The 287,321-nt window shown below is 48.8% G+C and overlaps 3 protein-coding genes and 1 long non-coding RNA gene across 9 annotated transcripts; 2 read left to right on the top strand and 2 right to left on the bottom strand.

The window, feature by feature from the left end:
- Window positions 1-82,122: 82,122 nt before the first annotated feature.
- On the bottom strand, window positions 82,123-84,184 carry TLNRD1 (talin rod domain containing 1). Its single transcript, XM_032623933.1, has one exon. The coding sequence runs from the start codon at window positions 83,858-83,860 to the stop codon at window positions 82,772-82,774; it is 1,089 nt and encodes a 362-aa protein (XP_032479824.1). The 5' UTR covers window positions 83,861-84,184; the 3' UTR covers window positions 82,123-82,771.
- Window positions 84,185-95,845: 11,661 nt separating this feature from the next.
- Window positions 95,846-120,470, top strand: MESD (mesoderm development LRP chaperone). Of its 3 annotated transcripts, none has more exons than XM_032622541.1 (4): window positions 95,861-96,109; window positions 103,063-103,295; window positions 104,880-104,969; window positions 115,557-120,470. In XM_032622541.1, exons 1-4 carry the CDS (start codon window positions 95,903-95,905, stop codon window positions 115,735-115,737), a joined length of 711 nt encoding a protein of 236 aa, XP_032478432.1. In that variant the 5' UTR covers window positions 95,861-95,902; the 3' UTR covers window positions 115,738-120,470. The 3 variants fall into 3 exon arrangements, with proteins under 3 accessions (XP_032478433.1, XP_032478432.1, XP_032478434.1); XM_032622543.1 differs by lacking the exon at window positions 115,557-120,470 and adding an exon at window positions 111,696-114,524 and having other exon boundaries at window positions 104,880-104,955; XM_032622542.1 differs by lacking the exon at window positions 115,557-120,470 and having other exon boundaries at window positions 95,846-96,109; window positions 104,880-106,182.
- Window positions 120,471-122,637: 2,167 nt separating this feature from the next.
- Window positions 122,638-284,767, bottom strand: CEMIP (cell migration inducing hyaluronidase 1). Of its 2 annotated transcripts, XM_032623339.1 has the most exons (29): window positions 284,661-284,767; window positions 196,494-196,603; window positions 191,895-192,041; window positions 191,258-191,396; window positions 190,302-190,538; window positions 186,954-187,133; window positions 184,485-184,555; window positions 183,406-183,501; window positions 182,457-182,578; window positions 177,391-177,523; window positions 176,403-176,594; window positions 164,644-164,819; window positions 162,360-162,569; window positions 153,274-153,479; window positions 152,447-152,516; window positions 151,357-151,485; window positions 149,291-149,376; window positions 148,023-148,154; window positions 144,999-145,034; window positions 144,764-144,919; window positions 141,806-141,986; window positions 140,210-140,425; window positions 136,813-137,024; window positions 135,652-135,837; window positions 131,674-131,878; window positions 131,391-131,477; window positions 130,552-130,709; window positions 127,306-127,406; window positions 122,638-125,624 (listed from the first exon to the last, which is right to left on the bottom strand). In XM_032623339.1, exons 2-29 carry the CDS (start codon window positions 196,585-196,587, stop codon window positions 125,497-125,499), a joined length of 4,086 nt encoding a protein of 1,361 aa, XP_032479230.1. In that variant the 5' UTR covers window positions 196,588-196,603; window positions 284,661-284,767; the 3' UTR covers window positions 122,638-125,496. The 2 variants fall into 2 exon arrangements, with proteins under 2 accessions (XP_032479230.1, XP_032479229.1); XM_032623338.1 differs by having other exon boundaries at window positions 125,487-127,406.
- LOC116749213 lies at window positions 206,671-214,929 on the top strand. 3 transcript variants are annotated; one of them, XR_004348537.1, is made up of 4 exons: window positions 206,671-206,792; window positions 207,105-207,241; window positions 212,443-212,738; window positions 213,724-214,929. It is a non-coding gene; the product is annotated as an uncharacterized LOC116749213 (long non-coding RNA). The 3 variants fall into 3 exon arrangements; XR_004348536.1 differs by lacking the exon at window positions 206,671-206,792 and having other exon boundaries at window positions 206,973-207,241; window positions 212,443-212,541; window positions 212,628-212,738; XR_004348535.1 differs by lacking the exon at window positions 206,671-206,792 and having other exon boundaries at window positions 206,973-207,241.
- Window positions 284,768-287,321: the final 2,554 nt, after the last annotated feature.

Here is a 287,321-nt window from a genome sequence, read left to right as displayed (position 1 = left end):
TAAAGATATTATACCAAGGAGATGTGTATATTAACAGGAAAAAAATTGCAAAGTATCCAATAATAATGGGTTGTTTCAGTAAATTACAGAGCCATGTATGTTTTGGAAGGCTATGCGACTATTAAAAATCATGATATAAGAGCAATATTTAATGATTTGGGAGATGTTCATAATATTGTAAATTAAAATGAGATTACAAGAGTTTATAATGTAAGATGTCCGTTTTACGTTTAAAATGTGTATTTTTATTCTATTCATAGGAAAAATAATGTACTTTATAAACATGCATGACGATCTATTTGTACATCTATATGTAAAATATGCATACATGCTGTATATAATATAATATATAATATCATATAAAATCATACACATGTATAATCTACGTAATCTGTACATATATAATCTATACACATATAATATACATAGCTGATATGGAGGGGGCATCAGGCTTCTTTTTTTTTTTTTTTTTTTCAGTACGCAGGCCTCTCACTGCTGTGGCCTCTCTCCCGTTGCGGAGCACAGGCTCCGGACGTGCAGGCTCAGCGGCCATGGCTCATGGGCCCAGCCGCTCCGCGGCACGTGGGATCTTCCCGGACCGGGGCATGAACCCGTGTCCCCTGCATCGGCAGGCAGACTCTCAACCACTGCGCCACCAGGGAAGCCCTTTTTTTTTTTTTTAAAATATTTATTTATTTATTTATTTATTTGGCTGCTCCGGGTCTTAGTCGCGGCAGGCGGGATCTTTTATTTGCAGCATTTGAACTCTTAGTTACGGCATGTGGGATCTTAGTTCCCTGACCAGGGATCGAACCCGGGCCCCCTGAATTGGGAGCGTGGAGACTTAGCCACTGGATCACCAGGGAAGTCCCTGCGTCAGGCTTTCCATATGAGAATGCTTGTTTTCGTTTTCTTTTCTATAATGAGCATGAAATTTTTTGCAATAATAAAAAAAGAACACCCTCTGAAGACATTCTGGCCCAGGGGTAATCCACACCTAAACTAAAGCTCTGATCTGTGTCCCAACAGCAGGACTAGTGGATAAAAGGTCTCAGTGGTTCGAGAAGTTAGGACCAAGAATGGGAGCCAACTCTCTGCTCGAACTCCTCCAAGCACCTCACTCAGCAGATGTTGGCAGCTTTTATATAATCACTGTGGTCCACTGCTCGTGCTCATTGGTAGTTTGTCAGCCAGAAGAGCTTGTGAGGACAAGGTCTTTTCTGACCTTTCTTTGGAGGTGAGTTGGATTCGATAACTGGGCAATTGCGCCCTCGTGTGGCACCTCCTGGGTACAGCTTTTTGTCCGTAACGAGGAAACTATGGACTCAAGGCAGGAGATCCCTTGTAGACCCCAGTTTACGAGTGGGTCTTTGTTCCCAAAGGGAGTTGTTAAGTTGGGTTTCTAGAAATTACAATGCATCTCCCTAGAAGTGATAAACATTGAGGTTAAGGACCGCTGAAATGTCAAAAGCCTATTAAATCACTGTCTACTTATAATAGTCTCAGCTTCCCCTCCTGTAAATAATACTGTTTTACAGTATGTTCTAAGAGTATCAAAATATTTGAGGCTTCCCAACAGGATGTTTTTATTGCCCTTGATGCTTCCTCTACTTGAATTTCCTTACTCAAGACAATTCTTCCCCATGTAATTTCTACCCATTCATCAAGTCCATCCCAAAGGTCATCTCCCTCAACAACATCCCCAGACTGGACAAAGCCAGTTACCCCTCTCCCGGCTCTGATCGCACTTTGTATTTTCTCTGCAAATTGCTGTGATTAGAAGTTTTTATTGGCAATGGGCAATTTGAACCAGTGTGTAAGCTCCACGAGGACGTGGCTTTTTGTTTCATTGGTGTATCCTTAGCGTTTAACACAATACCTGATACATAGGTGTCCAAAAGTACAAGTGGATCAAAGAATTGTTCGGTTACATAGTCCCCCTTCCCTGCTCCCTTGGGACCATCTTCAGTACAGTCCAGCACAAGCACGCTTACCCTTACAGTCATAAATGTTATTTACTGAAAATACCCAGCTACACCCACCCAACACAGAGACTGGTTGCACACGGACTTGGCCATCTCCTGTCTGCTACTGTCTTTGAATAACAGTCCACCCAGATCTCACGTGAACCCTGAAATGAGATCCCTGGGGCATCAGGCAGGCCTCGGTTTCCCCACCAGCATCGTGGCCTGATTGATAAGATTCTTTCCTCTTCTACTCAGTGCATGCTCTGAATCTTAGGGGTGGGCAAGAAGCCCTCTCCTGTTCGTCCCAGGTGAATTGTTTCCCTTCACTTCTGCCAGCCAGCTTCCGGAGTACCCGTCCTGTGCTCACTGCTTTCTCACCTCCTGAAGACCCATGATGTCTTCCCAGGCTCATAGTAGGCCCTCTCCCCACACCCACAAACCAAGACACACTCCTTCCACCCAACTCTGGGGGCAGAAGGCGGCTGGTGTTTGTTTGGTCAAGGCATGTCTCCATTCCTGTAACCTGGGTGCCCTGGGACAGGCCGAGCCGATGGAGAGATTGTGACCCAATCCAGTCTGAAAACCACGCTGAGCCCTAGATGGGGGCTGGCCACTGCCGCCCCGGTCAGACCCCCGCATTGTGAACGGAAATCAGAACACATCTTACAGCAGGAGCTCTTCTCTTTACAGAGCATCCCCACAGATGCTGGTTACAGGCCCCACCATGACGACAGTGCCAGAACAGGACCCGGCCCCCGCCTCCCGAAGCATCTGCTCTCCCATCCTCCCCGTGTGTTTGGTTCCCAAAGAAAACTCACTGTCAAACATACAGAAATGTCCTCTCTCTACCAATGCAGCACTCAAAAAAGTCTATTAGTTTTTCCCTGGAAAATGTCTGTTTTCCATAAATACCCATGTTCATTTGATAAACATTGATGAAATGCCTGCTATGTGTCAGATACAGAAGTTTTTGTGGCATTGAAATGAGCTTCCAGTGAGGCCATGGAATGCTCTGGAGGCTCCCACACTCCATGTGTAAGAGCAAAGTTCCCACAGCCTACAATCCCTCTCATCCAGCGCTGGGGCTATCTCCGTGAGAATCTCGGTCAAGAGATGTCAAGATAAAAATGTTATAAAAAGGAGCGACGGCAAGATAATAAAAGTGCATGCCCTTTGGATCACCAAACCTATTTACAGTATTTCTCTAAGAAAAATAACTATACAAGTGTAGATCTATGCATAAGAGTGTATATCAAACAGATGCTGAAAATAGTCAAAAAGAAAAATAATATAACCTAGATGTCAATCCTTAGGAGATTGGTTTAAGTAAATGATGATTCATAACTCCAGTGAAATATTATACTGCCCTTAAAAATAATAATGAGTGGGACTCCCCTGGTGGTCCAGCGGTTAAGACTCCACGCTCCCAGTGCAGGGAGCCTGGGTTCAGTCCCTGGCCAGGGAACTAGATCCCAGATGCTGCAACTAAGGGTTTGCATGCCGCAACAAAAAGATCCTCCATGCCACAACTAAAAGATCCCGCATGCCGCAACTAAGACCTGGCACAGCCAAATAAATAAATAAATATTTTAATAATAATAAGTATCTATATTTATTTACATGAAGAGGTGCCCATGTGTACTAGGTTGAATGTTGTCCCCCCAAAATTCATGTTTACCTGGTACCTATGAGTATGACGTTATTTAGAAATAGGGTCTATGCAGATGTAATCAAGTTTAAAAGAGGTTATACTAGATTAGGGAGGGTCCTAATCTAATGACCAGTGTTTGCTTTTGTTTGTTTGTTTGTGGGGATTTTTTGAGGCCAAAAAATGAGTTTTGGGGGGGTTTGTTAGGACTGGAGGCCAGGAGACACAGATCCAAGAAACACTTGAAATGTGTTCCAGTAGACTACAAAATGGGGCCCAATGACTGGTATTTTTATAAGACAGAAATTTGGATCCAGACACACAGGGAAAACACCATGTGAAGATGGAGACAGAGATTGGAGTGATGAATCTACAAGACAAGGGAAACCAAGGATTTTCGGAAACCACCAGAATCTAGAAGAAAGACAGACACGGAGCAGATTCTCCCTTGGACCTTCCGGAAGGAAGCAACCCTGCCAACACCTTGATTTCAGGCTTCTCCAGAACTGTGGGGCAAAACACTTCTCCTGTAGCCACAGAGTTTATGAGGATCTGTTACAGCAGTTGTAGGAAACTAATCCACCATGTAAATCGCCAACTAGTAAGGTCATATACAGTATGACACTATTTATGCACACAGAAGCTTAGAGGGATGTCTGAAAACACTTATGGGTCCCCTGAGCTTGCCTTCTCAGTTCTGCCCTGTGTTAGGGAAACAAGAATCCACCAACTCTAACCCTCTTGTGAATTTAGTGACTCCTTGATGATGTTTGGATGTCAAGGGAAGAAGCGGGTCGTGCCACTCTTCCCGACCACCGTGTGGGCTGGTGGAAGGCCCTGATCCCACTGCGTCCTTCCTGGTGAGTAGCCCTCTGGCCAGTCTACATGCCCAAGCCCCCTTGGATTCAACAGCTAATACACCCCGCCCTTCAACCTAACACTAAAAATCATCAGCTCCTCTCTAGCCCACGACTGGGGGGCACGGTGAGCGGATTTAACTTTTCCAAACTTCCAGACTGGAAAAGTGTAAGACTTCAATATAAGGCATTTGGAAAGAATTCCTTTATATGGCTCCTCAGTGTGTGATCTCCAAAAGCAATCATTCTAGGACCTTCCATAGATGGTCAAAAGTGTGCCTTGTAACTCATGGGTTGCATCCCTTTGGCACAGCTTAAAGCCCACCTGTGGGAGAAAACACCTTCCCTGTAGCTCCCAGCTTCCCTTTGTATGTCTCCTTCCATGCCTTGAGACTTTCCACGGCTCAGGCTAGGGCTCTCTAAACCCATTTCCTCACCCCACCCCCAAGGAGGGAACAGAGGGAACCATTTCCCATTGTCCTCAGCTCTGATCTGACCTCACACCCTAGCTGGCACTGGAAGCAGGAACTGGCAGCAGGGCTGATCCCAACTCCACAGCCTGTTGGCAATAACAGCATGTCCGGTATTTCCAGAGAGGACTCAGCTACTCCTACCAAGCCCATACACAACCTGCGCACTATTTCTCTCACTCTCACAACTTGCCCAGAAATTCTAGATTCACCAACATACACCTTCCCGGTAAGTTCTTCTCGGGGAACATGGACCAATGACCTCCTACAGAATGAGTTGGAAATGACCTACAGTCCGGCTCTGCCCGGCAAGTATCTCCATCTGTTCTTGGGTCATTGCCCGTGGCCTTGCCTACCCCAGTGGGAAGGGTTTAGGTTCCCCAGGCAGCTGCTCTGTGAGAGGAATCTGGAGCAGCTGGGCAGAGCTGGACCTCATGGGCCAGCCAGAGCCCTTGACCTGCAACTCTTTCCTAAAAGGCATGACTTGTCCACACAAGTGGAGACAAGAGGAGAGATTCTCTGAGGGGTTTCGGGAGGCCAACCCATGCCATTTCTTCCACACTGGTAACAAAATATAGGTGTACCTCACTGTGGGTGACCTTGAACCTCATTTCAATCCTACCTGCTCCACTAAGGGGTTCCGAATCCCCTGTCTTGAAAGTAGCCACCAGCACTTCAGCCTGCCTCTGTTCAGTTGCCAGAAAAACTGGATTAACGTCCATGAAGCCGTGTCCGCTGCCCCATGCCCCTGCCACAGCTTTCTGGCCCCCCAGATGCACTGCATTCATGAAAGAATAAAGAGCTGGGGGAGGGAGTTGGCTACAAGCTCCTGTCTCTGGATGCCCCCTGGCAGTATTCGATTGAGCCAATCCCCGTTTTTCATACTAAATTCTACTGTTTTCTCCGCTTTGCAGAAAAATGCCTGATGTTTATTACTGGATTAGGAGTCTGCCCATTCTTCACCAGAAGAAAAGGACTTGACAACCAACTCCATCACGTATTCGTTTGGTGACTTTGAGCAGGTTTCGGCCTCCCTCTATGCCTCTATTTTCTCATCTATAAAATGGGGATAGTAACACTATCTTTTTGTCCACTCATTCCGACAAGTGAGTCAATGGATTTGAATAGTACCAGGCTCACACTAAGCGCTCAATAAACGTCGCCTGTTGTAACATCACCATCGCTGTCATCAGGACATGCTTCCTCTGTCTTCCCTTCCTCCAGCTAACAGTCCTGCGGTAAACTGAGATTTTTGGTCCTTCAACCCAGGCACTCTCTGAGGGCCTGTCTGGCAAACTCTCAGGAATATCCCCCTTTATTCTCAACCCTTGGGCTGTTCCATGCCTACAGCATATCCTCAATCTCAGAGATCCCAATTCTTCCCTCCTAAATTAATACTCAATTTAAGAATCCAACACCACCTGCATCCCTTACCCCATCACATGTCCTAGCCTATCAGCCCTGGGTCTTGGAGTACCTGCTTGCTAAACCAGTGTCCCTTTGGGTTTGCCTGCCAAAGACAGCAGCCTGCCCTCTCCAGAAGCAAACCAAATGCCTACAGAATTTCTGGGGGCCAATTCCATATTGGGTTCTTTTTTAACATTTTTAAAAATAAACTTATTTATTTATTTTCTGGCTGCATTGGGTCTTCATTGCCGTGCGCGAGCTTTCTCTAGCTGCGGAGAGCGGGGGCTACTCTTTGTTGTGGTGCGCAGGCTTCTCATCGTGGTGGCTTCTCTTCGATGCGGAGCACAGGCTCTAGGCACACAGGCTGCAGTAGTTGTGGCTCGCAGGCTGTAGAGCACAGGCTCAGTAGTTGTGGCGCATGGGCTTAGCTGCTCTGCGGCATGTGGGATCTTCCCGGACCAGGGCTCGAACCCATGTCCCCTGCATTGGCAGGAGGATTCTTAACCACTGCGCCACCAGGGAAGTCCCCCATATTGGGTTCATGTAATACTCTGCAGAGACCAACTCCTCCCACGTTTCCTGCAAAAGGTCTTGTGCAGGAACTGGCCTAGAGAACTTGGCCATGGCCCAAGTCCCAGCACCTTCTCTGACCCAACCTTCACCCCAAAGCTTAGGTGCCAAGATTATGGCCACTATTTTTCTGACCCTCTCCCTGGGTGAGGATTTCTTTTTGTCGAATAACTATGTAATTCCTGGCACCATTCTCCTGACAGTTTGGCTGCAGTGTGACAGAGCCATTCTCTGGCTCAGTTTAGGGTAGGATGAGATTCAGGAACGGTTAAATGCCAATCTCTGTTCAGTATCCAGATGGTCCTTGCCATCCCCCAAACTACCCTCAGTGCTACACCTTTTATCACGGAAGACATCAGGGGTACAGGCTGCAGAGTGATGGGCTCAGTTCAGGCACAAGCTTAGATTCCTGGAGAATGTCCAGTCATCGTCCATCCTTACTCTGAGCTTTGGAGGATGCTACTGGGATTCAAGAAGCGTTGCTAAGCATCCCTGCCAGAAGGACCCCAAGTAAGCAGAGGCACTAATGGAGAACCTGGGGGAACAGACCAAAGGACTCATCCCTGACACTAGGGATTGGGCATGGACTGGCATCGCTATACCAGTTTTATCATATTGATTCACTTCCATACTGATTGGCAAATCGCTGTTAACCCCAAACTGCCTTAGGGTCCCTCTGCTGCAGTGGCTTCCCCAGACCGCCCCTCCCCCCCCAACCAGGCCACCCAAACATCACCATGGCCACCATTATTCAACAATTGAGGATAAATACTTAGCATAAGAGGCGGTCCCTAGGCCTCTGCCACTGTACTACCTGCTTCTTTCTGATCGGTCAGGGCAGGCTGTTAAATATTGGCTGTCAATATATTGGCTCCCAGCCCTGGCTGGACCGGTTCACAAAAGGAAGAGTGAATGGATCAGAAACTTGATATGGAAACTTCGCTCCAGTAAAGTAGCATTATGAAAAACAAAACACACAGATCTAAAGATTTCCTAAACTCCATCCTCAAGCCATCCAAGGTAGTGGCCAAATCCTTGAACTTGTAACACAGACTTGATCAGCCAGCCCTCCACCATGGGAAAAAAAAGAGCCATCCACATTCAGGACAAATCAACTGGGGGCCCAGGGGGATCACAAATGCATATCTGGGGAGAAAATACCTGGTCAACTTAAACCTCTTTTTGGTAAGAAGGAGAACTCCTAAGAAAGAAAAGGTGGAGACATTTTCTTTTTAATTCAAGGATAAAGGAAGATGTCTATAATCATCTAGGCATATAAAACTTTGTAGGCAAAGGAATAAAAAGGGAGCTGGCCTGAAACTCCTCGTCTACTGGATCAGTAAAACTCTGAGCAGAGAAAAGTCTGGAAAGCAAGATTTCAAAACCCAGAAAGCTGTTGTTCATGATTTAAAGCAACAGCAAGACATTCCAAGGTATGTATCAGTTCAGAATATGCCTCTTAGGTAACCTTCCTTAAAAATATTATGCAATTGGTCTATAAATCAAGTTAAAGAACTCAATAATAGGGAGGCTGTTTTATAAAGGGACTTATTATATAAACACTGAAAAAATATGTATTATATAAGCATAAAATAAGTTAAGCATAGAACTAAGATGAAAGAATTATAGTGAATAAAGTGACAAAATAATGTCCTGTTACATCATTCTTGAAGAAGAAATACTTAATAATTATAAGCATTAAACTTTAATTTTTGGTTTTCATAGTCAAAAATCCCAGACTATACCAAAAACCTGGGAGGCAGGCAGACGTGAAAGAAATTAAAGTGGAAATTTTCTCCCCTGTGATAACTTTTGTTGAATGTTCGAGAACTGTTTTAAATGCTTTACCTGTGTGTGTTGTCTTATTTAGTTGAAGCTCACAGATCTAGGAGGTAAAGATCACCCCCATTTCATAGATGACAACATGGATGCAGAGAAGTGTATTACTTGTACAAATAAAAGGAAAAAAATTAGAAATATGACAGACACGAGGAGGGCAGGAGACATACCTTTATGTCTAATAAAATACATTTTTTAAAGTAAGGATTTTTGAAATGGTATCATGAATAAGTTTGACATAACATACATTTAGCCCCTCTGGCCTTCAGTTTCCTCCTCTATCAAAAAGGATGGGACTTCCTTCCCATTCTAATGTTTTGTTTTGTTTTTTAAATTTACTTATCTATTTATTTATTTTGGGCTGCATTGGGTCTGTGTTGCTGCGTGCGGGCTTTCTCTAGTTGCGGCGAGTGGGGGCTACTCTTCGTGGTGGTGTGCAGGCTTCTCATTGCTGTGGCTTCTCTTGTTGAGAAGCACTGCCTCTAGGCGCAAGGGCTTCAGTAGTTGTGGCACATGGGCTCAGTAGTTGTGGCTCACGGGCTCAGTAGTTGTGGCACACGGGCTTAGTTGCTCCGCAGCATGGGGGATCTTCCCGGATCAGGGCTCGAACCCGTGTCCCCTGCATTGGCAGGCAGATTCTTAACCACTGCGCCACCAGGGAAGCCCCCCTCCCCATAGTAATGTTCTAAGGGTGCTGAGAGGGAGAGGATGCTTCATCTCAGCAGCCATGCAGATCAGGCTACTTGTGGAGCTTTTGGAATCTCCAGAGCATGATTTCTAAGACCTGAGATGATTGTCCCAGAATTCTGGACTCAGTGGGAAAAAAGGACTAAAATTTCCCTTTGCTCTCAATTACCGAAGTGACCTTCGTCCTCCACTTCCAATGTAATCGAGTATCTTGAGAGGGGAGCTGGGATCCTGCTGAGGGTCCTGGAAGAGTCTGGCAGGAAGAATTCTTCTTTAACATAAATGAAAGTGGAGATCTCCACGTCACTGGTCCTCAGCTGGTGAACCTCACTCTCCCTTCTCCGGCTAACTCATTCCCTTTGGGGTAAAGGATTGGGCAGGGCTCCTCTCTGGTCATCTGCTTCTGGAGATAAGTCCTTGATGACTCTCTGCAGCCTCCCGTTCGGGAGATAAATTTCCTATTTGGGAGGAAATCACACCCCCTCTTCCCCAGCAGAGTGGCTGCATCTCCCCGCCTTCAGCAATGGTGGGAAGTGACCACACCCACTCTTCCCAACCCTGGGGGATTCCAGCATTTGAAATTTCATAGCTGGAAAGATAAACATCACAGCTGATCCCTCACTCCCTCGTGGTTCCTCTTCACCAACAGAAAAGGAACCGAGAACCCTCCTGTGCGGAAACTCACCCATCTGCAGGCGTTGTTAAGGGAACCGCTGCTGTAATTTACACTCACGGCCCCTCCTTTTCCTCCTGATCAACACCCCCACCCACCCATTAAGGAAAAAAAACAACAAAACTTTGGTTCTTATGTCCAAGGTAAGCTTCACGAGCCTGGCCCTCGGAACTTCTCCTCCTGTATTTCCAGAGGTGAAACTTTAAAAAAAAAAGGATATATTGAAGCCAAATTTGGGTTATCCATTGCAAAGTACATATCACTGTAAAAGAATATTATCCTTCCCTCCCACTGCCTCCTTCATGGGTCTCACTTGCCAACTAAACTAGATTCCTGACGTTTTTGCCAAATGTGGGAGATGCAATTTACTTTTTCCTATACCGGTCTTTGCTGAAACTGTTCGCTCAGTCAGAAATGTTCTTCCTTCTCTATCTATGCCTTTGAAATCCTTTCCATCACTCCCAATCTAGTTGAAACGCCCTCCCTTCCAGAAGCCTTCTCCCATTCTGGTGTCTTTTTCTGGAGTCACTCTCTCTTCTTCAGAACACCTCCAGACTTTTCTTCGTCCCTTGATGTCAGCGCTGACCCTATTCTGCCTTACATTCAGTTCTCTGTCCATCTGCTTATCTTCCCAATAGACCAACTGCTAGCAATTCACGGGAGGCACCATTTCATCATTGCACTCCCAGGACCTGGCACGGTGATGGTAAGAAAGGGATGGGGGGTGGGGTACATCTGTGTCATGTACATGTGTATGTATGCATGGATTTATTGAGGGGACATTTACACCTCATTATTTCCCCAAAGAATCTAAGGAAACGTTAGAAACAGAAAACTCAAAGCAAAAGCTAGAGTAAAAGAGAACAATGTGTTTCAAGGCACCTGGGATGACTTGTTTACTACAGTTGATTGCTGGATTTATCTCTGAGTTTCCTGGATGAAAGGGGAAACGCGCTGGCTAGTGTAGTTTGCATTGTACAAAAGCTTTGGAATCAGATTGGAAAGAGAAATTTTTCCTGGCACCACGTTCAAGGAGAAATTTATCAAGTGAGTCCTTATATAACAGACATGAGGTAACCCAAGGAGCAACAGCTCCAACTGGCTTTTTGCAAAAGGACACAAATGTCCTCAGATGGACAATTCCTGTGTTCAAATGCAGTTCAAAGAGAGAAGGGATTTCTGCAAGAAAAATGAGTTAGTGTGGCCCGTATCCAGGGCTTTCCCTACATTTGTAGAAGTTTTGAGAACCGAGAGAAAAGAAAAGTTGGTATGAGTCCGTTTAATATCAGATCTCAAAGACCCCACCTAGATCCATCTTAAAGAACTTGGTGGCCAGCTTGCAACAGCTCAAGGCTGGTAGAAGCAGGGAGTGAGCCAGGAGTTCAGACAAGAAACCCACCCCTTCCTCAGGGGGCAGACTCCAGAGGGGCTGGTATGCACTGAGTGGGCAGGGCTCTGTGTTCAAGCACACAGTATGTGTCCCTCCATGGATGAAGTTAAGGGACCCACTGTTCATGGCGAAGGCATGCCCAGCCCTGGTTAGCCTCAAAGGAGACTCGAGGGCTTCCCTGGTGGTGCAGTGGTTGAGAGTCTGCCTGCTGATGCAGGCGACGCGGGTTCGTGCCCCGGTCCGGGAAGATCCCACATGCCGCAGAGCGGCTGGGCCCGTGAGCCATGGCCGCTGAGCCTGCGCGTCTGGAGCCTGTGCTCCACAACGGGAGAGGCCACAACAGTGAGAGGCCCACGTACCGCAAAAAAAAAAACGAGACTCGAGAGAAATCTAGGAGCCACACAGATGTCATGAAAGGCAACAAAAGAGACCTGCAGAAAGAAAAGGACAGTAACACCAGGACCCAGCCCCAGGGAACAACTAAATGCGAGACCACCAACATGGCAGACAGGGATGCCTACTTCCGGCCTTAGGCGAGGCTGGGAGCATTGAGGTGTCCATCTGTGAGTTTCACAGGCGGGAAAGAGAGGTGGCAGTTGACCATTTCAACTCACCTCCTTATGGGAGGAACTGAGGCCCGGAGAAACTAAAATCTAAGTGCTCCCATCTGTGGCTACCACAGAGAAAATTCTTAGCATTTTCAGTCCTAAGTTGGCTGCTTTGTCTCCACATAAAGAGGGGAGTATTTGCTTTCTGGGGCCTCATATGTACCTGAGGAACAGCAGTGCCTCACCATGAGTCCACTGCTGAGATACCACTAGGGTTTTCAGGTTGCGATTTGTACGTCTAGAAGGAACTGTCTCTATCTTTTTTCTTTCCATTTTGTGCTTACTGCAGCTAGAGAACCTCCCGAAAGGTGGGCCTAGTCCCTGTCACTCACGTGACTCCAGAGGCCTGGACCCTTCTCTCTGAAGGCACTTCTGGATGAGAAGAAGGGCAGGTCTCTCAGTATATTTGCCTCCAGTGAAACCTGAGAATCGAGACCCCGTGGTCACCTCAGACCACCACAGACATCACGGGGTTGGGAAAGACAGACTTCCTGTGGTCCTTATTGGTAGCTGTCATGGAAAAGGAGAGCTCAGAGACAGAGCATGGAAAGGTCCAAGGAGGGGACCACCAGGATGCCCAGAAGAAAAAGTAATTTTGTATTCCCCTTCCCGTGTATGTGTTGTAGCTTTATCCCAGGTAACCCTGCTGTGGACATTCGGTAGCCACGCCAGGGCAGTTCTGATTCCATCGTATTCAACAGTGTCAGATTGATAAGGTTGAAGATGCGATGCCGGTTGAGCCCGAAGCTAGAACTTAGTGCGGACCTCGAACTCTCATCCTCATCATTAACCATTGTCATTACCACTGCTGACGGCAGCAACGGTAAGAGTGGTGTCATGGGTCTGAACGGCTTGGCAGTCAAGTACAAAACTGCAACGTGTGTTTCCCCAAAAGAAATTAGATTATGTTTTCATTCAGCTGAAAAGTCCAGAGCAGCAAATTAATCAATTGCTTAAATGTTTTCTAAAAAAAAAAAAAAAAAAAAGCCCTTAATAACTCATCCTGTTAAATGACTATTATCTTAATGAGGCCGAATCCAAGACCAGCCAGACCAGAAAGTCATCTACAAACGTTTCCAGCTAGACTTGGGTTCAGTCAGTCTACCCAAGAACGTCCAACGTGCTCTCATACATTTCACTTCGTTCCCTGCCCCCAATACCCTTTGAGTTAGATTTCTCTGTGTCGCTGATGAAGAAACAGAGGTACAAACAATTAAGTAAGTTGCTCAAATCCTGGTTAATCTATAACAAAGCTAGGATTCAAGCCCGGCCTGATCACCTGCTCCTGGCTGGCACACAGATAGAGGCCAGCTACTGAAATGCATGATCAGGAAAGATCATAGTTTTTTTCTTTAAAAAAAAGGATGCACTGCTGTCTTTGGGGAAGCCAGGAGGTACACACAGCGCAGCAGCAAAGGGATAAGTATGGTTTTTGTCTTCTTTCCCTCTTTCTCTTTTCTCGTTCCTCCTACTCCTCTCCTAATTGTCTAAAAGGGTCTCTGTGAGGCTAGAACTCCCTTGCTGCTCGCTTTCTCCCGGGCACTGGGTCATCTGGCGCTCACATGATGGTTGCTCTAATTATGAGCGCATTTGTGTGGCTCCGGGCGGAGGGAGAAGTGTTAGCTCACCGAGGGGCTGGGAAAGGAATGGCCTTGATCTGAGCTGCAGCCTGGTTCTAATTTTAGCAACAAGGGAACACTGGACTTCCTGGAGGTATTAGATTGCTCTCCCGGCTCCCTGCACTGGGCTGACCAGACATGTGGAAGAGATTCAGATCACAGGAATCACCAAATCAGGTTACACCCATGGCTCATCCAGCCTAGCCTCTGTCTCAGAAAGTGGGGACAGGAAGTCTCAGATGGTCGGAGCTTAGCCACCTCCTTGTAAAATTCCCTTAGTTTATAAACAAGGGCAGAGGCAAAGAGAGAGAAGCACAGCTATCCACAATGAATGGCCCCCAGAGCCAGGGCATCGACCCAGGGTCACTGGCATCTGGTCGTGTGTGTTACCTGTCTTGTGACCCTCTCAAGGTTAGGGATGTAGCCTGAGGATATATTCTTTCCCTTTTGAGGTATGAGCCATCAGGCATATTTTAAAATAATTTTCCCTTCTAATTCTGTATCTTTTTTTGTGTGTGTGTGGTACGCGGGCCTCTCACTGTTGTGGCCTCTCCCTTTGCGGAGCACAGGCTCTGGACGCACAGGCTCAGCGGCCATGGCTCACGGGCCCAGCCGCTCCGCGGCATGTGGGATCTTCCCGGACCGGGGCACGAACCCGTGTCCCCCGCATCGGCAGGCGGACTCTCAACCACTGCGCCACCAGGGAAGCCCTGTATCTTTTTAATGAGGTAACATTTACCTACAGTGAAATGCACACCTCTTGTGTGTATGATTTGATGAATTTGAAAAGCACGTATATCCCCATGGAGATAAAGAACACGTCCTCGGTCCCAGAAAATTCCATCACGTGCCCCCTCCCCACTTCCAATGCATCCCCCGAGTCCTCACCTCAGTTCTGATTTCTATCATCATAGCTTAGTTTTCTGGTTCTTAACTTCAAACAGATGGCACCGTGGTGTCTGGGAGACAGAGAAGATTCTAACCAACCCCAGCTTATTGCAGGCCCTTCAGTAGGTGGTTTCCGTTGCACTACTCTTGTCCAGACGTCATCTGTTGGGGCTCAGTGGCAAAGACCCTTAATTCATGAGCCTCCATCTCCTGAGCCCACAATGTGGAAAAGGAACTCAAGGCCACAGTGATCCCTGTTAAACTGTCAAGTTAGAAGCCATTTAATCTAGTTTCCTGCCGCAAGCGAGGCTGGTACCCCTGAGAGTTCTTTATTCCATCCTCCCAGATCTCCTGCAACAAAGTCTGCAAACCTTCTAGTTACTTAATAATGAGTCTTCATCCTACAGTTAACCTGAATGTTTTTCTCATTAGAACACAAGCCCATTTCTTCACGCTTTCTCCCCAGTGAAGCTGTTGAACATTTGGTCGATAGTGCGAGTAACTCAATGTGAAAGCTCCTTAAATTTAATTTTGTGAGCTCAGTGGACAGGGATTTTCTACATCCATTCTGAAAAATTTAGCATTGAACGTGTAGCATGTCATAACTGCTCCATACTAACCTGGGTTTGAATTTTAATTCTACCAGTGACTGGTCCTGTTCTTGAGTCTTGTCATGTGTGTGTCCTGGGCAACTCAGTTGTTCCCAGTGGAAAGCATGTGTGCATTAGCAAGTGGTACCTCCTTGGGGGCATCTCTCACCTGGGCTCATCTGGGCTCACCTGGGCTCACTTGTGCTGTCTCTCCCCTCGGGGACATTGAGTCTTGCCTTACCTTCTTGCATGTACCTCATGCTATGACCTCACAGAACTCTCACAGTGTTCTCAAGAGTTTCTTGAAGGACACTTCATTTCTATATCCCCAACATTCAAGCATAAAGCCTGGCTCAATAAAGACTAATAAATAGGGACTTCCCTGGTGGCACAGTAGATAAGACTCTGCACTCCCAATGCAGGGGGTCCAGGTTCGATCTCTGGTCAGGGAACTGGATCCCACACATATGCCGCAACTAAGAGTTCACATGCCACAACTGGGGAAGCTGCATGCTACAACTAAGGAGCCCACCTGCCATAACTAAGACCCAGTGCAACCACATAAATAAATAAAATATTTTTTAAATACATACAATAAAAAAGACTAATAAATAAATTAATCAATAAGCTACATTGACTCCATCTGGGGAAGAAGGAGAGATAAGTTCTCCCAAAGCATTGGCTCCTCCTTTCCCATAAACCAGGGTACTTGCCTTCCTGGTCCTGAGCCAAGACAGATCCTCTTAAGAGCCATGATCAAGACCTGCCCTCACCTTAAATATTGGGTTGGCCAAAAAGTTCATTTTGGTTTTTCCAGAGGGGGAAAATATCACCTGCTGAAGTTGTCCAATGTCATTTAACTGTAGGCTGTCCCAGACTCGCCCTCAACTGTCCCATCACCTGGGTGCCCACCTTTCAGGTAATCACAATTGCGTTCTCCCTGAGGCCCCTCTCACCACCTTTTCTTTTGTCTCTGTCAGAGGCTGACTTTGTGTACCCAGCTCAATGGACTGTACTGACCACAAAATAAAGGAAAAGTCAGTTCCTTAAAGAAAATCTTCCATTTTCTTAACGTTGTTTCTAGAACCATAATCGCATCAGCAAAAGGCACCCTTTCATCAACTGCAAGTTGCACTAAGCCCTCATCTTCCCCAATATCTTTAACAGTTTTCCCATAGGCTCCCTGATTTCACGCTTTGGGTTCTCTTCATTGCTCAGCAAGAGGAAGAGGAGTCTCCTTTCCTTGTCTCACCATCCCTGCCTCCATCCTGAAGTCTGCCCCTTCATCACAAGAGCCCTGAGTTGTTCCACTAAGCATGTGATTTTTACCCACAAGCAGAACTCTAGCTTTGTTACTCTGCTCTGCACTCAAGAAACAAAATGAAGAATAACTTCTTGTATAGAAAATGGCTGCCCTGGAGCCACGCACTTTACGAGGCAGGAATACACACTCCCCCGATCTGCCCCAAACTGCTGTCCCGATAGCATCCGAAACCTTCTCCGGAAGATCATCCGTCATCACGTGGCACAGCATGGCAGCCGATCCCAAAAACGGAACTAATAGGAAGTATTCACGGGTCGTAAGCGATGGAATCAGAGCCAGAAGGAATCTTACAAGTTGTCTGGCCCAGCTCTTTCCGTGTTTCAAAAGAAGAAACTGAGGGGGAGTGATTTGCCCAGGTCACCCAGCAAGCAAGCAGCAAGGTATGTTTTTAGCTGATTTCCCTCCAGCTATGAAGCCATCATTTTAAGGAATATGCTGGGATGATACCAGATATGCTGGTCACCTTTATAGTAACCTGAAGAAATGAATGGAGCCTTCTAGAAACTTAGACACAGAAAAGCATTTCTAGCATGTACAGGTGCTGTGTAGGCAATGAGGCAGAGTTAGGCAGAAGTTTCTGGAAGAACAATAATGGAAGTAGGGGCAACTCCTGAAAAGGGCAGCCTGCATTCTCATTGTTCTGGGAAGACCTGGGCCATGCCCAGGAGGACACGGTTCAGCTCAGGCCAGAAAAGTCAGCCCTTGCAGGGTGGGAGGGTAGGTGTGAGGGGTTTTTTTAATTTCTGGAGCCAGCACTGTAGATGCCAGGGCCTGGAGAGACTAAAGTGTCTAGAAAGTGCATGTGAGTATTAGAATGTGTGTGTGTGTGTGTGTGTGAGCACACGAGTGTGCTCCTGTGGGCATGGTTGGGGAGATCAGAATATGCAGAGGAAAGAACAGAGTCAAATGGGAAGAGCCCCGACAGCAGGCACCCAGGGCATTTGGATTCTCTTCCCTTGGAAAACAAATGTAAAAAACAGCATGGCTGCCCTGAAGAAAAAGCAAAGAGAAAACAAAATCCCCCATAGTCCTATCACTTTGATGTAACAACCGCTCTCCTGTTCCCTTCCAGTCACTGTCCGAACGCAGACATTTTCACACATTGTTGTCACGGTGTGCAAATCATTTCGTAATATATGTTTACTCAATATGGGATACAGTCAGTCCTCCATATCCATGGGTTTCGCATCTGCAGATTCAACCAACCAAGGATCGAAAATATTTGAAAAGAAAAAAATTCCAGAAAGGTCCAAAGAGCAAAACTTGATTTTGCCCTGCACTGGTAACTATTTACATAGCGTTTACATTGTATTTACAACCATTTACCTAGCGTTTATATTGTATTAGGTATTAAAGTATATGGGAGGATGTACCTAGGTGATATGCAACTACTATGACTTTTTTTTTTGGCTGCGTTGGGTCTTCGTTGCTGCGCGCGGGCTTTCTCCAGTTGTGGCGAGCAGGGGCTACTGTTCTTTGCGGTGTGCGGGCTTCTCATTACGGTGGCTTCTCTTGCTGTGGAGCACAGACTCTGGGCACAGGGGTTTCAGTAGTTGTGGCATGCGGGCTCAGTAGTTGTGGCTTGCGGGCTCTAGAGCACAGGCTCAGTAGTTGTGACAAATGGGCTTAGTTACTCCGCGCCATGTGGGATCTCCCCCGGCCAGGGATCAAACCCGTGTCCCCTGCATTGGCAGGCAGATTCTTAACCACTGCGCCACCAGGGAAGTCCCTATGACATTTTATATAAGGGATTTAATTATCTGTGGATTTTGGTATCCACAGGGATCCTGGAACCAATCCCCTGAGGATATATATGGGACAACTGTGTAAGCATTTTTTCCAAGTTGATTGCCCAACTTGGAAGAGAAGATGAAGATGCAGGCACCATCATTTTCTAAATAATTCCATGAAGGTTGGATACTTAAGATGCCTCACAGATTTTACGTAGTAAAATAATGATGAAGGTGGAGCTTCTTCTCCTTACAAATTATTTGTTTAGGATAATTTCCAGGAGTGTAGGTCAAAGATTAGGCAGTGTTTTGAGTCAAAGCTGAAAGAGTTCCAACCAACGATACTCCTACCTGTAGCGAGGAGGAGACTCCATTTCACTATAAGACTCTTCAGACATGGAAAACGACTATTTTAACAAGACTGTAAAACCCTTGTATGCAAGGACCAAGTCTGGCACCTCCAGCAATGTCTTGCAACACCAAACACATAGTAGATAACCAAGGCTGATCCAGGCTCGTGACACCTGAAGCTAAAATTAAGGAACCATCATTAAGAGAAAGAATATGGGGCTTCCCTGGTGGCGCAGTGGTTGAGAGTCCGCCTGCCGATGCAGGGGACACGGGTTCGTGCCCCGGTCCGGGAAGATCCCACATGCCGCGGAGCGGCTGGGCCCGTGAGCCATGGCCGCTGAGCCTGCGCGTCCGGAGCCTGTGCTCCGCAACGGGAGAGGCCACAACAGTGAGAGGCCCGCGTACAGCAAACCAAAAAATAAAAAAAAAAAGAGAGAAAGAATATGAAATCACCAAAACAAAACTAGATATGAAAGTGACCTTTTCAAATGGGGGGAGGAGTGGGAATCAAAACAAATCATCATTGTTTAAAGGGCAAAAATGCAACAAATTCACAACACCGAAAAAAATAACAGTTTTCACTCATTAACTACCTGACACCCCTCTTTAATACTTTTTTCCCTACGTCTTTGGCTGCATGCTCTTTGGTATCTTCTTCATATGATGACCATTTTCAGTATCCTTTTCTGTAGCAAGAATAGAAAACAAATTCAGTCTTTCCTCTGGCATGGCTGATCAAAATTGTTTATTACTGTTAATGGGTTATAAAAGTTTTTTTCAGCTTCACAACCCATTATTAGCAATATCAGGACTTCCCTGGTGGCGCAGTGTTTAGGAGTCCGCCTGCCAATGCAGGGGACACAGGTTCGAGCCCTGGTCTGGGAGGATCCCACATGCCGCGGAGCAACTAAGCCCCATGCGCCACAACTACTGAGACCACGTGCCACAACTACTGAAGCTCTTGAGCCTAGAGCCCACGCTCCACAAGAGAAGCCACCGCAATATTAAGCCCACGCACCAAAAAGAAGAGTAGCCCCCGCTCGCCGCAACTAGAGAAAAGCCCGCGCACAGCAACGAGGACCCAATGCAGCCAAAAATAAATAAATAAATAATAAAACAATATCACATAGAGTTTTAGAATTGTAAAATCTGGGAAAACCTCTTGGTCCAGTTTCTTTTGTGTATGAGAAAAGTTCATCTTCGTTAATCAATGCTGCTTTTATCATAAGTTTAAACCGGAATTTACTTTCCTGATTTGGGCAGATCCCTTGGAATTGACTGTATTTTACAGTTGCATGTGGAAAACAATCTGGGCCAAGTCTAAGTGTATTTCAAACTTTGTTTCTCTACTGATACCCGGATACGTCCTGTGCTGGTGGCTGTAGGGCATATTCACATGGGGTACAACCCCTGGCCCTACACTTGGTGACAACATGGTGTTGATGAATCAGACAATGAGTGTTCCTAAAAGCCATTCTTCTACACAGGATGGGGAGCAACCGATTTAACTCTACTTGGAAGGACTGTGAATCACATAAATGTATCCCACCGAACCCAAACTAGATGTATCTCTAAGTCAATTACAGATCCCAAGTAGACCGTCACTCCAACACCAATGGACACAAGGGGAAATGAATAGAGAGGAAGATAAAGTGGAAAGAGACAGTGGTTCTACCCTAATTTGGTTAAAAATGTCATATTTGCTTAAATTGCGTAAACACATACGACCAGGCGAACACGTCTCCAAGGCTCCTCCTAGGGCCTTGGAAGGGGTCCGTGGGAGGAAGAGCACCTGAGGCTGAAGCTTCATTTGCTTCATCGGTGCATTACTCTGAATTAATTCATACATTTGTTTGATACAGTGAGAATGTTTAATTACCTTAATTGTAGTAGGATGTTCCGTGGAACTTTATTTTTATTGCAACTGAGAAATTCTGCTGAGGAAAAACATAGTTTGCAATTCAAATAATTATCATCCCCCCTGCAGAGATGACTAAGAGGAAGCTGGGTCCCATCACCCACCCTCCCCCGACTCTATCTATCAAGCAGACAACGACCCGGGGACACGGAAGGAAACTGGAAAACTGGTTGGAATCAGAAGTCACCGAACTATTTGGGAAGTTCTGGGGGTTTTCCACTCCCAGTGCCAAATGTTGGGTGGCCCCAGAGCACCACACATAGTGCCCTGGGGGGCTTGAAAAGGCGGAAATTAACATCTTCTTCCCATTGAATGGTTGCTTAGTCAGAGTAGTGGTGACATGCTTCCATGCCTATTAGAGTGGGAGGGAAAGAGAACTGGAGAGGAATGGCAGATGGAAAGTGGGTGGGGAGTGGCCGTTTGAATTCCCACAATCTGGAGGGTCAAGGATACGTGGATTTCCCGTAGAGGGGTAGACACAACAAAAGCAGTCAAGACTGTCCTCTTGCTTGTATGTCATTCAGAAGAGATGGCCAGCAGATAGAAGAACCTCATCAGTGGGAATCTCTGGATAGATCATCAAGGTCGGAGCTTAGGGGAGTAAAAAGAGGTCGGGCCAGGCCAGAATGGATCTCCTACATCAGGGAATTGCGAAGGTCAGAGGCCCCTTCCAAAAGGACCTTCCACAAGACTCACACACGGGCCCCACAGAGGAGCCATCATCTGAGCACCTGCTCCCCAGACAGCCATGATGGAGAAACAGCCATCAACAGAGAGACGGCCCTAGTAGCATCAATCCTCAATGCACTGGAGGAGAAGGTGACCCCGAAGAGGGAGCAGAGGTGTGTAAAAGAGAAGCCCAATCCCATCCACTCCAGGTCCCTCAGGCTGGAGCCAGGCTGGGCAAGGAGGGGAGTGGGCATTCAATTTAATGTGATCATGAAGTTTTATACCAAAGCATCAGATCTGCCTGATACGCCATTAAGGAAAAGGAATGAGAAATTTGTCATAGAGCAATTGAAGGCAAAGAGTGGAGGTTTTTAAAAAATTGTCTCTACAGCAAGTTCAGACTGTTCGGTGAATTATTTATAAGCTTGAAGAATTAGGAAAAACAGATTAGGAAATCTGCTGTGGGACAGGAATCATCCTTCTAACAGGTTTCTCTGTTCTCTTCCACATCCCACAGATGTGCTGGCGCTGAGCTGTCGCTATTATCTTTGGTCTAATGAGTTCCCCAGTTAGTCGAAAAGGGTTTCTCTAACAAGTCTCTGGTTTATTCATCAGAGTGACAGTCATAAAAAATGGTGCTTAAGAAAACTGGTGCTTTTAACTTTTATCATACATAAGCCTTCCATCCATAGTGGGAAGTTCAGACATGCAATGATCTCTTCCTCCTTTTGGAGCTGTCTTGAACGTCCAAGCAGTGAGAGGCCACATGGTCCAGTGAAAGGGGCGGTGAACCAGTCCTTGGTACACCTGCGTTCCGGGTCCTACCCTGTTGGCTGTCCCCAGTCTCAAAGAAGGTGCACGACTTCTCCAGGGTTTCCAGGTTAGCAAGAAACAGACCTACGTCTCAGAACTGGGTCTTCTAACTCCAAATGAATTTGCGCATACCTCTGTTTTAGCGGCCATTCCTGTATGGCGTGTGTCTCTTCTTGGCCTTGGTCTGTAGGCTCTGAAGGATGGTGACGATGTCTTTTTGCATTTGTATACCAGCACCTGTCAATGTCCCTGGCGTTGAGTGGAAGCTCAGAAAATGTTAAAAGAATGAGGATAAAAGCTATGCACTGTGCAAACAGAAACCGTGCCTCAGCGTTTACTTAAGTAGCTCCCATGATAACCCACTTAACCCTCAAAGTAAAAGAGAAATGGAAAGGGAAGGATGATGCCTTTCGTGGTGTGGTTGACCAGGGATAGCAATAGTATTATTATTACTATTTTTTTTTAATCAATAGTATTATTGATAAAATGTACCCACCACCCGGCAACATGCCACTTGTAGTAGGGGAGGAAAACTAGGCCTTAAAAGCCGGCTGCAATCTCAGCCATTTTTGTTTTTGTGTTTTATAAGGAGAAGGTGATTCTTGTTGTTTATAAAAACACTTTGATGGGTCTCCTTCAGCTACGAAAGGTGAGCCTAGAGAGAAACTGAGCTGCATAACCTACCGACAGGAATTTGGGGTTGTTCCCTCAGGCAAGAGACAGGGCCTAGGGGGGCCCCGAGCTGTAGAGAAGAGGAAAGATAGAGAACCATCCCTGCGGAGAATGGATCCCGGCTATGGGCTAGCGGTCCAGAATCTAGAGGGTTAAGTGGTTGTGGGGGGGTCTGGGGTGCGGGGGCATGGTGGGGCAGTTACTGCTTCTTCTGTGCTGTCCTCTGGTCCCATCTATTATCCCCACAACTTTTGTGAATGGCTCTTGTAGACACAGGTGTCATCCGTGGCTTGAAGGATGCAGGGGAAGGAGCTGTCCCGTAAGTCTGATAAAGCGAATCAAAGACAACAGCAGCTACAACACCCACTGCAGGAGACTTGGCAAACAGAGTCATGAAAGTACATCAGGTGTGAGAAGTGACTGACAGGATACAAATCCCCCCTCCCAGCCAGGACCCTCGAGACTCCCCAGGGTCTCGAGACTTTCCCACAGGACTCCCCACAGCCTGTGGGAAAGGAAGGTGCCAGCTATTTTCTTTGGCTATCCTAGCAGAGGTTGGTGGGACCTTCACCCTAACCACTTCCGCGGACACCACCTGCTGACTTCCAAGTACCAGCCCTGCATTTTTCGCCTAGGGGCTTTCTCTCGTCACTGCGGCCTTTGTGACCAACATGGCAGCAGCATGGAAGAACAAGGGGAATTCATGTACACCCTCCTGCCCCTCAGATAACCCTCAACTAATGAGTGAGGAGAGCCAGGGCATAAATACCCCAGCTCCCTCGCCCCCGGTAGAGGGGATAACTCTGAGGTGTGTTTCTACATTGGCTTCCAGAGTCTCCTGCTGGATTCAGTCTTGGTCATTCTTGGTGGCAATGGGCTTGAGAAAGCACCTTTCACTGGCTTTCTTCACTTCACGGTTTCACTTCCCCACGCCCCTCTCTTCACCTCCCAAATAAAATGCCCGCACCAAAACCCTTGTCTCGGGATCGACTTCTGCTGGAACCCAAGCTAAGACAGATATCACATTCCAGAGTAGCCCCGGGCTTCCCTGGTGGCGCAGCGGTTGAGAGTCCGCCTGCCGATGCAGGGGACACGAGTTCGTGCCCCGGTCCGGGAAGATCCCACGTGCCGCGGAGCGTCTGGGCCCGTGAGCCATGGCCGCTGAGCCTGCGCGTCCGGAGTCTGTGCTCCGCAATGGGAGAGGCCACAGCAGTGAGAGGCCTGCGTACCGCAAAAAAAAAAAAAAGAATAGCCCTGCAAAGCTGAAGGGCAACACTCACAGGACACCTGGGAAAACTGATGATGCAGGAAACCCTCCTCAGACGCCACGTCAGCATCAAACAAAAATTTGGTGGAACATACGTGTGTGAATGTTTCTGTAAGAGTGCCCTTAAGTGCCCAAATGCAAATCTCTTTCCACCTGCAAACAACCTTAAACATTCTTTCTTGCTGTGTGAAGCATCTGATCCTCTCCTAAAAAAAAAAAAAAATCCATTAAAGGAGGCCCGTTGGAGTCCATGATCTTTTTATTCCTGACAGTTTGATGACTGGCCAAAAGGTCTGGAGAACAAGAATCATCCAGCTTGGCCATATCTGTTCCTTGGGTACTCGATCTTAAGAGTCTCTGGAGGGACTTCCCTGGCAGTCGAGTGGTTAAGACCCCACGTTTCCACTGCAGCGGGTGTGGGTCCAATCCCTGGTCGGGGAACTGACATCTCACGGGCCGCTCGGCAAGTCCAAAAAAAAAAAGTCTCTGGAGGCTCCTCCATGCTCATCTCTGTCAATACAAAGAACAGGCCCTAGAGGAAGGCCAGACATGGTAGGGGTGGCTGCACCATGCACGAAAAGCCCCTGCAAACGGACCCTGCTGCCATCTTGTCCCAGCGTCTCTGACCTTCTAACCACGTTTATTCTCTGCACCCCGCTCAGGCTACCTTAGCGTATGGGAAAAGCCGCTGAAATCCACAGTGCTGTCTGGATGCACTGCGGATCTGAACACTGGCCAGTGCCTGGCTGGGTGGTCCCACGGTGCTGCCTGGCCGTCCTGCCATCTGAATGCATCCACCACGGGGTTCCATCCGGCAGCGTTCCAACCGTCTCCCCTCTTCCACTTCAGAATTCCTCGCTCTCTGTGCCAGTCTCCCCATCCCTCCCTCCTGCCTCTTCTCCGGTGCCCACCCTCCAGTATCCCGCCCTTCAATTGCTCCCTTTCGCCGACTTTGTCTCTTTTCTCTCAGGTTGAATCCAGGCCACTCTCTCCCTCCTCTTGAGCTCTCCCCGCTCTCCCACCAGCTCTCCCACCAAGACCGTGAGGCCCCGAGAGCTCCCACTAGGCGTCACCTCTTTCCTTAGTCTGCTGGAGCCCTGTCCTCAGCCACACAGCCGGCTCGCTCATCAGGAACTGCTGAGCCCCAAATCGGTACCAGTCCAAGCGTCTGCCACCTCTGCTCCCTCACCCAGCAAGAACCCAGCCGGAGGCTAATGGGACACCTGCACAAGTCAACATCCTTCCATCCTTATAATTTCTGGGCCATATCTCTGAGCAACTTCCTAATCACTGCTAACTTTCACTCCTCTCATTTCTCATCCACTGCCCCAGTGAATGTACTTTTTGAGAAGCACGTTGGTCCCTTTCTCCTGGTAGGACACGGCCCTGAGATCTGGTGGAATCACTTACCAGGCATGAAAATAACACCTATTATTCACTATCAGTCGCTGAGACTGAGAGACTATTAGGGAGACGAATGAACCATAGCAGGGGCTGGTGTGGACCTATATCTCATGCCCAGAGTCCCCTTGAAATAGATCATTGGGCAATACATGGCCACTTGACTTTATTGATACCTTATTCCCTTCTAAAACATACAGTTTTCTTGGAGAACAGAGCCTTCACAATAGTTCAGTCACTTTGGAACCCACCGCATGGTTCCATTTCCTTTTACTCTTCAATTAAGTGAGACTATGGCCCCAAAAGAAATGGTTAGACCTCCTACACTGTTGGTGGGAATTCAAACTGGCAGAGCCATTATGGAGAACAATATGGAGGCTCCTCAAAAAACTAAAAATAGAGTTGCCATATGATCCAGCAGTTCCATTCCTGGACATATATCCCAACAAAACTATAATTCAAAAAGATACATGCACCCCTATGTTCACTGCAGCACTATTTACAATAGCCAAGACATGGAAACAACCTAAATGTCCATCAACAGATAAATGGATAAAGAAGATGTGGTACATACATACAATAGAAAACTACTCGGCCATAGAAAAGAATGAAATAACGCCATTTGCAGCAACATGGATGGACTTAGAGATGATCATACTGAGTGAAACAAGTCAGAAAGAGAAAGACAAACACCATATGGTATCATTATAAGTGGAATCTAAAATACAACACAAATGAACGTATACAAAACAGAAACAGACACACAGACATGGAGAACAGACTTGTGGTTGTTGGGGGGAAGGGGGTGGGGGAGTGATGGATTGAGAGTTTGGGATTAGCAGATGCAAACTATTATATATAGAATGGATAAACAACAAGGTCCTACTGTGTGGCACAGGGAACTATATTCCATATCCTGTAATAAACCATAATGGAAAAGAAAAAGAAGTAGAGCCTAGGAAGGGACAGACAAAATGTGACCACCTGTGCAACAAATAATCAGGACAAAACTCAGAGAAGGGTGATTTGGGTCAGACCCTAATGCTCCTACTCAAATTTCATAATAATTTTAGGCAGATCATTTAATTTCTCTGAGCTTAGGTTTCATATCTGTAAAATGAATGTAAGCCAAAGGTTTCCAATTCCAGTCTTTTCCAACTTTTCTGGGTCCCTCATTCCTCTGATATTCAAGTTGAATGGCTTGAGCTCCCAGACCCTAAATTATGAGAAGTCAGTTAGGGCCTTCCCCAAGAGTTCTTCACATCCCCCCCCTTCTTTCCGTTGAGTCAGCAAACATTTTATTGAGCATCTAGTATGTGCCAAGTACATTCAAGCAGAGAACAAGACAAAGGAATCCTGCAGGTATACATGAGCCCCCTGCTCTTCTCTCTTTCTGGGGATAACTTAGGAAACCCAAGTTTCTCCCACATGGTCAGGCAGATCAATTCGGTGCTTCCTTCAACTCATCCCTGCCACCCAGGCTGACCTCATCTCATCAAGGTGTTTCCTCCAAAGAAATCATCACTTCTTCTTTTTTTTTTTATGGCTGTGTCGGGTCTTAGTTGTGGCCCGCAGGATCTTCATTGAGGCACGCGGGCCCTTCTTTGCAGTGCGTGGGCTTCTCTCTAGTTGTGGCGGGCGGGTTTTCTCTCTCTATTTGAGGCCGCGCCAGCTCAGTAGTTGTGGCACGCAGGCTTAGTTGCCCTGCGGCATGTGGGATCGTAGTTTCCCAACCAGGGATTGAACCCACGTCCCCTGCGTTGGGAGGCAGATTCTTTACCACTGGACCACCAGGGAAGTCCCAATCATGACTTCTTATGAAACATGCCACTCACTCTCCAAGAAGGCAGACAGTTTTTGTCTTAAATGGACACCAATATATTTCCTAATGTGAGGGCAGGAGAGCACTGGTGAGCTTTACAAAAATATAAAGTAACGTATATGTATATGTATATGGAGGGTTTCAGTCACTTTCCCAAAGTCTAATGTTATAATTTCCCCATGCATGTCCTGAAGCTCTATTCTCCCCCTTTCTTAACCTGCCGGGGAACTACGCAGTTTGACCGAACAGAATAAATTGAAACTTATGGGAACACTTCTTTGCAAAGAAATCTTGTAGGAGGGGTGATCTGGAGAAACGTGACTCTTGGCCCCAGACTTAGGATGAGTTAGGCTAGTTATGGCTTCCAAACAGAGACAAACTCTTCCAGATACTTCAGGGGCTGAACTTAACACCTGACAGGACACAGGGGAGCTCTTGACTCCCACATGACAGACGCTGATCAACATCCCAAAAGAAACACAGCAATTCCCTTCTTCAAAGGGATCCTGTGTTCTGTTTCTCTTTACACACAATAATAGTTTCGATTGTAATTTGAAAAGGCAGAGACCAAAGGGAACTCCAGGGACTGCCTTGGCTTTGGACCTCATTAAATAGCTCTGATTTCTTTCTCCTTTGCTTAAGTAGATAATAATATTGCCAATAAATACAGCCCAGAGAGTCCTCTGCCAAAAACTGGATTAGACAGTATTTTAATAAAGTAAAAAATTATGTTCAGGAATAGAAAATTTTACGTTTCACAGAAAATGAGAGTCCACGGAGGACGGGAAACTGGCCTCCAGCCATGAGGGATGTGAAGATGAGGACAACAGAGTTACTGAACACAGGTAGTTCGCAGCAAAGGAAAACAGCCACGCCATGAACAAGTGCAGCCAGAAGGATGAAGGAATGGTAGAGTCTGTAAACGCTCCAAATGGAAAGGCAGGCATTGCTGTGGGAGGGACTAGCCTTGAAACCGACATGTAGAATCCTTGGAAGGGTCTGAAGAAAAGAAGAAAAGCCCAGTACATTGACTTCCTTCTTCAAAATAAGTAATTCAATTCACTTCAATCTTATTTAACCATCCCAGTCAAGACCAAGATTTGATTGTGGTTGCCAAGGGGAAGGCGGGTGGGGGAAGATGGACTGGGAGTTTGGGATTAGCAGATGCAAACTATTACATATAGGATGGATAAACAACAAGGTCCTACTGTATAGCGCAGGGAAATATATTCAATATCCTGTAATAAACCATAATGGAGAAGAATATGAAAAAGAACATATATATATATATATATATATATATATATATATATATATATATATATGTACAACTGAATCACTTTGCTGTACACAGAAACTAACATTGTAAATTGACTATACTTCAATAAAAAGAAAGACCAAGGAATGAACAAAGATGTGGTACATATACACAATGGAATATTACTCAGCCATAAAAAGGAACGAAATTTTGTCATTTGCAGAGATGTGGATGGACCTAGAGACTGTCATACAGAGTGAAGTAAGCCAGAAAGAGAAAAACAAATATTGTATATTAACACATACATGTGGAATCTAGAAAAATAGTATAGATGATCTTATTTGCAAAGCAGAAATAGAGACACAGACATAGAGAACAAATGTATGGATACCAAGAGAGGAAGTGGGGCGTGGGATGAAATGGAGATTGGGATTGACATATGTATACTACTATGTATAAAACAGACAACTAATGAGGAAAAAAAACAAGATTTGAGTTTGTGTTTAATTTTCCTACTCCCCCAAATTTCAATGAAATGACAAAAAACATTGCTTTAATCTGGGAAATACCACATGAGCACTAGTACCTTGGGAAAGGTGAGCTCTTAGCAGCATTCCATCCAGTGAATCAAGCCTCTACATGCTGGAGAGCTGTAGGGCTCAGTCCCGACCCCTTTACCACCGATACTGACTCTCTAGTCGATACTGACTATCCAGCCCTGGGGCTCTATATGTGATGCATTCGTCATCCCAGATGGGTCTCCTGTCTTCCTGGACTGCCATCCCTGCCTCCAGTCTGGTCCCCCTACGTTCCACTCCTTCTAAAACCCATGTCAGATCATCTCACTTGCGTCCTCAAACTCAGCGATGGCTCACATCCTGATCAGGGTGAAAAACAAAACTTCTTATGAGAATCTGTGGGGCCTCACCTGATCTGACCCTGGCTACCTGTGTGACCTAATCTCCTGCTGTGCCTCCCTCCATCCCTCCCTCCCTCCACTCCAGCCATACTGATGTTTCTGTCGCTCCTTGAACATGCCAAGCTTTCAGGACCTTTGCCTATGCTGTGACCTCTGCCTAGAACACCCTTATCCCAGAGACTCATACTTATTACACCTTCATTTCCTTCTGGTCTCTGCTTAAATGTCACTTTATCAGAAAAGGTCCCTATTTAAAATAATATTCCCTTCCTTACTTCCCCCATTCTCTCTTTAACCTGATTTGACTTTTTTCCCACTTAATGTATCCTTATCTATCACTATATTATATATCTGTGTGTTCATTTGCTGTCTGCCTTTCCCTCTAGAATGTAAGTTTTGAGAACTGTATCTGCAACTCTGGGAACCATGCCTGGGCACACTGTAGGTGCTCAATAAATATTTATGAAGGAACAAATGAATGAGTCAATTAATTTACATGCCAATAATGCCCTTTTTTTTTTTTTCTTGCAATCTACAGTTCAGATAGGGCCAAATTGTGTTTAACCTGTGAAAAAGCACTCCCAGGATGGAAGAGGATCAAATCTGCAGCGGACATACAAACACCCCAAGTCTGGATGAATAGGGGCTGGAGGAGAGAGCCATCCGTGGCACAGAAAGTGCTTGATCCTCTAGGCAGTAAAATAAAAAGACAACTAACAAGAAAAGTAAAAATAACAAGATAAGCAGTGGAGGCTGAGACAGGCAGTCCAGATGCCCCTTAAAGACAGATGGACAGAGTCCCCCAGCTGCTGGACATGCTGCCAGTGGTCGGCCCTCTTCAGAAAGAGGCTCTGCTGATGACAGCTGCCTTGTCCAAGGCCATACTCCCTTCCTCGAGCTCCTCATATCCGATGACTGTTAGATGCAGAGGTATGTCACTGACCCCAACTCACAACTCTGAAGGGTCCTCCTAGCTTCAGAGGCCTCTGTGGGGTTGGCTGGGGCTTCTCTTCTTGAGAATGACTCACAGCCCCACTTCCCTGAACTCTTTTTTATTTTTTTTTTTTTGCTGTACGCGGGCCTCTCACTGTTGTGGCCTCTCCCGTTGCAGAGCACAGGCTCCGGACGCGCAGGCTCAGCGACCATGGCTCACGGGCCCAGCCGCTCCGTGGCATGTGGGATCTTCCCGGACCGGGGCATGAACCCGTGTCCCGTGCATCGGCAGGCAGACTCTCAACCACTGCGCCACCAGGGAAGCCCGCCTTCCTTAAACTCTTGATCATGATTTCTGGAATGTTATCCCACATTTCAAACTCTGCTCTTTTTATTAATTTTAGGTCAGAAAAAGAAAACAACAACTGTGCCTACCTACATCACACACCTTGCATCACAGAGATCAAAGTAACCCACTCTTTAACTCTGTGAATTCCTCACAAGAGAAGCACACAGACAACAGTCTGGAGACAAAGAGGCAGGCTGACCAACTTGTCCCAGTTTGCCCGGGCTTTCTGATTTTGCACCAAAGTCCCACATCTCCGTAACCCCTTCTGTTTCAGAAAAACCAGGACAGTTGGTCACGCTGGGGAGGATCCAAGATCCTCTGGCAGTAAGATAGGGCATCGTCATGGTGCTCAGAAGGGCTTGGTGATTAATTGAACGAAGGCCTGGATATCATGGGAATCTTGAAAAAATAGCGGCTAGAAAAAGCTAGATAAAGATTTAATGTAAATATCTCAGTACTGTCAACAACAAGTAGAGCATTTCCCTCAAACTAGCAACAGGAGTCACACTGAAATTCTAGCTCAGAGAATGTGTGAAGTTCCTTGTATTTATTGGACATCTATTGTCCACTTTCTCATACTGTATCGCTTTGATGAGGATTGCATTGGTCATTTGTCTTAGATCTTAGTATTAGGAATATCTGGGGTCCACCTGTGTAGCCTTCTGGGTTTCTTAAGGATATTTAATGCTGTTTTCCTTTTTGCATTGGTTGATTATGAGACCAAAAGTCAAATTTGCATTCAACCTTCGAGCAAAATTTACAAGATATAAGGAACATATTCTGGACATTATCTTCACCCACAGCTTTATTTTCTTTTTCTTAGTCTTATTTCCTCTTCTAATTTCTTGTGTTAGAAAATGTTGCATTCTATTTTTTTTTCATTCGTTCTACAAATATTCATTGAACAGGCACACTTTCAGGGGCTGGGGATGGGCCAATGAGCAAAACCAAGTCCTTGCTTTCATGGAACTGACATTCTAGTGAGGAAAGTCAGAGCAACAAATAATAATAAATGCATTAGGTAGTGTCAGGTGTCATGAGGAAAGGGGGAGGGGATGCAGAGTGAAGGAGGTGGTAAGAGGCAACTATCCTAGGTGGGTGGTCTAGGAAGGCCTCTCGGATAAGGGACATTTGAGCAAAGGCACGAGAGGACTGAATCAGTGAGCATCAAGGCTATCTGGAGGAAGACTGATCTGAGCAGAGGAAAGAATGAGTGCAAGGCGCTATCACAGAAAACAGTTGGCGTATTTCAGCACCAGCTAAGAATCCAATTTAGCTGCAGGGAAATCAGTGAGGAGGAGAATTGCTAGGACTTGAGGTCAGAGAGTAGCTGAGCCAGATCAGAAAGCATGTTGTAGACTCTGGAAAAGACTTTGGGTTTTACTCTGAAGAGAAGGGAGCCATCAGAGGGTTCTGAGCAAGGAATGGCATGATCTGACATATATTACAAGAACCATTCTGGCTGTTGTGTTGACAATGGCCTGGAGGAAGGCAAAGACAAAAGCAGGAAGATCAGAGAGGAGGCAATTGAATGGTCCAGCCAGAAGATGCATATGGGAGGGTAGCAGTGGAAACTGCGGGCAGGATGCAATTCTAGGCACATGTTTGAAGGTAAGGCCAATGGGACATGCTCAGGGGTTGGATGTGGCGTATGAGGAAAAGAGAAAAGATGAGGATGACTCTGAGAAACTGGAAATGGCACTGAGGGAGGATAGCATGGCATAACGCAATGGCTCTCCACCCAGCTAGCCCACTGGAATCATCTGGAGAGCTTGAAAAACCTATTAGTGCCTGCTCCCACCTCCCAGAGAATCTGTTGTATTGGTCTGGGGTGGGGCCCCAGCACTGGGGTTATTTGAAAGCTCCCCAAAGGAGAGAGAGCCATTGGATGAGTACAAAGAACACTGATTAGGAATCAGACCACTTGAGTTCAAATCCCTGCTCTGCCACTTCCTACAATGAGACTTTGGGTAAGCTTTCACACTTTTCAGCCTCAGTTTCTTCAACTGCAAAACAACTCTTCAAGACCATAATGAGGAGTAGTAACATACATATAAAGGGCCTAGCATATAGTGGATGTTCAAACATGGTGTCTGTTACTATTTTTATTGCGTACTTTTAGAATGAGATAAGGTAGAAATAAATATAAATAATAGGGACTTCCCTGGTGGCACAGTGGTTAAGAATCTGCCTGCCAATCAGGTTCGAGCCCTGGTCCGGGAAGATCCCACATGCCGCGGAACAGCTAGGCCCCGAGTGCCACAACTACTGAAGCCCGCGCGCCTAGAGCCTGTGCTCTGCAACAAGAGAAGCCACTGCAACGAGAAGCCCGCGCACCGCAACGAAGAGTAGCCCCTGCTCGCTGCAACTAGGGAAAAGCCCGCGCACAACAAAGACCCAACGCGGCCAAAAATAAATAAATAAAATAAGTAAATAAATAAATTAAAACTTTTAAAAAATGCAAATAATAAAGAAGAGGGACCGCATGACTCTACCTTCCCCAAATTGGTTAGACTATCCTACCGGTTAATGACTACTTCCCTACCAATAGCTAAAGGGTCATATGCCACTCCTGGGTCAGGAGAATCGGGCAGTGGAAGAAATCTCTTCCCAGATCCCCTCTAGTAAAAGGGAATTTGTGGGACTTCCCTGGCGGTGCAGTGGTTAAGACCCCATGCTTCCAATACAGGGGACGCGGGTTCGATCCCTGGTCAGGGGACTAAGTTCCCACATGCCGTGTGGCGCACCCAAAAAAAACACAAAAAACGGTTTTGTCAGGTGGTGCCACATCCACACTTCCCTGCCCAGTCATGTGACTCGGTGCTGTTGGTGATAAGCTCAATAAATGAGCTTCTACCGTCCACATGGCTTAAGATCTAGGGGAATAGCAAGTAAAGATACACATGGCAAGGAAAAAAAGGTAAGGTGATCAAGCCCGAGTGACCTTGAGGGATTCCTCAACCAAACACGAGGACCAGGACTGGCTTGGGTCCCCATGGACGGTTTGCAAAGGCTTTGAGGAGAAGCAGACTAGCTCCTCAGCGCTCTTGCTAGTCACAGCATCCTCACACCGCCAACCCTTCATACATGTTGGGATCCCCCTCTGCAAGGGAACTCTGAATGAACCTTCCTTCATCTGCTCCCCTGTTCTCTCAAGCATCCACCTTAATTACCAGTTTTTAAATTCAGATACCAAAAATAAAAACCATGCTCACTAAAGCAATAGGAGTCACATTGAAATTCTAACTCAGAGAATCTGTTCTAACATCTTCCACGACAAAGCAATGACTTAAATCCTTTAGGACTCAGAGGTATGGAGTCAATGTAAAAATCTGTGATTACATGCAACCCCTCACATCTGTCCCCAAGGAGCAGTCCATTAGTCAGGACTCTGCAGATTCTCCAAACCCAATTCAAATGAGCTTAGTAAAGTTGGAATCTATCAAGTCAATAGTCAAATCATGGGAAAGGCAGGGTGGAGCCAGCTTCAGAAATCAGTGGAACCCTGAACTCTTTTTCTCCTCTCGTGGCTTCTCATGTTGGTTTCATTCCCTTCTGATTCACTTTTCACATTGACCACAGCACTCAGAAAATCAGGCTTCTCTCTTCCAGATCCCATTTGAAAAATCCCATAAGAGGACTGTGTTTTCCCTGGCTTGGATCATGTGTCCAACATTTTGGGCAGGAGGTCAAGTTCTGTTAGCATACGACGAAGAAAAGGGCTGAGCAGACAAAAGCAGTGGATGTCCACTATAATTCCCTGCTGTCACCGGTCCCTGAACTGTACTTTCTGGCTATAATGGCCACAGAAGCATAAGATCTGGGTCCAATCTCGTAAATATCCAAGATTCCTTCATCTCTGTTCCATTCTCAGAGACTCATGAGTCCTTTCTCAAGCAGGCATGAATCTATATAATTGAGTCATTTTTTTTACAAAACACTTTGTCTGCACAATTTGTTTTATCTAAACAAATTGTTTCAGGTGGTTACAGGATGACTAAAAGTCATCGCTATAGATTACAAGTCAACGTTCCTTCACTGATTCCAGACCAATGCAGGGAGCAACTCTGCCATGAAGAGCATTTATGATCATCTGTTGCCTTTACACTAACTTCCACAAACTCAGTTTCCTTAACTTTGGAAACCTCAAACTTCCAAAAATGATGACAAAGGGAAAAAAATGGAAGATGCTGGAGCAATTAGGCATAACTCCCAACTTCTCTCCTCTGCCTTCCAAGCTGGTGGGAAAGAGAGAAAGCTGGGTGGGTTGCAGAGAAGCTTGGGAATTCTCACTAATATCCTCCAACTTGGAGTGAAGTTCACCTAAGCCGGTGATTGCATAGCCTGGGGAAAATGTGCAAAACCCTTGCCAGTAGGAGCCCTGACTTACCACCTGGGCAGCCAGTGGAGCTGGAAAGAGGTCTAAGGCTGCCAGAACAGTCTCCAGGCACAGAGCTGAGCTGGGAAAATGACGTGAAGGTCAAAGATGGGTCTCCCACCGCCAGGAAACAGATGCACGCCCTCCTGCTTGCTGAGTGAGCCCTGGAAAGGTCCAGTGAACATTTCAGATCAAAGTCAAGTCCAGGCCTTGGGGCAAGGCTGCCCACAAACTGACATCTCCCTCCCCACGTTGCGCCCTCAGGCCACAGGAAGGCAGAGGACACAGTGAGTTATTCTCTGACTGTAGCTATGATGGGTAGGCCAACAGGCTCAGACAATTTGGGAAGGGGAAAAAGTTCTGGAAAGAATAAAAAAGGTACTAATAATAAGCACCAACGCCCAATATTTGCACAGGTGAATTCTGTCACCCTTCCAAAGAACACATCATTCCGTTCCAGAGCCATGAATACCTGAAAAGGACAGAACAAAAAGAAAACGGAGGAGTCACAAATTCAAATGACTTCACAGACCAGACAGGTGACTAAAATGTGTGACACTGACTGACTGAAAATACAGAGCGCACACTTGTGAGTGCTGGGTCCTGCTGGAGAGGATGTCCACTTTTAAGGTGGCCACCACTCCAATCCCCAGACAGTCTTTTCCATACAGAGACTCAGGTTCACAGAATCGACCTGGTTTTTCAAGAAGAGCTGGATTTTTATGCATAACCCCCCGATTTTGAAATATTAACAGGACAAACAAAATTTTTCAGCCACCTGGATGTGAAACATGATCCATCAGTTTTCCAATCCCTCCCCATTGACAAACTGTACTTACAGATATTGACTTAAAGTATTTTTTTTTTAAATCAGCAAATATGTTTTAGCAGTACATTAGAAGAATAATTTTAAATGATCAAGTGGACCCATCCTTGGAATAAATATCTAGTCAGTATTAGGAAATCTATTAATATAATACATTATATTAACAGATCAAAGGAGAGAAAGCATAAGACTACCCCAATAGGTACTTGACACACTCCAATATACATTCTTGATTTTTTAAAACAAGAATAACCCTTAGTAGAACAGAAATGCTTAGATTTCCTAGACTTTGGATTGCAAGAGGTAAAACCCAACTCAGTATCGTAAGAAAAAAACATAAAAGGAATTTTTTTAAAAAATTGACTCACATATGTGAAAAGTCCAGGTGTATCTTTGCTTTAGGCCTGGCTGGAAACCAGAGCTTAAACAGGTCAGAACTGACTAGTTTGCCATGACTTACCTCTACTCCCCTCATGTCGGCCTCATTCTCTCCAACTACATGTGGGCTTCTCCTTGTAGCTAGAAAAGACGACTGCAAGAAGCTCTCACTTAATTCATATTTAAAGTTTGTAAGAGGGAATTGTCTGGAGGTCCCATGGTTAGGACTCCATGCTTTCACTGCCAAGGGCCCGGGTGCAATCCCCGGTGAGGGAACTAAGATCCTGAAAGGCGTGGCGTGGCCAAAATAAATTAATTAAGTTGGTGAGTAGCAAAAAAAAGAAAGAATGTCTCACCCCACAGTTTTAGTAGGAAAGTTCCAAGGTGGATTCTAGTTGGCTTAGCTTGGGACACACGTATGTATTGTAAATGCTATATCTAGTAAGGGACTTGTATCTATTATATATAAAGAACTCTTTTTTTTTTTTTTTGCAGTACGCGGGCCTCTCAATGTTGTGGCCTCTCCCGTTGCAGAGCACAGGCTCTGGACGCGCAGGCTCAGCGGCCATGGCTCACAGGCCCAGCCGCTCCGTGGCATGCAGGATCTTCCCGGACCGGGGCACGAACCCGCGTCTCCTGCATCGACAGGTGGACTCTCAACCACTGCGCCACCAGGGAAGCCCAGAACTCTTAAACTCAATAATAAAATGACAAACAACCCAATTAAAAACGGGGCAAAGGATCTGAATAGACACTTCTACAAATAGCAGTTAAGTACATGAAAAGATATTCAACATTATTAGTCATTACAGAAATGAGAATCAAAACCACAGTGAGATGCCATTTCACACCCACTCTAGTCAAAAAGACAGGCAATAAAAAGTGCTGGCAAAAATGTGGAAAACTGGAACCTTCATACACTGTTGGTGGGACTGTAAAATGGTGCAGCCACTTTGGAAATCAGTTTGGCAGTTCCTCAAAAAGTGAAACTCAGAGTTACTAGAAGATCCAGCAATTCCACTCCTAGGTATGTACCCAAGAGAAATGAAAACACATGTCCACACAAAAATCTGGACACAGATCTTCATAGCAGCATCATTCATAATAGCTAAAAAGTGAGAACAATCCAAATTTCCTTCAACAGATGAATGGATAAACAAAGTGGTCAATCCACACAACAGACTATTATTCAGTCTGTTTATGACTATTTATTCAGTCATAAAAAAGGAATGAAATACTGATTTATGCCACAACATGGATGAACCTCGAAAATATTATGCTAAGTGAAAGAAGCCAGACACAAAAGGTCACAGGTTGTCACTAATCACTAGAGAAATTCAAATCAAAACTAAAGTGAGGTATCACCTCACACCAGTCAGAATGGCCATTATCAAAAAATCTACAAACAATAAATGCTGGAGAGGGTGTGGAGAAAAGGGAACCCTCTTGCACTGCTGGTGGGAATGTAAATTGATACAGCCACTATGGAGAACAGTATGGAGGTTCCTTAAAAAACTAAAAATAGAACTACCATACGACCCAGCAATCCCACTACTGGGCATATACCCTGAGAAAACCATAATTCAAAAAGAGTCATGTACCACAATGTTCATTGCAGCTCTATTTACAATAGCCAGGACATGGAAGCAACCTAAGTGTCCATCAACAGATGAATGGATAAAGAAGATGTGGCACATATATACAATGGAATATTACTCAGCCATAAAAAGAAATGAAATTGAGTTACTTTTAGTGAGGTGGATGGACCTAGAGTCTGTCATACAGAGTGAAGTAAGTCAGAAAGAGAAAAACAAATACCGCATGCTAACACATATATATGGAATCTAAAAAAAAAAAAAAGGTTCTGAAGAACCTAGGGGGCAGGACAGGAATAAAGATGCAGACGTAGAGAATGGACTTGAGGACATGGGGAGGAGGAAGGGTAAGCTGGGACGAAGTGAGAGAGTGGCATGGTCATATATACACTACCAAATGTAAAGTAGATAGCTAGTGGGAAGCAGCCGCATAGCACAGGGAGATCAGCTCAGTGCTTTGTGACCACCTAGAAGGGTGGGATAGGGAGGGTGGGAGGGAGATGCAAGAGGAAGGGGATATGAGGTTATATGTATATGTATAGATGATTCACTTTGTTATAAAGCAGAAACTAACACACCATTGTAAAGTAATTATACTCCAATAAAGCTGTTAAAAAATTTTTTTACAGGGTCACATGTTGTATGATTCTATTATGTCCAGCACAGACATAGAGACAGAAAGTAGATTAGTGGTTGCCGGGGGTTGGGGAGGATGGAAGGGTGGGTATGGAGTGACAGCTAATGCATACTGAGTTTCATTCTGGAGTGATGAAAATGTTCTGGAACTAGATCGTAGTGATAGTTGCACAACTTTATGGATATTAAAGTGTATTGAATTAATTATACACTTTAAAAGGGTAAATTTTGTAGTATGTGAACCATATCTTAATAAGAAAATTAATTTTAAAAAATAGAATTTGATGGGACTTCCCTGGAGGTCCAGTGGTTAAGAATCCGCCTTCCAATGCAGGGGATGCAGGCTCGATCCCTGGTTGAGGAACTAAGATCCCACATGCTGCAGGGCAACTAAGCCTGCACACTGCAACTACTGAGCCTGCGTACTCTGGAGCCTGTGCACCACAACTAGAGAGAAGCCCACGCTGCAACAAAGAGCCCACGTGCCACAACAAAAGATCCCACATGCCACAACCAAGACCCGATGCAGCCAAATAAATAAATATTTCTTTAAAAAATAGAATTTGATGACTAGTTACACAATTGAGACATAAAAATTAGTAGTTTTCTGTGGAAATAATAACCAATAATAAACTATAATGGGAGAAAATCTCCCATGTACAATACCAGCTAAAAAGATAAAGTACCTGGTAATAAACTAGGCAGGAACTGTGCAGAACCTATATAATGAAATAAAATACAAGTAAATGGAAAGACACATCTTGCTCTTTGATTGAAAATTTCTATTCTTTTCTTAGAGCTATATCTGTGGTCATGAGTTTCCAAATGCAATATCAAAAAGATTATTTCAAGACTTAAGAAGTAAAATGTATCTGGAAAAATATTCATACAGAATAACCCAGGTAATCTCTGAAAAAGAAGAGTAACAGACTGGTAGAGGGAAGGGAAAGAACTATCCCTAAGATATATTATCAAGCTATGATAATTTTATATATATATATATATATATATATTTGTTTTTTACTAAAGACTAGAACAAATGGCTCATAAATAGACTTTACACATAGAATTTAATTTACAATAAAATTGGTATTTCAAATTAATGGGGAAATTAGAAATTATTCAAAAAATATTGTAGAGATAACTAAGTCTTTGGGGAGAATTAAGCTGAATCCCTACTTTACTCTTTATATCAAAATAAATAATTAACAGATCAAAGCTCTAAGCAAAAAATAAACCATAAGATTTAAAATAAAGTATTGGGAATTGTCTTATATTCTCGAAGTGATGAACACCTACTAAGTCCAGAGCCATAAAGAAAGAAAAAAATAAACTGGTTCATATCATTTTGTAAAAATGTGTGACTTTTCATATAACAAAAAGAAAATTACCAATAAAACAAAATATATAACAAACTGGGTGAAATATTTGGAGCACATATGAAATAGAGACTAATTTTTTTTCATTTATGAAGTATGAATGCAAATCAATTTTTTTTTTTTTTTTTTTGCGTTATGCGGACCAAACTGCTGTGGCCTCTCCCGCTGCAGAGCACAGGCTCCGGACGTGCAGGCTCAGCGGCCATGGCCCACGGGCCCAGCCGCTCCGCGGCATGCGGGATCCTCCCAGACCCGGGCACGAACCCATGTCCCCTGCATCGGCAGGCGGACTCCCAACCACTGCGCCACTGGGGAAGCCCGCAAATCAATTTTTAAAAGCTCATCAATCTGACTGAAAAGGCAAAGGGTGTGAAGAGATACTTCACAGAAAAATAGATACAAATGACCAAATTAGCATACAAAAGCGCTCAACCTCATTTGTAATTTTTTTTAACAAAGGAAAATGTTTTAAAAGAGATGCCACTTTTCATCCTTCAGATTGGGGAAAATACAAATGCTAGCAAGGGTGTGAGAACATTGGTACTCCTATCGCAAGTGCATAAAATTGATGCAACATTTTGGAATGGCGCTTTTGCAATAGCTACCACATTTCACTTATTTGTGAAACGCATGCATGTCCTGCAGCTAGGAATTTGCCCTACTATTTCACAGACCAAAGATTACCACGATATGTGTGTAAGAACGCTCATGTCGGTTTTGCAGTCGGTTATAACAGAGAACAAGGCAAAAGCAAGACAAAATAAATGGAAACAACCAAAGAATCCAGCTGCAAGGAACAGATTAAGTAATTCACACTATGTCTTCCTGAGCCAGACCAGCATGACCTCTGGTTGGAATTTTTCAGGAGCCTCTAAATGGTTCTTTTTTGGGTCATGGCATGCAGGACCTTAGTGTCCTAACCAAGGATTGAACCCATGTCCCCTGCAGTGGACGTGCGGAGTCCTAACCACTTGACCGCCAGGGAAGTCCCTCTAAAAATGGTACTTCATGTATCCTCTCGTTCCTGCCCACCCCTCCAATCCCAAGTCCATTCCCCATTCTGCAGCCAGAGACATCTTTTCAAAATGCAAATTTTGAAAATTCTGATTGTTTTACACCCACATGCAGCCTGCTTGGTACCTCTTCAAAGGCTTCCCATTGGTCCGAGATAAAACTCAAACATCTTACCATGGTCTATAAGATGCTGCCATAGTGTGGTCTACCAGCCCCACCAGGCTTATCTTGAGCGAGACTCCAGCCTCAATCTCACTCCCTCAGACTCACAATGTTACCTCCACCCCTGGACCTTTGCACATACTCCACACTCTTCCATCTGTTCCGAGATTTTTATTTGTTATTCTTTGTGAGTTTGTTTGTGTGTGTGTTGGGGGGGGGGGGGTATGCCTAAAGCCATACTTTTTATTTTCTACTTTCCTGTCATTAAAAAAAAAAACTAAGAGAGGTTATAAACAATCTTAAAGCAACACCATTATTCCTATTATTTGCTTGGCCTTTCCTCAAAACTATTACATTCTGACATGATCTTAAACTGTTTATTGTCCAGACGGCTAACCCCCCCTTTAACCCCTACTTACTGGCATCAGTAATAAGCGTGTCTGCTTGACAAGAGCACTTGTTTCCCTTTTCATTTTCACAGAAAAGAAACTCAGCTGGCAGACGCCTCCTTTGCAGGCCTTCTGGCCAACACCACATATGTTAGGAGCTCGGGGGCAGGGACAAACCCTGCGTTGTAACCACAGAGCCTCTGATGGAGCCCATCCAGAGAATCTCCCATCAAACTCCAAGAGATGCATACTTCTTATTGGCTAGTTGGTCTTCAAAGCAAATTTTTGTAAATTGTATCATGGTTTCTCCTTGACAGTCTACCACCAGAAAACAATATAGGGACAGTACCAGATGTAATGTTTTAAATCCTGTTTAATAATTTAGCCAATCTTTTAAAAATCATATATTTAAAGAAAAAGCATAACCAGGCATCAAATTCAAGTACCTGCTGAAATGGAAAATAGGGCATCTGGTAATCCATGCTCCATGGACTAGATTCATAGAGAACGACAGGAAGATGGGTTTCTTGGGTCTTTAAGAGGTACCTTAAATTTCTCACCTCCTGAAAGTCAATAAGTGTATTTGAAAGTCAAGCTTTAATTAAGCTATTTATTCTAAAAATAAGCTATTTATTCTAAAAGGTATCTTGTTCTCTACTGGCTGTCCTCGTGGATTCTCTGCCAGTACCCTTCAGAAAGGGTTGTGGGGATGGGCTGCCCCTGTAAACTGCCCACAACCTGTGACAGTGACTGTTTTCATCTCAGAATAGAGATGCACATACCCCCAAAAGAGGCATTGCTACAGGAGCGCTTGTCAGATTGGTGTCCTTTTTAAATTCTTTATGGAGAAATGTCCAAGAAAAACAGGTTCTGTTTATTTATTAGTTAAACACTTCATTTGCCCAACTTGTTCTCATGAAGGATCTTCCTTAGGTGGCTTGTTAGGAGGTGCTTACATGTAAGGATTCACCTGACCAAAGACAGCTGAAGGCCCTGGCGATGGTAAAGGCTGCTAACTGAGCCAGAACATAAGCCTCAGGGTAGAGAGAACTGAGTTCAGCTTCCCACACAGACAATGCAGCTGTGTCTAGACCAAATTGTCTGTCTCCAGACTCTGAGATCAGAAAAGAGTTTCAATGTCCCAAGGAATTAACTGACACAAAACACCAAAGCAGGTATGGGCCAGAAAGATCATTTCCAAATAGGATCAATTTCATAAATGCAAAAATAAACGGACTTTCAAAAATAACTTTTGAAAAACAACAGGCTCTTACTTCTCTGGTTTTCCTTTTTGCCGAAAACAAAATAAGGATGTTGGACCGAGAGAGTCTGAGGGGCCTGTCAGCTCTGTTATTCTGTTGCACTATTAACAAATCCTAGGGACACTTCTGAATCTCAGTCCAGAGCTTACCCCAACCCTGTCCTCTGGCTGAGCTGCCAGAGGGTCCTCAGAGACTGTCTCATATGCCTATGGGTGGTCTGCAAAGCTGCCTGGAGTACATGACTCTCTATTCTTTTTTTTTTTTTTTCACATCTTTATTGGAGTATAATTGCTTTACAATGGTGTGTTAGTTTCTGCTTTATAACAAAGTGAATCAGTTATACATATACATATGTTCCCATATCTCTTCCCTCTTGCGTCTCCCTCCCTCCCACCCTCCCTATCCCACCCCTCTAGGTGGTCATGACTCTCTATTCTGAGATGAAAATGGTCACTATCCCAGGTTGTGGGCAGTTGACATGGGCAGCCCATGCACACAGCTCTTCCCTGAAGGGCCCTGGAAGGGAATATACCATCCCAGCACCAGGGGCCACCTTGGAAGCCAGCCTTGGCCACTGTCCCTGGATATACCGAGAACTGAGCCTGAAAGAAGAGGGTGTGTACCTGGAAATAGCAGGTGATGGTGGGAGAAAAGGCAATTGAGGGTAGATGTTTGAAAGGTCTTAAATATCTGACCAAGGAGTTTGAAGACTTACTCAGCAGATCTGGGTCAGCAAGGGGAGATGCAATTTAGAGCCAGCAGAACACATTTGTCTCTGAAAAGGAAAAAGAAACTGAGGACTTGGAAGCCAAGGTGGATGAGGCATAGAAAGGATAAGGCTAGACATCAATTGTACATCAACTATACCTCAGTTGTTTTAAAAAAGGCTGGACGTCAGACAGATGGGGGCTTAGTCCTGGTCTACTTCCTGGACATGTGATTCTGGGTAAATCGTGGCAGGCTCTGAGCATCACCCTGTTGAAATACATTTCTACCACCAAGCTGGCGCCGCTCCCGCCTGGGGTGCCACTTCAGCAAACCGAAAGTTAGGTGACTTCCGTGTCCCCGTAAATGCCCCGCTTGACCAGAAACGCAGGCTATCCAGTCAGCCGGTCCCCAAACGCCAAGCCAGCTCTGGACTGTTTGCTTATTTCCTTCTTCCTTCTCATCCCGAACAAGGTGGACTGTGTGGCCCCAGCCAATGAGATATTTTCTATTTTTCTCTTCCTTGTTCTTTATTCTTTATCCTGTAAAAGCTTCCTACCCTCCGCCCCATTTTGCAGTTTTCCATATGGTGACTGCTTCATGAAATTTAGATAAAGTTTGTTTGTATCACCGAAATTGTCTTCTAACATCATTTTTTTAACAGTCTCCGGTTAAATTTTTCCGTGGTACTACAGTGAGTTTATAAACTGTAACTCACACCTCTACACACACTAGGAGGCATGACCATCAGCTGGGCAGACAGAGTGTTGATTTGAGAACCCAGAGAAGTAAAAGGTCTCAAGTAGCCTACATGAGGCCTGTGTACGGAATTAGAAGAGCAGAACAACGACTTTAACCGATTCCCCTGGCTTCTTTGCACCCTGCTTTGGTTGTCACACCATCCTATCCAATACTCAACAACGGTACTTTTTAGGTAAGTGCGATTATGCCCAATTCAAAGGTAGAGAGGCAGAGAAATTAGCTCAATTGTTCAAGGTCACATGATTACTGAGGAGTAGAGTGTCCCGTGGGAGCCACATCTCCTAATTCCAAACCTAAAAGTCCCTCCGATACATCCTGCAGAGAATGTCTACTGCCAGCCATTGAGTTTGTAGCTGGCCTGCTCTTAGCACTGGACTGAGGGTGACTGTATCACATAGCACACCCCGATGCAGGCTCAAACCAATTACATGAGAGGCAGGGAACACAAACTTTGGCATTTAGATTCAAATACAAGGCAGGACACCTGACTAGGCATCTTACCTCATTCTTTGCATTTCTAACACCTAACACACTGCCTGGTACATGCCTTCAAGATAGAGATGTTGAACCGTGCCTTATAAATATGATGAGAAAAGCTCATGGCTGGAGGAGGGGAGGCCCTGTTCAGAGTTTCAGGCCAAGCAGTGCTATGTGCCTAAAATCAAGATAAAGCTTCAACTGCAGCCTCAGTCAGACATCCCCAGCTCACCGCCCCTGCCACTCTCCTTCCCAGCTCCTGGCCTTTATTGATGCAATTGCCCCAATCTGAAAAGCCTTTCTTTGTCCTCTATTTGTCAACTACAACCGAGATCAATCTCCTTCCCTTCGGGAAGCCCAGGGCCCAAGTTCTGGGGTTTGACATGCCAGGGTGTGAATCCTAGCTCTGCTGTGCTGGGTGATTTTGCGAAGGCTACTTAACCTCTCTGACTCAGTTACCTCAACTCTAAAATGAGGATAATAATAATTGCATACCTTTTAGGATTGTTTAAGTTTGCATAAAATAATACATACAAAGTACGCAGATCAGCAACGTAGTAAATCCTCAGTGCGTACGGAGTTTTCACCCACTGTCGTGTATTGCAGTTCTTTTTTTGGCTGTGCCGGGTCTTAGTTGTGGCACGTGGGATCTTCTTTGCGACATGCCAGATCTTTAGTTACAGCATGTGGACTGCTTAGTTGCGGCATGCAGGCGGGATCTAGTTCCCCAAGCAGGGATCAAACCCAGGCCCGCTGCATTGGGAGCATGGAGTCTTACCCACTGGACCACCAGGGAAGTCCCTATACCAGTTCTTATACTCCTGATTCCAACATCTAGATAGCTCCTCTTTAGACCTCTCTTCTGAGCTTTGGAACCATATATCCAATTTTGCTAGAAAGCCCGCCTCCCACCAGACATCCCAGTGGTACCACAAACTCCACATACCCAAAACTGAACTCATCTTCCCACCAGCTGGCCCCCTCTCAGTGTTCCCTAGCATCGTGGAATGGCCTCACTCCCATCCCAGTTACCCAGGACCGAAACCCGCAGGTCACCCTCAATTCCTTTACCTCTGCACATCACATGCCACGTTTTGTCAATTGTACCTTCTAAATATTTCCTTATTCCTTCCCTTCTTCTCCATCCCTCCTACCGCCTCCCTCATTTAGGACATTGCCATCTTTTTCCTGGGTTATTGCCACAAATTCCTCCCACACTGGATTTAAACCATTGAAATCCATCTTCCATGTACTCTGATCACCGTGTTTTAGGAATTCCAGATTCTCTTTGTGGCAGAATTGGTGGCTCCTCCTCCTTGTTCCATTTGCTCCTCTGTGATTTCTCAGCAGTTGAGGGGGCAGCGTTATGTGACTAGTTTTAAGTCTTAAAATGGGAGTCAAAGGAATGCGAGTCAGCTCCAGCTCCAGGCACTGAAAAGCCTAGTTGTTCTTCCCCTGTCAATGTGACCACCATGTTCCAAATGGTGCTGCTATGAGACAACGGTGCCTCTTTTTACCTAGATCCCCGAGTGACTGTACGGCACAGAGCCCCCAGGTGATATTTTCTGGACAAGTGGCAAGAACAGAAAGTAAACCTTTGTCGTGTTACCTCACTGGGACTTGGTCAGGGTTAATTTGTTACTATAGGATAACCTAAGTCTGCCTTGACTAATATATTGACCATTACGTTTAGTTTATTTATTTATTTATTTATTTTGCAGAAAATCCTTAAATATCTCCCTCATTGCCTACTAGTTAGAATGCAAATTCTTTACCACGACCTATAACATCCACTGTGATCTGACCCCTGCCTACCTCTCTAACTCATTTTTGCTATTTTCGAGTTAGCACACTATGTTCCAACATCAATAGGTTTGCTTCTTGCTTCCAGGCCTGTGCTCCTGCTGACCCCTTTATCAGGGCTGCCCCTTCCACCACTTCCCTCTTGCAGCTGATTCTTACTTACTTTTCTAAGAGAAAACTCAGAGAATCACCTCTACCAGTAAGCCTTCCTTGATTTACTCCCCAACCTAGATAAGGTGCCCAACATCTGGTTTTTCATATTATCTTATTCACTATCACTAAGATAGTGATAGACCACTCAGGGCAACTATCAAGGCATCTGTCACACTGGATTAGAGTCACCTGTACTTGTCTGGTTCCCTTCTCAGACAAAGCCCAGAGCAGGGACTATGCATTATTTAACTCCATAGTCCCCTTGTCTAGAAGAGCGTTTGAACCATAGCAAACATTCAAGCTTGTGGATTGAGTAGGTGAGCAAATGGATTGTACCTGATGATGGAAGATTCATAAGAATTTCTATCAATGGGGCTTTCTTCAGTTCCAAAGAATAAAGACCCACGGAGGTCAGCTAGAGGAAGAAGGTGCTAGTGGATGACTACATGAGGAAGTGGGGACCACAGCAGTCCTGACCTCACCAAGACTGGACCATCTTCGGAAAGTGACTATAGGGGGACTTCCCTGGTGGCACAGTGGTTAAGACTCCACGCTCCCAATGCAGGGGGCCTGGGTTCGATCCCTGGTCAGGGAACTAAGATCCCACATACCGCAACTAAGCCCGCGCGCCGCAACTAGAGAGCCCACGCGCTGCAACGAAGACCCCGCGCAGCCAAAATCAATCAATCAATTAATTAATTAATTTAAAAAGAAAGAAAGTGACTATAGTTCTAGCAGCCTAACAGGAGCCTAGATATTGGTCGGGTGCCTAAAATGAAACAAAACAATATGCAGGAGAGCATGCATAACATGATCCTGCCAATGTTCAAAAATTTTTAAATCATATATAAAGTTACAGAAGGAAACATAAGAACCTAGGACAGTTTTAAACTCTAAGAAATGAGGATGGTGAGTGAGCCTTGGGCACGGGAGGATGGAGAGGCAAAAGTTTTCTTTCTGTTTTAGACCATTCTGTATTTTTCATTTCGAAAATTTTACCACAAGCATGTATTACTTTTATAATTTATAAAACTAGCTCAATCTTTTTTTTTTTTTTTAACTTTCTGTAATGACCTGGTCTTTCTCTTGGGCTTTCCACGCTGGAGAAGTTGACTCTGGTGCACCTGGAGTGTGACAGGCCTGGGGCTGTCTCCCACCTGGGAGGGGTCCCACCCCAGGAAAGAACAGCTGTGGGCGGCTTAGGCCAGCTGCTCCAAACTTTAGGAAGAAATGAAACACTCTCTTCCCCTTAATGAGACATTCCTCCTTGTTCTGCCTTGCCTCTTCTCACCCTTGGATATCAAGGGCCAAGATTAGGGTGTGGGCCTTGGGGAAAGGGGCCAAAGAGGCTACTCAGCCTTTATTTACTTCTGGCTTAGAGCAGAGGAGCCAGGAGAGTTCTGTGGCTCACATGTGGGCCTGGGTAGCTTGCCAGGGCCCCAGGGTCCACAGAGGGATTTGGGTCCAAGGTCCTCACTGAAAATAAGGGAAACATGTCTGGCCTCATCCTTCTTGCACAAATCTCGCTAAAAGACTTGTAGACATGGCAGATGTCACAGCTAATAGCCAGTGTCAGCTAGAGACTGTCCAGTCCAAGTGATTATGCCAGAGGCCTCTTGTTAGCTTTTTTTTAATTTTATTTTTTTTTAATTTATTGCTTTAGTTGCACTGGGTCTTAGTTGTGGCAGGCGGTCTCCCTAGTTGTGGCACATGGGCTCCTTAGTTGTGGTAGGTTGGCTCCTTAATTGTGCCATGCAAACTCAATTGTGGCATGCATGTGGGATCTAGTTCCCTGACCGGGGATTGAACCCAGGCCCCCTGCATTGGGAGCATGGAGTCTTACCCACTGTGCCACCAGGGAAGTCCCTGTTGGCCCTTCTGATCTGACCTCCACCATTCCCCACCCTCATCTGTGCCCAGGAAGCTGAGTTGTATGCACCGCATCAATACGCCCCCTGGTCCTCTACCTTCCTGCTGGGTTTGGCCAGTGGGAGACCCCAGGAAGAGAGTGAGGTCAGTGTATTTGTACTCCAGGTTTCTCCCTTTGAACTTGCCTGCAATTGACTGTGTCTCTTGACCAAAAGTCATTGCTCCTCTCAAAGCATCTTCTGTATAAGACCCTCTCCCTCCAATTCCTGTGACTGATCCCTTTCCTTGACCCTTTGAGCTGTACAAGCCCCAGATCACTGCACCACTCCCCTAACCTCCACCCCTATATAATCTCTCCCTTTATCAAATCCTCCTCAAATTATCCAAATTTGAGTGTTCCATTCGTTCCCTCTTGAGAACCTGCTTGATAAAGTATTTATCAATAATAATACCTGGATGGGCGTTTATCTCTGGACTTTATGTAAAGGCAAAAGCACATGTTGAAAATGGTGAAGCCCACTGCAGGGGGCACAGGTTCAATCCCTGGTTGGGGAACTAAGATCCCACATGCCTTGCAGTACGGCCAAAAAATAAAAAGAAAGACAATGGTGAGGCCCACTGTATGAATTGAAAACTAGAGAAAATGTATGTACATACCTATATCCAACCATGGCACAAGCTTCTTCCCCTAGGGGACCGGTGAGAACCTGTAACCAGTCTGGGAAGAATGGTTCTGATCTAGTCCATATGATAGCCTGTGCGTTCTACACCATCACTGTCCCACCAGGTGTGGGACATCCCCTTTTTTTTTTTGGCGGTATGCGGGCCTCTCACTGTTGTGGCCTCTCCTGCTGCGGAGCACAGGTTCCAGACGCGCAGGCTCAGTGGCCATGGCTCACGGGCCCAGCCACTCCGCGGCATGTGGGATCTTCCCAGACTGGGGCACGAACCCGTGTCCCCTGCATCAGCAGGCGGACTCCCAACCACTGCACCACCAGGGAAGCCGGAGACATCCCCTTTTTGCTTCAGGGAACTTATCATGGACTTTTAGCCTTGGCTTTTGCACTGCCCAATGTGCTTCTTTAAGTCAACTGATTTCTACAGGTTCTGCATCCTTGCCATCTGTGCTAAATGTTTCCAAAGCTGATTTTAGCACAAATAAATGGGCTGCTCGACACTCCTGCTCTGTCTTTCCAACTTGAGCCCCCATCAATGTGGTGAACCACTGCTATCAGGAAAGGAGGGATGCTTTAACTGCCTTCTGACAGAGGCTGACAGGGTCACCGTCTACCAGGTGAGCTCACTGATAACTACCCTTGTCATTAGCACTTCCTAGGAAACATTAAATATCTCCAGTGAGGGATGCTCAGAAGAAGCCCAGAGCTATACCACTGCTCCTTTGCTTCCTGCCTAAGATGATGTGGGAAGAAAGAGGTTGGTCTAAATTCCCTCTAGAACCTGGGAGCTCCTGCTGGCTTTTCCTTTTAGAAACACGCAGAGTTCTGTTACCTTGTACGTGAGCCCTGGTGTCCACATAAGACAGTTTGTAAGACAGTATTCGAAGAAAGGGATTCAAAATATTCATCTTTGGGGATGCCATGGTCCTGAAAATGAAGAAACCTGAATTCTAACCTGGTTTGGCCACTGATTTGCTCTGCAGCTTTGAGGAGGTTATCTTCCTTTTCAGGCCTCAGTGTTCCCTTTTGTAAAATGGGGGCAACTGAACAAGAATGTCTCAACTCTTCCAGCCTTAATATTAAAAGATCTAATGTGGGGGCTTCCCTGGTGGCGCAGTGATTAGGAGTCCGCCTGCCGATGCAGGGGACGCAGGTTCGTGCCCCGGTCCGGGAAGATCCCACATGCCGCGGAGCGGCTGGGCCCGTGAGCCATGGCCGCTGAGCCTGCGCGTCCGGAGCCTGGGCTCCGCAACGGGAGAGGCCACAACAGTGAGAGGCCCTCGTACCGAAAAAAAAAAAAAAAAAAAAAAAAAAAAAAAAAGATCTAATGTGATCACGAAGGAGGACTAGAGTCTTCTCTTTTAGCAGTTTTAGACTATACAGTGTCATCTGTGCCAGGTGCTCTAACCCCTGCCCCGAGACAGTGGGATGAACAAAGCTCATTTCTACCCCACAGTCTAAGGATCACTTTCCCCTACAGACCAAATCAGTAATAAGGGAGCTACTGAGAATCAGTTCCACAGACGTTTTATGGCCTCCAACATCTGTGAATTCCTGGTTGCCAAACTGGATCTTGACTTTCAGAGAAAGCAATGACTTTCTTTCCTTTTTTTATTATTTATTTATTTTATTTATTTATTTTTGGCTGTGTTGGGTCTTTGTTGCTGTGCGCGGGCTTTCTCTAGTTGCCGTGAGCGGGGGCTACTCTTCGTTGCAGTGTGCAGGCTTGTCTTGGCTTCTCTTGTTGCGGAGCATGGGCTCTAGGCGCACGGGCTTCAGTGGTTGTGGCACACAGGCTCCACAGTTGTGGTTCTCGGGCTCTAGAGCGCCTGCTCAGTAGCTGTGGCGCACGGGCTTAGTTGCTCCGCGGCATGTGGGATCTTCCCAGACCAGGGCTCGAACCTGTGTCCCCTCCATTGGCAGGCTGACTCTTAACCACTGTGCCACCAGGGAAGTCCCCGCGATGCCTTTCTTTACACCAGGAGTTTTCACTCCCAAAGCTGCCTATGAAGCATATGTAGGCAACAGGACAAATTAGTCACAGTGACTCTGTTTTGCATGAACGTTGAAAAACCGTCCCAAATGAGCCTGCTAGACAGGATGCTGGATCTGGTGTGGCAAAGGGAAAAGAGCGGCCCATCTTCCCAGTGCAGAAGGCATTGCATCACTGCAGGACTGGAAAGTAAGGGCTCTGCAGGACAGGGATAGGCAAATTTGCCTCCTTCCACAGGAAATGGGTGAAGCCTGGCTCAAAATTATTACTCAGACGTTTTGTGCTGTGAAGGAAATGTCTTCTGATAGCACAAAGCTATTGGTTTCCTGTTGTGAACTGAGAATTTCTGGCTTGCCCAAGAATGGACAGGAAGGGAAAGGGTAGCTGTCCCTTGGAAGTCCTTGTTTAATGAAAACGCCAGCTCCAGGGCTCCCAGGACACTCCAAATGGCCAGAAGGGAGGGTGGAGGTTGGAGAGAGGTCACGACAGTAAGAGAGGTAGTGTGAAGAGGTTAGCTGTGTGACAATGCAGTTCCACAAACTTTTGTTGGACAACTCTGTGTGCTGTGCACTGTGCTGTGTGTATCGGGTATACCAGATGGCTTAGCCAGCCCTCTACCTCCACATAATGGTCTTAGTGGTGGAAACCGATACAAAAATAATTTTTGAATAATATGTTAAGGGCTAATACAGAGCTATCCTAGAGTACTGTGGCAATACTTTGCTGTACCTTTACACCTTTTTCATTCAGCTTCCCCTTGTTTATAATGAGCGTAAGAACAGGAGTAGAACTTTCTAAGATATTTCCAAGACAGTAGTTGTAACTATTGAGCACAAAATATATTCTAAGTGTCTCTTATGCATTTTCTCATCTACTCCTCACAATAACCCTAGGATATAGGCCCTGTGGGGTTTAGAAAGGATGATAACTTGCTGAAGGTCACGATGCAGAGCTGAATTCTAGCATCCCTCTTTCCACCCCTACTCCCCATGCCAGAGACTCCCTTCTTGAGTATATTTTGGGATGATAGGGTTTGCCATAAGTCCCAGGTCTGGTCCTTAGTCATCCTTTTGGCAGAGGGTGCACCGTCCTGCTTCTGTCAGTGCTGTTGGCCACCACTCTCTTCAGTTGGTCCAGCCCCAGCAAGTTCAGGCTTATCCATGTCCATGCAGCGTTACTACTACCATGCTGGCCTTCCGGAGGTTGAGGTGGGAACCCCAACCTTCCCTTAGAGACTCACCCCAGCGGCCCCCATAGCACCACCTCATAGGGCTGTATATGCAAGGTTCATTTTACTGAAGAGCTTGGGTAACTAAAGGGAATTAAAATGTAGAGAAAGAAATTTCCAGTGTTTCATGCCAATTCCTAGGTTTGCTCCCCCTCTCTGAGTTTACTCTCCTCCTTTCTCCTCCATGCTTCTAACCCTCACTGGATACTCCAAAACGTTGTTAGCTTTGCCCTATAATCTGCCCTCCTTTTTCCTCCCACTAGTAAGACACAGTAACCTACAGAGAAAGGCAGAGAATGGACCTGAGACTTTATGCCCTGACTGCCGCTGGAACTCTTCCTTATAGCACAAATCCTTACCTCTTCGTGCCTGTATACCCGTGCATTGCATTGCATTAGATTGCTGGATGGGAAACAACCTTCTTTGCCTGATTAAAAATAATAATAATAATAACAACTCTTAAATGTTTTCCTTAATCCTTGGCATGTTTCATGCATGTGTTCATTCAAATACTTGCGAGAGTTCGAATAAGTATATTCCAAGGGCCAATACTGTTCTAGGCACTAGGGATTCAGGACAAAAATTAATAGAATATTCCTGTCTTCTGGGAGATGGTCCTTAGTCTACTGGGGGTACTGTTTTGTAGACTGACTCACTATACACCTAATTCCAGCCCTTTTCTCCCTTTGCCTTCCTCTGCTATAGAGATTGGGGAGCTAAATACTCACTCATCTACCCTTCCTTCTAGCTAGAAATGGCTATGTAATACAGTTAATGTCAATGAAATATAAACAAAAGTCTGTTGAACAGTGTTCTGGAAAAGCAATTGACCTTGTATGAAAAGATATAGACGGAACTTTTTTGCTTCCTGTCTGGAATGTAGGCAAGATGCAGCAGCCACCTTGTGAGGAAGAGGGGACCAGCCAGACTCTGGGGATGGTGGAGTCATTTAGAAAGTCTCCGCATTCCTGACGACATTGTTGCCTGTACTTCCCATCCGTGAACTGCCTGCTTTTGCATATCTTATTATGAAAAAATAACCCCCACTAGTTTAAGCCACTTTTTATAGTCAGGAGTCTATGGCTTGAATATATTCTTGACATATGCCTACATGAGTATAACAGCTATGCAAGAAGTGCTGAATTAAGAGGCAAGGAAAGCAAGTCATGGGAGCAAAGAAGAGGAAGGTTTGCAGAAAGAGGTACCATTTGAGCAAATCTAGATGGAGCAGTTGGAATTTTTCAGATGCACAAAGGCAAGAAGGGCGCTCCAGGATGGAGGAACAGCCTGTGCAAAGGCACAGACCTAGTGAGAATGCAGCAAGGAGTGAGACTGGAGTGCAGATCATGAGTGAGAGAGAGATGGAGCCAGGGAGAGACATCCAAGGGCAAAATCAGAAATCAGTTTAGATTTTATCTTTGGAAGAACAGGGGAGTTCTTGAAAGCTTTAAAGCAGGGAGATAAATGGGGTTTATAGTTTGGAAAGATAATTCTGCCAGGAGAGTATATGATAGATGAGAGAGAGTACAGGGAAGTGTAGAGGATGCTGGGATAATTGGAATCCTCCATGCGAGAAACACTGAGATCTGAACTCAAGCAACGATTACAGGGCTCAAAGGAAGGAAAGGGTTTGTAAAACATTGGAGTCTAATCTAAAATTGCAAAGAACTGCACACACACACAAATGCATATAAAAACTGGTGACTGAATAAGGTGTGCAGTCTAGTTAATAGCATTGTAGCAATGTTGATGTCCTGTTTCAATACTGTACTATAGTTATGAAAGATGTCACCATTGGGGGAAGCTGCGTGAAGGATACACGGTAGTTTATATACTATTTTAGCAACTCCCTGTGAACTTAAAATTATTTCAAAATTAAAAGTTTAACAGGTTTTCAACTTTTTCTTAATTTTTCTATAAGAATCTAGGCTTTATCTATTTATCTTTTTTTTTTTTTTTTTTAGAATCTAGGCTTTTAAAAGAAAACAAATTATGTAGCGAGGAACAGAGTGGTGTTTACAAAATTCTAAGGATGAATCAAAGTTCAGATCTATGGGAAAGACATAGTTTGAAAGTACTAAAGGTGAGCAATGAAATCACTTAAACGTTGAGCTGTCTTTTGAGATTGCCTTTACTTTTAAAACATTTGGCAAAGGTAAAGAGATAGTTCTTTAAAGATGATGCTTGTTGTAAAACTAATTATTACGTGCATATGTAAATGTTGGATTATTTTTCCTTTTGCTTTTCTAACTCCTGGGCCAATGAGTAACTCCCTTGGGCTGGTGGTCTTTGTATTCCTTTTTCAGGAATGACATTGTCTTTGCTCTAGAAGCAGGTCTGAGGTCACCCTTGCTGAGAACCCTGTGCCCTAAACCACCAATAATGGTCTGCATGGCCCTATCTCAGGTCTCTAAAGGATCTTACATGAGCTCTAGAGCTGCCACCCAGGACCCAGGTAACCCCTTCTTTCTGTTTTGTCTGATAACTTTGCCGGCATTAGCCAGTAGCCACAATGGCCCTCGGGAACCATGTGTTCTCCTGCTAGCCTGACCCCGCCATCCCCTTAGTTGCTCTGACTCTCTTTTCTGATATTCCATCACCCCTGACCCTCCAAACGGAATGAGCTATCCCTCAACAAGCTAGGAGAGGCAATATATCCCGTCCTGTGATTTCAGATTAGAAGGAATAATTTCAGGACATTCAGCCTTCCCCAAACTGCATGTTATACAATGCTAGTATCCCATGAGATATTAATAGGTAATCTAAAAAATGTTCTGCTACTAAAGTGGAAAAGGCAGAATTAAATCAAATTATTATCATTGTAAATCGTCTCAGAGTTTTTAATAGGCTAATATTTATTATAAATATGCCCCACACTAATTTGAGGATCTTTATTTGTGGAAATCCTAGTTTCATTACTCAAAATTCTAGACATTTATAGAACGAGAGTCTGGGGGAAATGCTGTTCCAGGGTGAGGTGTCCCTAAGGAGTAACAGATCGCTTTCTCTCTATCCCTTCCTTTCCCTCCGTGTTCCCAAGCCTTGCTAGCAAAGGAAAAATGGCTGCATTCCAGGACTAAGAGTCAAGTTCCTTCTGTGCAGAAAAGGAGAAGGAAGCCACCCAGTCCTTTGAAGGACTGGCAGTGAGACTGTGAACTTGCAGGGGAGGCGGACAGGAGGGAGGGAGGAAGAGGAGGTGGGAAAGGGTGCAGACTCCCTTTTGTTTTACTCTAATAGAAAGCCCTCTGCTTAGAGATGCCTCTGGTCACCCAGGTCATTGATGTTTCAAAGCAAAGAACAAAGTAGGTGGGAAGTAGAGAAAACTGGAAATGGGGCAGGAGAGGAGCACAGGGATAAATATAGTGATCTCATTCTAGATGCTCTTCTATTTCAGTCTCTGCCGTCTTCCTCTCTCCCTCCCTTGCTCTTTCTGTCCCTGTCTCTGTCTCTCTCTCCCTGCCAATTATCCTTATGCTATTTGATTCTATTTCCCCAGTGGAAGCTGTCTTCTTAAGCCCAACAAAACTACACTTACCTCACATTTAGGATTAGCTTTGAACACTTTAGCAAAAAACTGAAAAAGGAAAAGTGATCATAGAGATAGAAGTTGGGTGACAGGGGTTCGTTGTATTTTTTGTAAAGCTTCCTCGGTTAAGAAACAAACCCAAAAGGTCCTTTGCCTCACTATGGGAATAGGTTTACCTAGCACTCAGAGTTCTTATAAGAAGTTACAAAACAACCCAAAATTTATAAAACAAAAAAGCCAGAGAAACAAAAAGCCCAAATACGTATGAGGCTTCGGCGGTAATGATAGAATTTTAAAGTTCAGGGTCCTGGTGGATCACTGATAAGCAACGCACAGCAACCAGCCCTGTAGCTCCCTCCAGACACAGACTGCAACATAACTTCAGGATGAAAGATGAGAAGCTGCCTTCTGACACAGTGTTCCCAAAGTCTTAGTGCAGTGTTAAACTTTTGTCGTATCAGAAGTGTAAATGAAAGCTGCAAAGGTACCCCTCTCCCCCCAAAAAATAATCTGAATTTTTAATTAAGTTTCCTTTAAACCTTTTTAGTTTTGTGAATTTGGAACAATGCATTTAAAATTTTTTGTTTCAGTCAATGCTTACCAGCTGCAGGAAGGACCGATCTCTCTCTCTCTCTTTTTTCTCTCATTTCTAACTTTAAAATGTATTGTTCCAAATTCAAAAATTCCTTAAGTGTAAATGAAATTTAAATCATTACATCGGTAAATCATTACATCTCCTTGATACATTTGTTAAATGTATACTTCTGAAGGTTTTAAAGTTTAGAACTGCACTGAGGCTTCTGGAACACTTGCTATACATCTTATACGTGACCAGATGTTAATATGTCATTGGCTTTGGGGAACTAGGAGTGGGTCTTAAAGGGCTTGGGATTGTCCAGGTCATGGCCTGGGAAGCTGCAAATAGCTTTGGGATTCTCTCAAACCTGTGTCTGTGTCTACCTGCCCCCTCTCCACCATGCTATTCAAGGATTAGACCCTCGTCGTATTTTTGGATGGGGAGGGAGGGGGAGCCACTGGCAGGACACTTGCATTTCACCTTTTTGCCCATCCTTCTCTCCTCTGAGCACCAAAGGGCTTTTATGCTCCATTTCTGCTTGACAGTAATTACCCACTCTTCCTTCCCTGCCCCATGAACTGCTATGTATCTGTCCTCTCCTCCCTCTGGGCAAATAAGCCCTATGCTTTTCCCTTAATGGAAAAAGGCTACAGGGAAGAAAACAGACGGACAATAATCAACAAGAGGGAAACTGGCTACTTGAAGCTAACATATTTTCCTTTTTTCCCCTTTCACACAAATGGATCTGAGAGGACGGCCTTTCCCATCCTCTTCCAGCAGTTCTGAACATCCTGGTCAAGAGGGAGACTGGATACAGACGCCGATTCCTGGGCCTCTCTGATTCAGTAGGTCTAGGGCAGCATCTACAGTGGTCCCCGTGGCCACAGGTGGAGAAACTTTAACTTACTTTCACCCTCTACCCAGTCTTCTCCCCTCCCCCAAAGGCTCCTCTACCAGATGGGGAGCCCGAGGAAATGAGGTGAGTTTGGACAAATGAAGGGTGGTGGCATCATGGTAAAGAGTGCTATCTTCGGGCTTCGCTGGTGGCGCAGTGGTTGAGAGTCCGCCTGCCGACGCAGGGGACACGGGTTTGTGCCCCGGTCCGGGAAGAGCCCACATGCCGCGGAGCGGCTGGGCCCGTGAGCCATGGCTGCTGAGCCTGCGCGTCCGGAGCCTGTGCTCCACAACGGGAGAGGCCACAACAGTGAGAGGCCCGCGTACCGCAAAAAAAAAAAAAAGGAGTGCTATCTTTGGAGTTAGAGCAGTTGTGGACCCTGGTCTTCTTTATGACCAATGTCCTCAACTGTAAAAATGGGTGACCAAGGGTGACCCCACACGTGGCTTATGATGAACACTGACTCAAATAATCCACACAGTACACTGGTTGACACAAAGCAAGCCCTCAATAAAAATAAACTATTCTAATTTCTAAACTCATGTAGCCTCTCAGTAATATCTATTTTATTTCCCAGTTATTCATAAGCCATCGATTTTATAGACCCTTTTAGAAAGGCACCAGAAGTTAACAGTAATTGACTGTTAAGAGAGTTTCCAGATTCCCCCGTTTCTTCTCCCTTTATTAAAAGAACTCAGAGCTACGTTGACCATTTCTAATTTCTAATGTGACCCCTCCCTTTCCCACTGCCTTTGATTTCTGTAAGATTACTAGCGCTGCTTCTACTTTCACAGCTGCACTTCCCCTCAAAGCCATTGGAATTTAATGCATCTGAGCCCAAAGACTTGAATCCAATTACAGTAGTTAGACACTCTTTGCCTACGCCATCAGATACCTTTATTCATTCATTCAACAAATATTCTTGAGTAAGACCACTACGCCAGTACAGTGTTAGCTAGATGATGGCAAGACAAAGCTCGTGGTCTAACGTCATAAACATCATTTCCGTTGCGTGCCGCTTGTTGCATCCTTTTTAGATTAAAGATGATTCCCCCTGCTGTGGAAAATGGAATCAAAGTAGGAGCTGAGTGGTTTTGCTTCCTCTTTGTCCCCTGACCATTTTACATCATTTCCTCTATGCAATGAGCTTTTCCTTGTCTTATTCTTCCTCACAATCTAGGCAGAGCCTTAAAAAGCCCCTTCTGATGAGTTCAGCATTTCCCCTATCCTCTGCTCCTCCCCAGTTCTATTTCTGCAGGTCGTCCCACTTCCACATTTTATCTCTGATCTAAATCTATGCCTAGGGAGAGCTTCTGTGCCCCCCGACTAGTTTCCCTTTCCTCTCTTACTGTGATGGGTATTAGTCAGGCTAAGCCCACTTTTGCTGCAGTAACAAACGCCACCCATGTCCAACAGCAACAACAGGCAATGGTTTAATTCTTGTTCACTGGGCCAGTGATGAATCAGCAAAATAGGCTGACAAAGGTTTATCGTCCTGTTCTGCACCACTGGGACAAGGTGGCCTTCTCGTCAATGAGGCAGGGGAGGAGAACATTTGAGGGTCTCACGCCAGTAGGTAAATGCAGCAGCAGGGTGTGATGCGTGCACATCACTTCCACTCACACACCGATGGCCAGAACTTAGCACGTGGCTCCATGTAACTGTGTGGGGTTGGGGGGGAGTGAGTACCAAGGAGAAGAGAGCAGTTATGGGTGAGTGCAAGAAGTTCATACCACAAGCTGAGTCACAATCGCACGATTAGAATTTCATTTTTCAGACCCTCCCAGTCCTTAAGCAGTTGGACCACTTGAGATCCCCTGACCCTAGGACCACCACACCTATTTCTTGCTGACTCTCCTTTCCTAAGAGCTGTGTTCTATGTCCAGTTACTCCCAGACTTGCCCTTTTTCACTCCTTATTCTCAATGGTGAGAAACTCTAGTTGTTCTGACTTTATTCCTGAATACACTTTTGGGCAAATTTGAGTGAAATTTGATTCAAGCAAGATGGCCCTGTTGGGGATAACTAGAAGACAAGAATGTGGAGGGCTAGGAAGAGAATTGAAGCAGATGGCAAAGAAGTAGAGGCTTCTGCTGAAGGATGGGGAGAGAGAAAGCAGACTAAGGAAAGGAAAGTGTCATGCTGGAGCCCTGCCTAGGTGCTCAAAGAGTGGTCCCTGCACCAGCTGCCCCTGTGTTACCTGGATCTCAGCCCCACCCCACACCTGCTGAGTCAGAATCTACTTTTTTTTTTTTAAGAATTTTTTTTTTTAAGAAGATGTTGGCGGTAGGAGTTTATTAATTAATTTATTTTGGCTGTGTTAGGTCTTCGTTTCTGTGCGAGGGCTTTCTCTAGTTGTGGCAAGCGGGGGCCACTCTTCATCGCGGTGCGCGGGCCTCTCACTATCGTGGGCTCTCTTGTTGCGGAGCACAGGCTCCAGACGCGCAGGCTCAGTAGTTGTGGCTCACGGGCCCAGTTGCTCCGCGGCATGTGGGATCCTCCCAGACCAGGGCTCGAACCCATGTCCCCTGCATTAGCAGGCAGATTCTCAACCACTGCGCCACCAGGGAAGCCCAAGAATTAATTTTTTAAATTTATTTATTTTGGGTTGCGTTGGGTCTTTGTTGCTGAGCTCAGGCTTTCTCTGGTTGCATCAAGCGGGGGCTTCTCATTGCAGTGGCTTCCCTTGTTACGGATTGAACCCGTGCCCTCCGAAATGAAAGCAGAGTCCTAACCACTGGACCACCAGGGAATTCCCTGGAAAAGATCTTTGAGTCTCAGTGAGAACTAGCAGACAGAATTCAACAACCCCATACCTCAAAGACAAAGAGGTATTAAACGGTCAAGGGTATGAAGACTGCCATTGGTGCTGGCACAATATACATATTTTCAGCAGCAAAACACAATGAATTTACAAGCACCTTGTTAAAACCAGGGAGGAAAGAAATCCTGAAAAGTTTTTACCAAGTAAGGAAAAATCAATGGGAATTACTTATGTAACACTTATCATTGCTGATTATGACATGTGCCAAATGTTACTGACATTCTCCTAATTTAGTGTTGCATTTTAGTAAAAGTGCAAATAGTGGAATGGCTTCCCAAGGTCCACTTGCCTCTTCAGCCCTTATGTGCTCTTCTTCCTTAAGTATAAATTCCCAGGACTTCCCTGGTGGTCCAGTGGTAAAGAATCTGCCTTGCAATGCAGGGGACGCTGGTTCGATCCCTGGTCGGGGAACTAAGATCCCACATGCCACGGGGCAACTAAGCTCACATGCAGCAGCTAGAGAGAAGCCGGTGCACCGCAATGAAGAGCCCACGCGCTGCAATGCAAAACCCCGCAGGCCATAACAAAGATCCCATGTGCCGCAACTGAGACCCGACACAGCCAAAAATGAAAAAAAAAAAAAGTAAATAAATATTTTTTAAAGTAAAAATAAATTACCATTGGAGGTGTCAGGATCAAACTATCCGTCCTGCTCTCGCTGATTGAAGTTGAAGAGATTATAGCTTTTGGTTTTGTCACTTTCAAATTCCAAACTTTCTTTTTGCCAACTCCCCAGGTCTCCTTTCTCTAGACTGCACAGGTGGCCCTTGTCTCGGTACCATCACCCTTCTTCATTTTAAGAGATCACAACCCCAAATTTACAAACTATTCTTCACCCTTTCACTGGGTTGGTTACTTTCTAATGGCATTGAGAGACATCTGAGCCATGGGCAACTTGGGGACAAATCCCAAATGAACAGATGAAAGGTAAACCGATTTCTCTCAAAGGAAGGGCTGCCCTCTGCACTTCTAATTGCCAGGCTTGTTTCATTTTTTGGTTTGAAGAACAACTTTATACTGTCATAGGTAGAGATATAAATATAGACATAGATATAGATATTTATTCATACATGGATATAGAACATGTTTCCCACTATGTGGACTGTAAATGGTGGTCATGTTTCTCACCACGTGGTAAAAGCCAGGGCTCAGTGAAAATGACACCGGGACTTTCCTGGTGGTCCAGTGGTTAGGACTCAGCGCTTTCACTGCCATGGTCCCCGGTTCAATACCTGATTGGGGAACTAAGATCCCACAAGCCGAGTGGTGCAGCCAAAATTAAAAAAGAAAATGACACCAGCATACCAAAAGATGCAGAGCGTACAATGGAGAGAAAGTTCCTTAACATTCGAGGCTCCAAGACTGGATCATTCCTGAGGCCTAGTTACCCATCTGCTTTTGGACTCAGCCCTTTCTTAGAGACCATGAGCCAACCCCCTTTTGTACAAACTCGTTCAAGCTTGGTTTCTGTTGCCTGGAACCAAGAGACCAAAGTCATTCTCTAAGGCCTCACCTCTCCTGCCTTAGGCACTCCTCTCTGGATAGGCCCCTAGCCTCACTATAACATGTGATATTATTGGAACATTTTAAACGCGGCGGAAATTAGAAGCATGACAACCTGCATTCATATGCTGATGTTAGTACTGGGATTAACCCATCCAGAGATTAAGGGGAGAAAAGCTTTTTCCCTTCTCCAATCTTAGATACCAAGACAAGCTAGCTGGGGAAGCAGGAGTGTGTGAGCAGCTTTGCACGTCTGTCACCATCTCCAGAACAATTTAAACGCATGCCTTGCTGAAGTCAGGCAAGAGGGCATCTCTGGGTCATATTCCAAAACATTTCCACTAGAAGCCTTGTGATGTGGGAGAATGGAGGCATTCCGTGGCTTCTGGGGCTGGGCGATTCTGGGAAGCGGGGAGAATGTTTCTGGAGGATCTCCAGGTGCCAGGCTTTGTGCACAGCTGGCAATCCAGTGAATTACATATGCTGTGGCATCGGGGGCGGAATCACCATGCTCCTCCCTTTCCTTCAGGAGGAGGCTGAGACGCAGTGACAGGCTCAAGGTCAAGGTCGCCTAACAGTGAATGGCAGAGGTAGGATTTGAACCCAGATCCGTTAGGCTCCAGAGCCCCTTCTCTTCCCCTATAGCCAGGCTTCTCAAACTGTACCATGCACACAAATTACCTGGGGACCTTGTGGAAAAGCAGGTTCTGAATCAGTAGGTCTAAACCTTAGGGTTGGAACTGAGGCCACATTCATAACAAGCTCTCAGGTGACATTGATGCTGCCTATCTCCAGATCCAGCTCGGATAACAAAACTTTAGAGGACAACGTGGCCCTGAGAGCTTCGGTTCCTCAAGACTTAGGAGCAGTCTTAGGGAGGGATTTTGACTTTTGTGGATCATGGAATTGGTGGAGGTTTGAGCTAATTTTACAGAGCTCTTGTGGGGTAGGGAGGCCTCCAGCTAACATCTGGGCTACATAAGTATTCAGTTGTACAGAATACAACTCCTTGTTTTTTTTTCCCTAAGATGCAAAGGAGTTTGAAAATTCCTTTTCTGGTCTGAAAGCAAAAGCTTCCCTGGAGACAGAAGACATCTCCTGCTGGACCCTGTTTCTTCCAGAGCTTGTTCTGCACTCCCCAGCTCTCCGTGTCATCGCACTGATCTGTGGGCACCCTGATCCGTCAGTCATCAGCTGAGCTGTAGCAGAAACTGTCTGATCTCTTCACATCCCTCCCCCACGGCATGATTTCCAAAATGTTAAAATTACAGCAATTATGCAAATTGAGAGATGGAACTGTGAGGAATGGATTAGTACAATGGAACACATGTCATAAACCCAGGGAAAAGTCCAACTTTTCAGGAAAAACAAAAAGTTAAAAAAAATTTTTTTTTGCGTATATTCCAGAGGTGACGGGTGGTGGGGTGGGCAAAGAAACTTGGCCTAGGGATACTCGTAGCTTAGAGTCTAGGAAACCTAAAAGGACTGTTGGCAGTTCTTTGCTGGGATGGGTGTGGTCCCCTCTCCTGACAGCTCCAATATGCTGCTCGAGGACAAAAGTGGCTTTGAGCTGCATCTCCAAAGTAAGATGTTGCTATGGCTTTCTCTCATGACACTACATTTGAACTCATCTCTAACCTGCAGCTTTAATGCCACCTTCCAACTTGTTTTATAGCTGCCACTTAAAATTCAACCTGCCAAAACCCAAGCACGTGTTTGGCAGCATCTATGTAAACTGCACACGTATATACGCCCTATGACCCAGCAAGTCACGTGTTTGTATGCACAAAAGACACAAACAAGGCTGCTCCTAAAAGCCCTAGGCCTGATAGCTCTGAACAGGGAACGACTCAGACGTCGACATAGCAACAGTAGACGAGCTAACTGCATTGTGCTAAATTTTTTTTTTTTTATTTTTATTATTATTTTTTTGGCTGTGTTGGGTCTTCGTTGCTGTGCGCGGGCTTTCTCTAGTTGTGGCGAGCGGGGGCTGCTCTTCATTGCGGTGCGCAGGCTTCTCATTGCGGTGGCTTCTCTTGTTGCAGAGCACGGGCTTTAGGTGCACGGGTTTCAGTAGTTGCAGCACATGGCCTTCAGTAGTTGCGGCTCTCGGGCTCCAGAAAGCAGGCTCAGTAGTTGTGGCGCATGGGCTTAGTTGCTCCGAGGCGTGTGGGATCTTCCCGGACCAGGGATGGAACCCATGTCCCCTGCGTTGGCAGGTGGATTCTTAACCACAGCGCCACCAGGGAAGTCCCTGTGCTAAATTTATAGAGTGGAATATTGGGACTGTGATATTGAACTATAACTATATGCAACCATATAAATGGATTTCACAACTATGGAGTGATAGACAAACGTAATTGAAGATATGGGAAGTCAGAATGGTGGTCTCCTCAGCGGAAGGGGAGAGGGAAAGGCAGGAGGCACAGAGGGAAGGGTGCTGGGGTGCTGGCTATGCTCAGAGTCCCGATCTGGATGCTGGTTGCACAAGCGTGTTCACTGTGCAGATTCATCAAGGTGTACACTCACGGGATGTGTACTTTTCACGGATAGATGTTATATTTGAATTTTAAAGTTTACTTTAAAGAAGAAAGAGCTGCACATTCCCCTCTAAATCAAAACCTCCTTTCTTTGAATGATTTCAAAGCAGCCGCTGGAAGGCATCCAAGTCCTGTTTCCCCTGCCTTCACCACAGTCCGGCTCTGTGGACTCTTCCATGTGACTGGCGTTTGTCTCCCCACTTCCTACTTCACAGCCACTTCCCCCGCCGGGGCCTCAGCCCCTCGGACCTGTTATGAATGAAATCACTGCCTTGCTAGCCTCCCAGCTTCCTGTCTCTCCCTCCAGCAACTTCCAAAGTGATTGTTCTACATCCCTGCTTTCACCATGACCCTTCCTTTTCAAACCTGCAGTGCCCGCACCACCATCGAGTCCGGGATAAAACCCAGTCCCTCTGCAGGGCACCCAAGTCCGTCCTCTTTATAAAATCAGGCCACGAGGTCCCTTCCAACTTAGTCCACCCTGTGCTCCCTAATGAACCAATTTTCCAGCCAAACGGTTTCCTCATTGTCTCCCCACCTCCTGTGTTTGCTGCCTACATTCCAAGTAGGCGAGAAAGCCCAGAATTTTGTTCATTCTTCCCAGAAGCACCAACTCAGATTTCTTTAACCTTCCTGGTGAGAACTTGACCTTAGCCTCATCTAATCCCTCCCTCCCCTGAGCGTCGGACATCCCTACTTACTTGCCCAAACCATTCAGGGGCTACTCCTTGAAAGGGGCTGGAGAGAAAACAGTGTCTGAACTGTTTTTGTACCCAGACACCCAATCTGGTCCTGAAACCTCAAACTACACAAAAAAGTAAACTCAGCAGGGAGAAAACTGCCCACTGACGACTAAAGATGACACAGCATGAGTATTTCCTCCAGCTACACAATGGAGAAGCTGAGTAATGTGTGGAATTCACTAAATGACAAGGACTAAAATCACAGGGTTTAAGGGCAGCTGAAGCTCAATTGCCAAATTTTTCCTTCCTCTTGGGTAAAGCCTCTCTGAGAAAAGCCCGCTTTTTCAGGGAACCGAAGCTGGAGTCACTGCCCAGGCAGTTCCTGGCCTGCGGAACTGGGCTGGGCACTTCTCAGCCCTCCCTCCCGGGTCAGGCGGCAGTAGGACTCGAATGAGGCAATGCTGGCAGGGCAGCTGCCAAGGAAGCCAGCGAAAAACTCTGTCCCGGTTGCAGTCACAGCACTGAGCTTGAAAGGAAGCAAATCAACAGCAGCAAGCCGTAATTTGCATGCAAACAATAGGAGTCAAAACAGAATTCCTGATTACATTACATTCTGCCAGGAGCACAGATGCTCCTGGCAGAATGTAATTAACATCCACAGGCCAGAAAAAGGACAGTGAAAGGGTCCTTAAGTATGCAAACACCGGCGTCAGGACAATTCTGGCTCTGCTATTCACTTGCTGTGTGATCTTGGACAAGTTGCCTGAAGTCTCTGAGACTCTGCTCATCTGAAAGATGGTGATAACAATGTGTATATTTCATAGACGTGTTGTGTAGAACGAGAATAAAGAGCCTAGCACGAGGCAAGAGCTCAATAAATAGCTATTATGTTCTATGGGCTTGTGGGAAGCCCTGATATCTTTAAGTTATTAACGCTCTATGTGCAAAACCTCCCTCATACTTTTTGCTTCCTTTGCCCTGCATCCTTGCAAACGATGAAGCCCCTATGAAAACTGGGAGGTAAAAGTGAAGATGTTTCAGTGGTTCAGATGTTCAGTGGAAAGTGAAGATGGCACAGTGGTTAAGACTCCACACTCCCAATGCAGGGGGCCTGGGTTCAATCCCTGGTCAGGGAACTAGATCCCACATGCATGCCGCAAGTAAGAGTTCACGTGCCACAACTAAGGAGCCCGCCTGCCACAACTAAGGAGCTCACGTGCTGCAACTAACAAGCCCACATGCCACAACTAAGACCCAGGGCAACCAAATAAAAATAAATCTTAAAAAAAAATTTTTTTTAATTAAACGTTGTTAATAAATAAATAAATAGAAGCTCTTCTGTGAAGGTGAAGTCTCTGTATTCATCACTCACATACCAGTGGCAGATTAGCAACCTGCTATAAGAAGGGACTCAGGGTTTTGATTGGGAGCTGGAGGCTGTGGTTAATTCAGGAACACAGACCATTCAGAGGGGTAGGACTGGGCCGGATGGGGCTTGCCCTGAATGACTTTGGGTAGCAGCATTTTTAAGACTGTGGATTCTGGAACCACACTGCTCAGGTTCAAATCCCAACTTCATCACTGGCCAACTGAGATCTTGGGAAAGCTACTTGAACTCTCTGGAGCTCAGTTTCCTCATCCATAAAATGGGAATGATGACCATAGGGTTATCATGAAGATTAAATGAGTTATTATATATAAATGCTTAGAACTGAGCCTAGAATATAGTAAGTATCATAGACAGATTGGTTATTATTAAGAAATTAGGGACTATGGGGCAAAAGATACTGAGGGACAAGCAAGATGATGCCAAAGACAAATTTCTGCCATTCCCAAACTTGGGGCCTGGCCAGAATCACTGTTCCTCCCTGCGACCTGGCCATTTCCATTTCCATAGTTCTTTGCTGTCAACACAGGGAAGGGCTCCTCTACTATAGCTCAGTCACATTTGGGGGAACAAGAGTGTAGGGTTGCCCCAGGATCCCTAGCAGTTGTTTTTGTACATTTTCCATAGGCAAAATGTACTTGAGATTCCAAACTTTTACCAGTGATTTTTGTGGGTCAAGGCCTCATTTGTCTCATCCTAAACCACCCCCATGAAAACAAAAAACTGCAGGAGGAAAAAGATACAAGTTTGTGACAGAAGGAAAAAAATGTACTGGTGTTAAGAGGAGGTGGTAGGGGAGCGGGGGAGGTTTTTACTTTATAAACACAACACCAAGGTTAAAGCTCTTATTAACACAATTATCTTTCTAAAGAAATCTCATAAAATACCCTTATTAGACCTTGACCTAAGCCTTCAGACTCAAAACACCAAAATTAGCTTATTTTGCTTTTCTTTGCATTTGGCCATGACCTCACTTTCCCTGGGACAACACCCTAAAGCAGTTCAAGTCTCTTGTTTGAGCTTCAAGTTCCTTATGTGGAAAAAAACCACTTACCTCCCAGAGCTTTAGAAGATTTAAATGAAATAATGTATGTAATGAGTTTGGATATACCTCACACACAGCTGGTAAGAGCTATATTGTTACCATTGATAGCCATTTCCAATGCCAACTAAATTGCTCCCCCATTAAAAAGCTCCTCCTTTTAAAAGCTCTTCATTTATCAGCTCCTCTTTGCAAGAAGCCTGGACCCTGCTCCTTCATCAGTAATTTGGTTTGTACAAAGGTGTCATGCTAGACAGCCCAAGTCAGAAATGGACCCTGGGCAACTTCAATGCCTTCCAGCTAGTCCCATGGAAACTGTCCCAGATTGTTAGACATAATTAGACACCTAAAAAAGGAAAGTATACACTCATGCTTACCCACACCATTCAACTATTTAAGGGGCATAAAACAGCATCTCTAGAAGTAACCTAATCCAATGACCTCATTTAAAGATGAGAAAACCAAAGCCTAGAAAAGACAACTCACCCAAGGTCACGTAGTCTTGTGAAGGCAAGTCCTGATTAGAACCCTTGTCTTTGACTCCCAGGGAGCCCTGAATTCTTCTTCTGGGTGTTCACGTGCCCCAAGAAGGAAGGTTTTTTGGAAACCACTTGTAGAGATAACTATAGTTCTCCCTCTTTAAGATCAGAGCTGGTTGTATCTCTACCTAGATTCTGAGCTACTTGAAGGCAGGAAGCAAGTTCAATAATTTCTCCGCCAATGCCTTGCACTGACTAAATACATGTTGCTAAGTGTAGAGACAGTTTCTGTACAATAACAGATCATTAAAATAAAGCTGTTCATTTAGTTCTAGAAATCTATCCAAGTGACCAGAAGGATGAAGGACAAGAAGTCATTCATAAAGATGTCCATGCAAGTACTACCTGCAAGTACTACACTACTGACAAAATATAACCAAAATATCTAACTATGAGGGAATGACCAATTATATGGTAGCATAGCCATGCAATAGCATTGATAGTGTATTTAAATCATATTTAACTTAATTTTTTAAAAATGGGAGGGCTTCCCTGGTGGCGCAGTGGTTGAGAGTCCGCCTGCCAATGCAGGGGACACCGGTTCATGCCCTGGTCCGGGAAGATCCCACATGCCACGGAGCGGCTGGGCCCGTGAGCCATGGCCGCTGAGCCTGCGCGTCCATAACCTGTGCTCCGCAATGGGAGAGGCCACAACAGAGAGAGGCCCCCGTACCACAAAAAAAAAAAAAAAAAAAAGGGAAAATGCTAAGTTAAAAGAACAGTTACAAAATAATTTTTTTAAAACAATTAACCGTGTTAAAGAATGTGTATAGAAAAAAATTCTTGGAAAGATACACACCAGAAACAAAGAGTGGTTATCCCTAGGTAGCGGGCTGTAGGGATTTCTTTTCCTTAGATTTTCTGGTGTCTTCTAAATTGTCTACAGTAAGTAAGCATTTTATGACAGAAAAAAAGTCACTGTAAAAGTAACAATTGAGAAGCCAGCTTTTAGAAGAGTATGTGTATCAGGTCTCACTCTACCAGGGAACTACCAACGCACCAGAGAAACTTACTCCTTCCCAAATGCCATGTGCTCCTCTATATTCCCAGATCTCTTACAATTAGGGCACATGGTGACTTCTGCTCAGCCACTTTGCGTCACTCTTGGGCTGAATCACCGAGGAACAAGCAGCCTACTTCTTTCTCTGCTGCAGGGACAGAGATCATTAGTTCCCAGTGGTGTAGACCACACTAGCCCAGGTACTTGAGGGACTGTGTGAATCAGAACACTTCCCTCTTCTCTACATCCTCTTTGGATGCATAGGATGAGAAATAAACTTTTGTGGTTAAGTCACAAAGATTTTCAGAGTTACATCTGTTACCTAGTCCAGTGGTTCTCAAACTTGGCCAAATCACTTGGACCCTTTTAAGAATCCCAGTACCCGAGGTATCTCGAACAATTAAATCAGAATCTCTGCGGGTAGGACCCAGGCATCATTATTTTTTTTTAACTCCCCGAGTGAATCCAATGTGCAGCTAAGGTTGAGAATCAGGGGCCTGCTCCAGTGGTTCTCAAAATGTGGATCCAAGGGCGAGATCACCATCACCCTGGAACTCGTTATAGGTGCAGATTTTCAGGCGCCATCCCGAACCTACTGATTCAGAAGCTCTGGGGGCGGGGTCCAACAACTTATGTGTAACAAGCCCCCCAGGTGACTCTGTTGCATGCCCAAGTTTGAGAACCAGTGGCCTGGTTCCCTTGGTCTTGAGTAATATAGTCATATTTCCTCAAGTTGGTTAATTGACAATAAATGTATTAATAAAATTAAGTAGTTGTTTTGTTATAACAAGGTATGTCGTGGCTCTTCAGAAGTGCTTCTTTGCTTGGGTTTACCTTTGAAAGTGTTTTTGCATATACTTTTTCAAAAATGATTGCACTAACTCAAACATGTTACCAAAGAAAAACCCTAGAACTCAAAATATTGCATGGGCAGTCAAGGTCAGTGGTTCTCAGACTTTTGAGATTTTTGAGCACACAATATATATATTTTTTAATGATGGGAGGACCAGAATAAGGTTAATGGCCAATTTTGCAATGCAAGAATATTCTTTAAAATTGCAACTACCACCATTATTTTCGTAAGATGACATTTTGACAATAAAGACAAAGGAGGGATATAATCTCAGAATAAAGAAAAGTCAATGAAAGTCCTATTAGGAACCTTACACTTCACTGTCCTCTTTTTCCGTTTTGCTCAGACTGGTGAAATCTTTGTCACAGGCAGGCTCTGCTCCTCAACCAGCATCTTGCAACCACTGATCTAGGTGACAATTAAGGTCAACTCTCTATCCCTCAGGACATTATGCAACATCCAAAGCCTTCCAAATGGTACCAGAAGTTGAAATGTCTAAGCATTGCTGTAACCTTCAGCATTAAATTATTACAATTCTCAAATTCTTGTTTCTTCCCATACCCCTGTTCTATGTAGGCCTCAAAGCTTAGCTATTTCATCCATGGCAGAACTCACATATTTCCTCAATCTTCAATATTGAAAACAATGACCAGGTCAGAGCACGTTGATAAGAATGTCCATAAGTGAGGCCCATTTATAAAGACAGAAGTTATACTCAGTCCGACTCCCCACCGCCACCCCAGGAAGACGCCACCACTAAAGGGACAAAGGACATCTCTCCTAGGGGACAAGTCACCAAGTACAATCTCAATCATTTTTTTTTATCACTTTCAGTTATGAGTTGGTGGATTGTCTGGGAACCAATTATGACATCCTCCGTTTTGGCAGGGGGAGGGGTTCAGGCCCTGAAATCGATGCTCAGAGATGAGTTTGTAAGTATAAAGGGAGGGCAGAGCGATGTCAGTTGAGCAATTCAAGGGTTGCTGAGTCCAGATTTCCTTTCCAATATGTTTTGCCCCCAAAAACACCACCTCAGATTTATTCCTCTGAGCCTTGCAGGATTTGAGAGAATCAGGGATTGCTACCAAAATGCAAGTTATGTTCTAGAAGCATTCATTCTTCTTTGAGCATAGGGAGTGAGTCTTACTTTTATATCATCGATGCCTGACCCCAGAGTAGGTTTCTGGGAGCTGCTGGCTGACATGACTCAAGCAGATCCAGGCTGGCAGTGGAGAGGCGCCTGGCATATTAGAAGGACCCGCTTGATAGAAAGAGAGGCAGTTATGTGTTAGGTAGTCAGGCAGTGAGCTGAGAAGAGCTTCCCTCCAAGAAATTAAAGGCGGGGTTGTTCTGAGAAGGTCCATGGGCCTGGCTCTGCTGCTAGGAGCTAATCTCTAAGGATCAGGATGCAGGCATCCTAGGATAGGAAATATTTGGAGTGTCTGGGGAGTGGGCAGGGCGGTGCAAAGACAGAAAGCACAGACTTCCCCGATCACAATCACGCTTTCATACTGTGGATCGTGATTCCTCCTTTGGCTGGGGGAACAGGACCCTAGATTGTGCCTGAGCCCTCTGGTGATTTTGTGTGTGTGCTTAAAGTGGGACCATTAGAATCGTTCTTCTTTTCACTTAGTCTTCTCAGCATTTTTTTCAAAGTTGACCCCACCGTCTGAGAGAAGCAGGGTCACTTGGTGACCCTCACACCACGGCTCCACACCACAGCCGCTCAGCTTGTGACAAAAGCAAGGCTTCCGGGCACACCCCAGTGTCCAGCCATGCCCGATGCTCTTATGATCCATGTCATGTCACCAGAAAGGGGACACGAGCAACTCAGTTCAGTTTTTGTGGAAACTGTCATGGCAATTCACTGTGGTCATGGTAACCCTACCGGCTTATTACTCCACTGAAACTGGAATGTCAATGCTGGAAAAGTTAGGTAGGTAGATGTAATGTCTTTGTTTTAAGCAATTCCTTTAATTTTGATATGACAACCATCATTTTATATTTTTTAGGTAGTGTCAACAATCAAATGCAAAAAACATCAAATTTAATGTAGCTACCCAAAGGGCAGGTATAAAATAACAATTCAACCCCAAGGCCCAAGTGCCAGTTTGCTGCTGACATTGAGGCCCTTGAGGCTTTTAGTGGCCCCCATTTCCAGGGGCCTTTGGGGCAGGGCAGCACCTCCTTTTTCCTCCCTAAGGCTTCAGCTTTTTTTTCTCCATTCACAAGAGCCTGGGCAGGAAAGACGTAGACAGAGGAGGCTGCTGAGCGTCTGCTCACCCCAGAGCTCTACTTAAGTACACTATTATAGCCCAAACCTGATTATGGAAAGCCGTGAGTAATTTTTGTATTATAACAATTATGGGATTGAAAGCCAGAACGCGCTCCCTCAGTCAATTCTCACGCTGGCTTCAAGGGCTCCCCAGGGAATATGGTTCTAAGTCCATTTGTGGGGAAAAAAAAAACAACAACAAACTCACTTCTCCAGGCGGTGCCTCATTTCCACATCCCCACTGGACCCAGCACCACCCTGAGGAGGCTTCCAAGAATCCTCACCAGGTCAGCACCCACGGCTGCCACTCACAAACCGGAGCCCAAACTTAGCCAAGGCTCTGCGGTAAGAGAGAGAAGAGTCTGGTCCAGCCAGGCCCTCTCAAGCACCCCTTTGGAATCCACCCAAATCCCTGGGGGGGTCTCCAGAAGGCCAGATATGTCTGGGCCAACCCATACAGCACTCAAGAGTACCAATCTTAGGACCCTGGAAGCAGTCTGCACTCAAGGGGTCAGTAACTGTTCAGACGGATGGGAAAGACATTTCACGGAGAGGCCAACAAAAGCAAAAGCACAGAGCTAGGAATAAGCGTGCGTGGGATGGCCTGAGATTCCTTATGCTAGAACAGTGGCTTGAGTTGGGGGTGGTAGATGAGGGCCACAGCCTGAGTAAGGCCTGGTCCTATACACTGTGGGAACCGTCCAGTGGCACACCGTTGGTACTCAAGAAATATGTTGGGCTATTGGCTACTTGAAGGTGCACTTTCGGGTGTAAATTTGCTGCACCAAAGGCGTGAACGATGGGCAGGGAGATGAGGAAAAGCAGGCACAATTTGGCTGCGCGGTCCAAGCTGTAGCCAATCTCCAGTGAGATTCGTTCTGCAGCATCGTCCAGATGGAGGCCAATGAGGACCTGGACTGGGGGAAAGGAACAGAAACTGAGGGTACTAGAAGGGAGAATGTGGATGAACTCGGTAACTAACTTAAGGGGACCTAGACAAAGGGCAAGGCTAATGATATCTTTTCCTTCTGGGCTCTTCCTCTCTAAAAGCTTGATATGAGTCATGAACACTACATTTGTTCATGCAGAAATGTTTATTAGGGCCTACTATGTGTTAGGCAACTCCATTAGTCACTGGAGACAAAAAGATGACTCTCCCCCCGGCCCCATGAGGATACAGACTGGGAATGTGGGTAAGTAAACAGAGGGTTACAAGAACTTGGTAAGTACTCATATAAAGGAAGTAAGGGGTACTACAGGGACCCATGGGAGGGACTGCCACCCAGGATAGAGTCAGGGGAGGTGGGGAGAAAAGCTGGGTGCAGGATGAGCTGTCCAAGAAGACGCAGCTGTGCGAAAAGCTCAGGTGAAAAAGAAAGCATGGCAATGGGAGGGACAGTGTAGGTGCCATCACGGGTGGAATGCAGTATGCGGGGAGCTATGAGGGACCAGACTAGCTAGAAATCCCTCAGTTAGGAGTTTGGCTTTGATCCTAAAGTCAATGGGGAAACCACAGAGTGTTGCAAGTGGGCAAATAACAAAGATATTTGCATTCTAGAAATCCAAGTGGAGGTTACTTGACAAACCAGAGGTCGATCTTCAAGCATTCTCTAGGACACCAGGATCAGGCAGCAGGGAGAAAGTCTGTGGCTTTATGAGGGAGCTGTGGGCATCTAGGGCCCACTGCAAAAGGCCCAGGAAGGGCTCAGACCAAAGGCTCAGGAGGAAACCCGCAAAAATTGTTATTCGTACAGTTTTAAAGAAAAATGGAGGGGAGCCTTTCAACCTCAAAAGGCAGAGGGACTCCATCCTAGAAATTCATTCATCCACTGTAGCCAAGTGGCGAAGGATGCTAGGCTCCATCAGACAGACCTTGATTTTTACCCTTATGCCACTACTTCCTAGCTTTGGGACTCTGGGTAAGTGGTTTCAGTCCAGCATCCTCACGTGTAAAATGAGAACAACTCTTCATACCTCAAAGGGTTGCTTTAAAGAGACACAACGTAAAGTTCCTAGCGTACACAGGGGCTCAAAAAATGTCGGCTATTGCTTTTCTTTCATTGAACAAACATTTATTGAGTACGCTGGCCACCTGCTAGGGATGACAGAGATGAAAAAGTTCCGGTTCTTGCCTTGGAAGACTCCCAAGTCTATCAGCCAGCCCCCACTCCCTGCCACACACAGCTTCAGGTACCCCATCTGAGCTCTAGGTGATCCCCAAAGGTGATGCGCAGCTAGGCCCAGGACTCCTCTGCAGGTAAGCTGGTCCCAGCGGCCCCACCCAGGGCTCCTGATCCAAGGCCAGGCCAGCAGCTTGAATGAGGAGAGAAAAAGCTGTTCTGCTTCCGGTACAGCAGAGCTAGTCCAGGAGTAGCCCTACACCCTGCATCAACACTACTCAAAATTAATGAGCAGAAAAAGAAAAGGATGCTTAAGCCTTGGAATAAAGCCCACTCTTGAAGGCACCTGCAATCTCTAACTGAAAACTACCCTCCAGTTTTGGTAGTTTTTGGTGAAAACTACCAAAAATAAATTCAGTGAAATTCCCACTTAAATTATATTCAGTGACCCGGCACCTGAGAGTAGGAAAGACCGGTTCTGATGCCAACGTCATTCCCCCGCCGCCACGACAATATATCTAATTTGATCAACTCTAGGAACTACAAAGGTCCCAAACAGCCAAAGATCTAGACTACAGGATCCTCATTAACATTAATTATAATGCTTATCCCAGTCTCATGTAATTTGTTCTCCCTTTCTATCACTTGTACTACATTTTAAGCTCATCTCCATATTCCCAGCTCCCAGTACGGAATCATCAGTCTTAAGAAATGTCCAGGGAAAGGCTCCCAGTATCTTGATATCCCCCTGAGGCACCAATTAATGTCCTGTCCTCTGTGAGGAGTTGGTAAGCCATTCTCTTTTCAGCCGGAAAAAAATGGGTCAAAACAGCGTAGGAGGAACAATCTAGGTTAGGCAATTAGGAAGTGCTTCAAAAAATCTAAATGAATTCCCAGTGGACACTGCAGAATTCACTTCTCAAAGTATTAGGAGGTTAGAAGCATCTAAAGTCTCTCAGCCCTGAGATTTAACAATCCATAGACATGCACACCATATGGAATTTCATGAACATGCTTACGTGGGAAAAGATCAAAAGGCCTCTCATTTTTTTTTTTTTGCGGTACGCGGGCCTCTCACCGTTGTGGCCTCTCCCGTTGCGGAGCACAGGCTCCGGACGCGCAGGCTCAGCGGCCATGGCTCACGGGCCCAGCCACTCTGAGCCATGTGGGATCTTCCCGGACCAGGGCACGAACCCGTGTCCCCTGCATCGGCAGGCAGACTCTCAACCACTGCGCCACCAGGGAAGCCCCCTCTCATTTTTAATATGTATTTAAAACCTTTTCTGGGAGCATTAAAAGTGAATAACCCTCAGATGCCCAGGAAGGAATCAACCCCCGGGATACCAAAACCATTTACTGTCTCTGAAAGGGAAGATGCTCTGGTAAATCACGGCAGCACCTACATACAAATCCTCAGTCAACCAAACAATGAGTCCTCCGAAAGCCATGATTTCTCAGGCCTGTCTTTTGCAGTTATATAGATGTAACACAAAAGGATGGTGTCCTTGGAAAACATCTCTACTGGAAGACAAACCAAAACACAAATAGCTTTTACTGAGGATGACAAAGGATGGGGCTTCTGGGTCTGTTTCTAACATTGTGTGGCCTTGAGTCATTCCTCTTAAGGTAATATAAAGAATGTGCCTAAACACTGTCCCAGATGCTGAGTCAATGTCTACTAAATCAGGAATGTTTTACCATCAGACTTGCTAAACCTGACACTATTCTAGACCCAACTAATGAGAGTGTCATCATCAACAACTTGACCCTATGTGACGATGGTCTCACACCCTCATCTATTATTATTAGTGCGGCTCTATCAGGTGTTCTGTGGTTGTCCAGGATGAAGCAAGAAGTCCTAGCGAAGTCAAGAATTGCCTGTTTCTAAAAACCATGGTGGGCAAGAAGGTGTGAGTTGAGCTCCAGAAAGAGAAGGACGAAGGAACTGGAACACTTGAGCCACCTGCAGGATGCATGTTTCAAATTATCTCATATTTCATATCCATTCAGTTCCACTTCAGGTATGTGAGTAATCTAGGTGGAAAAACTTTTATGTTTTCCGGAATTATCAGAGCATTGTGGCTGAGCCACATTGGATTTAAAGCCATCTCCATGGGACTATGTTTGGTCTCTGGCCTCATCTATGCAATGTCCATTGCACAGACTCCACTTAAATTTAGAGAAGGTATTACGGAAATTGGTATGGAGTATATGACTCCATCAAGACAGGTGAAGTAATATCACATGATCTATTTTTGTCGGTTCTATGGACAACTTTCCATAGCATTAACTGACACAAAATGCCCACACACCTTAAAAATTAAGTTCCAAGTGATAATAAAACTAGAATCATATTCATGTTTTTAGAACTATCTTTATCATGGAACTTACCAAAGAAGGAATATTTAAGTAAAACCCAGCCTCCAAGGAAACTTTTAAGGAAAAAAAATTTTTTTTTTTTTCAGTACGCAGGCCTCTCACTGCTGTGGCCTCTCCCGTCGCGGAGCACAGGCTCCGGACACGCAGGCTCAGTGGCCATGGCTCACGGGCCCAGCCGCTCCGCGGCATGTGGGATCTTCCCGGACCAGGGCATGAACCCGTGTCCCCTGCATCGGCAGGCGGACTCTCAACCACTGCGCCACAAGGGAAGCCCAGGAAAATTTTTATACCAAAATTCTATCTGAAGGACTGGAATGACTTACCTATTCATTTTAGAACAGGAAGCTTGATAGTCATCAAAAAAAGTCAAAATGGAAAGGGCATCAGTAAGCACTAAACTGACCTAGGTTTCCTACAATATCTCTCTACTGATTTCTAGAGGTCTGACATCAATCCAGGTCTCCTAGACCCGAGGCCACCAATTTGTGATTTTTCACTTGATCAGTATCTTAAGTGTCATCTAAAACTTAGGCAAATTAGAACAAAGTCAGAAACGATTAAATATTAACACTGAGGCGACGCACTGCATTGCAATATTGTGGCAGAAGTTTTTCAGGGCAATATGCTCGTTAACCTTGCATGCATAGCATATATATTTCCCTTCCCGAAACAGAGGATTTTTTTTTTTTAAAGCTCCCTCTCTGTGTCCCACTTCAGCATAAATCAGGATACATGTATGTTATTAGTGAATACTTAGAAAAGTTTGAAATTAGTACATGGATTCATTTTTAAGCTATGCTAACAAATCTAAATTAGCATTTAAACGCTTCCCGGAAGTCTGACATTGTGAAGAACTTAAGACATCCAATGTTTCCAAGAACCTGGATAGGTTTGCCACATAGAATAACAGAAGACTTAGAAGACAGGGCTGTGCTCTTTATTCGGGCCATCCTTGAGGATATCACAATACAGTTGCTGTGTCAAGTTACCCGAAGGGTAAAAGCAAGATCATTAGGGGAAAGAGACTTTAACATAAAGTGTTTCAGATAATACTTTTGATGATCTTATAAGTGGATAGGTCTAGTCTGTGGAGCTCATCACAAGGTCTTACACTTCATGGGAATTCATCATAAATATTTTTTACAATGGGAAAACAGAAGCACAAATGTTTAGATGACATGCACAGTGAGTGAGACCTGCCTACTTCACAAGACTGCTCTAAGGACCCAATTATATAACATACATGAACACGCTTTATAAACGGAAAAGATCTAAATAAACATAATAAACGCCTAAGTTCCCACAGTAAAGAGTAAAGCGATGATTTGGTCACAACTACTTCAAAGCACCTCCTCAAACAGTGCTTCTCAAAGTGAAGTGTGCCCAGAAATCACAGGGAGATCTTGCCAAAGCAAATTCTATCGGGTAGGTCTGGCATGGGGCCAAGATTCTGCTATCTACCAAGCTCCTAGGCGATGCCAACGCCAGCTCCCGGAAACACCCTCGTTGAGTATGGAGCCTCTAAAAGACCATCCTAATTCTTGGTGCACGGTTGGCCTTACAGGACATATTTCCTGAGTATATTACAAACTTTGGTTATCCCTAAAATGAGCTTTGCTCTAAGCAAATAAGTCTGTATGCTTCATTTGGATCTGAACAGAGTACTTTACAAACTCAACAGCAAAGCGCTCTTTCTTGGGTAGCAAAAGAGCTAAAGCGTTGGTTTTTAATTAGGTTGTCTGCTAGTTTCAGTTTTCTAGGACAACAGTCAACAGCATTGCAAAAACATCGGAAGCTAAGTTGCCAGTTTACTATTATATGACTTCAGTTCATCTCAAAAAGGAGGTAAGAGGAGGACACTGTACTTTTAAACACACACACACACACACACACACACACACACACAAGAAAAACCTGCCAATTCCAAATTGGCAGGAGAGACTAAATTATCTTTTCTAACTGAAGAAAAGGACTCAAAATATCCAGAAGAAAAAAAAAACACCTGAGCAAACAAGCAACTTGCAGAAATGCTGCTGTCTCTTGACACAGAAGCACTCTGGTCTTACAGAGGCAGCAGGGAGTACAAAGAAAACAGCAGGCCCTGCAGGCCAGTGGTTCTGCAGACGAATCACCTGGGAGGGCTGGATGACACTCAGATTGCTCCACACCCTGTGTTTCTGATAGAAATAGGCCTGAGGTAGGGTCCAGGATTACACTGCGGATGCTACTGCCAGCCCACTGACCAAGTCTGGGGCGGCACTGAGTCTTTGCAAGGGGAGGAACCATGACCCCCTCACATCTGGACCCCAGGGCCTGGTACAGTGGCTGGCACCCAATCAACAGTTGCTGAATGAATGCCTATTATAACTTCCACTTCCAGAAACAATTTTACTACTTACTTAGTACACTCGCTGCAGGCATCTTGTACACACATTCGTTTAAAATAACTACACATGTGAAAGGCATGATAGCCCATGACCTGAAGGGGCTTTACAGTTCAATTAAATCAATTCCAATCATAGATACAAGTAACACAATTTTCCCCTATACTATCGGAACAGTTCAATCTTTGAGCCTCTGCCACTGAGGTGGAACCAGACAACTCACCTACCCAAACGACCCTAAAGAAAAACCCTACTTAAGTAAAATAAGCCAATTCATTTCACGCATACTCATGCAAAAAAATGTATTTTTTTTTCCATCAAGACAAGAATTTGCCTGGAGGGAACACAAATATCTGTGTCCACACTGGAAACCCAGAGACGGCCTCCTTCATGGCTCTTCCAGGAGTTGGAAACCTAGGCACCAAGGAGCCAGTGCACTGCCCCACAGGTTAAAGTACTACTAAGGCTTCAGAGATTTCTTCTCTAACTGCTGTTTACCAAGCAAAGCTCAGGAGGGGCTTTGGCAGGCGTTTTTCAAATCCTCTGCCTGACTGGCATGTTACCATAGTCACATTCATTCCGAAAAAAACAGGTGTTTCTGTTAAAATTAGCTGTTTCAAACTGTCAAATATTTTAGATCCCTATGCCAGCTTTAAAAAAAGAAGTATTTGTAAAATAACCAATCAGGTGTAAGTGATGCTTCCAGAATTATAAACTCTTTAGATATTTTTTGAGAAACAGGAGCCGAAATTAAAAAAACAAAAAAAAAAAAATGGGGTGGAGATGAGGATGGGGGAGGAACATACACACATACAGACACACACACAGAGACATACATAATTTTTGCATTTCCTAAAATCAACCCAGAATGAGTAACAGAAGAAGGCCAAGCTTAAACAGCCAAGACAGAGCTGTGCTTTTTCTAGCTAAGCCTTGTGTTTGAAAGCCTTTTGTCCCATTGACTTTGGTGGACTGTCATAAATAATGGCTTTTGTTCCAAGAACACACAGCCATGAGTTCCTTCTCTTATGACCATTCAGAGGAAGCTTTTCAACATCCCTAGTCAGGATGGTGCCCGTTAAGCCCGTGTAAGAAAACTTGCCCTCGGAAGTCAGAGGAGCCCAAGGATAGATGTCTTAAATTAACCCGTGTGGTTTAATTTAACAACAACCACCAAAAAAAATCAGGCCACTCTGATTTTATTCCTGGAAACAGTATCTCTGCTGCCCTTATTAAACCCAATGAAATAGGTCTGAGATGTTCCTTTTACAAAATCAGGGCTATTTCAAAAACAAGTTTAGCCACCTGGTACACTGGGAGAAAAGTTAAAATGTCAAAGAGCTGTGTGTGCCCAGCTAAGTGAGTGATACACACAGAAACACTGTGCACTCCCTCACTCTGCTTTCCTGAAGCCTGCTGAAAACACACAAGCAGAATTCACTTCAAGCCACCTGCTGGATGAAAAATCCTAAGCTTTATCTTAGAGACAGAAGGAGGAAAAAGGAGGTCAACACATCACTGAAACTTTTAACTACAGAGGACAGAGATTTTGACTGCAAGTAAAAAAAACTTTTAATATACAGAAATGTTAAAAGCAACTACCACTTAGCTAAGAGGAAGAGAAGTTTCAAAATTAATTTGGTGACTAGCTAGTTAACTGCATCCAAGTAGATAGGAAAAGTGATTTTTTTTGGCTTGCACTGTCCTGAAAATTGCTTCTGCAAGGAATGAGTCCAAGAAACAATTGGAAATTCTTTTTTTCCTAATCAGATACCAAATTTGCAGATTTCTGGCTCTGACTGTATTTTACTTTGTTCCTTTCAGTTGACTCTTTGTGATCTGCATAGGCTAAAGGAACCATACAGTTATAAACTTCAGCATTACTAATGCAAACTCAATGGATAAAAATAAGTAAAAATTCTTATATGCAAGCAGGAGTGTCATTGGCACACGGGTTAGGTAGGTTTCCTTCCCTCAAATACTTCCTGAACCTGACTGATCCAGACTAAAGAAGGGCAGGGGAAGAGGAATAAACATGCAAGATCATTTTCATCTTTTAAAGACTTCAGAAATTTAAATCTACCAGCACCTAAGAGAGCAAAACAACTGCTCCCTTGACCATTCTTAAGAATGTATACACTCGACCACTTGGAAGCCTTTTTCAAACTTCAGAGCTCAACAGTTGTAGTAAACCCAACACAGGTTTAAGAGGTTCTACAGGCTGAACGTGATGTTCATGTAATAAATACAACCATCCAAGTAAAAACAGTCACTACAGCTTTCCTCCCCAACACATCACTGTTGAAAAACCTTTCTTTTCAGATCTGTGCGAACTGCAAAGGCTTAGGCACGACAAATCCCAAGAAAAATGTAAATGGAGCAAATTTAAAGCATGTATGAGTTTTATCCATGTGGCTCTCTCAGGATAAGCACGGCAAATACATCTGTTATTTTTTCAGTGGGAAAATGTTCAAAACTCAGCTAGGGTCAGCAAAACCATACAGCCCCTCCCCCAAAAGATTTTTTTCTTAAAATTGTCTGCGAAGGGACCAACTACCTTAAAATAACTCCAAATTTCACTGGACAAAGCATCCTTCCATCATACAATCAACCGGGGCATATCAGATCAAGGTCACAAAAATAAGCCTCTGCCTGCAAACACGCTGTGGGTCTAGAAAGCTCTTCTCACACTTTCCAGAATACCTCTCCCTCTATTACAACAGTCTAGAACACTCTACGTTTTTGTGTTGTTTTTTTCTCCTAAAATCATGAGCAACTGGATCCTGTCTGAACACACCTGTCTTACTCTCGCTTGATGTGTACTTTTGCAGGTCCATACACAGATTCTCTGACCTGGGAAGGCTGGCATTCCACACAAGATTAGGAAGAGGCTTACCCTGAAAAAGACAGGCGGAATACAAATCAGACTGCAGTCAGTCTGAACCCTGTTCATTAGGACAGAAAAATCAGAGGGGACAAAGGAAGCAAAACTACTTTCCAGGAGAAACAGGAAAAAAAACCCCACTCTAACACTATACGTAATCCAACCATAAATGTGTCCCCTGCCTCTACAAGGAGAGTGTTACACACAGTTCTCTCTTCTTGAATTCTAGGCTGCTCAAAGAAGTTAACTCTCGACGAAAAAGCAGAAAGGGCTGAAGGTTGGGAACCCACCTCATTGCTCCCAAGCAAACTTTCCAGGGCACCTTTCCATGGATGACATGCAGCCTGCAACATTACAATGATTGAAAATCAACAATACTTGCAAAAAGCCATCTGAGAAACATAACATTTTATTAATAGATGAAATAAATACTCCAGTACATGCAAGGTAAAAACTTGACATGGTGGGGGGAATCATTCTATAGTGTAAATTAAAAAATAAAACACACACTCACAGTAGCTTTTCCCCCCATTTGCAAATCACATGGCAAAGTCATACTCTTTCCACACCAAGTATACGCCTAACCCATCACGACTGCTTAAAAAAATAACAACATACAAAAAAGGTAGCTACATCCATGTCTAAGGAGAGAAAACTGAGGTAACCTTTCTCTTAATTAGGGGGAAAAAAAAAAAGACCAAAAAAGAAATGAACCCATGACCTCCTTCCTGCCCAATTAATAATAAAATTTAGTGGAGGAATTCCGGAAGAGGAGCCGGGGCAGGGGGCAGGGGTAATACCGCAACCAGCAGATGACACATCTTCCATCTCCTGGTGTGGGCTGCTGGGCACAGGGGGCCCTCCGAGTGCGAGTGCGTGTGTAAATGGTCTGCATGGCCCTGCCTTCTGGAAGATTCCTCTCGAGCATTTAACATGGGGTGGGGGAGTTCACTTTTGATTTCTTTGGTATAAATGGAGAGGGGCAGAGAATTAGCCTGGGAGGGGGGTGGAAGAATGGGATGAGGGTGGGAGGGTGCTAATTCACAGAATTGGAATTCACTGGCGGTAAAGTCCTGGGCGAAGACCTCTCCCTTAAAGCCTGAGATAGCAGGGTGCAGCCTTCAGACACGGCGCAGGCCGAGTTCCTCAGCCTCTCCCTGTGGTCCGACATCTTGGCGCCCCCGTCGGGGTGCTGCGCCAGATCCCTGAGGCACTGGGTCAGGAGTACGCAGGCTGACACCACACTCATGGCGCCGCCGAGGATGGCGGTCTGCACCGCCTTGCCCTCGGCGCTCACGGCCGCCGCGCGACCCAGGAACTGCGGCTCGGTGGCGAAGCCCACCAGTGCGCTAACCGCCTGCACCAACGGCCCGCTGAAAAGCGCGCAGCGGCTCCGAGCCAGCTCGCTGGGCGCCGCCTTCACCTCGCGCACGCAGGCCAGCAGCGCCGACGCACTCGTGCTCATGCACTTGACGCCAAGCTTGAACTGCTCGCGCGAAAAGCGGTCCCGGGACTTGTCGCTGGCCAGGGCGCACGCGTCCGTCAGGAACTTGAGGTTGCGCGACAGGCCCTGCGACACCTCCAGCAGCAGCTGCGGGGTCAGGTCGGCGAGCGGGGTGGCGCGCAGCACTGCGCAGCCCTGCTCCACCTCGTGGCGGCAGCGTGTCACGCGGTAGCGGTCCACCAGGCCCGGCTGCGCGGGCTGCGCGCCCGGCGTGGCCACAGCCGCCAGATAGGCCGCGTGGGCGGAGCACTCGGTCAAGGACACCACCAGGTCTCCCAGCTCCACCAGGCTGTCCCCCGCTTCCCCGAAGCGGCCCATGTTGAGCTGGCTCTGCACGTCGTGGGTGAGGATGGAGAGCCCCTTGGTGCGCGCGATGATGGTGTCCCGGCATTGCTCGAAGGACTCGGCGCCGGCACAAGCGGAGGCGGGGCCCTCGAAGAGCACGGGCCGCGCCTCGCTCGACAGCAGCAGCAGGTCGGCCACCAGCTGCATCTTGCCCTTGCAGTGGTCGCAGACAGACACCAGCCTCTTCCGGGGCTGCGAGCAAGCCCCGCCGACGGCGCTCGCTGGAGCCGGAGAAGCCGCCTCGCCAGTGGGCTTCCCCGCGCTGCCGCTAGCCATCGCGCCCGGGGGGCACTGGCATGCCGCTGGGGAGCCCGCTACCACCGCCGCTGCCGATGCCGCCGCCCCCGCGGCCGTCGCGACTCAGCTGGCCAAGGCCGCGGTGCCTTCCCCGCACCATCATGCCATCCACCGCCGCGGGCAGAGGGCACTGGGCTGCGGCGGCCGGAGCCCGGGCGGCGCGGAGCGGGCCCGGGGGCCAGAGAACGCAGGAGGCTCTTCGGGGCGCGGGGAGGGGGCGCAGCGTTCGGCCTCTTGGAGGGCTTGCAGGAACCATGAACCGGAGCAGAGCAAACTCACAGACCGCGCTCCTCGTCGCCGGACTGCCAGGAAAGTCCCTTCTGCTGGGCTGCCGCCGCCGCCGCCGCCTTCCTGGGCATGGCCCGGTCCGACCGCCCGAGCGGGGGGAGGGGGGCGGGAGAGGGAAGCTGGGAGTTGTCCTTCCTTCCTTCCTTTGAAATCAAAATCCTTTCCTCGGGGAGGAGCGCGGGCGGCGTCTCAGGCGGGCTCTGCTGTCAGCCACCTCGGGCTCGGCGGCGCACGTGGGCTTCAGGCGCCCAGACACCGCCAGGCTGCACTTCCCCGCGACGGCGGCCGGGGCTGGCCCTCTGGGACGCGCGGCCACCCCGTGGGCATCTCCTGCCTCCCGCTCTCGGGAAGCGGCGCCGGCGGCGGCGGCGGCAGGGCCGAGGGTGTGGCCGATGCTGGCGCGGCCGAGTCAGAGTCGGGCGGGAGCCTGCACTGATTGCGCTCAGCGGCCGCCCCGCTCGCGCTCTCGCCCGCCCGCCGCGCCCGGGCGTGCCGGGAGCCGCGGCGGCCCCTTCCCGCCTCGCCGGTTCACAGAGCGCAGCTCGGCGCCGAGGCGGCACGCCCTCCCGGACCGCGCGCCCCGCGGCCCGCCGCCGGCTGTCGGCGCGAGTCCATCCCCGTCGCCTCCGCCTCGCCTTGGGCCCGCAGCGGCTGAGCTATCCCGAGACCCCGGGCCCTGCGCATCGGACGTCGCCGCGCGCGTCTCCCCGGCGGCCCGGCCAACTCAGAAGGTCCCCGCGGTGCTGCGGCAACTCGCCCGGGCCCCGGCTCCTGCCATTTTTGTCAACCTCCAACTTCCGAGCGAGCCGGGAGAAACTGAAAGGAAGGGCGGGGGCCGAAAAGCAGAGGGGAAAACACCCGCTTCCTCTCCCCGCGCGGCTTCACCTCTGAGCGCGGCCGTGGGTGCGCCACCGCCCGCTCGCCCTCCGGGGCTGCTGGAGGCTTTTCCTCTTCCCGGCCGCGCCTCGCCCCCCAGCTCGCCACCGCCGCCGCCGCCGCCTCGGCCGTAACCTCCCTGGAGCCTATAGAAATCTTTTGTGTGGCGTCACCGCCTTTCGTTTAAATCCCGCTTCCTCCTCTCGCCCTTCCTCCCGCCCCCTCCGCCGCTCCCGGATGCTTGCGCGATGCGCTGCTCCTCCCCCGGGAAGCTGGGTGGCAGCGGGGGGACGCCCCAGCCCAACGCGGACGCCGGGGGCGCCTGGCCGGTGGTCCCCGGCGGAGAGTCGGGGGGAGCGGACCGGAGGCAGGCCCGCCCGGGCTGGGGGCTCGGCGCACACTCTTGGAAGACCGGGCCACAGCCGCCAGTTGGCCATACGTAAACTCTCAGCCGAACCGGGGGGCTCCACGCTTCCTCCCCGCCCAGGGAGCAAGTCTAAAAGGTGGCCTGTGTTCTGGACCGAAGGAAGGAGGACGCTCGATACCATCCCCTAGAGGTTTGCTGGGGTCCGGTCATCGCTTTTTGCGGGACGTCGACCGGTTTGCCAAGCTCTCCCCCGCCCTTTGTCGTGTTTGATCCTCTTCCACGGTGGGATTCTGGAGGGGCTGTGCGGGATGGGAAAAGAGACCTGGAGATGGAGTCCGCAGAGCCGGGCTAGACGCTTCCTGCTTCCGCCCTTTAACTAAATAGCCCTTGTATAGTTAGAGCGCGAACTTTGAACCAGACTTCCTGGGGTCAGTCTTCCCCCAGCCATTTATGAGTTGTGTGACCTTTTGCAAGTTATCTCTCCAAGTATCCGTTTTCTCCTTTCGAAATCAGATACTGTGGACTGACCGCCTGAGTACTGGCCTCATAAATGTGGCTCTTAGACTTATGAGCCTTCACCGGCACAGTTTGCCCTCTCATAACTTCTGTGTCTCCAGCTGTATGATGGAATAATAGTGGCCACAGTGAAATAAGAGAAACAGCCTTTGAAGGTAAACATTATTATTCCCATTTTACAGATAAGGAAAGTGATGCTCAGATGCCTTAAGTGCCTTCCTAAGGTTAAGAAGAGAGCAAATGCATGAGCAGGGAGCCAACCGCCAACCTCATTTTCATTTTACCCAGTGCTTACTCTTCAGGAAGTGGTTGAAGCATCTAGGCTTCCCCCATTCCCCCCACCCAGGGGTCCCCCCACCTCTTAGTCCTGAAACACATCTAGGTGCCCAGCCCAGCACAAGCTGGGTGTGTTCAGCCAACGGAGAGGTTTGTTCTTCTGCCCCTTCCTCAGACCTGGTGTCACCTTTTTTCAACCAGTTGTAAATGTCACTTGTAACTAGGATGACCTTGCGATTTATTGTCCAACCCGAAACAGTTTCGAGAGTGACTGTGAGACATGTTACTAATAAATTAACCGGTAACAACAGACCCAAACCTAAATGGATAGTCACCCTGCTTATATCAGTAACTTAAAGGGTCCTTATATATCTTCTAAAATCTAAATGAACCCGCTTATTTTGCAAACCAAGGCCAATAAAACTGCCGATTTTCTAAACTAGTAGCAATTCCTGTAGGATTAATCCCTTTTATTTTTCTACCAGAGAGAAACTGTTGGATAAGTCAAGGTCTTTCCATGGTAACCCAGGAATAGCATCCTAGTCCGACTTAGCTCTGAAAACTTATGAGAAAGTCAGACCCTTCCCTCCATGCCTAGTTTATTCATGAAACTGCTCTGGGATCAGGGAATTTTTTTTCCAAAGCCACTTGGTGCCGCCCCTGACCTCTTCCTTTTCTTCTACATAGGCACCTTCAATGGTTGGTGTTGCTGGAAATCTTGTACCCCAACAATGAGCTGTGTGACACATAAAATGTCTCGCTATATTCAGTGACGTTTGGTTTAGTTTTTAAAATCGGGTAGGATTGGTTTCTCGGCCCTACCTGCTTCATTTTTCAGATATGGCCTCTCTTCCTAAACTAATCCTTTCCAGATACTGATTCCACCTTCCTCTAGGTCACCTTTACTTTGTGCCATCTTTCATCCACTCTACAAACACTGGGCACCTACCATGTGCCAGGCCCTGTTAGAAAATAAGTAATGTGAGGGCTCTACCCGCTCTGAAGAGTGGAGTCCAGAGAGAGCAACAGGGAAAACAGGTCATCACAACTTCACTATTGGTCTAGTGAGAGCACAGAGTCAAGAAACTCGAGTCGAGAGAGTGGTACTCACCAGATAGTCCAGTTGCAATTAGGCAGGACCATGTCATCAGTTCTGAGCAATGAAATGTAAGTGGTGGTGATGTGCATTATCTCGGACGGAGGCTGTGGAAAGCCAATCTGTAATTCTCCACTCTCCTCCCCTGCTGCAGCTGCTCGGGAGACTGTTCTAGGTGGTGCAGCTGAAAGATGATGGAGCCTCCATAAGCCTAGGTGACCGTGGAGCAGACCCTCTACTGACTGTGTGGAACATGTAACATGAGCAGAAAGTAAACTCACTGTGAAGCCACTGAGATTTGAGGGTTGTTTGTTGCTGAAGCATATTTTCGTCTAACTGGATTAACAGAGGAAGGCAGTATCTACCCCTAGACTCACAGCAGTAAGGGCTTTTTCTGTAGAAAATGCCACCCGGTACTTCTTCTAATCCTCTTTTAAAATTGAAATATGAGCCAAAGGTACCGTGCAAAGTATTTTCCATTAAAGTGAAAATTGACAGAAGCAAGGTGCAAAGTTGTGGGCTGAAGGACTGGCTGGCGGAAGGTGAATGGAACAGACAGGAGGAAGCTGGGGGCTGTACAGAAAATGGCTTGGCCACTGGAGAATGTATTCTCAGTGCCCAGCTCAGGGCCAACACGTAGTAGGCATTTAATAAATAAATGAATGAACAAGATGCAAATAGAGAGCTGACTGAGGATTTGGGGAGCAAAGGTGGAAATGACAAAGGCCAGATTAGGGAAAAATCCTGTCCTTCCTTCTTTGCCTATTCCAGTAGGTGCATCCTCCACCTGGACTTTAAGCAGGTATAAGACAACAGTATGAGCCTCTGATTTTCGTGTGTGTGTGTGTGTGTGTGGTAAAATATTCATAACATAGAATTTACCATTTGGCCATTTTTGTGAACCTAGCCACAGGTCCGTGGTAACATAGAATTTACCATTTGGCCATTTTTGTGAACCTAGCCACAGGTCTGTGGTATTAAGTGCGTTCACGTTGTGCAATCATCACCACCATCCATCTCCAGAAACCTTTCATCTTCTCAAACTGAAATTCTGTACCCACTAAACAATAACTCCTCATTCCCCTGGAAGCCACCATTCTGCTTTCTATCACTATAAATGTGACTATTCTAAGTAACTTATATAAGTGGAATCATATAATATTTGTCCTTTTCTGTCTGACTTATTTCACTTAGAATAATGTCTTCGTGGTTCACTGCTACTGTCACGTGTGTCTGAATTTTTTTCCCTTTTAAGACTGAATAATTTTCCATTGTATGTATCTAGCCCTATTGGGTTTTGATACCCAACTTTCACACTGCACTCCAGATTTTAGCAGACTAACAACCAAGCTGTGTCTGGTCTACAGTGCCACCTAGTGGTCAGTAAGGGGCATTCTCTGCCCTAATGTATCTTTCCTTTGCAGCAGTGTCGCTGTTTTGTTTTTGTGCTCTTAGGTGGGCCAGTTCATTCTCAGGCATTCTTTCTTATACGTGGCCAAGCATCATCCTTAATATCTTCCTTTCAATGTCTTTTATAAAGGAGAGAAATTTATATCTGGAAAAATTTGCCCCTAATCCTCCTTCTCCCTGATTCACTCATCCCCACAGGTGATGAATGACGGTCTGACATACATTGGACCACAGCTCATTTAAGGAGCAGGGTCACTGTGTGACAGGTCACTCTCCTAACCCAGCATGTCCTCTTTCTGGTGTATTTTGTTTCCATACAATAAGAGCACCTGGGCAGGATCTCATCCATCACTCCCAGATACCACCCTCTCCCCCCACACCTTCCACCCTCCCTCCCTCCGTGCCGTCTCTGTTCACCTGAAGCTGAGTGTGTGAGAGAGGCCTGTGTGTAGGGCCAGTCATAGCATGGCAGGCACACCTGAGCCTTCAGGTCCGAAGATCTGGGAGATCTGGAACTTTCTGCGATCGAGTTTACCAGGGATCCCTACATGGAGGTGAAGGTTGCTTTCACAGATAAATTCTCTACCCCATTTCCCTACTGGTTAATGATCTTTGGATGTATTTTCCATTTTCCAGAATTCTGTAGGGGAGAAAAAATAAGTACTGAGATCTAGGCTCCCCAGATCCGTTACATGGAGCCTCCCTGACCCCGAGACATACTCAGGCATTTCTGTTCCCTTGTGCCTACTGTGCTGTGTGCCCAGCTTCATTGTGGCCATGAGCATAGTGTATTTGTAGCTGTCAGCTTAACTCTCTCCCCACCACCCTGTCATCTCTTTAAGGACAGGACTTGATCTATTCATCTCTTCCCCACACCCGGTGCATTGCGTGGTTGTCAATAAATGTCTGTGGAAGTAATAAACTAATGAATTAATTCATTTGCAGTTCTCTGCAAGGAAGGCATCCTTTCATTGAACCAAAATCCTGTTGCCCGCAGCTCTTACTCAGTAATGGACAGAGTCATGGACATTCATGAACCCACAGCAGGGGCGTGGCCTGTGTGTGATCGTGACCTACCGCTCACAGCTCTAAGGTTGAATGCTTGACCTTTGCTTAGCAAGTGTGTTCACCCCATTTCTCTTACCAGCTTGTTTTGGAGGGTCCAGGAAGCTAATTCTTTGGAAACAGATTGTGAGTTCTCTAAACGTAATTGCATATATCTGTGCTGCAACGTATAGGTGATGTTTCAGATAACACAGATAAAATTCCTACCTTTTCCTCTTAGGAGAGGAATTCAAATCACTTCCCTAAATTTTCCAGGCAATTGCAGTATTATAGACAATTTGAATTAAGTGTATTATTCTGAGAATTTCAGTTGAAACTAGACTTTTTTTTCTTACATGTTGGTGAAGAGAACAGTATCAATCAGTATTTTAGGAGCATCGGTGCATTTATGCGGGTCTCCCACCCCTTTTTAAAAAAATTTTTTTTGCGGCACGCGGGCCTCTCACTGCTGTGGCCTCTCCCGTTGCGGAGCACAGGCTCCGGACGCGCAGGCTCAGCGGCCATGGCTCACGGGCACAGCCGCTCCGCGGCATGTGGGATCCTCCCGGACCGGGGCACGAACCCGTGTCCCCTGCATCGGCAGGCGGACTCTCAACCACTGGGCCACCAGGGAAGCCCCCTACCCCCTTTTAAAATACAATTGATTTGAAATCCCATGCTCAGAGGCAGCCTCGATGTACATGTTTGCAGCTATTTTCCCATACATACATATACATGTCTATATCATTTTAATACCATGTTATAACGTTTTGTCATTTAATAATATAAAATAAACATCTTTACTCTCAACAAGTATACATCTGTGACGTCATATTTAATGACTGCATTGTTTTGCATTGTAAATGTGCATTTTACAGCCTACTATGGTTGAACATTTAGGGTGGTTCCTGTTTCCTCCTCTTATGGAGAGTGTTACGTAGGATTGTTACAATGCGTAAATGAAGAAATACACGTACAGCATTCAGAAGAGTGCCTGCCACATAGTAAGTGCTCCATATTGTTACCACTTCTATTATTTTCATTGTCTATTTCCTCAGAATCATTGTTGGCAGTGGAATTACGCATTTTTTTAGTTTTGATACATTTCACGTAATTTTCATGCAGAAACTCCCCATCCCCATAAGTGAATGAGAAAGCTTTTTTACTGAGCCTTGCCAACGATGTACAGTATCTTTATTTTTATTCTGGCCCCACTGATAGGCAAAAAATTATATCTTATTTGAATTTGCATTTCTTTGATATCTTGTGCAATATCACTTCTGCACTTTTTTTATGTATAAATAGGTTCATTTATTTTGGAGAAATAAAAATATTATTCATCTCCTTTCCCATTTTTCAATCAAGGAGTTCATCTTTTTCTTACTGATTTGTAAGCTATTTTTGTCTCTGCCATGTTGGGGTTTTCCTCCCAGTTTACCATTTGCCTTTTAACTTTTCTTCACGGTGTTTCGCAAACACAAGTTTTTTTTGTTTTGTTTTTTTGCGGTACGCGGGCCTCTCACTGTTGTGGCCTCTCCCGTTGCGGAGCACAGGCTCCGGACGCGCAGGCTCAGTGGCCATGGCTCACAGGCCCAGCCGCTCCGCGGCATGTGGGATCCTCCCGGACCGGGGCACGAACCCGCGGCCCCTGCATCGGCAGGTGGACTCTAAACCACTGCACCACCAGGGAAGCCCAAACACAAGTTTTTTTGTTTGTTTGTTTTTGGAGTATGGTTGCTTTACAATGTTGTGTTAGCCTCCACTGCACAACAAAATGAATCAGCCGTACACGTACGGATATCCCCTCCCTTTTGGGTTTCCCTCCCATTTAGGTCACCACAGTGCATTACTAGAGTTCCCTGTGCTATAGGTATGTTCCCATCAGCTGTCTATCTTATACCTAGTGTCAATAATATGTGTCAATCCCAGTCTCCCAGTTCCTCCCACCCCACCCCCCCTTTCCCTCTTGCAAACACAAGTTTTAAGTGTTAAATTTAATGATACGAGTTCTGCTCTCCTGCTCATAAGTAATGATGGTGACCAGGAACAGACACCCACCCCAGCCTGGGCCAATCACATCCTCTCCTGGAAATCTGTAATTGTAGTCAAAAGATAATCAGTTAGTTGCTACATGTGAGTAAATATAAAGCTCAGGAGGTACTTGGGGACTCTTCTTGCACCGAGGTAAAAAGTACTAAAGTAAAGAATGATAAATGGTCATGGCCTCCCCTGTCTCAGCCCCAACCTCAGGACCCTCTTCCCATGATTCCCCATTATTCAGTCTTTAAAGGGTTAATATTTGGCACCCCAGAGCCTCCAGAACCGAGCTGTACCCTTCAGGGTACAGGGTACCTTCTTGGTCCTGAATAGCTGGAAACTGTGCCATTCCAGTTTTTCAATAGTTTGAATATCATCCCTGCTTGATTACAGATATTGCTAGACATCCTTGTGTGCTGTGGCGTGACACAAGCCAGGAGGAGCCCAGCTGAGGCCACCTAAGATGGAGAGTAGATGGGGGCTTGCTTTTACCATCTGCAGTCACTGAACCACTTAGAGGTACGGTTAGTATTAAACCCCGGGGCAATGGTGGCCGCATTTAAGCCATGACCACACAATCTCTTTCATTTCTGTCCCCTCCTCTCCTGCCCTACTACACGGCCTCAGATCAGGTTCACACTCTTATCTCATCCCATCTGAGCATTCCCACCTCCAGACTCCTTTTCAACTGGTCTTCCATCTGGCCTCCAGTTAAACTCTCCTGAGTGCCTTGACGATGAACCCAGATGGAGATGGTGCTATGCTGGGAGAGAGATACACCTCGTCATCCAATAGACCTGGGCTGGGATTCTTGCCTGCCACTTCACAAGCTTCAGACAAATGATGCTGTTCCAAAACCAGGGTTTCGTCTTGTTTAGAATAAGGATATTATTATCATCATATTATCCCGTCAGGTCCTGACCTCCTGCAATCTGCATTACACTTACTGTGTATTGTTTATGTCCCCTGCTAGTTTGCAGGCTCTTTAGTGCAGGGACTTTCTTATAGTAATCTTTCCATCAGTGCCCCCACGTGGTTCTTGACTGACAGTAGACCCTTAGTAAAACTACACTCTCACAGGGTTGAACTGAATCAAGTTCCAAACCTCAAATTGGTGAAAATGCAATCAATCCAGATGTTTGCACATCACTGGATAATAAACTGAATTGATTTCCTCCTTAGATGAAAGGAGCCCTGGAATTTTGTCTTACACAGCTCCAACAATTTCTGTAAAACACTAAACGCCTTTTTTTCCCCCTCTGTATCACTAGATACTACGGACCAGGAATCCCAGCACTTTTGCACCTTAACTTGGCAGCTGGCAAAATGACCAGGGTGACCCCTCCCAGCAGAGCGCATGATCGGCCACAGCTGTGCATGTTTTTTAGCATGACTGCACCAGGACAGGGCACTGAGCCACTGGGTGGAGCAATGCGCTCTGGGGAGAAAACTTATGACATTTCCCCTATGATTTCAGAAAAGAAAAGAAAAAAACTATTTTTTTCTTATGAGTTGTTTCTGCTCCATGTCAATAGGAAATGGCACAGCATGTATACATACAGATGTATGCACGATATCAGCCACCCTACAGTGGGAGAGCTTTAAACTTCAATGGTCCTAAGCTTGAAGGTGAGGCAGACATTGTTAATAGTTACCTGTTCAACGTCCACTTCCTCTTTTCCCTTAATAACAGAATCCCAGTTTTATTTGGAGTGACAATGTAGACAGCCAGAAGACAGCCTCCCTGAGAAGGCTAGGTTCCAGCCCACGAGATGTAAACAGAAGCGCTGTGTGGAACATCCAAGTAGGCTGCTTAAAAGAAGCTGACTCGGGCTTCCCTGGTGGCGCAGTGGTTGAGAGTCCGCCTGCCGATGCAGGGGACACGGATTCGTGCCCCGGTCCGGGAGGATCCCGCATGCCGCGGAGCGGCTGGGCCCTTGAGCCATGGCCACTGAGCCTGCGCGTCTGGAGCCTGTGCTCCGTAACGGGAGAGGCCACAACAGTGAGAGGCCCGCGTACCGCAGAAAACAAAAAAACAAAAACAAAAGAAGCTGACTCCATTAAAAGGTGTGCTCCTACTGGCTTTCCTTCCTTCCTCCTTCCTCTGGATGAATGTCACCTTGATGGCTAGGGCTCCAGTAGCTATTTAGGAACTTGTGACCTTGAGGATGGAAGCCACAGGCCAGTATGATGGAACAGGATGAGAGACTAGGTGCCAGATGACCAAAGAGCCAAAATACCAGCCCTAGATGCTTAGTATCCAACTGTTTCTGTGAAAGAAAAATCAAACAGTAACAACAACACTCTCTTGTCTTGTTTAAGCCACTTTTTTACAAATTCAGTTTTCTCTTATATGTAGCCTATAATCCTATCCAAGCAAGATATATTAGCTTGCTAAGGGTTGCCAAAACAAAGTACAGACCAGGTGGCTTAAACAACAGAAATTTATTTTCTCACTGTTCTGGAGGGTAGAAGTCCCAGATCAAGGTGTCAGCAGGGTTGGTTTCTTCTGAGACCTCTCTCCTCGGCTTGTAAATGGCCATCTTCTCCCTGTGTCTTCACGTGGTCTCCTCTCTATACATGACTGTCCAAATTTCCTCTTCTTTTACAAGGACACCAGTCATATTGGATCAGGGTCCACCCTAACAACATTTTAACTTAATTACCTCTTTAAAGATCCTGTCTACAAATACAGTCACATTCTGAGGTCCTGAGGAGTTAGGACTTCAACATATGAAATTCGGGGGGGGGGCTACAATTCAGCCCATAACACAAGGCATGAATAAAGAGGTTTATTATGGCTCTTTTTTTCTTTTCTTTTGGTAATAGCAGAAGAATTGGTCGTAAATGCCCATCAGTAGGGTAATAAGGAAATAAACTATTGGCATATTAATACCCAAACATACTACACTGCAGTATAAAGAATGAAAGTTCATCACGTCATAGTGGTAAGTGGAAAACCCTTAAAGAGCTAATACGCATACCGATTTGTAGTGTGCTGCCATAAACACACCTATAAATGCAACAAAACCATTTCTAGAGACACTTTGATGTTTGTAAATGTATAGAAAAATGTATACAGTATTCGACAGACTGATAACTGTTTGGTGTGAAGCAGAATTGTGGCTGGTGTGGAATAGAGCAGAATGTTTTTGTACAATGGTCGAATATTCTACAGCTTCAGTAAGTGATTCGTGTCTTATTTATCCAATTAAAAATTTAGAAGAACTCAGCAGATCAGCCATTTAAAATCCGTGGAGTTTTAAAGCCTCTCTGGGCTGAATCTTTTTAAGTAAGAATCAAAAAACAGAATGATTCAACCTTGGAAAGGATTAAACAGAGCCGACAGTATTAGGTTAAAATCAGAAGAGATACTGAAGCTGTTTTACAGATGAGAAGTAATGATTTTTTTAAAAAGCTTTGTCAAGTTCAAGAGATGACAGTAATATCGAGAGACGAATTGAACTCTCTGCTGAGGAGCAAAGCCCTGGGCCCGATCTATTCACGATCTCCTGAGAAAGCTGCTCTACCTGCCACTCACTCTTTTTCAACAGGCTGTTTTCAAAGGAAATTGCAGGAGACTGGGAGGAAACGTGTGACCTCGTGAAACCTGCTTTCTTAGAGCAAAGGCAGCTCCTAGAAGTTCCAGCTCTAATTCATTTCACAGGCGAAAACCTGAGGCCTCGTGAGGCGCTGTTTGAGGATTCCTAGAGGCCCTGAGGGAACTTTTGGACCTGGCCTGTGCGTTAGAGAGAAAAACGTCGGCCTCTGGCGGAAAACGAAGGCGAGCACTCGGGTCCGAACCAGCCCCGGGTGAAAGCCTCAGCCGGACCAGCCGGAGAAACCCGTGGGGCGGGGCGGGGCCAAGATGGCGGAGGAGGCGGGGCTTCAGGAGGTGAGGGCTGGAGGAAATGGGCCGGGGCGGGGCCTGGTAGGCTACCGAGGGCAGGGAGGCGGAACCACTGGGGCCTCCAGCCTGTGGAGGCGGGGCTGGAGGCGTGTCCCACGCGGGCGACGGCAGAGGGCGGGCCCGGGAAAGTGGTGGCCTGGGGCGGGGCCGGCGGCTCGCGCAGGTCCGGTCCGCGCGGCGGGGCGGCGCGGCGCGACGAAGATGGCGGCTTCCGGCTGGGCCCGTGCAGCCGTGGTCCTTCTCTGTGCCTCTGAACTGCTGCTACTCCTGCTGCTGCCGCTGAGGGCCTTCGCCGCTGAGGGCCCAGCCGAGACGCCCGGCGAGGCCACCCCACCTCTCCGGAAGAAGAAGAAGGATATTCGCGACTACAATGACGCGGATATGGCTCGTCTTTTGGAACAGTGGGAGGTCCGCGGCGCGCGCACACCCTCCAGGCTCTTCTCTGTGCCGGCCCCCTTCCCAGTGACCTCTCACCTCCTCCGTCTTGGGACCCTTTAGACCTCAGTCTCGGAATTTTCCTACCCACTAACCTCCTCTCTACGCATGCCACGAGCCCTTACTGACCCACTCCAGCCACCGCTAATCTTCAGTGCCTCCTCTGACCCCCGATTACCCTGCTGACCCCCGTCCCAGGACATTCATCCCAGTGTCCTCTTCCACCATTCCCCGGGCCACTCCAGTCACGGGTCACCCTCTCCCTATTCAGCCCTACTTTACCTTCAGTGCCCCGGTCGCCGCCGCGTTGCTCCCCGTGGTCAGTGCGCCCTGCTAATGGGGAGGGAGACTTTTTCCATTACACTCCTGAAGAATGGGGCGAGTGGATGGGAGAGGGGCATGGTGAGGATTATCTTTCAAGAGGGCCGTTTCAGCTTTCATAGTTCTCCCGTGTTCTAAATTAGTAGGAATTCAGAGTGCCCATTTTGGTTATATGTCCCTGCTGCGAGTTTTTGTAATTTTGTGAGTGGCTTTAATTTGAGGGGGGAGGGGGAAGGAGGGGTGGGAGGCGGTAGCAGAGGCTAGTGGCGCTCTCTCATGGAGCTCACATTATTCGCTTAAGGGAGCAATGATTTGCTTCTGTGAGAGTCAGTTTTCTGATTTGTTACTTGAATGCACTGGAGTGTGTAATTACAGGGAGTGGATAATAACCTTTTTAGGTAAGGTTGACTAACCAAAACCACGTTGCTGCCTCTTTCGCATCCAGAGGTGGGTGTCTTGTCCTGGTTCATTTGCACAGCTGGCGATCTAGAGTCAGAAGCTTGGGTTCTGTTCACTGTGTAACCTTGGGCAAGTGGGTCTCCACTCTAGACCTCTGGTTCCTTATGTGCAGAATGAAATTTTACTGGATGATTTCTTTCAACACTGATGTTGTGTTATTTTGTGGTTATCTGTGTGTGTTTGTATTGGATAGAGGCTTTCAGACATGAGTTTAAAGTACCATCTGATGCATTTGACTGGAAGAAAGCAGTTTTCATGTTGACCTGCAGCTGAAGGAAAGCTCAGGGTCGATCTGGGTGTTTGCCAACCACTAAGGAAAAAGGAACTTGGTGTAGCAGTTCCTTCCCCACTTTCCATCTCGCTTGCAATCTCCCAGTCTCTTTTTTGGACTCTGGCAAGTGCAGTTTTTGATCCACCAAAGTGAGAATCTCATCTCGTGCAGAAATCCTAGCCTGGAAACACTCAGACCCTGAGCAAGACAAAAAAGGGTGCTGCAGAGGTGTACAAGGGATCCAACCATCAGGAATAGCAGTTAACAGTAAAAATAACTGCAGTACACAGTAGAAATGGCTGAGTGCTATAAAAAGAAAGTGCTGTGGGAATCTCAAAGGGTTTCAGGAAGGAAATGGTGTTTTAGGTAGACCAGGGAATGTGGGAGAATGGCATTACTAACCGAGCAGCATGAGCTGAGGTGGATGGGACGTGAGGGGACTGGGCAGAATGCTGTAAATATATATGTATATTTTTATATTTATATTTTTTATATATTTGTGTATATATATATATATATATATATATATATATATATTTTTTTTTTTTTTTTTGGTGGTACGCGGGCCTCTCTCTGTTGTGGCCTCACCGGCTGCGGAACACAGGCTCCGGACGCGCAGGCTCAGCGGCCATGGTTCACGGGCCCAGCCGCTCCGCGGCATGTGGGATCTTCCCGGACTGGGGCACGAACCCGTGTCCCCTGCATCGGCAGGCGGACTCTCAACCACTGCGCCACCAGGGAAGCCCAATGCTGTAAATATTAATAGCCCAGGCTGTGGAGTTAGACTCCCTGGGTTCAAACCACTTCAGCTTGGAAATTTGGACTGGTAAAGAGCCTCTCTGGACTTTAGTTTCCTCACCTGCAAAATAGAGGTGTTAGTACCCACCTCAGAGTTGTTGTGAGGATTAACTGAGAAAACTTGGAAAGAACCTAGAATAGTGCAGCTCTAACTATTAGCTACGCTGATATAATAAATTGGTTAGGTTGGCTGGAACAGACTTTCTGAAGCCACATAGTGAGAGGTAAGGATGGAAAGGTTAGTGAGAACCAGGCCCTGCTAGGCCTTGGATCCTGTGGGGTTTGGACTTTATTTAGAAGGAAAAATGTAGTCCCTGATGAGTTTGAAAAGTTGTGTTACCCAAATGTTATAATACTGGCATGTTTAATCATCCATAACTTCATCCCAAAACATGTGTGTAGTCTTTTGGTTCCCCTTCTGTATTCAGACATAGTTTTTACAGCTGAAAGCATAGCATCAATAGAATTTTCTGCTGTTCTTTTTTCTTTTGCTATATATTAAGCATTTCCGCAGGTTACTGCATAGTCCTTGTAATATTTTTAAAAGGCTTCAGAGTATGCCCTAGAGTGGTTGTTTCAGCTGTCCGAATGTTTTTGAATAGTGGAATATCATGATTAGGGCTAAAATTCAGGAAAATTAATTGGTCAGCAAAGTTTAAGATGGATGGGCAGGGAGAGACTCTGAAGGCAGAGACAGCCTAATGTTTATTGAGTGTTCATTAGCTAACAAGGCTAAACCCTCTTATCTCATTTAATCCTCTTACCTGTTTGTGGAGGGTGGTACTTACCTCTGTTTTCTAGATGATATTGAGGCACAGAGAGGTTAAGTAACTTGCCCAAAGTCACAGAGCAAATTAGCTTAATTTCACATTCGGTCACTTGACTTTAAATCTTGTTCTTTTAACCATTTTACTACACTGCCATACAGATTGGTGAACAGAGTGCAAACGAAGGGGGACGAGGAGGACCTGGGTTAAGCTAGAAGCTGCAGTAATGGATTAGAAGGGAGAAAGAAATGTGAGAGATTTTATGCTCTTAACTCGACTTGGCAGTTGATTGACTGCATAACCAGGAAGGTGACAAGGATAATGTAGTGAAAGGACAGAGGTTTTGAACTCAGCCTTAACCCTTGGTAACTGTGTGATCCTCATTTTCCTTATCCATAAAGCCAGATAACATCCCACTTCGCAGGGTTCCTTGCAGATGAAATGAGCTAATGTTTGCAGACACTCTAGAAGCGTGAGCGCCCTTCCCCAGTAGCAGTTATTTTTTTCTGTGGGAGAGCAGATCCATCTCTGGTTGCTTTCTTGAAGGAAGCAGTGCTTCCTCCCCTGGTGGCAATCCCTGAATTCTTCCCCCACTCCTCTGCTAGTGTGAACATCATCCCCGCAGTGAGAGGCCTGCCTCAGGTGTGGAGTGGGGCAGGAAGGGGAGAACTCCTTCCACTTCCGCCGCGTTGCAACTACTGCTGAGTCCTGGTTGGTATAGGAAAACCGAAGGTGATTCCTTCTTATATTACTGTAACCAGGTGCCGCAGAGGGGCAGGTGGGGAGGGATCCAGAGCCAGACTGTGAGTTTGTACTTCAGCATCAACCCCTTCAAGCCTGTGACCTCGAGTAAGTTACTTACCTTCTCTGAGCCTCATCCACTTCTCTATTCAATGGGGATCTTGCAGAATTGTCCTGTGGTGGGAAATAACAAATGCCCGAGACACAGTAGCTACACAGTAGCTGGTAGCTGGTATTATTATCAAGGACCCTGGGAGGAAGAAAAGGATTTACAGGAAAAGGGAGTTCAGCTCTGTAGCTATTAAATTTGACAAACAGCAGTGGAGAAGTGGTGAAGCCGGTCAGAAATGCAAGACTGGCCTGGCGGCAAGCCTGGGTAGGGTGTGGGGAGGGCCACTTGGTCGTCCCCCCACCCCAGCCCTGCTTGGGGGTAAGCGTTTGATTGCTTTCAGTTTAGAGAAAGTGATAGAACAGGTAAGCTTACTCAGGGAAGCGGTGGAACTAAGAATAGACCTGGACAATTGCTTGCATCTAGTGTACTGGTTTTCTTTTCCTTTTTTAGCCGAAACTCACCCTCAAACATATAAAGTGGAAATTAAAGGTTCTTGAAACAATCCTTACCTTTGCTGTATGCATTAGACTAATGATTATTTAATTATATTTTCATGGAAAAGAAATGGTGCTTGTGACCTACCGAGTTAATGTCATGACCATTAGTAGGACCAGCTTGAAAAATAAAAATATTCTAGGTAATTGAACCAACTAGACGTCTTGAAGTATTTTAAGGCAACTGTAACAGATGTTATGGAGAAATAGAAGAGAATACAGTCAGAAACAACCTGTGAATTTGGCCACCGGGAGCTCCTGTGTACTTTGAGAGGGTGATTTCCACAGTCGGCTGGAGGCCAGGTTACAGAGGGCCAGGTGGTACTAGGCAACATGTATTAAGTATTTACCACTTGCCTTTGTGTCATTAAATCCCCCAAACAAGCTTAGGAGGGAGATGCCGTCATTATCCTCCGCCCCCATTATAGGTGAGGAAAGTGATTTTCCACTTCTCCAAGGCCACACAGCCATAGGGCTGGGACCTGGAGCCGAGCCCAGGTCCCTGTGACATTGCAGCCCGCGCTCCTGCCTACAGGTCACCAGCAGCTCTTTCAGAGCAAAATGAGGAAGAAGTGGGTCAGCTGAGAGGGTGGCAGAGCTGAGGAAAAGGCTGGCCCCATGCTGCTAGGGCCTTGGAGATCACCTAGTTCTGCTTTTCCTCTTACTGATGAGGAAATGGGCCTCGAGGATTATGGAGTCTTGTCCAAGGCCACACAGGTTAGTTAGGTGGAGCTGAAGTCAGATCCTAGGTCTGATACAAATATGGATCATCTTCAAACACTGCTTCAGAATTCTTTCATTCTCATCTTTTATTAAAAATATGTTTACTACAGTACAGTATTGTTGGTGTCTTAAGCCTTGGCCCTTCAATGATTTGTTAAGAGGCCCAAGTAGTATATAGGGGCTTTTTGTTTCATTTTAGGTTGGGTTTTTTCGTGTGATTTTTTTCTTTTTTTTGATAACAGCTTTATTGAGATATAACTCACATGCCATATAGTTCACATTTAAAGTGAACATTTCAGTGGTTTTTAGAATATTCAAAGAGTTGTGCAGCCATCACCACAATTTTAGAACGTTTGCATCACCCCAAAAAGAAACTCTGTAGTCTCGGTCACCCCTCCCTGAGTTCCTCCCAGCCCTCCAGCCAGCCCTAGGCAACCTCTAATCTACTTTCTGTCTCCATAGATTTGTCTGCTCTGGACATTTCATATAAGTAGAATCATACAATGTGTATGTAGTCTTTTGTGTCTGGCTCCTTTCACTTACATAATGTTGTCAAGGATCATCCATGTGATAACATCGAGCAGTACTGCACTTCCTTTTTTTTTTTTTTTTTTGGCTGCGTTAGGTGTTTGTTGCTGCGCGCGGGCTTTCTCTAGTTGTGGCGAGCGGGGACTACTCTTCGTTGCGGTGTGCGGACTTCTCATTGTGGTGGCTTCTCTTGTTGCAGAGCACGGGCTCTAGGCGCAAGGGCTTCAGTAGTTGTGGCCTGCGGGCTCTAGAGTGCAGGCTCAGTAGTTGTGGCGCACGGGCTTAGTTGCTCCGCGGCATGAGGGATCTTCCTGGACCAGGGCTCGAACCCGTGTCCCCTGCATTGGCAGGCGGGTTCTTAACCACTGCACCACCAGGGAAGTCCCTGCACTTCTTTTTGCTGCTGGGAGTAGCCTTTTCTCCAATGAACACAGGTTCTTTTACGTGGTTTTAATTCATTTAGCTTCTATTTATTATTCATTATCTTCTATTTATTGGTTGGCATTCTACCATTAGCAGTTAACTCACTTGTTTATATGGGTCTGGATTCAGTGGTTCTTACTTTATTTGGGAGTTATAAATCCTTCTGTCATTATTTTGATTTTCAAATATTCCAGATTAGGCCCATGAGCTCTGTTTCATGTTGGCTCCTGTGTCATTCTGACACAGAATAATTCTCCGAGCACTTTCTCACTTTCTGATACAAGAAGATATTCCAGACTCACCTTCTGTTTTCTTTGCTGGAATTAGCCTTTTCTCTGTGGAATCCTGGTTCTTTTAAATATTATTATCTATCTGTCTGTCAAAAATCATAAGTTCCTTCTGCTGCCTCCAGTGCCAGCCCAGTACCTCAGGTGCATTCTTCCCCCTTCGGTATTTGTAGCTCCCTTCCCCAAAGGGAAGAACCTGGTTCTCATTAGCCTCAATACAGTTACTCCTTTGCTCAAGCCTAGAATTCGGATTGTGGTTCAGAATTGCTAGCTTACACCACTGCAACAACCAAACCTACTACCTAGAACTGAATATTTGTTTATGGTTCTTATTTTTTAGGTGGAATTGATGTACATGAAGTGCAGATTCTCAGTATTCAGTGAAAATTCATGAGTTTTGACAAATGGATACATCTGTTAAGTTATCCACACCCCTGTGAAAATACAGAGCATTCCCACACCCCAGAAAGTACCCTTGTGTCCCTTCTCAGTCAGTCCCACCTTGTAACCCTCTCCCCGAGAGGCAGCCACTGTTCTCACTTCTGTCGTCCTGGATTAATTTTACCTGTTCTTGAATTTCAAATAAATGTATAACGTGTCTGATTTTTGTGCCCGGCTCTGTCACTCAATATAGTATTTTTGAGATTGGTTGCATGTATCAGTATTTGTTTTTCTTCATCGCTGTGTAGTATTTAATTGTATGACCAAACCCGAATGTGGCCGTTCTTATAGTCTACCGTATTGGGTAGATTCTTTGAGGGTGAAAAAACTTTAGAAACCCATCACGTGGGGTTCTCTGTGACTGGTGACCTGGAGTGATGAGTGCTGCCTGAAATTTAGACTTTGCTTGAAAGTCAAGTGGAGGAGGGAATCCCCTGGGTTTACTTCTTTCTGTTATAATTTAGATCATAAACGTGCACCTGACATCATACGCAGATGTTCTTGCCTTTGCCAGTTGAAATGCATACTTTGTCTGATGCTTTTTTTCCTCCATCCTTATAGAAAGATGACGACATAGAAGAAGGAGATCTCCCAGAGCACAAAAGACCCTCTGCACCTATAGACTTCTCACAGATAGACCCGGGCAAGCCTGAGAGCATATTGAAGATGACAAAGAAGGGCAAGACTCTCATGATGTTTGTCACTGTATCAGGAAGCCCCACGGAGAAGGAGACGGAGGAAATCACGAGCCTCTGGCAGGGCAGTCTTTTCAACGCCAACTACGACGTCCAGAGGTAAAGCAGCAACAGCCTTGCCGAGAAGATGGGGGCTGTGCTGGAGCTTTTTCTGTGTCTGTGTAATGGCATATCCTTCCTGGCAGTACTTAGAAGGGCTCTGGACCTTTCCTATCTAGTCTGTCTTCTTTTACATTTATTTATTTACCTTTTCTTTTGTCCTTTGAAGAAGAGCATTCATTTTGGTCAAAGCCAGTAAATTTATTTATTTGTTTGTTTTCATATCTCATTTGATCCTAAAGCTATTTATCTTTGGGTCTTTAACTTTTCTTTTGTCTGAGTAAGAAGCTGTGTAGCTTAGCCTCCGCGGGGGGCAAATTAGTTACCGTTTGACAGTAGTGTGCCTCTTCCTTTAGAAGTCTCTGCGCCTCAGAGAATGCTTTTCTGTGTAGCTGTGTTTACACAGAAGCTTGGAGCAGACTGTTACTTTAAAGTGAAGGAGCCCAGTTGTCAGAGGTCAATATACTCCTAAGATGCAATTTTAAGGAATTTCCTTTTTCTTTCCCCAAAACAGTTCTGAAATTTAGGGTCTTCAAATATCTTAGTTCGGGAAATGTAGAACAAATGAAGGAGTACCCAGAGAGTGTCTAGGATGGCAGAATGCTTTTTTTGTTTGTTTGTTTTTTGTGTGTTTTTTGCGGTACGCGGGCCTCTCACTGCTGTGACCTCTCCTGTCGCGGAGCACAGGCTCCGGACACGCAGGCCCAGTGGCCATGGCTCACGGGCCCAGCCGCTCCGCGGCATGTGGGATCTTCCCGGACCGGGGCACGAACCCATGTCCCCTGCATCGGCAGGCGGACTCTCAACCGCTGGGCCACCAGGGAAGCCCGGCAGGATGCTTTTGTTAGCTTAAGTAGACACTTAGGGGAACAAATCAGTGCTGTAGTGGTTACTGGTCCAGAGCTCTCACCGATCTCTGAAGTGGTGGGGCGTTACAAACAGAAGGGTGGTGTCGTAGGTGTAGCCCCTCGGATTGTGCCCACTGGCCACACTAGTGATCCATCCATCCACCCAGGCTCCATTCTGTTCCTCCCTGCTCCTTGGGGCCTGGTGAGTGTGGACGTACCTGGATGCTTGCTTTAACTTGCAGGGTTAGGATTTCTGTCCAGTAGCCGAGCATCCTCCTGAGCCCTTCATGGGCCTCTTATGACCTGATCTAAACTGGTGTTTTTCAGCCTTTATCAGCAGAGGCCTTCTGTCAGATGGAAACTTAGCTGGGCCCTTCAGAATGTAAAATGGACCCAAATGGCAGCCTCCCTGTTGCTGCCCCGGCAGAGGCCCTGAGCCCCGTCTGCAGCCTCCCAAGGCCTTCTTCCTAATCCCGCCCTTCACGCGAGCAGCCACTTCTACATCACACCCCCTCCCCGCAGGTTCTCCTTTGTTTTGATCTGAGCCGAGGTGTTAAATAGTTCAGCCAGCTGGTATTTTCAAACAGTGACTGTCAGACCTTCGAAAATAGAATGTTTGGTTCTGGATTCATGTATAATTTGAAAAAAGATTTCTCGGTTAAGTGCCACAGGGCCTCTCTGACCCATTAGCCCTGTACTAGCAGTGAGCTGACTGTGGTCCCGTCTCTCTGTCAAGGTTCATCGTGGGGTCAGACCGTGCCATCTTCATGCTGCGTGACGGCAGCTACGCCTGGGAGATCAAGGACTTCTTGGTCAGTCAAGACAGGTGTGCCGATGTAACTCTGGAGGGACAGGTGTACCCTGGCAAAGGAAGAGGAAGCAAAGAGAAAAATAAAACCAAGCAAGAGAAAGGCAAAAAGAAGGAGGGGGGAGAGCCGAAACCTCGGGCTTCGAAGGAAGGCAATCGAGCTGGGAGTAAAAGGGAAGAGCTGTAGCGGGGCAGCTGCGGGCTCTGCAGAGGAGCGCGGGGAGCTCAGCCAGGGCGCGTGGGCCGGGGGTGGGCGTGGGAAACCACACAGCCATGAGTTCTCTGCTGGCAAAGGTCTGCCACGTGACCAGTTTCTGGTCAGTGTAAGAATTACTGTTTAAAAGGCTTCAAGTCAGAAGACAGAGGTTTTGTAATTAACATGGGACACTGACAAATTCACGATTACTATAAAATCACTTTAAATGGAAACCTGGCGGTGTCGCTTTTTCCCATAAATGTGGGGAGTCTCTGGCCGGACTGTGGCACTGCTCCCTTCGCTGCACCTGCTCTTATCCGGCAGCCTGCTGTATCCATGCTTTTTATTTCTGTTAACTGAAAGGATACCAGGTTCTCATCAGACAAACTTAAGACTCCTGACTAGATTGAATCAGGCTCTCCATGCCACAGACATCACTTCATTACTGTGAGATTAGAAACGCTCCACAGGAGCGCTGCACGTATCTAAATATACAATCGGGACACCAGGATGCGTAAATCCCAAATCTGTGCAGAAAATGCAGAGAACAGAAAATAACGCAACTTGGGAATCCTAAGTACTCACTTCGAGTTTCTTGGACTTGAATCCCTCTTGTCAGTTATAGAGAACTCTTGGTATCTGTCAGGTTTTACGTAGTCTGTAAGTCCAGGGGTTCTGTCAGAATAGAACTTTATTTAGATAAGAGTAATGCTGGTGTGTTCCATTTAATGTGATGATTTTCGAGGGTGTAAATCGGGCATGAGCAGAGTTCTTTGCAGAGCGTAGCAGAAGACTCAATAACCTCATTCACTTCTAAACGTTTTTCTTTGATAAAGTGCCTAAAATTGTGGTGTTTTTGTATGGTACTAATACGATGTGCTACCTGTTACTGTCTGATGTTGCTGTCATACGTCAGGGCCTACTCTAAGAGTTACAGAATTTATACACAGGTGTCATTTTTAAGAACTCAAATCATTTGTTCAAAAAGGCTTCCATTGTGATTTTAACAAATTAAAAACAGCGTGCACGCGGTTAGAAAACGTCATCGTTAAAGAATGGTACAAAGCAAAAAGCCTTGGCCTCCCCTGCTACCACTGCCTTGTCCCAGTGGAAGCTACTGTTAATTTGTTTTCAAAAAAAAAAAAAAGAAAGGTACACTTACTGGTTTACAGTGATATGTATTTGTTTTGGCCTTACATCCTCTATTTCCCCTTCTTTTGGAAGCTATTCAGATCTCCCCACAGTGATCCACACCCTCTTTGTTTTCTGTTCTGTGCTGTAGGGGGATGTTTGCCCTGCAGGCCCCCCACTCCAGGGAGGAATTAATCCCAGGGTGAGTTTGCTTGAGCCACCTCAGGAAGAGGCGTTCTGTGTTTCTCATACAATCTGAACCCAGGGAAGTGAGGCTGGAGCTGCTGCCACCCTCTTGCCCCCTCCAGGGGAGGGCTGTCTGAGGATGAAGTGGGGAGAAGCAGGGAGAGAGCCGAGTCCTGATGGTATCGCCTAAGCCCCTGCATCCAGCCTCATCTGAAACCAGCCCTGTCCCTGGGTTTTTTCAGTTTTTACTTGAGCGATTTGTTGGGTTTCTGTCACCTGTCGTCGCGCTGGCCTCGTATACAGGGCAGCCGTCCTGACTGGATGCTTGTCTTCATTAAACAGAAGGGCGCACACCCTCCACCCTGCCCAGGACCTTGTGTTTCCACTTAGCTGGCTTTCCGTGTCACAGTGTACACGTCTGTCTCATTGCTTCCTATGGGATATGCGGCCACATCAGCCTGTATTGACTAAGCTTCTGTTACATGCTGGGCACCACTAGATGCCAGCAACAGTGTGGATACAGCCCCTGCCATCGTGAAACAGTGATTTGGTGGGGAAAGACAAATACTAATCCTATACAAAGTGAAATGGCAACCGTTGAAATGTAAGAAGTACAGTGCCAAGAAGTGGAGGAATCTTGGGGTAGTCAGAGGGGACCTCTCTGAGGCAGGAGGAGGGAGTAACCTAGGCAGAGGAAACAGTCCGTGCAAAGGCCCTGTGGTTAGACGGAACAGAGGAGGGACAGCGGGAAGGCCAATGAAGGGGCTGGGGCACAGCACAGGACCAGGCTGGACAGGTGAATTATGGAGGTTTTATGGGGGTCGAGAGCTTATACAAGTCTCTGGGATCTCTTAAAGAAACAGTACACCTTTATGAATAAGAATTATGAAAGTGAAGATTTATTTGGAAGATTCCTATGTAAGAGGGGCCCATTCACTTAGAAAATCCACCTCTGCAAGCCAGCTGTTAAGGTACAGAACTACCTTACCAGGCGATAAAGCTAATGCCTGCTGTCCTGACTCCTGTCTCCCTGGCTATCCTCCCCCCATTCCCCCGGGAAGCCCTAGACCTTGTACGTTCCAGTAATGAGGATGAAAGCTGGAACTGTAGCATCTGTGTGGGGTGCACAGGGTCTGGTAGAGATTCTGGAGGACTGAAGGATTTTAGCTGTGGGGTGGATTCAAGTGGTAATCTGATTTGCACTGGCTACACCAGGAATTGACTGGAAGCGGGCAGTGGTTGGTGTGAGGGGCAAGTTGGGAGGGTCTTTCAGTAGTTCAGGCCTTGCTTGAAGGTGGCGCAGGATGAGCTGGGTGGTGGTGAGGCCTGACCCACGGCTCCCCTGCACAGTCCCTGTGATGCACGTTGAGTTTTCAGGGTCTCACTCGTAGGTACAGTGCTGTGCTGGGCATTTTAACAGATATTACCAACTATTTTGGTAAACTTGTGTTTATATCTGAGGGGCAAATTCCTAGCAGTGGAATTGCTAGAAGAAGCAAATTTTAACCTTCCCATGTAGACTGCCAAATGACCCTCCAATGTGGTTTTGTTAACTTAGCTTTGCTAACAGTAGACCTCAAATCCTGGCCAGCACTGGGCATTACACTTGCCAATTTAATAGACGTGAAAACCACATCTTCATTGGCTACCCTGAAGCCACCCTAGTGGGGAGGCCACATATAGGAGCCACACAGAGAGAGAGATGCTCAGAGAGCCCCACCTGTACCAGCCCCAGCTAGGAGTCATCCCAGCCCAGGCGCAGACAGGTGAGCCAAGTGAGCCTTCAAATGCTTCCAGCCTTCAAGACGTCCCAGCCATGCAGGAAGCAGAAAAGCCATGCCCAATCTGCAGATTCATGAACAACAGAAATGGCATGTTTAAGGGAGGGGCGGGGGGGTGTATAATACATATACACATGCACACATATAAATTCATTCTTACTTTTTAAATTTTTTTATTTTTTTGTCTGCGCTGCGCGGCATGTGGGATCTTAGTTCCCCGACCAGGGATCGAACCCATGCCCCCTGCACTGGGAGCGTGGAGTCTTAACCACTGGACCACCAGGGTTTTTACTTTTTCATGTTTGTTTTCATGCCTATTGATTTAATACATCCACATGACATCTTTGACTGTAAACTATGAAACATGAGAACTTAATAATTAGACATCCTTCCACCCCCCTAGTTTTTGATACTTTAGGTTGTGGTTTTTAGTACTTGTTTCCTTTATAATGTTAAACCTCTTTTTCTTTTTATTTATTTTTCTTTTTGCGGTACACGGGCCTCTCACCGTTGTGGCTTCTCCCATTGCGGAGCACAGGCTCAGCGGCCATGGCTCACGGGCCCAGCTGCTCCGCGGCATGTGGGATCTCCCCAGACCGGGGCACGAACCCGTGTCCCCTGCAGCTGCAGGTGGACTCTCAACCACTGCGCCACCAGGGAAGCCCCCTCTTTTTAAATTAAACCAACTTAGTATGTATTAATCCCTCATCAAGGTGGAGGAATTCTCAAACTTCCTTCCATCTCCTTCCGTCTCCTGATTCTTCTTTAAGAGTGTTATTTGTACACTGACAAGTTGTGTAACACATCCATTGCTCCATTGGAGCGGTCTGAGGCCAGTCTTATCTTTCCTCTTAGAAGCGACTGCTTTTTCGATCAGATCCTGGGGATCCTGCCTCATTCCTATCATTCAGTAATTTTGCTAAAAAGATTTTTCAAAATCTTTTGTTATTCTCGTAGAATATGGTGTGGCATTTCCAACTGCAATTTAGGTGGTTTTTTCCCCATCATGTGAAAGAAAAATTATCTTCTATTGTTAACTTATTTTCAGTTTTTTGTTGGTGTTTTGGGCACCAATTTTTTTCTTAGCTCTGAAATGAGTTTTGTTTTTTTTTTTGTGGTACGCGGACCTCTCACTGCTGTGGCCTCTCCCGTTGCGGAGCACAGGCTCAGCGGCCATGGCTCACGGGCCCAGCCGCTCCACAGCATGTGGGGATTTTCCCGGACCGGGGCACGAACCCGTGTCCCTTGCATCAGCAGGCGGACTCTCAACCACTGTGCCACCAGGGAAGCCCCTGAAATGAGTTTTTTTAAAAATCTCGTTCTGTTTTTAATCTGTTCTAATTGAGCTGTTTTTATTAGAAACCAAGTTTTTGTTAAATTCTGTGAATTCAGGAAGTCCAAGTGGAGACGCTGTGGATTTTGTTTGTTTGTTTGCTTTTCTTCAAAGAAACTGCCAACTTTGTTTTTGTATCTCATTTTTTTTCACGTTTTCTTTTTATTCATTTTCTTAACTTTTATTGAAGTATAGTTGATTTACACCTTGTGTTATATTTTTTCCCAGAATAGGATATTTTTCTGTATTTGTACATATATTCTTTTGTGGTGGTTGTTTTCTAATTGCAGCATGTTTGGATAGATACCACGTCTTTGTTTTTTCCCCTCTTGTTCACGCTTTGTAGACACAGCCTTTCCCAGACCTTGGCGTAGACCATCTATCTTTGGTGAATTCTCCTGACTCCCTTCCCTCCTTATCTGAGCATTGTTTGTTTTCCTGGAGCTGCAATTCAAGGCCTGAGTATTGCTTTTTCTCAGCTTTTCTATAACCTAACAGGAAAGGGAGGGGGCTCAGGCTGTGTGGCCTTGCTTGATGAGTAGGCTGTGCCGTCCTGTGATTTTTACCAAATGTCCTAGACCTTGGTGGGCTCGGGGGTGGGAGTGGGTAACACTCTTCCTAGAAGGTTTCCTGTCCAGCCTTTGGAGAGTCCCTCTGATTAGCAATGGACCTCGGAGCCCTGGCTTCCCTCTGGGAGGGGCAGCCTGGAGTGTTCCTCTCTACCTAATAACCATGTTTCTCCCGCCCCTGTAGAAGGAGGAAAGGCCATGCCAAATGCTGCTTTTGGCCAGGGCAGGGCTAGGCATGGGCAGTGAAGCACTCACTACAGGCACGTGATGTAAGGGGCATCACAAAACTCAGTAAAGAGAAATAATATTTAGTTGTGTATTTAAAAAATCGAGTTAATGTTAAAAAAAGAAACTGATGATGAAAACATGAAAATGTTAAAGACAGGAGCAGTCAGAGCAAAGATGAGGGTGAGACAGTGAGGCTATGCAGGTATGGGGTCGAATCTAAGGTCTTAAACCAGTGGTCTTTAAGTAGTATTTCTTCATGGTTTCTTTTTGTTTTTTTTTTTGCGGTACGCGGGCCTCTCACTGTTGTGGCCTCTCCCGTTGCGGAGCACAGGCTCCGGACGCTCAGGCTCAGCGGCCATGGCTCACGGGCCCAGCCGCTCCGCGGCATGTGGGATCTTCCCGGACCGGAGCACGAACCCGTGTCCCCTGCATCGGCAGGCGGACTCTCAACCACTGTGCCACCAGGGAAGCCCTCTTCATGTTTTAAGAGTTAATATTCCCTGACTTACCAGGTGTGTGCTTTCAGAATAAGACTTGAAAGCCTTATTGTACAGATGTTACAAGATCTCCATGAAAGAAAGAAATTCACCCACCTACACAGCCTCCCAGCTATTCAAGCCTTGTTCATTTGACCAAGCTTCCTTTCAGGTTATTATCTCTGAACTTTGTAATCCCATAGTTGTCATCATAGCAGAAACAGAATTTTATTTTTGGCTTTTTCCACTTAGCCTTGTATCATAATGACGTTTCCCTGTTGCTATATGGTCTTCACATTTAATATTTCACTGGCTGTGTAACAGTCCCATCCTTTTCCTGCAGAGAAAGTTGGGCCAGACTGCAGTGTCAGACGTGGCTCTGCTACTTACAAGGGCATGAGTCTAATCTGTGTCTCATCCGCATCCCCTTCCAGGAGTGTCTGCTTCATCCCAAGGCTTCCCTGTTCGCAGGAGTGACCCTACTCCCCTATCCCACCCACCTTGGATGGTCACAGTCACTTGGACCAGAGGTGCAGACCTCACCCTGGGCGCACACCTGGTTGGCAAATCAGATCCTCTCGGCCAGAGATTGAATGATTTGGTAGCTGAGTCATCAACAGTGGGACAACTAGAGTGAAGGTTTCAGAGCTTCTGTTGGTGAAATTTCTGGACTTGCCCTGAGTTTCTGACCTCCTGGGTCTTGATTATTCTGCTTGTTCCTGGATTCAGGGAGCTCTAGATCCTTATGACCTTTTCACTAGAGCTGCTTTGAAGAAGTTTCTGCAACTGGTCTGATCTCCCCACTCTAACTTTTTTTATTCTCTGTTTTTATCTGTCTAAACAGGGTATGAAACAAAGCAAAGATGTCAGGACCCTCGTTCTGTGCTGTATCGCCACTCTCTTGACCTCTTCCTATATTGTTGAATATTTGGGTTCTTTTTAGTGACCCACAATTGTCAATTTCATTGAAATTAGTTTCTCTTCTGCCTTAAGATGACTCCTTTAGTATTGTTTTCAAGATTACTGGAACAAAAGACACGTTTTTATTATACGTTGGCATTTTACTTCCAAAAGGATTATATCAGTTTGCACGGTCACCAGCAGTATATGAGCAGACCCATCCATTCTGCCAAAAACTCACTAGAATTGGGCATTATTTTTAATTCATTAATGTATTTATTCATTCAGAAATATTTACTGATCACCTACATGCCAGGCATAGTTCGAGGTATAAAATGTTAATTTATTTTAATTTGCGTGCTTCTCAGTCTCTTGGTGGACGGTGTTAAAGAAAAATTTTGTACTAGACACTTGTTAAATTTGGCAAGGAAGATTTTATTTACCACTGTTGCAAAAGGGGAAAGAGATTGAATTCAACTCTGAATGCAGTTAGTCAAAGAGCAGAGTGAGAGGGTCAGTGGATGGAAAATTAGGTTAGCTGTCAAGAGTAGAGGGATGCTTGCTAACCTGGCCTCACTGGATTCTTACCAAAGACTGGCCCAAGGCTGAGTTTTCAAGGCGGGGGAGGATTAACCTGACCTGGGAGGATTCTTTGCTATACAGGGCTCAGCAGGCCAAGGTTGAGGCCTAGTTGAGATGAGGCTTCAGAGGAACCTGACTCAAGTTTGCTCGAGGAGGGCATCTTTGCCCACTCCAATTTTTTTTTTCATCTCCAGTTTTTGTAATGTGTGTGCTCCTTATTGAACATAAAAATTAACCCTTTGACTGAAAGCTGATGAAAAAAATGTTTTCCTGTGATGCTGCTGCGAGGTACCTTGTTGACCAGGCTGGGTGAGGCCAGGGCTTGAAGGGAGGGGCCTTTACAGTAGCCAAAGCTTGGGGTCTTCACTTGGGGGTCCTTGAGGGTGCACGTCTGGGAGGAAAGTCCTGAAGAACAGGCCTGGCTGAACTCATCTGGGGAGCAGAGGAGGAAGATGTGGATGGTAATGACTACAACAAACACGTTTTGGACTTGAGAGCTTCCACCAGCCTCCCATCATTATCCACCTTGTGTGAACCTCGCACCTGCTCTGCCTTGGAGGTGTGGGCGGTTCCTGTTCACAGGTGAAACGGGAGGGGGAGGGGATTTGCCTCTGATCACAGAACCAGCCAGTGCTCTGCCTGTTTCATAAAACCCCTATCAGGCGAAGTAGAAATTAGAAATGTTCATTCTTTCCACCTCACCGTCCAGAGAACCAAGGCACAGCTGGGGAAAGTGATTTGGCCAGAACCCTCTAGAGCAGGGGTCCCCCTGAAGAGACCATTAGCATCTTCCTGTGAAAGAAAATCAAGTCAAAAATTAAGGGACACCATCGACATGTCCATTGACAAAGGAATGCATAAAGAAGATGTGGTACATATATACAATGGAATATTACTCAGCCATAAAAAGAATGAATAATGCCATTTGCAGCAACGTGGATGGACCTAGAGACTGTCATATTGAGTGAAGTAAGTCAGAGAAAGAGAAATATCATGATATACCCTATATGCGGAATCTAAAACGATACAAATGAACTTATTTACAGACTTAGAGAATGAACTAATGGTTACCGGGGGAAGGAAGGGATAGTTAGGGAGTTTGGGATTGACATGTACACACTGCTATATTAAAACGGATAACCAACGAGGACCTACTGTATAGCACAGGGAGCTCAGCTCAGTGTTATGTGGCGGCCTGGATGGAAGGGGAGTCTGGGGGAGAATGGATACATGTATATGTATGGCTGTGCACCTGAAACTATCACAAAATTATTAATCAGCTATACGCCAATATAAAATGAAAAGGAAGACAAAGAAACCAAAATAAATACATAAATTTTCATTTATTCATTAATTTTAAAAAAGTTAAGGGACATGCCCACTAGGGGGCAGCAGAGACCGGCATGCTTCGCGGCATCCAGGCATCCACATTGCTTGAAGCTCTGACTTTGCCACCCACCCTTCGGGCAGAATTCTTCAGCTGTTATTTTAATGAACAGATCACTCAATCTGTGCTTGCCAAATATTTGTGAACATCTGCATATGCCTCTCTCTCTGGATTTCTGTTTGAAACCTAAAAGATTATCTGCTCCGTGTGTCCTGTTCTACGGAAATTAATTTACGTCATCCTCCTAGCAACCCTGTGCAGTCGATACTATAGCATCATCCCCATTTTACACACAGGGAAGCTGAAGCACAGAGAAGTGAAGTATTTCTTCCGCGGTCGCGCCACTAGGAAGTGTCAAAGCCAGCATTTGAACTCAGGTCGTGGGGCTCTGCCTGGGAAGACGGCTGCTCCTGTCCACCTGGCCTCATTGCACACCTGCTCGCCACGTATGTACCTACTGAGCACCTACAAGATCCAGGAATTGAGCCGGTGATGGGGGTGAAGGCGAACAAGGCAGTAAAGCCCCTGCCCTCCTGGTGTTTACAAATGGCATTAAAAGATACTCAATGTCCCTTTCCGTTTATTGAGCATCCACTGTGTGCAGGCTCTTTACATACTTTATTTCATTTACTCTCCATAGCCCTGCAAGGTTGCAATTTGTTAGCTGTTAGTGTGAGGCCCGTTAGAGCACAGCTTTGGAGTTGCACTGCCAGGTCCTGCATTTTAGGAGCTGTATCATCTTGGGCACATCGTCTAAGCTCCTTGCTTAAGGCTATGCGCACTAATAAAAGTTCCTGCCTCATAGACGTGTTGTGAGGATTAAATGCGTGAATCCACGTGAAGTGCTTAACACAGCATTCTATATGTGTTAAATGTTAGTGTATTTTTCTTTTTTATAAATTTATTCATTTTATTTCCTTATATTTTTGGCTGTGTTGGGTCTTTGTTGCTGCATCTGGGCTTTCTCTAGCTGTGGCGAGCAGGGTGCATGGACTTCTCATCGTGGTGGCCTCTCTTGTTGCGGAGCACGGGCTCAGTAGTTGTGGCGCACGGGCCTAGTTGCTCCGTGGCATGTGGGGTCTTCCTGGACCAGGGCTCAAACCCGTGTCCCCTGCATTGGCAGGCGGATTCTTAACCGCTGTGCCACCAGGGAAGCCCTTGTTTGTTTTTTTAGATGATTAAACAGAGACTCGTAGGGTTAAGCCTCTGGCCCAAGGTCACTGCTAGCAAGGAAGGAATGGCATCCTTCCCCTCTGGAGGCAGTGCTCTGTTCACTGGAGCACCACAGCCCAAGGAGGGGGATGGGATAGAAGTCTGCATGGGCTGCAGAGATTGTTCCGGAAGAATGGCCATCTGCCCAGTGCAGCGTATGCAAGAGCAGAGTGAGTCTGCATCCACTGCTCCCACCTCCTCGGCACCGCACTCCCAGATGCTTGCATTGTTGAGGACCTTCACGCATAGGTCACGTGGCGTCACCCTGAAAATGACTAGGGGCAGAGCTGCCCTAGTCCAGGATGGACTGCAGGCTGACTGTGCTGTTTGGTAGGACAAGGAAATTTCCGGAGGGCAGATTTCAGGTCTCATCCAAGTGTCATAAGCCAGAAACTCCGGGGCCCTCTCCACTCGGCCCAGCATCTGGGGAGATCTGAGCTGGCAGCTGGGGCCACGTGGTACACTCTCCCTAGATTTTGTTGAATTGATTGAAGCCTATCAATGAGCCCATCACTCAAGTTCTGTCAAACCCTGGACCTGAGCAGCCCCCCTTGCAGGATTTTTCGATCTTGGTGCACAGTGCCCTAGCACACTCAGAGCAATCTTTTTTTTTTTTTCCTCCAGAGAAGTCTGCCGAAGTTGCCAGGGTGAAGTTTCTGAGCCCACAAATCTGAGGCCTGGAGTTGGGGCCGCAAGGAGGGCTGCCCTCCTGGAATGTCAGGAATTCCAGGGACATCTGGCCTGCTTTGCATCTGCTGGGCCTGCCAACCGGCATTCTTCCTTGTGGGGAGTGAGGCTTCAGTGATGGGCCTGGAAACACGGAGGCCCCTTTGATCCCAGCCTCCTGCTGCAGCCCACGTTGGATGACCTTGAGTGCCAATTTGATGTCCCTGGGCCTCACCACTTCTATAAACAGGGGTGACAAGTTCTGCCAGGCCTGGAATCCACATACCAAGGTCTGGAAGAAACTCAACTAGAGGAATTCATTCCAGCACCAAGGAGGTCCCTGAATCCCTAGTAGAGAAGCTTCTTTCCAAATGCCCTAAGATCTTTGCTCCTCCTTTAAATTCTCTTGGGCAAAGATGGTGTTTTCTGCCTTTGGGCTCCTACTTCTAATTTTATTTATTTATTTACTTGTTTGTTTGTTTATTTTTCGGTACGCGGGCCTCTCACTGCTGCGGCCTCTCCCGTTGCGGAGCACAGGCTCCGGATGCGCAGGCTCAGTGGCCATGGCTCACGGGCCCAGCCGCTCCGCGGCATGTGGGATCTTCCCGGACCGGGGCACAAACCCGTGTCCCCTGCATCGGCAGGTGGACTCTCAACCACTGCGCCACCAGGGAAGCCCCTACTTCTAATTTTAAATCAACGTATGCCCCGGGCTAGAATGGATCACCTCTACTGTACCTCAGATGCACCAGACAACTCTCACCAAGGGAATTTAACCAAGGGAAGCGGCCACCGAGGAGGCCTTTGCTATCGCAAACTAGTTCCTTGGGCTTTTGAGAGGCAAGCTCAGGAAGGAGGGAGATGGGGAGGGAGGAGGAGGTACGAAGGCTGGGGGACCAGCCTGGAGGCTGTGGCACTGGCACCATCAGAAGGAACGCGAGTGTGGGCTTGGTGGAGGTAGCAGGGCTTGGAGGGGGTGTGTGTGTGTGTGTGTGTCTGAGAACATCTCTCACGTGCAGAATGCCAGGCCAATTGAGCTCCAAGGTCTTTGAGCCTGTAATATTCTGTGACTTACAGAACCCACAATGATTTTGCAACTGATTTTGCCAATGCACAGTTTGTTATTACAAGCTCTTTGTCAATATTATTTCAGTGAGGTGTAATAGTTCATCAAATGAGACCGTAATTTATTTAGTCACTCCCATGGAGTCAAATGTTTAGGTTCTTTGAACGTGTCAAATGATTAAATAATGCCATAAAGAATATCTTTATACCTAAGCTTTGTTTCCTTGGGCTACATTCCCAGATAAATAATTACTAGGTCAATGAAAAGGACTATTTTTAAGGCTCTTGATCCGTAATGCTAAGTACTTTCTAAATAGTTATTTCCAACTTTCAGAAGTTTTTTATTGAGGAAGTATTTTAAATGTACACACAAACATGCAACTAGAGTGAGTGGTGTAATGAATTCTGTTCCTTATCACCCAGCATTCATAATTATCAACATTTCAACATTTTTAATCTTCATTTTGGGAAAGGGACTGTATCTCGATGCAGCCAGTCTGATTGCTGACTATTTAGGTTGTTTCAAAGTTTTCATTATCATATAAAATGCTGCAGTGAATATCCTTGTCACAAATGCTGTGCACTGCTGTAAGCTCTTTCTTTTTTAAAAAAATCAATCAATTAATTTTATTGGCTGATTTTTGGCTGCGTTGGGTCTTCATTGCTGTGCGCGGGCTTTCTCTAGTTGCAGCAAGAGGAGGCTATTGTTTGCTGCGGTGCGTGGGCTTCTCATTGCTGTGGCTTCTCTTGTTGCAGAGCATGGGTTCTAGGCGCGCGGGTTCAATAGTTGTGGCTTGTGGGCTCAGTAGTTGTGGTGCATGGGCTTAGTTGCTCCGTGGTATGTGGGATCTTCCCGAACCAGGGATTGAACCCATGTCCCCTGCGTTGGCAGGTGGATTCTTAACGACTGTGCCACCAAGGAAGTCCCAGCTCTTTCTTGAGATAAATTCTTGGGCAGAATTTTGGAGCCAAAGTCTGCACATATTTTCCATTCACTTTTACATGATACAGAATTGCTTTATGGAAAAGATGCACCAAATTATTTTTCTGTCCTCATCTAAGAATGTCTGTTTCTTCTTGCCTTGTAGCATTCTTTGCAGTATTTTCAGTTTGATAGGTGATTAATATTATCTCCCTGTTGTTTCAGTTTGCATCTTATAATTACCAATGAGGCTGAATTTTTTTTTTTCTAACTAGAGACTCTTTTATTTTATTTTTTTATTTCCCCCCCACCTCGGACTAAAGTTTCTTCCTTCCTTTCTCTTTCTTTCTTTCTTTCTTTCTTTCTTTCTTTCTTTCTTTCTTTGTTTCAATTGGAGTAGTTGCTTTACACTGCTGTGAGGCTGAATTTTTAAATACATATATTTATTTCCCATTTGTATACTTTTTCTGTGAATTGACACCTTCCTGTTTTCTTTTGGTGTTCCCCACCCTCCCTTTACTGCTTTGTAAGAATGTCTCATATATAAAATATCGGCAGAATCCCAGTAGAAAGCAGATGGCATCGTACCAATCCTTTAATGAAGGGACCATTTGCAAATTATGTGAATAAAGTTCAGGGACCCCCAACAAGAAGCATAATCCAGCCATAATCCTGGCCTTGCAAACGTGTGTTACCAACCAGGGTTCTTGGCCTTCCCCAAACAGTAGAAATTGATCAGAGGCCAGACAAAAAACTCAGGCAAGGCTTTATTGGGGCCCTGCTGCAGCTGGGGAGTGAGAACAAACGGCAGGTTCCCTTGTTTCCTCGCTCCCCGAGGGGGGGCAAGCTTTTTCCTTATATGAGGTGAGGGTAGGGGTGTGTCCAGGGGTCGGGCCAGGGGGGTGGCTTAGGTGTTTTGCCCACCCCTTAGGTGGTGGTGTGTTCAGGGCGCATGCACAGCCCCCTGCTTTTGCTCCAGGCTCTTCAAAAGTGGCAGTTGGGTTTTTTGGTCTTTTTAAACTCATTTCCTCAATTTACTTATTTACAATTTTGAATTTTAATAATTTTATGTCATCCTATGAACGAATCTTGGTGATTTCGCCTTTGGGGTTTTGCTTAGGAGAGGTTCTCCATACCCAACATTGTAGTAGTATTCAACCTGGTGTAGTGTTTTCCCTCTAGAGTCGGAAGGGGAAAAAAAGATCTGTTTAAGAGCTATAAACAAGCAAAACTCTGTTTGAGCAGCTTCCTTCTTCTAAGGGAGTCGACATGATACTTTCCAGGGGAGTATAAACCTCATACTCTTCCCTTCCACTCCTTGTAATTGTTTTGTTGAAGGAGATGATTTTGAAGGATACAAACTAGCAGAGCTGTCTTTTTTCTCAGCGCCTCCTTCAACTCCTTTGCTGAAGCCAGCAGGTACCAGCTTGCAGAACCAGTGGTTAAATAGGAATCTTGGGATCTGGCTATGAAACCACTGTAGCTGGAAATTGGCCGATGAGAGTATTTACACCATGGACATCAGCAAAGGCTAAAAACCAGGGCTCTCTCTTCCTGCCCCTAAAGCGAGTTTACCTGCTCTCCACCTGCTTGGGCCCTGTCTGAGCCCCTGCAGGGGAGTTGGGGGTGGAGAAATGGGCCTGTTCTTTTTCTCTGCTTCCGCCTTGCTTCCCACTCCACTTCTCCCATCATTCCCCATTCCTGCTGGCTCCTACCGGTTTGGGGCACAGAGAGGGGGGGATTAGAGGAAAAGGGGTAAAAAGTCTTCAGTAATTTGTGCTATTGCAAACTGTCCTTAAGTGCTCTCTGTTATGGCAGGTGTTATGGCTCTTTGGCACGGGATGTCTTCTGGTTTCTTCCCAAATACTCCCTTACCCACTTGGATCTGAGCAATACATTTCCCAGCTGAATACGGGTGGCGCCTCTTCCTTTTTCAGCTCTTGCCTTTGGAGATGCCCCATAGCCTCTTTCTGCCAGGTATCCCTTCACCTGAGCAGACAGCTGTTTGGGGCAGGGTCCCTTCAAGCTAGCTTACTTGTGCTGAGCTCCACATGTGCTCTTTAAAAAAAAAAAAAAATTTTTTTTTAATTCATTTTTTGGCTGCACGGCTTGTGGGATCTTAGTTCCCCAACCAGGGATTGAACCCACACCCCCTGCCGTGGAAGCTCGGAGTCTTAACCACTGGACCGCCAGGGAAGTCCCTCCATGATGTGCTCTTGATGCATGGAAACCTCACGCATCCTTACCCAGCCAGCGGGTGGAGGGGCATTTACCCAGAGACTGTTCTCCTGGGAACCTTGGGCAGCTCCAGCCTGCATCCACCTTCTGTCACCCCAGGACGGGGGCAGAGGCACCTTCAGCCTCTACTCTCCCAAATGACAGGGAAGTAAGACACCAGAGAATTCTCATCCCCAGCTCTGGCAGTGGTCGGGTGGCCTGTGAGTCTAGGGGCTCAGCGAGCACTGAGAAGTAAACTGTCAGTCTCTTCCTACTGCAGATACTCCCGGTCTCCCCATGAGGGGTTCTGTCGGCCCCCCTCACTTGCTTAGGGATGAGCCCGTAAGAGAGGGGAACCCCCAGAGCATACTCCACTCTTCTGAACTTCCTACCTTCCTCTCTTTTCTTTTTTTAAAGTATGGTTGATTTACAATACTGTGCTTGTTTCAGGTTACAGCTAAGTGATTTGTTTATACACATATATATCTATATTCTTTTTCAGTTCTTTCCAGTATAGTTTGTTACAAGATATTGAATACAGTTCCCTGTGCTATACAGTAAGCCCTTGTTGTTTATTTTATATATAGTACTGTGCCTCTGTTAATCCCACACTCCCAATTTATCCCTCTGCCGCTTCCCCTTTGGTAACCATAAATTTGTTTTCTATGTCTATGAGTCTGATTCTGTTTTGTAAATAAGTTCGTTTGTGCTGTTTTTTTAGATTCTACATGTAAGTGATAGCATATGCTATTTGTCTTTCTCTTTCTGACTTACTTCACTTAGTATGACAATCTCTAGGTCCATCCATGTTGCTGCAAGTGGCATCACTTCGTTCTTTTTTATGGCTGAGTAATATTCCATTGTATATATGTACCACATCTTCTTTATCCATTCCTCTGTCAATGGACACTTAGGTTGCTTCCATATTTTTATGGCTGTCTCCATGCAGACAGGGGCTAGGTGTGCTCCCCTTGTCACGTAACAGCCTGGCAGTGACTCCCCTGGGCGTCTGGTGACTGTTGAAGAGACAAGTGTGGGAGGGGCCCCAAGTCCATCCTCTCTCCACTCTGGGCTATCTCTTGCTCCGTGTGCTGAGCTGGCTACAGTCTCCTGTTGCACAACCAACACTTCCTTTGAGCCTGGTCTCCCAATCCTCCCAAATGCCTTTTTGACTTCGCCGACTGAACCAGCGGGCTGTGCACTCACTCAAGCAGCGAAACTGCTGGTGGAGGCGTCACGAGGGACCCCCTCCCACAGTCAAATCCAGGGGTCCCTAAAACCTGCCCAATGTCTGGCCAACCCATCTTCCCTCTCAGGATTGCTCTCTGGTTTAAGCCCGGCTGTCCTCAAGTCCACACCTCTGGTTACTTTCCCTGCCCACAGGCTGTGCCTCTTACGAAAAGGCCCCATCCCTCGTCTGACCCTGTCTCCCAAGCTGACTCCAGCCCACCTCTGCTCCCTGACCCCTGACCACTCCAGCTGATAATTCCTCCCTGCACCCGGAGCTCTGCCACACCACTCGCTGGGCGTGCGGATTACAGGGTCCCCACGGCGCTCCTTTATGCTCCTCTGTGCTGCGCCGGCACAGAGCAAGTGCCCGACAGTAGCTGTTGAACGAATGTTCCCTCCAGGTGAAGGTTCTTGAGGGCAGGGGCCGTGCGCCTTCCACTGCACACTGACCTAGGGTGCTCAGGCTGCTCTGTCAGGTGGACAAGCTGGCCCTCCATATCCGCAGGTTCTGTGTTCGCAGATTCAACCAGCCGCGGGTGGAAAGTACTACACAGTCAGAGGCTGGTTGAATTCCCGGATGCAGACCCCACAGAAACAGAGGGCAGACTGTAAGGGATTTGAGTATCCTCGGATTTTGGTATCCATGGAGGTCTCGGAGCCAATCCCCTGTGGTTACCGAGAGACGACTGCATTTGTTTATTGACAATTTGATAGCACCAATCTGGTGCCAGCCGCTTTAAGTGGACTGAACACACACACACACACACACACACACACACACACACACACACACACACACACACATATATTAGGAGCATAGATTTTTTTAAAAGTCCAGTGTATGAGCCCCAGAAGCTTCCTGGAAATCATTAAGAGAAGAACTTGCTTTGTTGATGGAAATATTTTACATCTTCCCTGTCCCGTATGGTAGCCACTAGACATGTGCACTATTGAGCGCTTCAAATGTAGCTAGTGCAGCCAAGGAACTGAATTTTTATTTGTATTTCATTTTACTTAATTTCAATGTAGGTGACCTCATGTGGCCAGTGGCTGCCTTACTGGAGAGCACAGCTCTAAGACCCTCCCAGTTCACCCCGTTCTAAGCTTCTCACTTTCTCCTCTCCAGGCCCCCCGAGCCCCTCTCACCTCTGCCCAGGTGCTTCTGCCCCTGTTGTCTGGCAGTTTGATTTGGACCTATTTCTCCACCTCAGTCTCCACATTCTTCTCAGATACCGTGTTTGGCCTCTGACCAAACTGTGCCCATGAGGAAGAAACAGTCTGGCTTCGAGTCCAGACTGCTGACCCCTGGCTTCCCCTCGGAGAGGGTGCTGCCCTGACAGCTTACTGATGGCTTAGGAGTAAGAAGGACGTAGTCCACCCTGGATGCGGCCGGCCACATGAACGACATATTCACTCTCCTAGGACCATCTCCACCTGCTCTCGTGGGCGCCCCCTTAGGGCAGGACAAGATAGGACTCTGACACATGAATAGTTCTTGGAAGTGAGAGGCAGATGCAAAGGGAGATTTCCTCAGTCTTATTTTCTGTAGCTCTCTGGCTTAAAATGAGGCCCACTTTAATGGAAAACAAAACAAGCAGACAGGTGGATGATATCCTTTGTATGTTTACTATGGTACAGCAAGATCTTCTAAACCAGAGCCGATATCCCCTGCTGCAAGCAGAAGGCCCTGGGCACACCCCTTTCAAGTGGTCCAAAGGACATCCCCAAACATGACATTTAAGACAATTCTTCATTTCTCTGACAATGACTTCTCGAAGTGCACACAGAATAAATAAATAGAAAATATATCTTTGTTCATGGTGACGCCTACAAGAAATGTTTACAGACAAAACACTCTATACATCTAATTCCCGAAAAAGGACCAGCTATTTCGGCAACAGGAAAAAGACAAGCATTTCAGAGGAGTGGTTTTTTTTTGTTTGTTTTTTAAAGGCCTAACTCATTTTGAGGCTTACAAACAGAACAACAAGAACAATTTTCTAAGCAGTAAGAAAATTTGTGCTACCAAGAACATGCCCAGACACGGGCTCTTGGTGAATGGTTTAGGAAGGAAAGTTTTATGCACAGATCTGCACTGTTAGACATATGTACAACTCTGAGGATTTTCAAATAGATATTTTTTTTTCCATGAACTGAACCAAAGACAGTCAACATTCCTGGCCATCTGAAGTGATCACATCCTAAGTGGTTCACAGTATGAGACCCTTGCATTAAGAGTTTAGGAAAACTCAACAGAACTATAGACAAGAAGAACACGAGGTCATTGAACTCTCCTCCCCATGGCCTCTGACCTGCCTGGAAGAGGTCCTTCCTGGGACCCGGGCCTTTGAAGCTGCCAAGTCTTAAGCGGCAGAGCCCCACTGTCACGTCCTAGCAGCGAAAGACCTGTCTAGTGGGGGAGACCTCTTTGGCAACTGGCTCAACCTGGGCAGTGAACTCTTGGGCCGAGTCTCATTGGCTGCAGCTGGGCAGATGGTGCCAAGGAAGGAAAGAATTTGTGGTCGGGGCAGGAAAGGGGACGAGACCCAGAGCGACCCTGGTGTCTCATGAGGGAGTATAAGCCACAGATAGAGTTTTCTTTCTCTGGAAGCTCTGCTGGCTCTCTCCAAGGTGGGCAAGGGAGAGAGCAGGTTATTAGGCAGTGACTGAGAGGGCCTGGGGTGGACCCAAAGCTCTTCAGATCCCGGAGCCACCTAGCTGGCTCACCGAAAACGTGTCTGCTGGGCGCGCCTGCAGACCTACAGAAGCAGGTAGCACCAGTGCAGTGACCGCAGCTGCTGGGCGCCGGCTCGGCAGGGCAGGTAGTTTGAGCTAAGCGGAGGCTGCAGGACCTCCACAGCCCAGAGGAGGGCGCCCTTGTGCGAGCAGAGGACCAGGAGAGAAACAGTCATCGGCCAACTCTCTTTTCTATTCTGATCTTTTTTCCCTTCAAGGGGACTTGCCCCCGTCTCGCGAGGCCAGTCAGGCCGGCTGTTGAGGCAGTGTGGTGTGGCAGTAAGTGCGGAGAGTGGGGCTCCCGTCCTGGCCCTGCCCTGGCCGTGTGGTTCTTCCCCAGCTTGGGGTCTCATGTGTCCCATCCATACAACGAAGGCTTTGGACTAGGTGTTTCCTAAGGTCCTTTCCAGCTCTGAAACCCCAGGCTCACTGAGGTGTGAGTGTGTCCGTGTGGGGCTCCGCGAGGGCTCTCAGGGCCCCCGATGCAGGAGCTCCCCTTTCTCGACTTGACTCCACCCCCTCTTGGAGTGGTTGGTGGACCAGCTGACCCAGTGCTCTGGCCATAATGAGCTCAGCCCATCACCCCCTCTGATGCCCGCTTCTCTATTACGGGTGGCCAGCAAGTCGAGGGCAAAGGGCGACCTTGAAGTCACCCATCTTCGGCAGATGTGGGCAGGAACCACTCCAGAGGCTGCCTCATCTCCGCCCACCCAAATGCCCCTGCCCTTCGTTACTGCAGGAAGCTTCCTGACCACCCGAGCGCGTAAGCTCTTTCCCTCCGGGAACTGCCTCTGGCCTCCTCTTTACCTCTCTTGGCTTTCTCCGCTTGGCATCAGAGGTACACACGCCCAACCACCTGTTCCACCAGACTGCGAGCCCCTTGCCTTAGGCAATGCTTCTCACCGCTCCCTCCTGTACGCCCGGAGCACCCAGCATCATGGATGTTGGCTGGAAGGAACGTTCTCCCCTATTGCTGGGCTCCGGGCACAATGTGAAAAGCCACAGCATCGCAGTACTGGCATCTCAGAACTGAAAGGACCTTTAAAAGTCACCTAGTCCAACTCCCAACCTGGGTGCCAAAGCCTCCTGAGAGGTTGGACCCCTCCGGAGGCAGGCTCGCCCTTCTCCGAGGGTAGCCGGTTCCATCCTGGTGAACGGAAGACGGAATCCCGGTCTACACGCCAGCTCCGAATCCCGCGCAGGTTGGTTCTTGCTTACAGGAATGAAGATTTCCTTAGGACCAGGACTCTTCCTCCTACACCGACCACCCTAACGTGCGTGCTGGAGAGCATGGCGATCTGTGGACGACCCAGCACCCCCTCCAGGCTGCCTCCCAGCTGGGGCAGAGCTCCCGCCAAAGTGGACTTTTGCTGCCAGCGCAGCGCAGGTCTCCTCGTACGGTCCTCACACACACACACACACACACACACACACCCCACCCCACCGCAGAGGCACAGATAGGAGAGAAGCACCCAAGAGGCTGCAGGAAAGAGAAGGTTTCCAGCATCAGCAACACTGCCCCTGGGGCTGCAGGTAGACACTTGAGTGAGGGCAGGTGACAGCACCAGGGGTCTCTGATACCCTCCCCTTGGCCCATCAGGGCTGACACGTGGCCTTCCCCGGCAGCTGCTGGACAGGGGCTGGGGGACCAGCCAGGCTGCCCCAGGCGGCTGCCGGGAGTCCACCGTCAGAGTCCACTGTAGGGCAGCGCTGAGGTGGCAGCGGTCCTCACAGCTTCTTCTTCCTCACCACGGGGACGGGCACAACTTGGAAGATTTTGGCATGGTGGTCCTCGGTGTCCAGGGTCACCCAGGTGGGCCGGAAGCTGCCCTTGAAGCCAACGAATGCCATTTTCTCTGAAAAGCAGTGACGTCACATGAGCAGAAACTTCACGAGAGCATGGCTATATGCCACCACCTTCCAGGCTTCCCCATCGCCATTCCCCTGCCTGTACCAGGCACCCCCTCCTCTAGCCACACTGGACTGTCCGCCCCCCGGGAAGAGCTTTGTGGCTGGTTACTGGTGGTACCTGGCATTGGTTTGTACGGGGCAACCAGGGTCTCACCTGAGCCTCCCAGCCACCGCAGAGTGCTCTCTGGTTCCCACAGGAGACCTCCCAGGAACCCCAGCCACCTTTGAGCTGACCCTACAATTAGCAGCGAGTCTCTGCCCATCTCTGAAGCCCCGTGTTCCCTGTCAAATAATGGCATGCATCTACGAGACTTCTGCCCCAGCTCCAACATTCTGTGGCTTTAGAAGGGATTTCTGAGAAGTGGAGGAATTTGCCCAAGGGCACCTAGTAGATGGTGCAGCCCAGACCAGAACTCTATAGACTCCCGAGCCCCACGCAGGGCCCTCTGGCTCACAGCTCAGAGCTCGACCCCGTCCGAGGGACTTGGGGATCCATGTCTACACTCAGGAACGGCCCAGCCTGGCAGGCAGCACACACCCATCACCACTGGGAAAGTGTCCCTTGACGTATGTCACCTTTATGTTCAACTTTTGGCAACAGGGTCTGAATTTAAAGGACAGAGGCCCCCAAATGCTTTCAGGACCAGGCTGGAGAAGATGCTTCTATTTTCCTTGTGTTCTCTTTTGGCTCGTTTGAAGGACTTTCACTGTTCCTGATTTTTCTCTGAGAGCTGCCTGGGATAAGCGTCCCATATGATAGATAGGCTGCTAGCCTTGATGTGTTTTGCAGTCAGGATGGCATGGCCACTAAGGGTGGCTGGCTTTGGATTCGAAAAAATAAGGATCCAAATTCTAACCTTAAATTACTTAACTAGTTCTGTTTCTTCACCTTAAGTGGAAATAGCAGTACCTGTCACACAGGTTATTAATGAATAACTGAGGTCGTTATTGGATGTTCAGCAAGGTGCAAGGCTGAGCATTACATGGTGACTACAACGGACATTATCATTATTATCTATCTGGAGGGTTGCTCAGCCTCGCCTCTCGACCTCCCCCAGGACTCTCCCATCACAGTCTGCGGTGACGATAATAAAATGCTGACATTTCTGTCCTGGCTGGCGTCTTCCCTGAGGGGTCCGTGCCAGGCTTTATGGCAGAAGAGCCGTGTGACCTTGATTCTCAAGTGAGATCCTCAAATGAGAGCTTTGCCAACTGCAAAGGGCTGTGCAAATGCTGGCCGTGAGCTGGGAAGCTGCAGAAGACGTAGGGCCCCTGGCCGATTGGAGTAGCAGGAACTGGGTAGGAGGGTCAAACTGAGCCACTTTTCTGCTGATACTTTTGTGGAAAAAAAAAAAAGGGCCACCGGCTGAGTCGACAGGGGAGCAGCTCGAGCAGTTTCCTTCCGGTGTCTGGTCACAAGTTGGAATGCTGTTGCTGCGGGGCAGGGATGGGGACAAGGTGGCCTCTTGCCCACACACACCTGCAGACCGCTAGTTGTGTTGAGGATTCTGAGACCCCACCCAGGTTTGGGGGGAAAGTGGTCTGGTCTCAGCAGCGGGTAGCAGCAGCCTGCACACTGGGCATCTGGATTCACGGTCAGGGTAAGGCCCCGTCTACACCCCTTACCTTTCAGTTTGAGGCCCTTGTCTGCCCCGAGCTTTTCCAGCACTCGAGTCCACGGTCCTCTGGAGACGTATCTTCCCTTCGATGCCATGAGAACTATGGAGCTGAACAAGAAGGGATGGATGAGAGGACTCGACGACAAGCTGGATGTGGGGGTTCCCTGGGAGGGATGCTGGACTGTGCCTGGTGGGACTCGAGCTAGCAGTGCCCAGAGGCCCGCCAGGGACTGGGGAAGGGCAGCCCCTCCCGCGTGCCAAGCTGACCAGCTCTTTCCATGTGATGACCCACATCCTGAACGCCCTCCCACACATCTGGCTGCGGTTGGTGCCCGTGGCCTTCTCTGCGCCTGCTCTCAGCTCCCTGCTGCTCCCTGTCTGTCCCCACAGAGGACAGAGCAGGTACGCAGAGCACCCCATCTGGGGGCCAGCACCTACGACGGGGCCGGGCACACAAACGACCGCAGCACGCATCTCTTCACTTAAATACGCAAACCCTGTTTGAGCAGGACAAGATGGAGACATGGTGCTGGGAGAAGCCAGAGTGGGGAGTCACCCTGTGCTCGGAGGAGGGTTAACCCCTTAGGTTCACATCCTCCCTCTCCACTCAGGCAGGACGGTGTTACCGTTCCATTTTACAAAGCGGGTGATGGAGGCAAATAGTTACCGAGTATCTGAGAGGACCTGCCAAAGGGGAAGCCGTGCCTGGTGCCTGGGTGGAGGCAGAGGCCTGGAGCAGTGGGCATGCCCAGCCTGAAGGTCCTGACTTGCAAAAGCCCAGCTTGGGAGCAAAGAGTCTCTATTCCCCTGCCCTGGTTGCATTCAGGCCAAAGTGCTGGGAAAACAGCCGCCGTCGTGGTGGCAGACTCAGCCTGCTGGACCAGACGGCAGGAAGTGCACACTTCCCCCAGGAATAGAAACAGGGGCAGAGGCCCGACTGGGGCTTCTAGTTTGCAGCTCAGAGGAATCCTGTAACCACAGACCACAGTCCAGACATGGAAGAACTGTATAGGATTCTGGAAGCTGTTGTTACCCCCATTTGGGTCCCATTGGGAGCAGAAGGCAAGCTCTTAAAAGGCAAAGAGCTTGGGTGCAGTAGGAACAGAGGGGAAGCGAGCTGGGGACTGCGTCTGGCTCTTCAGGAAAGCAGAGGGATTTGTGCCTGTTAAGAAGACAGGGAGCATCGCAAACACATCCTCAACTTTGGATTCGGGCTCTTTTCCCGTTCAGAAGAAAAGCTAACGTCCCTCTGGCTCAGTTAAGCCTTCTTGCTGGGCTGGACTCAAACAAAGGTCATGCCCTCCAGACGGGGCTCCCAGGGGCGGGACAGGGAGACAGAGCTTCTCGTGCGCCCAGCCTCCTGACAGCACCCCAGGAGCTGCCTGCACACTTCAGGTGTCCCTCTCTGTCTCGTATGGCATCTCATGCCCTCCAAGCCCCTGACCTGTCAGCACGGAGGTCCCCACAGGGTGGCTGGGCAGAGACAGCCCCTGGGAAACATCCCTGAAGGTTTGGGTGCGAGCAGTGGCCTCCTTCTTGCCCTGGGACCCTGGGGCAAGGCTGGCCCTGTGGAGGGGGTGGAAGGGGGAGCGGCCTGGCTTGGGCCTGCGGTGACAGTGGGCAGGACCTGCCTTGCCCCATCCACTGCCGCTTTTCCCGGAGGTCAGAGCGGGGTCTGGTGGCGCCCAATTCCTATCTGGGTACCCAGTGCCAACCCAGGGCACGGCTCACACCAGGTACTTGGCAAGGTGCACCAGGGCCGCAGCACGGGCTGAAAGCAGCCCTGCATGGGGTTGTCCCACGCCTCTCACCCCTGCTTCTAAACAGAGCAGCTCCGCATTTCAGTCTCTTATTCCAGGCTTCTGCATCCTGTTTCATTTCCAGAAAAGTCCTTTGCCCCAAAAGGCATGAAAACTAAAAATCGCTAAGTGATCATGTATTCCCCAAACTGGCAAATCTGGTCCTTCTGTATGAATCTGCACGGGAAAATGTCAGGCTAAAGAAGCTTGTGATGGGGGCAGAGAGTGGAGACCAAAGGTGGTTAAGCAAAACCCCATTCTTTGGAATCTCACATATGAGTCCAGTTCAAGTCACGCCCATCATGCGGCATCTGGGAAGTAGTACATTTGTTTTTGTCAATAAATATTTACCAAGCACCTCCTATATGACAGGTACCACGTTAAGCGCTTAGACTGTCTGCTATGCCAGGTTGTGGCTTTGGAGTGAATTCTCCACCCATTATACTAGGAATGTAAGTATGAGTTAGATATGGTCCCCACATCAAGAAGTCCATATCCTAGATGCGGGAGTAGATATGTCCACTGGTCCTAAGGGTGCGGGGGGTAGGTAGAACTTTTTGGTTGGATTGGAAGAGACCTCACCAAAGAGGTGATACGTGAGTTAGACTTGGAAGGTGGAAGGGGAATTACCAAAGATTTCTAGGAAGGGGACAGGAGGTACATGTATTTAAGAAGCTCAACCCCCCAGTACGGTGGGTGGATTCGCGAGGGGGAGGCTGGACAAGGGAGCCTGCCGGTGACTGCCGACGGTGTGGGTGGCAGACAGGGAGGCCCCAGACAGAGCAGCGATGCAGAGGATGCCAGAGGATACCTAGCAGGAGAGCAACGATGCAGGTAGGGTTGACAGGATGTGGTTACAGGGCGTGGTGGTGGCGAAACAGAAGAAAGACAAGGGCCCCAGCACAATGCCCAGACTCTCATCTAGCTGCCCGGATGGAAGATGATGGTTTCACCGAAACGTGGAAAAGGGGAGTGACTGGTTTTGGGGGTTAAAAAAAAAAGAAACGAGAATTCAGTTCCCCAGGAGACATCCAGGTGGCATGGTCCAAGTTGCAGTTGGATTAAAAGTATCTGGTGTTTCAGAGGGAGATCTGGGCTGGAGATTCCCAAAAGCCACCAGCATTTGGGTCATATTGAAAGTATGGGAGGGGATGAGCTCATGCCGCGAGAGTGGGTCATGATGGGGGCACAGGGCCAGGGCAGGCTTCCCGTTTGTAGCTGGGTAGACCGTCCGCCTCAGCCTGACCTACATTCACCATGGCCCTGGCTCCAAAGGGAGAGGCACCAGGCAGGGAAGCTTCCCAGCCAGTACCCAGGATGTGTGGGCAGACCGCGGACACTCCCCAAGCCTTCTCAGACCGGACTGTGCTGAAGGTCTCAGGGACGGGGAGGGGGACTCGGGCAGGGGTCTGCGGCGCCATCGGCCAGTCCCCGACGCAGAGGCACACACTCACTTGTCGGGGATGGCCAGCACGTAATTGAAGAGCTGCCGCGGGATGCCCTGCAGGACGGCGGTCCTGAAGGTGGCTTGGTTCAACACATGCCCTTGTCTCCCGTCAATTACCACCACCTGGATGCCATCCTCCGAGCTCGGGTACTTCTTCCCATCCACCTGCAGACAACAAGCAGCACACGGTGTGATGCAGGGGGGTCCCAAAGGCAGCAGAGCCCCGAGGTTCTCCTGCCCCGGGGGGTTCCCACGCAGACTCCGAAGACAGAGGTCACGGTGCGGCTCTTCAAAGCACAAAACTCACTTCAGTTCAGTTCCTTGCAAACCTCTGTAGTGGGCTGAATGACGGCCTCCCCCAAAGGTACATCTACTGCAACCTGTGAAAGTGACCTTATTTGGAACTAGGGCCTTTGCAGAGGTAATTAAGTTAAGGATCTTGAGATGAGGTCATCCTGGATTTCAGATGGGCCCTAAATCCAGTGGCAGATGTCCTTATAAGGACTACAGGCAGAGGGAGGTGTAAGGCTCGGACACATTGGGGAGAGACCATGTGAGACAGAGGCAGAGGCTGGAGGAACGCCGCTACAGCCAAGGAACATCCAGGGCTGCCGGCAACACCAGAGGCTTAGAAGAGGCCTGGAACGGACCCTCCCTCAGAGCCTCCAGGGGGAACCAACCCTACCAGCACCTTGACTTGGGACTTCTGGCTTGTGAACTGCGAGAGGATAAGTTTCTGTTGTTTTAAGCCACCGGGTTTGCGGTCATTTGTGACAAGAGCCCTAGGAAACTAACACCACGTCTCAGTGAGCAAAGCCCCTCTGGGCAGGGGTGAGGGTTGCTTACTTCGATGTAGGCAAAGTCGTTCATTAGGTGGAAGAAGCGCTGCTTGGCACTTTCCATCTTCACCTCCAGGAAGTGGTCCTTGGTCGTCTGGAAAATAAACAAAACCCAGTGTGGCTGTCAGGTTTGTGGAGTCAAGTGTACGGCCCGATGGGTGGTCTTCCCCCTCACTGCCCCCGACCCCCGGTCACGGGAGACGGTCTAAGGAGCGGAGCAGATGTCTGGAGAGGACGCTGATGGGGTCTGGGCCCCCTCGGAGGGCCCGGGCTCGCTGTCGGCCACTCACCAGCTGAGAAGCAAAGAGCTTCTTGGGCATCGGCACGTCCACGACGGCCCTCTCCGCGAACTTGGGGTAGGCTGTGGCCGCGCAGTTGCTGACGCCGGCGTTCTTTGGGATCAGAGCTTTAATCTTTATTCTCTCACAGCCTTTCACAGAGCAGAAGGCGAACTTCTCTCTCTCGTTCTGAGCTTTCAGCTTCAGGAAAAGCAGCCTGTGCACGGGAGCAGAGAGGGTGGCTCCCTTTGGTGTCCACACCCCCCTCCCCCACCCCTCCTCCCCCAAAGGCATTTGCCCAGAACTACGTGCTGGCCACAGTGATTACAGCCGGTGGGCCCTACAAAATGGATGTGTCTACCGCAAGGTTTTTTGGGGTTTGTTTTTAATTTTATTTATTTTTGGCTGCGTTGGGTCTTCGTTGCTGCGCGGGGGCTTTCTCTAGTTGCGGAGAGCGGGGGCTACTCTTTATTGCGGTGCATGGGCTTCTCATTGCGGTGGCTTGTCTTGTGGAGCACGGGCTCTAGGCATGCGGGTTTCAGTAGTTGCAGCACGCGGGCTCGGTAGTTGTGGTTCGTGGGCTTTAGGGCCCAGGCTCAGTAGTTGTGGCTCACGGGCTTAGTTACTCTGCGGCATGTGGGATCTTCCCGGACCAGGGCTCGAACCCGTGTCCCCTGCATTGGCAGGTGGATTCTTAACCACTACGCTACCTGGGAAGTCCTACCACAAGGTTTTATGTGGTTGGAGAAATTAAAAACAAATGCATTGAAGAAAAAGCTAACACTGACACTTTTCATTTTCTGAGCACGTACTCTATGCCATGCTATGCACATGCCGTAAACTGACATATTATCTCATTTAATCCTCAGACAATCCAGTCCAGCAGGCACTGTTATCATCCCAATTTCTCAGATCCCAATGGCTCAGAGAAGTGAAGTGACTTTGCCAGGACCACACAGCACAAAGGGGACAGAGCTGGGATTTTCCATCCCAACCCTGTGCCTGGTGAGGAAAATGCTCACCAAGGGAACGTGTGTGAATGTGAGGAGAAAGTGGGAAGCAGAACTGGGCGGGCCATCTGGTCCCTAGGGCTTGGCTGTTTTCAGCACAGGAGCCCAGGAAGCCCAGCTGGGATGACTTCCTGAAGATGCCCTGCTTCCCTCTCAGGAACACCGCCACTTTGTTTGAGTTCACTTGAGTGGCTTTACGTTTCTTGACGTCAAGCAACCCCTGAATGGAATATAGTGTTCATGTGGAAGAACTGCTGGGGGATGTCTCGCCCCGGCTGAGAACAGAGCTTCTTCCTCTGCATTCCATGCTCTGCATGGGGCGGGGGAAGCTTTGAGCTGCTTAGGAGGAAGCCCGTTCAGCGCTGCCTGTCATCATTTCTCCACCAGAGGCTCCCACACAAGGTCAGAAACCACCCCAGGGGACAAGGTCATGAGCAAAATCCCAGAAAGAGACCCAGAGACTGTTCCTAGGGCTTCTGCACAAGACTATCAGTATTCAGGTTTCCCCGCTGTCATGGTATATCAAATTATCCAAACTGGAGGGCACTAGAAGACCATCTAGCTCCCACTCCTTATTTTCCAGACAGCAGCTGCCCTCTCTAATCCTCACCTTCCACATGGATGTGTCCTAGTCAGCTGGACTGGGAAGCCCTGGCGTCAGTAAGCCTGGGCTCAATCCTGGCTGTGACCAGGTAGTATTACAGAGCAGCCCTACTGATGGCCGTGCACCTGAATACTACACTTACGTACAGTTTAGCAATATCTCGCTTAGGTGGCATCTGGCAAACTCCAGGACACAGATGAAATCACCCGAGTGGTTTTTTTTTAACCTTGAAGGATTTACAGAGGTGACTCAGGGCGTGAAGTATATTTCACACTTCGGGACCCCTTCACTTGTAGCCTACTTACTTTTTATTTTACCCCCAATTATAACAAGCTGCTTATCAAGTGTCCTAGGCCATAGCAGAATAGAAGGTAGCCACTGAAAGCAGGTGCTCTGAATGTAAGAAAGAGCAACACATTTGTAAGGCAGAAAAGTCATGAAAACAGCCCAAGAATTCACAAAGCCCAAGACTCTGGGCTCTTGCACAGGCAACAGACATCCTGTAACCCAGCCCACAGTCCCTAAGGCTACCATTGAATTAAAGCGCAGCATAATAATAGGTATGATTGACTAAGCTACCAACGAAACGGTTGAATTAAGCAGCAAAATCTGCGCAAAGGGGAAAAATCGCAAATTTTTAAATGCGTTGATCAAAAAGGTTCAACTTGTTCAGTGGCCGTTTCCGTTTGAAAAATTCACACCTTTGCAACATCCCGATTCTCACGATCCTATCGGTAAAAGAAGAAATCACGCACAGGGGGTGCTATGAAGACTTTCACCTTATTACCATTTTTAAAATCATAATATTGATCGTTTCTGCTGTTGTATGAAGGATATTTCATTCCCCCTCTGGTTTTCACATGGAAGGGTTTTTCTAAACACTCCTGGCCCCAGCCCGTCCCCTCACTGATGTCTTCCCGGGGGAAGTGGAGTGACTCGTGTGGTTGCTGGATGGGGGTACATAGGTCAGCCCGTAGAGAGGCGGACTCTGGTCTGCTCCCCCTGCACCCTAAGTTTTGGGAGTTGGGCTCTGAGCGGGGGGCCCCGGTTGCTCAGGGCTGCCTGGGACTGGGTAGGTGCACTCGGGGACAGCATTGGGAAGATCTGTTCCCCGGCAGCTCCATCATCAGTAGGACAGACAGTTCCTTCCTCACCTGCTGTCGTGCCTGCTCCACCACTGGCTTAGAACTAATGTGGGAAAAGGGCTGCTACTTGCTGCTTCCCCAACCTCAACATTATTATTTTTTTATTTTATTTTTTTTGCGGTACGCGGGCCTCTCACTGCTGTGGCCTCTCCCGTTGCGGAGCGCAGGCCCAGTGGCCATGGCTCACGGGCCTAGCCGCTGCGCGGCATGTGGGATCCTTCCGGATCGGGGCACGAACCTGCGTCTCCTGCATCGGCAGGCGGACTCAACCACTGCGCCACCAGGGATGCCCCCCAACATTTTTACTTACGCTTCTGACTTTCAAATTTGAATTTTCCTTTACTCAAACTGATAAAGCCCTACCTTTATAGATATGTCGAAGCATCTTCTCTCTATCTCATTACCCTTGATTTCACTACAAGAATGGAAAAAATGGCCATAAAACAGTCCTTTACCCTTAGTCCCCGGAGGGCTGGCTAGCAACAGCTTTACCGCTTTGGAGACGTGCTGGCATTCTGCAGATGTCAGAATACTCTCTTTTCAGGGGAGGCGACCAAATAGCTCACTGTCTCCGGGGACAGTACTCTGTCCCCATTAGATCCCTGCTGAATAGAACCTAGTGCAGTTCAGCAAAAGGGGGAGGATTTTGGTTACAGATAGGTGTGAGCTCAAAACTAGCCGCGCCAAGTTTGTGCGGTGTCCCTGGAGCAAGGCATTCCTATTTATCCTGTACCTTCTTTGACCATCTCTAATTTTTGTTTTTGGCCGCACTGCGCGGCACGCGGGATCTTAGTTCCCCAACCAGGGCTCAAACCTGTGTCCCCTGCAGTGGAAGCGGGGAGTCTCAACCACTGGGCCGCCGGGGAAGTCCCTGCCCATCCCTAAATTAGGGATACTATCATCTGCTCCGACTGAGTTGTATGGAATTGAGGTCCGGTACCACATTTTCTCAGTTCTAAGATTCACTCCTTTCACTTTTTTTTCCCCCCTGAAACAGGTATATTCACTACAATCCATGTGTATATTAACAGAGTGCTTACTTTACTCCCAAAGCGTCACAGCTTTAAAAATGTCATTGGTGGATGGCACAAACTGTCTGAGAATAGAAGTGCCTAGGAAAGGATCCTACGTTAACCAGCACCAACTGCATGGCAGGTCTGAGGATTATTGGAAAGGCCGGGGGACAGCATGAGAATGACCACTTTCCTGCAGCCAAGAGGGGGCTCCTCACCCAGAGTCCTCGTCCCAGTAATAGTGGCTCTTGCCAGGGTAGCTCTGCTCCACTTTGTCCATCTGCAACGTCCTCACGAAGATGCCCGTCTTGGACGTTTGCTTCAGCAGGCGATTGTGAACATCCGAGAGGATAGAAAAGGTGGTGCCCCGGGGGTAGCAGAGCCCCACTCGAATCCAGTCGCCCCTAGAATCGGAAGTGCAGTCAGGTTACAAGCGAGGATGTCCAGGCCACAGGGCCTCCTCGCGTGCCTTGGCCAGAGACCAAAGCGTTCTCCACCAAATGGCACTTCCACTTTTCAGTGGGAATTTTTGAAAGAATGCTTGCTGTTGGTAATGACTGCGTCACAAAGTGTTCAAGGAGAGAGGGAGAAACGGTGACTGCAGTGAATGAGAGGGGTCGGTGGGGCGTCCCCAGGGCCTGCATTGGGTGCTCTATGTGGATCGTTGGCTGGGGGAAAGAAAAATGAACGTTCTTTCAATAGGGCTGGAGTGAAAGAGCCAGGATCTGTAAGACCTGGATTCAGCCCCTTCCTGGTCCAGCCTGACTGTGGGGCCCATTTCAGCTCTTTGGGTATCATTTTCTGCAACTGATAAATGTCTGTCTCACGGGACTACTGTGGCAAGTTAATGACGTGCATAGAAAATACGTGAATGTAAATACATGAAGCTCTCTCCAGATGCCCACAGCTTAATCCCTCTACCTCGCAGAGCCTTGTTCCCGCCACCTTCCCCCCCCCCCCCCCCATAAAATGGTAACAAGAGCCACCAGGGATTTTTGACCATGTACTGAGCCCTTCGTAAAGCCAGGTCCTGGGTGAAACGCCTGCCAAACACTGTCCCACTCGATCCCCATTGCAGCTCTGTGGAGTAAGACTATCCCCATCTCCTAGATGAAGGAACTAAGGTTCCCAGGGGTGAGATGCCCTGCCCGGGGTCACCCACGCCCAGAACGGGGGCTCAACCCAGGTCTTTGATTCTTAACCACCGAGTGATGTCACGTCTAGATCCATCCTCGTGCAGGGATGACGTGGGCAAGCCTGAGGGTCTGTGAGCGGGAAGCCCGGGGCTTTGCAGCGAGGCATCGTTATCACGGATGCTTTGAGCTCAGCCAGAGCAGCTGTCCCCACGTCACACTGCTCCTGGCCAGGCACCCACTCACTTGTTGAAGTTGATGAGCCAGATGGTGAGCTCGGCAGGGGCTGTCTGGTCCCAGTGGATGGTGTAGCCCTTCCGCAGGGCGATGACGGGCTGGTACTGCTGGTAGTGGGTGCTCCTGGTCAGAGCCCCCTCCAGGTAGAGAGGGTGGCTGGGGAAGTCATTCTTGATGATCTTCATTCGCAGATTACTGGTCTTGTAGGCCTGAATGTACATCTTTTAAAGCCCAGAGAGGAAACACACAATGAGGCAATGACAAGGGATTATTCCAAGAGCGTCTGGTTAGCATCTGACTACAGACTACACTTGCAAAAGGGCTTTCTCTTCACAGAGCCCTTTTTAGAAAGCTTGAATGAAAGAAGGCCAAATAAGGGGGCATCTTTCTGCTGGTGAATGCAGCCTGAGCCGTACTGTGCAGTCCAGCTAACGCTTTCTGTACATCTTCAAACAAAGTGTAGAGGAGAGACCAGCGGCAACTTGAGGGGAGTCTGCTTAAGTCGGCGAGTTTTGGAAAAGGAGGGGTACGAGGAAGGGGGAGGAAGGGGGAGAGTTTTATGGCACTTCTGCTGCAAACGCGACTCCCCTTGAACCGGCTGCTGTCCCGTCTGCATTTGAGAAAGAGCCTGATGTGTTGCCTACTTCTCCCTCTGATTCTCAGTGTCTGGCCTGTGTGGCCAGTCCACGTGGCTGTCAGTGCACACCGGGGGATGAATGGCATCTCATTTCAGAGACAAATATGAAAGCAAGACTGTCAGCCACTGAGTCCAAGGGACAAAACAAAAGAGCCTGGATGATTTGGGCCACACCTTGGTTTAAAAGACTGTGTCCTGATAGAGAACAGACCTGTGGTTGCCGAGGGGAAGGGAGGGAGGGAGAGGGATGGACTGGGAGTTTGGGGTTGGCAGACGCAAACTGTTATATTTAGAATAGATAAACAACAAGGTCCTACTGTATAGCACGGAGAACTATAGTCAATATCTTGGGATAAACCATAATGGAAAAGAATATAAAAAAAAAAAGAATGTCTGTATGTGTATAACTGAGTCACTTTGCTGTACAGCAGAGATTGGCACAGCATTGCAAATCAACTCTACTTCAATAAAACATTCGTTAAAATAAATAAAACACTGTGTCCTGTTTTAGGACCTGTCCCATTTCATTAGGTGACATCCCCGTAGCTGTGGCCAAGAGAGACCATCGCATCAAGATGCGATAATGTGCCTTTGGAAAGGGGTTATCTTCCCCTCTAGTTGTATCACATATAAAATGGGAAGAGAAACTTCAACCCTGCCCTAGTATGGCGGTGTCACGGGTATAAGAATTTAAAGGTATAGTAAAGCCTTTTGTAAGCTGCAAAGCGGAGGGAGGAGATTATTAATAATAATTCACCAGTAGCCAGGTATGGTAACCTGCAAGCTCTAACTAACAATCAGCCCCTTTCGGCAGAAAATAAGCGATGTATCAGAAAGAAAGGGTGGGAGGGAAGCTCAGGATCAAGGCTCCACATGGGATGTCTCGCCCTTGAATCAGGGATGCTATAAGGCCCGCAGTGTGCCTGCAAGCCTTAAGGGTTTGGTCAGCCTTTAGTTATTCAGGTCATGACCCCAATCTGTCAGCTCCTTCTGACTCTCCTTCCCTTATCTGCCCTAGACCATCAGGTCAACCACTCGCTCCCGTAGCATCAAATCCCTTGCCCTGCCCACCCATGCAGCAGATGCCTCGGCCTGGATCATTCCACGGGTCCGCCTCCCCTGCAGGGCTCTGGAGCAGGGCTGAGAAAGTCCTGCAGCCAGGAAGAACGGTGCCCCTTCCACGCTCCGTCTACAGTCTCCACTGGGTTTGCAGCACCACCTGGCACTCCTTCCACACGCCTCTGTCAGCATCTTCCAGTCTCCACGGCACCTCTTCCCAACCTGATCACTCTCTGCGGGCCACCCAGCTCAGGCCCGCTCTCTGCCCTCTCACTGCATGACCTCCCCTTCTACTGCGGAAAGAAATACCCTGGACCTCCCTGCCCCGGGCCCCTGCCTTCCTCTGTGCCCCCCTCCTGCTAACGATCCCTCCCGCCTCCGCTGGCACCCGCTCCCAGCACGGCCCCGCCTCCAGGGGCCCACCTTGCCCCCCATGGCCCTTCCCCTTCACTGGCACTAGCCCCCTGCCCCGTCCCTCCCCAGACCCGAAATCACTTTTAGCTCTTTTCTCTTTTTTTTTGGGGGGGGGGGGGGGGCCGTGCCTCGGGGCTTGTGGGATTTCAGTTCCCTGAGGGATCGAACCCAGGTCCCCTGCAGTGAAAGCATGGAGTCTCAGCCACTGGACCACCAGGGAAGTCCACCTTTCTCTCTTTCCTAATGCTCGGGATGCTGCTGCCCACAGCGGTGAGAGGAATGCCTGCCTGCGGGATGGTTGTGAGGATTCCTCATTCCTACGTTTCCCTGCCCCTTCGGGGGTCACTGGGCTCATGCGTTTCCCTCCTGATCTGACAGCTCTTCGTTTCCTCGGGGGCTCTCTCCCCTTGCTCATCTAGTCCTCAGCTCTCCTTCCACATAACACCAGTAACAATACTACAGTAACTCATATCTTCACATTCCAGGCACTGACTCAGCCTGCTGTCCCATGTGGCCACTGGGCACTGCAAATGTGGCCGGTGTGGCTGAGGACCCAAACTTTCTCATTTTAATTAATTTAAATTTCCAACCAAAAGTGGGGTAAAATAGTTTTCCAGCTAAATAATTAAACATAGCTTTATTGTTTTGGTAGGACTAGCTTTTACTTTAATTGTAGAAAATTCGAATCCAAATTGAGTGGGCTATAAGTATAAAATACGCAGGGAGTTTCGAAGACTTAGAACAGGAAAAACATATGAATGTAAAGTGCCTCATTAACGATTTTTTTATACTGATTACATGTTGAGATGATAGTATTTTGAATATATTGAGTTTAACAAAGTATATTATTAAAATAGATTTCAGCCATTTCTTTTGCCGTTTCAACGTGGCTACTAGAACATTTAAGATCACCCGGACGGCTTGCACTGTATTTCTGGTGGAGAGGGCTGGTAAAGCACTCTATGTGCTCATTAAAAGGGTTCAACTATTATCCTGATTTTACAGATGAGGAAATTGACACTCCAAGAGTTTAGGTAACTTGCCCAAGGTCACACAGTTACTAGGTGCCAAAGTCTGACTTCTTTTTCTAAGCATTCTGCTTACAAAATGTTCTCACTTGGACTTTTTGAAAATCCTACTGGGTTACCAGAAAAAAATAAAGAAAGAAGAATGAAGAAGAGACCTATGTCCCTTTGTGGCCTGGCACAGAGGCAGGCATGCAGTAGGCTCTCACTCAATGCTTGTCCCATGAGTGAGTGACTGGTGACACTGAGGGGGTATGCCCTGCATCCCCACCTGTGCGTAGCGCCCGCTGCAGATGGCGCCTCTCCAGTCCGGAACGTTGATGCAGTCTGGGTGCCGGACCAGCCAGTTGTCGTCCTTGGTGAGGTAGGACCCAGGGTACTCGGACACGGAGCCATCCACGTCATGGAACACTGACGTCTTGTCCCCGTCCATATCCAGCTGGTTGAACCAAGGCCCAGGCTCTCCGAAGAACACTCTGGAAGTAATCTAAACACAGCCCGGGAATGTGAGGCTGGACCAGAAGGTGAAGGGAAGCAGCAGCTGTCGTCGGGCCAGGGCGAAGTTTCCGATTTCCAGACATTACAAACCAGCCAAACCAAAGATGCTCTGGGGCAGCACAGGAGAGCGCACGGCTGAGCTCTCGGATGGAGCCAGAGAAACAGCCAAACGTTCACTGTGCCTCAGCTCTCAGACCCAGCACGTTATTCTGGCCTCTGCGCACTGGAGGGTTGGCTGCTGTGCGTGACCCTGGAGAGAGCTCTAATACGTGGCTCAAAACACTGCAGGGATGGGGAGGCAGGTACAGGAGTGTGTGCGCGTGTGAGTGTGTGCGCACACGCGTGTGTGCGTGGATGGTGTGTGTCTGAGGGGGTGTGTGCACACGTGTGTGCGTGAGTGGGTGGGTGTGCGCGCGTGTTGTGCACACGTGCGTGCGTGAGTGGGTGTGAGTGAATGTGTGTGAGTGTGTGTATGTGGAGAGGGAATGAGGCTGAGTGGCAGTGAATGTATGAGAAAGTACACATACATGTATAATAAACGCACACACATACGTCGCGTGGATATGCGGGAGAGAGAACGTGTGTGAGAGTGTGCGGTGTGTTTCAGGAAGTCAGTCTTTCAACATGAGCCCTTGGAGATTTCCGTGACTGACCTCTTTCAGGCCCTCGGTGGCCTGAGTAAGGAAGTTCAGTAACTTGAGTCTCACATCTTTTCCCTCAGGCTGCCAGGAACTGGGCAGACAGGCAGAGGGCAGGAGCAGAGGGCTGGAGGAGGAAGGGAGGTCTGGGCAAGCTGTAACCCAGAGCAAAGGCACCAGGAGCCCCGGACCCGCCTCGTCTCAAAGCGCAGCCCTGTGTCCTGACCTCCTCACCCCCACTCCTAACTTGTTGGCTGCCTAGGGCGAGGACGGCCCTGTTTATGTTCCACTCTCCGGGAGAAATTAAACAGAGCATCTTCAGCAACGATTCCTGTGGGAATTGCTCGGGTTTTTTTTTTTTTTTTTGATGAATTGTGCTAACTGAAGTGGCCCGGTCACCAGACTCGGTAGGTCGAACCCAAGAGCCTTGGAGGACCAGAGCCTCAGAACCTTGAGGGCAGTGGAAAGTTCCTTCTGAGGCTTGGGTGCGTTCTGAGCAGGGTGAGGGCAAGGGGGCATTTACCCAGACTTGACCTGTGGGGCAAACTACACTTGTACTTTTCCAGTTTGGATGCAGACAGACCTGGGACGTGGCCCAGCCTGCTTGGAGAAGAATGTTCAACCCCTGCGGTGGTGGCAACGGCTCAAACTCCAGGCCCCGCAGGGACTTGTGAATCACCGCCCAAGGTCTGGGTTTGCCGGGAGCTCGCCCTGGTGCCTCGAGGACTCACCGGGACGTCCTCAAAGGCAATGCCGGTTACGTTGTTATGGGGGCAGCTCTGCCAGGCGTTGTTCAGGCGGAAGGCCAGGGCGCTGGTGTGCCGGCCCTCCAGGGCTGCGAACTTGCGGAAAGTGCAGTTCTGGATGTTGATGGGGCCGTCGTAGAACTGAATTCCTCGGATCGGGAAATTCCTATGGAGTTAAGCAAGCCAGATGTCAGGCTGATTGCATGTTGTGCCGCAACATTGTTTACACCCTCCGAGGTGGATGGTAAGAGACCTTCTGGGTAAACCCTTCCTGATTCCCACCCCCAAAACTCCCCCTCTAACAGAACATTATTGATGCATTAATTAATTCACTGAGAGAGCATTTATGGACACAGTAAGTGTCAATAAATGATTACTGGATGAATTATTAGATGGATGGATGGATGGATGGAGAGATGGATGTCTAGCTGCTGGCTTGGGGTTTGAGAGACGGTCCTCTATACAAACATTTCCCCAGGGCTTCCCTGGTGGCGCAGCGGTTGAGAGTCTGCCTGCCGATGCAGGGGACACGGGTTCGTGCCCCGGTCCGGGAAGATCCCACATGCCGCGGAGCAGATGGGCCCGTGAGGCATGGCCGCTGAGCCTGCGCGTCTGGAGCCTGTGCTCCGCAACGGGAGAGGCCACAACGGTGAGAGGCCCGCGTACCACAAAAAAAACAGAAAACAAAAAGCAAACATTTCCCCACATATTCCCATCCTATGAAGAGGCATTGGATAAATAAGTATTACCGGAGAGAGCCAGTATCATGTCCCTTGGGAGAGTAGAGCCATTACTCATTATCGCCTTGGTCTCAGTTGCTATAACAATTTAATTAGATTAAGACCCAGATGAGCTTCCTCTCTGTGAGTAAGCCTTTCGATTGGCGGTATGCTGGGTTTAGGAAACTAGGGAGAGGAAGGACACAGAATGGAAGGTGATGATGAAATGGAAAAATACCTGCCTGGTCATGTTTCAAGCATCCCTAGAAGGGAGGGCAGGCCCCCTTGGGAGGGCAAGACTGTGAACTGCCAGGGGACCCCTAGAAGGGCCTGATACCCCAGAGGCAGGGAAAGATGGAGGAAGAGGCAAAAGGCTTGGAGCTGGAGCTATAGGAGGGGCTGGAGGAGAACTGGGGACTTGGAAATTCTGCCTTCGGCCCAGCAAGGGGACAGGGTGCTTGAGATGCCTCTCTCCTTTGCCACGGACTCCTGAGCAGGGCGTGGGAAACAAGGGCCTAGGAGGGGCTGGCTGGGCCGATCCTTTTTGGGCCTGGTCCCAAAGCTAGGCTTACTCATTCTTCAAGCCCAGTGTTTATGCTTTTACTGGTATCTCTACTTCTGGGTCAGGGCCTTCTCCTTCCACGGTGAACGTAAAGAAGAAAGGGCAGAAAGAGGGACAAGAAAGCAGAAAAGGGCAATCTATGGGGAGAAGTCACATTGCAGCTGGTCCCTACTTCAGCGCTGAGCTCCCCTCACCAGATACGGTTCCCTGAGGAAGGGCCTGGTAGCACCAGTCTCGGCAATGTGCCTACAGCACACGGTGTGCCAAGGGCTTCTGGTATTTCTGTATTTTTATATTTGTAATTGATTAATGTCATCGCCTTGAATCCTGGCTCTCATGGAGTGGCTCCATGCATTTCTCCATTTAAGGTATTTTAGGGACAGCCCGTTCTCACTAGCTCTATATTTAAACTGTGTGCTTACTTTACCCTTGGACCCCGACCCAGGCCCATACAGGATGAATCCCTCACGATCAGGACCGTGGGGTCCTGGGCTCCTGCTTACAAATGCAGTTTGAGGGACCTGCCTGAGTCTGACAAAGCTGTCAGGCCTCCATAAACAAACTCACCTCTGGAAGTCGTCAGAACATTCTGGCCCTGGGGAGGCCGGTAACCCTCAGAAAAGAAACCCAAATATGCAAACCCAGCATTGCTCATAAAAATGATCTGAAGGGACTGCTACACCACTTAGGCTAGACAGGAACAAGGGCTTCTGGATCACTCATGCCAAAGGAGACTGTGGTTCTCTCTGCAAACTCTTTTCAAAGATACCCATCCCACTAGGGCTGGGAGTTTAGGCCTATGTCCTACCTGTAGAGGCAGGAAGGACATATTCCTAGAGAAAGAGGAAAAAGCTCAGAGGGGCAGAAAGGGCTACTCTTAGCCCGCTGCTGCTTGTGGCTCTCTGGCTCGAATTCCTGTCTGAACAGAAACACCATCAGAAGGAGAGACTCCCTCATCACTGACCCAAGCTGCAGCTTTCCGAGGAATTAACCAAGTCCCTTTGCTCCGTTGGTGCATCAGCTCTCCAAGTCACCCCCTCCCTCTCCAGCCATCTGTTTATCATCCAGCGACAGAGAGCCGGTGACCCTCCAGGACGGGCGTGCCATTCCGTTTAACAAACCTGACTGCTAGAAAACCCCTTCCTGCACAAAACCACTTCTAACCCTAACACAGAGTGAGTTTCATCCTGTACGCGCACAGCAGCCCTGAGAACGTGTGACAGCATCTCCCGGGCTGTTCCCCCAAGTCTGGTCCCAGCCTCTGGTTGAAGATCCCGATCTGTGTGAGACTATCACTCTGCCACCATCAGAGGTGGATGAGGTGCTCCGAGTGTGGGTGCTGTCCGAGGAGAGAGGAAGCCACGGTCGCCCACCCTGGACGCTAAATTCCCGTTAACGTAGCTCAGAACAACGTTTTATGTTTTGACGGCTGTGTCTCCCTGTTGACTCATATCCAACACAGTTTTTTGACTTCTCTCTCTGATTCTAGATTTCACCCCCCTGCTGGTTAATCTCAATTGTTTCAGTGATTTCTCTGACCAGTAGAGGACAGAGGAATTCATAGTCAACAGGTAGAAATCACATCCTAGCATCTTGCCTTCCACTGCTGTCGTTTAGGTTAAGCCACGCAGAACAAAGAAGCTGCCATGCTTGCAAACCTACTGGCCTATGGGGAGGGTCCTTCCGCTGTGGTCCAAGCCACCTGGGCCCCAGATCCTGTTGTCCGTCATCTCTGTCCCCACATTGCCACTCTCGCCAACAAACAAGCTGTTCTTGACCTCCTGCTTGGAGCCATCATCATACGGGAAGGTCCCACCACTGTAGAGAGAAGATGTCTGGAATGAGATGTCCAGAGACAGCAACCCACAGGGTGCCAAGGGCAATGACTGGCTCTTACCTGGCCAGGGTCAGGCCAATGCCATTGTCAGCAAACCTGGGGACAAGAGCAGACAGTCAGTGAAGTCGTGGAGGGAAGGACTCCTCCCTGCCCTGGTGTCATACCGTGGATCCTGTGTAGGGGAGGGGTCTTTGCATAAGCACCGGGTTTGCTGAGGGAGCAGGCTTACACATTCTGCGTAATGGGATCGCCTAGATCCCCACCCACACAGTGTCTGACTCCAAAGAGACAAGAGTGAATGCAGGGGCTCTCAGCGTTTGGTGCCATGTTGCATTAGCAGCGTTCAGACTGGACTCCATGGGCCTCCCCCTCCAGCCCACCCCCACCTGTGATTCCAGGGCTCAGTGGGATACTGGACCAAAGGGACATGGAAGGTCTTGCTACCCTCAGGACCAGCCCGCCCTGGGTAACGGTGGGGGTACACGGATGCAGTTCCATTGCCCGTAGCCATCCTCATCACTGTTTCAGCCACAGCAGGAAGGACCCTAATAGCTGATTTCTAAGTCTCCCAGAAGTCAGGCGGACGTCGGCCCCGAGAAGTAAGTTTGCAATTATCCTGCAGCGATCTCATCAGCTCCCTTTTGCCGTTGTCCATTTTGCGGGCCAGGAGGAGCACACTTCTGGAGGAAGTCTGGTTGTGAGTGATAAGGGGTCCCACAGAATCTGAGCCGAGCCTTGGGTCTGCGCTGCCGTGGACCGTGGGTCCAAATATGGCGGCTGCTTTCACTTCCTTTGTCCCAGGGGTGAACATCCCCTCAAAGTGCCACTCTCTGCTTCCTAAACTCTGGTGGCTTCATAGCATCCATAAACCTAAGCCAAATCCTTGCCCTCATGCTTCAGGCCCAAGTGAATGCACTTTCCCTCTGCTCCAGGGAGGGTCCCGGCCGCCTGAAGTCTCCCTAGTTCCCGGTTTGCCTCTGCGTACCCTGTTCCCCGTCCTCCGGGACGCGTGCACTTCTCCCTGTCTGAAGCCCATCCAGTTCAAATTCACCGTTCAAGGCCCATCTTCCAGGGCCCTGTGCTCTCTAGTTCTCTCCCAGGACTCCCTGATTTTTGTTTCCCAGGCTCTTCATGGTTTTTCCTTACCACCGCTGTCCCCCAGTGCTCTGCCCAAGGTCCTCTTATTCTGCACTGTGCCCCTGGGGACGGCATGAAGACTCACAGCCTCCACCCCTACCAGTCTGCTGGTGACTCTAAAATCAGCCACCCTTCCCCCCCGCACTTCCAGACTTTGGTGTATTTCCACGGGGGTATCTCAAAAGCATCTCAAACTTAACACACATAAAGCAAAACAGTTACCGTCCACCCAAGCCTGTTCACTCTCCCGAAGCGCATTTTCACCTACGTTCTCACGGTAATTCCTTCTCCTCTGGACTACTGCCGTATTATTAGTTGTCCCTCCCACTTCTAGGAGTGCCTCCACCCACGGAGTGGTTTGCTGGAGCGACCTTCCTAAGAAATGGACACCATGGCCAAAGGCTCAAAGCTTCTCAAGGGATCCCCATCTTCTGTCAGCCCCTGGCTGTGCCCACTCATGGGACGACAACCTCTGCACCAGCCAGATTCTGGGCTACCTTGGAAGGAGGCTGGGGAAGGGTTAGAAGATCCACCCTTGCTGGCAGGGGCGTGCTTCACAATTTGTCTTTCGGCCCCAAGTCTGGCATCCACTCCCTCTACGGGGACCTGAACTTCCAGCAAGCCAGAATCTAGACATTCATTGGAGGCAGAACACCGCAGAGAATTTTAGCTTTGACCCCCATCTGTTTCCTCTTTCACTCACCTCTTGCATAATTTCTCTCTCAAGTGTCCTTGGGCCTCTATTCTAGGGATGAGCAGCTTTTCTCATTGACTAGCGCCTTGTGTTGCGGGAAAGTTCTTCCTGCTACCGAGTGGAAATCTGCCCAGATCTGCAACTTCTGCTCTCTAGAGCCAATGAGAGCAAGCCTGCCTCCCGTCTGATACCCTAAATGCCCTTCAGAAGCCCAGAAGAGGCTCTCTTCTTCCCTTTCCCCTCTCCTCAAAACTCTCAAAATCCTCTTCTTTCCCTTCCCCTCTTCTCTGACCCCACAAAAAAACCCGCCCCGGTTTCTCTGCCAGCGACATTTCCTTTCTATCCCTGTGTGTGTCTGGCTCTCTCTGGGGTCCATCCATGGGTCAGTGTCTGTCTTGCCCAGGCCTCTGCTTTTCTGAGAAGCCTTTACACGTGTGAGCGTGTGAGCGTGTGTGTGTGTGTCTGTGAAATCTGTTTCTCTCCTCACACACTCTCACTTCCTCTTGCTCCTTTCACAAGCAAGTCTCCCTTCACTTCTCCCTTAATTGGTCATGATAAAATGGAGAAATACACTTATTTCCCATGTAGAGTTTCTGATTCCCGTTTTTTTAACAGTAAAGGGAGTTGAGGAGAACATTTCATGCTACTCCTTTAGAGGAAGTCCCAACTCAGTTGCCGGTCCCTCTGGCTCTTGTCCAGCGTGGGCCGTGGCTCTCCATGGGGACCTTATATCAGAACTCGGGGTTCCTTGTCTTTTTCCTTTGCGCCTTGGAGTCTGATGTGATGATATTTGAAGTCCCGGTTCAACTATTCACCTTTCAGAAAATGCATTCAACTGAGCCTCATAGACTAAGATGGAGATGAGAATTTATATCTCCAAGAAACACGGTAAGAAATAAATGCAGCCAAGGATCCAGCACACAGTGGGTGCCTAGAAAGTGTCGGTTTCCTTCCTCCTTCCTTCCTTCCTTTCGCTGACTGGTTATATGACAAGTTACGTGACTCACAGCCAAGCCCAGTGACTATTTGGGGGCAAGTCGTGCCCCACAGCCCCTGGCATGGTGGGCTGAAGCCGCAGGCTGCTTCTAGGGGGTTCTCTGGGTCACTGCCCACTGCCATTGCATGCTTCTGCCTGGGTGGGCGACCAGAAGGTCAGACATCGGTATGTCTGGATTCCTCTCTCTGTCTTGCTCGTGTCTGTCCCCCGCCCGGGGGAGAAGCATCATCCCACGCTGTGCCAACGCCACACTCACTGGCAGCTGTCCAGCCACACGTCCCCGCCACGCAGCCAGGCCCCATGGTCCTGGTTCTTGTAGGCAGTGAAGTGCCTGATGATGGCCGGCTCCCGGGGCTTCAGCGGGTCGGCGTCCTGGTGGGGGCTGTATCTGGAACACAGCACGGGGAGGCACAGGTGGCCGTGTCGGGGGGACCCCTGAACTGACTGCCTTCTGGGCAGTGAGTTTCTCTCTGCTTATCATGCCCGGAAGACTCGGGCTAAACAACAACCGACTCGCACCCCTGGGCTCTGCAGGGAACGTCCTGAGCTTGCTGAGGAAGTCAGAGGTCTTTTCCCCAGGGTCCAGCCCCATGCATCCTACAGACATGTCACTTCTCTTGTTATCATCACCACTGGGGAACCCCGCCGCCCCAAGGAGGGGTCAAATCACAGAAGGGAGTTCAGACAGCCAGTCCCAAGCCCGGCATGTAACGCAGCCCTGTGGCCGGGAAGGGGAGTCTGAGGTGCCCAGCTCTCTACTCCCCTGGGGGTAATCTTGACCTGGTGCCTTTCCTGGGCTTCTACATCTTAGCCACCAAATGGAGCACTGAGCCTGGATGCTCCTGATGTCTGTCTTCCATGGACATGATCATGTCATTGGTGTTACCCACTTTTTTTTTTTTTGCGGTACGCGGGCCTCTCGCTGCCGCGGCCTCCTCCGTCGCGGAGCACAGGCTCCGGACGCGCAGGCTCAGCGGCCGTGGCTCACGGGCCCAGCCGCTCCGCGGCATGTGGGATCTTCCCGGACCGGGGCACGAACCCGCGTCCCCTGCATCGGCAGGCGGACTCTCAACCCCTGTGCCACCAGGGAAGCCCCCGGTGTTACCCACTTTTGACACAGACCAAGCACTTGGTCTCCTTAAAGGGTACTGATTTTCCTAACTACCTTGAGGTTTTGACAGCATCTCTTAAAAGTAGCTCCTGGCCTTGGGCTGAGCTCCAGATGTACTTATAGGTACAATCTGAACGTTCCTTCCTATTAAATTGATAGCGAAATTCCTCCCTTCTTTTCTCTTCACCTTTTTATCCTGGTCCAACCTGCTGGGGCCCTGGCCAGGCCTGTCAACTTATCAAAAAGCAGGTATTGGATTTTGCTGATTTTTTTAGAAACCTCTCAGAATTTCTTTTCCCTTCAGCTGCTGAAGCCTCAGCCCTGACTCAGATTTGGCCCTGCTCAGATGTTCACCATGGTACGCCCAGCAACGAGCTCCACGAGCAGCACATAGAACGTGCCCATAGAATTACCTGGCGGAGATGATGGAGAGGAAGGGCCGCTTGTCCTTGGCAGAGGCCTGGGTAGTTTTGACTCCGTTGTCTATGATCATACCAGCCTGGGGAGAGGGGACATTCAGGGACACATGAGCTCGGACAGCAGATTGCAGGCATCTTCTCACACCCAGCCTCACTGCGTACTCTTGAATGCTCCAGTGAAACCAGCTTCGCTCTCAGGACGCATTAATAGAAGTAGGGGGTCTGCAACGAGGGAGGTGAAGAACCTGCATTGCTCTGCATTGCTCAAGTCAAATCTGGAATAAGGTGTCCTCTTGGAGGTGCAGATGAGGACCCTGAGGTTTAGAGGGGTTAAGTATCTTGTCCAAGGCCACACAGCGAAGTCCATGCCCCAAACTCACACTGCATTGGGCAGTTATAAGCCCAGGCCCCAAATTAAGGATGACAGATATGATTTCTTGGGAAATGTGTCTGCATTGATGCAAAGAAAATGCCGAACTTAAGTCCCGTCTTTACCTTGGGGCAGGGGTCTGGGAGCCTTCCCCAGTCTTGTCTTGGTTTTCGCCTGACCCAAGGAAAGAACCTCGCTCTCTTATCTGGCTCCAAAGGTGTCCGCTTTGTCAGCCATGGGTGAGTGGGAGTGAGGCTGCCCAGTGAGGCCCCGTTCAGTCTGCCTTCAGGGCTGGATTCCCTTGGCCTCCTAGGGAGGCTTGGACTCCTTATCTCTTCTTTGCAGAACTGGAGGACACTGGCTATTGTGATCTTCAACTGACTTCTAATTAAGCAGTGGTGATGTGAGTCAAGAGAAGTGGGACTTGATTCCCGGTTGTTCTCTCATGAGCTAGGACCTTGGGTAAATCTCGGGCCTCAGTTGCATGCAGTCTGTGTAAGATGGGATGACAACACTGAATTCCTGCTGTGAGGACCAAATAAGAGGAGCCATGTGAAGAGTCTGGGAGCAGGACCCTTACACGGTGGCACGGAGTCAGGGCTCACCAGGTGTGAACACCACGCGCGGGGCTCCTCCTTGGCTCGGAACCCATCCGGAATCCAGGCAGCGGAATCCATCCGGCTCAAGGATCCTCTTTGCTCCTTTCCCACCCTGCCACCCCCAAGGGCCCCTCCCTCCATCTGTGGCCGGGAGTCCTTGCCTAGTTCCCCGTTGGAAAACATCCTCCCTCACGTATTCCTCCCCTTTCCAACCTCTCCAAACATCCGGGTACTGCGTGGCCCACCTGCGGCTCATAGGAAGGCTTCTCGACGAAGGGATCTCGACAAGGAGTACTGCCCCCTGCTTCCCACAGCCCCCAGAGCCTCTGTACCTGCTCTGTATGGAGACGGCTCTCCCAGGCCCACCCCACCTCCTAGCTGTATATACAGGTCTATTCTGAGATTATTTCTCATCTTCATGGGCTTCTCCCTAGTTGAGTCTCTTTGGTTTCGACCCTGAATGCATCCATTCTCCTCTAGGACCCTCTGTTTCTTCATCTGTACCACTAGGGAGCGGCCCAGAAGAACAGCCTCGACATTCGGGCCTCTACCTGCACACTGCCCCTGTGTCCCCAAGACCACCTCTGTCCCCAGCACGGCATCTCTGGTCTCAGCCTTGCTTCCCAGCTCCATTCCCACGTGCCCATGACTCTGGTCTGGATGCTGTCCTCAACTGGGGGCCCTTGACACACCCGAGAGCCCAGTCCCTTTCCCCAGCACCTCGCTTGCTGGACACACAGAACTACTGATGAGCAAACGAAGATGACATAAATGTCTGTATTCCACCTGCCTCCCTAGCACTGCGTGGATGGAGGACCCGCTTCCCAGAAAGAAAAAGTGACCAGAGGAGAGGATGCTAATGCTACCTTCATCTTCCTGCAGAAGCAGGTCCTGACCTTCCCTAGCTCACAGATCAGGCCTGGCTTTTCGGAGTCACCACCGCTCCCATCCCCACCAAGTGAACTGCGAAATCGAACTCAGGGGCCCAGCTCCGGGGCTGCCAGGAGGAGCTGTGGCTCTTCCGGCTCTGATCATGTGCAGGCCTGGGAAGAAGGACCAGTGGGCGGGCGGGGAGGCCTGGAAGGACTTACCCGGTAGTTGGAGTGTGCTCGGTTGTTAAGGAACTTTCCCAGCGGGACGTACTCTGAATAACCTGGGGAGTACATTCCGGCCGAGGGGCCCGTCGGTACGTGGTGAAAAATGAACCAAAATCCAGTTTCCTGGTGGAGGAGCACATGGGGGGAAAGCCACAGAATTCAGCACCAGGGAGCTTCTTGTTGGGGTGACTGGATGGCCCCAAGGCCCATTCCCAGACACACCCGCGGGAAACAGCGAGAAGTTTGAGGCGAATATATTTTGGGGGGTGGGCGTCCATCCTGACTGTTAAAACCCTTCTGTGGTCCTACTGTACCTCTCGTCCTACTGTATCAGCCATGGGCACCAAATGGCTGGATTTCAGAGTCACTGCCGGGGTTAATCTCCCCTTCCTGACACATAACGGGAGGATTTCCTGAGTGTCCTTGGCTTTACCCTTTCATTCTGCAGATATGGAAGCTGAGGCCCAGAGACGGCACCTGACCTGCTCCCCAGGAAGGTAAGCAGCACGGAGGGGTGGGTAAGGGCAGGGCTGTGTAGACAGAATACCGTGTTTGTACCCTGTGCATGTCCCTGCCTAACTTTCCTCCCCACCATAGTACAAACCTCATAGGGTTGACACAAGAATTAAATTATTCCAGGGACATCCCTGGAAGTCCAGGGGTTAAGACTCCATGCTCCCAAAGCAGGGGGCACAGGTTCAATCCCTGGATGGGGAACTAAGATCCCGCCTGCTGCGGCATGGCCAAAAATAAATAAATAAAAGTAAATGAGCTGTGCACACACAAAAAGTAAAAAATAAGGCGTGAAAAATACAATTAAAAAATTTGAGCTTAGAACACTGATGTACCAGGCATCTAATAATGCTACTGATTACTCGTTAGCTACGATCACCAGTGTGACGAAGGGCCAGAGGCATCACTCAAAAGCAAGTCCATCTGCCTCCCAAGCTGGCTCTTCCCTCTTCACGCTAAGCCTGACTGCGTGGATACCTAGACTGGGGGCTCAGGGCACACAGCTTTCAGGGTTGGCCCCGGCCGTCTCCTCTCCCCCAGCCCCGCCCAAAAAAGGGATGTTTCTGCTCACCTCGGACCCCGCAGCAGCACAGTTTATGAGGTTGTTGTTGGGATTGGCCATCCAGAAGGTGGACACAGCACTGTGGGCGGGGGGCAGAGATTGAATGGCGTCAGACAGAGGGCTACTGGCTCCCATCTTGCTGCCCGGGGCGGAGGGGTGGCCCATGTCAGGGACTCTAACATTGCTTTGATGAGCCTCTTATCAGTGATTTGAGATGCCCTTGATTTGTTGATCTGAAACCCAGTTTTCTCATTGAACTGGGGTGCATTTATGCCTTTAACACGTTCGGAATTTGGATGGGGCATGGCTCTTGAAGGTATAAGCATGTTTGTGGGTTAAATCTGAGATGGACCCTAGAAGAAATATAAGTCAGGAGAACCCAGAAAAATGGCTGTCTCTGAGGGAGAGGCCCTGGACTCAGAAGGTTGACTGTACGGGAAGCTCTCTCTCTCTCTCTCTCTCTCTGTCTCTGACTCTCTCATGTCAAGAAACAGACCAGCGCAGCTGGTGCCCACGTGTACACGCTGTGGGCTCCGAGGTGGCAGCCCGCTTGCTCTCCTCAAAGGAGCGCTGTGTGGCCTCAGGAAAAGCCCGAGGATGAGAACAGTGGTTATCTTTGGCCAGAAACGACGCCAGTGAGGCACACTGAGAAGGGAGAAGTCGAAAACACACTCCTGCCTCTGTCTGAGCAGCTGAGAGCCTTGGGCTGTGAGGGCTGTGAGGTCTAAGCCGCTCGGGAACCCAAGAGTGGGAAGTCAGATGCTGGGCCGGGAAGTCGTGTGGACACATGCACACAGGCCCGGCACGGTGCAGGGCAGGGAGAGGGAGGTGCTTACTTGCAGTCCTGCCTGGGCTTGGGGATGTACCCCGGGTAGGAGTCTTCCGTGATCATCTTGCACATCTTGCTGTCGCGGTCGGAGGGGAGGAGGGTTCCAGACTTGACAAGGAGGCCGAGGCAGTGCTCAAAGGTGTTGCGTTCCTCTGGCCCATCTTCCGTGAAGAAGCAGTGGCCCAAAGAATTATAGCCCACAATGTCCTTGACCTGCAGGGGTCAAGACAGGGCGACAGTTCGCCCAGCGTCGTTACTCATGTGCTCTTTCATCCATTCAACAAACATTAAACGGCCTAAGCCAGGCACCAGGCTCTGAGAGGGGATCTGGGGGTTTGGAGAAGGACCTGACATGGGTACGACAGAGCCGCGACTTTGAAGTCCTTTCCAGCGGGAGGTGTTGCAACTGAGCCTTCATGGGGTGGGGAGAAGAACAAAATGCTAGAGGTGGGCCCGACTGGAGACCGGGGACGAGGCCTTGTGAGCCTAATCTGGTGAGGACACGGCGAGTACACTGCTCACGAGGACTTTACGTGGAGGCTTTCACCAAGAGGTCCCACCAGAAAGGGGGGGAGGGAGAGCTCCGTCTGAGCCAGGCCAGGGGGGCTTCTTAGTAAGACTGGTTCCTCACTGTGCCGTCTCCCGTGGATGCAAGCCAGCTTCGAAGCCTGCAACCGCAACGAGCCACACTTGCAGAAAACCAGAAAATGCTGCAAACTCCAGCTCTTCAATATTCTTCTTGGAATCACAGAGTCAGTGGGCCAAGTGGAGAAACCACTTTAAGACATGGAGAGACGCGGAGTACGGTCTTAGCTGTCCCCACAAGCATCACAGGCTCTCAGACAAGTCTGCCGACCTCTCGCCAACACACTTTCCCCACCACACAATGGAGGAGTCCAAGTCCAGGATCTCCGAGGCCCCTTCCGGGTCTGAATGTCTATGAACTCATCAATCTGAGAACGAGAAGGTGGGTAGAGGGCCTCTGGCCTGGGCCTTAGCTCCCTTTCTCAAGCAGGACTCTGCTCACAAGCATCCCTGACAAACGGGCATCGTGTTTCACTTGAACACCCCACAGGTGAGCTGCTCGCTGCCTCCCAAGGTGCCCTGTCCACAGCGGGGCATGAGGATGGTGAGAAACACCTCACTAGCGGTCTGAGATCTTCCATCCTCATGCCCACCCCCGGGGACCTGACTGCCCAGTGATGTCACCCAACCAGGGAAGCTGCTGCTCCCCTATGACACCATTCTACCCACACCTAGTAGGTACCCACTGCTGCACCAGGCCCTGGAAAATTCACGCATCATCCCCAAACAACTCCCCCGTTGGCACTGTTACCATTTCGAGGGGCGTCCTGTACATTGTAGGAAGTTTAGCAACATCCCTGGCCCCTACCCACTAGATGCCAGCAGGACCTTCTCAGCTGTGACAACCAAAAACGCCTCCAGGCATTCATTGCCAAGTATTCCATTGGGGAAGGGAGGTGACAACATTGTCCCTGAGAAGCACTAATCGAGGGTAAACACCCCAATTCCCTCCAGAGCCTTTTCTATGGCAAATCTTACCTACTCCCCAAGTCCCAGGCAGACACGCTCTAGAAGCATCCAGAACTAGGACCCTTTATGTCCCAGCACTGGCCTGGGCTCTTATATCTTTTAATCTTGCTGAAATCTTACACAATCCTGTACTAATTTTTTTCAGAGATGAGGAAAATGAGACTCAGAAAGGTTGAGTGATTTGCCCAAGGTCACACAACCCACGTGTGCAAAGCCAGGGCTGGAACCCCAGTTTTCTGACTGTGTCCATTCACCCATGAGGACGGAGCACAGGCACAACTGCCCTATTCCAGGCAAGCTCTTCGTTTTCTCAAACGAGGATCGCGTCCTTAATCTTTGGTAATAGGCAAGGGCGTGATCTTGAATGCCACTCGGTGCACCGATAAGCATTTAAGTCAATACCAAGGTCACGCAATGGGACTGTTTCCGTTCCTCCTAGTGAGCTAGGAAAGTTTGTCGCAAATCGCCTGGAAAGACAAGCGTGGGAGGAACAGGCAAGAAAACGCGGGCATCGAGAGCAAGTTCAATGCCTTCACATTACAGAGGAGGACACTCAGGCCCAGAGGAGGGACATGGAACAGTGTTCAGACCCGGGCCCATAGCTCCTCTTAAATCCTAGGCACCCAGGTGCCCACCATCTGGATCACTCTTTGGGTGTCCTCTTTGAATGCAAGTGAGTAATGAATTGGGTACATTCTTATTCTAACAAATGCCTGAGTAAGAAATTCCCTCCAGGCCCCTTGAGGTGTGCTCTGGAGAGAAAAACCCTTTTGGAAAGGAATAAAAATAACTACTGTTTACTGTGAAATGTTTTACATACATTATCTCATTTAATCCTTATCGAAACTACTATTCCCTTTCTACTGATGGCACCGAGACTTAGAAAGTCGCCCGAGTCACTTCTCTCGCGAGGACGGATTGAGACTTGCTTCTCCGTCTGTCTGATCCAAAACCTGGGTCCTAATCAATTCTCAACAGCACCAGAAAAGAAACCTCCCATCTTGTGTTGCATTCCTTGCTTCTCGTCAGTAGTGGGGTGAGGTGGCATATAGAGTCCAGAGAGAAGCATGAGAAGGTCGAAGAAAGCCCTGGGCTGGGAGTAGAAGTTCAAGTTCGGTTTCATCACGAACTTGCAGTGTCATTTGCCTGAGTGTCCTTAGGGGGACTTCTGAAATCCCTTCCAGCTCTCTGACATGGTACGATTGTTCTTCCTTAGAACATTTCCCAGAATTAGATACTTACACTGTGACATAGCTTGAGATGGACAGACAGAGAGAGATGACAGATAGACAGGTAGATAGTAAGTAGCTGGATAAACAGACACATACGTATGGACTTACGGGTGCCCACTGCATGCTATCCAGAAGCAGTGTGTAAGCTCCCTGCCACTCTCTTGCACAAACTGTATTTTCCCTTTGTTCTTCTGGACATATTCCCTTATGACTGAAAATCATGAAAACGATTCCTGAGAGCTGTTTTAAGTCTTCAGCTGTTGTTAGGTGGAGTCTAGGCATGACATTGTGAAGGATGAAACTCCCCAGCTCTCAGGAACTGCTTCAATTAGGGTGACCATTTAGTTTATTGTCTGAACCAGGACATTATAGAGAGTGAAAGGGGGTACCGTTAGTCATTCATCTGGGATAGCAGGCGTAAAATGGAACTGTTCTTTGCAAATCAGGGCATAGAGTCACCCCGAGTGATGACTTCCCCCTGAAACCTGTACACAGTACGAACAAGAAATTACTGTTTAAAACAAACACACACAGAAATGAACTATATGTCTGATTCTGCCTTCTAGGGTGGGTATGATATAATTCATCTTAGTGAGAAACCTGGCTACAAATAGGATCCTATTAAAAGAAAGACTGTAATTTCTGAGCTTCTGCTGTTTACTTTTCTTTTCTTTTTTTTTTTTTCTTTGAGCTGGTAAAGAAAAGAGCCTTCGAGTAGGTGGTAATTTGCTTTGCAGGGTGTGTTAATGAGTTTCTGAATATGCAAATAGAAGCCGGGAAAGGAAACGGAGAACCCAATCACTCTGCCTAATAAGGAGAAGAATGTGTTTTTTGTTGTTGTTTTGCCCTGCAGCGTGGCATGTGGGATCTTAGTTCCCCAACCAGGGATCTAACTCGTGTGCAGAGTCCTAACCACTGGACTGCCAGGGAAGTCCCGAGAATGAGCTTTTAAGGCGGCCCAGGAGCAGTGGGGGAGGAGAAGGAAGGACCCCCCGCAGCCAGGTGGAGGGGAGGGGAGGGGAGGGTTTAAGAAGAGGGACCTGTTTCTCCATTTCCAGTTGATTTCTGTGCTGACCTATGATGCACCCCTACCTCCTTCCCATCTCTTTCCCACTCTGCCAGCGGAAGCCCTGGCCAGTGAAACTTTGTGGGGAAACAAGCCCAGGAGTCTGGGTTCCTCATTTCGGCTCAGGAGGGAAGGAGAGATGAGAGCAGCTCATGAAGCAAGAAATGATTGAGACCGAATTCAAGAAACTGGAAAAAGGGGAAACCAGGGAAAACAGAAGCCTCGCCCACAATCCCCAGAGCTCTGAGACTGGGACAGAGGGCACTGAGTTTCCCACCAAAGAGGTAAAGGAGCTCCACTCCTCTTTAGTGGAAAGCTAAAGGGAAGGTGTCTCCCTAAGGCTGGAGGGCTTGAGGACTGGCTGCAATCCATGTAGGGCACCCCCTGCATAGTCAATGTGGCGGCCTGTTGAGGACATCCTGGTTACTACTGGAGGCCTTTATAGCAAAGGTAACACATCTGGAGCAGTGAATGAGGTGAGAAAGAAAGACAGGACATGTTTACTTCTCCCATCCGCTCTGCTGTAAAAAAGGAAAAGAGGAGAAAACAGGCAGAATCCACACCGGAGTCTTTTCTACCTTTCTCAAGGGATTCATTGTCTTCCAGGAAGGAACACTTAGGTGACCCCCGTGTCCTGCCTCAGAGCTCAGAAACACACAGTAAGATATAGCGTGAGCCCGTCTTACACCCACAGCTGTCCACCCCGCAGATAATGTGCAGTAGCCCCTTCCTTTGAAGGCAGGCTTTGCCAGCATCCCGGATGCTGGTGCAAACCCCCCCCCCCCCACCAGTTTCAAGAAGGACACCATCAACAGTGTCAGTATCAGGAAAGGCATTTCCCAGGCTCTGCTCTGTAGGACACTAACTCTGTGAAAGGCAAAGGTTGTGTGAATAAAGGGCTCCGCGGTGAAATGAGTTTGACATTGCTAGGATCACCAGCCTTAAATGCATTTTCACTGCAACCCTGACAATGCTAGCATGCACGGTGAATCCCTAAAATGGGGAGGGAAGACACATACTCAGTGTTTGCCAAGGTCATTTAATTATTGGGTTTACTCTGTGTGCTGGGAGAGATACCTACCACTATCTCACGGAACCAGTGAGGTTTACACAGAACACAGGGAAAGAGGCGCGGTGACAGTACTATTTAATATCAGTGCTAAGTATGTCACATGCATTGTCTGCTTTAAGGTTCCCCCAAAGCCTTTGAGACGGGTTCTATCATCACCCTCACTTTACACAGGAGGACACTGAGGCTCAGAAAGTATCCGTCAGTCAAGTTCACACTGAAAGGATTAGAACACAGGTTGCTACGACTCTATCCTTTTAACCTCGCTAGTTGACAGCGGTGATCACTGTCACCATGGGAAAGGGTAAGAGTCGGATGAGGAGGGAGCAGGGGGCAGTGGGCTTGCAGGGCAGGAGCTGAGCGCTAGTGTGTGGAGTTACATTACTGAGAGCCGTCACCAGGGCTCAGGGGAACAGAAGTTGCGAAGCCCACATTTTTGTTGGGCAACAGATGCTGGCGGAAATCTTAAGTTCAGACCACTCCTTCCAAAAGTTGGTGGTGAAGAAAGGGAAAGACCAAAGGTGGGCCGCCCCAGGAGGAGGTGGGGATGAGGGAAGCTGTTCTCTGAGGACGGGGGTACCAGTGCGTGTCTAGCAGTGGCGAGGTGGGCAGCACCTCCCAGCTGGGCACACATAGGAACCCCTTTTTCCAACAAGCCAGTGACTGCCTGTCTGGGGTCTAGGGCACCTCCGGATTGGGGATGGCGTGAGGGAAAAGGCATTCACGATGTTACTGAGTGGCCTCTGCTCTCTAAATGAGAATACAGTCTTTGTCTGCTGTTGGCCCCCTTTCATCCCATCAGCTAAAAACATCTTTCTAAACATAGCTGTGGGTAACTCCTTAGAGCCAAAACGAAGGAAGCAAATGTGAAATCCTGGTGGAGGGAGTGCAGCTCCCAAGGCAGCCTTTCTGAACCTGGAACTGTCTGCCCCAGTGATGGAGCCTTTATAGGGTGAGGTGCTAATCCATAAAACCCCAACTCCCGTCCAGGGGTGCAGCTCTCAGAGAAAGGCACAGAACGCCCTCCATTATCCTGCTGCCTCTTTGGCTCAGAGATGTAGAGGCCCGTACGTCGTCGAGATTCTAAGCCATGGCTGTTTGGTTTCCCCTTGATGCAGGCCACAGAGATCTGTGCGCTCCAAATCCTAAGCACAAGCTTGGCTGCCAAGCGCGGGCCTGAGCGGAGCGTGGTTGGAGCCCCGTGTGGCCACCGAGGTAAGGCTGTGCTGGCACCTCGGCAAGGCCTGTGCGAAGCACCTGGGCCACCTGGCGTCTGGATGACACCCAGGGAGCTGATGGATGCGCCCTCCCAGTCTGGTGACTGGCATCCCTGGCAGCCAGACAGGAGGAAGGCTTTGGTAGGAGGGGTCTTCGGGTCCTGAGTTGTCCAAAGCTCTGGCTCCAAAAATCTATCTCTGCCGTGGGTGCAACTCACCCACCTGGATGCTCCGGAGGCACCAGTTCCGCGGCCACTCCTCGCCCCCTGCCTTCCATGCCCCCCACACCGCTCTCCGTCCGTTGCCCATATCCATGAACTTGGACGCCTGGCCTGTGCTAACTTTCCCCACCTCTCCCCAGCCTGCATGTGCACAGAGATGCTCCCTTTCAGCGCTGCCCCGATGAGGGCCCTCTGGCTCTACCCACAGCACTTTTCTTGCCCTGCCTCCCCCTACATGAGCCCGTTCCTGTGGCTGAGACCTGGGATCACTGCTCAGAGGAAGGTCTGTATTACTAAGATGGCCCAAAGTATCGCATATATAGTTTCTAACCGAACAGCCGTGGGGGATTGCCATCCTGTTCTGCACAGCACATATGAGGAAACTGAAGACCTAAGTGACTAAGTAGCTTGCCCGAGACCGTCACACAGCAAGTGGGTGGGAAAGCACAGCCATATGTCCACAGGGCAAGTATGTGTGTGTTTGTGTGTGTGCGTGTGTGTGCGCGCACGTATGTGATTGCCCGGAGATTCAGAACAGCTTCCACTCGAATCAACCCGGATCTGGAGTTACAGACTTCTTGTAATCTTCCTATTTTTCTCTCGAGGAACATTAGACATAGTTGAACTCAAGTTAAACTTAAGGACAAAACTTTAGAACAAATGCTTAGAGCAGGTCAAGCTCCTAAGGCTCAGCCCCGTGAGGTCTCCTCACCAACTCTACGTTGTTCTTTTCGGCACGTGTTCTCAGCTCAGCCTCCAACTGCCTTCGGTGCATTCCCTCAGCACACGGCACGAGAACGGGGCCAGCAGACGCCTGCTTCCGGGGCCCAACCTGGGCCAGGCCCCTCGGCGTGGCATGTCCATGTCCTTTGCTCCCCATCTTACAGAAGCGAGGAAACAGAGGCATGGAGACGACCTGACCCAGGTCACACAGCTAGGAAGTGGCAGCCAGATGGGAACCCACAGTGTCTGGCTCCAGAGCCCAAGTTCATCCTGTGTCCTCTACTGCATCCCTAACCTTCCGAATTTATTCGAAATCCTCTTATCTTTCTGCTTTTGCCAGAAAACATCTTCCTCTGCCTCTTTCTTGGACCCGAAAAATAATCCCATGTCTCCCAGCAACTACTCCAGCTGCAACCCTCTACCCCGCTGCTGGGGGAACCGGCCCTGGTTCCTAGCCAACATTTGCATGTGAGCCCAGCGGGCAGGGTCCCGGGTCTTGGGTCTCCCTCGTGGCGCTGGCCCCTCAGAGCCCGATGTGTTGGGTGTTATGTCCCCAGCCTGATGGAGGAGGGAGCTGAGGTTGAGAGAGGGTAAGCGACTTGCCCGAGGTCCACAGCCCATGACCTGTGGAGCGGGCCCTTCTAGACTGTGCCCCCAAACCAGTGCTCTCTTCTTTATACTCGGTGGGTTTTAAGTCAGAGCATTGAAAATACAGCAACAGCAGGCATTCCTTTGTAAGAGCACACTGAAAAGAACTGAGAGTGGCTTCACCCGCCACACACTGACAGGCTTCCTCATCTTCCTATCCCCGCATGCGTGGTGGGAGGCTCCTTATGTTTGGATTAAAGCAGGGGTCACAGACTCAAATGCCCACGGAGGCCAACAGGCAATGAGATGAGTGGCCCTGCCTGGGGCATTCACTGTAGGGTACTAGGAAGTGGTGGGCATGGCGTAAACCAGAGAGCATAAGCCCAGCCTGGTGGGGTGCTACGACTTTGCCTGAATCCATTGTTGCCAGGCGGGAATGTGGGTCTCGTGTTGCCAGTTCCAACTACTTTTCAAGAGGAGCCAAGAATCCAGAGTTTTATGTGAAATCTCTACAGTTCTAAATGATGAAAACGAATTCAAATGGTTCTTGAAACACTTAAGGCAAGCAAAGCGCGTCTGGCCACCAGGTTCAGTTTGCTGGGTGCCGTTTCGTGACATCCAGCTTAAAAGTTCATAGAGGATATGAGCTTAGTGCATTGAAAGAAAGTTCCGTCTCGTGGAACTTATCAAATGCTTCTCTAAACGTGATATAAACCAAAGCAAACACAAACTGGATTCGGCGTGCAGGGTGCCATTTGGTAATGTCCAGCTTGAAAAATTTATGGAGGATATAAGTTGAATTCATTTAAAGAAGGATCAATTTGGTGTAAAAATTATCTGTGCAAATCAAGACAAGCCACACACACACACACACACACACACACACACACACACACACACCAATTTACTAATGAAGGCGTTTCTCCCAGGAGTGCTTGCTCTGATGACACTTGGTTCAAAAGAAGAAAAGGGAAAGGGCCACTGCTGCCACTACCTCAAGCCTGTCAGGCAGATGCCACAGTACAGAGTCTTGGCGTGACCCCTGCCTTGTCTGCAGTTAACAGATTTGCCGTGGCACACAGTCTTGGAATGATCCTTGGGGAAACCAAGGTGCAGCAAAGAGCTAGACTCCCAGTGACCACTAATTGCTCACCCATCTCTGTAGCTTGGTGCCTTTGGCAAAGATACACCCCTATTTTCTCCTTCTTCTTTGGTCAGTGACCTGTTCTCAATTGATACTGTTCTAAAATCTGAGCTAAGGATGGTTCAACCCCCAATGGCCCTGGACCAAGTGTCTAGATCTAAGCATACTGCCATTGCTAACGGTCCCTGGGCCCAGCAGTGAGCAGACCGGCATGCAGGGAAGGGATGAGAGGGTGAAGGGGCTCTGGATCCCTGGCTTCCCCGGGAAGGATGTGCTCACCAACAAGCCATTGGAGCCGTGGACAGTGACGCAGCGAGAGAACGTGTGGTGGATGGAGAGGTCCTTGACATACGTGGGTGGGTCGTAGCCTCCCTTTTCATCCACATCGCCCGCCAGGTGGAAGTGAATTGGGTACTGACCCACCAGCTGCTGGCCCATGTTCTTCAGCTCCACGCCCTCCAGGTGTGCGGCCTTGAACCCCAGTGCAAACTGGGAGAGGAGAGCCCAGAGTCAGAAGGAGTCCATGAGATGCTCCCTGATACCCCTCGCTGCTGCCCACACTCCAGAAATGCACACGTGTTGTCTTCGGTGTGCTTTGCTGATCCCCACCTCGGGTACTCAGTGAATCAAAGACATTCTCTGCAAATGGGTTAAGATGCCCGACTCTTCCCATCTCAAGGGAGACAGGCTGCTGCTAATAACACAGGAATGTTGCAAGGCAATGAACTGGTTGGAATCGAGAGGTGCAGCGGGACCGTGCGGCGGCTGGGGCTTACCTCAACCCTCTTTTCCTGCCTCCTAAGCCACTGAGTGTTATGAGGAAGGGATAACCCTGAGGTAATCTGGGGGAGACTGGAAAACAGCATGCCCTAGGACGGCTGAGGAATCCAGGACAGGCTGGACCTTGGGGCATTAAGAGCCCGTGCCTGGTCCACCATCTGAGGCCCTCTCCTGGCTGTAAGAAGGGGATGCTGAGCTCGGGGTCTTTGTCAGTGTGAGTTGTGGGATGCTTCACATGCTCACATCATAGTATACCCAGAGCCATTCCTACACGTTCCAAAGGAACCACCTGATCACACTCAGTGTCTACACTCCAGGAGCTCACCAGAAAAGCACAGTTCAAAAATGATTCCTGTCCCAAGCTGACTTCAGCTAACTTCTACTAGAGAAGGATGACTTAAGGACATGCTAACCATGCCTTCCAAAAATAGGTGTCAGCTGGAATGCCAACTCCAGTAGTGGCTGCCCGGGAGAGCTGTGTTAAGCATGATTCTGAGGCCTAGTTTGGGCAAAGTGGGAAGGAGTGCTCTGATCACCTAGGGATTACTCTCAACATGGGAAATGGGGTTGCAGCAGCTTGCGTAACATAAACCTGCTATTTCTGCTTTAGTCTCCCTAATGAGTTTCTCAGCTGAAGATCATAGCACCACCTCTGTCCCCATCTCATCCCTTGAAACTGACTGGAAATACGGAGAAGAGTTTTTGGAGGTTGCAGTGACTGGGAAGCACTGCTAGCATTTAATGAGCAGGGGCCAGGGATGCTAGAAATCTTATATTAGGCCCGTATGACAGAAAAAATGGTCTTGCCTGTGCCAGTAGGGCCCCCATTATGAACTCTGTAAGTTTCACTCAATTATTCCTTTCAGTTAGATTACCAGAAAGTCTCATCCTTAAAGCATATGATTTTAACTTCTAAAGAACTGTCTTTACAAAACACCAAGGTAATATTGTTATTCTACCAGCTTTAATCTCAAATCATTGGAAGGAATGGCCTCGTGAAGAACATTGGGGTGTCGTCCGATATTTAATATGCCAGATAAAGGCACCTCACAGAGAGGTGCAAAAGGAATTCCTCTTCGAGTTGAATGCTAGGAAAACATGAGCTCCAACGAATTGATACCAGTTTCCTTCACTGCGCAATGAGAACTCTGCAGCTCATCATATCTGTCTTGGTCTTGAGTCTCCACCAGGAAACTCACAGGTAAATGTAACGCTAGAACTTCTGGTTCTTCTCCCCTGCTTATCATCTTCTCTGGTTTTTTGTTTTTGTTTTTTTCTTTGGCCGCGCTGTGAAACATGCGGGATCCTAGCTCCCCAACCAGGGATCAAACCCACGTCCCTTGTGGTGGGAGCACAGAGTCTTAACCACTGGACCGCCAGGGAAGTCCCCATCTTATCTGTATTTTAATGGATCTATTGCAAATGCAAGTTTTTGTGAGTTAAATGCCCGTTCTTTTAGGAAGTGGCCAGGGTTAAACAATGAAGAGAGGGAACGAAAGCTATGATTGAAAGTTGAAAATCAGGAAGGCAGTGTGACACGTGCCATGTGACTGCAGGGTAAGAGACGTTCCTCTGTCATCTCTCTTGTTCCCAAGTATGGACATATGGAATTGAACACAGAGGGATAATACATAAGACCCCTCCAATTTCCAGAAAGGTACCCTTCCCTTGGTCCTACCTTTTGCCCCTCCATCCCCTTCCCTACCAAGAATCCCTGCCTATAGGCTGGCGTCGCTGGAATCCTCCTGGTTGGGTTGATGGCCTCAGCCAGGCAGACTCATACCTTGATGTGGCCCCCAAAGGTGTCGAAGTCAAAGAAGTTGCAGATGTGGTTGCTGTAGGGGTAGCATTCATCCTCCATCTCCCCCATCACCACGATATTCCGGCTCAGGAGCCCAACCTCGGCCCGCATGTCCACACCATCTACCTCCTCCCCGATGTGCAGGTACATTGGTTTCCCTAGGGCAGAAAGGAGGGAAAGTGGGAAATCAGAGGTACTGCGTGTGCCCACTGACTTCCAGGGCCCTGCCAGGTGCTTCCGCTGCTTACATGGTGCATGGTGGTCCCCGCGGCCCCGAGTCCCATTTTATAGAAGAATGAAGCCCAGGGAGGTGAAATGACTTGCCTCAACGAAGAGGCAGGATTCACAGCCATGCATGCTTATGTCTGAAGCTCATGCAAAAATGACTATTTGTCCCTCCATTTCTGTCCCCTCTTCTTGCTTGTCCGTACTAGAATCTTCTATTTTAGCTAGACACAAGGCTCCCCGGGACAGCCACATTTCCCAGCCTCCCTGCAGGTCAGTGTGGTCACAGGATAGCCAAAGGAGTGTGTGCACCCTTCAGGTGGCCCCTGCTCTGACATAGGGCTGGGATATGGACGCTGTAGGTGAGCCAGCCTCGCCCATGTGGGTGTGAACACACCCTGGAGGTGGCAGAGCAACGTGAGAGAAGAAACCCAGTCTCTGGATGATCCCACAGAGCTCACGCCCTGGACCGCCTACCCGTTGGGAGTCTTACAGACAAAGCAAGCCCTCTCTTTAGAGCCAATGCTTTAAAGCAGTGCAAATCCATATTCTGCTGAAGTCGGCAAATCTATGTTCTACTTTCCTCAACCTCCTGTAGAGTGTGTGTCTACAACTGAATTTTCCAGAAAGAACTAGATTGGAGCTTCTGTGTCCAGCACTGCTGGGCTCTGGATGCCACTATGGTAGCATATAGAACAATGAAAGAGAGCTTGCACCCCACTCTGTGTTGACCTCACCACGACCTCCCTCCCTCTCGCTGGCCTTGGAGGAGAGGATGCTCTCTCTCTCGTACCACTGACCTCAGCCCCAGCCCTTCCCATAAGCTCAAGAGCCTTGAATCCAATAGCCCTCCCCTTCTAGTAGCTTCATTTCATCCCTCATTTGGGTTCATGTTCTGTTTTGAGACTCATCTAGGCCTTCCTATCTTTATTTTTTTTTCTTGATGTTATAATTATTTTTGAAGTTTTTTGTTTGTTTTTTGTTTTTGTTTTTGGAGTATAGCTGCTTTACAATTAGGCCTTCCTATCTTTAAAAACTAACAATCATGGGCTTCCCTGGTGGCGCAGTGGTTTAGAGTCCAACTGCCGATGCAGGGGACACGGGTTCGTGCCCCGGTCCGGGAAGATCCCACATGCCGCGGAGCGGCTGGGCCCGTGAGCCATGGCCGCTGAGCCTGCGCATCCGGAGCCTGTGCTCCGCAACGGGAGAGGCCACAACAGTGAGAGGCCCGTGTACCGCAAAAAAAAAAAAAAAAAAAAAAAAAAGGGTCCTTAAAAGAAGGGGTACAGGAGGGTCAGAGTCAGATGTGATGACATAGCAGATTGGAGGAAGGGGCCACCAACCGAGGAGTGCTGGCAGCTGCAAGGGTCTGCAAAAGGCCAGGAACTGGTTCTCCCCTGGAGCCCCTGACAGGACCAGCCCTGGCAACTCCCTGACTGCTGACCCGGTGAAATGGGTTTTGGACTTCTGACCTCCAGGACTATCAGAATAGAAATTTCTGTTGTTTTAAGCCACTAAGTTTGTGGTAAGTTGTTACAGCAGCCAGAGGAGGCAAATACCGATTCCAAAGGGAATATTTTCTCAGCTTCGCCGTGCACCCATCTCACATCTTAAACTGAGATGCTTCAAAGAAACCACCATCTCCCTGAGTCTGCAGAATTCCAGAACAACAAACATCCTTTAAAATGCTGCAGAGCCACCCACGGGATGTAACCTGGGTGAAGGGGTGGGCAGGGAAGCCAGCCTTCCCCGGGGATGAGAGAGCAGGGTGAGGTCACCATCAGGGCTTTTATAACCACAGCCTTTGCACGTGGGAACCACTGGTGTCACGGGGCTGAGCCGTGCCCTGTTGCTCAAGTCAAGTGAAAGCCAAGTGGTTCAGGCTGCGAATCGACATGAGAGGTTGTTGCTCTCTCTACAATTACATCCTCAAAAAGAAGAGAAAGCACCTACGAGGCAGGTCAGCAGTCTCAGGGACCAGCTGAATCTAGAGGCAGCCTGAGGTCTCTTTATTCCAGAGAAGAGTTTGGGATTGTTGTGGAGGCGACTATCAAAGACAGTTCCAAAGTTCCAAACTCCTGTCACCCTGCACTTTTCTTGTTTTTTTTTTTTTTTGCGGTACGCGGGCCGCTCACTGTTGTGGCCTCTCCCGTTGCGGAGCACGGGCTCCGGACGCGCAGGCTCAGCGGCCATGGCTCACGGGCCCAGCCGCTCCGCGGCATGTGGGATCTTCCCGGACCAGGGCACGAACCCGTGTCCCCTGCATCGGCAGGCGGACTCTCAACCACTGCGCCACCAGGGAAGCCTAAGGACCGTTTTGATTCCACTGAACCCACCCAGATAATCCGGGTTCACCCCCCATCTCGTGAGCCTTAATCACATCTGCAAAGTCCCTTTTGCCACATAAGGTAACACATTCCCAGTTGCCAAAGATTAGCACGTGGACACCTTTGAGGGCTGTTAGTCAGTCTATAACAGAGTCCCTCTTTTAAAAAGTCTCAGGTAATAAAAAAAAATTAACTTTTCAAAGAGTCTATTTACTGGAATTTACTGTTATCCCCCGAGCCGAAGGTCTGTGTCCCCTGTCAAAGGGATGCCACGGATAGGGGGCTGTCAAGCCTTCAGTCTCATTCAGGGTCCTGACATCAACCAGTGGAAAGAGTTTAAAACAAGTTAGTGCTACAGAATACCGGTGCCTCATCCTCCAGCACATCCCACTGTGGCTTCTGGTTTGGGTCACAGGGCCACGAGTCTGTCCAGTTTTAAGGTCCAGAAGCAGAGTCCCCTCTAGCACCCACGCAGGAGCCTCTCTCCCACCCCTGGCTCGTCCTCTGCCCATTGGCTCTGGGGCTTTTACAAGCAGCCAGTTACGAGGCCCTCGGGTTGGGGGGAGGTCAGGGTCTTCTGCAAAAAGAGCTTTGCCCTGGGTTCTGAGTGACCCCAGCTGGACAGAAGGCTGCACCCAGAGCAGCGTCTGATGCTGATATGGAAAGAGACTCCCACGCGTGCCAGCTCTGAACACCCAAGGTCCAGCGACTGATACACCAAGCATTGATCATAATTGCATCTAAGGATAGACAGTCAGACCCGGAAGAACCCAGAATGACTTTCTGTCGTCACTTAGGCCACCAGCTCCCTAACTTCACATTTGAGGAAACGGAAGGCAGATGGTGCTCAGGGCCGGCCTGGTGGAGACAGGGCGAGAATGGGGGGACACGGCCCCCAGGAAAGGATGCCCTTTCAAGCCCTTATGACTGGTGCTGGGGGCACTTTCTCTTCACCACCAGGCTCTGGCTCTGGGACCCAGTGAGTGCCATGAATCTGGACCTTCGCCATAAGCACATGAAACGTGACACCTGTCTTTCCAGCACCTCTTTACTCTCCGTGGACCCTTGACTCTGACTTCGAGGGCTGAGCATGTCACCTGCGTCCAGGCAGCAGTGATCTCTCATGACAGCCACTGGGGGTGCAGTGCCTTCCCTCTCTCTCGGGGAGGACCTGCTGCCAGGGGGTAGTCAGCAGGCGGCCTCCAGCTCAGGAGCCTCCTGTGTCTGCTCCAAGGTCATGCTCTGCTTGGGTCCCTCCCAGTGACTAAAGCACGGCCGAGGTCCTGGAGTCCAGCCGCCGCTTCCCCACGCAGGATCCCCTGACAGGCAGGCTGTGCTCGGAGGCACACCCCCCCCCCCCCCTTTCCCTAGTCTCCCGAACCAGCCAGCTCAGAACACTCCCTGCAGGTAAGTGGGTCAGTAGAAATGGACCCTTCTTTTTTCCCAGAGCTGGGCATCTTTCCCCAAGTACGCAGGCTCCTGGTCTTCCGGGCCTCATGCCTCTGGGCACGGTGGACCCAGGCCTCTTCACTAGTGGACCCCCCAATGAACAGCTCTCCTGGCAACACCCAGAAAAGCTTCCAAAGGCTTCCTCAGCCGAGCAAAGCCACCCGGGGCCGTTCTTGGGGTCCAGAAGCAAGCACTGCCTGCCAGTGCCCTAGAGGCAGTTCAGAGGTGAACTTGCCAAAGCAAGTGATGGGGGCCTGAGGGTCTGGTCCCGAGAGGCACAGCATAGAGCCTGCTTCCCAAAAGGATGTCCCCCCGAGCCCCGCCACCCAGGGCTCAGCACGTTACAGAAGAGGCTACAGGGGGCAGCAAGCTCCGTCCTACCAGCCAGAGGCGCGGGAAAGGAGCTTCCCATGCAGCTTCGGGGGGCACAGCAGCTGCCTAGCCGCCCGCAGGATGGACAGAGTAAAACCCACACTCTTGTGGGCGTACCCGTCATCACTCCCACACGTCCCCCTTCTGCTCCAGCCAGACCCGACCACCCCATCATTCCCTGAGCAAGCTTCTGCTCGTTTACATCTCACAGCTTTTATCGAAGCTGCTCTCTAGTTGGGACAGCCTCCTCCATTTGTCCATGGAGCAAATCACCTTGTCCCTCAAGATCCAGCTCTGATGGCTCCTTCTCAGTGAAGTCTCCCCTGACTACTCTCAGCACCAGCCTTTGCATCTTGGGGTCTCCCCGGGGCTTGGGGGAGCCAGGAAACCAGGCCAAGCCTCCCCATCTCTAGGCTGTGCATCTCCAGATTTCCAACCATCCCTCAAAGTGTACACATCTCAGAGTTCAGGAGGCTCCTCGCAATTTGTCAGCGTCCCCCCTGTAAAATACGGTGTCCAGGGACTGCCCTGGAGGCTCCAGTGTTTAAGACACTGAGCTTCCAATGCAGGGCGCGCGGGTTCGATCCCTGGTCGGGGACTAAAATCCCACATGCCATGCGACGCGGCAAAAAAAAAAAGTGGTGTCCAGGCAGGGTGCTGACCAGAGGCTTCTGTTCCCGTGGGTGGCCAGAGGGCCTTCCTCGGGGATCCAGTCTCAACACAACTGGAGAGGTGGGACAAATGCGGAGGACTGTGGCTCTGCAGCCAGGCTGTCCGGGTGGGATTCTGACTCAGATCATAGCCGTGAGTCCCTGAACACATTATTTAAGCTCCTGAACCTCAGACCCTTTATCTATAAAATGGAGATAACAATAGCACATATCTCGAAAGGTAGCTATGGTTGTGAAATGAGTTAATCCATGGGATGTGCCTGGAACAGCCCCGAGGGCAGAGTAGGGGGCTAGTGTGACAGAAGTGACACATGCAGCTGTCCCCAAGAGAAGGGTGAAACCCGGGGCTCCCCCACCGCTAGCTTCACGCCTATAATGATGGGGATGGAAGATAACAGGTTCGACAGCTTTCTTTGTTCCACGGGGAAAAGCAGCCGGGGGGTAGGGGTGACTTCCAGGTAGATGGACAGCTGTGCTGACTAGACTCCTGGGACCAGACTCAGCAAGACAGACTGAGAGCGGAAAGAATACTCCGGTCCCACCGCCCCCTTCCCCTATGTGGAGCTCCCTATCAGGATTTTACAAACCTTACAGCCAGTTTATCTGTCCCGCTGCTGCATTTACAGCCCACTCCCAGGCCACTATCCCAGGGAAGATGTGCACCCCGCTTTCCCAGCATCCCACCCTGTCTGTGGAATTCTCCCACGTGGCCTTCACCCCTCCCTTCTGTCTCCAGGCTCTGATACAGGAAGGCCAACCAGGAGAAAGCAGACCAAGCCAGATTTGTCCCGAATAATCCACAAGGGCCATGAGCACAGATGAGGGGTGGGGAAGGCATGGGATGCAGAAGGACTCTGCACGGTTGCCCCGCACAGGAATAAAACATCGACCCTTCCAAGTACTCATCCTACGACAGGCCCGGTTCCACAGTCCGCCCTCTTCCGAGTCCTCTCTACAGGGCAAGCACGGCACTAAACACTCTGGGGTCGAGAAGGGTTAAAACATCAAGGATCTTCCAGTGGGAGAAACAGACCCCTGTACATGTGGCTCAGACCCAACAGGGCCCAGGGTTTCTGCAGGAGGGGGCAGTGGGGTCTGCCCTTCTCAGACCACGAGGACAAGCCCAGAGGGACTTAGGCTGGAGGGTCCCAGAAAGGCAAATTTAAACTACAGAGCTCCCAGATCCCTCCTCCGGTCCAGTCATCTTTGAGAGAAGATGTTGGGAACAGGGTCCCTCCTGGAGGAAGGATGAAGCAGAACATATCACCTTCGAGCCAGAGAGCTCTGAGCTTGAATCCTGGCTCAGATCGACCAAGTAGACTTGCTTGGTCTATACCAGCAGCCCTCACTAGAAAGTTCTGAGATGATGGAAATGCTCTATTCCGTGTTGTCCGATAGGGTAGCCACTAGCCACGTGTGGCCAGTGGACTCTTGAAATCTGCCCTGCAGGACTGAGGAATGGAATTTTTATTAGTTTCAATTAAATTTATACAGCCCCATGTGGCTGCTGACTACCATATTGGAAAGCATGAGTCTAGACGTTTAATTTCCGTGGACATCAGTTTCCTCATCTATGTCACGGAGAAAACAGTAGCACCCGCCTTGTCAGGTTGTCATGAAGAGTAAGTAAGTTGGTTTACGTAAAGTGCTTTAGCATAACACGGGAAACTCAAACAATGTTAGCACTAACGAGTAGTAGTACTTCAAAGTGTGTGATGGGGGGCTTATAAACAAAGTGGGAAGTTGAGAATGAAAATAGGGTAGAAAATTGAGGGGATTTCTTTCTTCTTCTTCTTCTTCTTTTTTTTTTTACTGACGAAGGATGTATTTATTTTAAACCATTACGTAAGATTCAGCTTAAGAATCATAAAGAGATTTCTAATTGTCACGTCGGGAGGTGTTGAAAATCACACTGTGGTTGGCAAAACCTTGAAATATTTTTTTAGATGATTCACACATTTTCATGACTTTGTTACCCCCATCTGTTTCTCGTCAGAAAATCGTTATGCAAAAAGGCCTGTTTACTGGAATTTGGGGGCAGTGAGGAAGGAGGATCCGGGAGGGCTGTGTCCCTCTCTGCAGCCAGCCTGGGGAGGAGAACACGAATTGGTAATTGGATGGGGGCACAGTTTTGGAAAAGAACAAAGCAGGTGGAGTCCTTGCTCCATGTCAGTGGGGGATGGAGGGCCAGAGAATGGGCTTGGAGCTGAAGAGGAGAAATGTGAGCCTCCCTAGGACAGCCAGACAAACAGAAACACACACACACACACACACACACACACACACACACACACACACACACACACACACACACCCCTCACAGATACCCCTCCCTGGGGCTTTTCCGATGCTGTCCACCAGGAGGCGCTGTTTTCACGTAAGCCCTAAAGCTTCTGAGCAAGATGGTCCGCTCTGAGCCTAGTAACTTTACGGAGGGAGGGGCTCGGCAGGGTTGGGGAGCTGCTGGAGATACAGACACAGGCAGTCCTAGACCAAGGGCGTTTGGAGGGTCCTGAGGGGGATGCATCATCTCCTCCACTTACCCTTCCCTCCCTCGGTACTCAGGGCCCAGAGCAGCCCTATCTCACCCTCTGTCCAGCCTGCACAGCCCTCATGAAGCCCCTGGAACTGCTGGCCAAACATTGCCACCTGCAGCAACGTGCCATCATTCACACCCAAACCACGCCGTTGGGCGGGGCGGGCGTGCCCCAGGATCGCACGGCTTCCTCATTCTCAGGGTCGCTCTTGGTACACACTACTGCCCTATTAGGACCTGCCCAAGACGAAATTCCCCCTCCAGGCCTAGGGCGCTCAACAATGAGGTGCAGATGAGGGCCGGTGTGAACAAAGTGCCCCTCCCAGGGGTGCCCCTCCTCCTACCTCCCTGCAGGCAAGGCCTTAAAGGCAAGCTTTCACCCTCCCAGAAGCCACAAGGGTAGCCTCAGCTCCATGGGTCGCTTAGGCTGGGCCCGTGAGTCATGGCCGCTGAGCCTGCGCGTCCGGAGCCTGTGCTCCGCAACGGGAGAGGCCACAACAGAGAGAGGCCTGCGTACCGCAAAAAGAAACAAAAACAAAAACAAAAAACAGTGAGCAGTGACATCCCCTCAGACGGTCTGAATGCCACTCCTGACAAGAGTCCCAGAGGACACCTGGCATCCCAGAAGGCCTGTCCACATGTATTGTCCTCAGGAGACACAGAAGACACCCAGTGAAGACCCAAGGGTCCAACTATCACTAGGAATTGCTTCGCTTGGTGCTGTCCTGTAAGTGGGGGTCTAGGAAGTCTAATAAGCCATTGTACTCAGAAGAAAGCCCCAGGGTGCCATTCGGGGTCTCCGCTTCCTCCAGCCCCCCGTTTTCCTGTCAAGCTACCTGGGTCCTCTTCTGGAATTGGAGCATTGCCTGCTCTTCCCAGCACAGGGTCTTTGCTGCCCCTCCCCTCTTTCCTGGTTACCTCTCTGCTCAATCATTAATTCCTCTGGGGAGTCTTCCGCGCCTTTGTCAAACCCCCATTTCCGATGCTCCCATCGATCCCCCATCTTCCTCTTCCACGGCCTTTCTCACATTTGGGATTTCGTTTTTTGGGGGATGATTCTTTGCTGGATATCCATTTTCACAGCTACCTAAGGGCAGAGAACTTGTCTATGTGGTTCACCATGGCTTCCCAAAGCCTGGAGCATTGCCTGGCATAGACTATGTGCTCTTCGTTTGTTGAATACACGATGACCTGCTCCTTGCCACCTCCCTGCGGGTGTCCTTGTGATGGAGGAGTGAGGATGCCTGTCCAGCCTGAGGGTGGAGGGAGGGTGGGGCATACACATTCACAGGAAGAGCCTCCGCACCCAGAAGCATCAGGACACGTAGACAACTGCAGGCCTGGCAGACCTCCTGTGTCTGTTACTAATAATGACAGAAATGGCTTGCTTCTCTCCCTCTATAACTTCCTTTAAACTGCATGTCCCCAAAGAGCAGAATCGATAAGCTATAAAATACACAGGTTTCGACCACTGGCCTGTGGCTCACGCCCCTTCCCTCCTTTCCATCCTTAAGTTTGGTTGCTAAACTATTGCATTAATACTACTGTTAGTAACAGCTAACACTAATGGAGCACTTATCACGCTCCAGGCACTATTTTAAGTATCTCTTTAAGTATCTCTTTAACTCCTTTAATCTTCACAACAGCCCTTTGAAGTAGTTGTGATCGTTATCTCCATTTTATACATGAGAAAACAGGGGCAAAGGGAAGTTACATAATTGTCTAACGCCCTTTGGCTAATCACTGCCATTCCTAGAATGTGAATCCTCTTTAAACTATTTTACCAAAAAAAAAAAAAAAAAAAAGTCTTCCTCAAAATGTCTTCAGAAAATGTGACAAACAGCATGACCCTCCGTCTAACGTGATAAATCAAACCGTAAATAGCCACACACAGAGAGCATCTTTGCATCAAACAGTTTCCAGGGTGATGTTGCTGTGCGGTAGCCATCACATGAAAGCCCCTATGACAGATTCCCCAGTAGCCCAGAGCCAAGGGAAAGTTGCCTCTCTTGGCTTCTGGTCCCCTTCCTTGTATTAGACAATATTAGTTAAGTAAGTTGTGAAGTTCCTTTCTCTGCTCTGGCTGCCAGGAAGCTCAGAGATACATTTTATGGTCTATTTCAGTAGCTTCTGCTAACTTCATTTCCCACCCCCCTTTCTGCTGACTTTATTCTCCATCCATCAGTCTTTCATTACTTAGACATGTATCTGTCACTCTGGTTTTTTTTTTGCCCCCCCTGGAGGAAGATCTACCTGGACTTGTGTTCATTTAAGATATCATTCTGTTACCTTGTCAAGGAACAAATGTTTGGTCTTCTCAGCCTCTGCCCACAAACTGCTACCCCCTTCCCTGTCTCTCGCCACACCCACCACATCACAATCTCTGGAAACGGTTACAGCCTTCCTTTTGCAGTTCTGAGTCTAGAGTTGGTGCCCCAGGATCACAGCTGCAGCATTTGTGGACTGCCTCAGCTACATGCCCTCCAGGGTCCCCATCCCCATGAATAAAATAATGGCATTGGACTCCATCACACGTTCTCACTTTTTTAAACGTTTGTGCCCCCAAATTCTTTCTCAAGCACACTTCCACTAGCCAAAAAGATTCTGTTGAATTTTACCTTTTGTAGTTTTATTTCCAAAATAATAGATACTCTGAATATATTGGTAACGCTTTCTCAATTCATAGTCTTCCTTCTACCCCCAAATTCTAATACTTCTCCAGGTGCAATGGTTCTGTGGCAGCCGATATTTTTTTCTTTAATTTTTATTGGGGTATAGTTGATTTACAGTGTTGTGTTAGTTTCAGGTGTACAGCAAAGTGATTCAGTTATGCATATACATATATCTATTCTTTTTTAGATTCTTTTCCCATATAGGCCATTACAGAGTATTAATAGAGTTCCCTGTGCTGTACAGTAGATCTTTATTAGTTATCCATTTTATATATAGTGGTGTGTATATGTTAATTCCAATCTTCCAATTTATCCCTACCCCCCTTTACCCCCTGGTAACCGTAAGTTTGTTTTCTATATCTGTAACTCTCTTTGTTTGGTAGATAAGTTCATTTGTACCTTTTTTTTTAGATTCCACACAGAGCAGCTGACTTTTTTAACGCCCAGTATTGATTCTCCTTTCTCTGGTAATACATCCCAATTTTCCTTTGGGGAGCGACTCTGTCCATACAATGCAGTCTTAAAAGGACAGTCATTGAAGGTGCCCTAGCCAGAGGGTGAGCACATGAGACACCAGCCCAATCAGTGCCATCTCCCCGGAAGGTAACTTTTGAGCACCATGTCCCAGGATGTGCAAACAGTGATGTCTTAAGGATGCTGCCCATTCGTTCCTGCTACCCAGACGCCCGAAGCTGCCCTATTCCTGGTCCTTTATCGCACCTTGGCCAGGCAGCTTTCACTTAGTTCTCTAAATTGAAGAGTCTCAATGAATTCGTCTTTTTGTTTAAGATAGTCAAGTTGGATTCTGTTACTTACAACAAAGAACTCTAACTGATACATAACTCCCCCAACTAAGAATAATTGACCTGGACTATACTTGAGGTCTCTTTTACCTCTAACGATCTGTAATTCCAGTAACCTCACACAACATAAATGACAGGGCGTCGAAGTCAAGATTTAGGAGAAGAAAAAGGAGAATGTGAAAGCTACAGAAAGAAGAGATTTAAAATTTTGTGGTAGGTTAATTATTGCCTAGCAAATGTTCATTCCCTCCCTTCTATCATAATGGGAAAAACAGAGTTCCCCATTCATGTTGAGTTGGACCATGTGATCTGTTTTGGTCAATGGCAAGTGGGTGTCAAAGGGTGCTAGTTCTGACCGCAAGGCCTTAAGAGTCCTCCCATGTTTCGGTCCACTTCTCCGCTGTGAGAAGAGTACGTCCTGGGAAGAATGAGACTCACATGGAGCTGACCTGAACCCAACTCTCAGCCTGGAGCCAAGTTTAGTGTGGAGAAGCTGAACCCTAGACTGCCTGTAGATGCACGAGTAAGAAATAAATGCTTGCCATGAAATTTTAAGGATTTTTTTTGTCATGCAGCATTATTATGGCAATAGCTGACTGACACAAATTTGTTTTGATTTCAGTCAACTTTAAGCCTAACAATTTTCAGCTTCATCAGGCCTAGGGAGGGGTGAGGGAATGTCCTACCTGCTACTTTGACCTGCTTGGAGGCACAGGCTTTGCAGGGGAGCACCTGGAACTCTTCTGCCTGGTACATGGAGTAATCAGTACTGGCAATGACCAGGATATCTCCGGGCTTCCATGACTGTACGTTGTCTTCCAGATTCAGGATGGTGCTGTTCACGTTGGTGTCGATGGTGACAGTGAGTTTCGGCCTCACTGTAACCCAAAACAGGAGAGACTGAGAGACAAAGCTTTGCTCCTGGCAAACTTCTGACTCCCCACCTCTTCCCTTCCCCTCCCTAAATCAATAAATGCCAGGTTTGCCTATCCAAAACCCAAATCACCAGGCTCACCCCATCCAAGTCTTGGTACAGGTTTTTTGAAGTCAACAGAAACCCTACCAGAAAAGAGCCATTCATTAGCTCTGGGCACGGGAATTTTCCACTAACTCCTTAGCTGGAGTTAAATGTGGCTGCCTCACCACACCCGTTTTGCAAAAGATGTGAAACAAATATAGTCCCTCTCAACTATTATTTTCAGTAGCTGTAAGCCTCCCCTCCAAAGAACTTCCATCCCTAATGACTGCCTTCGGGAGATGGCCAAGTGCCCCTGAGAACAAACCGACCATTTCCAATCCCTTCTAACGAGCACCTCGAGAACCAGGTTTAAAATAATATCACCCAAAGAGGCCATGAGCTGCGTGTCTGTGCAGGGGAGGGCTGCAGGAAGGTCAGCTCTGTCCACTGCACCCTGGTTTTCTTGGACCAGGCCCTTCCCCTTCCTGAAAGGCATGTGGGCAGGGTGGGGCTCTGATGGCTCCTGCCAACTCCGAGGACCCTCCCACAGCTCCTGTGTCACAGAAGTGCTCTCCATCGCGAGCTTGGTAGGAGCACGGGGGTCACTGAGATGCCCAGAGGCAGCTGAGCCAGCCATCAAAACTCCCAATGCATAGCTGGCAGCTCAAGGAACCGAGCCACGGTTGCATTTCTGTCCCCAGCAAGGAGCTGCTTACCAGGCTTCCCACAGAGGAACCGCACACGGTAGCTCTGGCAGTCTTGGCCCTGGTCATAGCACACAAACCTATAATCCTGGCCTCTTTTGTAGACAACCTCGGTGGTGAGGTTAACTCCATCCACTGTAGTGGCCTGGGAACAGCATGGAAATTACAGAGCAAAGTCATTTCTTTTTGTAAAGAAGGAAAGTGATGATTAATGTTATAAACATATACGCACGAGTCTAAAATTGTTCCTGCTGCAAAACTTATTTACAATGGCCTTAAGTTATTATTCTGACGTTTCCCCTTCTCGATTTTGTATAAGAAAGACAGCATGAAGTCACAGGATGGATAAACATCTTGCCTGGGCTCCTGCCGTATTTGGTATCCAAACCAGTGACTGACTGCCCTGGTGAACATTTTCTGGAGCATTTACAGCCAGCACACACTCTTTTAGGAGCTGTGCTGGCTGCTTTCTTACAACTTGTCCCACTCACCACCACGAGCACCATCCAGAGTGGCCAACATTTATTGAAGACTCACTATGATCAATCCACTGGTGCCTAAATGTGGCCTCACGTCCTGTGGGGAGTCTTTAAAAACACTCATGCCCAGGCCCCATCTGTGGAGTCTCAGATTTGATTGTGTCCAGGGGGCAGCCTGGGCATCAGGACTTTTAATGGCTGCCCAGGTGACTCCAATGGGAAGTCATGTTTGAGAACCCCTCTTGGAGTTATGGGGCTACATACATTATTTCATTCCCTCTTCTTGGCTATGAGGTCTATGAGACTGTTGCTGGTTTTACAGATTAGGAAACTGTCGCTCAGAGAGGTTGGGTAACTTGCCCCTTTGAATCTGGACACATCCGACTATATGGCTGGTGCTTCGCAGCCCCTCCCACTGCTGCCCTCAGGCACTGCTGCCTACTGCCCTCGGTTCAGTGTCTGTCTCCTTCCAGGGGCTGGTGGGTTCTGGAAAGGCCAGGTTTTGCCTCCCTCCCTGATCCCAGCATCCAGTCCAGGGCCTGGCACAGAGCACAGTCTCAGCTGATGAGAGCTGATGGGCGGGAAGCTTCAAGGCCAGGTAGAGAATTTAGGGAGTGGGTTCAGAGAAGGGCATGATCCCTGCCAGCTGGGGCTCATCCCAGGGCCGGGTATGTCTGCATCATGACTGTGGCTGTCATCAGAGACTTGCAATTTAGAGCAAGGGCTGCAGCTGTTATCCTCTTTGGCACAGAAACCAAAGGGACCAGGGCTGGGCAAATAGGAAGGTAAAATTTAGTCAATCGAAAAAGGCGGGGTGGGGGGGAACTTTTAGGAAACCCTGCTTTGAACCCAGCAGATAGCCGCTGCCCTTGGCTTGGAAGGAGAGCTATGGAGACGTGAGTCCAGCCAGAATGAAAATTCAGCCCTTTCATGCAAGCAACACACCCACAGCCATTATCTGGGGTGATCTCCACAGCAGAGAGGCAGGCATTGTGGACTTGTTCTTAGAGGAAAACACTAAGGCTCAGAGGGGTTTAGAAGCAAGTTCAAGGTCACCTGAATGTCAAGCCCATGCCTCTGACCCCCAGATCTCTTCCCCTGAGGCCAGCATGTTTTTCAGTTAAGACACCCCTTAATATTGAGAACTGAGCCTGAAAACGTCATCCAATGGAGCTGGACGTTTTTTAAGGTGCAACATCCGGTCAACATTCCAGGAAACCTCTACTCAGTCTTGCTGCTTTTCTTGTTTTCCTTTTTCTAACCGTAAGAACGACCTTAGCTTTGGATAAGAAGAGTAAAAAGAGCTTTACCACTGTCCAGTGAACCTCGATCTTCACTTTAAGTAGACACGATGTGATTGTTACTCGTGATAATAATTATAAAATAACTGGCAATATCATAATAAACAATAACATAGGAAAATAATTTTAAAATAATAAAAAAATTATGGGCACTCACTCACTATGCATTGTTGCATTAAATCCACAAAATAATCCCATGAGGGACACAATTCCTATCTCCATTTTTGCTTATGAGCAAATTGAGACACTAAATTAAATAACTTGACTGATATCTATGGCCAGGATTGCTAGTGAGGATGACCCAGGGTGCAAGATTTAAGGCAGCACTCACTGTCAGGGTCATGCGAGTGCAGAGTCGGCACCTGGGAGTGAGTGCCACCTTAAATTTTGTGCCTCGGGCACCTCACACGTCTAACCGTAGTCCTGTCACTTCTGATAAGCCATAGCTCACAAGTGACAGAGCTGGATGCAAACTAGGAGCCATCTGGTTTCAAAATACATCTTCCAACCACCAGACTGGCCTCCAGCCACTGTGCCGGGGATGAGGGAGAAGAGGGGACTGCCCAGTATGGTCTCAGCCCCAAGGATGTGTGAGTCCAGTAGGTTCCACTGGCCTTGAAGGGCGGGTGGGTTTTAAGGGAGAAGGTGGGAGGAGAGGAGATTTCAACACAGGAGAACCTCAAGAAGGGTGATGACATGGGAACAGGGGACTGTGGTTTTGGTTTTGATTCTGCAGAATCACAAGCTATCAGATCTGGAAAAAATTTCCTTGAGTTGAGGTCAACTGTGTGAGTCCCATTTCCTCTTTCTTTCCAACTCGCCATCCTGCCTAGGTGACAAATGTCCTTAACACCCCCTCCCCCTCCAGAGGATTTGACCACGTCAGGGTAGAGCAAGTATCTGGGGGACCCCTTGTGTGGGGCGGCCACAGCCCTGGAGAGTCTTCAGGTGCACCGGGGCCTGCACGGTGGTCAGAGGTGGCCAGTGACCACAGTAACCTGTTATTTCCCATAGTGGCAAAAATGGGCACATGGGCATTTCAGTTTTGTTTCAGTCTCTCTGGTGGGTTAATTAACTAGGGCATTTAGCTCCTGGCTGACATGTCTGACACTCTATTTATAAAGAGGATGTAATCTTGCTTTTCTCACCTGTGGTAAACATAGGACAAGCCTGGCTTTGCTTTTCTGACTTCAGAAAAGCCCGGAATATATCCTACCTCGTTGTCTTTTATGACTAGAAAGAGATGTTCTGGCTAAGTCTGGGGTCACTACTGATTAAAGGTTGACGGTGAGGAGAAAAGGGATGAACCTGGCATTTCCAGAATGCAGCACTTCCTCCTTTCCTTTAGGGGTGGAGCTTTGATTCACTTTTGGAGGCACATGACAGGTTTTTAGATGACTGCCTCAAGGAACCTTTGTTTTGCCAAGAACAAGCCAAGATTTTATTCTGGAATTGAGAGTTCTGACCTAATAAGGGGTTATAACACTCAGCAAAATATCGTCAAAGAATGCACTTTTGCGGGAAGGCCGGCCCAAGCTTCTGGGTAATGGGGAAAACTGTTGTTGGGCCTTTTATTCTTCTCTGGACCTCGAATAGTTGAGACCTTGAACTCGGGGAATTCATTGTCAAGGATACTCCTTCTGTTGGAAGGCAACTGGGCCCTGCAATACGGCGGCAGACTGGTGGTTACAGAGTCTGGGGTTGGGTCCCCGTGGAAGGTCTTGGATTATGGAGCTGGTGAGCGGTCACATATGATTATACATGTAACATATGAAAAAATATGTATACTTTCTCCAGTCTCTTCTGCTATCTCCAAGCCTTTAGTAAAGTTTCATTCACTGTGTTAGCCTGGGATTAACTGTGCTTTGACACTCTCAGGGAAGAGCCCGTATCTGCGCTGGGAGCAAAGTTACTGAGAGCTAGAAATGCCTAAGAAAAGCTATTTTCCTAGCATGGAGAAGTGGTCTTCTAAACAACAGTGATCTGGAGCCAGGCAGCTGGCAGAGCAAACACCAAGAGGGATTTGTAGAGCATGGAAGCATTCCTCGAGGATTTCCAGAAATACTTGGGGAGGGAGTGCTGGTACAAGACTGGACTTCCTGTAGCCAAGTGAACTGGAGGAATAAAATGATGGCTCTTTCAGAATGAGAGCTGGAACATTCAGGGTTGCAAGAGAAAATTAAAATTAAATCTGGGAAGTATGTGCTTTGGGGGAGTCAGCACTTTTTGATTCTGTTGGACCCAAGAAGAATCTCCAACGTGTAACTGAATCTGGGTAAATCCTTCTCAGTAACGCCGGAGCCATGTGAATGGAGAGCCTTAGCCAAACAATGAGAAAGGTTTCCCTGGCCTTTGCTAACCGCAGAACAGAGTGTCCTCTCTTGGAAAACTGGTCCCTTGTCCCAGAGTCCCTCTACGATGCAAGGCAGATGGCAGAAGTACTGCCTCAGGGTGGGGTCAGGGGGTGGAGGGGTGGAGGCAGTCAGATGACCTGGAACCTGCGGTTAGATAATCTGAAAGAAGGTGGTGTACAAATGTTGCTATTTGTATTGGCTGAAAGAGGATGAAATGGGCAGGGATGGTCTTTCTCAAATGACCCCTAATTCCCTATCAAACAGTTAAGTGGCCCCAAACCTTGTTTTGGAAGAAGACCAGGCATAAGGAAAGAAACTCCATTTCCTTGCTCATGTCTCTGTCTTTCTTCTGGTCCTTTGAGCTCGGAAGCTTACCAGCTGAGCCACTGAATTGTGAGGGCTGCCTATTCACCCCACACTTTCATGATGGAGCCAGCTGAGAAAGTCTAGGTCCCCCTTGGACAGAGTTAACTCCAAGTGAAGATCCCGAGCAAACACCATCCATTCTGCAAATGCCGGCTTCCATTAACTGAGTGGAGAACAAGGCTGTACGTGTTCTCCACCTGGGCCAGGCCCCGCCAGCACCCAAGTCCCGGCCAGATCCTGTGCACTCGAGGTCCCAAAGGAGACCAACGGAGGAGTGAAGCTGAGTAGGGCAAACCCAACCCCACGCTGGGCACCCTCAGCTGTGGCTGAGGAAGCAGCTGGGGAGAAGGAAAAGGAACTCAGCGGTAGAACCCAGGAGAGAATCTGAGGCCTCGCTTTGAAACTCACTGGTGGGGAAGCCTGGAGCAGATACACAGCTTCCACGTCAGTCTCTAAAATGAGAACTGGCTTTACCAATGTCACAGGAGGGCCGTGAGACTCACACCACTCAAATGGCACGAAAGTCTGTGATCTACAGAGTCTTCTTCGAGACAAAGCCTTTATAACTATTTGGTTACCTGTATATCGATGGGGCGATTGCAGATTTTCCCTGGGTGAGTGGCCCGGAGGTCTGAAATTTTCTCCCCACCTTTAGTGTAAGACACTTGGTCATGTTCAAACCACTCTGTCCATTCCACATCTGGGAAGAAAGCAAAGAGCAGGGTCAGACGAGCAAGGGCGCAGGAGAGCCAGCCACACTCCGTGTAGCCCCCAAGCAGCCTTGGCACAATGGGAATTGAATACCATCTGTCCAGGTTCTCACCAGGCTGGGTACCAGAGGCTTCTAAACCATCTGTCAACTTCCCCCACCTCTCCCACCTTTTTATTAAAAGTGCCTCTTTTTTTTTTTTGGTACTCGGGCCTCTCACTGTTGTGGCCTCTCCCGTTGCGGAGCACAGGCTCTGGACGCGCAGGCTCAGCGGCCATGCCTCGCGGGCCCGGCCGCTCCGCGGCATGTGGGATCTTCCCGGACCGGGGCACGAACCCGTGTCCCCTGCATCGGCAGGCGGACTTTCAACCACTGCGCCACCAGGGAAGCCCTAAAAGTGCCTCTTATTGACTATCTTATTTTATAAAAGCAATAGATATTCTTCACTACTGCCAAAAGGAGAAAGACGAAATCCATCCATGAGCCCATTATCCAAGGATGGCAGTGAGGATTGCTTCTTTCCGTGCCCCCGTCCCCGTGTGTGTGGGCTCCTTGAAGGCTGGTTCCTACTCCTCCTGTCCGTGTTCTCTGTTCAGTGCCAGCGCCTGGCACAGAAGAGGTATTCCCTGAGAGGAAACATCCCCCTGGGCTATTCACCACGGAGACGTGATTAATTAAAGACAGCTCTCAGTTGCAAACTAGGTCGACACTGCCACAGTCAAGTGGTCCTATTGGTGCAAAAGAAAAGTCGTCGTTCTTCAAAGCCCTGGCCTTTTAGCCCCCTGTGAAATTTTACCAAGGTGTCCCAAACTCCTCACCTTGAACCCACTCGCTGGATGAAGAGACATTGAAAAGCTCGCCATGCTCCGTCCGGAAGAGTTTGAATACCCGGGCAGCAGCAGAGCCGTGGTGTCCTGTCAAAGAGGAGATCAGAGGCGTCAGCAACCAGACCGACCCCCAAATTCAGAAGGATGTGATGTGAATGCAGAGAAAGCCCCTACACACATGGATCTTGAGTCATTTTGTTAAAAAACAAAAATTTCAGGCCAATCTTTCCAGAGCAGATTATTTATTGTCCCTTCTTTTGCTTCAGTTTTGCAAGTTTAACTGCAGTGTTCCAACAGTGCTATACTTTGGAACCCCATGGTTTCTCATGTGAATTCCTCTCCAGGATTAGAACCGGCAGTACCTTCGGAAACCGTCCCTGGGCAGAGGAGGCTGGTGCTATGTGGTAACAGCCCATCCAAAGCATCTTTTGTTTTTTTTTGGCCACACGGCAAGGCTTGTGGGATCTTAGTTCCCCGACCAGGGATCGAACCCAGGCCCTCGGCAGTAAAAGCGTGGAGTCCTAACAACTGGACCGCCAGGGAATTTCCCAAAGCGTCTTTTTTTTTTGCGGTACGTGGGTCTCTCACTGTTGTGGCCTCTCCCGTTGCGGAGCACAGGCTCCGGACGTGCAGGCCCAGCGGCCATGGCTCACGGGCCCAGCCGCTCTGCGGCATGTGGGATCTTCCCGGACCGGGGCACGAACCGCGTCCCCTGCATCGGCAGGCGGACTCTCAACCACTGCACCACCAGGGAAGCCCCCCAAAGCGTCTTTTTAGCTCAAAATATTACCCTTGCTGGTTCTGTCCCAGTTCTCATCTTTCCTGTGTCACTTGTTTTGGATTAAACCAATGACAATTTCTTTGCAAATGTAAATATTATCTTAGCGATTGGCCTTAAATCAGTATGGACTTTTGCCACTCATGTAACCTGGCCATTAAGCAGCTAGTCACTCAACAGGGTGTTGGGTGGTGGATCAGCCATGTTCTGAGGGTGCAGCGTGGTTCAAAAAGCCCCGAGTCCCTTGGTCAGAGAGACACTGGAGGGAATTTGGTCTCTCGCCATTTATTACCGTGATATTCAATGTGGTCTTCAACAGAAGAAGAGGGATTTCCTTTCACAGTTAGGAAACTCCAAGGGTGTCTGAAAAACAAAAAAACAAAAAAGTTCTTCACACATCTGAGCCTGTACTGGAGGTAGAGTTGACGCAGAGTGTCACACAGAGGCTGTTTGGGGAAATTAGTTTCCAGGCTGGGCTTCCCTTTCTCCAGAAGAAAAAGAGTCTTTCTCTGCAAGCCCTGGCCTTCCGAACCACTTGGCTGGCCTGATGTTTGGGGACTGTGAACCTCTGCAACTCCATTCTGGCAGTCGACAGGGTATGAATCACAAATAACAAACAAGCCCACAGACCTACGTACCACCTGCCAGGCTCAATTAGGTTGTGAAGCAAGTGCTCTGATTCCTTTAGGAAAACAAGGAAACATGCTCCAAGGGAGAAAGCTTATTCCTCTCATGAGTTAATCTCGAGGAAAATGCCACAGGCAGATGTGACTGAGTACCAGGAATCGGCACTGGGCCTTGGGAAGGAAAGAAATACCTCTTCTTCCTAATGAGAAGCAAAGGAGAAAAAGAAGGGGTACCATTTTGGAAAGTTATACACTCCTCTTTTCTCCATTGAAGCGTGCCCTGCTCTAGGGTGGGAAGGTTTTCTTATCCGTTTTTGTCTTCCCCCAATACCTAACCCAGCCTCTCGCTTACTGTGAGATGTCAGTAGGTCTTGGTCCTCAATAACTTTGATTATTTTTGTTTTGATCTCTTGTCTTGGAAAGTAAGTCTTCATCGAGGTTGGGGATTTGACTGTGCCACCCTTGCTTAAAATCTTTCAGTGCCTGCCCATTTGCATAAAAAGCAAGCTCCTTGGCCCAAAGCAAGAGGCCCTCCTGTGCCCACCTTGGCAGCTTCACCTCTCACCCCTCCTGTTCTTGTTCTTTCACGCCCCATCATCAATTCCCATTTAATGTCTGCCTCCCGGCGAGAGCTCAGTACTTCCAGAGACAGGTCAGAACTTACCATGAGAGCTCAGTACAGCTAGTCCAGCCCTAGTGCCTTATGGCAATATTTGCTCTACAGTCCCTTCCTGGGTGAATGAACAAATGATGGGTCCAAGCCTCAGATCTTCTACTGATTTTAGGTGCTTTGAGTTTGTCGTTCAAAGTGGGTCTATACAAATGAAGGGTAAAAATGTAATCCCTGCCTACCTATCTCCTTCACTTATAGAACATAGCACCCAGCCTTCCGTGGCTCTTGTTTATAAGGAGAGAATAGTAGCTAACGTTAATTGAGTTCTTATTCTGTGCTACACACAGTGGCAGATATTTTGCTCGTATTATCACAGTTACCCTCCCCAGAGCCCTTTGAGCTGGCGCCTCAAATATCCCATCGTACGGACACAGGAAGCCTGCAAAGAGATGGTGAGTCACTTGTGCAGCCACCTAGCAGGAGGTGCAGCCCAGACTCAAATTCAGGCCAAGTCGCATGCTAGATCTTGGACTTCTTCTGCCGAGGCCCTACGTAGCCAGTCCCTTTGTGGTTCTGCCTGTCATTGGAAATTAACTAACTGGCCTTTTGGCTTATAACACAGTGAAATAGCAGCACCCTTGGTTTTGGTTAACAAAGGAGTTTTAACAGTTCTAAAGTGTCACTGTCATTCTTTGGCTGCTTGCGTTTCCTGCCCAAACCCTTCCAGAAGGAGCAGCCCACGGGCAGTCAGAAAAAGCACCCTTGAACCCGGAGTCCTGTCCCTGCCCAGGGGACCTCTGCCCAGGAAGTAAAATTGCTTTGCTTAGAGCCCAGAAAAGGCTCTGGCCCACCCCCATTTTGCCCACGGTCTACAGAGCTGGAGGGAGGTGCATCCCTATCTCCAATAGCTACGGGACAGATGATCTCAACTTTCCACTGAACCGAGATCTGATTCAACACGATTAAAAGGTGTGGCTACTGTGGGGTAAATGGCTTCCTCTTGGTGCCAACAGGTGCGCGTGCCAAAGTCAGGCATGACGCCGCAATCCAAGGCAAACAAAACACGCCCTGGAGCACATCAAAGGGCCCCTTCTGCCGGGGGGGCTTGGCTGGGCAGACGCACTTTATGGGGTCTCTAAAACAGATGTCTGCCAATCCCCCCAGGCGTGTTCTGACCCCGTTGCTAAAGAAAGGGAAAATGACCATTAGCTGTACATCTGAGGCACAGCTTTTACACACAGTAGATGCTCAATTAATATTTTGTAAGTGGCCGATTGAATGAATGAGTTCATATACACAGAGACCTGTGGAGCCTGAAGAGTGGAACATGCTTACAAGGCTCTCTTTAAGAACAAGCCCTAACGTGTCCAATGCGGATGGATCACACGTCTGCACCCCCCAGGGTCACCACTGAGGGTGATGTCGCCTGGGGAAACGAGCAAGGAAGTTAGGTAAAGTCAGCCTCGGGTAGCGATGCTTCAGTGTTCTGGAGCCCTGGGGAGGTGGAAGTGATGGGCGATACCTAAATCCAAGGTGTAGAAAGTGTTTGCTGCCCAATCTGGTCATCGCCTTCCTGGCCACGTCGTCCAAGTTTCGAGAGCCTTCATCATTCACGGCAACAGAAAGGATCCTGCCGTTGGGCACTGTGTTTAAATACTGGGCCAGACGTTCACTCTCTTTCTTGGATCTGTAGGTGTCAAACCTAAAAAGGGCAGAGAGAGGGGATTTTAATAGTCCTAACAGCGGCCCAGAAAGAGAAGTCTACGCACTTACCTGTGGTATGACAACTAACACGCCACCCAAAGATCTCAAGGGCTATGATTTTTAAAGAAAAAAGCTTTCATTACAGCAAGAATCGATCATCTCAGACTTGACAAAGATAACCCACCCTCATCCACGTACCATAGCTATGAAATATAGATCTCAAAAAACCTGCATCCCAGGTGACAAGAATTTACAAAGGAAAGACCCAGTTGTGTAATGATCTCAACTCTAAGTATAAAGTGTACTTGTTAAGTATAAACGTTTTGTACAATGACAACGGAAATTCCGAAAGAATCTGTCTTAGAACTTCACGAGCAAAATAATTCTAAAACGAGTCTAGAAAAATAAACCAGCATGAATAGCTAAGATTTGGGAAAAGGAAAACAGTGGTGGTACGGGGAGTGGCGGGGGGGGGGAATGTATGGGCGCTCCTGAGTCCTCAAACTGGTTTGTAATTGTTCCCATAACCTGGTCTGACCCCACCTAGGCCCCCTCCTTCTCCAGTGCCCCGCCCCAGGAATCGTCTGCTATGAGCGTAGTACAGCTCAGGGTCCCATGGTCATACCCCATGCCCACTCCTGCCTTCACTCATTCATCCTTACCTCCAGCCAATCAAATACTTCCTTCCATCCAGCCGAGCAAATACTTCCTACCGTTCAAGAGCCGACCTAAGTTCTTGTTTCTGCAGGTAACCTCCAGGTAGCCAGGTCTCAGGTGACCACAGCCTGCGTTTCTGTGTGTGTTCAGGGTTTATTAATACCCTTACTCACACACATTCAGCTCTCAGATTCCTGAGCCCACTGACTCATACTTTACCCGAAGGAGATTAGGAAGGAGCAGGTATCCTGTCTTTGGAACCTCCACATCAGCTATTGGGATAACATCTCATTAAGCACTTCAGTAATGAATTCAACTTCAGGTTGGCTGCTGCAAGTAACCATGCTGTACTACTTAAGAAGCAGCGCCACATCCGGAGAAAACCAGAATTCAAAAGGATGCATGCACCCCGATGTTCACTGCAGCACTATTCACAATAGCCAGGACGTGGAAGCAACCTAAGTGTCCATCGACAGAGGAATGGATAAAGAAGATGTGGTAGCTACATACAACGGAGTATTACTCAGCCACAAAAAGGAGCAAAATAGTGCCATTTGCAGAGACGTGGATGGACCTAGAGACTGTCACAGAGGGTGAAGTAAGTCAGAAAGAGAAAAACAAATATCGTATAATATCACTTACATGTGGAATCTAGAAAAATGGTAGAGATGAACTTATTTGCAAAGCAGAAATAGAGTCACAGATGTAGAGGACAAACTTATGGTTACCAAGGTGGGGAAGGGGGGTGGTGGGATGAACTGCGAGATTGGGACATGTATACACTACTATGTATAAAATACATAACTAATGAGAACCTACCGTATAGCACAGGGAACTCTACTCAGTGCTCTGTGGTGACCTAAATGGGAAGGAAATCTAAAAAAGTGTGGATATATGTATACCTGTGACTGATTCGCTTTGCTGCACAGCAGAAAGTAACACAACACTGTAAAGCAACTACACTCCAATAAAAATAATAATTTAAAAATCAATATAATATAATATAATAAAATTCAAAACAAAAAAGCAGCAGCAGCAAGGAGTCAGAACACAACTGAGGAGACTGTTCTCTCTCCTGTGAAGGTAGAGGCTCTCTGATAGGTTTTGTGTCCATCAGCTCAGCCTGGCTTCGTTAACCGTGGTCTGAGGATTGCTCCATCCCAGACCAAGCAGGTGGCTGTCAGCCCCCGTGGGGGCAATATAGTGGTTTAGGGCCTGAGCAGATCTGGGTTTGAATCGCAGCTCCAACACTCCCCAGCCTTGTGACTCTGAGCAAATTTGGCTTCACCCAACCTTAGCGTTCTCATCTGTATAACAACAGAACCCACCTGACAGGGGGTTTCTGAAGATTCAGTTATATGCGGCAGATAAAGTGGTTAACACAGGGTTTTGCACAAAGTCCAGTGATCGTATTATTGTTACTAATATCCACCAGAGGGCAAGGTTGGCTGTCCTGCATGCTTCTGCCCACCCTGTCCCATATCACAGCTGATTCCCTGCTGCCTTCCTGTGGCCGCTCACAGCTCATGCCCTGTTTCTGAGGAGTTCCATATGCCCGTCCTCCAGCAGGACCAGGAAAGCTGTCTCTGTTTGCCTATTCCAGCTGTGCCCTTCCTAGTGGATCTTTCTCTCTGAGTGGCCTGAGACAGCCTCTGCAAGGCCAGGGCAAGAGCCCCCGGGAGAGCCCCCTCTGCAGAATCTGCCAGGATACCTGAGCCAGGGCAAGGGACAGGGATCGGGAGACTTGCCCTATCTGCCTCCGAAGTATCTCTCAAGTTCATCCACTTCTGTTGCCACTGCTTCCACCTGAGTCCTCGCCGGCGACCTTGCTTGCCTTGACCATGCAGAAGCCACCTAACCACCTCTGCTGGCTTTACTTTTGCCCTCCACAAACAATCCACTCTCTACACAGCAGCCAGTTCCTTTAAATCAGATCGTACCCTTCTTAAAGCCCTTCGGTGGCTTTGCATCCCACTAAGAATAAAACCCACCTCCTCTCTGGGCCTCCAAGGCCTCCACACCCACCCCTGCCTAAAACTCTGACATTATGGCATCTCGTTTCCATCCCTCTGCCCTCCCATATCTCTGCTGGCCCTTCCTCCCTGTGAGAACGTCACGCCCTTTCTCACCTCTGGCCCTTTGCACTTGCCGCTCTGTCTTGAAAACTCTTTCCCTGACTCAGCCTCACCCAGCGGTCCTCAGCTCCAATGCTGCTTGTTTACACTGGCCTTTCCAGACCGCGTGATGCAAAGTGGCCTCCTCTAGTTACCCTCTACCCTCTCACTATGTCTCTTCCCCCTAATTACCGACGATCACAGCCTAAAACTATGCTGTGCTTACATGTGTGTATGTGTGTGCAAACATGCCTGTCCCTGTTCAGTTCAGCTTGGATTTCTGTCTGTCTCACTCACTGCTGTGCTCCCAGCCTCTGAGCAGCGTCTGGCTAGGACACATGCTCAGTAAGTGTAGGCTGAATGAATGAATGTGTTTACGTGAGGGCAAACCTTACCGGTCAGAATGGATGACTGTCCCCGATTTGGGGTCAATGACATGAACAATGACTCCACGGTGACCCCAGCTCCTTTCGAAAAAATAACCTCCCTCTTGCATGCCACCGGGGTGAAGAGTCTTGTTCAGAAATGTCCAAGAGAGCTTCTTCTGTCCATGCAACTCAAGGGTACCTCCTCTGTCGATGCCGATGTACTTGAGGCCAAAGTAAGGGTCTGGCTGAACGTCTTCATCAGCCCTGCAAGAGAGAACAGCTCTCCATGGTCGGCTGACACCTCTCTTTACTGGATGCTAAGCTCAGAGGTGACTGCACTGCTCTTGACTCCCACTGTGGCCACCTTGGACCCAGTTACACCTGGTGATTGCTCGAGGTCCGTAGACATAGCATTGGCAACCAAGGTTGTTGTCCCCCACCAGACCAAAATGTGTCCAACAGGCCAAGCAGAAATACTTATCAATAGTTAATATGTTGGCACTTCTTTCCAGTTCTGAGTATGTTATATTTTGGTCCGTATCAGATGTGGGATCACCTGGACTGCATACCCTCGTGTACTCTTGGTTACTGATTCTGAGAACTCCCAATTGCTTGAAGAGGGAGCACACCAGAGGCAAATACTGCATGGGATTTTTCTTTATCTCGTCCATCATAAGCTATTAATAAACATTCACAGAGACCCCCTCAGCCATGACATGATTAGAAGGCAGCAGAAAGGCCGGCAGGGGTTTCTGTAACTTAAGTCCGGACCTGAGCCACAATAAGTAAAATGCCTCACGCACTCCTCCAACTCACCTGAATCGCCACTGTCTGTCTCGTTCATGATTACCGTCTGGCAGGACCTAATGATAATTCCTTTCTTGCGCTAAAGCCTTGCTGTCTTACCTCCCTCTCTTCCACGAAAAACCTCCTTCCCGTCAGATCCAAGAGTATCATGTGACCCATGGAAGCTGTCTACCCACCTTCCATACAAAATGATGCTGAAATTGCCCTGGAAAGGGCAGAGGGCACTCCCAGCATGCAGCTCTCCTCCGTTGTCAATCAGGATGTGCCGGGTACGCAAAACAATTGCCTCATCTTGGTCTTTAATGACTAGCTTTCCTGAAGAGGCAGGAATGGAGTGAGGTTTAGGAAGACAAGTCTTAGTGGTGAGATTATAGCAGAGTCAAGGGCAGACCTCCTAAGCCCCTCATGTGTCATCCCTCAGGCAGGCAAAGAGGCGTGTCTTTCCAATACGTCTATGCTTGCTGTGCTTAGGGTGGTTGCTTTTCTCTATGCCTTGCGGTGTGTAAATAACGCCTGCTTGGTTTACTGCTATCACTCCATGTGCTGCATTCAATGAGCGAGCGTCTGAAGGTCAGATAAGCAGGAATGCTCAGAGCACCAATAAGAAGTTTCCTCCATAAACGCTTCTTTCACTAAGACTGGACCTCTGACAAGCCACTCCTCAGGGCTCAAACCACCAGATGCTCTGACATGAACCCAAAGCACGTGACATTTGTTCTGTCCATCTACAGTTATGGCGACCTGCATCCCATCTGCTAGGCTCTGAGGCAGCGGACCAGAGAGAGATGGGGCAGGGGAGGGAGACTGGCTTACCTCCCTCTGAGATGCGGATGGAATGGACCGTGGCAGACGCGATAAGCAGCAGTGTTCTGCCCTGGCCTATGTGCACGTAGTAGTCTGGGTCATGGCCAGGGTTCCAGGGCTGCAGCTCAGGCCACTGATCAGGGCACTCAGCTGCCACTGCAAAGGACAGAGAGATGTCACTGCTACCACCCACCAACGTCCCCAAGCAAGGACTGCCACAGACCACAAGCAGGGTGGGGTGGGGAGTCTATCGTGCATTTTCATGGCCCTTGCCTTCTCCCTACTAGAGCTCAAAGCAGGGCCCTAGAAAGCAAAGAGAACCCCTGATATAGGAGCCAGGAGGCCTGGGATTTAGTCAAATGTCCTTCATTAGTTCATCCTTTATCTGTGAACGAGTCACTTCCCTCTTCTGGACTCAGTTTTTCCCTTTATAGAATGAAGGGTAGACCGGATGACTCCTCAAGACATTCCGAGATCGAAAGTTAGGCGATGATCTACCCAGATCACTTGCATTCCAAGGCATCCTTTCCCCTGGAAAGCATTGTTTAAAAAGTTGGCAAAGCCTTTTCCCCTTCTGCCTGAGAATTTGACTTTTAGTTAATTTTCTCTGTTTCCGGAAGCCTGAGAAAGATGGTATTCTAGAAAGCATGTTCCCAAGCAACATCTTATAACAAAAGTGACCCCTGATTAGTAAACGGCACCTAAACTGGGAGGAACTATGCAAAACTTATAATGATCCTGGTGGAGATGTCTTGCTTGGAGGCTTCCCTGAGTGCAGGGACTCTCGTAATTGGGCAAATCCCACACAGCAACTCTGAAAGTTACATCTATGGAGTTGCTATAAGAGATACTAGCTCTGACGGGGCAATACCCACACCTGTCCAATGACAGTCTTGTTCCCTCTCACCTAAGGAGCTGTCATCTGGGGAACAAAAGAAGATAGCTTCTGGAGGCTTGTAGAATGCTTCCAAGACCACTCTCACGGAAGAGAAACGCCTGACGCTGCTCTGACGGTGGGCAGTGTTTCTGTCGTAGGCCCTTTGAAGTTATCCTGATGCCAGGCATGGCCTGTGGTAGCCTCATGAGTCTGAATGTTTAGTTGAACTCAAAGCCCCCATGGTGGGTGTTGCAGACCTCTCCCCGACGCAAGTAGAAGCAGTGGGAGGAGTCTCTCCTCCTATGGCTAAGAAGGCTCTGCACCCCAGTGGGGTACCATGTATGGTGAACAGAGGACTGTCTCAGAAACTGGGAAAATCTCCCTTGACAGCAGGGAAAAGCCCAGAGGGAAAGGAAGAGGCAACAGGCAAAACAAAATGAGAATGGCTTGCCTCAGAGATGGAGCCCCAATGCCCTCCTTTTTCTCTCTCACTAGAAAGTTGTGAGCAAGCATGAAATAGTAGTTTTTTTTTGTTTTTTTGCAGTACGCGGGCCTCTGACTGTTGTGGCCTCTCCCGTTGCGGAGCACAGGCTCAGGACACGCAGGCTCAGTGGCCATGGCTCACGGGCCCAGCCGCTCCGCGGCATGTGGGATCCTCCCGGACCGGGGCACGAACCTGTGTCCCCTGCATCGGCAGGCAGACTCTCAACCACTGCGCCACCAGGGAAGCCCAAATAGTAGATTTTAAATAACTGGAGTGGGATGGAGAAGGAAGGTGAGGTGTAGTAAACCCATGGCGGGGGCAAGGTTTCAGATGGTGAAGACCCTGGGGAAGGTACTGGAAGGAATGGATGCAAATTCCACCCTTGGGCACTGAGCAAGGGCCACTAAGGGAAGCCATGTCTCTTGAGCCAGGTGGGTGCAGTGGACAATATCCACGACATTGGGTGGGACCCCAGAAGGAATTCTGGCTTCAGTACAATTACTAGCATGTCAGTTCTCAACGTGACTCGATTTCGATGCGGCTGTCTCTAGGGTAAGATTCCATGTTTATATATTTCAAGAGAACTGGAAGGGCGCTGCTCCTTTATCTACTCAGCATTGCCAGATGTGGACTCCGGAAGCCCCCATCACATCATCGGCCCGGCCCATCTGAAAGCAGCGGCTGGCCCTTCTCTTCTCTGCAAGGCGGCAGGCACCTGGTGCGTGTTTCCTGAGTCTCACTCCCCACCGTCCCCTCCCATGCTCCATAACGTCCTCCTTTATGCCCCATCTGCCTCACTGTCAGCCCTAACTCAGGTTTTGGATCGTTTTCATTAGGAAGAGAATTTCACTTTTTTTTGGAGTTTTGCTAAAGCAGCTCTTCCAAGATTCTGTAAACCCCATGGGACTCAAATAGTGGCAAAACAATGAAAAAATGTGGCATTTACTCATCCGTGGATTTTTCATTTCAATCTAAGAGCAGGGTTGCCAGCAAGCTGCCAGGATGGGCCGAGGTAGTGGTGGGGGCTGGGGGCCTCTGCCTGGGCCCTCAGTAGCCAAGGATGATCACGAAGGCTCTGGAGCCTCCGTCCAGCTGAGGGGCTTCTGAGGGCCAATGCCCATCCCTGGGTTTGCCTTCAGATGGGTCAAGCGCTTGGCTGGCTTTCAGCAGAGGTCAATCAGAGGCCCTGGGCTGCCCTCCACCTAGTCCTGGACCTGGAGTGTCTGCTTCCAAGGTGGTGACTCCTCAGCCATGCGGGGAATGCATGTGGCGACTGGTGAGCCCAGAGATCCAGGCATGGAGCCGTAAGCGTGCCGAGAAGGAATCGTTCCAACTCCACGGGACCAAGCCCAGGGTCTCACCACCCACATCTCCTAGGAGAATCCCAACTGCCCCTTTATCCTCCAACTGCAGGCGTTTGTATCAGTCTTTGCATCCAGGTTTGGAAGCGGTCAGCCTGACACTTGTAGGCTCTCCTGTCATCAGAAGCACAATTCCCAGAGCTCCAGCAGCTCTGACCGCACAGCATAAGCACAACAGTTACAAGACTGGCCGCGGATGAACGCCCCTTCGCTGGAGCTGGAGATCTTGCTCTTGGTAAAAGTTGGTTTCAGTGGCTCTTCATTTGTAGGAATCAGTGAGTAGCTGGCAACCGTCAAGGCCTTTGCGGAGATATCACCACAGCAGCCACCCTTCCCGGGAGGGGCTGCAGGAAGTGGGATTCAGAGAGGATGCAAGTCCTACTCGGAGCATGAATGGCAGGGGGTTGGCTTCTGCATCCCTCTGACGTCAGAGAAAAGCAAGAGGGAATCAAAGGCACAGCCTCCTTTCCAAATGGTTTATAGTCAAACAGAAGAGAGAGACCCAGGATGTAAGAGGAAATACCCAGAGACCTCCCCAAGGCCGCGAGGTGATTCACCTTAGAAGAGAACCCTAAACCCAGTTCCTGGCACAGGGTCAGTGCCCCCTTGGTGGTTATTAACTGAATAAATGATGGAAGGACGAAATGAATGAGTTCAGGCAATATTGACAAATACTGCTTGCTTGCTATGTCCCCTAAGGACCAAAAAGATTCTACAAGGAATCACGTTGAAGGGATTTCACTAGTTATGATTAGAGATTACTTCCTTGCACCAGTGGGCTGAGAAAAACAAGATATAATACAATGTAAGGTCCTTTATTCTTATTGTAGAAAAGCATTCAGCTCAAGTGATAATAACATCCTTTTTTTTAAAGCAATCCACGGCGATGGTATTATTACTCAACCTCTATTCAAAATTTTTAAATGGTCCCCAGCTCTCAACTTCTACCCCAAGCTTGGTTTATTTTTTTTTTGCGGTACGCGGGCCTCTCACTGTTGTGGCCTCTCCCGCTGCAGAGCACAGCCTCCGGACGCACAGGCTCAGTGGCCATGGCTCATGAGCCCAGCCGCTCCGCGGCATGTGGGATCTTCCCGGGCCAGGGCACGAACCCGTGTCCCCTGCATCGGCAGGCCGACTCTCAACCACTGCGCCACCAGGGAAGCCCGGTTTATTTGATTTTGCTTTTTTTGTAGCCCACGCAAACTTGCCTAGTGCTTCTGGATTTTAATTCAAAATCACTCAAAGAAGAAGCTGACGATATCGAGATCAGAAAAAGAGATCTAAACCTCACCTAGAGCATCACGGCTAACAAGGTGCTTTAATGCACCCAGATCTTATGACGGCAAAGCAGGAAGGGAACACTGAGATCAGGTGGCTCGGAGGCGGCAGGCCGGCTGGCAGATATGTGTTTTTTGCTCTGCTCCACCACCACCCTGAGTGTTCGGTAAAATTTCAATTGGTTGCCATCCTTTAACAAGTAGAGAGCTTTTACATGAAAGTCTAGATTTCTGACTCCTCTTAAAAATTCAATAGGTCTTGCAACAGGGGCCCCGCCTACCCATGTGGTAGCAATTGGCCGGGACTGAGAAGTGGGTGTCCCTGAAGAGGGGCGTGAACTCCCCAGGTGACCACATCTCTACCTGGCCAGCTTCACTGCTTTGTGTCATGTGCCTGGTTCCTGTAGACACTGAGTTTGTAACCCCTGAGCCTAGTCTAACCCCCTCATTTTGTGGATGACGAAACTGAAGACCAGGATAAGACTTGCCCAGGATCAGCGAGTTAGCAGGGGCAGGCCAGAGCCCAGCCACCCTGACCCCACCCTGCGGCTCCTTCTCCTGGCCTTCCTCGTGGAGATGCAGAGGTCCAACTGCTCGGCAGTGGCTCACCTGTGGATGCGGCACCAGGAAAGCGGGCCAGGGCGAACCAGCCGATTGTCAGCAGCACCTTAAAGGAGACGTCCGGACCGTGAGCCGCTCTCATTCTGGCAGAGCGCTCCCTGAAATAAAAAAGCACACTGAGTCAGACCTGCAGCCTCCCCAGGCTGGAGTCGGTTTGTGGGGCAGACACACACACAGAGACAGGGCCACACGGACACGCAGAGGCCGCGCCAGTATGGTCAGACTCCAGCCGGCCAATGCAAAGTCCTCAGCTGCCATGACTCAGGGCTGGGCAGATCAGGGCATGAAAGCCCTGTCACTGTCCCGCCTGTGTCCTGCAGCTCAGAGACCCGGTGATGGATGGAATTTCATCCTTGGCGCTCGAGCTCACTACCCTCCAGAATGAAGGGCTTTTTTTTCCCCCTTAAGTTAAAAACAGAGAAAAACAAAAAATATTCCCACTGAACATGAGCTGGAAAATAGATGCCACCAACTTGCTGTGTGATCTCAGCTGATCTGATTAACCTCTCTGGGATTCAGTTTCCTAATCTGAAAAATGAGGATGTGGACTATAGCTGATTTCTAATATCAGTCTGTGCTTCTAAAACAAGTCTTGATGATAATACTGAGATCCTAAATACGATGCCTGTGTGTTATAAACCCTTCTAATATTACCCATCCAGGAGGAAGGCAGGGCAGAGATAGCTAATTGTCTCCTAATATCCATTTTTCCCTGGAAAAGAACCCCTGGGTTTTTATCTGGGCACACAGCCACCTAGAATAAAGGCTACCTTCTCCAGTCTCTCTTACGTTAGTTGTGATCTCGGAATTAAGTTCTGGCCAATATAGTAAAAGTACAGTGTGTGAATTCCAGGATATGTCCTTAGGGAAAGCAGGAAGGCTTTCTTCCCTCTTTCCTGCTGGCTGGAATATGGATATGATGCCTGGATCTTCAGCAGCTATCTTTGGCCATGTAATGGGAGCCATGTGCTGAAGATGGCAACGCAGAGAGTAAGAACCTAGGCTCTGACCCTGTGGAGAACTGAAACAGCCCTAGACTGTGGATTTATTTTTATGTGTGACAGAATTAAATGAATTTTATTACATTCTTATTTTATGAAAGCCACTTTTCTCCCCCTTGTACTCAGATAGAAGGTGAATACGGGAACCTGTCTAGATAAACCTCAAGACAGGAACTTTAAAAAAAAGTTCCCCTTTCATAATATAATGCCAATTCCCCTTTCATAATATAATGCCCTTGGAGAAACATCTCTGTCTTCAAGTCCTGTGTGCCGCACAAGAGCGCTTAGGAGGGGCTTGGGGAGCGACCAGCTCCAGCTTCCACGCCCACGTCCCCAGGTCCTCCCCAGAGCATGACTGTAGTCATGCCTGGAAACAAACAGATATTCTCCCACACTGAGAAAGAAATCTCTCTCATCCCACACAGGCTTTCTCCCTTTGAACGAGCTCAGGGACAAATCTGATCGTCCCTGACCTTTCAGCTCCTGGTGAAGCACTTTGTGTGAGCTCGGCAAGAGGGTCTGAAACGGAGCACCCTGGCCCTGTGCCTGGTCCTTCCCGCACAGGTGCGCCGGGGAGGCCGGGGGAGGGAGGAAACCATACTCGCAGCGTCAATGCCCGCAGTGTCCTCCTGGCGGGCACCCTGCCTGGCCCTGGCCTGATATGCCGAGAACAACAGAACCCATTCTAGTCGCCTCTGCAGGGCCGCTGATGTCAGGTGTCACCGCATCTGGGAATGGCGCCTTTCCCATGGCCCCCAGAAGAGGAGTGTCTGCTTTCATGCTCTTTGCAATAAAAAGAAGGGGACACCGGGACAGGAGTGTTTTGTGGCCCTCGGGGAAAGTCAGAGCCCAGCTCTCGAGTCTCCATCTGTTTAGAAAAACCAAAGGTAGTTTGCTCTTTGCTGCTGAGAAGCCCCAAGTCATCCTGGGGCTCCGTGAAGGGAACCCAAACTTTGGGCCGTGAGCTGGCAGAGGAACGCGGCCGGCACCCAGGGTGGAGGTACCCGGGTGCGGGGGGCAATCTGGGTGCGGGCACCCCTCCCGCCTTAACTGCCGGGTGACCCTCATCCAGACATTCCCTTCTCTGGGCCTCGACTTCCCGTGTGCAGAGTGGAAGGTTGGAGTACGGGGAATCTGTGGCCCTGACATCTTCTGACCATTTCAGAGACAAAAAAGTTATCACTTTCGGGATGGATGTAAAAACGATTCCCACTGGCAGGATAATGCTCAAAACCTCTTTTCCCCAGCATTCAAGAGAGAGACCTGCTATATCTGAGTGCCACTGGATACAGAGAGGTCCCCCTGCTCCAAAGAGGTCGCGACCCCACATTGCTGGGGGTGGTCCTCCGTGAGTGGCTTCCAGGGCCTGAGTACAGAAACCTCGAGAAACATTCTGTTGCTGTGAATCCCAAAGCTTCTCAAATTTCACTTGGGAATTCTTCACCAGGAGAGGACAGCTTTCTCAGCTGGCCACTAAAAGCTCTCTGGCAACACGAGTTAGGATTCAGCTTCTCCAGCTGGCAACATACAGTCCTGAAAGGGTTCCCAGCTGCTGAAGGCCTCTGAAGAGTGCACGGTTGGCTAACAATGCTAGAAGGCTTTGCAGGAAGCTGCTGGCTGGAGGCTGGCTGAAGGCTGCCCTTGCTGGGTCCCAATGGTCCTGAGCTGGCCTCGTCCTTACAGGGTGCGGTGAACCCCTCTGGCAGAGCCATTTGGAAGAGGAAGGGCCGGCACTGCGGGATACTCCACGAGGCTTCACAAGAACAAGCTAACGTTTTCCAGGAGCTCAGCACCTTCCCGTCCAGCTGCAGCTCCATGCCGTGTCTGCCAGGCCTCACAGGGGCGTGGAGGGGCAGGAGGAAAAGCAGGGACGAGAGGCGTCGCCTGCTACCCTCTGTCTCCGGGTCTCCTCGCTGCTGCCATCACACACCAGGGGCTGGGGCTTTGCTCTTCCTTCAGCTGCCCTGGGGTAGAACCTGTCACCTGCAGAGAGAAAGGAGCGCCGGTGTTATTCAAGCCTCCAGAGAGGCCCCTACATCTCTGGGGCAGCAGCGTTAGCAAGTACATGCCCCCTGGCATCCCTGACCCCAGGGGGATGTGGGTTCTTGATGCCTGCAGAGCCTGCAGAAGCCAGAACTTTCTTCAGGGATTATCATTAAATACCAAATGTAAAAGAGACAGCTAGCGGGAAGAAGCCCCATAGCACAGGGAGATAAGCCTGGGGTCCACCTAGAGGGGTGGGATAGGGAGGGTGGGAGGGAGACGCAAGAGGGAGGGGATACAGGGATATATGTATACATATAGCCGATTCACTTTATTATACAGCAGAAACTAACACAGCATTGTAAAGCAATTATACTCCAATAAAGATGTGAAAAAAAAAAAGAAAGAAAGAAAGGGAGTAGGGGGTAGTGGGGAGGGTCAGTATAAGGTCTGAGGCCGCGGGTGAGATGGACTGCAGGGTGATCCGGAAGCCAGTTTGGGGTAGGAGACAGCACAGTGACAGCCGTCACTCCCCCGTCACACCCGCACTAAGGCAATTCTCATTTCGTGCAAACCTAGACGAGGCCCGGCTCAGACCAGCAGGACACTGTGGTGACCAGGAGCGCAGGCTCCAGAGTCTTCTATCCCAGCCATGCAGTTCACATCGGGGAAAACCGTGTGACCACTCGGGCCTCGCTTTTTTAATCTGTAAAACTGAAATAATTGGGACTTCCCTGGTGGCGCAGCGGTTAAGAATCCACCTGCTAATGCAGGGGACACGGGTTCGAGCCCTGGTCCGGGAAGATCCCACATGCTGCCGAGCAGCTAAGCCCGTGCGCCGCAACTACTGAGCCCACGTGCCACAACAACTGAAGCCCACGCACCGCAACAAAGAGTAGCCCCCGCTCGCCGCAACTAGGGAAAGCCCACGCGCAGCAGCGAGCACCCGACACAGCCAAAAATAAATTAATTTTTTTAAAAAAACTGAAATAATGCATCTTAAATTCCAAGGTCATTGTGAGGATCAAACGAGATGCTCTATGCAAAGATCGCAAAGCTCTGGGCCTGACCGGTGGTCAGTGCTCAAGCTGCGGGAGCTGCTGTTCTGAAAGATGCACCGCACGATGGGTGAAAGAGCCTGGGAGACGGAGCTGAGAACCTGGTTAGAGTTCCAACTCCGGCCCTCACCAGCTGTGTGACCTTAGACAAGTCACTCAACCTCTCTGGGCCTTAGCCTTCTCATTTTTTAAATGGGAACAATACTACTACCCATAACCAGGAGTTACTGTTATGAGGCTCAGCTGAGATCGGCTGGCTCTAAAAACATCAGCTCATCTATCTTGGTCTCCAGATTATGTCCTGTGAGTGGTACAGAAAAGGATCAGATATGAATCCTGCCCCCCACCCCCAAGCCCGGAATATCCTACTGTCAAGAGGAGAGAGAGACAAGAACACTAGGCACCATATTCCAAAATGACCAGCTGCTCACTTCCTGGGCAAAGGGAGATAAAAGAGATGGTACCACTGTCCAGACAGAACAGTCTGGACATTCCCTCTTTGCCTCACTGAGCGGAGGTCAGGGGAAAGATTTGATTTCAGCCTAATGGATCTGGACACTTCCCTTATGATGACACATGTGTATATAGGCCACTCTGTCTCCTGCTGAGACAGAGGGGGCTTTGGAACAACCACACCTCGTGAATTCTCTCGGACATAGTTTGATTGACTTTTATGCCACTTAATGGTTGAACCTGTTACGGGCTGAACTGTGTTCCCTCAAGAGTCATGTGCTGAAGTCTTAACCCCCAGTCCCTCAGCCTGGGACTGTATCTGGAGAAGGGGCCTTGACAGTGGAAATGAAGGTAAAATGAAGTTATGTGGGTGAGTCCTAACGCAGTACGACTGGTGTCCTTATAAGAAGAGGAGAGCAGGACACAGACACACGGAGGAAAGGCCATGTGAGGTGCTGGAGGAAGATGCCACCTACAAGCCAAGGAGAGAGAGGCCTCGGAAGTCAAACCCGCTGAAACTTTGATCTTGGACTTCTGGCCTCCAAAACACTGAGAAAATACATTTCTGTAGTTGAAGCCACCCAGCCTGCGGTACTCTGTTACGGTAGCCCCAGGAAGCTAACACGGCACCCTTGAGTAAATTCGCTAATCTGTCTGAAGCTGACGGCTTTCTCACCAGCAATGCCAATAATGATCATGTAGCAAACACTAACACAGCCTTTTCTAGGTGTCAGGCGCTGCTTTATGCACTTTTCGTCTACTGGCTAATTTAGTCTTTCGTAGCTAGGTGTTGTTATTAATCCCTAGTTTACGGATGGGGAAACTGAGGCACAAAGAGTGTCACTTTTCTTTTGGTAGCCAGGGTACACAGCTAGCAGGTGGCAAAGTTCAAAGCCTGCTCTCTCCTTCGGAAACTGTGCTTCCAATTCCTAAAGATTAAATGATTTGCAATGTCATCGCAAACTAAGAGAATGTAGGAGCTGGTAGGATTGTGAGAGAGAACCCGGCTAGCACTTCCCCAACTTTACTGCACGCAGACATCCCCTGGAGAGCGGGCTAGAACGTAGATTCTGCTTCGGTAGGTGTGTGGTGGGGCCTGGGATTCTGCTGAGGGTCACAGAGCCAGCAGGGGGCCCATCCAGGATTTGAACCCAGGAGGTCCGGCTCCAGAGTCCACGCTTCATAAAAAAGGAACAATAACACTACCCCCACCTACCTCCCGGCTGGGCACAGTGGGAGGAGGCAATGTTTGATTCGAGCCGTGTGGACAGATTAACGATCCTGACAGCAAACCGGGGCGAAGTTTGGGGAAGGTGGCAAGAATCTCCCTCCAGCTCTCTTGTGGTCAGGAAAGCACTGGTGTTCCCTTTCACTATGACCTAGGTTTCTTGTTCACGGGCCCTAAAATCTGTGCCATGGTTCCTGGAGGGCCCAACGGGGCTGGTGCAGGCTGGGTCACCTGCACAGGCTCGACTCAGATCCTTCTCTGGATAGGAAACCACAGGTCCACCTCAGTGGCTACCAGAAACCATGGAAACAGGAAGGCAGAGTCCCGGGAGCTCGTTCCCTCTCGACAGAAAGCTCCCCTGATGAATTGCAGAACCCCTCCATAACGTTCCCTAGCAGGGCCCCCCCCCCCCCCCCCCCCCCCGCCAACTCCCTGGTCTGCCGGCCACACATCCCAGCCCAGGCCCAGCTCCCCCGAGAAGAGAAAGGCGCCTCTCTGGTCACCTGGTCCTGACGCAGCATCCCCAGGGAGAAGGAGGAGGCAGGAGACAGGGCAGCCCAAGTATCCTTTTGGATCACAGAGAAACACAGGAGAACCCTGGCAGCCCCGAGCCCTTTCTCAGTGTGAGGCTGCTATGCTGGGGACCCCAGGGACAGGGACCCCCACCCCCCTCCTCAGAGAGAAGCATTTAGAAGACCCTTGGCTTCTGCAAATCAGAGCGTCTCCCAGGGTACCCCGTGATACGTGCTCTGCTGGCATGAGCTACTCCTTTCTTTTGGAAACATACCTGCCCCGACCTCTCTCATTGCTGCAAAGATCAAAAACCTTCCCCAAAGACCAGGGACATTCCAAAACCTGGTCTCTTCTCCAGAAACCGGGCCTCTAATTCCTCAAGACTAAGCCACTTGCCAGTTAGCGTCAGGCTCACAGAATGCAGGAGTTGATGGGAATCGGAGACCCTTTCCAGCCAGCCCTTGGCTGTGCACCTGAACCACGTCGGGGGACTTGTTAAAATGCAGATTCCCATCCCACAGGTCTGGGGTGGGGTCTGATTCTGCATTTCCAACCAGCTCTCAGGTGAGGCTGCTGCTGCTGGGCGGTGGGCCATGCTTTGAGTAGCAAGGATCTCATGCAATCCCACCCTCCCCATTTTACAGATGGGCAAACTGAGGCCCACAGTGCAGAAGACTGTCGCTCATGATCAGGAGCAGTAAATGGATAGGAAAATTGCCCTCTGGCTCCAAAATATGGGACATATGTCGCCTTCCCTGCCACCCTGCTTGCCTGGGAGGAAAGGGAAGGGGGGGGAAGACTGGGCCCATCTGTTCCTGCCCCTATTTCAACTGAGGGTTTAAGTCACAGTTTGGATAGCCTCAGGAACACTTTATACTTCCATAGAGTCTTAAATTATCTCCCCCAAACAAAATACCTCCTTTGACAGGGGAAATCCCCAGTGGGGAGCCACCTGCAAAGCCAAGGAGGAGAGACACTGCAGTTCCCTGTGATATGAGAAATTCACCATCACGGACCACTCCCATCCCCAAGCATATCTGAACAAATCCCGTCAGGTCCTGCTGTGCCATCAAATCCAAATCTCTCATCTCATCACTGAATCAGCTACCGGGGCTGGGAGCGTCAAAGCCTTCACCCATTACAGCTGGGAGGAAGGCAGCTCTGAAACCAGTCTTCCCTCCTGTTCAGGCAACACACGTGGTCTCAGCATCCCATGAGTGGGCACTGTGCTGGTCCTGGTGGAAAAGGAAGGTAAGAACCCTGCCCCCAAAGAGATCCCCCGGTCCCATCGCCCTATGCATCAGGCATCGCGGTCTAAATGATGAGCCCGGCCCTCCCAGCAAACCAGATGTTTCCTAAGGAAGAGTTTCTCACTGACTCACTGGAGGTTAAACACTGGAGTAAACAGTTTAGCAACAATGACATATCTAACTTGCCCTTTTGTTTAGAGCTATGCTGTCCAATACAGTAGCTGCCAGTCACTCGTGGCTATGGACATTTACATTTAATTCAAATCAGATACAATTAAAAACTCAGTGCCTCGGTCACACTAGGCACATCTTAAGAGCTCGATCGCCATTGGTAGCTCGTGGCTACCATGTTGGGCACGCAGATCTGGAACATTTCCGTCACTGTAGAAACTTGCGATTTAGAGCCTCAATACTCAGAGTGGTTTAAGATCAAACTAGAGCTTGGAGACGGTTAGGAGCAACGGTTCTCATGGTGGCGTCCCTGACTCCACCTGTTAGAAACTCAGATTCTCAGTCCCACTCCAGACCTACTGACTTACTGACTCAACCGCTGGGGGTGGGCTCAGGCACCTGTGTTGTAACAAGCCCTCCAGTGATTCTGACGTTGCTCAAGTTTGAGAGCCACTAGTTCAGAGGGTCAATTCAGTCCAGAGACACTTGTCAACCACCAGTTAAGTGTCACTCATGAATACTTGACGGCTCATTGGCTAAGCATGCAGGCTGTGTCACAAGATCCAAGTTTAAGTCTCAGATCTCCCACTTACGAGCCACGTGTGGGGACTTGCCCGGCGGTCCAGTGGGTAAGACTCTGCACCCCCAATGCAGGGGGCACTGGTTCCATCCCTGGTCGAGGAACTAGATCCCGCATGCACGCCGCACCTAAGAGTTCACATGCCGCAACTAAGAAGTCCGCATGCTGCAACTAAAGATCCTGCATGCCTTGTGCCACAACTAAGACCTGGTGCAGACATAATGAGTAAATAAATAATTAAAAAAAAATTTTTTTAAAAAGAGCCATGTATGAACTTGTCCATTCATTTAACAGTCCGAGGCTCTGTTTCCTCAGCTGTAAAATGGGGGAATCCTTCCAGCTGCCTTCTAGGACTCCTGGATGGGATGGAAAGATGCATGCCATGTGTGTGACACAGTGAGTGGTCCGCTGGGCCGTAAGGTGCCATAATGTCGGTTTATCACCATCATCCCTGTCTGGTTTCTGTTCACTGCCTGATGCAGCCGATCGCCAGCCTCGCTCACTAAATGGGATTTTTAACCTCTTTCACGGACAGATTTGTAGCACTATGCCATCCCCTGAGAGGTACCGCAAAACAAGAGATGCTTCCTCAAAAGCTTGACCTAGAGGACTTTACATAGGGAACTTGCGCCCAGTGGTGCAATGTGTTTTTGTAGTGGGGGAAGAAACACAAATATGACTTAATGGAAGCCCCACCCTGGGCTCTGGGCAAAAAGTCCTGCCTGGATAATGTGAAGGGTGGCAGACACAGCAGGCCAGAGTCTTGGGTCCTGAAATAGGAAGCTTTCTTATTAGAAAGAGTACAGACAGGGTGGAATGGGAAGGTGGGAGGAAGTCCTTTCGGTTGGCAACTTGGTTCCTTGTTTTATTCCACGAGGGCTTGGCCTTTGCCTAACATTGAAGCAAAACAGAGCTCCCAGGCCCGTGAGCCATGGCCACTGGGCCTGTGCGTCCGGAGCCCGTGCTCCGCAACAGGAGAGGCCACAACGGTGAGAGGCCGCGTACCGCAAAAAAAAAAAAAAAACAAAACAAAAAAACCCCAGAGCTCCCAAAAGGGAAGAGGAGGGAGCTAGAAATAAATAAATAAAAGATGACTTGTGGACACACCCCAGTATTAAATGACCACTTCTCTGGGGAATTCCACGGATGAAGACACGACACCTGTGGGGCGAGGGGGGATGTTAAAAAGGTGGTGAATGGGGAGAAGGAAACAGTACCCAGAAAGCAGATCATTCTTGGTCCCAGACTGTTACACGAACCCCCTACTGGCCCCCCAATGGACTCACGCATGCTCTGTTGCTTCCTTGATATAAACGTCCTTTCTCTGCCACGGTCCTCCCAGCTGCCACGTGTGACCTTTGGAAATTGGCAGTTTGTTTTAAGATTCCATTTCTAATCCCTCTGAGGAATTCCCTCTGGCCCTAAAGTCTACAGCAATTGCTTCTTCCTCTGCATTCACAGCTTAATGATCAAATCTTTCTTTGAACTATCTCCTTCTCTCTTCAGAGCTCCTCAACGTTTTCCACACTGGGCGGAAGGCTCCTTGGGGGCAGCCTCTATGTAAACCCATTTGTCTTTTCCTGCAGCCCAACACACGGCGGCTGCCCAGTGGACGTAGACAACGAGCGAATGGGTTTGCCCAACGATCGCTGGAGGAACAACCCACTTGGCTATTTGTCTGCTCTGCAACTTTTCGGCTCTGTGTCCGATGCTCTCTGAAAAAAAACAGGTGGGAGTATGGAAGCAGAAACTGGAGGCATTTAACAAGCTGATTAAGTTTTAAAATCATAACTCTTTTTAAAAAAATCTTTCAAGTCCTCAACTGAGGAAAAAAGAGTAACTTCCCTCTTAAAACTGGTTTCCTCCCCCAAGATCACGAAGGAAGAGGGAAAGTCAGATGACTGATGTGGGTGCACCTTCCCAGACTCACCAAGTCCAAGGCCAGCCTGCCTCTGCCGCTGTCTGAGGTGACCAGAGGCTGCAGCGAAGGGTCCTGGCCCCTTCCACCAACCCCAGCGCTCTCTGGAGAGGGCACTGCCTACTCTCCAAGGTAGTCCAAGCGTCCCGGCATCCCCTACCCTTAGTCCCAGGAGTTAGACACCTGACACCCCTGAGCCTCCTTATTCACAGGGGAAGTCCGGCCCCTTGCTTGATTCCTCTTTCCCCCAGGGTGTCTGAGACTCCTCCTGGCCACCTACACGCATCCACAGATCAGTCCTGTCTGCCTACACGCATCCACAGATCAGTCCTGTCTGCCCCGGGATGCCCCAGCCACTCAGCTCGGGGCTGAGCTGAGCAACAAGCAACATCTCTGCCCCCCGCCGGCTGAGCCCTGCATCGCTCCCCTACCCCGCTGCCGCAGGGGAGGCGAGCCCACTGCTGCCAACTTGGTGCATGGCGCTGGGGCGAGTCCCCACCACGGGAGCTGCCCGTCTCATCGCACAGAGAGGAAGAGTCCGCCCTGTCACGCTCCCACAGCCAGCTGCCCAGGCTTCCAAGGTACGTATTAGGTTCTTTCAGTGTACACGGGTCTGGGCAGAGCCCTCTGCTAGGGCAGCTGGGTCCCCCTCTACCCTGTTCCTTTGGTCCCAACACTGAGTCTACAGGGCGCACGATGCTTTCTCCCAGTACAGGACTGCTCTCCCAGGAGCCTCACTGCCCTTCCCTGCCTTTGAGCATCTCTCGGGTCTTCCCAGTGCACCAGATGGGTCCACAGATAAGCAAGCCTCATCTGGAGAGACAGGGTACGTTCCACCTGTCCACTCCAGCTTCCTCAACCTCTGTAGCCTCCTTACACATCAGTGGATGCAAGCAGGTCTTTGGGGACAGAAGCTGTCACCTGACTTCAAGGACAAGTTGACCTGGGTCTCAACTCTGGCTTTGCGGGGCGAGATCCGCAGAGGGCACAGCAGCCCCGCTGGCTGGCACTCCTCTCCTTGCCAAGGGAAAGCTTCTTAGGGAGCCCGGGATGCTGCCCGGCTACGGGGCTTTTACCCCTTGCGCCCTGTCCTGGGCAAACGCCGTGAAGCCCAGCCATCAGAGCCCCGTGCCCCCCGCGGCTGGCAGCTGAAAACGTAAGTGATGCTCAGAGCAGCCTGGTCACAGAGTTCAGCGACCCTCAGAGGGAAGCCTCTCCCGGGACTGCGTCAGAACCTGGAGCTGCCCAAGTCGAACCATTGGCTACACACCTTCCCCGCTCATTTTGTGTGGTCTGCTAGTGGGTAGGTGATTGTAGCAATAAACACTGCATCCGTTGTGTTCTTGTAACTGAAAATACTAGCATCGGCAGTTGGCTTGGCACTTCTCCTGGCCTGAAGTTGCCCTCTATGTGCCCACTTGTGTCTGAGGCTCCAGAAAGATTCCTGGGAAATGCTCCAGCCCCTTCCTCACCACCTCCTGGGGTCTTCTGCTGGCCCCCTCTGACCCATCCTCCACACTAAGGGGTGCCGTCTCATTCCCACAAATAGCTTTATTTCAAAGAGCATTTTCCCCTGCAAAATAAGAGTGAGGGTGCAGCCAGTGCCGAGGAACGGCAGAGACGGGCAGAGCGCAGGATCCGGTTCCTGAAGCACCTTCGGTGTGAAGTTAAGGAGTTTGGTCTTTATCCTAAAAGCCTGGGGGGGCCCCAGGCAGAGCGGAGGAGCCAGGGGAAAACATGTATTTTATAAAGATGCTGCTGGAAGGGACGGAGGGGAGGGACGGGCAAGAATGGGAGTGCAGCCCGGAGGACTCTGCTGGAGTTGGATTAATTCCACACGTATTTATTGAGTGCCTACTGTATGCTGGTTCTAGGCACTGGGCCACAGAGGAAACAACTCAGGCAAAGACCCTGCCCCGGGTTAGGTTAGAGCTTAGTCTAGTGGTGGCGGTGGGGTGGGAGTAGAGAAGGAATGAAGAGCAAATAAACACACCCTGTATGTGTCCGATGATGTTAAGAGCTATAGAGAAAAGTCTTGCAGATAATGTGGGGAGAAGCTGCTATATATGGACAGTCAGGGAAGTTCTCACTGAGAAGATGCCACACGAGCAGAGACCTGAAGGGACAGGGCAGGGGTGCTGTGAGGACATCCGGGCAGAGGGACCCAGCAGGGGAAGCATGCCAGGCGGGAGCAGGAAGCCAGGCGCTGGAGCTTAACGGGGAGGACAGAGGATGGCAGGGAACCACACAGCTGGGGCGGGGGTGATGAGAGAAACCACGCCTCTCATCACAGCAGGGCCCACATGGCTCAGTGCTTCATCAATTATCCAATCGGGGGGATTGACTTAAAAAGGACCTACTGTACAGCATAGAGAACTATATCCTCCCTCAATCTCAGTCCCCCTGGTTCCAGTGGGGCTGACTCACCCACCCTGGCTCCCGAGGTAGACGTGTGACCCAGCCTGGCCAATGAATATGTTCCTTTCCCTGGCTGCTGTGATTGGTTCAGGGATGGTCACGGGACCCAAGACAAAGAAAGAGGGCATGGAACTATTGGGACAGCTGGTTCTCGTCCTACCACGGCTGGCAAGCCTGGAATCGCTGGGGCCATCTTGGCCTCTGTGCTGGGAGAGCCTGCCTGACAATGAAGCTTGTACATTGGAAGGCAGAGCCTAGAGGTGGAGAGAGATGACACTTGAGTACCCAGACCCAACTCTACCTGAAGCTAGTGCTGTCCCTGGACTTTTCAGCTACCTGAGCCAACACCGTTCCTTTTTGTTTAAGCCAATTTGCGTTGTGTCTTTGACATTTGCTATAGACACAATCCTGACTAATAAGGAACAAAAAGGGAAGGGCAAGATGGAGGTGAGTTCTTACAAGTTTTTTGCTCTCATAAGATGCCCATTGTAATCAATGAGGCCTCAAATTACTTTGTTGGGGAAAGAGACTTCCTTTCTCCAATTGTAGCAGGTCCCCCAGACCTGTGTGTCCCTTGGAAAGGTGACCCACATTAGGAAAAAAGAAAGTCACTGCCACCACCATGGTCTAGGACTTTCCTGTAGGATTCCGTAAGAACCATCTAGTGGCCTACCCCCCATCCCCACCCCAATCCGTCTTCCACAGACCAGCCAGTCTGCCAGATCGCGGCACATTTTTGCTTCAAACCCTCTAATGGCTCCGATCTCATGTAGAATGAAGTCAGAACTCCTCACCCAGCCTGGCCTCCTCTCCAGCATCCTCTCACACCAGTCTCCACTCCTGCCACGTTGGCCCCTTTGTAATCTCCTCTGAAGATGTCAAGCTCCTTCCTGCCCCAGGACCTTTTCACATGCTGTCCCTGGAATGCTTTCCTCCACTCCAGCCATCCTCGGGTCTCAGTTAAAGCCCAGACGGAGTCAGCCAAGATGGCAGACTACAAAGACCCTGAGTTCACCTCCTCTCACGAGCACACAGAAATCACAACTATTTGCAGTACAACCATCGATGAAAAGCCCTGTTCTTAGAGATGCGTTTCCTGACAGCTTCTTCCCATCTGAAGAAGGTCCTCTCGGACAGTACCTTTCACAGTGTCCTCTCTTCACTTGCGACAGTTTATAATCATATATTTGCTTGTGAGTTTGCTTACTGTCCATAAGCTTCCTGCAGGGGGGGACTGGGACCGCTGGTAGTGCCGCGCAGAGTGTGGTCCAGGAACTAGCGTCATCAGCATCACCGGAAAGCGTGTTAGCCACGCGGAGTCAGACTTGCTGTTTTCCGTGCACCTCTTTCCATCTCCCTTTTCCCCCAGGAGCACTAGTATCAACCAGTAGGGCTACCAAACTCAGGACAAAGGAGGTAGACTGTGAAAGGTTCCTCAAAGCACCGGGGGCGCCAGAAGGCTGACGTGAGAGCCCTGAGACCAGCGTGTGGCCCACGGGGGAGCCCCCTGGGCTCGGACACAACAAGGAGCCAACGTGCTGGCACCTGCTGTGTCTGGGAGCCGGGCTGGAATGTCATGAGGCAGGGCCTGGCAGAAGTTCAGAGAGCGCAGCCTTCCTCCCCACTCCCGTTCTCAGGCTCACACAAACCCAGGAAGGGCAGAGACAGAGAATGTTTGCACAGCAGATAGACTTTCTCCACTCCTCTCTCTGCTCGCCAGATCAGAGTCGAAAGAGCGTGCTCGATTCTGGTTCAAGTTTAGGCCAGAGTCCGCCTTTGATCTGAGGGGCTTGTCTTTTCCCGGGTTATTTATTTGTAGAAACCACTCTGGTTTCCTACTACTTCAAATACACCTATAGGAAACAACACCAGGCAGAGCCCCAATCGAGGTTTGTTTTACTGCCCTGTGTGCCACTGGCTCCTCGCGCCTGGGATCAGTTACCTGTACTCCTGCACACAGGTGTGATTCGCAGCCTTGGGCTATGAAACAAAAGCCTGTGATCTTGGGGGGAAAAACGGGCTCTGATAAACCTGAAGTGACTAGAAATCAGCAGTCCTGGCTATCCTGGGAGACTCTGAGCAAGGCTCCTCCAGGCCTCCGTTTTTTATTTTCTGTAAAGGAAGAGCCAGGGAAATGTGTATTTTCGTGCTTATTCAGAACTGGGTCCCACACAAGGGCTGTAACAGACGTGAATAAGGATGGACGGTGCCTGCTGGGAGATGCTCCTGGAACAGCTCTGAGCTCTGGGGACCCCCTGCTTCACCACTAGGGGACCCCAGGGCTCCACATAACTGCTTCCCCCAACACTTTACTATGAAAAATTTCAAGCATACAGCCAAGTTGAAAGAATTTCACAGCAAACACCAACATACCCATGACCTAGAAGCTACCAGTGACATTCTGCTTTATCTGCTTTATCACATAACTATCTATCCATCCAGAAATCAACCTTATTTTTTGGTTGCATTTCCAAGCAAATTGTAAGCACCAGTACCTTTCCATCTAACTGCTTCAGCATGCTTTTTATTAACTTTCAATATTCATTTCATTTTTTAAAATCTGTTGAGGTAAAGTTTACATGTAATGAAACACACAAGCCTCCAGTGTACGTTGGCTGAGTTTTGACAAATGCATGTACCTGTGTAACCCAAGCACCTACCAAGGTATAGAACATTACCATTACCCTAGAAAGTTCTCTCACGCCCTTTCCCAGTTAATTCCCTCTTGCAAGAGGCAACCACTAGTCTAGCTGAGTAATATCAGAATCATACCATAGATTCGTTTTGCCTGCTCTAGAACATCATATAGATGGAATTATCTAATATGTAGTCTTTTATGTCAAGCTTCTTTTCCTCTGCACGCTTCCGGGATTCATCCATACTGTTACTTGTATCGATAGTTCACTTCTTAGGACTGCTGAGGGGTAATCGATCGCATGAATAGACTACACTACATAATTGCTTTAAGAATTTACTTATTTATTTATTTTTTATAAATTTATTTATTTGCTTTTGGCTGCATTGGGTCTTTGTTGCCGTGCGCGGGCTTTCTCTAGTTGCGATGAGCGGGAGCTACTCTTTGTGGCGATGCGCAGGCTTCTCACTGCGGTGGCTTCTCTTGTTGTGGAGCGCAGGCTCTAGGCGCGAGGGCTTCAGTAGTTGTGGCACACAGCCTCGGTAGTTGTGGCTCACAGGCTCTAGAGCGCAGGCTCAGTAGTTGTGCCACACGGGCTTAGCTGCTCCGCAGCATGTGGGATCTTCCCGGACCAGGAATCGAACCGGTGTTCCCTGCATTGGCAGGCGGATTCTTAACCACTGCGCCACCAGGGAAGTCCCCATAATTGCTTTAATATTTCTGTTCTAGGGAACCCCAAGTGAAATGGAGCTTGGGAGAAAAAAGGAGGAACAACTTTGCTACTATAACACAGCCAGACGATGCTGTTTGCCACTGTCCTCAAACCCAGTAAGATACACAAGAGGCGGGTGTCCTTGGGTCAAATCCCCACTTCGTCACGTAGCAACTGTGTGAAATTTGGCACGTTTTGGTAGCTCCCTGTTCTCCAGGCTTCGTCATCTGTAAGATGCTGGTAATAATGGAAACCTCCTCAAACGGCTGCGACAAGACACGCAAAGGGACGGGCAGAGCCCGTGGCACAAATAGTAAGTGTTCTAAATGTTACTCTATGTTGCTGAGAAGGAGCTCTGATTTTCAGACGTGAGTTTGAATCTTAACCCTGCCGCTAAAAGGCTCTGCAATTCTGGGAAATTTCCGTAGGTTCTTTTTAACCTAGTAGTGGCTCAATATTTTATGATAGTATCCTGTGGATTTATTTTTCCTCTTCCTGATTTTCCCTTCCCCATTCAACTTTTTAAAACGACCTCCCTTCAACACTGTAGGCTAAGATTCCTCTCCAGCACACAAAGCTGTTAGTATCTTCCATCTAAGGGAGATTCGGAGAAAATTGAAAGAGATAATGTACACAAAGAGCGTAGGAGAGCCCCTGCTATGCAGTTAGCACGCTATAAAAGTTACCTTCCATTACTGGCCGTGCTCGCTCTTGGAAAGGGCAGAACAGCAACTGATTCATATTTGCTGAAACCAGCGGACGCTCAAGGAATGCTTTTGAGAAAGTCTGGCCCTGAGAAGTCAGGACACCGGGCATGTGTGCATGTCAGCCCCGGGCTTCCTGCCCGACAGACACTATTGAAGATGGGATTCAAGGGGGAGGGACTGCACAGAGCCTGAAGCGTTCCCCAGGCCCTTGATCTCCTGGGGGCTACCGCCCACACCTGGTTCACAGCCAGGAATAGCTACCAGGCAGCTCACAAAGCCTCCACCTCAAGCTCTGGCTTCCTCTGCTAAGCTGAGCTGAGCTGTGGCCCAGGATTCTGGCCTGGGTTCAGCCCAGCTTGGCTGTGCTGCCTAAGATCTTCCAGAGGCTTCAGCTGGAAAAAGTTATTCCTTGCTTCTCACCATTAAATGGGAGAGTGCTGGCTCAGATAGGAGGTGGCATTATCAACTCGGGGCAGGCCTGCCTGACTCACCGAGGGCCTGCAGAAGCTGGGGTGGTGCCTGGCTGGGATGTGAACTCAGAGCTCTCTGACTCCAGCTTTTTCCTGCCTCTGACTGTCCGTTTGCCCCTAGGATTAAATCTGGAAGTTGTATTTCCAGCACCTTGGAGCAAGGAAGGACCTTCAAAACCATGGAGCCCATGATTTGCCCAAGGTCCCATAATGAAGATTCAAAGCCGGGTCCCCGTGCGATTCAACATACGTGCATCGTGTATTTAGTTGAACAATATGAAATCGTTGCTGTTCAACCATTTTGAACTTAGAAATAGTAGTTTCATATGACTCAACCTCTACACGTATCCAGCCCCTGTTACGTGTACACTGCTGTCCTTGAGTTGGGGAGGTGAGAGTAGGGGCCCAGAGATGAGGGAACAGTTCTTCCCCATAGAGTTTATGTTGCTGTCTATAATCGACACTCTCCGTTGCAATCTCTTTCCTAAGTAGTCCTACCTCTTACAATGAGATCCACACCATGTAAATTGGGTCAATTACTTTCTCAGAGTTTCAAAGACCCCCATGTTCTTTTTTTTCTTTTTTGATGTACAATTTTATCTTACATCATCTATAAAATATTTATCAGCAACAATTTATAATATGGATGTTTGAATACGAAGCACTGGGGTACAATATCTTTTGAAATGATAAACAGCTGTTAGTTCATATATCCGTGTTATGTTAAAAGTAAACTCCTAAATGAATACTGCAGAATCGTTCAACACCATATGCGGAGTACATCACTTCATCATATTTTAAGACCCCCATGTTCTGAGGCTTCCAAATCTCTGTCTTGAGCCAAGGTCTCTACTCTGTGCTCCAGACCCTCCGTGATCCCATTTCACAGGGTGGGCCCTCCTGGAGCCATGCGTGTTCAATAAAAGTCCTGGATCCTAGGCCAGACCGATTGGACCGGGGCCGGGGGGGACAACTGACCAAAGCTTGGCCGATTCCTTTTCTCTTGGTTCCAGTCCCTGCCAGAGGCTTGACTTTATATCTGCCTTTTTTTTTATTCTAGGAGACAACCTCTGTGTCCTTAGAATATATCCAACCTTCTGCTTTTTTTTCATTTTTGCTAAATTTAACTCAACTTGGTTTCTGTTACTTGCAATAAAAGGGTCTTAGTTCTTCAGCCCATAAAAGAGTGATCTGGCCTTGCTCTCTTAAGGTCTTAAATGGGCATTAGTACTTTCAGAGACAACACATTTTTCTGCATGGATTTCTACCCTATTCTTTTTTTTTTTTTTTAATTTATTTATTTTTGTGGTACACGGGCCTCTCACTGTTGTGGCCTCTCCCGTTGCGGAGCACAGGATCCGGACGCGCAGGCCCAGCGGCCATGGCTTACGGGCCCAGCCGCTCCGCGGCATGTCGGATCTTCCCGGACCGGGGCACGAACCCACGTCCCCTGAATCGGCAGGCGGACTCTCAACCACTGCGCCACCAGGGAAGCCCTCTACCCTATTCTTATTGACTCTCTTATGTGGCTACACAATCCCTTCTCCGGTAGCTACGACTTTGTTAGGATAGAGGATGTGATGCCACCGACTCACTCCACATCCCAAGACCGGATAGGAGCGAGCTGAGCAGGATTAATGAAGGCTGCACACGTGAGTGAGGGATGTTGGGGGCATTTCACCACTTGGCTATATCGGTACCTATTAGGAGCTGCTCTCGTGTGTCTACAATTCAATTCACGTTGGAACAAAAACAAGCCGAAAATCAAATAAACAGCTTCCAGACACTTAGCACAGCACATGCTTTGTCTTCTTTCTCTCTGAGGATTTCAAACGAACTAAGCACCACCTTGTTTGTCTCTTCTCCGGGGCCCCTGGCATAAAAGGGAAAAAGGAAGGGGGTGAGAGCATCCCTCAGAGTGTGTCGTGACATGAAAGCAGAGGAGTCAGACCCTCCTTTGAATGGGGACCAGAGAGTTTTTAAAAATATGCTTCAGTACAAAGGAAGATGGTACCAGAGGAGATGGCCAGTCAGAACGTTTCTCGTGCCACGAAAACGAATCGCTGTCCTCGAGACTCAACTCATTCCATTAACTGCCATTAGCTGTCATTTGTACCTCTCCAATTTCCAAAACACAATATTGAAACCAGCCATCGATTCCCAAAAGGTTCCGATTCTGATTCAAATGACACCTGTTGAGCGCCTCCTATGTGCCAGACATTGGGCTATTTACTCACTATCTGGCCCCCCCCCCCATATCCCAGAGGTTAAGCCATTTGTCCAAATTCACATCATCAGTAAGTGACACGTCTCTTCTAGGGTACAAACTGTCTGGCTTGCAAGCCATTGCCTTTTTTCCGGCTGCTCCGTTATTATAAGGAGCCGATTGTTCCTCAGGAGGACAACAGGGAACTCTCAGACTGGCGCTTCTTCCCCAGCAAACTTTGTCTCCTCCCTGCGTTGCTCGTGGATTCATCCCGCCCATGGTGAAGTTCTGCAGTGACCTCCTTCCGCTTCTCCCCTCTCCAATCACGAGCATGAGACCTCTGTATTGCCTTCCTGGACACTCACGGGGGCCTCCTCACCAGCCTGCCGTCTCCAGTCTCTTCCTCCTTCTGATCCGTCCCCCGCTCTGCTGTCAGAATAGTCTTACAGCATCTTGTAGTTCACACCCTTCCAAAACCTGTGATGTCTCAGGCCCCTCGAGAAGTGGTCCCTCGGCGCCTAGCCAACCTTACCTCTTGCCACTTTCCATCTCCAACCCTCTAACCTACACTCTGGCGATCCTGAACCACCAGATGACCGCCCCCTCCCGATGCCCTACACACTCTCACGGTCTGTGCCTTTCCTCATAGCACTCCTTCTGCATCACTGCCTGGAGAATCCCTACCCTGCCCATCAAGGGCAACTAAAGTTCACCTCTTCCTGGAGCCTTTTATTGGATTTCCAAGAGGAATGAATCACTACTTTCTTCCTTATTTCCCATCTCTGTTTAGTACTTACTTATTATTATTATTATAGAATTTATCACATGTCTCTCCCATGCTAAAATGTGAGCTACTGGAGGGAAGGGAATCTTATTTTTTTTCACCTCTGTATGCCTGGTCCAGGGTCTGGCACAGAATAAGGATTCAGTCAATGCTTGTTGGACGAATAACAGAATCAATGAACCAACAGATCCACGAACAAATGTCTTAACTTGAAAAAGAACCTCATCCAGAGAGGGATTAAGTCGGTCAGCCAATCACTGGCCCATCTCATTGCCTTCTGTATCCTCCCTTATTTCTCCCTGTTTTTTTGTGAAGGGGTGCTAGACCCCACGGTTGTCTGCCCACCTCCTCTCTTCCAAAGCCTGGCCCTCCCTCTTCCATGTGGTCACTACAGGGACTCCTATGACACCTCTCCAGTGCTGGCCCCAGCTGACTGGTCCCCAGGTCAACACCTGACTCAAGCCACCCAACAGGTCGCTTCCCTGGAATTGTGGACTTGGGGCTAGAAATCGAGATGGAGGACAGTCTTGCTGTTATGGGGGAAGCTATTCAACACAAGGCAACAGCCCTGGCAGTGACCTGGTTCCCTATCAGTCCACCCTGAGGGACCCAAAAGGCAACGAGGGGGGACAGGTCAAGGTCTTGAAAGCATTTCAGCACTGCTCCAAGTCGTCCCTGAGATCTGACCCCCCTACTACTCTTTTTACCATTTGCTCTTTCAACGCTACCTAGAATCTTTTGGTGCAAGTTACTTCAAGTTGGGTTTCTGTCACTGGCAACCCCAGAGCCCTGATGAGTGAAGAGGTGAACGGACAGACCAGGAGGAAAGCTGGGCTGAGGCACCGTACTGTGGCCCCACTGAGGTGCTGTGGGCCTCCCTCCCCGCCCCTGCTCTCCCTCCCCCCTTAGTATCAGCAAAGTTCCTAAAAATATGGCTTCTCCTCACCCTACCCTTCAGCACCTGTCTATCTCCTTGGAGGACTGCAAAGAAGACACCGATAAAGAAGCTGCCCCAGAACCTACTGTATAGCACGGGGAACTCTATTCAGTGCTCTGTGGTAACCTAAATGGGAAGGAGATCTAAAAAAGAGGGGATACATGTACACGTAGAGCTGATGCACTTTGCTGCACCGCAGAAACTAACACAACGTTGTAAGGCAACTCTACTCCAGTGATAATTAATTTGAAAGAATAAAATTAAAAAAAGGAAGAAGATGCCCCACTCTTTTCGAATCACTGCCCCCCCCCCCCAATGCTCACCAAAACTCCCCCGCCCTTACCACCCCTGCCGATCCCCTGACCCTGACACAGTCCACGCTCTGCCCAGCCACAACAGGCCCCTCTCTCCCCGGCCCGTCTTGCCACCAGAATCGTCCCTGAACACATATTTATGATGTGTCCGTCTTGCTCAGAAGCAGCCGGTCCTGCCCCATCCGCCACCCCAACACGACCTACAAACTTCCGATGGCTTAGCGGAGTGCGGCCCTAACCTAACTCATCACACTTTGTGTCAAAGAATCTGCAGCCTCGTGGGTCCCACAGTGTCCCACAGGTGGTCCTTGACCGCATCTCCCTCTGTGTCTTTGCTCGCTCAGTCCCTCTTGCCTGGAAGCCCTTCCCACCTTTTTTTTTTACTTTTTTTTTTTTTGGCCGTGCAGCACCGCATGTGGGATCTTAGTTCCCCGACCAGGGCTGGAACCCGCGCCCCCTGCAGTGGAAGCATGGGGTTTTAACCACTGGACCGCCAGGGAAGTCCCCCCACCTATTCATATATCTTGCTTACTTCCGCCAATTTCCATTCTGCCTGACTTCGAGGACTTCCCGGTGAGCCTAACTGACACCTTGCTTCCTGATAAAATTTCTCTCTCTCTCCCTGTTGCTCACTCCCCTTAACCAAACATGACTTGCAAACTAAGAGACATCCTACACATCCTTTATGACCTTCCTCCTCCACATTCACCTCGCTCCTGTGTGCACGGACGCTGGGCACCGGCAGAGCCGGTAATTCACCCTGGGGCGTGAAGAGGGTGAGCTAGAGGGAGGATATCAAGATGACTCAGGGGTTTGTAGCTGGGGTGGAGGGAGGGTGGAGGGAGGGTGGAGGGAGGGTGGGCCCCCCGCCAAAAGAATGGGGAGCAGATTTCTCCGCTGGCTGGTAGGGCCTGCTGGATTTGAGATGCCCTCACGTCCAAGCATCGACGTGCACCAGGCAGCTGCGTGGGTGGGTCCGGAGATCAGGAGAGCGGTGTGCGCTGCAGAGGCAGTTCTAAAAAGTCCCTGAAGCCACAGGGTTGAGGGTGTGAACTCATCAGGAGACACATCGACTGGGAGAGCCCTGAGAGCACGCTTCAGCTGGGGTGACCCTGCAAAGTTCGCTTGGGCCCCTGTTAGGTGGCTGCAGCCCACACTGCAGGGCTGGCCTTGCTTTCAGAGGCCGGGAGCCGTGATTCTGTTCAACCGCTTCCTCCAGCCCTTCCTTCTGCCCAGGCCCCCCCTTCCCATCCACGGGCAGGCTGTGCCCTTTGGGCCAGCAAAGCCGTCAGAGGATTTGAAGTCCCCGCCTGGTGCATGCGGGGCCGATGGTCCAGCCGCCAGCACCTGGCTGCCAGCCAGGCCCACCACCTGCTCGGGGCTCCCAGCGGCCCCAGGCTGTTGAGGAGTCTGGGACCCTCCCTAGGAACATCAGGAGGTGGTTTCCTTCCTTTCCTGCTGACGCACATTGAAAGAGTAACCCCAGGAGAGATTCTCCACAGCTCGGGGGATGTGAACTTCATCTCTCTCCCTGGAAATGCCAGCCACCGCGTGAGTTGGGGCCCGGGAGAAACAGCCCCGTGGGCTTAGGTCTCGGCAGGCTGAGGCTCCCCACCAGCTGTTCCTGAGCCAACAGGCCTGTTAATGTGTTACAAGGTGTCATGCAGGTTGCGTGAGGCCAAACCAAGGTGTTGAACACAGGGCAGGAAGAGCTGAGGGGCGGCTGCCCGGGAACCGAATCTCTCATGGGCGCCTTTCCCAGAACCACAGCCTATACATGGATCCAGCCCCTGTTATGTGTGGTTTCTCTAGAGGAAAGCGGCTGGCAGAGGCCAGGTGTCGAGGCCAGAGCAGAAGGAATTCTACGTGGCTTGTGGAGGCCAGAATCAGAGATCTTCCCATCAGCCCTCCCAGATCCTGTAGTATCCTGCAGGGCTCTCTCGGAGGTTTTTTCCAAATTTGCTGCTAAATAATCCACTTTCTCTTTGATCGCGGTCACCTCCTTCTCAAAGGCCTGAAGATCGTCCTGTTCAACATTTGGAGAGCTCTACGGCCCCCTCTTGGGAATAAAGTCCCCTTTGTCCCAGCAGGAGGTGGGGACACAGGCTGGAGAGCTCTGCGTTGTGGCATCACCATCTCAGGAAAGTCACGGAGGGCATCCCAGGAAGACTCGTGCGTCTCTGCAGCTCGGGATACGCACTTGCTGCTTCGGGTCCCTCTTGTCTGGGCAGACAGGCTGCTTAGCATCTGCCGCCTGGCCGGCGATCCTCCTGCCTCGGCATCCTGTCACTCTGTAACATTCTGAACAAGCCCACGGTTTTGCCACGCTGGGAGAAGACGGCCTCTGAGTGGGTCTTCTGAGCACATGGAGTAGGTAGGACCTGTCTTCTCAGTACCATTGCTGGCTGCTGCCCCTGGCAACCAGGATCATCACACAGCCACCAACTGCAGTACATGATCAAAGGCATCTTGCCGGAGAGGAAGGGGAGAAACTATCGGATGCTGAGGGTCCTACTCCCGGGTCTCACGGTGCGACAAACCTGATTGCCACCCGCCGTGGCTTCTTAGCTCTCTGGCCCCTCATAAAGTGGTCCCGAGTTGCTGCTGGGGATGCTGGAGCACCCAGGCTCCACCTCACCCTAGGAAGCCTCTGTTGGCTCAGGTTAGCTTTACTCGTAGTATTTTTATTTGCACAGAGTCTGAAGTTCACTAGTCACTGGCTCACAAAAGCTACATAATTACCACCTGGGGCACTTTAAAATATACAAATACTCGAGCCCTTTCCTGGAGATCTTGATTCTATACAACTGGGATATGACCCAGGAATCGATCTTTTAAAAAATGCCTTCAGGGCTTTGGATACACAGCCAGAAAATGGGAATTACCTGTAGCCCCATCCCCCTGCCCAATCATTTCACCAGAACAAGGATAATCGTTAGGTTTACTATTTGTAGCTGAGTTGTTGAACCAAGAAACAGGGCTTCACACTCATGCTTAGGAAGCTTCCTTTTCATTTCAGCTGCCTGTGATCTTTCAGATTTTAAGCTTGCCCCCACAAATCCTTCCCCAGCCAATGGCATCAGAACCTCCGGTAGGCAAGCCTCCCTCACTTCCATCTGAGTGTCTGAAAAAAAAGATGAGCTGATCTCCAAGCTGCCGATGGTCGCCAAACAGAGACTTTGCCAGCCAGGGTGGTTGCATGAAATAGTCAGCTCGTTGTGTGGAACACAGTACATGCTCAATAATTGTTAGCTTGTGTGTTGGTTGTTGCCATTACACATTTGCCAAATACGCTGGTCTCAGAATCCATGAACACCACGGCTCCAAGGAGAAGACGAGTTTGGACACATCCTATTTGAACATCGGTTTTGCTGGTCCAGCTGGCCAGGCACATGAATATCTGCTCCAAAGGCCCCTGACCCACAACCACGATTAGTGCAGGATAAGGCACCACTCAGAGTAATCCACCCAGCAGTCAAAGCACAGGCCAGGTTTAAGTCTGTGTGCTCCCTCACTCATAGCTGCTGGGAATGTCAAATGGTAAGGCAGCTTTGAGAAATAGTCTACTTGTTCCTCAAATGGTTTATCGTAGAGTTACCCGCTGATCCAGCCATTCCACTCCTAGGTATATACCTAAGGGAAATGAAAATATATTCCACACAAAGACTTACACAGGAATGTTCATAGCAATGTTATTCACAACAGCCAAGGAGTGACACAACCCAAATATCCATCAACTGATGAATGGATAAACAAGATGTGGTCTATCCATACAACGGACTACTATTCAGCCATAAAAAGAATGGAATACTGATCTATGCTACAACACAGATAAACCTTGAAAACATTACACTCGGTGAGAGAAGCCAGACACAGAAGGCCACTTATTATGGGATGTCATACAATATGTGAAATACATATTAAATGTCTGGAATAGGCAAGTCCACGGAGACAGAGTAGATGCTGTCTCTGGGTGCCAGGGGCTGGGGAAGCAGAATGGAAAGTAGGGTCTCTGCTAACTGCGGTGATCAGGTGTTTAAAAAACAGATAGTGGTGGAGGGACTTCCCTGGTGGTCCAGTTGTTAAGGCTCCACGCTTCCAATGCAGGGGGCACGCGTTCGATCCCTGGTCGGGGAACTAAGATCCCCCATGCTACATGGCCAAAAAATGAAAAAACTGAAAATAATAGATAGTGGTGGTGATGATGGTTACACAGCTCTGTCAATATCGTTAATATTACTGAACTGTATATTTCAAAAGAATGAATTTTATGGTACGTAAATTAAAGTCTCAAAAAAGCTGTTAGAAAAAGAAAAACCCCTAGGCACTGTCACTTGCTCTGCACGTGCCTTTGGACAAGTCAGCCTCTCTGAGCCTCAATATTCTAATCTATAAAATGGTGATGAGGGGACTTCCCTGGTGGCGCAGTGGTTAAGAATCCGTCTGCCAATGCAGGGGACACGGGTTCGATCCCTGGTCCGGGAAGATCCCACATGCCGTGGGGCAACCAAGCCCGTGTGCCACAACTACTGAGCCTGCGCTCTAGAGCCCGAGAGCCACAACTACTGAAGCCCAAGTTCTCTAGGGCCCGTGTGCCGCAACTACTGAGCCCTCGAGCGGCAACCACTGAAGCCCACATGCCTACAGCCCGTGCTCCGCAACAAGAGAAGCCACAGCAATGAGAAGCCCGCACACCGCAACGAAGAGCAGCCCCTGCTCGCCACAGGTAGAGAAAGCCTGCGTTCAGCAACGAAGACCCAATGCAGCCAAAAATAAATAAATTTTTTAAAAAAATAGGGATGAGAATGCTCTAAATTAGAGCGTGCTTGTAAATCATGGGACACACATGAGCACTCATTAAACACCAGAACTATCATTATTATTATCACAAGACCATACTGTGAAGCTGGGCTCGGTCTACATGATTTACACGCAGTATCATAACCCTTTCAACCGCACAGCGCGGGGAATAATTTTGCCTCTGTTGACAGGTGCAGAGAGAGGTGACGCTCAGAAAGAGGCTCATGGCCCCTCACCTAGGAAATAGCTGAATCAAGATTCAAATCTTGACTTGTCTCACTCCAAAGTCTATCATTCATTCATTCGTTCATTCATTCAACAGTCCAGCTCTGAGCCAGGCATTGGGAAATCAATACTCAACAAAACCACCTTGTTCCTCATCCTCTTGAAGTTTACAATCTACTGGGGTGACCAACATTCATCAAAGAGTCACAAAACCAAATGCGTAATGGCGAACGACGTAATGAGTTACGCTCAGTGAAAACACGGGATGCTACGGAGGAGGACAAGAGGAGAAGTAAATGTAGGTTGGGAAGGGGGTGGGCAGGGAGAGCCTCAGGACACTCAGACCTGCAAGATGCATGTGACCTGCCTGAGGAAGCAGGGGAAGGGTGCTCCTGGCAGGCTGAGAGACTGAGTGAATGCGGGTCCCACACCCACTGTGTGCGTTACTTGCTGGGTGGGGGAGGCACACACTGATCCAGCAAAAGCGTCAGGCAAAAACTGCTCCATCAGCTGTCCTTTCCGAGGCCCATCCTTCTGGCTCCACCTGGTCTGACCCAAAGCACAAGGTTTGTATGGAGGTGCAGACTCGGTGGGTGGGGAGAGGAGACACCTGTCCATGACCCTCCAGCAGTGGTTTCGGGGTGGGATGGGTGTGTAGCCAAGGGCATGCCCACCCGGGACAGGGTCAGACTGAGCTGTCGCCGGGGTGGGTGGGATGAAGTGTTTTAGAAGGGCTCACCCAGATCCGGACGGTGCAGGCAGGAGGGGCCAGCCCTGGAATGTCTTCTGGTTTCCCCAGTCATCAGCGTCTACGCGAGCGTCCAGGATCACAACCGTCTCCCACTTTCCTGGCTCTAATCCAGCCCCGCCCAGTGACTCTATCTACCTCACCAACAGGACTTTCTATCTGATGATGGCTCAGCTGCCCCATCCCAGGTGACAGCCCAAGTCACCATGGAACTCTTGAAGGCTGTAATAAGTGCTACCCTGGTCCCACTAAACCAAAGTCAAATTCACAGAAACACTCAGACACCTGTCTTCCCTGGATGGAGACCAGGGGAAGGAGGGGAGGGAAAGACCAGAAAACCAAAACGAAGAAGGAGGCGGCAGTCAGCATTTCCAACCTTTACTCATTTATATATCCCTGAGGTTTTTTTCTTTATGACGTGATTATATACTAGCTGTAGCACAACACTTGCTTAATATATGTCCTTTATTTTTCTTTTTTTGGGGGGGGCCATGCGGCATGTGGAATCTTAGTTCCCCAACCAGGGTTTGAACCTGTGGCCCTTGCAGTGGAAGCACGGAGTCTTAACCACTGGACCGCCAGTGACGTCCTGCTTAATATATGTCTTAAACGTATTCCTCTTCAAATAGTAGCTCCATCCTCTAATAAATCAGTGTCAAATCACTCATTACGTCAAAAAAATTTTTCAAATTTGTCCATGTTTGAAATCATTTCACAAATCGTTCATATTTGGGACACTGTGGACTAGCTGATTTGGACATTCTTTTTAGAGAATGAACAGAAATTGGTTGTGGTATGTGATGGTTCTGGGGCTCTGGGCGCTGGGTCTGGCACCTCCCCTGCTCTCTCACCCAGGGCCTGCCCGGCCCGGCTCTCCGCCCCAGCCTCGCTGCGTTCCCAGAGCGGCCTCTGGCATCCCTTGCTCTCTGCTGTCATCATGTAGGCTCCCTGGAGCTGGGAGGCCCTGAAGGGGAGGTGGGGATACAGGAAACGAGGGGCAGCCCCGTTTGGCCTCAGCCCCAGCCCCCCATGGAGCAGCTGCTCAGGTTCAACTGGCTTAAAAAAGCCTCCACTGACAGGAGCAGGCGTTCTTCTCTGGGCCGCCACAGCCCCTGAGTCATCCTGGGAGTGGCCGTCAGGATCACACTCCCACGTGGAGGCAGTGGCCACCCAAAAAGAGGAAGGAGCAGGGCAAAGCAGTCGCCTGGCTAAATGTGGAAGAGGGGCCTGCAGCTGTTTCCACCCCCTCCTGCCCCTGCGTCCTGGCATTCGGCTTGTTTCACTGCCGGCTCTTCTCCCCGGGACACCCTGAGCCATAAGGGAAGGGGCACGGGCCGCCTGGGGGCTCCGGCAGCTGCAGCTCATCCCCAGGAAGGGAAGGGGGGCACACGAGTGGCAGGGGTCACGTGAGCAGGAAGTCCACGCCCACTGACCAGCTGCTCCTGCGTTGGGCGTGGCTCCCACGGAGGCCAGCTCGGGCTGTTCGGACCTGCCCCAGTGCCTACCCTTGGGGCCCTGCCCTCCTGGGAGGTGAGCGTGTGAGGCCGGCTCCCCCAGGGCAGGCCCCATGGAGAGTCAATGACCTGAACGAGGGGAAGCCAGGCAAACACAGGGCTGTGTTCTCATCTGCTCTGTCCCTGATTCCCTGGGAGGCCTTGGGCCATGCCTGGTTCCTCCCTACCTCAGTTTCCCTCTCTGTAAAATAAGGGGAGGTCTCCTACTTTCCCTCGTGCCGGGCCACCGTCATCGTAGCTTTTCTCCCTAGTGAGTGGCAGGCCTCTCTCCTGAGCCCTGGCAGGGCTGCTGGGAGCCAGGTGAAAGCACCCAGGGCAAGAGTCTCTGCAGGATCGGCTGTCCCTGGTGTGCTGACAGCACTCGCCTGCTCTTCCAGCCCCGGAACACCGTCCTGCACACCCAGCCGCCTCTGAGCAGAGTCAGCGTGTGCAGTAGAAGAGGACCCACATAAGGGAAGATATTCTTGACTGATAAATCCAAAGCACCAAAAGTGTGCCAGCCTCATAGTAGGTACTCAATAAACGGCAGTTGAACAAATGCATGAACAAATGGGTGGGAAGACTGGCTGTCTGAGACAGACTCACGCTACTGGCTCACTGTGTGACCGTGGACCAGTTGGTTACCTAACATTTCTTTTTTGTTTTTTTTTTTTTTTTTTTTTTTTTTTTTTTTGCGGTACGCGGGCCTCTCACTGCTGTGGCCTCTCCTGTTGCGGAGCAGCTCCGGACGCGCAGGCTCAGCAGCCGTGGCCCACGGGCCCAGCCTCTCCATGGCATGTGGGATCTTCCCGGACCAGGGCGCGAACCCGCGTCCCCTGCATCGGCAGGCGGACTCTCAACCACTGCGCCACCAGGGAAGCCCTGTTTTTTTAATCTAAAAAATATTTATTATAAGCTGTTCTTAAGAAAATAGATCTCTATGAGGAAGAATTGTTTTACAAGTTGGTAGTTTAAGTGTTTTTAGATCTTGAGAGACCAAAACAAAAGCCACAGTGTACTTGATGGGGGACTATATAGAATTTTAGATTTTTTAAAAACATACAGATTTTTAAGGAAGAAGTGAAAGCCATCACTGACTTTACACTAGCCATGAACACTTTTTAAAATAAATTTTAATTGCAGTATAGTTGCTTTACAATGTTGTGTTAGTTTCTGCTGTACGGCAAAGTGAATCAGCTGTATGTGTACATTTATCCACTCATTTTTGGATTTCCTTCCCATTTACGTCACCACAGAGCACTGAGTAGAGTTCCCTGTGCCATACAGTAGGTTCTCATTAGTTAATCTATTTTATACATAGTAGTGTATATATGTCAATCCCGATTACCTAACATTTCTGAGTCTCAATATATATTCACCGGAAAAGTGAATCTGGCCCCCCGGGGCCATCGTGGAGATTAAATAAGAGAGAGCATTGAAGACACTTTGTATTCTGGCTCATGGCAGGTTCACTATTATCACTTACAGGATTGCTCTACCTAAAGTCCCACCAACACCTCAAAGGCCACCTTGCACAGTCTAACTTGACACTTCTCAGGGCAACATTTTTTCTCTGCCGCTCTCACTCTGTTGGTGGCATCTACCCAGCCATCTAAACAGAAACGGGGGTTCCTCCCGGCTCTTCGCATTGCCTCATCCCTGGCATCTCAGTATCCAGTACCTTCTCCCCATGCTCCCTCTGCAGGTCTCGGGCCTCCGTCTCCTCTCCGTTCCTGCCTCCACAGCTCTGATCCTTTCTGAAGCCTCACTACAGATATCACCAGACGTCCTCCCTGCCCCCGGCCCCTCCAGCACCACGAGCTTCCCTCTAACCCCGTGCTGGCTACAATCATCCATCTGCCTACCTGCCGCCCTCACTGGCTGTGGGTCCCAGGAGAGCAGGGAGCTAGATGTGTACTCAATAAATATTTGTGGGCTGACGAGTCATGAACACCGGAGACCGGTGGGTGGAGAGAGGCCAAGCAGGAAGAGAAGAAAAGTGGAAGGCTACTTTATACATAATTTATTACCTTTCGGTCCACCATGGTTTTGTTTAGAGGAGATAAAGGTAAAAGATGAAATGGAAATACATCTACAAAACATGGGCAGATGGTATCCAACTTGTTTCTGTTCCAAGAGTGTGTTTATAAGTTGGGTGCTTAGAACCTGGCACTGTATCTTCTGTTAGGAATTCAAATCAAGAAGAGTCGGGGCTTCCCTGGTGGCGCAGTGGTTGGGGGTCCGCCTGCCGATGCAGGGGATGCGGGTTCGTGCCCCGGCCCGGGGGGGTCCCACGTGCCGCGGGGCGGCTGGGCCCGTGAGCCATGGCCGCTGGGCCTGCGCGTCCGGAGCCTGTGCTCCGCGACGGGGGGAGGCCACGGCGGTGGGAGGCCCGCGTACCACAAAAAAAAAAAAAAAGAAGAGTCGGAGATCAATGACAGCTATAGATTAGCTCTTAATATATGTGCCAGGTACCGTGCTAGGCACTTTCCATAACCTTTGTATTTAATCTCCTCCAGGGAGAAATTACTATCCCCATTTTACAGATGATGGAAGAGAGTTGCAGGAAGGTTGGATAACAGTCTCAAAGTCACAGAACTAGTTGGAGAAAGAGTTGTGAGTTGAATCCAGATCTGCCTGATCCTAAATTTTGTGCTGTCTTCCCCTATGCTAAACTGTCATTAATTCCCACCAATACTGCCAACTGCTCTGATTGGCTGGCCACCAGCCTCCCAGCTTCATCACGGGCCAGACCTCCTAGTGGGAGGGCTCCGGTGGCCACAAGGACTTATGGCAGGCGGGGGGAGGCTGTGGACAGAGAGGGGAGCAGAGTGGGAGAAAGACCCTCCTCGTGGGCAAACTTTATCAGCTAAGCCAGCAGAATGAGGTCAGGCCAAGCGCAACTGGAAATGCCTAAGAGAGAAACAAGGTCCAAGTTCTGGAAATCATACCCCTCTCCTCCGGCCCTTATATTTGCACCAAGACGGCAGATGAGAACCAAGAAGAACTGGAGCAGTTCCTTGCCCTTTTTGGGGAGTGGGGGCAGGATTATGCCTTGCTTGCCTGTAGACTTTGGGTCCCCTCTTCAAACCTTCTCGCCATCCCACCTCCATCCCATCACCTGTATGGGGACCCTTTGCTTAGGCCGTCCTTGGAGTCTAAAGGCCAAGAGCCGAGGGACCAAGTCTGGCCTGCAGACGTGTAGCTCAGCCCGCGTAGCATCTTTAAGAATTTCAAAACTTGAGAAATTTCACACGAATTTCTAGATTTTCAGCTTTCCTGGAAGATCTGAAGATCGGGCAACTCGGGTCCAAATTCCCACATGGCAACCATGAGCCGGCACTGAGCTGCTGCCGCCCCTTCACGTCGGGCACAGTCTCCCCCCGCTTCTTGTAAGAGAAGGGAGGGGCCCTCAAGCCACCCTTGGCCACGACTCCGTGCTCTGGGCTAGCAGCTTGAATGTTTCCGAAATCTGCGTCTTCCTCCACTTGTGGCTGGTGAGGACAGAGAGTGGCTTTGTCAGCTAATGGAGCTGAGACACGGTGGCCACGCGGTGGGGAGCCAGGCCGCCTCCAAGCCTGCCTGTTTCTTGACCACTGGACTCAGTCCACTCCAGGAAGCCTGCTGCTATTTCTAATGTAACCTAAAACACCTCTGGCTTCCTGGCCTGCACCCCCTGGAGCTCCCTCTCAGGCAGCCAGGCCCCCATGTCCCCAGCTGCTCTGTCCAGGGCACCTGGGCAAATATTCAGGGGCTGCAGGGCCCAGGGCCCCCATGCCTCAGGCTGGTGCCCCCAACAATCCCAACTGTATGGCCCGTGCAGCTCCCCAGGGCTCCGGCCTGTTTGCTGCCTCAGGGAGTGATGTCAGAGCCAGGCCTGCTGATGGGGGAGCCTGTTTCAGAGCCACCAGGTAGATATTCCATTTCCACTTCAAGGAGCTTCCAGAAAACCCAAACAAATATTTGGAAATGGCTGTCTTTCCACAGTCTCAGAGGCAGCACAAAGGCACGGCGCACAGACAACGTGCCTGGAGGGATCTGGTCCCGGAGGAGGGTCGGGATAGGTCTGGCTGGTCCCAGAGGCTCTGCCTGGCATCCCCTCTGCTTCAAGGGCCCTGGGAAACACCAGCCCTCTGGGGGCCAGCCTCTCACCCCCTCTGAAGTCTCTCCGAGCTCTGAACCCCGCCTTCCTACTTTCCACCTTCTACCAGAACTGAGTGTTTACGATTTTCTCTTCCCTGCTGGCCTGGGCAACCCTTGGGAGGAGGAAATTCCAAAAGACTCAGCTTCAAATCCAGACCCCACCCTTACCGGCTACGTAACCTAGGACCCATCACCGCCCCTCTTTTTACAGTTTACATCCTCGTCCCCCTTTGCTCAGCCCCAGGCTGGTGATCTGGAGCAGCCTGAGCACCCCACGGGCAAGCTCTGATTTCTCCATCCCACGTAGACGCTGCAGAAGCCATGAAGGCCAGCGTTCCTCCCCTGGGCCGCCCTCCCCGGCCCCGCACAGGCTGCAGCAGCCTGACTCCTTGCGGAACAGCCCTCTGCTGCCCAGGGAGGCCGGCTGGTCTGGCCGGCTCTGCAGCCTAAGAAGGTGCTGGCCCCCTGCAGGCCCAGCTTGGGGCAAAGATGTGGGACGGGAAGCAGTGCAGAGAGCCGCTGGTGATTTTGCACTCGACTTTTTCAGACGCTCATATCCTCCAGCTCCATACTTATCTCACCCTCAGTTAGGGACAAGCTTCCCTTCTTTCCTTCTTTGTCTCTTTAACTCACTCTTTCTTTATCAGTTTTTTTTTTTTTAATTTTTTGGCCATGCTGCGCAGCACGTGGGATCTTAGCTCCCCGACCAGGGATGGAACCCGCGCCCCCTGCAGTGGAAGCGCAGAGTCTTAACCACTGGACCGCCGGGGAAGTCCCTTTAACTCATTCTTAAGTCTGGCCTCCAGAGAACACACACGCACGCGAGCACAAACACAGAGGAGCCTTGGCTCCTGACGGGGCCTCCTTTGAACAGAGCATTCCTGTGCTGTGGAATGCGGTTCCTGCTGACTGAGGAGAAATGGCATCTGGGCCCCTGGGCAGGGCGCCTCTTACCTGAGTGGGTGTGAGTGGGTGTGGCTGCCCCCACCGCCCATCAGCTGCTTCCCTCCGCCTCCTCCCACTTGGACAGCCTCCACTGCAGCCTCCACTCCCTCCCCCCTCCGAGGGCTCAGCTGCAAACCAAGATGTCTCAGCTCCTGAGTGCCAGACACTCTTAACCGGAGCCCCAATACCTGGGCACCGAAGATGCACAGACCACTTCTGATGCCCTGAGAGAGCAGGGAGAAGCAGGGAGCACGCGTGTTGGAGCCAGGCAGGCCCAGAATCCAACCTTCGCTCTGGCCTTTACTAACTGAGTCACTTAGAGCAAGTTGCCCAACCTTTCTGAACCTCAGTGTATTCCTCTGTAATATGGGAATTCCTGCCCCATGTCCAAAGAAAGGAGGCGGGAGTCCTCTGTGAATTTTAAAGAGCTGTGGAAAAATAGGTTCCCATCGAATAGGACATTGGTATGCATCCTAGGGATACCAGGATAAGCTACATGGGGATTCTGCCCTCAAGGACCTCCTGACTAGTGAGGTAGGTGAGAACCATGGAGAAATGCAGAAGAAAGAAAGAAGGCTACTTAGAGGGTCCAGGGCATGTACCCAGGAAGTCAGTCCAACCAAATGCATCTGGGCATGAGGGGAGGTGGCACTGGCCTGGTCTTGAACCTGAGGAGGGTGTGGACAAGCAGAGAGTCCGGGGCAGAGCAGGGAAGAGCAGAGTAGATGCAGCACAGAGGACGCCCTGGGAACAGTGGGAGGCGACAGAAGGGAAAACTCACTTGTAGAGTTTGGTGCGAGAAAGAGTCTTCTCACCTAGACACAGAGAAGTTGGCATGCCCGGATGCAGGGCACAGCGAAGGGCCACGAAGACCACAGTCTGCACAAGGTGCAGGGTGAAACCTCCAGGTGGGGTGGGTTCCCATGAGCAACTCTCTGTGTCTATACCATGAGCTCAGCTGGGGCAACCTTGCTCCCGCCGGCTGGCATCTTAAATGAAATGAAATGAGCGCTAATGATGTCCCCGAGATAAATGCAAGAGTGCTCAGTTTAGATGCTCTGGAATATCGAGGCACTTCCTCCTGATGGAAGGCAGATGGGAAAGAAGGAGAACGTTATCAGGTAGTATCTGGCACAAGATTTCCAGCCAACCAGGGGCAACCTCTTGGAGACAATATGGCGGGGGGTGGGGTGGGTGGGTAGGACTGTGAACTCTGCCATTCCATCTGAGTTTTGACTGCATGACCTTGGGCAACCCTTAGTTTTCTAGGCTCCAGCGACCTCTCCGGGAAGCTGTGAGGATGGACAGAGACGGTACCTGGGATGCACCCTGTACCGGGCTGGTATAGAGAAGTGCTTTCAAGTCTTGGTATAGAGGATTTTTTTCAAGTCTTGCCGTTCTGAATGCCTCTTCCCCAGGAACCTGGGAAACCCTCTGCTTCCCTGTTTCTAGACGATACCACTGGTTATCTATACCCCTCTCATGCCTCTCGGTCCATTCCATTTGCACATCTATCTATCATTCTGTCAAGCATGGAATCTGGCACGGCAACATTCTCTCACAACCGGCAGCATCTTGAAGTATCTGGTGAAAGTTCTGCTGTTTCTATGAACAGCCACAGATTCCCTGAGGACCCAGGCTGTCAGGAGGGCCTGGCACTGCTCTGAGGTCTCAGCATCTACACCTGTGCCTCAGGCTGAGGGACCCAGCTAGGGCCAGACACATCCCTTAGACCAGGGGTCCCCAAGCCCCGGGCCACAGACCAGTATCAGTCTGTGGCCTGTTAGGAACTGGGCCGCACAGCAGGAGGTGAGTGGCGGGGGAGGGAGGGAAGCTTCATCTGTATTTACAGCCGCTCCCATTACTGCCTGAGCTCCGCCTCCTGTCAGCATTATGGTGCGTTGTATAATTACTTCATTATATATTACAATGTAATAATAAGAGAAATAGTGCCAATAAATGTAATGCGCTTGAGTCATCCCAAAACCATCCCCCAACGCCCCGTCTGTGGGAAAACTGTCTTCCATGAAACCGGTCCCTGGTGCCATAAAGGTTGGGGACCACTGCCCTAGACCACGTTCAGCTGAGGATCGCAGATAGAAAGAGACCGCTGGGCTGGGTCTGTCCCCAAAGAAGGGGAGGGTGATTCCTAGGCCAGCTCTGCAGGATGGGAGCTGGGGGTTGGGAGAAATTGGAAATAACCTTTCTAGAATAGGGCTCAGGGCAGCCAGGGGCTCAGAAATCCTTCTAGGACTTCTCTGCATAGTCCTTCCAGTACTACCTTATTGTTCTGACTTGTTATAAAAAGATTATCTGAAACTTCCTACTGCTACGGTTCTTGTAACGGCCTTTTGCTAAAAACGCTGTTGGTTGGGAAATGAACATCTGGGCATGGAATTTGACACCAGACCAAATTTTTCTGCATGATACAGGAGAGGGGCCTTTGGATTTGATGGGGGAGGTGGGAAGGGGATTGGCTGGCAGAATATCCAGGAGGAAAGAGAAAAGGCTTAAAAGGGTGGGACGCTGAGGAAGCAGGAACTATGGAACCCAGACACGTTGGAGAACGGTTTTCAAGCTGTTTTTTATGAAGTATGTGTCATAAAACCCTCCTTCCCCACGAAAACTTCAGTAAAATTTCCACCACGCTCACTAACGCTTTTATTGTAAGTGAATGAAAAAGTTAATTTAGATGGCCAAGAAGCACATGAAAAGATGTTCAACATCGTTAACTATTAGAGAAATGCAAATCAAAACTACAATGAGGTTATCACCTCACACCGGTCAGAAAGGCCGTCATCAAGAAAATCTATAAACAACAAATGCTGGAGAGGATGTGGAGAAGAGGGAACCCTCCTGCACTGTTGGTGGGAATGTAAATTGGTGCAGCCACTATGGAGGACAGTGTGGAGGTTCCTTAAAAATCTAAAAATAGAGCTACCATATAATCCTGCAATCCCACTCCTGGGCATATATACATGGTTCGAAAGGATACACACACCCCAATGTTCACTGCAGCACTGTTTACAATACCCAAGACTCGGAAGCAACCTAAATGTCCACCGACAGATGAACAGATGTAGAAGATGTGGTACATATATACAGTGGAATATTACTCAGCCATAAAAAAGAATGAAATAATGCCATTTGTAGCAACATGGATGGACCTGGAGATTATCATACTAAGTGAAGTCAGTCAGACAGAGAAAGACAAATATTATATGATGTCGCTTATATGTGGAATCTTAAAAAAAAAATGATACAGATGAACTTTTGTACAAAACAGAAACAGACTCACAGGCTTAGGGAATGAATTTATGGTTACCAGCGGGGAAGGGCGGGGCCGGGGGAGGGACAGTCAGGGAGTTTGGGATTGACATGTGCACACTGCTATATTTAAAATGGACAACACACAAGGACCTACTGTATAGCACAGGGAACTCTGCTCAGTATTCTTTAATAACCTAAATGGGAGAAGAATTTGAGAAAGAAGAGACGCACGTGTATGTATAACTGAATCACTCTGCTGTACACCCGAAACTATCACAACATCGTGAATCAACTATATTCCGATATAAAATAAAAATTTTTTAAAAAACAGGTAATTTGCAGAGACAGGTAGATGTCAGAATAACATTTTATTTCACCACTGCCTTCATTTCCCACAGAGAAGGTCCTTCTTCTGCTCTTCCGCACCCTGCCTTCAGCTCACGACTAACACCTGCCCCGAAAAGATGCTTTTTCCATTTAAAAGAGAGTAGCAGAACTCAAGGTCAAACAAAGCTCTGCATCTTTCACTCTCCAGCTCAGGAAACGAAAGACCACACCAGCATTGTGAAGCCAGGAAAATACACAAGCAGTGGAGAAGGTGGAGAAATTTTCCAAGCTCTCTTTGGTTTAAAAAGAAAATAAGAGAAAAGTTCAATGTGAAAAATCACTTTTCTCTCTCCTCTCTAAATATATTAAGTATGAGCCTCTTTTTATGAGCAGACCAAGTTACACATTGATCTATTTTGATGTTTCCCAACCAACAAAGGGACTTCACATTTTAAAAGGACACTTAAAAATAAACATGTAGGACTTCCCTGGTGGTGCAGTGGTTGGGAGTCCGCCTGCCGATGCAGGGGACACCGGTTTGTGCCCCGGTCCGGGAGGATCCCACATGCCGTGGAGCGGCTGGGCCCGTGAGCCATGGCCACTGAGCCTGCGCGTCCGGAGCCTGTGCTCCGCGGCAGGAGAGGCCACAGCAGTGAGAGGCCCGCATACCACACACACGAAAAAAGAAACGTAGATATTTCCATTTTCACCTAGATATTTATTATGTTTTTTCGAAAAAAAAAAAAAAAAAACAAAACTCCATGGTTCCAGTTGGGGCAAGGCTCTGATCTGTCTAGACTAGCCATGATCAAGGGGTGAGGCAGAGAGGAAGAGAGAAGAGAGACAGCGAAGGGTGTAGCACCACGCCCAAGGTCCCTTGGGATGGGGGAATGCCAGAGAAATCCAGGGTGTCCACAGACCCTGGAAAGACAAGGGAACATGCACAACGTCTTCATCGATATCTCCCATCTATAAAGCAATAAAATAATATGATCTGTTCCCAGAATTTGTGGACACCCTGTAGATTCAGACCCCCAAAGACAGCCTGGTAGATTCCACATGCTTGAGACAAATTGGGCCTTTCTGTGGGCCAGGACAAGCATAGACTGGCTGCCCCTGGAGGGTGAGGCTGGCCATGCAGGGCTCTGGCCTTCACCCGGACCCAGGACGTTACAAATGTCACAGTTGAGCTAATACTGATTGAGCTCCCACCCTGTCTGCGCTTGGGCTAGGTGCCGATGACACTAGGCATTTCTCTGCCTAGAAACGCTACCCATTCTTCAAGACTCAGCACTGGTGCCATGTTCTGCTCAAAGCCTTCCCTGACAACCGCCCACCACAGCCCTAACACTAGGTCCAGTGTTAAATTCTCCTCCTCGGTGCCCGCCTGTATCGCCAGGCGTACCACAAGTACTAGGGTTGTCTCTGTGTGTTTGCTAGCTCTTTGAGGGTGGGGTCAATGGTTTAGTCTTCTCTATAACGCAGGAGCCCAGCACAGGGGCTGGCTTTTAGAAGAAACTCAGGATACGATTAGTGAATGAATGAATGAATGAGTGAATGAATGTGTGAACGTTTGCCAACATAGTCCCATCTGACACTCGAAGGAGGAGACAGACTAGAACGTCACCAACCCCTACATACAGTGACAAACGCAAGGACGGATGGTGTGACAGGAACCCTATGGGACACGGAAGAAGGAGCGATTCATTCTGTTTAGGGATGGGGCTGCTTAGAACGCTTGACCTCGGCCTTGAAATACAAGCAGGATTTTATCAGGGGGCCACCTTGAAAAAAGACATTCCAGGCAGAGGGAACAGCTTGAGCAAAGGCATGGTGAATTGAGGGAATTTAGAGTAGCTTCACAAGACCGGAAAAAAAAAAAAAATTAATACATAGGTGGATAAGGAAAGGCAGGCAGAAGGGTGGAGCTGGATTGCCAAACCCACTGAATGCCAGGCTCTCTCTCTCTGCAGTGAGGATTCAGAATATTTTTTGGTCCAAAAAACATAAAACTTTGAAAACACAAATAGACCCCTCTTTTGAAAAATAACAAACACTTCATTACTATAAGAAGCACCCTTCCAACCACCCCCCCCCAAGCATTATTTTAAAACCAATGCTTTAGAAACCTGAAGGAGTGTCTGATATGGTACATTTCAGGCAACTTAGATCAAAGAGTGAATTACTCACGGCTATGACTATCGTAAGTCACACCCACTGAAATGTTGCTAAATGCGGAAAGGGCAAAGTTTTTGAACATGATTTTGCGAAACAGGCAGGCTAACTTGGAAGACTGCTTCCCCGCTCCGGTGTAAACGCCCAGCATCCAGGGATGCTTCTGCAAACACATTCCTGGCGCTTTGGGCCAGAGCACGTGATGCTTAACAGGACTCATCTGAATGGCAATCAGTGGGAAATGTTCGCAACAGGTTCTCTCTACCTGTGTCACCCTCGGCGGTCACATCCGTTTCTAAATCCACCTTTCCTCCGGAGCTCCGTTTGTATACAGAGCAGAGTGGGGAAGGGCCAGGGAGGAGGACACTTGGCACTGCGGCCCTTGGAAGAGTCCTGTGGCCAGCAGCTGTGCCCAGATGGCCCTCTGAGAGGAGGGACAGCAAGCTGTAACTGGTGGTCAACCTGGGGGACACCTGACCCTCACCACCAAGCTTTCCCAGCATGAAACCTCTTGACATCCAGAACTGCAGGTCTCTTGTAAAGCGATCAAGAACCAGGGAGATCAGGGAGCCCAGAAAGTCCCGCCTGGGCTTTGGAGCCATCAGTGCATGGAGTGTTCAGAGCCGCGTACGTTCTTTACCTCTACATGGGACCCCCGTTCAGAGAGGTCGGTCTTTTCCTACCCATCACCTGCTGCTTGGTTCCCAAAGTGGCGTGATTAGCCCAGGCCACAGCTGCCTCCTCTCATAGATCCTGAGTCAACACCCCCACACACATCCTTCCCCCCGACTTACCTCTCACCCACACTCCAGTACCCCCAGAAGACTAGAGGTATTGATTGTTTTGGAAATGCTGTGATCAGTTGAATCCGCCATTTCATTCATTGGTTGGCAACCTTGGATATTTCCAGAAAGGCATCCCCGTAAGCTTTCTGTCCTCTCCCACCGACTCCCCACCGCCGCCCCCCCCTCCCACAGCTGCTTCATGCTTTTTCTGAGCCTCTCCGCATGGTGCCTTGTGGAGCTCCACCTTGTAATTCACAACCTTACCTAAACCTCAGCACCTTCACAAAACGTTCCTTCCACCTCCTGCCTGGACCAAGCATGTAAAGTTCTTTCCCAAGCACACAGAGTCCTGACCAGCAAAGGCCTCCAATTTCTCACACCTCCCAATTCCTCCGGGTTGGAAGAGGAGGTCACTGCCCTCTAGACCTAGTGATTCTCAAACCTAATGGTACGTAATCCCCCCTGTATTGTAACTGCCTCTTGATTTACTTCCCTCTGGACATGAACTCCATGAGGGCCCAGTTCTGGGCCTCGCACATGGTTAGTATACACACACAAAAATGCATAAACACTCATAAATGTTGAATGACTTAATAAACACAAGGCAGACATCATTGCCCCCATTCTACAGATGAGGAAAGTGAGCCTCAGAGAGGATAGCAGACAAGCCTAGTCACACAGTAGTAGGGGGCAAAACCATGGCTTGAACTCGGTCATCAGTATCCACCCCACCTTGCTACCTAGTAACATGACTCAGCCTACAGGGTCTTTTTTTTTAGGATCTTTTTTGGTGTGGACCATTTTTAAAGTCTTTATTGAATTTGTTACAATATTACTTCTGTTTTTATGTTTTGGTTTTTTTGGCCACGAGGCATGTGGGACCTTAGCTCCCCTGACCAGGGATCGAACCCGCACCCCCTACACTGGAAGGCGAAGTCTTAACCACTGGACCGCCAGGGAAGTCCCAGCCTACAGGGTCTTGATTACATAATGAAGATAAAAATAATTAAGATAATTTTGTTCCCAGTTAACACAGCCTTCCAAAGAGTTCACAGATGGCAGAAAGGAACGGTAAGGAATCTCAAAGAAACCAAAGACATTCATCCATAGGGCAACTCCATGGGGCCCCTTCCCTATCCACACTGCCCTTTAGGCAGGAGGGAGGGGACAGTGGTTGGTCCTGGTAGGTTCCAGGGCCCCCAAGACTGGCCTCCGCCATGAACAGAATGGGGACGTCAGAAAAATCACGGTTCTAGAACCAGAAAGACACTTGAGGGAGGTCCCTAAGTAAGAGGAGGGACTTCCTCCCTACAATGTTGCTCCAACACTGTGATACTAACAAGACATAAAAACTGTTGAGTGCAGGTGTCATGATCATAGTTAGTTACTGGCTGGTGCTTCACGCTGATTGCAGTAATTACTGCAGGAAACCGAACTGTGATTTGTTGCCAACAGATGAATATGAAAGAACGAAATGACCAATTCTGGAGCAAATGACAAACAGAAATATTGAACAAAGAAAGTTTATGGGTGGATGTGAAAGTGACCAGCCATCAGCCCAAACCGGGAAACCTGGCCCACGTGGGACTGTAAGACAAACAGGCTTCTGTGCAGAGCTGTCCCAGATCCCCTCAGAACACTAAAACCAGGTCAGAAGTGGCCAGGACTCTGGAGCCTGGCTACCCGCTGGAAGAATGCACACACACAGGCACACACATACCCACATCCCTTCTGCTGTGCTGTGTCAGGACGCATTCATTCACAAGAGGCCCTTCATAAAAGATAACAGCCTGGAGATGTGTGAGAGGGGATTCACGCACGGTAGGATTTGAGGACATTTCATAAAGGAAATGCTGGCCTGCCGGCCTTCCCACACTCCCTCCAAAAACCTAATACTCCTTGAGGTGTTTGGTCCACCTGCAGAAACCCTTGCACCTGCAGGGCAGTGCCCCAGAGCGGGCCTTCCACGTGGGTCTACCTGGGGAAACGAGAGGAGCATTTCATGTGGACACAACCGTGGTTTTCAAACTTTGTGAGTGTGAGTGGCAAGGCCCAACTCGCACAAGCTTGTCACAAAATCCCAGTACTTACAGGTAAGAACAGAGGTGTCCCGGTTGAAATGGGATGGCAGCCAGCTGGCCACTCCTCTCCTCAAAACACCTGAGACATGTGTGTCACTCCTAGGGTTCCATGGAACAGCTGATCTAAAATGGGTCCCACCTGGCAGGGTGGTCTAGAAGAATGAAAAACATTGGTGGCTTCTGAAAGAAGCATCTCAGTGGGGCAGTGAAGGTGAAAGTGGGACAGCAGGAGGTCACGAGGGACTGGATGATGTGGGATGGACAGCGACAGATGCAGGCCTCTCATTCCCAAATGTATCGGCGTAAAAAGGGCAGCAGCTGGAGAAGGATGAGGAATCCCACGAGGGTGTTCAGATGTCAGGAGCCCACCTGATGAGAGGAGGTGGACGGAGGGGCCCAGGTGGGAAGGACAAGTCCTTCTGAGACCAGAGGGAAGGACAGGGATATGGGCCACGACAGGGGTTTCAAGGTGGACGTTTGAGGGCACTTGGGAAGATGGCTCAGGCATCCATCGGGGCAGGCAGGGCACTGGGAGAGCAGAGAAGAAGCCACGGGCTGTGCTTGAGAATCCCTCTGGGGGCATAAAGTGTGGGTTCCTCACAGCCATTCTCCACTTTAATTTCATAAACCACTTCCTGTGGATGGAGAAGGGCAGGCTGGGTCATTGCCCTCCATTAAAACAAGAAGCAAGAAGCAGACTGCAATTCCAGATGCTAGATTCCTACCCAATTCCCGGCTCACACAGGTTCACCTGGCACTGAAACATGGGTGCCATTTTTGAGTCTACCAAAGACCACTCCCACGGAGACCCACTCATTGGTGTCACCTACTCCAAAGGCTTATTTGTAATTATGGAACCTGCAACCCAGGCTGGGGAAAGTGAGAGGAAGAAAACCATCACCTGTCATCTCAAAGTTTCTGTTACTTTTTTTAGCAGATCCAATTCTGCTACACCCTGCTTTGAGGAAACCCTGTGTGTGAAATTTGTCAATAAGCTAAGGAGAATATATGTACATTTTCAGGAAAATGTTTGCCTATACAAAAAGGGGAGTCACATTACCAGTGATTAGCACAGGTTTGCTTTAAAGAGTAAGGTCCAGTGTTCAAGATATGTCTTTCAAATCAAGCTCAGTGATTGAATCATTCCAATTGTTTACTTATTACTTAAGCCTTATTTACTTTGGACAGTTTGATACTTGGGCCAGAACATTTATTTCTAGATTCTGGTACTCGGTGTTCTGAAGAAGTCTTGGGGCAAACCAACGTGCTTTTTTCTTTGCACAAAATCCTTTTTAAAAAACCTTCAGTAATGCCTTTCTCCTTTATGCCTCACATTCAAACATCTCAACAGGTCCCAGCTATTTGGGATTCTCACAGAGATGGTGTAGACCTCTGTTCAAACCTTTTGAAGACAGGGAAGAAGAGATGGGGACCATTTAGATTTATTGTAGAAACGCCCAACAGTCAACTGACAGTAAATGAACTTTGCCAGCTTTGAGATTTAGAGATTCAGCTGTGTGGAGGGGATGGAGGGAGACCTCCACTATAGCTTACTAAAATCTCTCCAAGTCTCAGGTATGTGTACACAGCCTCCCTAATTCTCAGTGGGCAAAGTGATGTTTCCCATTATAATTTGTTTGGTTGTTTCAGTGGGGTTTGCCTAGGGAGAGTTTTTTTTTTAACTTTTAATTTTATATTGGAGTAGAGTTGATCAACAATGTCCCATTAATATCAGTTGTACAACAAAGTGACTCCGTTATATGTATACATGTACCTCTTCTTTTTCAAATTCTTTTCCCAATTAGGTTGTTACATAATATTGAGCAGAGTTCCCTGTGCTACACGGTGGGTCCTTGTTGGTTATCTATTTTAAATACAGCAGTGAGTACATGTCAATCCCAAACTCTAAGGAGAGTTTTTTAAAGCTCTTCTCAGATCACTGTCTTCAGGCTGAAAACCGTCAGGCTATACAATGGTCTCTGTTATATTCAGTTTCCTTAATCTTATTGCCCCCTCTCCAGCAACGGCCTTAGGGGGGCAGGGCCATATTCTCTCTCTCTCTCTCTCTCTCTCTCTCATCTCTCACTCAGCTACAGAGAACTGAGTTTATCATATGCTTCAGGTCATGGGAAAAACTCATCACTGGGGCCATGTCTTTCCATCCCCCTGTCTCCAGGTCAGACCTGGCCCACTACTACTGTACATACATAGTAACAGCCTGTCTAATGGATGAATGAACAGGCTGGAAACAGCACAGCTGTGTGGAAGAGCAGGGATGTGACAGCAGGAAGACCAAGCCCACCTTCAGTCCTGCTTCTTACTGTGGGACTTTGGGCAAGGTACATAACCTCCAGATAGGCCTCGGTTTTCTCATCTACAAAATATTTTCCATCAAATTATTAAAAGAACTAACTGAGAATGTTATGCTAATCAGGAGGTGGAGACTCAAACCCATCCGGGAACAGGTAGGTAAGAAACAAGAAGGGAAACTGGGTGAGAGGCAATAAGGAGCGGAAGGGACTGTGGCCAATAGGAGAGCACCCTGGAGCCTGAAGGCCACACTTACAAGACATTCCGATTATAATAACAAAGCCCAAAGGTATTATTTCTGTTGGCCAGATTTTGCCTGGGACTGTGACCTCCAGCCCACACCCTGGCATACAATATGTCTTTAGTAATACTAGCCAAAGGTAGAGGTTCTGTGACTTGAGGTCCACATAATTCAGAAAGCAAGAGACCACAGCTCAAGGTCAGGCCGTAGTCCTCTGGCAGTCTCACCCCGAGCAGGTAACGAGTTGGGACATAAAGCAGCAACTCAGTTTACACACAGATCACCTGGGACCACTCTCACTCTCACCATAAAGTGTTACAGCACACACACACGCACGCACACACACACCGGTGCTCACCGGGCCGTACTAAAGTCCTAAGGGAAGGCTGGGAAGCACCACAGAATCCAGGCTGGCCAACGCTGACTGTGCAGCAGGAAGACTGCGGAGATGCTGGGAGTAAAGAGCCGCCCACAGAGATCGACCCAAGGAGACGACAAACACATCCCACCGGTAACTTGATGGCAGATCACTTTTGTAAATAACGCAAAATTTGTAGCATCTGAAGAAAATGTGTTATTAAGTAAAAAACAGAGCTCCCTCTTTGAAGGCGGGATCATATGTATACTTTTAATTCTCCTACGACGCATGAGCCTGAGCTCACAGAAGGTGCTTGGTTAACTGTAGAAGAATGAAAGTGACTGAAAGGTATTCCTGGGGAAAAGGAAAGACATGCAGACTGTGGCGTTCCCAAGGGATGACTTACACACTTGCAGGCAGGACAGTCTAGGAAGTGAGCCTCTACCCTTCCCAGCAGCAGGGAGGAAGTCGTCCTTGCCTTTATCACAGATGTTTTAGTGGCCTGGACGATAACAGGCTTGGATGCACCCTCAGGTGACCTGCGGGGTCAGGAAGGGGGGAAATGCTGCAGGGCTTTGGGGGAGGACGGTCTGCAGGCTCTGAAGTGCAGGGAGAGGCTTTCAGGTTGACCCTCAAAGCCGAAGGGTCAGCCGTGTGTCCTGTTGCTCCACCTTTGACCCAAGTGACACCTGTGGCTTGGCTCCAACGTGCAATGGCGGATGGAGACGTGGGTTCTCTTGCTTTTGTTTCCTCCCCAGATGTTAATGAGAAGGCGCGATGGCCTTGCTTACTTATTTGAACCCTGGCCATTTATGCTGTGGCTTGGCTGGCTCTCAGCACTTGGAGAGGTTTAAACAGCGGGTCAGACAGAGGCCTTCCCAGCCCAGCCCTGTCCTGGAAATTCTTATTAACATTTCCAAGAATAAGAGAAGAAAATAATGCCTGCTTTGCTGAGGGTGGGAGAAAGGGCTCAGGCCTTGGAGTTAGGAATTTTACATTTTCATCCTGGTTCAGGTATGTCCCCTTAGCATGTGTCGTTAGGGACATCATTTAACTCCCTGAGCCTCAGTTTCCTTATACATAGATTGAAGGGAATGCCACCATGAGTTAGTTGTGAGAGTCATTGAATGAGCTCACACACACACACACACACACACACACACACACACACAGCATGGTGATACCATCAGTACTCACACAGTACAGAGCAGACACTCAGTGACGGCCTTCATCTGTAACTGGGGACACCAAGGCCTCTCAAACCCATACCACAGATTTGTCACGACAGCCCATAAAATAAACCACGTGAACAGTCTGGGGTGCTCTTTTCTCCTATAGCTGATGGGGACAAACCCAAATGGAGGTCAAAGTGTCCACGTCACTCAGACTCCCTGGTAACGGCTACTCGGAAAATGTTCCAGAACACTACTTGTCCCAACCCAAGCGGATGAAAGCTGAGCCCACAGGTAGGACCAACCTCCTTCTCCCACAGGTCCAGGGAGGTCACTTTTTGAGCTGGAGAAAGGTGAGCTGATTCCATCTGCCCCATGTGGTCTACTTACCAGACAGGAACTGCCCCCACCCCCAGCTCAAAGGGGTCAGAGGAATCAAAGATAAAAGACAGTGAGTCCTGGGCTTCCCTGGTGGCTCAGTGGTTGAGAATCTGCCTGCCGATGCAGGGGACACGGGTTCGAGCCCTGGTCTGGGAAGATCCCACATGCCGCGGGGCAACTAGGCCCGTGAGGCACAACTACTGAGCCTGCGCGTCCAGAGCCCGTGCCCCGCAACGAGAGGCCGCGATAGTGAGAGGCCCGCGCACCGCGATGAAGAGCGGCCTCCGCTTGCCGCAACCAGAGAAAGCCCTCGCGCAGAAACGAAGACCCAACACAGCCAAAAATACAAAATAAATAAATTAAAAAAAAAAAAAAAAAGACAGTGAGTCCTTCCTATGCAGTAATGGTCTTTCAAACTCTTAATGAAGCATAAATCAGTGAAGTGAGACAGGATAAGAGGGCCTGCCGCCCTGCCGAGGAAAGCTGGCCAGGCCGCTGATGTCAGAACAGGATGGAGGGGGAGACTGGTGCAGAGACCTCACCCGCCCCCAACACAAACAGAAGTCAGCAGTTCCAGATGTAGTGGCTGGGGACACAGCCAGCTCCAAGTGCCCACGGGGAGAGGCTGCTGGCCTGGAGCAGAGGATGCTGGGGAATGTCCACTCGGGTCTTAGGAGGAGAGGCTGAGAGTGACACACAGAATTTTGAGGGCACATGGCAGGGATGTCAGCTGAGTCAGACAGAGGTGCCTTGCCCGGCGGCAGTGTCAACCAGAAGCTTAAGAGATGGGAATCTGAGGCCCAAACAAGAAAAGGCCTCATGCCTGCAGAGGCCAAGAGTAGGTGAATGGGAGCGAGAGGAAAAAACACCAGCAGGAGGAGGTGGCTGAGCCAGAGTTGTGGACAGGGCTGTCCGGGATGCTAGACCAGAGTCAGCCAGAGGTGAAGCAAACATCCCTCCTTTCCCTTCTCAGGCCGCCTGGCAGACATCACAAATCAAACACCACACCCTTTCCCAGGGACCCCACCATCACAATCCTCCCTAGAGTCCATAGGCAAGACGAAACGTAATTGCTACCCCAGGCCCACAGGAAAGACCTCACGGGAGGGAGCGTTCCATGCTTTGGACATGCCAAGTCCATGGTCATGTCAGCCTCATCTGTGTTACGCCTATACTAGAGTCTTGGAGTCTGCACATTGGGAGTTAAATTTCAACTCTGCCACTCACAGCTGGGCCCTTCCCGATCTGTGAGATCAGGATACATCCCGGGGGCACGTGAGAATCCCCGCACCTGCCCTGCTTCTCGCGCCCCTGGGATATGTTGAAAGAGGGTCAGTTGTCTCTTTTCTTGTATCCATCATTTCCCCTCTGGAGGCTCCCTCATCTGACCTCAGTCCAAATACAGAGCTCACGGAACATCCCCATCATCTCCCTCTCTTAGTGATTATTAAGCCTGCTATGATTGACCCAGACACGTCTTAGTAGGGGCATCCCACAAGGGCCGAGATGGAAAAACTGAGACTCTTCACGTCTAGTCTCAGAATAGGAGACCCCAGGTGACGGCGTGGGCGTGTGCAGACTATAGAAGAGGGCAGGGCACGGAATCTCCAGGGCCCATGGGAGGAAGGGGGCCTCTTGGAGAGTCAGCCTGGGACTGAGAAGTCCTGCGGGGGCCACACGAGGAGGCCTCTGTTGTTGCCAGCGGGGTCCTGAGTCTCCTTCCCTATCCTGAGTAATCCTGGCCCTGGGATGCCAAGACTGGATTCCCCTGGCTCATGGCATCTTCTCCAAAGGCTCTCTTATAGGTAGATGCTTTGCTACCGGCCAATCCTCTGGGGAGCCCAAGAGTGTCTGAAGTTGGCTGCCATCAATGGAACGACTTATATTTAACTCAGCGGGAATTAACACATACAAACGTCTGGAAAACCCCACAGGCTGACGTTCCCCAGGGGCGTAAACACAGGCATACTCTCGCTTCAGCAAGGAACTCAAACAAACTGCTTTCCCCAGTTCCCTTCCCAGGATCCTGCTGTCTCCCATTCAAATGTGTGCAAGAAAGGCTTGTGTTTTGTCGTCGTCGTTGTTGTTGCTTTTCATATGCAAGACTGTGGAGCCCCGGAGAGGGTAAGCAATTTTCCGGTGATCGCACCATCGATTGGTAGCCCAGCCAAGACTGGGTTCTGGCGCCCTGACTCCCAGGCACCATGTTCTCTCTGGGTTTGACAATCTCCCAAACTTGGCTCTGGTTCCTGACCATCTGTTTGAAAAGCTGAAGAGTGAGGTGCTCTGTGCGGTGGCAGATGGAAGTCAGTCAAGGCACAGAAACCAAATGGCACCACGCTGTGGGGAGGGACACTGGGAACGTCCTTACTTTATACCACAAACAACAAGGCAGAAAGAAATAAACCAAACCGCTCGCCGAGCAGCCGTGCTCCCTTCTGGAGAAACGGAGCCCCCTGTAATGGCCATCGTGGCCGAGCAGGTGACCGCTTTAAACGTGGCGTTGACTCTGCTAATGCTGGGTCAGAGCTTTCTGCTCTGGATTTGTCCACAATCTCTTCTGTCCTTCCTGTGGAAAACTGAGGATAGAGACAGGGGCTTGTGCAAAACAATCGCCACGAGAACCGGTCAGCGGGAGCTAAAAGGGAGCTTATAATACCCGCGCCAAGGGGAACTTGGCCCCCGTTTCAGAGGCCTGATGGCTGGCACAGGCTGGGTTTGGCTTGGAAAGGGACAGAGCTGCGCCTGCACACACGAGAAGACCGTCAAAACAGCATGAGGCCATTACAAACATCAATCACCCTCACTTCCTGCAAGGGCTCAGAGGTGGAGGCTCCAAGGGGCGGGCAGCAAGGAGCCGCATATACTCAGCCAGGCACCATGCCTTGAGAGCCTGCGGGGAGCCAGGCCCGGGCTCGGCTTTGGGACTGAAGGGAAACACCTTTATCAGGGACCTCCTTGGAGCCGGGTAGCCGAGTACAAGGAGCATGTAGTTTTCAGCCGTGTCTGGGAGCATCTGTCAAAGCCAACTGGATGCTTCTTCAGGGGCTATAGCAAACCCACCAAATATCAGAGGCAGGGAAGATTTGGATAAGTTGGTAGACTTCCGTTTATTTTCAACTTGAGGATGAAATACCATCCAGTCACTGCACCAGAGTCTCAAGCTGCAACAACCAGGAGGAAAGGGAAACCAGCGATGTCACTCTTCTTGTGCCCAATAATAGACATCAGTCTTCCAACATGGTGGTCTCTAGAAAGTTCGAGAGCTATCAGGACCTCCTGACTTGTCGCCCTTCTAATCCCACCTGGGGACTTCCGACGGAGGCCCCTTCAGGGGACCCCGGAGCTGTACCTCGAGTTAGTTCTCCGCCTCCTCTCAGCCCCAACTGTGTTCCATGACCCACGGGCATGTCAGAGGGAGCCCATGAGAGGAAATTCCATGGAAAGAAAGGAGACCCAAAGGGATGTAAGTGTCCCTCTTCTCCCCACAAGCTCTCATCCTCACTCCCTCCCACTTCCCCATCTCACACTTTGATTAAGTGGCACCCTGGTCAACCTGTCTTCTTGGATAAAACCTGTTAACTTAATTTCTTATAGACCTCTTGAATCTGTCTCCCTATTTTGGGTCCCTGTTATTTTTACCTGGTTGGTGGAAAAAGCCTCCAAGCGGGGTTCCCTACCGTTATCAACCTTCTCCCATCCAACCTATGTGGCTGCCACAGTCATCTTTCTAAGCTGCGAATGTGCCCATGCCTTTCTCCTGCTCCAACTTTTTCCATGGCTCTCAGTTGCTTATGGGTCATAACTTGTTAGCATGACCCTTTATAAACTGGCCTCTGCTCCCCTTCCTGGTCATTCAAAGCACTAGTCAATGAAACCACTAGGAATAAAATAGAAACCAAACTTCCTGAACACAGTAAGCCAGGGAAGAATATGGTCTTCCTTGCTCTGGCCACCTCCATCCTCACATCACACAGTCAATGGCTGTTTCCCTGTGAGAGGATGCGCTCCAAGGGGCCAGGGGATCGGTGAAGTTCATCTCTAAGTTCTGAGCAACTAGCACAGAGCCCAGGGCACAGCAGGCATCCAGTACACGTTGGCTGAACAGAACTCTGGAAAGTGGACAGGTACTTGCCGACAGCTGCCTCCTTGAAGGTTTCACATCCTTATAATGAAGACCTAATTTAACTTTTCTTTTTTGGCCTCACCGTGTGGCTTGTAGGATCTTAGTTTCCTGACCAGGCACTGAACCCGGGCCATAGCAGTGAAAGCGCCGAGTCCTAACCACTGGACCGCCTGGGAATTCCCTAATTTAACTATTTTGAAGCACCTCTTGTATTCCAAACTCTGTATCAGATACTTTCAAACCATTAGCTTATTTGAACTTCACTGCAACCTTGTAAGCTAGGTAATAATAACAATAAAATGGTCATATCCAACATTCATTGAGCATTGCCAGTGCCAGCTATTGTCCTAAGTGTTCCCACGTTTTAATTCGTTTACTGCGTGCAACAACCCAGTGGGTTAGGTACTACTGTAACCTCCACTCTATGGATGGGAAAACTGAGCTTGCAAAAGGGTGAGGGACTTGCCCAAAGCTCCCTAGTTTTCAAGTCCCGAGCCATCAGCTTCTATAGCCTATGCCTTTAGTAACAATTATCATCCCATTTTACAGATGAGGAAACCGAGGCTCAGAAAGTTTAGGGAGTTGTTTAGGGTCACATGGCTGGTAAGTGGCCTAGCCAGGCCTCCTGACTCCACATCCTTTGCTGCGATCCACCACCACTCCCTCTATCTGGTGATCAGAACTGAGGTTTGAGTAGACTGAGGAAAGAGCTTTGACCAGTTGAAAATCAGGTTCCTAGGATAAAGAGACCCCAGGAGAACATGAGAGTCTATGAATACAAAGCATGCACTGTTCCACCAGCCCCTGGGAAATTTATGCAAGCTAGAGGAAGAAGGACTTGGGTTCTTCATGAATATTTTTGGCAGTTGGGGAGACACGTGACTCATGGTATTTATAAGGAACAGGCTGCCCACTTTCCTCCAACTAGTCTGGGTAACAGCACTACCACGGAATACCACTGCCCAAGAGAATTCCAGGTTAAATAAAAGAAAATCAAGCAGGAAGAAGAAACACATACACACATGCAGAAGAAGAGGTGGCATGTTTTTGCACAGCTCCAAAGATGTCTGGAAAGGTCCAGAGCAGGAGCTGAGACTTTAGGGGAGAATGAAGGATGAATAATGAGCAAGAGGGACTTCCCTGGCGGTCCAGTGGTTAAGACTCCGTGCTTCTACTGCAGGGGACACGGGTTCAATCCCTGGTCGGGGAACTAAGATGCTGCAAGCTGCGTGGTGTGGCAAAAAAAAAAAAAGAGGAAGAGGAAGGCTTGATTAAGCTTCCCTTTCCCACCCTCACCATGCTCTGCAGTTTGGGATGCCCTCAATCCAATTCTCAGGCTACCTGCAGAAGCCCAGGGGTCCCAGACTTGTCTTTGAATCCTGACCCTGATCTAATGTGACCGAGCTGACCAAGTCATTCAACTTGACTGAGCCTCAGTTTCCTCATCTGCAAAACAGGATAATCGAGACCTGTGACCTCAGAGACTGTTGTGAGGCTCAGTGAATAATGTAAAAGAAGTGCCTTGCACAGGTCTAGTGCATAGTAAGCGCTCAATAAATATTCATCTATTCTCCGCCCCTCCCTCTGTGTCAGAGGAGATACTTTTCTCTCCCCCATAAAATAATAGGCTGAAAAAATCTAGCCAATAATTCTCAATTATTCATGCCCCAATTTCTTGTCATGAATGCTATAGAGCAATAAGGAGGGACTGTACAGGGTGTGTTTCAATAGCCTTGGTGAATATAAATTTGAGTAGCCACACCAGGGCTCCCATTCCAGGTCACATCCTGTCAGGAGCAAGACATAAACGGGTATGGCAAAGATCCCAGATGAAAAGCGATTTCTGAATTGCAGCCACTGGCCTCCTGAACAAAGCAATCATAGGCAAGCTGAACCCAGCAAGACATCTGGGACCAACCCTAAGAGTGACCATCACTCCAGATGGTACCCAACCTTGCCAGGAGTGGAATCAACTTCCTGGCTTACGAGGCTGCAGAGTTCAAATCTTGTGCTGCTCCGTGGCTCCCTGAGATCCTAACCATACAGTGACAGCCATGGCACCTATGCAAGAGGGGAAATGGGCGAGGACACTTTAAGGATTATATAATCCTCTGTTTTTAAAAATAGGAGTGCGTATTTTTGGAAAGAACTGGCTGGTTGAGTTGTAGAGTAGCCTTTCTGGATAGCCTGTGGAAACTCAGAAAATGGCTTTCTCTCTGGGTCTCTAGAAAGACGTGCCACCCAGTGTCACCAAAGAGGAATGAAGATGCCCACGTGGGGTTGAACTATTAGAGAAAGGCAGTTTAAATTGGGACTGGGCAGACATAGGATGATCCTTTATAAGCTCTGGACCGGCTCTGGAATTCACACTAAGGAGTGGAGTTTGGAAGCCATCCTCTGGTGAATCTCTGCAGGCAACAGTCTTCACCAGCCACTGTGAAGCCCTCAGAGGGATACAACTGATCCAGAATGATAAAGGCCTGGCGATTGCTCCCACTCCCCACTTTCTGTTCCCATGTTAGACATTACTAATCAATCCCAGCTCTCCTTCTCTCTGAGCCCCTGACCCAGTCCTTTCACACAACTTTCCAGAAGCCACCAGAACTCACTAAGAGGTGGCATGAGGTGACACTCCTTCACTCTCTCTGCAACAGCTAGTGAGCAGCATACTGGCTTCCATTTGGATCTCTTGCTGTATGTATGGGCTGACCTGTGGACATAGCTGAGAAACTCTGACGTCAGGGAGATGCTCCCCCCAGCTTACAGGTCAGGGTTTCTGTTGTGATACAATCACAGCAGGTTGAAGCATAGAAACATTCATATTTGTCTGGGGGTCAAATAATAAGTACTTTCAAGTATAAAGCACTTTGCCAATTAAAACCATCCACATAGTAAGATAGATAACCAACAAGGACCTACTCTATAGCACAGGGAACTCTACTCAATATTCTATGATAACCTACATGAGAAAAGTATCTAAAAAAGAATGAATATATATATATAACTGAATCACTTTGCTGTACACTTGAAACTAACACAACATTGTAAATCAACTATACTCCAATAAAATTAAAAAATAAAAACACAAACAAACAAACAAACAAAACCATCCACAAACACTCTGATTTGCCCTTCCTTGGGCCCAGGGTAAGTTTGGGCTTTCCTGCCCCCTGTGAAGTGAGTCATGTGAGTTCATTTGGCCAATCATATGTGAGCAGAAGTGACGTACATCACACATGTGAAGTTTTAGGAACCAGTGTGTGGTCACCATCTTCCCTTCCCTCCGCCTGGTGGTTGCTGAAGCCCGTATTGAGACAGAGCTTCTACCGGCTTGGGGCCCTGGGTGACTGCGACGGGCAGTCCCTCCTTGCTGAAATTCATATACTCTACTCAGAATATTTCCCAAGAGGTGGGGCATGTAAGCAAGTCATAGATCTCACTGAAAAATTAAACGTTATCTGAAAATTGACCCTGAAACACCAAAATTATTTCCAAGATGGCCCAACACAACTGTTTAAGAATAAAGTCAGAATTTACCACCACAGGGACTTCCCTGGTGGTGTAGTGGTTAAGACGCCACACTCCCAATGCAGGGGGCCTGGGTTCGATCCTCGGTCAGGGAACTAGATCCCACATGTGTGTCACAACTAAGAGTTCGCATGCTGCAACTAAGGAGCCCAAGAGCCACAACTAAGAAGCCTGTGAGCCACAACTAAGGAGCCCGCCTGCCACAACTAAGACCCAGCGCAACCAAATAAATAAATAAATATTAAAAACAATAATAGTAATAAACTCTGTCTTTAAAAAAAAAGAATTTACCGCCACAACCTCTTAAATTAAAAACCTCACTCGGGCTTCCCTGGTGGTGCAGTGGTTGAGAGTCCGCCTGCCGATGCAGGGGACACGGGTTCGTGCCCCGGTCCAGAAAGATCCCACATGCCGCGGAGTGGCTGGGCCCGTGAGCCATGGCCGCTGAGCCTGCACGTCCGGAGCCTGTGCTCCACAATGGGAAAGGCCACAGCAGTGAGAGGCCCACGTATGGCAAAAAAAAAAAAACAAAAAAAAAAAACCCTCACTCATCTTTGCAACTGTCACCCAAATCCTCCTATCCAGCCACACCTGACCCCTGATGTTCCCATAATGCTCTCTGCCTCTGCTCACGCGTTATTTATGGAAATCCTATTTTCCTGTAGGCAACATCCAATTCTTTAAACCAGTTTCCCTCCACTTCTTCTCTCTCAAACGGCAGATACTACACGCTCCTGGGCAGCCTGCCCCCTGGCCTTCCACATCCCCAGTTCCAAGCTATATACACTCATAATAATCACACTAGCTAATGCATCGTAATTTTAGCTCTTCCCTCCTTTTGTATGGCTTTCAATTTATGTCTCTGCATAAATAGGTCTATTGTAAACCCTTTACTGTCAGCCAGCTCCATTCTTTTCTGGAAGTAGGCAGAGTATATATTACCAACATAAAAATATAATCATAGATTTCTCCTTACTCTCTTCAATCATACAAATAATATGTGTCATGGGGAGGGGAGGCCATCTCTTTCGCTTGCTTTGTAATTCCTGTCCTGGAGTCAGGGTGTGTGGCAGGTTCCTAATCACAAGTATTAATTGGTCACTCTTCTGTGATTGGGGCTGGTCAGATACAGGACATGCCATTCTCCCCCAATTCCCCCCGTCTCCTCTCCCAAGACCCATACCCTCCCTTCCTCACACAAACAGAGTGAGAAGAGTTTAAACCCGGCGGATGGGGCCAGGTTAGAGCACTGGAGGACGTCTCAGCGTTGCCTGCAGTGGAGGCTGTGAAGGAGTCCGGAAAGGACATTCTGAGATCTGGAGTGACCGGGGAAGGCATCTCAGAGGAGCTGCGGCTTGAACTGGACTGGGAAGCCTGGCTTCTCTGTGGGGCAGTGGGAGGGCTGGCCCAGGTGACGCAGAAACCAGATTAGGAGGAGGGAGGCAGTTCCACCATGACGGTGGGCGTGGACTTCAGCCTCCTCCAGGGATCCTTTGGAGAATGAGGCAGAAAGGGGTTCAGGGAAATACCCAAACAATTCTCCTGCCTCCCTGAAGACTTCTGTGGCTTCAGAGCTTTCCCCTCCCAGGAGAATGAACGGTGAGGGCTATCCGGTCTACCCTGCCTCACCACCACTGAGTGGTGATACGGAGAAGGGAAGCATTCAGGGTTAAGGGTTCCTGCTGAGAAGGGAAAGTACGGCAGGATTCTTTCACTTTCTCTCTCCTGCCAGCTAGATCAGATCAATTCTTCAGGACGACCATAGGCATACCAACACACTTTAAAAAAAAAAATAGCACTGACTTTTCACTACAAAACAGCATTGCAAAAGACTTGCTTTACAGGGGACTTCCCTGGCGGTCCAGTGGTTAAGACTGAGATTCCACTGCAAGGGGCACGTGTTTGAACCCTGGTTAGGGAACTAAGATCCCACGTGTCACGTGGCCACCACCACCACCCCCCCAAAAAAGAAAAAGAATGGAATATAAATGGAAAAGACTCGCTTTGGCAAGTCACATCCTCTCTTAACTCACTTGAATTTTAAGCATAAATTTCAATCTGGAAGAGTATTGGAAAGAGGGCACCAGGGATGGACTCATCCCAGGAAAAGTATTTATTCTTGCCTCTCCTTGGCCAAGGAAAGCTTCTATGCTGGAAAAAGCACCTCACTCTCCACTGAGCTGTATGGCAAAGATTATAAATAGAAATAAAGAAGTCATCCTGACATGTTTATCATTTTTCCTTTAACTCCTGGAGCTCCCAGAGCAGAAAAGATCTGGAATATTTCCCCTCCTTTTGGAAAAAAAAAAATCATATTTCTTGAGGTTTCTGAGTTATAGCTCACTAATAAAACATGGTCTTTTACTTTCAAACCAGGACAGACTCAGTTGCTTTAATTGGAGAATATATAACTCCTCATTTTTATAGCTAAGGAGAAAGAAGGAAGGAAGGGAAGAGGGAAGGAAGGAAGGAAGAAAGGAGGGGAGGAAGGGAGGGATGGAGGGGGGAGGGAGGGAAGGAAGGAGGGAGGGAAGATTGAGTTTCTCCTCCATTCCAGGCGCTGTACTGTACATTTTCCATGCGGTACCTGATTTCATCCTCATCACCAAACTATCTGGAAAGTATGCGTGGCCTTATTTTCATGATCAAAGAATTTGATGTACAATGTTTCCCCACGTTTCTTTCCCAAGGTTACACAACTAGAGAAGGGCAGAGCGAGAAGGAGGGGTAACCTCCTTGACATGTAGTCTGAATTCTAACATCTGGCGTATTCATGAGTTCTTCAAGGCCAGGCTCAGTCAGCAGCATTCTTGGTTGGCTTGAAGATGCTGTCTTTACCTGAACTCCCAGCTCAGGGATGGAGAGCAGCCGAGTTGTCCAAGAGACGACGGCCCACAGCAGAGCGAAGTGATCAGCTCTGTCCATCCCTTAGCTCCTCTGGCTATCCCCGCAGCCCTGGGAGATGGACCAGGCAGCCGTATCATTCCCACTTTACAAATGAAGAAACTGAGTTGCAGAGAGGCTGGAGCGGGGGGGTTGCCCATAGTCACGAAGTTAGCGAGTGACAGAGGTTGGATAAGAACCCAGCTCTCTCAACATCTGCCCACTGTATTTTTGTCAGTGCTACACATGAGCCTGTGGGTGGTGGATCTTCCCTTCCATGGGGCAGGAGAGGGTAGACCAGATACCCCTGACCATTTTCCAGGGAGAGGAAAGCTCTGAAGCCACAGAAGTCTTGAGGGAGGCAGAAGAATTATCTGGATATTTCCTTGAACCCCTTTCTGCCTCGTTCTCCCAAACAAGTGAACTGCTACTATAATCTCATTGGAAAGACCTTCTCAGGGCTCAGGGAGAGGAGTAGGGGAACTGTTCACTTGCACTGACCACCTGCCAGTTATCAAAGGAAGGGTATAAGGCAGACCTCACCACTGTGCAGGGCCTATGGCCCTTGGTTCAGACCCATGAGTGTGCATATGGGGAGAAGGAAACAGAAGATCAATGCCATTGTCTTTGCCTATCCCCCACCCACAGCCTAGAATTCTGCCACCAGAGTTGCCTTTTTCCCCCATGCAAATGACTGTCATTCTCTTAAAAACCTCTGTATAATGTCTGAGTAAGATCACGCACATCAAACATCTACCCTGAGAATCCACAGGACTGAGGGCCCTGGAGGCTGAACGCATGCAACAAGTAGAACACAGACACGTACTATAAGCACCAGAAAGAAGGGGCTGACAATCAGAGATTGTCCCTGCTAAGGAGGCTGGGCCAAACCAAAAGCAGGATACAGAAATCTGGTCCCTTAGGGTAGGAGCCCCCCTGCAGAGAGAAGTTTCCCTGGTGGAGGCTGCCCCCACACCATGCCTCCCATTCCATGCAGCCTGTGAGTCACTGGACACACCCCATACCCAATGAGAGGTGCGGGCAAAGCACAGCTCACTGCTATTCAGGCCTAGATAAACCTCCCATTGTTAAAAATGAGCGAAAAACAAGACAAATTTAAAAGGATCCTATGAAAAAACTCTGCCAACATAAAAGAAGATGAATATCTCACCAGAGGCCAGACACAAGGATGAGCTTAACAATGCGTCTAATTCACAGCCTCAACAAATTTGAAGAACACATGGGGGGACTTCTCTGGTGGCGCAGTGGTTAAGAATCCACCTGCTAATGCAGGGGACGTGGGTTCGAGCCCTGGTCTGGGAAGATCCCACATGGTGCTGAGCAACTAAGCCCGTGCGCCACAACTAGTGAGCCTGTGTTCTAGAGCCCGCAAGCCACAACTGCTGAGCCCGCATGCTGCAACTACTGAAGCTCGTGAGCCTAGAGCCCGTGTTCTGCAACAAGAGAAGCTACCACAATGAGAAACCTGTGCACCGCAGTGAAGCCCCAACACAGCCAAAAAAAAGGGGGGGCTTCCCTGGTGGTGCAGTGGTTGAGAGTCCGCCTGCCGATGCAGGGGACACGGGTTCGTGCCCCGGTCTGGGAAGATCCCACATGCCGCGGAGCGGCTCGGCCCATAAGCCATGGCCGCTGAGCCTGCGCGTCCGGAGCCTGTGCTCCGCAGCGGGAGAGGCCACAATGGTGACAGGCCCGCATACAGCAAAAAAAAAAAAAAAAAGGAACGCATGGGCTTCATGAAACAAAAAACCCAAGATAAGGTTATAAGGTGAGCAAAAGCAAGGCAGCTACTGAAAACAGAGGTAAAAGGGGGACCCTGTAAGGTTATAAGGAAACCGAAAATGCAATGGTAGAATTTAAATCTGCATTGGGAGGGGAAAAATCATAGAATTAACACTGGACAAAATAATGATTTGGAGGAAGTATTGGATGGCTCTCTCAGAACCATGCATTTCTCCAGGTCTGTGCATTTTGGGTTCTTTTGTGGGGTTTTTTTGGTCACGTGGCATGCGGAATCTTCCCTGACCAGGGATCGAACCAACGGCCCCTGCAGTGGAAGCGCTGAGTCTTAACCACTGGACCGCCAGGGAAGTCACTCCAGGTCTGTGCCTTTGCCATGCTGTTCCCTCAGGCTCAGGTACCCTTCCCATCTTCACAAGCCCAAAGCCGATCCTTTGAGGTCCAACCAAAGGGCCTCAGTGGGTGAGGACATCTTCTAAGGCACCCGTATGTTCTGCCCTGAGGTAAGAGGTGGTGACCTTGAGCAGGTTTTGAAGGATGAACAAGAGATTGTCAGGGACATATGGAACTTGAAGAGGACCTTTAAAGGCAAAGGACTTAGGGAGGGTGGGAGGGAGGGGATACGGGGATATATGTATACGTATAGCTGATTCACTCTGTCACACAGCAGAAACTAACTAAACACTGTAAAGCAATTATACTCCAATAGAGATGTTAATAAATAAATAAAGGCAAAGGACTAAATGACCAGAGATTATGTTGAGGGCCAGCATGCTGCCCTGGCTGGAGCCTAGAGGGAACTGCGGGAAGTAGGCAGGGTTGGCAACAGTGGCCAAGCCCTGAGTTGCTCTGACCGCCATGCCAGAGACGGTGGGCTTTACGGTGCTAGGGATGAGAGGCAGAGTCTCAGCTTTGATCAGTAAACCTTTCCTGCTGCCAGGTTAGAAGCCAGGTCCTAGAGATACTCCAGCAAATGAAACACACCCTCCCCTCCTTGAGAAGCCAGGAGACTAGTGGGTTTTAAGTGAGAGAGAAAACGATCAGACTGGCCTTTGAGAAAGATATTTGTAATTCATATTTGTAAGATAGCAAAATTATTCTGAAACGCATACTTCAGAGTGCTGGCTTTGAAATCACCTGCCCAAGTTCAAATCCAGATGGGGGCCCCTTGCTGTCTGACCTTGGGCAAGTTACTTCACCTTTCTGGTGCCTCTGGTGCCTACTCTGAAAACAGTACCACTGCTCCTATCACAAATGATATTATAGTGGCTAACGCTTACAGAACACTCAGGACGTGCCAACCGCGGTCCTAAGAACATCTGCATTCACCCATTCAGTTGTGACAACCACCTTCTGAAGGAAGTGCTAAATCGCTCCCACTTTATTAACCCCTCTGGAACTAGAAGTGACCTGCTTCTGGCCACAGAAGGGTCAAGTCACTTGCTCAAAGTCAAGTGGGGATAGGTATTATCGGCGCTCATTTTTATTCTTCATATTCCCCCTTTATTTCCAAGAGACAGAAGCATTCATAAAATTACAAGGCGTCATGAGCTGTAAAGGGGAAAACACGTAGGGATGTGAAAACAGCGAATTTCTTTTGAAGCCCATCCTCCTGGGTTTCAGCTTGGCTCTGGTGTAAGCTTCTCGGAGCTCAACTCTGTCTTATATGAGCTGTTTTTGGCCTCTGGCCCATCCCTTTTCACGACAGGGCACGTTAACCTTTCAAGATAAAGCACACGTGATTATCCCCTGGCCTAAGCTAAGTGTTTGTTAACTGCACGATTCATTTCAGTGTTTTCTCCGCCTAATAAATTAGACCCAGCAATTTGCTATCCTGCTGCCTTAAACAAAACCTGACCTAACGTTTTTTATGAGTATGGTTTACCGTAAAGCTCGTTAGTCTGATCAGGGAGCCAAGTCTGCCTGTGGAAAAATAGGAGATTTCTCAAAACACAACCTGAAAATATCCAATGTCCCTAGAAATAACTACAATAACTGAGGACGAAAGCAAGTCCCCGTCTCTGAGTATTCTTCCTATGCTCTGGGCTTTGCACTTCACGTGCCTTACCCCGCATAATCCTCATAACAAGCCCACAAGCGGGCGTCACTAGGTTCACTATACAGGTGAGAAAACTGAGGTTCAGTGAGGAAAGGTAACTCAAACGTGGCCATGCACTTGACTAGTGGCAGAGCTAGGCTTTGAATCGTCTCTAACTGTCTACAAAAGTAATGTTCTTTTATACCAGCTTGGAACACTAGCACGGGGGTGGTAAGAGGAAAAAAATGACCTTGAAACCTTGAATCAAAATTAGCCTCAGATGGGGCTTCCCTGGTGGCGCGGTGGCTGAGAGTCCGCCTGCCGATGCAGGAGACACGGGTTCGTGCCCCGGTCCGGGAAGATCCCACGTGCCGCAGAGCGGCTGGGCCCGTGAGCCATGGCCTCTGAGCCTGTGCTCCGCAACCGGAGGGGCCACAACAGTGAGAGCCCCGCGTACCACCAAAAAAAAAAAAAAAAAAAAAAATTAGCCTCAGATGGACCTGAAGAGAAAAGCATCTAAGTGGTTCCCAGAACTGGCCACCCAGGTAATCATAACACTGCTGAACAACACACACTCGTAAGGGGTTTGCCAAAGTTGGCCACAAACAACCTGTGTTAAAACAGAGGACGTGGAATCAAAGTGAAAGCCATGCCGACTGTGAGCCCTCAAGCACAATGACATGAATTCTCTGGCACTCAAAGCAGCTGGACAAATTACGCCAGAGAGATCAAGGTGTCTGTGGGTCGTGTTTAAATCAGGCTCCCAGAGAGTGTGATACGGGATGAGGCACTCTTCACTGTCGGTTGAGCAAGGTTGCCTCTGGCATGACTCAAGTGTTCATGTCAGTACTACACTTGACCATGTCCAGGAGAGAGTGGAGCAAATGCCACTGATCTAGCCCTCCAGAGCTGTGCTCTGGGATTCCTGCAGGACGTCAATCACACTGGGCGAAACAACACACTCAGAAGGAATTAGAGCACTTGCATCCTCCATGGCATGGGGAAGCAGGCAACAGGCTCTCCCTCTGGGTGAGACAACTCACCCTCCAAAGGCCAACTCATATGTCTTCTCCTTGCCTGAGTTCCCCAGACTTGATTAGTTCCTACCTGCTTTGGGCTTCTAAACCACCAAACATATTCTTCTATTAAAGGATTTTTCATGTTGAATTGGAATTATCTGTTTGCTTTTCTGTCTCCCTTCCCCACTAGAGCATAAGCCGGTTAAAGGAAGAGATTTTAATCCTAGTATTCTGGTGCCCACTGCAGGGCCTAGCATGTAATTAGTGTTAAAACAGCTCTAACAAATCGATAACAAAGATGCTGTCTGGGTGATGGGTAGGCTGATGGATAGGTAGGTGAATGGGTAGATGGGGGGTTGAGTAGGCAGACGGATGGGGGAAGTATAATTGAATAGACTGTTGGAGAGGTGGCCAGATGGACAGAAGGGCAGACGGATGGGTGGGTGTACGGGTGGATGGATGGATGGATGGGTGGATGGGTGGATGGACGGACAGACTGGTGAGTGATTTGGTAGATGGAGAGACTAGTGGATGGGTAGATGAATGGGCAAGGAAAGTAGGTGGATGAACAAGGAACAGACAAGTTCCCAGGAAGCCAAGTCATGAACCATTTTAAGAACAAGTTCAAAGAGCACACATGATCCAAAAACAATAGTAAACTGCTTTTCAGGAGAGTCCAAAACGAATCTTACCCAAATCAAAAGATAAAACAGTTGTAAGCTATATTTGTAAGACTTCTTTTGCATTATAAGACACTAAGGGTGGTCTCAACAAAGTCACCATGCTGTACCTCCATATCACTATTAAGAAAGAACTCAATTTAACAGTTGTGGTAGGCAGGATTCTACGATTCCACCACCAAGATTCCCAGCAACTGCTTGCAGTTATTTAGTCAAACACCAACATATGTGCTGCTGTGAAAGGATTTTGCAGATGAGATTAAGGTCCCAGATCAGTTGATCACTTCTTTAAAGCTGCCCCGAACACGTCCACCCCACAATCCAAACCTCTCACAAAAGCTCGCGGTACTTTGTGTTTCTGACGGTCACTCAGTGATCATCAATTCACTTCCATGGGCTATTTCTTGTATCGTAAACTGAGGCTCTTCTATTTTAAACAAACGCACCAGAACTTAGACATCCGGATGGTCATTATCTCATCCCACACAGCCTCTAAAGGGACTGGGGACTTACGCTAACATCACTTTTCAGGGAGTGGCCTTTGAAGGCCGCAGCACATTCTCGACACTTCTTAAAGGTGGCAAATGTTTACTCTTTCTAGGATTCAATTCCTGGAAATGGCCAGACATCACTTGCAAAGAGAAGTGGAAAGTAAATACGGTCAAACAGTACACCATTGTGCAAAGTAAGTGCCATAACCTAAAGCTTAGACGTGAATTCTCTCCCGGGGCTTATAGTCTAGTTTAGAGAGCAGTTCCAAAGAGCTTCAAACCCTCCCAAGCCACTGTCGAAGGGAGCTGATGTACTTAATTTTACCACTGCCCTTTCTCATATCCCCTATGCTAGGTATGTGAAAAAGATGGAGCTCCAGAAAATACGGAGTGAATAAATGATCAAGTGGGTAAATTCATGCTATTTGCTCTTTCCTGGTTCCTGGGAGAAAACTCTTCTCCTGGACCATCCTTCACCGTTGGGGAGATCTCTTTATCCTCTATGAGTACCATGGGCTTGTCTCCAGAAGAATATTTTTCAAAATTGGGGTTCAGAGACCGCTACGGACATCGTCTCAGGGGCTCTACAACGTAAGTATGTTCAGGATATTATGATGAAGTGCTGCAGGCAGTCTCAGCGCCAACATTTGCATTACCTGGGATCAAGACATGACCAAACTGATGTCTAGATGCCCTCTAAGAGGTTTTCACACGAATTAGAATAAGTGGTAGAAGTGAGTCTTCACACCACACGTTGGTATGGGCACGCCAACCTCCCCCAAATCGTAGGATATTGTGAAGGCTGCTAGCAGGTGCGCTACTCGGACCTTGACTTAGCCCAGGCCAACGTTCAACTGTTCGTTAGCTGTCAGTAAACACACCATGAAGACCATCCATTAACCAGTATGTGACATTTTTTTTCCATGTTAGATATTGATTTCCTTTTACATGAAACTGGCTTAATAAAATAATGGCTTTGTGGCTCCAAACGAGTCCAGTGTTACCACGTTGTGGGGGGGGGGCAGGGGACGACACAAGATAACTCCAACAATGGTCCTTTATACACAAAACCAAATAAATCAAGACACTAACAAGTGAAATACGAGACATTAGCGATAAAGCATTTTTCCTATGAAGCCCAGCGTCAGAAACCGAGAGGCAGCGTATCGAGGTAACGTTGACGATCCGAATTTCATTCATGTTAGAGTTTTGTTTGCATATCATTTGTAAATCTGTTTTACATCTATAGCTGAAGGAATTTACACCTGGTGTTACATTTGTACATATTTAAATAACAAAATAATAAAGGTGATTTAGGTCAACACTGGACATCCTTGAGAATGCTTTTCCCGAAAAGGGGTCTGTGTCTTATTCAAGGAAGAGCAACGCTGTCCTGGACTTACCAACCACACCGTACGTAACCAACACAGAGCAGGCGGGCTCAGGGGGCTGGCAGAGGCGCTCTTTCAACACTTAACCTTGGTGCTGGGCAAGGACGCCAGCATGGGGAGAGCCTGGCTCACGAGGCCATCTAAACCTGAAAAGAAGGGCTTCTTGTTTGCATGTCTGCTTTGTAAATATTGTCCTGGGCCGGGCAGGAAGAGGCAGATTTTAAAAACACCCATAATCATCATCTGTATATTCCTTTGCTCTGGACCTGACTCATACAGAATGCAAACAGCCTTTAGCTGTTTTGTCAGGATGAAGCTGACCGGTTTTTCCCGGGGTGATAGGATCTCTCAGCTGATTTTATCAGCATGCCAAGCTTGCTCTTTGGGCTCTTGAGGTAAGAGGTATCAGTCTGCCTCTCCTGCTTTCATGCAGTTGTGGGAGCTGGGGCGGAATGGGTATTGACACAGAAATTGGGGTTTTCTTACCAGCTGAACGCCTGCAGGGACAAACGTACACTCGCGGGGCAGCAACGACGGCTCAGCCATGTGACTTGCTTCTGGCATTGGTTCTCCAAGAAACTCAGGCCTGGGCTACCTCCCACGCTAGCGAGGAACTAAAACTTTTCCCGACAATGACAAAAGCAACATCAAAACTCTTTCTACCCGGCCCTTCTGCTTGCCCCATGGTTTAGGTACTGGGACAAGAAATCTGTCTCAGCTAGTTCTCACCAGAGGGAACATCTTGGTTTTTATCCCAAAAGGAAGATCCATTTGCTCTCATGTCAGAGTCCTTTCCAGAAGTTTTGAAATGTGAAGAAATCCCAGTCATCCATTAGGAAAGACACAGATGCTTCAAAAGTCTGATCCTGCGTGAAAATCTGCCCTCGGATGTCTGGAGAAGCTGGGGAAAGGGGCTGGCATTCTCCTCCAGGGCTCTTAGGGTCCTGGAGAAAATCCCACTCCACCTTCTTGTCTACAGGTGGGGAAACTGAGGCTCAGAAGCAACCTGTCTCAGGCCACACAGCCACTTGGTGTGGAAGCCGAAAATGAAACTTGGGCTTCGTACTCCTCATCCCAGAACTCTCGCCATCAAATGACCGTTACGCTCTCAACGCTGTCTCACGTGCTCTCTGGCGGTGCAGCAACATCATTTACAAACAGAGCAGCCCCAAAGCACCATTATCTTAAGACGCAGGTCATAGAGATCAGAGTAATTCAGAGCTGAAGAGAGATCTTGGGGTCCAACAGATTCATTTGCCAGATGGGATGTGTGAGGGCCAAAGGTAGGCACTTCCCCACAACAGAAAATGAGTGAGAAGCAAAGAAGAGACCTGAGCTCCAACAGCAGGCCTCCCCATCCACCCAGCACCGCACACGCGTACAGATGCGCTGTGTGTCTTTGGGCCAGTTGCTTAACTTCTCTAGGTCTCTTTTATCTCATCTAGGTAGTCTGCATAGCACAGACCCAACCTCGTGGAGCCGCTGGGAGACCTAAATGAGGCAAGAAACGCAAATATTGATCATAGTGCCTGGAAGATGGTAGGTATTCAAAAAACCATAACCATCATTATCACCACCTTCATTGCCTTGCTTCCCGGCCCGGGGAATTTTCCATTACTATATTTGCTTCTTGCAAGATTCTTTTTGGTTTTGCTTTTGTTTTTTTACATAAACTCCTAAAATTAAACCTTGGTTGCACATTTCCTAATCCAATTTGGCCTAAAAGTTTGGGTCAAAATTGAATTGAAGGGACCTCCCTGGTGGCACAGAGGTTGGGAATCCGCCTGCCAATGCAGGGGACACGGGTTCGAGCCCTGGTCCGGGAAGATCCCACATGCCATGGAACAACTAAGCCCGTGCGCCACAACTACTGAGCCTGCGCTCTAGAGCCCGCGAGCCACAACTACTGAGGCTGTGTGCCACAACTACTGAAGCCCACGTGCCTACGCCTGTGCTCCGCAGCAAGAGAAGCCACCGCAGTGAGAAGCCCGCGCACCGCAACAAAGAGTAGCCCCCGCCCGCCGCAACTAGAGAAGGCCCGCACGCAGCAACGAAGACCCAACGCAGCCAAAAATAAATAAATAAATTTATCTTTAAAAAATTGACCTGAATACTGTTCATACATCTATGGGGAGGAGGCCGCTCCTGCCTGGTCATTTCATAGCTGTGTGAAGTCATCCACCTCTGCACTGGGCGAGGAAGGTATGTGAGGAAATACAGAATGAGCTCTCAGGGCAGGGGCAGTTCACAATGGGGCTCAGGAATCACCCTCTTCTTAGGGCTCTGGGAAACATCAGTGGAGAACAATGGCCTTGAGAAGCCATTCTGTGTGGTAAGTCTGTACCCAGTACAAGTGCAGAAGGTTTTCTCCTTCCTGCCAGGACCACATAGGCCTCAGAGGTGACCGGAATGTTGGCTCTCGTGGGTGGAAGGCTGGGGAAACTCAACAGAATTTCGTAACTGAGAAGATACAATCCCTTACCCACAAGGTATCGTTCAAGATAAAATCAAGGTGGGAGGGATGGAAACACTCCACTCCAATCTCCATGATCCTAATCTGTGACCCCGGAATGACCCTTTCTTACTATTAATAGGTTTAGGATCTTAAAGGTCTGTTAAAATAGTAACCAACTGAAAGCCAAAAGTATTCTCAGGAGAAAAACCTTTACCTGACAGCAGTGAGCTTGGGTCCAGTGAGAAGACATCCAGAGGGGAAACAGGCAGGACTGGGCCATTTCATGGGCATCTATGTGAGTTTCTGGAAGAGGCAACGCCTCTGGGCTGATGCAGCCCCAAGGGTACGCACTCCGGCAAGTTGGGAGCACCTCTGTGCCAAGAGAAACGTCCCCCTTCCTCAGAGCAGACACAGCCCCCCTACCAGGGCACCCAGCTTCGTGAGCAGAGTGGGGTAGAATTTCAGCTCTCATTTCCCCCCTGTTCCAGCACCTTCGTGCAGTTCACACATCCCAGCGGCTCTGATGGAAGATCCCAGTTCAACCTCACCATTCCTTTACAAAAGCGGGGGTGGATCCATCATTGTACATATAAGAAAACTCGGGCCTGGAAAAGTGAAGCTGGTGGTCCAAGTTCACACGGCAAGCCAGTGACAGAATCTTGAGCCCAGGACCTCTGACCTCAAAGCCATCGCTCTCCTGATCACATCACAAGATGGAAGTGTCAACATGCCAGAAACCTTCCAGGACACGTACCCAACCAGTAGATTTATTTCAGTCATTCAAAGATGTGGTGAAAAGCAGCAGGAACTGACCCAGAATTGCAGCAAAGTGATGTCACCACTCTGGCCAGCCCACACCCCACGGTCATTATTTTAAAAGCGATGAGACCATCCATGAAAGCTGGTGCTGGAGCCATGCCCCTGTCAACATCCGGGTGTGTGGGCAGGGCCTGGAGGAGGTCCTCTGGGGGCTGCATTGCTGACAGGGTGGGTAAGGGCTGGAACCTCAGCTGGCAGAACCTGCCTACCCACACCCGGCTAAAGGCAAGGGCATCAGGAAGGGTGAACAGGGCTTCCTTCGGGCTCTGGGACCTGCCCTGCAGCAGCTGATGGCTTAAGCCAGCCTTCAGGAAATGGAGCCAAGATCCTGTGTTGCACGGCCCCCTTCCCACCACAGGGTCCCCTACCTCCTGGGTACTCCCACTCCCAGGTGCTGGCCTGTCCTTGTTACTGTACTTGGAGGATGGATGGATGGCCGCCAACACATCCCCAAAAGGTTAACTGATGACCCAGGTGCCAGCTGAGATGAATGCAGGTACCAGGACATGTTTGCACAATTAAGGCTCAGAGAGAAATCATGCAAGGTGTCACCATATAAGTACATCCAAGTGCAATATTACCATGGAGGAAGCAATTCTATCCAAGGCAAGTGTTGTGGATTGATTACAAATATGGCCCCATTCCCCCGACCCTTTGCTCTTCTCCCTAGATCTGTGTCCTTTGCAATATGGGTTTGTAGCTCCTCCCATCACAAGGTAGAATCAAAATCTTCTCCCCTTGAACATGAGCTGGCCCTGCTTCAGAATGAAGCAGAAGTGATGATATGCCATTGAGTTTTGAGATCCAGGCATGCTTTCCCTCTGTCTCTCAGAGCCGGATCAGTCACCTTAGAACACACCCAGGCTAGCCTGCTGGATGATAAGAGATACATGGTCCAGTGCCCCTTATTCCCTCAGAAGAAAGTCAGCCAATGCCAAGCATGTGGGCAAGGACATCCTAGACCAGCCAGCCTCCAGCCATTCTGACAGTTGAATCAAGACACAGATGAGCCAGCTGGCTGGCAGGTGCCGTCCGGCCATGGAAGGCCCCGTGCACCAGGCTGAGCTGTTTCCCCACTGGCCCCCAAACCTCTAGACCAACAGCTCCACTTTCTAACAGGTTTTTGGAAAGTTAAAAGGAGCGGTAAACTCAATGCCTTTGCCCCTACACATCTTTTCAATAGGGTCAGAAACAGTAGGAACCTTAATTACTTGGCAAATCTTCTTAGAATATGAATCTCTTTTCTAACTTGGATATAAAGTAAGCTTTTTGAAAATATGGTTTGCAAAGACCCCCCAAGAGTGTGACTATCACATGTATTCAATGAAAAGTAAAGCCTTGGATGAGGAAGGCGTCCTGAAGTACGATGACATTACAGTCAAGGTTTTCCCAGGACTTTAATAAAGAGAAAGACCAACAGTTTGAAAGGAGTTGCCACCACCAACGTTAACTAGTCCAGCTGTGGGAAGACATGGAAAAGCTGCATTCACTTATTAGTCATTCATTCGTTCATTCATTCTACAGAGGTCGCAGGCAGTGACTCTGTCACAACCTACAGTAGGCCCCGAGGCTCTATAAATAAATAAGAGGTGAGCCCCCAGGCAGAGGGGGAGAACGGACATCCAACCATATAACTCACGGGGTCTGTCATAACAGAGATACTCCGAGCACCCAGAGGACGGTGAGGGGATTTCAGCTGCCTCTTCAACATAGGCTAGGAACAGATCTCCTTACACTATTTGTGCATAAAACTTTCTACTTCGTGGAAGAGACTGCACCCAGGATGCTGGCACCCCTCTGGACCAGGGCTTCCGTGGTCTGGGTAAGCACGGGCACCCCAGTGAGTGGTCTCTCTCAGGCTTTGACTCACTGGGACACAGAGATGACCACCCAACCCAAGGAGGAATTATCCAGCTCCTCTCCCCAGGCAGCGCTGCCCAGGGACTGCCCAGATGTAGAGCTTGCACGCCGGCTAGCAGCCCAGTGTGCCACCAGACTGATCCTCATTTGGCCAAATTCTTAGAGTAGAACAGCCGGCAGAGCTGGCCGTGTCCCTGCAGAGCTTTGGAGACATAGCCAGGCCTGGTCCACTGAGATGGAATCTCTGAAGTCCGCCCAGATGGTCAGATCAAATGTCTGGCTGAATTCCTGCCACGCTAGCCTTATCACATTTCTGCCATCTTCTACACTGGTAACTGGATCAGCTAAGCTTTCGCTGGCAGTACAAACCAATGGATAAAGGAGAGCCTGTTCAAGAAAACTGTGCTTGGATAACAGGTTAGTTGACTGAGGGGAAAACTAAGTTAGAATCTGTCTTTGCACCACGAACTGAAATAAATTCCACGCAGGTCAAGGAGCTTAAAAATCAATCCACAGGACTACCAGAAGACTCTAGAATTGTACACTGACGGAAGAAATCCAGAAGGAGATGATCAACAGATTGGACTACATGAAAAGATTTCACATATTTTACAAAATCATCCAAAAGGAACCGTTCTCTGGACATCTCTCACTCCAAACCTTCATCTCTCGCCCCATTTGGCTCTGTCCAAACACTCCCGCCGTATTGAACTGCTGGTAGCTCCTTTCATGAAACACATTGTCTGATCTCCCTGTGTCCAAAGAGCCCTTCTCTGACTGACGGACAGATTCTCACTATGTCGTAGGGTTCAAATCAAGCATTAAGTCCTCCAGGAATAATGGAGTCCTCTCACTTTTCTGCCCCCTCTGTGCCTTGCACAAACATAGAATGTCTTACTGTTCTCCTTTATTCACAGGACCACCCCACCTTGAATTGTAAGGTAGGCGAATGAATTATGGTGTTTTGTACGCTCCGTGTCTGGTGTAGAGTGGTTGATTAATAAGTGTTTGCTGAGTAAACTGGCTAAGCAAATGCAGTATCTCCTGGTTTTATCGATTCACCTGGCACTGACTCAAAGCTTCAAGGCCCTGGTATCTGTTTCGATAAAAGTCAGACTGATAAAAGCACTGCTGACTTATCACCCATGTAAGTGGGACACAGCACGTACCAAAAGTCCTGTGATAAGAGCATTTCATCCAGAGTACCTTTAGCCTGCTCTTTCATTTCCTGGCAGGTTCCTGTTGAGTACAACTTTGGGTTTCAAGTTCTCAATCAGAGCTATCCGAGACGAAAAATGGACCCACCGAGGGTACACGTTAGTGACACCGAATTTCGCCGCAGATCTTATCCATTTGCAAAGCACTCTGTGGTCTAAGTGTAATCCGCAAAGAGAAGCTAACCCAAATCTCTGCTGAAAATCCTTGCTAAGGTCTGTTTCAAGGTGTTTGAAAAGTGTGGTAGCGGGGAGAAAAGCGCATCTCTTTATGGAAATACTTTCTGGTACAAACTGTGTATAACTGCAATAATAAATTGCAAAATGGAACAGAAGCAATTTCATACCTTACCCTCAGAGATAATCATTAAACACTCCATAGCATTTAAAAGTCACTGATTTTTTGAAAGCAATAAATAACCCCTATTGAAAAGATGCAAGGTTTCTTGCTCGGCCATGCCCCTTGGCGTCGCGAATGCGTATCTCCAACCCAAACCTTCTCCAGTCTTCCCAGCACCCACCCAGGTACTCAGCCCCCAAACCTGGGAGTTTCCCTAGACACCTCCCTCTCCCTCACCCTATGTCCAAACCACCATCCCGTTCTGCCCACCTTGTCTCCTAAACACCAGCGGGATCCACCCGCAGCTCTCCCACCACCACCATCTCACCATCTCTGCGCCCCTTGCCCAGCACCAGAGCCTCCTCCGTGTTCTTCCTGCTTTTGCCAACCGCTGCCCACCCCGCAACACACACCGCCACCCCCTACCCACAGGAAGTCATCTGAGAGCAGCCAGAGGGCCCTTTTGAAAAACAAGTATCAGACAATGTAACTCCCTTGCCTAAAACCATTGAATGACTCCATCGCATTTAAACGAAGTTCACAGCCTTGAACGTGCTTTGAAGGATGCTGCAACGATCTTCCTTCTGCCCCAACCCCCTCCCCTACCTTCCACTCCAGTCTTGCCTTGCCCCTCTCCTTCCCTGCCCCAGGCAGACTGGGCCTCTCTCAGGTCTTATCCCAGGGCCTCGATGCACTCCTGCTGCCTGAGGCATTCCTGCCCCACTCTCGGTCTCTCTAAACCTCCACAGCATCCTCCTAGGCTCTGCCTAAATGTTGCTCTTTCAAAGAGACTCTCCTCCCACCCTCCAACTCCTTCCTTTCCCCCCTCCACCACCCAGCTCCCCAGATGCCCTGTTTTCTCTCCTGGTACCTTTTTTTTTTTTGCGGTATGCGGGCCTCTCACTGTTATGGCCTCTCCCGTTGCGGAGCACAGGCTCCGGACGCGCAGGCTCAGCGGCCATGGCTCACGGGCCCAGCCGCTCCGCAGCATGTAGGATCTTCCCGGACCGGGGCACGAACCCGTGTCCCCCGCATCGGCAGGCGGACCCTCAACCACTGCGCCACCAGGCAAGCCCCTCCTGGTACCTTTTAACTTCGCTTCGTATCACCAACCATGGTTTGAAATCACACACGCATGCGCATTTCCTTATAGGTCTCTCTAAACCTTCAATACAGTGGCCACCTGAGGCTAACGAGCACTTCAAACACACCTGGTCCCAATGGCGATGCGCTATAAGTGTAAAATCACACCGGTTTCAAAGACTTGGTACGAAAAGAAGACTGTAAACTACCTTGATACTTTCTATATTGATTAGCCACGGAAGTGATGACAGTTTGGATGTGTTGGGATAAAGTATGATATTAAAATTAATTTCACCTGTTTCTTTGGACTTTGTGTTGATGGGGCCGCTAGAAAAATTAGAATTCCACATGTGGCTCACCTTACACATTTGTTTTTGGGACAGCACTGCTCTAGACTGCAATCTCCACGAAGGCAGAACTCGGCCCATTTTGTTCACTGCCACATCCCCCAGGGCCTAGTACAGCATCTGGAGTAGTATGAGCTGATTCCAGTGAATTGCTAAGTGCATGGAGAAACTAGTGAATGAATCCAGGTAAGCAAAGAAGAAACTTGTGGTTGAAAAGTCCTATGGATGTAGTTACGGCAAGTCTGTAAACTTGCTCTTACTTTGTGTCAGGTAATAAGGGGGAGAAATTTCTGATTAGGAACTGTTTGGAACAACAAGGTAGGACCCCCTCTTAAAAGCGAAGTAGAGCTAATAGACCATCAGTGGTTAAACCAGAGAAAAGTCACCGATAGCAGAAAAGCAGAGATAAACTTCTGAAGGGTCTCTGACCCCTGGTTAGACCATTGTTCAAATCCCCCAAGCCAGGAACCCCCTTGGCAACATTTTGTCCCCAAAATAAAATGATAAAGATTATAAAGATAACTTGACAAACGCCTTCTGCTCAAATTCAAAGGTAACACCTGTGTCCATAAAACTGTAATTAGTACCAATTAAGGATTTGGGGGCAGAGGGGCCCAATTACACTCAGTCTTTGCTTTTTATTCTCATCCACTAATCAATATTGAGCCCAGAATTTCCCCAACACGTGCTCCCCGGCATGTGAGTCTCACCAAGTCCTCTATGGAGAACGCTCTCGGGAAGTGCTGGGTAGGCCACTCCCCTCCTGGAGATCCACGCTGCACGGTGGTTTATAAAGGCTTTGAGAGGACCTTTGAGAATAAAAACTGGTCGACTATTTTGTTTTTTGTTTTTTGTTTTTAACTGGCGTATAGTTAGTCACTTTACAATGTTGTGTTAGTTTCTGCTGTACAGCAAAGTGAATCAGCTATACATGTGTATCTCCTCCTTTTTGGATTTCTTTCCCATTTAGGTCACCACAGAGCACTGAGCAGAGTTCCCTGTGCTCTACAGTAGGTTCTCATTCGTTATCTATTTTATACGTAGTAGCGTAATATGTCTATCCCAATCTCCCAATTCATCCCACCCCCCTTCCCCCTTGGTATCCATACGTTTGTTCTCTACCTCTGTATCTCTATTTCTGTCTTGCAAATAAGTTCATGTGTACTGTTTTTCTAGATTCCACATATAAGCAATATTATATATTTGTTTTTCTCTTTCTGACTTACTTCACTCTGTATGACAATCTCTAGGTCCATCCACATCACACCAGTCAGAATGGCCATCATCAAAAAATCTACAAACAATAAATGCTGGAGAGGGTGTGGAGAAAAGGGAACCCCCCTGCACTGTTGGTGGGAATGTAAACTGGTGTAGCCACTACGGAGAACAGTATGGAGTTTCCTTAAAAAACTAAAAATAGGGACTTCCCTGGTGGCGCAGTGGTTAAGAATCCACCTGCCAATTCAGGGGACATGGGTTCAAGCCCTGGTCCAGGAAGATCCCACATGCCACGGAGCAACGAAGCCCGTGTGCCACAACTACTGAGCCCGTGTGCCACAACTACTGAAGCCTGCGCACCTAGAGCCCGTGCTCCGCAACAAGAGAAGCCACTGCAGCGAGAAGCCCACGCACCACAACGAAGAGTGGCCCCCGCTCACCACAGCTAGAGAAAGCCTGCGTGCAGCAACGAAGACCCAACGCAGCCCAAAATTAAGTAATTAATTAATTTTTTAAAATAACTAAAAATAGAGCTACCATATGACCCAGCAATCCCACTCCTGGGCATATATCCAGAGAAAACCATAATTCAAAAAGATACATGCACCCAATGTTCACTGCAGCACCATTTACAATAGCCAGGACATGGAAGCAGCCTAAATGTCCATCAACAGAGGAATGGATAAAGAAGATGTGGTACATACATACAATGGAATATTACTCAGCCGTAAAAAGAATGAAATAATGCCATTTGCAGCAACACGGAAATGGATCTAGAGATTATCATACTAAGCGAAGTAAGTCAGAAAGAAAAAGACAAATAACACATGTCACTTATACGTGGAATCTAAAATACAACACAAGTGAACATATCTACAAAACAGAAACAGACTCAAAGACATAGTAGAACAGACTAGTGGTTGCCAAGAGGGAGGAGGGGAGGGGAGGGAAGTACTGGGAGTTTGGGATTAGCAGATCCAAGCTATTATATATAGGATGGATAAACAACAAGGTCCTACTGTATAGCACAGGGAACTATATTCAACATCCTGTGATAAACCATAATGAAAAAAATATGAAAAAGAATATATGTATGGGCTTCCCTGGTGGCGCAGTGGTTGAGAGTCCGCCTGCCGATGCAGGGGACACGGGTTCGTGCCCCGGTCCGGGAAGATCCCACATGCCGCGGAGCGGCTGGGCCCGTGAGCCATGGCCGCTGGGCCTGCGCGTCCGGAGCCTGTGCTCCGCAACGGGAGAGGCCACAACATTGAGAGGCCCGCGTAACGCAAAAAAAAAAAAAAAAAAAAAAAAAAAAAAAAAAAAAAAAAAAAAAAAAATATATGTATATGTGTAACCGTCACTTTGCTGTACAGCAGAAATTAACACAACACTGTAAACAACTATAGTTCAATAAAATTTTTAAAAATTAAAAAAAATTTAAATATCATTCATTCACTTATGGTTACCAAAGGGGAAAGAGGCGGGAGGGATAAATTAGGAGTTTGGGATTAACAGATAAATACTACTATATATAAAATAAACAACAAGGACCTACTATATACCACAGGGAACTATATTCAATATCTTATAATAACCTATAATGGAAAAGAATCTGAAAAAGAATATAAATATAAGTGACACTTTGCTGTACACCTGAAACTAACACAACATTGTAAATCAACTATACATCAATAAAATTTTTTTAAATTTGTTTAAAATGTCATTCATTCATACATGTGTGTTGAGCACCAGCTCAGTTCTGGAGAGGCAGTGGTGAGCCAGGAGGACCCAGTCCCCTGCCCCCGTGGATGCTGAACTTGGCACACAATCTTTTCCTCTGCACTCGACCTCTGGAGCGCATGCCTGGGCCATTCAGATGGTGGCTGCAGGACTGGATACTTCCCCGAGTTTACTGAAGTCCGAACGTTTGAAAATGCCCCCAGAAGTTACAGCACTGCCCTCTCCACTTAAAACGTCTACTAATTCAATCAAGTCTGTTGACAAATGGAAGAGAAATGCCACTCCATATACCTCGTATGCACCAGGTCACAACTCTAAGAAGTTTGCCATGTATTATTTCACTATTATTTGCCATGGATTATTCTCAGAATAATACACACTCATCCCGTTTTCGGGGGTGAATAAACAACAAAGGCACCAAGAGGTGAAGTAACTTGTCCAAGGTCACAGAGCTCATCAGTGGCGGAGGCAGATTTGCAGTTAGGTCTGTGAGGCTCCAAAGCTCATGCCCCTTTTCAGCTCGTGACACCATCTCTAACATCCTCTAATCAAGGGAAATATAAGCTAAAGAGCTTGAAAACATGATGAGGAAGGAATATAAAAAGCAGTTAATTCTGTAGTCAGCAAAATCTAAAGGAGTCTTTCCTGAAATACCTCCTTCATATTTCTCTCCGTTCATCTGATTAGAACCATCTTGGAGATATTGACGATCTGAATCTAAACTAATATGTTTCTGTCAGAGGGCAGAGCCCCAGACCTCATGACCCCTCTCTCCTCTGGTCATTCGATGGGCCCTCTTAGATTTGCTGTAGGACGAAATACAGTCCCGGGTACGGGAGCAACGCTAAGAGAATATCTGTGGATGGGTTTAGTTCACTGAAATCACCTGAATGTCTAATTGCAGCTACAGGACAGGAAAGAGATGAAGGTTGGAAGGTCACCCTGGCACCTCTGCAGGCCAGACGGCGTTCAGAGTATCTGTTTCATCCAGTTTAAGCTGGACTATTTGAACTGGACTAACATCTTTCACAGTGACTGCTCTCTCCTTCCTCAAGGTGGGCCTCCCGTGAAAATTCTGTCCCTTTCGCCCACATTCCTTCCACCACTTCTGCTGCAGATCAGTCAAACAAAGCAGTTAGGAATCTGCCCAAGAATTTGTGAAGAATTACGAAGGTGCTTACAAAAAAGTCAGCACAAAGCCCACGGGATGAAGACTAGAACACTCTGACCCCACAGTGAGACTGGATACAGAAAGCAGGGGTGCATCAGCCTGGAGGGATAATCCCAAAGACTCCTGAGTCTCAGAACGTTTTTCTCAAAGGCTTGGAGCCCTACCTGCAGAAGGACCAGCCCTCGCGTTGGCAGGGTCTCGGGCCACGAGATCCCTGAAATATTTCCAACTTAATGTTCTCCCTCTTGTCCGGGCACCAGTAATTCACTGTAGGCAGTGCAGTTTCCTTATTGCCTTTGCTGGGCCCTAGGAGCTACATTCTCAAGTGAGAACTGGCATTCTGGAGTGGACTTCCTGCCAAGACCACCCTTAGCACTGAGGAACACAAGCCCAACCCAAGCCACCTGCCACCAGGAACAACGGTCCAGTGTCCGACTACTGACGACACCCCTTCCCCTCGTCGAAGCCACTTACATGAAAGGCCAAACGTCCTGACTCAGCTTTGAAGGACCACCTGCCCCCACTTTTACAGTCTCATTGACAGGGAACTCCTAGACCTTCCCCCAAATATCTGCTTTCTAGATTCTCCAAATTTAGCTAAGGCTCTTCCTGCCTTCCCAACCCTCCCTTCTCTGGCCAGCAAACCGGGCACTCCTTCAAGGGCCCCTCAGAACTTCCCTGGCTGTCCAGTGGTTAAGACTGCACTTCCACTGCAGGGGGAGCGGGTTCGATCCCTGGTTGGGGAGCTAGGGTCCCGCACGCTGCACGGTGTGGCCAAAAATAAAAGAAAAACATTTTTTTAATTAAAAAAAGGCCCAATCAAAAAACAGTTCTCCATGATGCCTTGTCTCTTTCCCCAGCAGTTATTTCTCATCAATCTGTAGTGCTTCCACATTGTCCACCCCTGCCTTACAGCACAGACTGTAGGTACCTGAATGCCTGTCTGTCCATCTCCTCAACTGGGAGCTTCTCCACGGCAGGGAGATGCCACGGAGTCATTTCTGAATCCCAGAAAGAATTGGCGAATCAACAAGTGTGTTTGGTTTGCCATTATTCTCAAACTGCTTTATCATGAATTACCATATTCCCCTGAACGTGCTTTCTCCAAGTTTAAGAATCAGGGAACAGGAGTCATTATTCAGAGCATGGGTTTCTGGACTCACACAGACCGGCGTCAACTCCGTGACATCCAGGCAAGTGACCTCAGGTGGATCTCACAGAGTCTCCTCCACCTGAGGCCTTGCCTTGCCTCAAAGATGTCAGGAGGATTAACTGAGGTGATGTAGGTAAAGTTCTCTGCACGGTGCCGGAACTTAGTAAGCGCTCAAGAAGCACTGGACACGAATAAACATGATGGGAATAACCACAGGGCCACCAGAGTACAGACCTCCGAGAAGGTGATTGGCAGGCTCAGGGTTCATTCAGTTCCCAGAGCAGAATACACAAGACTCAGCATGAACTCTATTCCACCGCGAAAAGCACATGCTTGTGGGGGGTGGGGGGGGGGGCGGGGTAGAGGGAGGGGCGCGGGGGACGCGGGTTGGGACTCAGAGGCAGGACGCGTGCATTTGTACATTTAATTCACGTTTGAGTACCTACTATATGCTAGTCCTTGGGAATAGAACAGAACATAAAAGAGTCTCTGCCTGTGAGCCCTGAATGAAGAGATGACTGTCTTATCCTGGGAGCGGCTGAGATGGGAGCCAGCCCCGTGCTCCACACTGAGGGGAAACCCTCGCCTTGCCCCACGTTTCCCAGAAAGTCCACCAAAGGGCCCTGTGTGAAGCGGACATTCCCCATTCAAAGTGCGACTCTACCCCTCTCTGTTCCCCTTGACCTTGGAGAGGTGATGTCCTCAAGCAACCTCAGCAGAGCAGAAGCTCAAGTTCATACTTATTAGGCAAGATTCAATAGAAGTATCATCTTTTTTCCATGTTAAAAATAGCTTCCTGTTTAAAGTAACCGTATGTGGGGAATGTTTAAAGGAAAAATGAACTTCACTACCTGGTCATTCTCAGCAAATCCTGGGATATGTTTATATGTTACCATTTGTAACAACATTGCCCAAAGATTTTAAAACTGAGAACAGATTTCAGCTCAGCCACCTGGAAAGCTCAGGTGTATGCAGAGCCCACAGTTAGGTGGCCAAAGGAAACTCCCAGCCTCTTCAAAGCTGTGAACCAAACCGACACCACCGAGATTGCTGTGCCTTTCTATTTTTACAAAATCACTCACATGAGAAGAAATCCTTGCATGTGAAAGTTCCGAAACCCAAATCCCACAACTGCTTTCTCTTTTGTTACCAGGTACTGAATTAAGAAATCTGGTAAACTCAATTTCTTCTTAAGAAGTCACAGACATGGTGACACATCCGCCCAGCATAACCGGCAAAACATTCTACAAGGGAACACCACAATTCCTTCCCTCTCCAAAAAGGAAGTTAAGGAACGGAGAAGGGAAAATATCACCTTCAGATCACATGGACGTCTAAAGAGGACCCACATACGTCTCTTCTCCACTTTCCCTAAGACTTCTACACCCCTAGTTCAGATCAACAGGTAGGTTAAGAGCTGGAGGCGCCTTTAGCATCCCCAAAGTTTGTTTGTCTGTCTCTGGCACCGGTGTCTGCATCAGAAAGTATCAGAGCAGAACCAGCACCGACGGTAAGGACTTTGACCTCCCAACAGGAAGGAGCCCTAGAGGGGGTCGGTCGGGAGAAGGGTGAGAACTCAGTCATCACTATAGCTAATATCGTAATGCAATAGTTAACAAACTGAAACTAATGCAAAAAATCTATCGCGGATCAAATATCGAAATGTTAAAGGCAGAACCAGTATTACTGATTTTTCTTTTTACCTCTAGTACCTACATTTGCTTGTGTCTCATAAACGGCTATGGAATCGACCAGCCACAAGCCCGGGGCTCAGCTGTGAGCACCCGTTGGGTAGAGCCTGGGGACGGCTGTGGGAAGGAGAGAGAGAGAACCCAAGCACACTCATGGCTTAGCAATGTTGGGCAAATAACAACCTTTTGCTGAGAAACATGGAAATAGACCTGAAACATATGGATTAAATTCCTCCCAAAATAAACACAATTTTTAAAGGAAAGGAAAAGTACTTAGCCACTATGTTTGAGGTTTTCCTGAACCCAAACCTTTGGAAAATTAGCATACGAGCGAATTACTCAGGGGCTGTAACACAGTCAGCTTTGAAACAGGCTCGTCATAAACCACCAGTCTATTTTTAAAACGAAAAAATTTAACAGTTTGCCTAAATCTGCTCCCCGGCTCAGGGACCTAAATCTGCTCCCCGGCTCAATGAACCTTTTGAGGTTCATTGTCGTTGTTCTTTACAGGAAGGAGAAGAGTTTGGCATGCCCGCTGCCCCCTGGGAGGCTCTGGAGACCCAGCAATCTGGGGCACTCAAGGAGACCAAGCTGGGAATAACGGCCCGCACCACTCAGCACGGACAAGAGCCCTGGAAAGAAGGCACCCGGGTGAGGGATGCATTGGACTAAGAGCTAGACAGACCCCCAAGATGTCATCCGGTACCAGCTCTGTACCTGGGCATCAGTGTACTCATTGCCCACATGCAGGCACCACTGCCTCCTCAGGGGAGTGGAGGGAAGGAGGGCATGCAGCATGGTGAGGGCTGGGCAGCAGCCTCTGCCTCCGAGTGGACAGCTTAGGCTCATCACTGGCCACCCATCAGACAGTCCTGTGGGACCTAGGGAACCAGTGTCTCTGGTCACCCGTCCCAGCCTAAGTCCCGCCCTAGGAAGCAAGGGGAAGCTGAATCCCCGCAGTTTGGGAGTCAAGGCCATAGTTCCGGGTGTTCCAGTTTCCAAGGCAATGGGGGCCGATACCAAGACCTCCGGACACGAGGCCACCTGGATACAGAGGCTGCTGACCACCAGCTCTCCGGCCCTCCCGGACACTGCCCAGTTCCATGCGTTGTGGTTCTGGCAGCAAAACAAGCCCCAGACAACTACAGATGCCCGTCCTGGAGGGAACCCTCGTTTGCCCCTTCCCTCCATCAGGGTTCCTCACATACCCAGTGGAGCTCTCCAGACTGAACATACCTTACTTTCATCACCTTAAATCAGTCATATAATGATGTTCTTGGAGCTGGCTCCGTGAACAGACGGAGCTCTTCAGATCCCTTTCTGAAGGCGGGCAGCACCCATCAGTGAGGGGTGGGGCTCTCTTTGGGCGTTGTCCCATTTAGAGTATCAATTTTCTCCTTTAGGAGAGCTTTGTAAGATGCCCACGGGAGCTCCAGCTCGAACTGAAACCTTCCGCCTCACCCTGGGCCAGTGGAACTTTTCCATTCTTATATTTCTGGCTTACAGTCCCTTTTCAAAACTCACTCTTGGCTACATCAATGAAAAGGGATGCAAGATCCTGGGTAGAATTTGTTGAGTCTTATACCCTAGAAATATGCTTTTTTTTTTCTTGCCAGCTTTTAGAGAATCTGAAAAGCCTCGTAAGATTAGAAAAGATCGAGTAACAGAGTTGAAAATAAAAAGGCCATTTCTGCAAGAAGCTCACAGCTCCATTGTCCTCCTCCGGTGGTCCTCTACGGCTGGAGTTTTTTTTGAAACAGCACCTGCCACGTTTCCTTCCCCACCCATACCCCATATACCCCATGTTCGTTAAGAGTGTCACACGGGATAATTCTGGTTTCTTTTCATTGAAAGTTGTTGACGCAACAACCAGCAAGACGTCTAGAATGTGAAGAAGACATAGCAAGACAAACCATGATAAGACTAAGATAACAGTCTTAATGTGACTGCCAAGAGCAAAAGGAGATGCTCCAGGACAGAGGTTTCCAAACTGTGCTCCTTGGAACCCATAGAGCTCCGTGGAATCCCTTGGGGACCTCAAGACAAAAACCAAACCCCTACTCCCAGCCGCAGTCACATTTCCTCTGGTTTGTACATTAGGATTTAGTAAGATTTTATGGAAAAAATATGGTTAAATTAATTTTAAACCACTGGCCCAAGAAACAAAAGGCCCCAGAGACCTACAGCTGCCCGGAAGGACTCTCTCTCTCTTTGGTCAGACGTGGCCCAAGGTCTGGGCAGTTCAGGTACAGGGCTTTGTGCAACTGAGGGGTTGCAAGAAGTGAAAGGTTTAAGCCTGTCTATGCTTCTGGATCTTTCCCCATGGCCCCCTCTCTGTGTAGAATGCCTTCTGAACTCCACTCCCCACATTGGTTTCACCAGAAAAATCCCTGTAAACTGCTAATCCTTCTAGACGCACCTCTTCTCATGCCCCTTCTCAGGGAAGCTTCCTGGGATGTCCCCTGGCTTTGCCTTCCCCCGGCAGGCCCCCTGCCCACCACACCTCCTGACCCATCTGTCCTCGCCTCGGTCACACTGCATGGCAACTGCTGACATGGATGTCTGCTCCCCCCCCGCCCCCGTGGGACTGTTAGCTCTGGAGGACAGAGACCATTTATTCAGCTCTGTCTACCCAGTGGCTAACGCAGGGCCTGCCCCGTAGAAGACGCTCAAAACCTTGTACTCAGTTTCTTCCCTGCTTCCAGATGCGGCAGTGGGTGACTGAGTGCGACTGCACCCTTGCATCTTGGGCTGCAGGGGGCATCTCTGATTACCAGCTCATCCCCACAGGAAGGCTACAGGGAGGGCAGCTGAGGAAGACAACTGAGCCTTGAATTTCATTTTCAGGTTCCAAAAAACAAAAGTTGTGATCTTTAGAGTCAAGTGAAGTTGTTTAAATGTAAACAGGCATTCTCAGTGTCTGGAACCAGAGTGAGATGAAATTCCCCAAGTGATCTCTTAATACCACCAAAATTACATTCAAATGCCTCTGCCAGGCAAAGATAAATTACCATTTGCACAATGGTCTTGCACTTAAAAGTAACTCGGTCCAGAGAGCTTTGGAGAATTTATTATGACCAGGAAGAGGGGAAACTCAAAGGGGTTCAAGATATTTAGTCTACTGATAAGACAGCTTAGGAGTGACAATAATTATCTCCAAGAATTTGAAGGGTCGTTAGAAGGTCATCAGGAGGACACAGGCCAGCTGGGCCCCATCTACTCGGACATCAGAAATGGCCTTAAATTATACCAAAAAGAGTTGAGTTGGCATCACAGAAGGTCAGCAGTGATGTAAGCCCTGGCGACCCAAAGGGAGCTCCACAGACCAGCAGCATCACCTGGGAGCTTGTGAGAAATGCAGATGCTCAGGCTCCACCCCAGATCGACCTGATCAGAACTTGCATCTTAACAAGCGCCCCTGTGATCTGTTTGCCTGTGAAAGTCTGAAGAGTCCTGCCCACTGTACTTTGCTCAGTCCCACGGGCTGGGTCCATGCCTTATAGCCAGAAAGTCTCAGGCCAACAGCATGAACTCCTGACCCCAGAAAAGGTCCCCAGCTTCCTGGGGAAGTCTGCAGCCCTCCTGCCCCCTCCTCCAGCGATGTCTAGAAACAGGAGAGGCAAAAGTCTGGCACAGATACTTTACATGCCGGAAGGACCAGTTTCTAGACGTGCCTTCCCTGTAACCCAAAATGCCTCGTGGCTAAGCTCTTTTATGGACAGCTGAGGGAAAGAAACACACAGGGTTTTCAAAAGCAGTTGTCTGGTCAAAGCACTTTAAACCCGAGTTCGATCTATCATGCGGCTGTCCTTGCAGAAGATTCAAAGATAATGCCTCAGCAATATCCCCACGCGAGGAGCCAGGCTGTCCGGAGCTAGAGAGAGGAAACCCGTTCTGAGTAAGCGCCAGTGGGGGAGGCCGGCTGCCTGTGCGCCCCACTCACCCTCCCCTACCGAAGGCTCCCACACCTGCAGGGGGTGGGAAGTGAAGGATGGATTCGGATGCCTGGAACCAAGCTGAGCCTAGAGAGGGGCCCTAGAAAATAACAGGGGCAGGGGAGAGCAGCAGTTCCTCTCCCTCCGGGTGGGGAAGTGTGCTTCCCGGCACGGAGGGAACCAAGCAGAAAGCAAATGTATATTTGATGACATTTCTCTGCGTGCAGCCTCTCTTCTGAAGAGCCAGGTCTGAACGAAGCCTCGCATCAAAGCAGACAGAGGAAAAAGAAGGATAGGGAACCTACCAGAGAGACCAGGATGGCCCCTGGAAGTGCAGATAACGAGAGTCACTATGATAGGCACCAGAGTCCTATCCAATTTAACGAAATATCCACATGCCAGGCCTTTGGGAAAGGAGGCTCAGGGCCCAGCTATCAGCTGGCGAAACAGTAAAAGGGAACTCAGTACTGAGAAGCCTCCCTCCGACCCATTACCATCCTAACCTCCTACTAACCTAACCAGATACGAGAGTAAGAATGCGATCCTTCCCTGTTCCCTGTTCAGAGGAAACTGAGTTGCCTCCGTGTAAAGATAAAAGCCAAGCAAAAGGAGACAACTGATGCATTACTCGAATGAGATGATCCATCTGGGTATCTGCCGTCGTGTGGAATGAGAGATGTAGCCTAGACTGATCATGGATATAGGCTCTTGTGAATGCAACCCATAAACACAACTTTGTTCCTTTTAGGAACCCAACGCACATGCTTGTATTTCTCTCTTGATTTATAACTACAAGTGCAAAATGTTTTTATCCTATCAAATTGTGCTCCTCTGTCAATACCACAGAAGGTACTAAAAGGGGGTCACTTAAGCGGCGGGCTTCAAAGGAGGCTGAGAGTAACTGAATTCACCCCTGTCATCCCGCCGGCCTTCCCCACTGAATGCCACTCTTGCCATTTGATCCGTCCGTCCCAGACACACAGACACTGCTGCAACAGGCAGAATGCCACAGGATCTGTGAAGAGCCCCTTTCTGCCTCTCACACCAGTCCCTCCCCTCTTTGGCCCCTATACTCCAAAAGTGTTCTGTAGTTCAATAGTTTTCCTACCAGAAAGTCTTGTGTGCTGGAAACCGGAACTGCATGGGAGTCCAGAGAAGAGAACCGGGACTTAAAGGTCAGCCAGGGCCCATGTCCTCCTGTTCCGTTCACATTACCGGGTAGACAAAAGTCACAGAAAGATTCCCAGCATCTGTGGACTGCATCCTTCAGTTCCACTCCTTTCAGATGGAGGGAGCTAAGATTACTTCTGGTCTACTAAAGAAAAAAAATATAGAAAATCTAAGAGCCCCAGAACGTGAAACTGGCAGAAACACACACACACAGACATGCACACATACATTTTGTGGGGGGAAAAAAAATGTAACTGTAAGATTGGACCCACTACAACTCCATTATCCAAACTTCTGTGGTGTGTCACATATTAGGGATTTCTACCAGACAGACCCCCGAAGGTGGAGCTGGAGGAAATTTTCAAATCTATCTGAGAACAAGTAAGTGGCAATGCAGCAGGCAGAGTGAGTGCGTGTCTTGGTTAGGGTCTCACAGCCAAGCAAGGCTCAAGCACAGGGGAATACGCTTCCTGCCTGGTAACGACCGCTCAGGGGTTTCCTAGCCCAGGTGCTGCCCTAGTGCAGCAACCCCTCACTTCACCCTGCAGGAATCCAGAAATGGGGCTGTGGACGCCAATCTCCATCAGTACCCGAGGGAACTTCACCTTCAAGAGGACAAAAAAGGCCCCTCGGAAGATCCTGCATTCTTTTGAGAGAAGAATCAGGAAGAATCGATCATTTCAACCAGAGGGCTGTGATAAAATTTTGAAAATTACTTACTTTATCTTTTCTCCAGGTGGTACAGGTGGGAAAAACAGGCAACTGATGTGTTTCGTGCAAAAATTCTTCCATTTTTCTTTGGTGAACAAGTTTTGTTTTTGTTTTGTTTGTTTGCATTGTGATCAACTTCAGCACTTTCACCAATTCCATCAACAAGTTCTCGAACATGAATATCAAGCGGAGCTGGAGTCCCTATCAAACAATTACTAGGTTAGGAAAGAGAATAGAGGGCCGGTGAACGTAAGTCAAAAGCAGTGCACAACCGTCTTTAAAATATCCCTACAATCGCTACCATGTTAAGAGATTTCTCTGTGCTCAGCACCGGTATACGTGCTTTACACTGTGCTACTTAATTCTCATCAGCAACTCTGCAAGGTAGATTGTGTCGTCCCCAGTTTACAGATGGGGAAACAGACGCAGAACTTAAGCGACTTTCGAAAAGTCACACATGCTGCTCCAAAAATAAATAAATAAAGGTGTTTAATTGTTTTTACTCTCCATGGGCCTTCGCCAGTCACAAACAGAAGCAGATCTTCTGAATTTCTTGCAATTTTAACATGAAGGAAGATACATCTTCTGTGTAGGTGAAAATGACAAAAAGAAGAGCCTCAGCCAACGTCATTTCTTATCAGAGAAGGGAGATGTTTCATTTACTCAGATTAACCCCTACAGGTTCTCTCCACCCTGTTTCCAAGCAACCAACTCAAAAAACCCTCTACTGGGCTAAAGAGGAACCAATGGAAGCTTCTTTAAAAGTGTTATGGACCTGGGAGGAAATGATTAGGATTGGAAAACAGGAGAGCTGCTTTTTGCACATGCATCCAAACTCATTCTCTATGCACGTGTTCTGTCTGATTCTTCTCCATTCTGTCACTGTAACTGTGAAACTAATATCGCCTCCCAGTACCATATTTACTAAATAATTTAATGAAACGGAACATGACCCTATATCATGCGCAGAAAACAGTTTGAGGGAGGTCCCTAATTAGGTCTGGCTTTATGTCACTGCCTCAGTCGAACGCTCAGGCGTCGCATAATCGTAACACCTCGGAGGGCCCCGGGGGGCTGCTGAAAAGCCAGAGAAGCCCACCAGCGGCACCATGCCGGAGGTCCTGTACAGAGCCCAGCTGCAGGCTGATCTAGCAGCCGATCACAAACCACGCAGGCTCCCTTTATCTTCCTTTTGAGTGGCTCACGTCGCCTTGGGACCGGACACCGAGGGCTCCCGCAGACTAGTGGTCCCTCTCCTCCTGCCCTGTGCCCCTACTCTGAGTCTGGGAGGAAAGCCGCGCGACTTCCCCGGGAGACCCAGGGCCACAGGCTGGGAGTGGAGGAAGCGGCTGGGAGCTGTCCATGGTGGCTCCGCGCCTGGGCACGCAGAGCCGCCGGCTCCCGCCCCCGGGCGCGCCCAGGATAACCCTCCAGACCGCCGGAATGGAGACAGAGACTCGCTCCCAGGCTGCAGCCAGGCACTGGCTCACACATCAAAAGGTTAGTTTAAAAAGGGAGTTCTCACCTGTGGGTAGCGTTGGCTGCATGAAGCAGGACTCAGGACCTCAAATCCGGCTCCTGGCGGCGCGCCGGGGACGGCAGTAGTGTTGGACCCTTGGGGAACGGCGGCCGTCTCTGAGAACGCGGACAGCGAGTCTGCGGCGGAGAACCTCGGCGCACTCAGCTCCTTTCTCAAGAGCACATGCGTCCGGCCGGGTCCATTCCAGAATGTCTCTGGCCCTGGTTCCCAGAGCGGCGAGCTGGAGACCTGGCCACGGCCCTGGCCTGCGCTCCACCAGGTCCCTGACTTTCTTCCCAACCTAATATGACCTTTCTTGGAGCTGACGACCCTTGCCAGGGACCGCCGAACCCTCTTGCAGCGATGGCAGGTTGGGGCTCTCAGCCTAAACAGCAGTAGGGGCCCTCGTGTCATCTAACATTCAATTGCCTCCACCCGTCGCGTGCCAGAGCGATGCTGGGTGCCTAGCGCCGTCGGGGAGTGCGCGAGCGTGTAGGCAGCGGGAGGCGGAGGGAAACACCAGAAGGAAGACCGTGCTGAAGGCCGAGGAGCAGGGCGCAGACCTGTTGCCAGATGCATGCCCACTCATGCACAGTGTGAGCCGGCTCCTTGTGGGCTGGACTCCGCGACCTGACCCTCGGAGCGGTCCCTCCTCGGCAAGACACTGTTTGGGGCGCAAGCCCCCCCGAGACATTCAGAACGGGGGAACTCTAAGGAAAACGGGTATCTGCTCCCGGCTGGATGCGCTCCGGGGACACTGGAGCCCCTGGCACCTGCTGCTTCCAAAGGCTCACACGACCTCAGAGAAATCCCACAGCGGACAGAGACAAGGACGTATGCCCCTCAACAGACACGTGGACAGACAGACAGAGGCGGACCGCACAGCACGGAGTGGACAAACAGAAGCCAATGACGGGTAACGTTTTCCCTATCACTGGTGGAGGCGCTGAACCCCCAGTCTGCCCTCCCCTCCGAGGCTGGGCAGTACGCGCAGCCCTGGCACGCCGAGCCCGGCCCTCTTACCTCCCGGTCGGTAGCCAAGACAGTGGCACGCCTCGCGGGCCAGAAGCGCAGTGGCCGGAGCGGTCGGGGGCACACTGACGGGCCCTGCGATCTCCCGGGACGTGAGCAAGCGGAGTGGTAGTTCGTCTGGGAAAGCGGGTCTCAGCTCCTGACCGCGCTCAGCTCCTCCGGCCCCGAGCGCCCCGCCGCCGACGCCAGCCGCGCCGCTTGCGCTCGCCAGGCTCAGCCGGGTTGCAACGCGCTGCGCTCGCCCGCGCTCCCCAGCCGCCGGCCAGAGCGGCGGCTTTTATAGCGAGCTGCCGCTTCAGCTGGCCGCGCCGGGCTGACTCCTCCCCGGGGCCCCTGACGCCCGCGCGCCACCGACCCGCCCCCCGCCGAAGCTCCCTCCCGGCCCAAGTGGGGCGGGGGCTCGCGCCCCGGCCGGACCCGGGCGGGCTCTGGCGGCCGCTCTGGGAGACGCAGACCCGAGCCTGCGGAACCCGGGCGCGCGACGTCCAGCGGCAGCAGCCGGGTGAGGGCGCTGGAGCCCAGGACTCGGATGGAGCAGCCGCAGTGGGCCGCCCAGAGCCTGTTCTCCGGACTCAGAGGGCTTAGGGTGGCCGGTGCGCAGGGTTAAAACCCCACTCGCGTCCAGGGGTAGGAGAGGCTATGCAGGAGAAACTCCCGCGCCTGGAGCAGAATCGCGGGGAGATAAGGTTCAGGGTTATTAAGCCTGAGAATCTTCTTTTAACTTGGGGTGTAATAGGGAAGAACAAATCTGACCCAATATTAGATGTTTCTTTTACTTTAACCTGTGTATTCTACTGCTTTTGCTTCGAGTTAACATTGTTGCCTGTAGCCTGAAATATACAGGACAGCCCGTGATAAACCTCTGACCTTTAAGAGTATGACACTTTTTCATGCATAAAGAGATACAAAGTTGCAGAACAGAGAATAACAGTTGTCTTGTTGGAGGTTTACAGGAACATCGTGACCTGACCTAGGTGGACAGCTGCAGGAACAAGGGATTCCTACACCAAGAAGTTTGCAATAACCAACCACGCCCCTCCCTCACCTTGCCTTTAAAAATGCTTTGCTGAAACCCTTTGGGGAGTTCTGGGTTTGGGGGGCACAAGCCACCTGTCTCCTTACATAGCCCTGCAATAAACATTTCTGTGCTCCAAATTCCCACATTTCGGTTGGTTTGGCCTCACTGTGCGTGGAGTACACGAGCTTGCATTTGGTAAGGAGACAGTGGCTGTAGAAAGAGATCCTGGTCTAGGACCTAGCATTCCCTCTGAGAGGAAAAGGCGTGGGGCCTTGGGTTGAAACCAGAGTCAGACACGCCAGGCATGTGACTGCCCACATGGGTCTTAACCTCCCTGGGCATCAGTTTCCTCATCAGGAAAATGCGTTCTCTGATGCTTCCTTACTGACTGGTAGGATTTAAGTGAGGTCACAATAGTACAGGTACCTAGCACACGGCAGGTGTTCAGTAAGTTAGAATCCTTCCCGTACGTGGGAGAGGGCTCTGTACCTCTCTAACTGGACAGACTGAGGTCCTCAAGGGTCAGAGCAAGAAGGCATGACTGCTCTAGATATTCCCCTGCCCGGGGAAGCAGTACTAGTGGAACGAGCCCATAGCAGGTCCCTGGGGCACGTGGAGTCTCCTCTCAACTCCGCCACTAACTCACTCTGTGACTTGGGGCCCTCTACTCTCCTTCTCTGTTTGTTGTATTCCCTCCCATTTTTTTTGGAGCTTACAACTCAGTCCCTCACCTGTTTAAATGGAGCCCTCCTAGGAGATATATTCCTTTCTCCCTTACAGCCAGTGCCATGTGAGAACCAACCCGGCAGGGACAGTCGTCATTCTAGGCAGCACACACCGCTTCGTGAATCCATGTCTGGGCTTTGGGGCCATAGTCAGACAGAAGCTGCTGGAGTCTGTGTCCATGTTTTCTGCACTGGGACAGAAGCCTTGCTTACCTGGCTAAGCTAGGGAAGCGATGCATTCTCTCTCCAGGCCTTTCTCAGAAAGCTGACCTTGACCGTCACTAGGTCCGTTATCGGGATTCTCTTTCTTGACTCCTTGGGAGGTAATGAGCTGGGTCCTAGGGTAGGTTTCCCTCCCCAGCCTTTCCTTTCCAGCAAATTTAGAAGGAACCCACCCAAGTGCCCCACGCCATACCCTAATTCCTGATTTCTTTCTTAAGAGGACCCCCCAGATCCCAGGACCCACAAGCATTTGGAGGATGCTGAGCTTTTGGTACAGGTGGAGAAGGGTCAGCCTTGAATTAGCCTTGCTTAGAGCAATGAGAGGGATAGGTGGGATTCTCCTCTCTCCCATCAGGAGAGAGTAGATTTGGGGCCTGCAGGGAATGAGGTCTCTGGAGAGAAGCCTGCACCATAGGCGTCTGAGAGATGAAATAGTAAAGAAGGATTCTTGTCTGCTGATGGGCTCTGAGAAGTGCTTAGTCATGTTTTCTCAAAGCACAGAAATGCCCAGCACATTCCTTGGTGTCCAGCTTTCTTTATCACGGACCAGTGCCCCGGGGAAAATGAGCGATGCTGATGAATTACAAACAGGCTCTGCTTGTCTAAAAACAGATTCTTCAGGCGAGCTCCATTCAGCACTTCCACTCAGCACTCGGTGATGGACGGGGTACGTGGGTAGTTCTTTTT

Source organism: Phocoena sinus, chromosome 2, assembly GCF_008692025.1.
Source record: "Phocoena sinus isolate mPhoSin1 chromosome 2, mPhoSin1.pri, whole genome shotgun sequence".
Classification (NCBI taxonomy): Eukaryota; Metazoa; Chordata; class Mammalia; order Artiodactyla; family Phocoenidae; genus Phocoena; species Phocoena sinus.
This window is presented reverse-complemented; position numbering and strand designations above follow the sequence as displayed.

What these genes read in the sequence shown, in the direction of transcription:
- CEMIP (XM_032623338.1), bottom strand. Translation starts at nt 196,587, where the DNA reads ATGAGAGCGGCTCACGGTCCGGACGTCTCCTTTAAGGTGCTGCTGACA. An exon ending in AGGACCCTCCCCATAGGCCA is followed by an intron (nt 141,987 to 144,763) that starts GTAGGTTTGCAA and finishes TTAACTCCATAG; the next exon opens with GAATTTCCCGATCCGAGGAA. An exon ending in TGGCTCATCAACTTCAACAA is followed by an intron (nt 135,838 to 136,812) that starts GTGAGTGGGTGC and finishes TTCCGATTCTAG; the next exon opens with GGGCGACTGGATTCGAGTGG.
- TLNRD1 (XM_032623933.1), bottom strand. Translation starts at nt 83,860, where the DNA reads ATGGCTAGCGGCAGCGCGGGGAAGCCCACTGGCGAGGCGGCTTCTCCG.
- MESD (XM_032622541.1), top strand. Translation starts at nt 95,903, where the DNA reads ATGGCGGCTTCCGGCTGGGCCCGTGCAGCCGTGGTCCTTCTCTGTGCC. An exon ending in GTCTTTTGGAACAGTGGGAG is followed by an intron (nt 96,110 to 103,062) that starts GTCCGCGGCGCG and finishes CCATCCTTATAG; the next exon opens with AAAGATGACGACATAGAAGA. An exon ending in TTCTTGGTCAGTCAAGACAG is followed by an intron (nt 104,970 to 115,556) that starts GTGTGCCGATGT and finishes TTTTTCCTCCAG; the next exon opens with AGAAGTCTGCCGAAGTTGCC.